The sequence below is a fragment of the Carassius gibelio genome, chromosome A6, assembly GCF_023724105.1.
Source record: "Carassius gibelio isolate Cgi1373 ecotype wild population from Czech Republic chromosome A6, carGib1.2-hapl.c, whole genome shotgun sequence".
Classification (NCBI taxonomy): domain Eukaryota; kingdom Metazoa; phylum Chordata; class Actinopteri; order Cypriniformes; family Cyprinidae; genus Carassius; species Carassius gibelio.
Genome location: NC_068376.1, coordinates 13393275 through 13672423, shown reverse-complemented (window position 1 = coordinate 13672423; position 279149 = coordinate 13393275). Strand labels below are relative to the sequence as shown.

Genomic DNA, 279149 nt, shown 5'->3' with positions numbered 1-279149 from the left:
GTCTTGAATCCATTCTGTTTCCATCCAGATAGGTGGCCTGAATTGTTGTGGTGGGCAAGGGTCGTTGTTGAGCCAGACCACACCAGCTCCAGCCTTCAAGTTGCCCTGTTGATTGTAAGAACAGCCATCGACATATGCTGTGGGCATGCCTTCACACACATTCTCCTCAAAGTACCTATAGTTTGTCACCTGTGGTTGTGACAGTTCTTTGGTTTCCATTGAATTGTGCGGCATGTCCATTGAAAAGTTTTGGCAGGCTGCTAGCCCATTGCCCAGAGATGACTTGTGGTTTTGGGCATATCTTGCCTCGACGTCCGTCCTTGGAGTGTCATTAGCCATGTAGCTATGCGTGCGTTGGTTACCACGCCATCCCTGATTCGTTGGCTGTTAAGGAAGGTCACTGGCTGGTGACACGTTTCTATGATGACCTTTTTTGCGCTCCAATGTAGTTGGAGAAACGCTGAATGGCCCATAGAGTGCAAAGCAACGCTTTTTCACAGTCTGAGTATTTGCATTCTGGGGGAAGCAATGTTTTGCTGGCATAAGCGACCACTCGTTTGTCTTTGTCATGGAGCTGGTAGAGGCCTGCACTGAGGCAATCATTGGAGAATCCAGATTCCAGATAGAATTCCTTTTCTGGGTCGGGGTAGGCCAGGCAAGGTGCAGAGCATAGGCGTTCTTTGAGCTTGCTCATAGCTGTGTCCTGAGCTTCCAACCGAGCAAAGGGTTCATCCTTTTTCAGGAGGGAAGTTAGTGGTCTTGCGATGTCAGCATAGTTCTCGATGAACTGTCGTGAGTAATTGCATACTCCAAGAAAGCTTCGTAGCTCAGAGATGTTAGTGGGTGTCTTTATGTTTTGGATAGCTTGTGTACGGCTGGACTGTGGTTCGATGCCATCATGTCCGATGAGCAAGCCAACATAATTTACCTTAGTTTTGCACCACTGTCCTTTGTGTAGGGCAATTTTTGCTCCTGCTGTTGTCAGCTGGTTCAGGACGTGGTCAATTTCTTTGAGGTGGTCTGCCACATTTGAGCTCTTCATAAAGACATCATCCACGTAAACAAGGTTACCTCTGGCTCTGGCATCAGGGCATGCTTTGTTTAGGAAGATGTTAAATTCAGCTGGTGAGTTGGCATAGCCGAAAAGGCACCGTGTGAAGGTGTACTGTCGATTGCCAAAAGTGAATGCCAGTTTGTGTTGGTCATCAGGGTGGACAGGGATTGTCCAAAATCCGGAAGCAACGTCCAGTGTGGACAGGATCGTTGAGCCTTTAATTTTGGGAATCTCTTGGTCCAACTGAGTCATGGGCCATCGCGATAAGGGAACTTGTTGGTTCAACTTGCGATAGTCTATGGTGGGCCGCCATTTGCCGTTGGGCTTTAGGACTGGCCATATTGGGGCAGAGTAGGTGCTGTTACAAGGCCGGATAACCCCCTTTTCCAACATAGAGTCAATGATCTCCTGGACCGATTCGTAGGACGCTATCGGAATTTTGTACTGCCGCACAAATGTGGGTGGTGCATTTGGATGTGTTGGGATGCCCACCATGTGGATATCTGTCAAGCCACAGTCCAGGGAATCCTTTGCGAAGGAGTCCTTGTATTTGCATAGAACTTCTCGAAGTCCTTGGCGATCCATTTCACTGTGGAGGGCATCCGCCTTACTCAGGATTTGTTGGACTTGCGCATTGAACCCGGTGTAGGGTTCCTCTGTTGAATCATTTGAGGTACTCTGGGACTCAGTGATCACCCGTTCAGTTGATTCTGTCGCAGACTGCATTGAGACAGCATAGACAGCAAGATGAGTGTCGTCTGTTAGTTCTGAGCGACAGACGCTTTCTTTGGACACTGGCAGAACACATGTAGCAACAATCACTTTCTGGGGAATAATTAACTCAAATGAAGTGAATATTCGTGAGTCTATGAATATAACGTGCTTATTGCTTACAAATATTAAATTACCCAAAGAGGGAATATTTAATCATTTAAAGGTAACCTTTACTAGAATTAATTTAAGTTACTCTAGACAATCTGTTCGTCCAGCGAACTGGAAGCTAGACTTCCTTAGCAAAATTCAATAAAAATACCCTTCTTACAAACTCCAAGAAATATTAATCTTCTGATCAGGAAAAAACAATATTTTCTGTGTCTGTACTACTAAGATTACTAAAATTAATTAATATAAAACAAAGCTCGTAGCGTAGATCACACGATTCAGGGACTTCGATCTCAATGAGCAATAAAACAATTCAATTCAAGCAAATTAGAGGATTTAATAAAAACAGACTAAAGAGTACACAACTACCATTCACACGGAGTAAATATGAGTATATAGCAAAACGAAAATACAATTTAAACAAGGTAAATGAACAAGAATAATAATGAGATAAATGAGAGAGAGAGATAAAGAGAGAGAGAGAGGGAGAGAAAGTGAAAGTGAAAAGCAATCTCAGCGTGGCAATTTCAAACAGTTAACTTTGCAAGAGACCCCAAGTCATTGAATGATTTCACAAACATGGAATAGCCTAGACAACCTTAAACAGCAATTTTAGTTGCGATATAAGAAAGTACTTGCTTTGATCTGGCTCTTGTGCGTAGCTGCGCTCAAATTGTCCGGTCTGTGCGGCCTCAGCGTGGTTCTTTCCAGAGCAGATGATGCGCAAGCTCGATGGTTAACGCGAAGGTAAACTTTGCCAAAAGATGACTAGACTTAAGTTCGTTTGGCTCGTGAGGGCAATTGAACGAAGTCAAATATCAGCAGACAATAAAGAAAAACTAGAATGAAACGAAAAGTAAAGAAGAATAAACGGAGAACTTCTTGAAGTCCGGTTGCAAAGCTGGGAATCCTCTTTTCTCTCTGGCGGAATGCCCAGAATACAGGTTTCCCTGAGCTTTTAAGTAAATCTAGGTTTACACCTATTTTTTTAGTATGAGCCAATGAAGTGTAAACAAACTAAGGTGGGAAAAATCTTCTTTGTTTGCTGATCTCCGCCCACTGGTCTAATTTATGGCGATGTCAATGTTAAACATTTTTCCTAAGCAAGATCGTTCCTCTGAAACAATGCATCTTTTTGTAATTTGCTATCAAGATTCGTTACAGTCGTGTTTTTACGATTATACAGACACCAAGAACTATGATTTTACCAGTCCCGTATCCAAATTAAACACACAGTAACATTCATATATTCCACTATGCCGCATACATACATTTGAGCACAAAAAGGGAGACATTAAAATACATTTAGAGGTAGTTTTAGTAAAAGAAGGTCCATGGGCCAGCAAAAATGCTTGTGCCTGTTTTTGAGTGTGTGTGCGTCTCATGAATGTGTGTGTGTCTGTTTCACTGGAATGTGCGATCAAGAAGGGGGGGTGTTTGTCTTCCCTTTTGAAGTTCGATATCGCATCTCTGGATAGTCTCCGAGGTGTTATAACTCTCATCCCCGCCAGGACGTTGCTGTCATGGTGGCGCCCAGGGTGGTGAGTTATGTTGTAAGAGGGTTGTAAAACGAAAGTCCTTGTTTTTTCTTTAACTCACGTTCTGGTCTTTGAGTGTAGAATGTGTCAAAAGGGTCAGGATTCATTAATATGGAACAGATGGTTGAATACCATCCGCTCATTGTTGTTACATTCCCCCTTTGTGGTCGGATGATGCCCTGTGGTCATTATCGGACAACACCCACCACCATGGTCGGATGGCAGGTGAATCCTGACAGTCGGATAGCAGGTGTTTGTTAGGGCTGAGGACTCAACTCGATGAGGTCCTTATCCGTCTCTGGTGTGGTACCTTCCCTTCGGGGTTTCCATCGGAGACCTCCAATCCTAGTTGTCTTGAGTTTAGCTGCAGAGATTCGCATCTCGTTGAGTTTCCTGTATAGGACTAAGGCCACGCCAAGGGTCAGGGTGTGGCCGACGACCATGGAGATACACAGTGCTGTGTCAGCTGCAGTCCAGGCTTGGACAACAGGTGAGGTGTTCAGGATGGGCAATCGAGACAAGGCTTGGAGGGCTGCGTCGACGGGAGCAATGTCAATGAGCTGAGGCCCGCCTTTTTCAATCCACAGTTCCAACTCCGGACCTAGGGTAAAGTTGTAGTTCTTGAAGAAGGATGGGATTTCTAGTTCTGATTGGTACTCTTCACTCGGAAGATGGTATAAGGCCAGATCGTCGAGGTGGAGGATGGCACTTCGTGGGACTTGAATCCACATGCTCTGGTCAAGCAGATTGACGCGGGTGGCTGTGTCATGCTGGTCGTAGGTCAGTGTAGCGGTACGTACTGGAGTGTTAACGAGCCATCTATCACCTACAATCTCAGCTTGCGTATCGGTGACGTGGCTGCGAGGCTGGGCATCGGCAGGGCAACGCGTGTCGCTGATCATGGGTTGCAACCCGCAGATTCCATCAGTATTGTCTCTGAGAAATGGTTTGCTGGGGCAGAGGTAGTGAATGTCTTTAGTTAGGGTGCACATGTGCAGGTTTGGGGCTAAGTACAGCTGGGTGTTGCTGTCATGGTACGCCACCACCTCAGGGGTACGTATCTTGATATGAGTGTTATCCTTCCAGAACCCCACATTAACAATGTCTTTGAGTCTGTAGATTCGGCTTGACTCTATGATGGGTAAGTTCAGGAGGAAACTCATCTCCTTCTGCTCAGGATCCACGTAAAGGGGAATAGCACTACCTAGAGAGTAGGCAAGGTGGATTTGCATAGGATCAGTGGGTGTGGTGATGGCGGAAGCCAGCACATTTTGCACCAAGCTTAGGGGTATCAGGTATGGTGGAATTCTTCCCATGGCTAGACTGTCGATGGAAGAACTCACTTCCCGTAGCATGTCAGTCATTAATGCTGTGACCAGCTGCGTTTGGGCAAAGTCATTCTGGAACACAGTGAACAGCTGTTTCATGGAGTTCATGGTCTGGTTCAAAAGCACGCTGTGGGTGTTGAGAATGACCACCGTTCCTTTCAAAGTCTTTCCAATGGTTTGCAAGGATGCACTCTGTGTAGTGAGTTGCTCTTTTAGCTGTGGAAGTTCAGTCTGAATTTCAGCCACATGCCATCTCACAGTGGCTATATTTACTGCACTGACACTGGACATACCAATGTTGAACAGAGTTCCAACAGCAGCGGCGGCTCCGAGCAGCGCTCCCAGGAAACGTTTGGGGCGGCGGTTGTGTCCACCTAGTTCCGCCTGGGTAACAGTCATCTTCTCAAGTTGGTTGAGCATGTGCTTGACATCGGCCTCGGCGTGCTGGAGGGAATCCTCTGTCCAACGGGCACCGGCCCAGCTGTACTGGGCTACTGCGCGGGGGTAGTGTGCTCTGTAGACATTGCGGGGGTCGAGTCGAACGTATACTTTCTGGGTGTACGTCCGACAATTCGTGATCAGGAGTCCTGGTTGCTCTCTCAATACAATGCCCGAGGCAGGACCCGGTGTGATAATGTCTGATGACGGCTGGCCTCTGGTTGACTGGAAGCACAGGATGAGAATCCACAGCAGCATCCTGTTACAGGCCAGAGAGAGAGAGAGAGATGGGGAGGAAAAGGGAAAAGAGAGAGAGGGAACAGGTCAGTGAGGTTTGTCCCGGGTTGGATGGGACATGGTGTGAGGTTTGTCCCGGGTTGGATGGGACATGGTGTGTCGTGGGCGTACATTAGCATTACCCCCTTTTGGCATCGTGGCACCACAAGCCTTGGCGATGTGCTCTCATCAGGTGCAAACCACAGAATGTCGTCTTGTACACGTAGCATGTGTCTGGTGTTATACAGGTGTCGGAGGCACGAGTCATCATTGAGCTCAGCTTCAGTGATAGGGTGGTTGGAGGGGTCAGAGAGGTGGTTAAGAATTGTCTTTATGGCAGTGTCAGAGGCTTGCATATCCGCAATGTCACTGTTGGAGATCTGCGGAGTTAGCGATAGCGACTGTGAGGCGGGCACTGCCACAGGTGAAGGTCGTTTGCTGCGGGTTAATACTGCAACATCGGGCATGGGTGTGGGTTCTGGGGGTGACCACACCTCCCCGTGTATTGAGCCTGTTTTGGCGAGGGCGTCGGTTTTATCATTTAAGTCTTTGTCCAGCCCTGGTAGCTTAGAGTGTCCTTTTACCTTCTTCCAGTACACAGTCATATTGTGCATTTCGGTGATGTTATCACATTCTTGGAACAGGTGTTGGTGTTTGACTGGCTTGTTGTTTGCCGTTTTGAAACCATTCTGTTTCCAGCCGGTAAGGTGGCACACAAAACTGAGTCTGGCATAGTTAGAGTCTGTACAGATGAGGATTTCTCTGATGTCATGGGCTGATGCGATCTGCAGAGTTATGAGAATGGCTGCTATTTCTGCATATTGTGATGACTGGGGACCTAACTTGAAGTGTTGTGGGGAACACGGCTGGTCGTTGACCCACAGCACTCCTGCACCTGCCTTAAGGATGCCATCGTGGTTGTAGGAGCATCCATCGACGTAGGCTGTGAGCATGCCCTGACACGCATTCTCTTCAAAGTACCTGTGACAGGTCGGTTGTTGCTGTTGGGGTTCTTGCACGCCCATTTCTTCTGCAGATATGTTATCAGAACAGTTTTGGCATGCGGCCAGGCCATTGCCCAGTGCAGACTTGTGATTCTGTGCATACCGTGCCTCAACATTGCGTCCTTGGAGAGCCATTAACCATGTGGCTATGCGTGAATTGGTGACCACGCCATCTCGGATTCGCTGGCTGTTGAGGAACATTACTGGCTGGTGGCAAGTCTCTATGATAACTTTCTGTGCCCCAATGTAATTGGAGAATCGCTGAATGGCCCATACAGTGCAGAGCAGAGCTTTTTCACAGTCTGAGAACTTACACTCTGGTGGAAGCAGTGTCTTGCTGGCATAGGCAACTATTTTCTTGTCTTGGTCATGCCGTTGGTACAGGCCAGCACTGAGACATTGGTTGGAGAACCCAGCTTCCAGGTAGAATTCCTTTTGTGGATCGGGGTAAGCAAGACACGGAGCTGTGCATAAATGTCTTTTTAGTTCTTTCATGGCGTGTTCTTGAGCCTCTGACCAGACGAAAGGGCAGTCCTTTTTTAGCAGAGCTGTCAGAGGTCTGGCAATGTCCGAGTAGTTTTCGATGAACTGTCGAGAGTAATTGCATACCCCTAGAAAGCTCCGCAGCTCAGAGACGTTGGTGGGAGGCTTGATGTTCTGAATGGCATGAATGCGGTTTGACTGAGGTTCAATGCCTTGGGATCCGATGAGCAGGCCCACGTAGTTAACCTTAGTTCGGCACCACTGTCCTTTGTGGAGGGCGATCTTGGCTCCGGCGGTGGATAGTTGGTTCAAAACATAGTCTATTTCTTTCAGGTGGTCGGCCACCATTGTGCTCTTCATGAAAACATTGTCTACATAGATCAGGTTGCCTCTCATTCTAGCGTCTGGGCAGGCTTTGTTCAGAAAGATGTTGAATTCAGCTGGTGAGTTGGCGTAGCCGAACGGACACCTGTTGAAGGTGAACTGTCTGTTGCCAAATGTGAATGCCAACTTGTGTTGGTCTTCCGGGTGCACCGGAATGGTCCAGAATCCAGAGGCCACATCAAGTGTAGAGAAGATTGTGGCTCCTCTGATTCGGGGTAGTTCTTGTTCTAGCTGGGTCATGGGCCATCGTGACAGCGGCACCTGTTGGTTCAGTTTCCTGTAGTCAATGGTGGGTCGCCATTTGCCGTTAGGTTTGAGGACGGGCCAGATGGGGGCTGAGTAGGTGCTGTTGCATGGACGGATGACCCCCTTTTCAAGCATAGATTCGATGATCTCCTGCACTGGTTCGTGTGAGGCGATGGGAATCTTGTACTGTCTGACAAAAGTGGGAGGAGCATCAGGGTGCGTAAGGATGCGCACCGTGTGGAGGTTGGTGAGACCACAGTCTAGAGAGTCTTTGGCAAAGGATTCTTTGAACTTATACAGAACTTGTCTGAGTCCTTGACGATCCGTATCGCTTTGAAGTGCATTAGCGTCTTGTAGAATTTGCTGCACTTGAGATTCAAAACCTGGGTAAGGCTCCTCCATCGGTGTGTCATCAGTCGGGTTGGCATTGAGAGGTGTAGTAAGTTCATGAGCCTCACCGACGTTCTTGTGGGAGACTGTGTATATTGTGAGGTGTTCATCCTCGGTCAGCTACGTTCTGCACACTTGGTCTTTAGGCACCGACATAACAGATGTGATGGCAATGAGTTTGAAGGGTGCAGTGAACAATGTACTGTCTGTACTCCCTTCGGGTATCAGTGCGGGTGGAATGGGACCAATGACAGGTAGTACAAGTTCAAAATCATGAAAGTCATGGCTTACTAGCCATCCCAGCCGGTAGGCCTTGGGAATGTTGATGTCAGTTGCCGTGCAGTTGTTGAACAGGATGTAGACTACACGAGATGACACTTCAGTGAGGGGTGTGGCTTCCAGTGTGAGTCCGAGTTCCACACATTCAGGTGAGGGTTGGAAGAAACCCAGCGTGTGGTTTAAGGTTTGACCCCATCGCATGTTGAGCCGAATAGCGACCCCTTTGGTGTAAGCTGGTACCACCGTTTCCTGTTCGTTGACTAAAGTGCAGACTTCTGGGATGGTCTGCCCTGATATGAGGTTGTCATGGTTGATGGAAACGTGTGGCTGCAAAGTCAATGGGGCCCATACAACTTCATTAAAAGTGTCCACATGAGCCTTGAGGCGAATCAAGAGGTCTACTCCAATGTAAACATCGTGGGGCAGGTCCGGAAGGACCAGGAAATAATGAGTCAGGCACCGATAATTCCATTTCACATGCAAAGCGCAGATTCCTCTAGCAGACACCATTGAGGATGGGTGTGAGTTCACAGGGAAACGAGTGCGCTTGCTGGCATAAGGGAGGTCAGGTGTCTTCTCAGTGATTGCATTGTATAGTGACAGACTAATGGCTGAGTTGTCTGCCCATATGGCCAGAATACTGTCCGTTGTTGTTATATCATGCAGCTGCAGTTCGGTTTTGACCTTGGGGCAGTAGGTATCAGAGTCTTTAGTGGCCTTGAAGGTACAGAGGATCGAACTTGAGCCTTGGTTTGTTGTTGAGGCTGGATACCTATGGCTGGCTGCTGGGGTTCCCGTGACCTCTGTGACCCGACAGTCTGGCTCTGTGGGAATTCTCGTGACCTCTGTGACCTGACCGTCTGGCACCGGCGACCCCTGTGGCTGGAGGGGAAGAGGTTCTCGCACTTGAGCCCAGACTTTCAGCTGTTTGAAATCTAGTAAAGGCTCAAAGCGATCAAGCAGGTCTTTCCCGATGAGAAATGAATAATTGTTCATTGATGAGACATAAATAGGATGTACTAGGCTCATAGGTCCGATTGTCAGGTGGATGGGAGCTACATTTCTGAGCTGGATGTCATTTTGGCTGTACGACTGCACATTCAGCTTGCAAGTGTGAAAATTAGAGTTCGATTCTGTCTCTGAGCTTCAAATTTGAGCTTATCAAATAGTTGAGCCGAAATCAACGTGAGGTCTGAGCCTGTGTCCACAAGGGCTTCGAGTCTCATTTCCTTTTCTAAAGTGATGGTTAGGTAGAGTTTCCGAGCCACTCCCTTCTCGATCAGGTTCCCCAGGAGTTTTGGTGTTGGGGCTTGTGTGTTGATTGATAAGCAGTTAGGGTATGTTTTGTGTGTTTCGTTGTGGGTACAGATAACCAAAACAGCACTTTCTGGCACCTCAGTGTGTGGGATAATGCTTTCTTGGTCAGGAGGTGCAGACGTCAGCTGGACTGAGTGGGTGTTGCTATTGTTTGATGAGGCAACAGCTAGTTCAATAGTTTGTGGTTGAAACACAGTGTTCTGTGTGCTTGGTTCAGTTGTGGAGACGTCGGGAGTGGTGCTGGTTTCAGGCATAAGGTTTAGTCATGCGGTGTCTGGTTTATCCTTCTTGTCCTCCTTGTGAGGTTTCTTTTGAAGGAACTCTCTCAGTATTCTCAGAAGTTCTGCAGCTTCGGATGTGGCTGCACTTTCCTTGTGAGATGTGGGCTCAGCCTTGAGTTTCCAAGCATCACGTCGAGAGTGTTCCCCCTCCCGCCTCCCTGGGCTTGATGTTCTGGAGGCTGGAGGTTGGCTATTTCTGGGTCTCCGGCCGGCTTCCCAGGTGGCCCCCCCGTTTTGGTTATGGGAGGGGCGAGGCCAGTCCCAGGATATTCCAGAGCGGTCGTTCTGGTGCTTCGGACGGGCACCACCACCGCGACCGCGCTGCCCTCTGCTGGCTTGGAACGGTCTTGACTCTCGGTTGCTGGGTGTATAACTGGGGTGCTGTTGGGCGCCCTCTAGGGTCAACTCTGAATAGGACTCAGAGACAGAGCAAATAGATGGGTGTTTTACAGTCTTTTCTGACACAGTCTTTTGTTTGGTGTAGGCCTTATGTGCTAAATCACGTAACTGTTGCGTTGACATGCTACGCGGGCACGCTAACACTCCCAAATGGTGGCTGACAGTAGGATGGAGGTTTCGCAGAAACAAAGTTCGGAAGTTGACGTCTTCCTCCATGCCTGGTTCATTCCTTGCTCCGAAGTAGGCACGTCGCAGTCGGTTGTAGAAATTTGGTGGGGTTTCAAGTCGACCTTGCTTGAGGTCCATTGCGGTTACTAGCCCTTGGTCTGATTCTGGATCAGAGAATTCACGCACCAAAGCTTTTCGCAGTTGCTGGTAGTCCATTTTGACAGTCTCTGGTTGACGGTCTAAGAAACTGCGTACCTCACGACTGGACGTAATTCTGAGCAGGTACAATTTGTCCCAAGTGGTTACGTTGGTGACAGTTTGCAAGTGAAAGTCTATATCTTGTAAATAAGCGTGAATGTCGTGGCCTCCTGCAGGCTCTGGGTTGAACGTAGGGATGTTTCTAGCCAGCTTGTCCAGTTCTTTTGGAGTTATGTGTCCGTGGCTGGTGACCCGGACTTTCTGGAAGGGTTTTCCTTCCCCCACTGCTGACAGGGGTTCGTGGAGGCTGGCTGGTGACATTTTGAAAAGCAGGCTTTCACCCCCTTTTTCAGCTCGAAGTTCTTGGCTGACACGCTGGGGTTCACTGGCCAGGGGAAACTCTGTGGAGTGTGTTTCCTCTTTCTGTTCACGTTGCAGGCTATAAGAATGTTTCAGTTCTCTGTGAACCATGTCAAGTTCATCTATTAGAGAGTCTTTACGCTGTGTAAGGTCGTGGATTTCAGCTCGGGCCATTTCCAGGTGATTTTCATAGGCCTTCACTTTAGCATCTCTTTCTTTCAGTTCGATTTCAGCCCTTTCAAGGAGAGCGTCACCTTGTCGGAGCTTTGCCTCGAGTCTCTCTCGGGTTTCTCTCTCCAAATGTTCTCTTTGGTCTGTGTCCAGACGAAGATTCTCCAGGGCATTTTGAAGTCTTTCCACTTCTTTCTGTAGTTCTGGATCTGTAGCGTTCTCTTTCTCGTGCTGGTCTTGGGTCTCGAGAAGTAGCTTATCTAGACAACTCTGGGTGTGGGCCTGATGCTGTAGGGCTTCCTCCAGTCGAAGTCTCAGAGCCGCGGCTTCCTGCTCCAAGTCGTGGTTGCTCCTTTCGCTGATCCGTGCCTGGGCGATGAGGAGGTGAGCTAGGGTCCCTGTGATCCTGGCGAGTTCTTTGTGGGTGTAACTCTGCATCGGATCGTTCGCCATCAGCTGGTCGATCTCATTATCCAGTTGTCTCTGGCTCAAGTGCTGCAGGTCACTGGTGTCCTTTGGCAGGAAGGAGGTCGTCATCGGCTCCAGCCATGTCGCTAGCTGATCCCAAGGGACTGCGGGACTGGATGCACGCGACATCTTGGCTCACTGCGGACAAGAGAAGCACAACACACACACAAAGAGGCCAATGCAAGTTTGTTCTCTGGTTAACGAGCTATCGTACGGGCTATGCCGTCTATATGAATTTTGGCTAACTGATGCAGACAGTTAGACAGGGAGGCGGGTCCAATTAGGGTCGGCCCAAAATAGAGACTTGACAGGGGATAGCCTCGTGGGTCACCTGGTGACACCGGCTGCTCGGTTGTCGCTCTACTACTTAGCTCTCCTTGGGGTCTCTCGGTGAACTGCAAGAAACAGAATCACAACAGCATGCAAAAAGGTGAAGATAGGAAAGAGCACCGTGAAAACAAAACACCAAATAAATTGGTCTGCAATGAAATGGAATGAATAAGAACGCTAGAAGTGTTAGGTAGAGAATAAAGGGGCTAAGCCTGCTACTTTTCACAAGAGTTTCTGCTAGGGGCTTCAGCACGTGCGGCTAGGGGAGTAAGAGACCTAGGAAAAGGGTGTGGCTTAGAGAGGAAATGGACCAAACACTTAACATAAATATCAGGGGGAATATCTAATATTCTGCGCCTTATAATAAGTGGATAGGTTTTATCACTTTTGGTTCACCTGGTGGAATCCAGCGGCACGGTCAGCCTCCCTGGCGCTCCCAAACACTCAACCGCAGTGTCCCTGGCCCTCCGTTACTCTGACGTTGCGCCCTCTCAAACAGCTTGTGACTTTTAACACAACCGGCAACACCAAGAGGTCAACCGCCAGACAGCACTACAAAATTGGGCTGTTCCCCAGAACCCTCTCTTTAGAAAAGAAAGTGGGCCCCGATTTAGCCCCCGGTTTAGGTACTGGTCCCAGAGATTGCGTCGTGTGTCGGCTGGACTGATTGATCACCGTTGGAGTGCCAAATTGCTGATGTCTCCACTGCGTGCCGCAAACGGACAGAGATAAGAGGGACCGAGTTTCACTCACGGCCAGTGTTGTTAACGCCGGTTGGCCCCCTTGCTCACTGGAAACCTGAGATGACTGTCCAATCACCAAGGGAGTTCTACAATCAAATACACAAAGGATGAACAAAGGAAACTTAAAGTGAATTAACGTTTGGTTTGTTTAATCATCAATTGAGTAAATATATATGTAGAAATGAGAGGTAACAGCTTTACCTAATAATGATAAAACAAAAACAAAAGCTTATGATAATGATGGTAATTATCAAAATAACCTAAGCCAAAAGAGAGAGAAGAAAGATAAACAACAAAAAGGGCTATATAGAATAAAATTTTAAAAAAAATTGAATAAAAACTAAAATTAAAAATAAAAATAAAAATAAAATAATAATAAAAAAAATAAATAATAATAATAACAAAATAAATAACAAAAACAGGAATGAGCACGGGAGAAGAAGAAGCTGGTTTTCACCACAAAGGGGGCGTATTCACTCTCTGTGGCTTAACCTGGTGGGCAGAAAACTTAATTCAAATTAAAAATTCAAAACTGGTTTAAATCTAAATTTAAAATAAGCAGGTGAGAAGAATTAATAGGAAAAATCGGAATAAATGCCCTATAATACCCAACGATAACAGTAATGTATCATTAATAATTATGAAATTAATCAGAAAGGGTAAAAGTAGATGAAGCAATTCAAAACAGAACCGAAAAGAAAGAGATCAGAGAGATGCAAGCTGTGAACTGACTTAACAGGTTACTGCCACTAGATGGCTTACTTCCTTCTAAATGGGTTAATCAGTGGTTGGGCTGAGACACTTAATTTGCACTATTAAACAATTAAATTCTAATTCAAATCATGTTTGAACCAAATTCAAAGTAAATGTGAACAAAAACAGGCAAAAATTGTCTAATGCTGAAATAATATTCGCACGAGCAAAGCTGTTAATGCAAATAATTATTGAGAATTTAGACAGCTAATTCAATAAATCACAGAGAGAAATAGAGGTTAGTAATTCGAGAGCCTTATCTGAAACGGCCACGAGATGGCACTCATGCAAGCTGGAATCAGAAGACAGGGCAACTTGAAACTTCTAAAATTCCCTCTGGTGTTTAGATAGCAGAATGACAGTCAGTTTCACTATGATCTAATCTCTGTGCGCTCATCAGCGCTGATTCTCTGCATCAAAATCACAACTCACAAACAAAGGTTTTATGACCCTTGAGGTGCTAAATTAGACAGCGCGTGAGGCCAGAGCTTTTCTCTAACCAACACACGACTGTTAAAAACAGGTTTTGTCCATCTGTTGACCTCCCATAAACATTTAACAAAATAGCACTTATGATTTAAATGTTTTAGGTTTAAAATCGGGTAGCTAAGCCAATTTAGACCAGGAGTTTTTATCGTTTAAATTTTGAATATCACTGTGGCTCACCACGAATTCAATAACGATATTTAATAAGCAAGGCCTTTTTAACTGAATCAGAGGAACATCGCTCAGGTTCAGATTTACATATTACGATTAATAAAAGATTTCTTCATCTTTTAATTACTCATATGAAAATGTTGGTCTTCTCTTGACTTTTAACATTTACTGCAGTTTACTTTTATCAAATAACAGTGACTATAGGTATTTTTAGAAACTGTTACTGCGCTGAACAGTTAACTTTGCCAAATGAGTTCGCTCGAAGCGCGACTTAACTCACAATTCAAAAATGCGCATACATAATATTAACATCCAAAAATGCTCATGAAAATGAAAATGAATATTGCTCACAAAAACAAAGTTTGAACGCTGCCCAAATTAAACTCCACCATAATAATGTAGCAACAATCACTTTCTGGGGAATAATTAACTCAAATGAAGTGAATATTCATGAGTCTATGAATATAACGTGCTTATTGCTTACAAATATTAAATTACCCAAAGAGGGAATATTTAATCATTTAAAGGTAACCTTTACTAGAATTAATTTAAGTTACTCTAGACAATCTGTTCGTCCAGCGAACTGGAAGCTAGACTTCCTTAGCAAAATTCAATAAAAATACCCTTCTTACAAACTCCAAGAAATATTAATCTTCTGATCAGGAAAAAACAATATTTTCTGTGTCTGTACTACTAAGATTACTGAAATTAATTAATATAAAACAAAGCTCGTAGCGTAGATCACACGATTCAGGGACTTCGATCTCAATGAGCAATAAAACAATTCAAGCAAATTAGAGGATTTAATAAAAACAGACTAAAGAGTACATAACTACCATTCACACGGAGTAAATATGAGTATATAGCAAAACGAAAATACAATTTAAACAAGGTAAATGAACAAGAATAATAATTAGATAAATGAGAGAGAGAGATAAAGAGAGAGAGAGGAGAGTCACGTGACGTGCTCATGAACCTAGTCGCACTTGAGTAGAGTCCCATACGTTTGGCCCCTTTTCCAGATTTTTTCGTTTTATTTTAAGCTTATTTCATTAACAACACTTTTCTTAAATGTCTGGCAATCGGAAGCAGCAAGAGATGTCTCCGTCGGCTTCTCCGATTAAGAAGAAATGTAAACCACCGGCACCGACCACAGATGATATGGTGGATAAGATGGCGAATACTGTTGCGTACTTTGAGGAGATTCTAAGATCTGAGTTGTCAGCGATGCGGAACGAGTTCGCTTCTCACATGTCAGTTGTTCAATCGCTATGCTCCAAAATGGATCTTCTTACAGGGGAGATGAGAGAACAAAAGAAAGTTGTCGCGGATCACGATAGGCGAGTAGCAGCGCTCGAGCAACAGGTTGTTGATTTACAGGATCGCAACAGGCGCTGCAATCTGCGTCTGGTTGGATTACCTGAAGGGTCCGAAAAGGACGACCCTTTGGGCTTTTTGAAGAGATCGCTGCCGGCGTGGCTCCCGTCTCTGACAGGCAAAGAGATTGAAGTGGAACGAGCGTGTACACAAGGCTCTCCTCAGATCGCGCTAAACCACGGGTTTTTATCTTTAAATTGTTGCGGTATACGGATAGGGAGCTCATTTTGCGGGCCGCCAGACTTCATGCCCCGGTGAAAACATCCGACGGAGCAACGCTGTCTTTCTTTCCAGATTTTTCGCCGGCCACCGCAAAAAGAAGAAGTGCATTCGCGCCAGTAAGAAAGGAAATGAGAGAGGCAGGCATCCAGAATTTTCTTCTCTATCCTGCAACGCTGAAGGTCATTCTCAATCAGGGTGAACCTAAATTGTTATATTCCCCAGAAGAAGCAAGAGTGTTTTTCAGATCTCATTCATCCTCCAATTCTCACTGAACTCCAGCTGGGCGCTTGCTATCTAATCGGAGAAGAGATGCTCTTAGGCGACCGTGTCTTTCACTGTTTACTCTAATATTTACTTCTGAACTTATAGTTACTATATAGTTTCATTGAACATACAGTATCGCTTACTGATCACGGTGGTATAATATTTATGTTCGTTGTATTTCTTCTTGCTTGTTTCAATTAATGAATTAATTTATTTTTTATTATTTTTATTTTTTATTATTATTATTATTATTTTATTTATTTATTTTTATTTACTTATTTATTTATATTTTTTTTATTTATTTATTTTTTTTTTTTTCACTAAAGATACTATCTAGTCAAAATGTGACTTTGGGGCCAATGTTGGTGCTTCTGTAATGTGCAGGTTTTTGTTGACGCCACGGATCATATTAAGGGGTGGTGGCAGATCAAGGTTCGTTCTTGGTTTGGTCTGCCATAGTTCATGGAAATATGTTAATATATTTTTGAAAACTGATGGGAAGGGTGGGGATGGGGGGTGGTTTGATGGTAGACTCAACTGGTTTTGTTTTCAAATTTGTATGTTGTCTTATTTTGTAGTAATGCTGTTTGATACCTATGACTGACCTTAATATTCTAAGTTGTAATATTAATGGCCTAAATGGCCCACACAAACGTACAGGTTTTCTGGATTTTTTGCGAAGGAGAAAGATTGATATAGTGTTAGTTCAAGAATCCCATTTGAAAGAGGAGGATGTACACAGGTGTAATAATAAGTTTTATGAAGTAGTATCTCATTCATCTTCGGATGCTAAAACCAAGGGTGTTCTAATATTGGAGCGGAGGACGTTAAATATTACTATTTTAGATAAAGGTTGTGATCCAGACGGTAGAATAACACACATAAAAACAATAGTGGAGAATAGGAATATTGTATTTATTTCAGTTTATGCCCCTTGTACTCCTGAACCTACTTTTTTCTCTGTTTTGTCTTCCTATCTTTTAAAATTTTCAGATTTTGAAATTGTATTAGGTGCAGACACCAATTCTGTAATGTCGCATATCCTAGATAGATCTGGACCAAAGGAATCACACTCTCAAGCCTTGTGTTCTGACAAACTTAGGCAATGTGTAACCTCGTCTTCATTGGTGGATACTTGGCGTTTACTAAATCCTTCTGCTAAGTCTTTCACTTTCTTTTCTGCTACTCATAAATCCTATTCACGAATTGACTATATTTTCATTTCTACTTCTTTATCTTCAGCTGTTTGTGATGCCGATATCTGTTCCTTATCTTTGTCTGATCATGATGGAAATTTGTGCAGATTATCTTTGATCCCTCGACCGTCTCGTGCGACTAGATGGCGATTTAACCCTAAATTGTTACAAGATGAAAACTTCTGTAGTCAATTCAGAAATAATTTTGCTGAGTTTATTGAAATTAATCAAGGCTCAGTGGATGATCCACGAACACTTTGGAATGCAGTTAAAGGATTTATAAGGAATAACTCAATTTCATATGCCTCTTTCCTTCAGAAAAACAGACATAAAAAGATAGTTGAATTGGAATCACAGCTCCAGAATCTGACTAGAGACAATCAGCGTTGTTTCTCACACAATACACTCAGCAAAATCATGGCGGTTAGATCCGAGCTTAATTCATTACTGCGATCCAGGGCAGAATTCCTGATTCAAAGATGCAGGCAGAATTATTATTTTCAAGGAAGTAGACCTAGTCACCTTTTAGCTTTAAGAATACGTAACAGTGAAAAGTTTGCTAATATCTCAGCAGTGAAATCCCAATCCGGGCTCATTGTGACAGATCCAAAAGACATTAATATTTCTTTTCATTCTTTTTACTCTAACCTCTATACTTCTTCTGCTGTTGGTGACCCTGACACGTTTGCATCTTTTCTGTCCAACCTTGATTTACCTAGGCTGTCAGATTCAGACTCTGATTACCTGGCTGAACCGATTACCCTTCAAGAGCTGGAGTCAGCAATTCGATCTATGAACAAGGGGAAATCCCCAGGTTTAGATGGTATTCCTGTCGAATTGTATATTACTTTTTGGTCGGATTTAGGCCCCCTCTTGTTAGATATGATAAATTTTTCAGTTACTCAAGGTTCATTTCACCCGTCTATTAATATAGCTGTGATTTCTCTCTTGTTAAAAAAAGATAAGGATCCGACTTCCTGTTCTAGTTACCGACCTCTCTCTTTGATAGGGACTGATGTTAAATTATATGCCAAGGTACTATCTCGTCGTTTAGAGAAATATATGAACAGACTAGTTCACCATGATCAAACAGGGTTCATTAAATCTCACTCAGCATCAGATAATTTACGCAGGTTATATCATATTATTAATTCAACTAATAGTTCGTCCTCCCCTTGTGCAGTATTATCTCTAGATGCAATGAAAGCTTTTGACCAGCTAGAATGGAACTATTTATGGGCGGTTCTACAGCATCTGGGTCTAGGATCAAGTTTCATAAACATGATTAAAGTTCTGTACGCCAATCCAGCAGCCTCTGTTCTCACAGGTTCTGTCTGCTCTAACCCATTCTTTATACATCGAGGTACTCGTCAGGGTTGCCCGCTTTCTCCTCTTTTATTCGCCTTATCTTTGGAACCCTTAGCACAAGCGGTCCGACTATCTGAAACTATTTCTCCCATAAGTATAAGGAATACTCATCATCATATTTCTTTATTCGCAGATGATATCTTATTGTTTCTGGAGAAGCCGTCACATTCTATTCCCCATGTATTGAATTTATTTGACCATTTTGGATCTCTCTCTGGGTTTAAAATTAATTGAAGTAAGTCAAGTCTACTTCCCCTCAATTCTAAATTTGATCCCATTTCCCTTTCTGTATCTATTCCAGTAGTTCCAAACTTTAAGTACCTGGGGATAGATATTTTTCCTTCCCTGCAAGAAATTATTTAAAAAAACTATAGTAGTATTCTAGGCAAAATATCCTCAGATTTAGAAAATTGGTCTCGTCTTCTTACTTCTTTTCAGGCTCGTATATCGGTGATTAAAATGAATGTTCTCCCACGTATTAATTTCTTCTCTTCTATGATTCCTCTTGCTCCACCAGTTGGTTACTGGAACAAACTTGATGCATGTGTTTCACGGTATATATGGGATGGGAAACGTCCTCGTATTAAACTGACTACTTTACAACGAAGTAGATTACATGGAGGTCTTTCTTTCCCTAATTTTAGATTGTATGCCCAAGCCCTCCGCCCTTTATCAGTTTGGTTTGACCCTGATGCTTCTGTATCTTGGAGAGCAATTGAGGAATCTATTGTCTATCCATATAAATTGAAGGATCTTGTTTTTTGTGGGGTTCCGCTTAGGCAGTGTAAATCTAGGTTTGGTCCCATTGTAACCCATCTCCTTTCTACATGGAGGGATGTTGAAAGACGTTTACAATTAGTTGAAATTTGGCATAAGCATACTCCAATTTTTCACAATAATAATCTTTTGTCAGGCAACACTCCATTCCATTGTCCGCAATGGACTCATCACAAAGTAAATACTCTGGGAGATATTTATGATGATAGCGGTTTACAATCCTTTCAGAATCTCAAAACTCAATATAATCTGCCAGGCACTTCCTTTTTTATGTATTTGCGCATTAGGTCAGCCCTGCGGGCATATGGGGTGCCCTGGAACTCTCAATTGCCTATTCACCCTTTGCGCAAACTAATCCTTCCCTCTGAGGAATCTCCTTCCTCTGCTTCAGTCATCTATCTTTTTCTTCTTGAGCATTCTTACAAACCTCTATCTATTACAACTGTTTGGGCTAAGGATCTTAATGAGGATGTGCAGGTTTTATTCTCAGATCAGATATGGGGAATGTTTAAACTGTCTTCTAAAAACCCAAACCACCAAATTATTCATTGGAAATTGCTGCATAGGGTTTACTTGACCCCACTGAAACGTTATCATATGAATCTGTCGTCTTCTCATAAGTGTGTTCTCTGTCCGCAAGGACTTTTAGGCACATTTTTGCATTTTTTTTGGGAGTGCCCCTCTCTCTCTCCTTTTTGGATTCAGCTCTCACAGGACCTTTCTTATTTGTTGGGTACTGAGATATGTTTGTCTCCACGTCATTTTTTCATGAATGATTTTTGGGACCTCACCTTGTCTGTCCAACAAAGATGTTTACTGTTAGCTGCTCTCACTGCAGCAATAAAGTTGCTAGTCAATCGTTGGAATCCTCCTCACACAATGGACAGAAGAACCTGGGCGGTTTATTTGTTAGATATTATCTCAATGGAACTCTCAACTTCTCGTATACATGGATCTAATGTGAAAACTGTTAATTTATGGCATTCATCTTTTAATGTCGTATCATCTTTTCTAAAATCTTTGTAAGAATTATTTTATTATATTTTATGTATTAATATTACTTAATTTATTTATATTATTGTTTATTTTACTTTATGTATTTATTTATTATTTTTCTTCTCTACTCTTTAGTCTACCAGGGGGTGGGATGGGTTGGGATGGGTTCTACATTTGCTCAGTTGCTTTTTGTTTTCTGCTGTTGTAAACAAAAGAAAATTCAATAAACAGTTGTTAACAAAAAAAAGATAAAGAGAGAGAGAGAGAGGGAGAGAAAGTGAAAGTGAAAAGCAATCTCAGCGTGGCAATTTCAAACAGTTAACTTTGCAAGAGACCCCAAGTCATTGAATGATTTCACAAACATGGAATAGCCTAGACAACCTTAAACAGCAATTTTAGTTGCGATATAAGAAAGTACTTGCTTTGATCTGGCTCTTGTGCGTAGCTGCGCTCAAATTGTCCGGTCTGTGCGGCATCAGCGTGGTTCTTTCCAGAGCAGATGATGCGCGAGCATTTTTCTTAAGCAAGATCGCTCCTCTGAAACAATGCATCTTTTTGTAATTTGCTATCAAGATTCGTTACAGTCGTGTTTTTACGATTATACAGACACCAAGAACTATGATTTTACCAGTCCCGTATCCAAAGGTACAGAGTTATTCTTAACGAAATGCATATAAAGTTTGCATTAAACACACAGTAACATTCATATATTCCACTATGTCGCATACATACATTTGAGCACAAAAAGGGAGACATTAAAATACATTTAGAGGTCGTTTTAGTAAAAGAAGGTCCATGGGCCAGCAAAAATGCTTGTGCCTGTTTTTGAGTGTGTGTGCGTCTCATGAATGTGTGTGCGTCTGTTTCACTGGAATGTGCGATCAAGAAGGGGGGGTGTTTGTCTTCCCTTTTGAAGTTCGATATCGCATCTCTGGATAGTCTCCAAGGTGTTATAACTCTCATCCCCGCCAGGACGTTGCTGTCATGGTGGCGCCCAGGGTGGTGAGTTATGTTGTAAGAGGGTTGTAAAACGAAAGTCCTTGTTTTTTCTTTAACTCACGTTCTGGTCTTTGAGTGTAGAATGTGTCAAAAGGGTCAGGATTCATTAATATGGAACAGATGGTTGAATACCATCCGCTCATTGGTGTTACACACAAGTGATGGCAATGACTTCGTGGGGCTTTGTGAATGTTACAGTGTCGTCGCATTCATCCGACATTAGTTCGGCTGGTATGGGACCAATGATAGGTACTGCTAGCTCAAAGTCATGGAACGCTTGGTTGATGAGCCATCCCAGGTGACTGGCTTTGGGAATGTTGATGTCCTTGGCCGTACAGTTGTTGATCAACACATACACGGCACGAGATGATACTTCCATGAGAGGTGTGGCTTCCAAGGTCAGTCCTAGTCTTAGGTAGGTCTTGGAAGGTTGGAAGAAACCTAGCTTACTGTTGAGAGTTTGGCCAGGTCGCATGTTGAGGCGTACGCTGGCACTCTTGCTGTAGGCAGGTATTGTGACCTCTTGCTCACTGATCATTGCGCACGCATCTGGGATTGTTTGGCCAGATCGAAGGTTCTTGAGATTGACTGAAGTGGTCAGTTGCTGTGATGGGGGAGCCCATATGACGTCGTTCACTGTGTCAATGTAGGCATTGAGACGAACCATGATGTCTGCTCCTATGTAGATGTCATGATGTAGGTTGGGGACAACGAGGAAGTAGTGACTCAAGAGTCTGTTGTTCCAGCGTAGGTCTACAGTTCAGACAATCTTTGAGGTAGCCATGGTTGTTGACCATGGACTGAGAGGGAAGCGGCTGTGCTTTGAGACATGTGGTAGGCTCTGATATCTCTGATATGGTCCCACAGTTAGGTTAATTGGGGCCACATGTTTTAGTTTTAGGCCCGTGTCGGAATATGCCTGGAGGTTCAGTTCACACCTTTGAAGTTTGAGGGTGCTACTAGACCTCTTTGTTCTTTCTTGGACTTCTTCAAGGAGTTCTGACGACATTAGAGTAATGTTGGCTCCCGTGTCGAGAAGGGCTTCGACTTTGATGTGGCGTTCGATGATGATGGAGAGGTAAAACTTTCTTGCTATACCTTTCTCAATGAGGTCGCCTAGGAGTTGAGGGACTGGAGTTTGGGAGGAAACAGGTAAGATGTCAGGACTGATTGGGTGCTCTTCGGAGGAGTGGCAGACGACCAAGACAGCACTTTCAGGGACTGGAGAGGTTTCATCAGCAGGGGTTTGTTGAGCTCTGCCATGATCTGGAGCATCAGGTGTTGAGTTAGGGACTAACTCTGTGGCTGGGTTTTCAGGTACGATTGCTTGTCCATCTGAAGTTAGGGTAGTTATAGTTCTTTGAGAGTGAGGTGAAGGAGTGCTGTTCTCTGTGGTTTGTTGGGTCACGTGGTCGCTGTCTTCTCGTCCGGCCGCTAGTCAGGCTTTATCTGGTTTCTCTTTCTTTTCCCACTTTCGGTCTTCCTCCTTTCGATGGAAGAACTCTTTCATCATCATCTTCATTAGCTCTTGGGAGTCAAAGCACGGTGAAGTCTTTTGTTCTTGTGTGGATTCAGGTTGAGCTCGGTCAGCTAGGGATCTTTGTGAGTTTTTCCGTCGATTCATTGGGCTGGTTGCTCCAGGGTGTGTTTGTCGTTTTCCCTTGGAGTTTCCATTGAATTCCCATGAGTTTTTATCTCTTGAGTTTCCAAATGAGCTTGGCTTGGTTCCACGATCTTTCCCTATGTCTCTCATGAGGTCTTGTTTGGTCCCATGAGTTTTCCCAGTGACGTCCAGGTGAGCGTTGTCGCCCATGCGGTCCACCCCAGCGGTTGTTCCTTTGTTTAGGTTGTGTACCGGAGTGGCAGTCCTGTTCTATGTTGGATGAGGATGCATTCCACTCTCTGGGTGTTGCCTTGGCATGATCTTGACGTTGGGTGCCCTCTAGGGCCAGCCCTTGACTCTGAGTGTTGAAGTCGAGAACTGCCATGGTTTTGTTGCTCTTTTCTGAAGTCATCTTCTGTTTAGCGTAGGCCTTATGTGCCAAGTTTCGCAGTTGTTGAGCACTCATTGTGCGTGGACATGCAAGGACGCCAAGATGGTGGCTTACCCCGGGATGAAGATTCCTCAGGAAGAGGGTTTTTAAATTTTCATCCTCCTCCATATTTTGTTCATTGCGAGTCCCGAAGTAGGCTTGTCTGAGTCGGCCGTAGAACAATTGGGATGGCTCCTGGCGAACCTTGTTTCGTCTCCAGGGCAGCCACTAGTCCTTGTTCCCACTCAGGGTCAGCAAATTCTTTGATGAGGGCTTCTCGGAGCAGCTGGTAATCAGTCTTTATGTGGGCTGGCTGGCGGTCCAGGAAACTGCGAACCTCTGAGCTGGATGTTGCTCGGATCAAATAAAGTCTATCTTTGTCGGTGACACTGGGTCTCATTTCCAGATGAAAGTCGACATCTTGCAGATATCCTTTGATCCCCTGACTGCCTGGCCCATTTGGGGTAAACTTGCCAATGTTCCTGGCGAGTTTGTCGAAGTCCTTGAGGTCCAAGCCACGTGATGATCTATGGCTGGCTGGAGCCATTTCTTTCAGCTTTGACGTTACGTGAAGTTCTTCAGAGGGAGCTGGTGAGTGTTTCGGCACTGCCCCCTCCCCCCTTTTATCATGTGTCAGTCCAGGAACAGGGGACCCGGGCCTGCTTGGCAGGGGTGAGACTGGTGCCCATTGTGACCTTGGAGGTTCAGAACGCAGCGCGTAGGCATGTCTGAGTTCCTCTCTGAAGCTGACTGACTCCTCTTTGATGTAGTCCAGCTGTCGTGTTAGGTGGCTGATCTCCTTTCTTGATTCATCCAGGTGAGTTTCAAGGGCTTTAATTCTGCCGTTCTTGTCTCTGAAGTCGGCCTTGGCCTTTTCCAGGAGCTGTTCCGCATACTGTAGCTTGTTGGAGAGATCAGCGTAGTCTTCCTTTACTTGTTCCACTTCTTTTGTAGTAGCTACTAGTGTCTCTTTTAGCCTGGTGATCTCCTCCTCTGTGCCTTGTTCCACTTCATCTGGTTCTTCCTGTTGTTCCTGAGCCTCCAGTTCTAGCTGCGTGATGCGTCGTTGTGCACGTGTTAGCTCCTGCTGGAGATGGGCGGCATGCCTGTCGCTCAGCTTGAGGGTGGCGATGAGTGTGTGGCTTAAGGAGCCAGTGATCTTGGCTAGTTCTTTGTGACTGTAGCTTTGACTTGGGTCTTGTCTCATGAGGCTTGTTATATTGTCATCCAGCTGGTCCTGTGTCTGATGTTTCAGTGTTTCAGCAGCCTTAGGTAGGAGGCTGTCTGTTGTGACACTTTCAGGGACGTCTTGAGGTCCTCCTAGTGGCCAACAGGGTCTGTTGTGCGAGACATGTTTTGCCGCTTTTAGGGAGATCTAGAACCTAGACTGACACAGAACTTGAAGAGGAGAAAACAAAACAAAGACAACAGAGGTGTAAAGGTGCAATGTCACGTGTTGGTTGATGTGGAGTATGTAATGGGTAGGTGAGTGTAGTTCTCAGTGACTGTGAATCTCTGGTGGGTGTGCTTCTAATTTGTAATTTCTGTGGGGAAAATAAATGAGCACACAAAGATAAAACAGCTAGAGAAGAGAGAGATAAAAGAAGAGGGGAAGAAAAAAAAACAGAGCAAGGAACAAAATATCTTTTGTCAGCTTCCAATTTGCCTATAAAAGAAAGGGTTTTCTTTTTCTTGTAAAGAAAGATAAGAGCCAATGGTAAGATGAGAGTGAGGAAGACAACACAGAATGAGGACAAAAAAAATAAATAAAAAATAATAAAAAATAAAAATAATAATTTAAGTTTGATTTAGAAGGATGCTTCTAGACAGGGCTTTTGAAATGGGGATTTCTAAATAACAGGATTAATTGATATTAAAATTCCTCAGTGCGGAAGAGAACAATAGCAATGACCGTATTGGTTTCTCAGCAAGTAGGATTGACAACCAAACATAAATCAGAGCGTTTCTAGCTGCATGTTCAATATTTGGCGGACTCCTATCGGTTCTCTTGTTGACCTACGTTAGCCTTGGCTGGGTAGGGATCCCAGGGTGAGAAGGGAAGGTACGTTGAGAGTCAGACAATTTTGAAATGAAGTGTTCAGGTTTCACAAAAAAAATTTTTGATTAAATGTTTCTATAGTTCTCTGCTTTTATGATTCTCACAGGTACAACCCAAAATGGCAACGGTAGTCAAATCAGAAGAGGATAGCTGAGAGAGAGAGAAAATAGAGTTTTGGTCCCAATGTTTAGGAAAGATGACAGGGTGGTAGCGCTGTTGAGTCGATACACCTAGAGGTTGGTTTTACTGTGTTAGCAGGGATAACACTAACTAACCTAAGTATTGAGGAAAATCCTTATTTTCCTTTTGGGGTAATTAAATAACTGAAAGGGAAAAGAAGTCCCAGCAGATAGACCCAAAACTAAATTGCAAATTAAATTCAAATTTCAAATTAGTAAAGGTATTTCCTGATTAACATTTGATTAATTAAATTTTAAAAGCCGCTAAGAGCAATACAAATTAAATTAATCAATAAGTATCTTGAAACAGGGTAGCCCAAACCCTACTAAATTGCAGAAGAAATTACAATTTCAGAGCAATAATGACAGTTTAAGTATTTAAAAATCTTTAATGTTGTTAAATTCAAAATCTGTAATTAAATATGAAATTAAATTAAAATTTCAAAACCATAATTGCTTCATAATATCTGCTGATGTCATTAAAATTATAAATGTTATAGCTGAATTAATCACAACTCATCATTAAAGTAATGAGGATGAGAACCATCTTTAATTAATAAAACAACAGCGTTTCAATTGATAAGAGTAAACAAACTAGCGTTTTTTAATTTTGTATCTGTCAATGTTCTTTCCAGTGGGAGGAGAGGAGAAGGGAGATTAATGAAGGTAAAAGAGAATGAATGAGGTGAAAATGAGTCAAAGTTCAGATGTAAAGTCACTTCAACACTTCAAACACTGCGAAACACACTGCATTTAAACCCACAAAAATGCTACGTTTTAACTGCTAGCCTTCTAGGCTATTGACGTTTGCATATGCTTCAATGCAAAGGCTCTAGCTTCAGATAGCTTAGCTCATGCTATGCTATTTCTTTAAAAATAGCTCAAACTGCCCCGGTAAAAGTTTCTTAGAACTTCCCGGTTACTGCTGTTACTATGGCAATGTATACTGAGCGCTGAACCATCTCAGCTCTTTAGAGTGAGGTAAACTAATCTACAGATTAACTGGAATTAATAAAATACGTTATTAAGATCTCGGCGGATCTCAGCACTTGTTTAAGTCTACAGACAAAAACACATATGGATTTAACCACAATGATTTCCTTGATCAAGATTTCATAATTCTCCCATAACATGACGTCCAGACACTCTCTCTGAGCACCGCGTTCCCAAGTTCACTAGTTTTAGTGAATTAACTGGCAAGAGAACATTAATTAGCTAGATTAATGTCTCAAACCGGGGAGATAACATAGACGAATTTGATTTGGGACACGCACAAACAAATCGAACTATGGAGGCCTTTATCTTAAAAGAAAGGAAAACGAGGAACACGCTTGCTTCTTTCTTATGCGCTTTAGGGTGACTTATTTTGTCTCGGAGGACAATTAAATGCTTTACTGCAGTTCAACTTCAAACAACAACTCGAGTCATTCATTCACACACTGGCATGCCATAATAAAGTACCTATAATAGCACAACAACCTGTTTCTCTGTCTTTGATCTATTCTTCCGGATAAAATAGAACAAATACAATGAAAGATGTTTTGGTATTATGTATTTTTAGGTCAAATTTGCCCACTTTCATTCTCCACCATATGTAAGGAAATATTAGCTCATTTATTCTGAGAAGAATCAAATCTAAAGATTCGAATTGCTTTCCTTGAACTGAGTCCAAATTTATTTACTTCATCAACGGTTCGTCCAGCGAACTTAAAATTCAGTATATCCTTAAAATCTGTTTGAGTTTACTTCATGAACAAGATAATACAAACAGAAAGATAATTTATACGCTACAGGCTAGGTAGCACAGGATCTGGGCAAAGTTTAATCTTAAAATACACCACACAAGACAATACTTCTTTATAAATGAAACAATAATTTATTGAGCTATTCCATAGATTATATGGATCTAAAACTAAATGGACACACACACAAACATACATACACATACACACACAGTTGCAACGGATTTATGAGGTGAGTTAATGAGAAAATCTCTACCAAATTCATAGGCGTATCAAGAATCAATAAAAGCAGAGCCCTAGTTTATCTTTACAACTTAAAACAACCTTGCACCATTTCAGCAATAGATAGAGGTTTGTTTGCCTTTACTTGTGGTTGTGCTGCTGGCCGCGGTGTCGTTTCGTCTCCTTGGCTCGCGTTGAGCTAAAAGGGGAATCCCGGCTGGGATTCGTGGTTGCGTAGATGACGTCTGGGGATGCCCTTTGCCTCGATTGGTTGGTTGACTGCCCGGCGATTTTGAGAGATTCAACAGCTCTTGCCTTGACGGTGGACAAAGTTTCTTCCGAGTCCTCTCGTTTGCGCGGCATGAGCTTTGAAGATTCTGTCACGGAAAGTTGAAGTTCTTTATGACTTGCAAGCACGCTGATGGCTAGAAGCCGGGGTTGAAGAGGGGGAAGCAAGCATAGTTTCGCTGTCACAAAGTTTCAACGGAGTGGTTTTGAGTTCTGGATGGCAAGAACGCTAGCAGCGTGTAGGTAGTTCAAGCCATGGTCTAGATGGAAGAGCAGCGTAGCGCACCGCACCGCATTTAAGCGACACGATACACGACACAACCCTTGACAAGAGATGACGCGCTTGGAGACTAGACTAGAGACTAGACTGGAGCATTAGAGTTTTATCGAAGCAGATTTGGTCCATCCCACGATGCGATCTCCCAATGGGATGCTGTTGCAGAGCTTAGACACGCCCCGTACTGTTTCTCGATTAAACATCATGTGGCATTGTCATGTGGGATGGATCTTTGGGTTAATACCTTATAAAGTGTCATAATATGCACACAATACAGAATCTGGAAATTTCATTTGCTCCAAGTTTAGATAAATAACGTGAGCTTTCATTCAATACTAAACTTTCCATATCTTACACACATTTAGTATCCCTATCTGTTATAAAAACAATGATTAAAGTTACACAGATTACATTGAACACATCAAACATTTACATGACATAAAACATTATTTGTGAATCTAGTTAAACCTTCAGATTCCTTAATGGTTGTCCTTTTGAGATAGTTTGTTGAAAAGTTCAGTTCGTAGCAAGATTTTCAAGCAAGCAGGTAGCAAAGTCATGGGATGATCCTGTATTGGTTCTTTGTGTTGAGGTCCACTAATTATTAACAATTCCTGGGGCGTTTTCCATACGATGGGGATCATGCGATCATACTTTGGCCGAAGCAGCCGATTCTGCAGTTATTGGCGTGACTGTTCACCGAGGTCCTACAAGGCTTTCCAACGATGTATAACACATGGAAATCTGATAATATTTGGAGAAGTTGTGGCCATTTGAAGGTAGGCACTCAAAAAAGCTCAAAAAGCAGAAATAGCCTCTGAAGATTGTGCAGTTCTCACTACTGCGAGTCAATGGGGCTCATTTACATCTCATTTAGATAAGCCATACCCCCTGCACAGCAACGACAGACACAACGGGAAAAATCGGACCGCATACTATTAATAATAAAGGAGAATGTGCATTGTAAATGTCAGTAATTTATCTTTTTTGACTTTTATAAAAATGATTTAGAGGCTGAAATATGTGACAAACTTTGATGTTTATGGAAACTCACCCCATGTGCGTCTGTTTGCCTCTAAATGTTATGGATTTTCCCCATTTCTCTGTCTTTATCCCCATCAAATGTTACTATCGATATAGCCTCTGATATCTTACGGTCCAACTCGTCTGACGCCAGTCCAAAACATTCTTCCTCGTCGTCATCTTCGCTCAGTTGTAGATTAGGGATATTATAATATAGTCTTATTATGCCGCTTTCATCGCCGCTCAGATCGTCTTCAGAATCAGTAAGCATCCGGCTTGTCGAAGAAGTACTTCAAAGCATTTTCAGTGTAACGCCACGGTTCAGCTCGTCTGCGTTCATCTTTGCGGCGTACATCTTCACTGAATTTTGATATCAGCTAGACAGCTACAGCCGTCCAGAGCGCTGCATACTAAGTAGCCACGCTTCCCTCGGAGGGCGGGGGCAATAACAAAAGAAACAAAAGCCGGCTTATCCAGTATGGAAATACAGACAGACAATGAAATGCCCCTACTGCGTGCTAGAATCTCCGACAAACTAGCTAATTTCAACCTCAAAATATACGCTTTTAAATATACCAACACTGCTATCTCAATCACGGAGAGGCTTCTTTGTGATATCAACTAACAGATTCTGCCAAAAAACGAAAATCACCAATTTTGAAAAAAAAAAAAATGCTTCTTTCTCATTTTGCTCGAAAGTTGTGCTGCCAACTTGTGTCATTGGTTTCTGTAACGGGTCACATATGATAACAATATAAGGTATAATACCAACTTTTGCGATACAATGTTTAATATAAAAGAGAATGGAAACTGTGGAACAGAGGCAGAATCCCTTTGATCTTGATATCAAGTTGCAAGTGGTCCGGTTGCGTCTGAGAAAGTTGCAAAAGAGCTCTCAAGCTTCCTCCAAGATGGTGCGACACACAATGCCATCTTTATGGAACAACGTCTGGCAAAATCAAAAAAGAACAAAGAGCTTCTGGGAGCCAGAGAAAATAAACCAGTGTGCAACCTTCAAGGACATGAAAACATCAGTTGGAGTCAGCATATCTAGAAAGGTCCACATGGACTCAGACATACTCTTTCGAAGATTACTGGCTGTTTCCAAACAAAGAGAGGTGTCCATGGAGACTGTGATGTCTCACGAACTCGCAGCTGTCCCACCCTCTTTGTTTTTTGATGATGGAAGCATGAAGAAGACAACAAACAACTCGATGCTGTTGTTGAAGAGACACAGCAGCTGCCAAATGTTTAAGAACCATCAGCATATATCATTGATGCCATGGATCTTCTTCAAAGTCTCAATGATTCAGCTTTTCAAACGTTCAATGACCTGGGTGAGTGTGTCTTGAAAAAGATCGCAACTTTAATGGAAAAGGAAGGTAACAGCTGTGTCGTTATAGTGTTTGATAGATATGACCACCAACACTCAATCAAAGATCTTGAAAGACAAAGAAGAGGCACCAAGATGGGCATCCTTGCACCAACCTGGATGAGCTGAGGTACACACTAGCATCTACCACAGATTTGTCAGCAGCAAATCTACCCCAACAGAAGATGGCTTTCCAGCAACATGTGTTGAGAGCCATGTACCAAACAGCAGTGTGGCGTCACAGCCACCTGGCCAAACCTCTTCTCTGGAACCCAGTTGGTAGAGGATGGAGGCTCAGAGAAGATGGGTGCATTAAATCTGTGATGTTCCAGAAGGCACCAGCACCTAAAGGAGTTAGAGACCTCACCCACCTCTACTGTAAAGACAGAAACTGCACCGATGACACCAAATGTCAGTGTCTTTCAGTGGGCTTGACCTGCACAGAGTTTTGCTCTTGTCCTTTCCCAGACTGTCCAGATATGACCCACTTTGTCAATGATGACAATGCGGATGAGTGACAGTGGTGTGTTGCAGTTGTAACATCATGGGGGGTTGACCCCAGAATAGTCCAAGAGGGTCTGGCTGCAGGCTTGCACTTGCATTCTCAGACTTGCACACTCAGACACTTGCATTTGCCAACTAGTCTTGAATTTCCCAACATTTTATAACAGTAGCCAGGTGGCGAAGACAAGAAAAAAGAAACTAAATTACAATGTCACTTGCAATCGCTACTTGCACTCTCCGCTACCTGTGACGTCACTTGCAATCGACACAAATCGTGCATGTTGCCAATGGAGACAAGAAGCTGTGGTGGTGATTAAATGATTAAAACTGATTTAGTACTATAATGTACAGGGTCCTGCAAGAAAAAGACAAGACTGGCAAATCTGTGGCCAGAACAGCAGAATATGAACGTTTGCGCAAAGTCTCTCGCTAAGTGTAGAAAAAAACACTTAACATGGCTTAATATATTAAGATGCTATTAAATTATCAAATTAAATATACAGTTAATTAATATAATGAATATGTATATAGTATTTTCCTCACATACCGCAAAATGTGGCATAATGGACTAAGATGATAAAGGCCAAACTCAATATTCTTCTCTACATTATTAAAATACATAACTAATAGGTACAGGCAAGCACGTGAGCCCAGAATAAACGCAACATGCAAAGTTTCACGTTAAGCATTTTTCCATATAGAATAAACTGTCTACAACTCGTTTATATCACTGTACTCGTCTGCTTGCCTGTAAGGAGTTGATCCTTTTAAAATCACTTAATGCATTTCATAATGCACGTACACATTTTCTGAGTCAACAACAAAAGAAATATAGGCTAGACCTACTGAATTGTCTGCATCATCTTAGTTTGTTATTAGGCCACATTAAAGGGATAGTTCACCCCCCCAAAAAAAATCATAATTATGTTATTAATAACTCACCCTCATGTCGTTCCAAACCAGTAAGACCTCCATTTATTTTTGGAACACAGTTTAAGATATTTTAGATTTAGTCCGAGAGCACTCAGTCCCTCCATTGAAGCTGTGTGTACGGTATACTGTCCATGTCCAGAAAGGTAAGAAAAACATCATCAAAGTAGTCCATGTGACATCAGAGGGTAAGTTAGAATTTGTTGAAGCATCGAAAATACATTTTGTTCAAGACATAGCAAAAATTACGACTTTATTCAGCATTGTCTTCTCTTCCGTGTCTGGTGTGAGAGAGTTCAAATCAAAGCAGTTTGTGATATCTGGTTCATGAACGAATCATTCGATGTACGCAGATCTTTTTGAACCAGTTCACCAAATCGAACTGAATCGTTTTAATCCACAAATGACTTGAGCGGTTAACTTTTTTTAATGTGGCTGACACTCCCTCTGAGCTCAAACAAACCCAGACATCCCAACCTGCAAAAAGTCATTTCAGGGAGGTATCCCGAAGCCCCCCCCCCCCCCCCCCCCCAAAAGGAAGGAAATACATCTCAGCTGTAGCAACCTTCTCAGTGAGACTTTGCCTATCTAAATAGGAGAACTTCCCTGCGCTTAGCCTCCCTAACATGTTGTGGTCCCTAAAACATATAGCATAAAATATTATTTCTATAAGCTGTAGGCCTATGTAATTATTCGTTAATTATGTTTAAATATGTAGATTACTTTTACTATTTATATAATCTGCTTATACAATTTATGTAAACTGCTTTTATTTATTTTCCATTGCAACTTTAAACAGGTCTAAAGAGTTTGTTGTTTTCATGTAGCCTTGGCAAATAGCCTGAATAATATGCAGATGAAATGAAACTTGTCAACTCACCTCAACATGCCTTTTGCAATCATTTAACCTGCCATGGGCAATGCTTGAGCAAGACTGTCATTATGTTTTACATCTATAAGACAGGGGTACACTTTCGTGTAGTCTGCCGTAAAATGTGTCTTATACTTTTTTTTTTGTGGCACTTTCCCTCTGCCATGGTGCTCCTGTTTCTAGATAGACATAACTGATTAATTTTGTTCGGAAGAAGCCCGCCCACACTGACAATTGATTGGTTGATTTGCAGAAACAGGCCAATCAGGATGCTCTCTGTCTGACATGCGCTTCGCACACACGCACATTAGCACACACACGCACGGTCTTTCGCTCCCTCTCCCTCTCTGCCGTGCGCGCGCTACGCGGTTTGAATCAGTATCTGTTCCGCATGCGCGCTTTTTCTCGCTCGGTCTAGATTCCGGGAGATTTTAACTAATTTGCGGGTCTCAGGGAGCCACTTTCAATATGCGGGAGACTCCCGGAACTTCCGGGAGACTTGGGATGTCTGCAAACCATATCCCGGAGTAATTCATTTACTCAAACAGTACACTGACTGAAGTGATGTGAAGAGAGAGATGAACACCGAGCCAAGCCAGATAATGACTCGTTCACGAGTTGCATCGGTTTTCGGATCACCAGTAGTTCTTTCAGACAGTTCGAATAAACCGGTTGAAGAAAACGGTTCACCAGTTCTTTTGCGCTCGACATGATGTCATTGGCGATGATTGCAAAGCCTTCGGTTTACCCGCGCTCATAACATTAGCTCAGAATCAGTTCAGAATCAATCACCAAAAGAATCATTTCAGTTAAGATGCTCTGTGTGTCGGTTTGCTTCACGCTGAATCACACATGTGCAGTATCATCAGCTCCTCGGTTCATGAATCGGACACGTCTGACAGAAACGGTTCTTGACTCATGAACCAGTCATTATGTGACTCGGCTCGGTGTTCATCTTCAGTTCTCTCTTCACAGCAGTTCAGTCAGTGTACTGTTTGAGTGCATGCATTACTCCGGGATATTGGTTTGTTTTAACTCAGAGGGAGTGTCAGACACATTAAAAAAGTTAACAGCTTAAGTCATTTGTGGATTAATGCGTATTGGACACGCGAACCATTTAAAACAATTCAGTTCAATTTGGTGTACTGGTTCAAAAAGATCCGCTTACATTGAATGATTAGTTCACGAACCGGATATTACAAACTCCTTTGTTTTGAACTCTCTCACAACAGACACGGAAGACAATGCTGAATAAAGTCATAATTTTTGCTATTTTTGGACCAAAATGTATTTTCAATGCTTCAAAAAATTCTAACTGACCCTCTGATGTCACATGGACTACTTTGATGATATTTTTCTTACCTTTCTGGACATGGACAGTATACCGTACACACAGCTTCAATGGAGGGACTGAGAGCTCTTGGACTAAATCTAAAATATCTTAAACTGTGTTCTGAAGATAAATGAAGGTCTTACTGGTTTGGAACAACATGAGGGTGAGTTGTTAATAACATAATTATGATTTTTGGGTGAACTATCCCTTTAAGCGTTTTGTTGTATGGGAGGACAAAGTTTGCGCATTGTCTTCAAAGCCATCTGCTTACCTTGTAGTACTTTAAATAATAACTATATGTCATATTTGTTTTTTTAATTGAACATAATGTACCTTAATACATTATGCCATATTAAGTGTTTGTTTTTTCTGCAGGAGGAAAACACTTAATGAAAGACATGTGCATTGCGTTCATATTCTGCTGTTCTGTGGCCACGTTCCGGGCATGTCTTTTTCTTGCAGGACCATGTACATTATAGTAGTAGGCCTACTAATTTAGTTTTAATTGTTTAATCACCACCACAGTGTCTTGTCTCCATTGGCAACATGCATGATTCGTGTAGATTGCAAGTGTAAGTGACATTGTAATTTAGTTTCTTTTTTCTTGTCTTCGCCACCTGGCTACTGTTGTAAAATGTTGAGAAATTCAAACAAAATGTAATAAAAAAATTCAACAAAATAAAAAATATAGACTGCAAGTGATCACTAGCGGAAGTGCAAGTGTCTGGGAGTGCAAGTCTGAGAGTGCAAGTGCAAGTCTGCAGCCAGAGTGACCAGTGCCGGCCCGAGCCTCTTGGGGGCCCTAAGCAGAATTTTATTTGGGGGCCCCCCCTCCCACCATGCAGAGTCACCTGTGCTTCAAGATTATTGACACAAATGTCACACTATAATGTTACATTATAAATGAAAACAGTGAGGTTATGTATTAATACAAAATAAATAAATAAAAATCAATACTTAACATACTTCAATCTTAAACTTCTGAATACAAACTGTCACAAAACATGAAATAAATAATTTGCAAATGTCCAAATGCAAATGTGCATTAAATGTGCAATCTTTTAAATGAAACCAAAATAGACAAACATTAATATAGTAAAAAATATAATGCTACACATAGTTAAAAACTTAAATAATGAAAGCAAACATAAGAACAGCTATTCAACAATGACAATTGTACAACAATGACCTCAAAATTGTTCCTTGCTAGCTTTTCACTTGAGTGCTGTCACTGATGACATCAGGACAGCAGGATTGTATTGTTGTGCCCCCCTTCCTCAAATATGATGATGGAAAATAAACACCTACTATGGGGTGAAACTAGAACTTTAATCAAATAAAAAAGGAAAAGAATAAATTTTATTATTTACTAATTACAATTCAACATTTACCTATGGCTATAACTTTATTATGACTAATTTATTTCATAGTCTTAAGAATTCAGAAATCATGCAATGGGAAATTAAGCAGTTTAAACCATAGTTTATTTTTTGTACGGGTTGTGATATGCACGATTTTTGTTGAAGAAATTATATAGGCTATGTAATCTATAGCAAAAATGTAACAGCAGAAATTACTCCCTGTGGCTCCCTGTGCAGGAATTTGTAATAACATGTACATAAATTGTTTATTTTGTATGTGCCTACAATATGTATTTTAAAAGTGTTATTAACCAATCATTGTTGCCTCATTTTTTTTTTTTTATATAATGCAATAATTTATGTGAAGTCAATTTAAAGACTATTGATGGCTTAGGTCTGTTTTTATAGCAACAACAACAACAACAACAAAATATTACAGTATATTAATACTTCTTTGTAAATTATTATTTGAAGTAACAAAATTTTGGTTAATTTGCAGTTGCCATGGCTACAAGAACGATGATTTGTGGTGTTATTGATAAAACCATGGGTCATTTTCGTAAGGGAACCAGAAAAAAAAAAAAAAAAAAAAAAAACTTTAACAGGAATGTGCCTGAAAGTGATAAACGGGCGCTTTTTTACCTAAATTATTTATTATTTATTTTAATATATATTAAAAATGTATACGGTGACTGCAAGTTTTTCTCCTCAAATGCTACTGAGTTTCAAATTTGCCTTTGAGCCCATGTGAAAAAGTAGCATAATTTACATATACTTTACAGTTTATTTTCATAAATATTCAACATTATATTCAATTGTGCATTATAGCTGACACCTAGATGAACAATTACAGTTGTTTTTATGACTGTAAGTCATTGTCCTCAAATGCTACTGACGTTAGAAAAGTGTATACCAATATCGCATGTAACTTTAGAGACAGTCCCTAAATTTGAGACTCTCGAACGTCCAACGACAAGCCAACGTTATGTCATTTTCTTCTTTCTCTTTTCGGCACCAGAGGGATACATCCTTTTTGTGACATGGCTTATCATTTATTACAGTGAGCGCACTTGCTCGCCGACGCGAGGTGTCTATGCGCAATTGCGCATGACTCAAACGCTAGCAGACACAGCAGCAGTTGTTGGTAAATACGTTTTTTTTTTTTGTCTTGAACTATTAATTTATTCGTTCATTATTCATTCATTCATTCATTTATATCACTTGTTTAATTTATTTAATTGTAAATATATATATATATATATATATATATATATATATATATATATATATATATATATATATATATATATATATATATATATATATATATATATAAATAATAATTATTATTGGGGGGCCCCCTGGTGGCGAGGGGCGAACAGCTGCTTAGTTCGCTTATGCCTTGGGCCGGCCCTGAGCCAGACCCTCCTCGAATGGTGACCAAAAGCAGTTCATGTTCCAAATGGTTGCTGCTAGAAAACAAACTTAACAGCCTGAGAAGACAGGGCTCATTACCCCAAAGAGTGTTTGTTTGTTTAGTTAGATTGCCATTTGTTTTATTTAAGAGTAATTTAATTTGTATTGTGTGAAGTTAAGTTATAGTTTTATTAAAAAGTGCCATATGAAATATTTCATTTTTAGATGTATCTTATATTTGAATTTGTCAACAGTCTTCTCATTATCACAAACTGATAATGGGCTTTAGACTAAATTATGTCAGTGTTCCATTTTAATTCATTTTGGACACCTCATACATTGAGTGACAGAACACTCCTATTTGTCATGCTATATTTACATATTTGGTATTGCTGGATTCAGCATAACCCCACCTTTCCAACAAGTCATCATATGTGTTTCTATGATAATCCCAGGCAAAGCAAGCACAAAGTATATGAAAACATTTTGCATAAATATTAAATTTGTGTATTTCTTACTTATTTTAGGTATGTGTTTACATGTCTCTATTTATTCCATACATAAATATATTTACATCCAGTCTTTTCTAGTAGCTGAATCAACTTCCTGACTATAAACATGTCAAGTTTCAAAGCTCTCAGAGCTTGTGTGATTGATCTGCATTAGTTTATATGCCTTAACTCCCATACGGACAGGTTATATTTTAGTCCTTTATTGGTTTTGGGGTGTATAACAATATCAGTTAATTTAACAATCTTAGCAGTAAAATATTTTTAGCCAAGAATCCATTTCATATATGGGAGACCTTAGAGATGAGGAAAAACATTGTTGGGTGTAGTTCTACCTCCGGTAGGGGTATCCCAAAAATTCAGGGGCATTGTCACTAGCCTAATTAACGATCGGCCGATCGTGATCGGAGCACCCCTAGTTTTAATGTTTGTATTGTTTATTAATAATAATAATAATAATAATAATAATAATAATAATAATAATAATAATAATAAATACTGTATAAAAGGCTTTATCCTATCATTCGTTGTCACTTGACGTGACGGCATTGGATAGAGAAATTAATTTACATGCTTCCTTACAAACAGGTGCCTATAGTCATTATTGTTATCATCATTATTATAATTATTATTTACTCTTACTGGATTTCTGAGCTTTTTACTTTTTACAGTTTATAAAAGTACAAATTTCTATCATAATGGTTATTTTCTATACACTGAATGTTGTAACAAAGGTAATAAAGAGTACTTATTAATGAACACATATGATTATGGTGGGTTTCATTTCCTTGATTACTCTTCTTTGAACAAAAAATTAATTGGATTAGACATTGTTTGTTTAATCCAAACTCAATATGGATTTTTATCCCCAATGAATACTTTTCCAAATTAGGTGGTCTCCCTTTTCTATTGATATGTATTCATAATATTGCTAGAATCCCTTACAATTTAACCAAATTTCATAAACAGTCATTACTTGCATGGTCATTCATTTTTAAGCACCCCTCAGTGGGACTTCATTTGGAAATTTTTAAACTATAGAATTATGGGCATGTGCGACTGAATGAATTACTTGCGGAGACGACTTGTTCTTCCTGAGTCACTTTAAAGATTTGTTTAAAATGACCGAATCATTCAAGAACGACCTTCACTAACTGGCATCAGACGAAAAAACCAAAGTGAAACACACAAGCTTGTTATCAGTTTCCCTTCCATAGGTCACTTCGATGCTGCGGTGACGTCACCGTATGGGAACACCCCTCGGTGTGACGAATGTCTGAAGCCCTATACCATCCCGCCAATCCTATTGGCCAAATAGCGCTTGGCACCACCCCTATGCATGCGCACGCATCGTATACCTGGGTGCCGCGCGCTATTTAGCTCAGATTTCATTCCTTCAGGGAAGCGAATCATCTGTGCCCTAGGAATCATCTCGCGTTTTCAGTGGTTTCTATGAGGAGTGCTAACTCCTCTTTGCGGACGCGATGAATTTTCGCAAATGTAAGGAACCGTGTACCAGGTTCATCACAAAGGGTGACTCACATGAAAGGTGCGTAGTATATTTAGGCTTACATCACGCACAGGCGGTGCTTAGCGGCCTTTTTTCTTGTCCCCACTGTGATGGCCTGCAGCTTAGAGTACTGTGCTCGAGGGTAGAGGTGTTTTCTAATGTCGCCCCTGTGCCTAACCCCCGTCATGTCACTTCTGTGGCTGCCGAGGCACCGCACGAAGCAACGGATTTGGCGCTACGTGCTACCAAACATACTGCTCGAGCAGTGGGCCGTTCCATGGCTGGTTTGATCACGGTTGAGCGCCACCTCTGCAGACACCGTGAAAACTACAAGGGATAAAGCATATAATGTTCAGAATATGCATTTAGTCTGGTTCTTTTCAAGTCTCTCATGTAAATGTCCGCTGATACGCAAATGAACACATGCGACAGTCCGAATCCGATTACATCACTATTTACACATAACATTGTTTATATAAACTGATATAAAACAACATTATACAGAAAATACAACAGATTTAAAGATGAATTACCGTGTGTGCCCTCTTAGACCATGCAGATAAAGATTACTCTTTTCCAGGCTCTGTATACCATTAACATTACTCTGCATTCATGTTTCTTCAACCCATAATGCAGCGGTCCCGCGTTCAACTCAACCTGGTCATATGATCTGTTACGCTTCGATATGAACTCTTTCTTAAAGAACCCATGACATTAAACATTCTAAGGGAGCACATTCTCTACTTTTAAACAATAAATGAACTCAAATTGATTGGACTGTTTAAACAAACATAAATAATACACATATCTTTGAAAAACATGTCTTTTGACAGTTACACTCCCACCAAATTACTACAATTTATGATTAACTTTACGTAAATATTTGAAAAATTAGTAATTTCACAAACCAGATATTAGAATCACATATCTCTGACTCTTGGTTCAAGACTACCAGATGAACTTGTGACACTTAAAAGTCTCAAGATCAGACAATAAATCAGATTTAATTGTTCTCTACAAGTACCACTAATTTATGAATAGGACGTTCAAGAATTGATGGATTAGTCAGTCATTGACCCTTTTTCCCTAACTTCCTATTTCATATTTGAATTTTGGCTTTTCGCACCAATCTGTCTTCATCTGCACAAGCATCAAGCACTAGTCCAAGTCTCCATTCATTGCGGGGAAGCTCTTCCTCCTTGACAATGACAATATCTCCAATCTTTACATTTCGTCTTGAAGAGTGCCACCGTTGTCTAAGGGTGATGTTTCCCAGATATTCCTTCCCCCATCTACTCCAAAACAGGTCCTCTGGCACAAATTTCCCAGGTGGAGGCAGAGGGACAGAAGATTTCATGGTGAGTAAATGGTTTGGGGTAAGTGGCTCTAGCCCTACATTAATGTTATTTGAGGTGAGTGGGCGATTATTTATGATTGACATGGCTTCATAGAAGAAAGTTCTCAAGGAGGCATCATCCAGTCTTCCTGCACTCTGTGAAAGGAGCCAACTTAGAACTCTTCTAATGGTTCTGATCTGCCTTTCCCAAACCCCTCCCATGTGACTGGCATTAGGTACGTTCAAAATGAAATCACATTGCTTTTGAGATAGGTAAGCAGTTAATCTCTCCTGGTCCAATTCTTCCAAAGCCTTTGTCAGCTCGTTTTTTGCCCCAACAAAGTTTGTCCCTTGATCCGATCTAATTTCCCTTACAGCTCCACGGATTGCAATAAAACATCGCAAGGCATTTATGAAGGCATCAGTGGTTAGATCTTCTAGCATCTCTATATGGATTGCTCTTGAGGAGAAGCAGGTGAATATGAGACCATATCTTTTTTGTTCTTTCCATCCTTGCTTACATAGAAATGGCCCAAAGCAATCCATCCCACAGTATGAGAATGGTGGAGAGGAGTCAACACGGTTAGCAGGTAGATCCGCCATCATCTGTGTCTCTGTTGGCCTGCGAGCTCTCCTGCATGTAACACATTGCTTAATGAGGTTAGCCACAACTTTGCTGCCACCAACAACCCAGTAACCATTTCCTCTCAGTTCATTAAGGGTCTGTCCTCTGCCTTGGTGTTGAGTCTTTTCATGGCAGTAATCCACTGTAACAACAATGAGTTTTACATAGTAATTAACTCAAATGATATATAGGGAATTTGAATAATTAATCAGGAATTTGATTAATTTATATCTCAGATGACAGTTACATTAAATTTGATTGATTATGAAAAATAGCTCAATTGCCTATAACAATAAATAATCACAGGGCACTGTAACTTACTCATTAATATGTCAATATTACATTCTTCATATCAATTATTGTGATATCTCTTACTGTAAATTACTGCAAATCAAACCGTGGTATGTCCAGCAAACCACTGTAGACCTATCAATTTTCAATAAAGTTATCACACCTTATAATTCAAGGAAAAGTATTCTCTGGCCATGAAAATATTATCCTATCCTTATGATAAATTTAGTTTCTAAATTTAGAGCTTGTAGCTATAGATCAGACACATCTCAGTGACTCGTAATGTGAGTGGGGTGGAGTCCAAGTCAATCGTCAGTATATGGGTTTTTAATAATTAAACTAGTAATACATCAAACTACAAATCACACAGAGTAAATATGCGTACGACAATACAAACAGTAAGCTTTATACAATACATAACGAATCCAAATAAAAGAGAGAAAGAGAGAGAGAGAGAGAGAGAGAGAGAGAGAGAGAGAGAGAAAATAGAATGAGATCACATAAGGAGCTCAGGTATGAAAATCATAGTCAGTAACTTTTGGAGCCAACAACAAATCAGATCATAACAACACTTTAAACCAGCATTTAAATCTCCATAGAAAAGTGATACTTGCATGGCCCAGCGCGTGAGCGTGGTCTTTTTGTGAAGCTTTGTGCGCTTGTCCTTTTGAAAACAGCGTGCGTGTGCCGGAGGCCATGTGACGCGCGTGCACGCTTCGCTGGATCTTTGCGTGAGCGTGGAGCACGTGGTCCTTTGTTCTGTCCTCGCGCGGTATTTGAAAGGTTCAACAAATAATGTCCCAGAATTCGTCTTCCTTGCGTGGAGAGGCGAATAGTTGAATAAACTTAGTAAAGAAAAGAAACGAACAAAACGAAAGCTTCTAAAGGAGCGCGGAGGGTCGCACAGGAGAGCAGCGTGTCCGTGAACCAAGAACGAGAAGAAGAGGAAGAAGAAGAGAGGCGGACCTTGTTCGGTCGTTCTTATGGCTTGAAATGGTTCACGCCCCTTTTTCGCGTAAACAGCCAATGAAAGTCCGCGATCTGAAACAGAGGGAAAAGTTCCTTTGTCTCTGTGAAGACAGCCCCCCCCCCCCCCCCCCCCCCCCGGAGATCTAGGGCTTGTCCAAATTCCAGGGATTATTCTAGCAAGTTTGTAATTCAGGTAACATACATAACATGCTTAAAACATGATAACACTGCAGATGTTGGGAAACATCTAAATGTACCAAAAGGGAATACGTAATACATTTATACAACATAAAAACTAACAGGTAACGAATTCATTCCATAGAATGCATTGGGGAGAAGATTTGGCTTCTCTCCTCTCCAGTGTGGTCGTAAAGTTTTATGACCTGCAAAGATGGGGGTTGCAGAAACGTGGCTCTCTTTGAGGAGGTTAAAGTGAGGAGAGACATTTCCTAAAGTATGAGCTTGCAACTTATACTCTTCACATAACAAGGATTAACCATTTTATGCAATCCATAAACATAATTAAAATACATATTAATAATAAAATGAAAGTAAGGAACTTATACGAAAAGTTCCTTTGTCTCCAGTGTTGGAATGTGGTTGGGGGGTTTTCATTTCTTCTTTGAAGTTCGCATGGGCATCGTAAATAATTTAAGTCCAGCCAGGCTGGCGCCAGGCCAGGCACTTGGTGCAAAAAGAGTTTCATTTGGAAAATCTGAATTAAACACATGAATCGATGATCTGCATATCTGTTACACATCCCCCTTCCGTCAGATGAAGTCCCTGTGTGGACATCATCGGACGGCAATCATCAGGATGGGCAGATGACAAGTGAATTGTGATGGTCATGCAGCAGGTCGGTCATGATGACAGGTGGTTCCTGAAGCTGAGGATTCAGCTTGGTGAGGTTCGGTATTGTCTTTGACTTTGCGTCCCTTTTCCGGGGATTCCATCGGAGACCTCCAGCCACAGTTGTCATGAGTTTGGCTGTAGAGGTTTGCATCCGTTGAGTATCCTGTATAGGATGAAGGTCACGCCAAGAGTCAGGGCGGGACCAATGACGGTGGAGATGCACCGTGCAGTGTCGGCAGCAGTCCAGGCTAGGACCGCAGATGACTGGTTCAGAATGGGCTGTCGAGACAGTGCTTGGAGGGCTGTGTCGACAGGAGTAATGTCAATGTGTTGGGTGGTACCTTTCAGTACTTGGTCCAGCAGGTTGGCACGGGTGGCGGTGTCATGCTGGTCGTAGGTCAGTGTAGCTGAGCGCACAGGAGTGTTGACGAGCCATCTGTTACCCACAATCTCTGCTTGCGTTTCTGTGACTTGTGTACGAGGCTTGGCTTCGGCAGGGCAGCGGGTATCGCTGACCCAGGGTTGCAGCTCGCAGATTCCTTCAGAGTTGTGTCTGAGGAAGGGTTTGCTAAGGCAGAGATAATGAATGTCTTTGGTTAAAGTACACATGTGCATGTTTGGGGCCAGGTACAGCTGTGTGTTGCTGTCGTGGTAGGCCACCACATTTGGAATGTGTGTTTTGGTGTGGGTGTTGCTCTTCCACATCCTGACACTGACAATGTCTTTAGGTCTGTAGACTTGGTTTGACTCGTTGATGAGTTGGTTCAGGAGCACGTTCACTTCTCTCTGTTTGGGGTTTGCGTGCCGTAGGAAGGCACTATCCAGAGAGTTGGCCAGGTGCATTCGTAGCAGGTCAGCTGGCATGGTGATGGTGTAAGACAACCCAGTTAACACAGGCTTAAGGGTATCATGTATGGTGGGGTTTTACTCGTGGTTAGGCTGTCATTGGAGGAGCTAACCTCCCACAGCATGTCTGTTGTTAACGCTGTAAGCAGCTGAGTCTGGGTAAAGTTCTTCTGGAAGACAGTAAACAGTGGTTTCAAGGAGTTTACAGTCTGGTTCGCTGCATTGACACTGGACATAACAATGTTAAACATTCTGGCGGCAGCAGCGGCTCTAAGCAAAGCTCCCGGGAATTGTTTGGAGCGGTGGTGGTGTCCACCTAACTACATTTGTGTAACCGTCAATTTCTCATGTTGGCTGAACAGGTGTTTGACATCGGCCTCAGTGTGAGTGAGGGAGTCCTCTCTCCATCGGAACCTTGTACAGCTGTATTCGGTTACAGTGCTGGGGTAGTGTGCCCTGTCATCGGTAGTCAGGAGTCTCAGCGGTTTTCTCGGTGGCAGCTGTCCTCTCTTTGGCTGACAGCACGGCACGGCAAACCACAGCAGCATCCTGGTACAGATAATAGGGAGAGAGAGAGAGAAAGGGGAGAAAGAAACAAACAAGGCCTGTCTTTGGTTGGACAGGACAGTCTCTTTGCTTCGTGGGCGGCGACTGGGTTTAGCTCGCCCTCGCCCATGTTTTGCCACATCTTGCTGCTGGCATGATGCTTGCTTCAGTGTTTTGTCAGTGGCTCTGGTGCTGCGTGGTGCAGCACATGCTGCGTCATGGAAATATATTGGCAGTATCCCCCTTTTGCTCCGTGGCATTACACGCCCTGGCATTGTGATGTCAGACGGTGCACAACCCACAATATTGTTCTGTGGACGCAGCATGGTTTGTGTATCATGCAGTGGTCTGGGGCTTTGGTTGTCAGTGACTGTAGACTGGTTGCCAGGGTGGATGGAGGGGTCTGAGAGGTGGTAAAGCAAAGTCATTATCAAGGTTTCAGAAGCCCGCATGTCTGCTATGTTGGTCTGTGTAGACAACGGAGCCTGCGTAAGCGATTCTGAGGTAGGCAGTTTAGCTAGTAAAGTTCTTGTGCTGTGTGTAATCACTTCAACCTTGAATGTGGGTGGGTGGGTTGGGAGTGACCACAGAATGTTGTTTAGTGTGCCAGTTTTGGCAAGGGTGTCAGTGTGATCTTTAAAGTCCTCGTCTAGACTTGGTAACTTCGAGTGTTCTTTTACCTTCTTCCAGTACACGATCACATTGTGTGTTTTTGTGATGTTATCACATTGCTGGAACAGGTGTTGGTGTTTGACATGCTTGTTGTTTGCAAGTGTGAGTCCGAGTTCCACACATTCAGGTGAGGATTGGAAGAAACCCAGCGTGTGGTGTAAGGTTTGACCACCTTGCAGGTTGAGCCGAACAGCGACCCCTTTGGTGTAAGCTGGTACCACCGTACCCTGTTTGTTGACTAAGGTACAGAGGCTTGAACTTGGGCCTGTTGTTAGGGCGTTGTACTCATGGCTGGCTGCTGGGGTTCCCGTGACCTCTGTGACCTGACCGTCTGGCTCTGTGGGAGTTCCCATGACCTCTGCGACCTGACAGTCTGGCTCTAGCAACCTGTGTGGCTGGAGAGAAAGAGGTTCTCGCACTTGAGCAAAGTCTTTTAGCTGTTTGAAGTTCAGAAAAGGGTCAAAGTGTTCTAGCAGGTCTTTGTCGATGAGCAATGTATGTGTGTTCATTGGTGGGACATACATGGGATGTATTAGACTCATCGGAACGAATGTCAGGGGAATGGAAACAACCTGTTCAAACTGGATGTCATCCTGTCTGTACACCTGTACATTCAGTTCATAAGTTTGAGGTGTAAGAGTTCGATCTTGTCTCTTAGCTTCAAATTGGAGTCTTTTGAAAAGGTAAGATGAGATCACCGTCAGGTTTAATCCTGTGTCGATCAGGTCTTCCCTGTTGACTCCTTTTCGGCCCACCCCCTTTTTGACAGGGCTGCCCAGGAATGTTGGCATCAGGGCAGGTGGGACGATCGGTGGGTGGTGAGGACCGGTCTTGTGTAGCTCGCTGCGAAGGCAGGTAGTCAAAACAGCATTTTCTGGTACCTTGTGTTTGTGGTACCTGGCGTGAGGACCTGTGCTGTCTCGTTCAGGGTGTGCAGCTGTTGACTGTGGAGCTTGGGTGTTGCTGTCACCTTGTGCTGTGACAGTTAGCTCTGCGGTCTGTAGATGACGGGCAGTGTTCTGGGTGCTTGGCTCATCTTCCTTGTGAGTTTTCATGTGAAGAAGCACTTTCAGCACCCTCAGGATCTCTGCTGTCTCAGACGTGGCTGCACTGTGTTGCCCTCTGCTGGCTTGGAATGGTATTGACTCTCTGTAAAAATGTCTGTGACTGTGGTGTTGTAGGGCGCCATCTAGGGTTAACTCCAAGCAGTGCTCAGAGACAGAGACTTTGGGGTATTTCACAGTCTTTTCACAAATAGTCTTTTGCTTGGTGCAAGCTTTGTGGGCTAAGTTCCGTAACTCTTGTGTAGTCCTGTTACGGGGACACGCTGGGACTCTGAGATGAAAACTCCAACTGGCATGTAGGTTTAGGAGGAACAGAGTTTTTAAGTTGAAATCCTGTTCCATACCTGGTTCGTTGCATGCTCCGAAGTAGGTGTTTCGTAGCTGACTACAGAAAGTCTGTGGGTTTTCAAATCGGCCCTGTTTGAGGTCCATAGCAATAAGGAGCCCATGGTCTGAGTTTGGATCAGAGAATTCAAGAATCAAAGTCTGTAGCAGTTGCTGGTAGTACGCTTTGACAGTCTCTGGTTGACGATCCAGAAAGCAATGCACATCACGGCTGGCCTAGCGGTAGCCTAGCGGGTCGTGTGATGACACCGGCTGCTGGTGGTCGCTCTACTATTTAACTTCGTTGGTGGCTCCCAGGTTACTGTCTCTATGTGAAATGAAAGAAACAAATCACAACAGAACAGAGGGTAGAAAAAGATCAAAGTGAAACACAACACTTGAAATGAGATGAAAACAATAGAAACACAATGTGTTAGTGAGAATAAGGAGGCCTGAGCCTACTGCTAGGTTTTAAGATAGGGCCAACAGGTGAGTGGGCTATCTGGGTAGGAAACCTAGAAATATGGTGTGGCTTATAGAAGCAAAAGGGTTAAACACTTAAAACATATCCGGGGGAATATCTAATATTCTGTGGCTTATAATAAGTGGATAGGTTTTATCACTTTTGGTTCACCTGGTTGAATTGAAGTCATTCAGGTGGGAACCAGTGGCTTGGTCAACCTCCCCGGTGCTCCCCAAACACTGAACCGCAGTGTCCCCGGTCCTCCGTTACTCTGGCGTGGCGCCGTCTCGAACGGCTTGTGACTTTTAGCACAACCTTTGGAGTGCCAAAATTGCTGATGTCTCTTGGGACAAGAGGAACCGAGTTTCACTCGCAGCTAGTATCGGTAACACCGGTCGGGCAGCCTTGCTCACTGGAAACCTGAGATGACTGTCCAATCACCGAGGGAGTTCTACAATCAAATACACAAAGGATGAACAAAGGAAACTTAAAGTTAATTAAGGTTTGGTTTGTTTAACATCAATTGAGTAACTATATATAGAGAGGAAAGGTAACAGCTTTACCTAATCATGATAAAACAAAACAAAGGAATTATGATAATGATGGTAATTATCAAAATAACCTAAGTCAAAAGAGAGAAGCAAAATAATAATCATCAAATAAAAAAAAACAAAAAAAAAACAGGAATGAAACAAGAGAGAAGGAGTAGCTGGTTTTCACCACAAGGGGGGGGGGGGGGAGTACTGCTTCTCTGTCTTTAACCTGCTGAGCAGAAAACTTAATTCAAATTAAAAATTCAAAACTGGTTTAAATCTAAATTTAAAATAAGCATGTATGAATTAAAAGGAAAATCTGAATAATATCCTACAATAACCATTGATAGCTTGTAAGTTATCATTAATGATCATGAAATTAATCAAACAGTGTGAGATTAATCAAAGAGGGTAAAAGTGGACATGCAATTCAAACAGAATGGAAAAGACAGAGGTCTGTTAGTCGATTTAACAGGAGACTGCCACTAGATGGCTTACCTTCTAAGTGGGTCAAACCTTAGTTGACCTGACACATCTAGATTTCCACTATTAAAACAATTACATTTTAATTCAAATCATGTTTGAACTAAACTCAAAGTAAATGTAAACAGTCAAAGGCAGGGAACATTCTTTTATTTCCCTGTAATAATATTCGCACGAGCAAAGCTGTAAATGCAAATAATTATCGAGAATTTAGACATCCAATTCAAATATACATCACAGGGGATTATAAATTAGCAATCAGAGCGCATTATCTGAAATGGCCACAGGTTGGCAGCTTTGCACTCATGCAAGCTGGAATCAGAAAGCAGGGTGTACCCTGAAATTTCTAACCCACACGTTCCCTCTGGTGTTTAGATAGCGGAACTACAATTTCAATATGACTTAGAAATTATCTGATCGTTTGTCAGGCTGATTTTCTGCATCAAAAATCACAAGTAACAAACCAAAGGTTTTAATCTCTGAGGTGCTATATTAACATAGGTTGAAGAAGGATCCGTTCACTTCCAAAACACAACTGTAATAAAAACAGGAATTTTCCAACTGTTGACTCCAATAAACATTTATCAAAATAGCACTTATGATTTAAATGTTTTAGGTTTAAAAATCGGGTAGCTAAGCCAATTTTAGACCAGGAGTTTTTATCGTTTTATTTTTTAATATTATTGTGGTTTACCACGAATTCGATAACGATATTTTAATAAGCAAGGCCTTTTTAACTGAATCAGAGGAACATCGCTCAGGTTCAGATTTACATGTTGCAACTATTAAAAGATTTCTTTATCTTTTAATTATTCATATTAAAATGTTTTCACTGTAAAACGATTTTGGTCTTTCTTAACAGGATACTTTTAACATTATACTGCAGTTTACTTTTATCAAAAATAACAGTGACTGTACTGTTAAGTTTCTACAAATACCTAGCGCGCTGACTGACCAGCTTTTTGCCTCAGTCAGTAGTGAGTTCGCGTCTTGCGACTTATCTCACAAGTAACATTACATAATTTCATACCGCACGTGCAGAAATTATTAAAAACCATATACATAGATTGATTGCTCACAAAACGAAGTTTGAAATGCCCCGGCATCTCCACCATAATGTAACAACAATGAGTTTTACATAGTAATTAACTCAAATGATATATAGGGAATTTGAATAATTAATCAGGAATTTGATTAATTTATATCTCAGATGACAGTTACATTAAATTTGATTGATTATGAAAAATAGCTCAATTGCCTATAACAATAAATAATCACAGGGCACTGTAACTTACTCATTAATATGTCAATATTACATTCTTCATATCAATTATTGTGATATCTCTTACTGTAAATTACTGCAAATCAAACCGTGGTATGTCCAGCAAACCACTGTAGACCTATCAATTTTCAATAAAGTTATCACACCTTATAATTCAAGGAAAAGTATTCTCTGGCCATGAAAATATTATCCTATCCTTATGATAAATTTAGTTTCTAAATTTAGAGCTTGTAGCTATAGATCAGACACATCTCAGTGACTCGTAATGTGAGTGGGGTGGAGTCCGAGCCAATCGTCAGTATATGGGTTTTTAATAATTAAACTAGTAATACATCAAACTACAAATCACACAGAGTAAATATGCGTACGACAATACAAACAGTAAGCTTTATACAATACATAACGAATCCAAATAAAAGAGAGAAAGAGAGAGAGAGAGAGAGAGAGAGAGAGAGAGAGAGAGAGAGAGAGAGAGAGAGAGAGAGAGAAAATAGAATGAGATCACATAAGGAGCTCAGGTATGAAAATCATAGTCAGTAACTTTTGGAGCCAACAACAAATCAGATCATAACAACACTTTAAACCAGCATTTAAATCTCCATAGAAAAGTGATACTTGCATGGCCCAGCGTGTGAGCGTGGTCTTTTTGTGAAGCTTTGTGCGCTTGTCCTTTTGAAAACAGCGTGCGTGTGCCGGAGGCCATGTGACGTGCGTGCATGCTTCGCTGGATCTTTGCGTGAGCGTGGAGCACGTGGTCCTTTGTTCTGTCCTCGCGCGGTATTTGAAAGGTTCAACAAACAATGTCCCAGAATTCGTCTTCCTTGCGTGGAGAGGCGAATAGTTGAATAAACTTAGTAAAGAAAAGAAACGAACGAAACGAAAGCTTCTAAAGGAGCCATTAAAATGGCTTTTTCTCTCAGCCCCTGTGCTGAGGGGGTTTGCGCTATGAGCGCGGCCTACGGCCGCGCGGAGGGTCGCACAGGAGAGCAGCGTGTCCGTGAACCAAGAACGAGAAGAAGAGGAAGAAGAAGAGAGGCGGACCTTGTTCGGTCGTTCTTATGGCTTGAAATGGTTCACGCCCCTTTTTCGCGTAAACAGCCAATGAAAGTCCGCGATCTGAAACGGAGGGAAAAGTTCCTTTGTCTCTGTGAAGACAGCCCCCCCCCCCCCCCTGGAGATCTAGGGCTTGTCCTTATTCCAGGGATTATTCTAGCAAGTTTGTAATTCAGGTAACATACATATTTCATTACTTTGCTCTAGATAAATGGGTCTGTCAGAGCATGACGATAAGAACAAGACTAAACATAATAGATATATGTGATCAAAACATGAAGTTACATTCAAATGTAGAATTAAACATTTAAAGATTTGCTTAAAACATGATAACACTGCAGATGTTGGGAAACATCTAAATGTACCAAAAGGGAATACGTAATACATTTATACAACATAAAAACTAACAGGTAACGAATTCATTCCATAGAATGCATTGGGGAGAAGATTTGGCTTCTCTCCTCTCCAGTGTGGTCGTAAAGTTTTACGACCTGCAAAGATGGGGGTTGCAGAAACGTGGCTCTCTTTGAGGAGGTTAAAGTGAGGAGAGACATTTCCTAAAGTATGAGCTTGCAACTTACTCTTCACATAACAAGGATTAACCATTTTATGCAATCCATAAACATAATTAAAATACATATTAATAATAAAATGAAAGTGAGGAACTTATACGAAAAGTTCCTTTGTCTCCAGTGTTGGAATGTGGTTGGGGGGTTTTCATTTCTTCTTTGAAGCTCGCATGGGCATCGTAAATAATTTAAGTCCAGCCAGGCTGGCGCCAGGCCAGGCACTTGGTGCAAAAAGAGTTTCATTTGGAAAATCTGAATTAAACACATGAATCGATGATCTGCATATCTGTTACACCACAATGAGACGGGTGACCACACCATCTCTTGGAAGAACTGCTGGGTGCTTCGTGTCTAGAGGTAGGAAAGCTTTCTTCAATCGTCCTCCCACCCTGAGAACACCATCTTGCAGTACTGGGTCAAGTTGAAACAAAGGGTGACTATTTGACAATTTGCCTTGTTTAAATTTTTGTATCTCATCTTTGAAGGCATCCCTTTGTGCCAATTTTACAAGCCTGATGCTGGCATTTCTCATGTCTTCAACATGTATGGGTTTAACTGCCTTGTGTCTCGCTAACTGCTGAATTCGAGCAACAACTTTCAATGCAGTGTGCCATTCTGAAAACCTACTGAAACGCTCCAAAAAATTTTCATCATTTGCTACCTTTGTTTGTAGCACTTGCGTTGCCATGATTTCAGGATCACCAATCAGAAGCTCTGGAGTGGTCTCTGATGTGATAATTTCTCTTTCCCAGAGAAACTTAGGTCCAGTGAGCCAATTCGAATTTATCAACTCCGACACCTTGAGGCCCCTGGAAGCGTGATCTGCAGGATTTTGTTCAGAGTCTATATAATGCCACTGTTCAGGGTCAGTTGTTTCTCTAATTCTTTGGACTCGATTCGCTACGAAAACGTGAAACCTATGGGCTTCATTGTTATTGTAGCCTAAGACTACTTTTGAATCAGTCCAAAAATATTCTTGATCAATTTTGAGCTCCAACTCCTCCTTTAACATTCTGCTGACTGCTGAAGAGATCACCGCAGCAGTTAACTCAAGCCTGGGTATGGTCACGACTTTTGTGGGTGCAACCCTTGCCTTGCCAATAACAAAGGAGCAGTGCACTTTGTCTTCACTCAATACTCGAATATATGAGCATTGACCACAGCCATAGCTACTCACATCTGAAAAGTGATGGAGTTCGATCCTCTGGACAGTCCCTAGATAGTCAGGAACAAAACATCTTGCAATGTGGAGATTGTGCAGATCCTTCAATTCATTTAGCCAGCTAGTCCATTGTGGCATTAACTCTTTGGGGAGTGGATCATCCCATTCAATGCCCCTTTGACACATCTCCTGTAGTACTTTCTTTCCTAATAGGAGAAAGGGAGCCAGGAAGCCTAATGGATCAAACACAGATGCGACTGTTGAGAGGATTCCTCGCCGCGTTGCTGGTTTCTTATCCAGGGCTACTTTAAAGGAAAAGGTGTCACTATTTACACTCCATTTAACTCCCAACACCGTCTGGACTGGAAATCTTGAACACCGCTGGCTTGCTCACTGACAGGTATAGAATCCATGACCTATTTGTCATTTGAGATGAACTTGTGTAGATGCAATTTCCCATTTGCACACACATTTCGGGCGTCCACATTTTCCACACTAATGAGCCCATCATCAACGTAGAAATTACTTGGAGATAAGTAATCTCTGTCTTCCTGGCTTACATGGAACCTGTGGAACATTCTTTCTACATCACAGATAATTGTTATTGGATATTTGCGAAACCTGCAAAATACCCCTGTTAGCCCGTTAGTGAGATCAGGCCCAGTTAACAAGTGATCATTTAATGCGGTGCCATCATATTTGGCAGAGCAATCGAACACAACTTTTATCTTCTCTGGCTTTCTAGGGTGATATACTCCCTGGTGAGGAATGTACCAGACATTTCCTTCTTTAGGTTGGAGTTCAGCTCTCTCCGCATTACCATCCTTGAAGGCGGAGCATCCACGCACTTTGGAGGGCCCTTCGTGCACTTCGGAGACCGGTCATCGAAGTCCGTGTCCTTCGAAGTGCGTACACTCAACTTTGGGACACAGCTTATATTTCTTCGCGGCTCGGTGAAACACACCCATTTGAAAAACTAACGGAACGCATAGTCGATATAAAAAACTGGATGACGAGTAATTTCTTACTGCTAAATTCTGAAAAAACAGAGGTGTTAATTATAGGACCTAAAAACTCTGCTTGTAATAACCTAGAACACTGTCTAAGACTTGATGGTTGCTCTGTCAATTCTTCGTCATCAGTTAGGAACCTAGGTGTGCTACTTGATCGCAATCTTTCCTTAGAAAGCCAGGAATCTAGCATTTGTAAAGCTGCATTGTTCCATCTCAAAAATATATCAAAATTACAGCCTATGCTCTCAATGTCAAATGCAGAAATGTTAATCCATGCATTTATGACCTCAAGTTAGATTATTGTAATGCTTTATTGGGTGGGTGTTCTGCACACTTAGTAACAAACTACAGCTAGTCCAAAATGCAGCAGCAAGAGTTCTTACTAGAACCAGGAAGTATGACCATATTAGCCCGGTCCTGTCAACGCTGCACTGGCTCTCTATCAAACATCGTATAGATTTTAAAATATTGCTTATTACTTATAAAGCCCTGAATGGTTTAGCACCTCAGTATTTGAATGAGCTCCTTTTACAGTATAATCCTCTAACATCCGCTACATTCTCAAAACTCAGGTAATTTGATAATACCTAGAATCAACTGCGGGCGGCAGATCCTTTTCCTATTTGGCGCCTAAACTCTGGAATAACCTACCTAACATTGTTCGTGAGGCAGGCACACTCTTGCAGTTTAAATCTAGATTAAAGACCCATCTCTTTAACCTGCCTTACACATAACATACTAATATGCTTTTAATATCCAAATCCGTTAAAGGATTTTAAGGCTGCATTAATTAGGTAAACCGGAAACACTTCCCATAACACCCTATGTACTTCGACGCTAATATTTGTCTTTTTCTCTCTTATTCAGAGGTCACCGTAGCCACCAGATCCAGTCTGTATCCAAATCAGAGGGTCACTGCAGTCACCCGGATCCAGTACGTATCCAGACCAGATGGTTGGATCAGCACCTAGAAAGGACCTCTACAGCCCTGAAAGACAGCGGAGACCAGGACAACTAAAGTCCCAGATACAGATCCCCTGTAAAGACCTTGTCTCAGAGGAGCACCAGGACAAGACCACAGGAAACAGATGATTCTTCCTCACAATCTGACTTTGCTGCAGCCTGGAATTGAACTACTAGTTTCGTCTGGTCAGAGGAGAACTGGCCCCTCAACTGAGCCTGGTTTCTCCCAAGGTTTTTTTCTCCATTCTGTCACCGATGGAGTTTCGGTTCCTTGCCGCTGTCGCCTCTGGCTTGTTTAGTTGCTTTGAAGCAATGCATTTTGTTTAAAGCGCTATATAAATAAAGGTGACTTGACTTGACTTGAGGTAAAATACCACCAGTATGTAGACAAGATGAAGCATGAGTTGAAGAGTGCATATCAACTGGCAACCTCGGCAGCTATTAAGAACCATCAGAGGAACAAGAGACTTCAAGATGCTAGGGTCAGAAATCAAAATCTTGAAGTGAATGATAGAGTGTTAATACGTAACTTAGGGATCCGGGGCAAACACAAACTAAAAGACAGGTGGATCCTTTACCTTACCAGGTGATTGGGAAACTTCCCAACTTGCCTGTGTATCGTGTAAAGCCAGAACAGGGTCCAGGTGTTGTAAAGACCATGCACCGTGACCACCTTTTGCCCATTGGTTACATGGTGAGATTGCCGATGATAAGCCAGGGACCAACTAAGAGACAAAGACCAATGACACAAGCATCTCAGGTTAAAAGGATTGAAGAGACAAATGAAAGCGGTCAGTCTCCGAATGTACAAAACATTTGTGAGGGCTGGGCCTCTGAATCGGATGATGAGGATCGTTGTACTTTGCCTCACTTTATTTTCCCTTCTTCTAGTATCATGGATGGGGATGGGGATGGGGAATCTGTGTTCTATGTTCCAAAAATACTCCTTCTGGTTTGTCACAAGTTTCGGCAAGTTTTTTTCGAGTATGGGTCTGTGTGACGTTAGATGGAGCAGAATTTCCTTATATGGGTCCTAAGGGCACTTCTGCCGGAAGAGCGGGCGCTCCCGTAGAGCAGAGCACTGAGAGCAGAGACATTCACTGATCAGAGCAAGAGCGAAATGTCACAAAAGACGTGTGTTTTTGGTTGTCAGGGCAAGACAACCCTGCACAGATTACCCCCCAAAAAAACAGCATTAAGGGACCAGTGGATGGAGTTTATTTTTACAGAGCATCAACGGAGTTGTGCAAGTGTTTTTGTTTGTTCCCTGCATTTCGAAGATGCTTGTTTTACAAACAAGGCCCAGTTTGACACCGGATTTTCATATCGTATATTTCTTAAGGATAATGCAGTCCCAGCTAAAAAGGGTCACGATCGTGTGTTGGAACCGCAGGTGGTGAGTAAAACTGCTTCAAATATCTCTGTGTTGTTAACTTCGCTATCGGTGCGTAAGCACATCAAGTAAACAACATGCGATGTTGTCATCAAACTGCACTTTCCACATGTACACCTTAAAAAAAAAATAAACGACATAGAGTGGAACTTAGTCATTTTCCAAAACCGCTAAGCAAATATATACAGTTTCAATACATACCACATAGAGACGTCGTTGCTGCTGCTCTTGTTAAATTTCAGCCTCTGGATCTGATTCTGGACCATAAATATACGGCTGAATCTGACTGTTAGCCATGGTTTGTTTTGGATGATGTTTTTTTCCTCACGGTAATGTCACAGCTTCCAAATGCTCTCAACGCAAAAGCCTACTCGCGCTCGTGATTCTTTAGCTCCGCCCACACGTCACGCCTCCAGGCGCTCGTGTTTTTCCGGGAAAAAACGGTACAGACTATCTTTCTCTTGTAAATATAATAAAACTAAAGACTTTTTGGAGTTATGAAGGATGCAGTACTACTCTATAGGTACTCAAGATTAACAGTATATTGAGTGAAAACGAGCATTTCACCCCCCCCCCCCCCCCCCCTTTAAATTATAGCAAAGTCTGATGGGGACATCCAGAGCTTTTAGGAGGGGGAGGATGTAGCCCTGGTTGGTAAAATTAACAATATTAGCAAAAACTTGGCTTCAATGCATGTTTATCTAACTTGATGTTTTCACCTGTGTTCAGCTCGAAGCCTGATTTGTGTTGTAACATGCCTATCTTCTGAGAGGAAAATGTGATTTTTTTGGAACGTTCGAGAGAGAAAAAAAAGATCCGCTGAGATGTGCACACTGAGTGTTGCTCACAGTTTCTTTTAGTTATGCTTTTGTTTAAAGTGTAGTTTACTCTCGTCACTATTAAGTATCGAGGGACTGTCGAGATCGCACGCCATTATATGCGTTTAATGGATCAATTCAATTCAAGTTTATTTGTATAGCGCTTTTTCCAATACAAATGGTTACAAAGCAACTTTACAGAAAATTATGTTTCTACAATATTTAGTAGTAGCTAGTAGTTTGTGCACGTTTGGCAGGATTTTAGAAAAAAAAAATAATAATAATAATAATAATAGTCAGCTAGACGATGAACTATCAATATTATTAATTAATAGTTATTATATGATGCAGTCACACATGTAGCAAGAATTGTTAGTTCTGTTTGTTGATTCAAGGTTAGCATCATCTGGGGTCCTCTGAGGGTCAGCATCATCTCATCTCACGTGTTCTGGATCCGGACTGGAGCTTGTGTAAATCCTAGTTAATGTAAATCCCGTGGCAAAACATAGAAACAAAATAGAGACATCATTAGCATAGCTGCTGATCCAACAAAGTAAAATTAGTTTAACCCAAGCTAATGAATAAGAATGCACATTTGATCAGATGCAACTACACTCACAATTTAAAAGATACATTATTCGTATGCTTGGCGAAAGAGATGTGTTTTTAATCTAGATTTAAACAGAGAGAGTGTGTCTGAACCCCGAACATTATCAGGAAGGCTATTCCAGAGTTTGGGAGCCAAATGTGAAAAAGCTCTACCTCCTTTAGTGGACTTTGCTATCCTAGGAACTACGAACAGTCCAGTGTTTTGTGACCTTAGGGAGCGTGATGGGTTGTAGTGTGGTAGAAGGCTAGTTAAGGACCGCAGAAGCTAAACCATTTAGGGCCTTATAGGTAAGTAATGATAATTTGTAACTGATACGGAACTTAATAGGTAGCCAGTGCAGAGACTGTAAAATTGGGGTAATATGATCATATTTTCTTGACCTCGTAATGACTCTAGCTGCTGCATTTTGGACCACCTGTAGCTTGTTTATTGATGAAGCAGGACAACCACCTAGAAGTGCATTACAATAGTCCAGTCTAGAGGTCATAAATGCATGAACTAGCTTTTCTGCATCAGAAACAGATAACATGTTTCGTAGCTTGGCAATGTTTCTAAGATGGAAGAATGCAGTTTTTGTAACATTGGAAATATGGTTTTCAAAAGACAAATTTCTGTCTAATATAACACCCAGATTTCTGACTGTAGATGAAGTAGCAGTACATCCATCTAGTTGCAGATTGTAATCTACAATATTCTGTGTAGTGTTTTTAGGTCCAATAATTAATATCTCTGTCTTATCCGAATTTAATTGGAGAAAATTATTTGTCATCCAATCTTTTACATTTTTAACACACTCTGTTAGCTTAGATAATTGGGAAGTTTCATCTGGTCTCGTTGAGATATATAGCTGAGTATCATCAGCATAACAGTGGAAGCTAATTGCGTATTTTCTAATAATATTACCAAGGGGCAACATGTATATTGAAAATAGAAGGGGACCTAGGACGGATCCTTATGGCACTCCATATTTTACTGATGATAAATGAGATGACACCCCATTTAAGTAAACAAAATGGTAGCGATCGGACAGGTAGGATCTAAACCATCTTAGAGCCTGCCCTTGAATACCTGTATAGTTTTGTAATCGATCTATGAGTATGTCATGATCTATGGTGTCGAACGCAACACTAAGATCAAGTAAGACTAGAAATGAGATGCAGCCTTGATCTGACGCAAGGAGCAGGTCATTTGTAATTTTAACAAGTGCAGTTTCTGTGCTATGGTGGGGCCTAAAACCTGACTGAAATTCTTCATACAGATCATTTTTATGCAGGAAGGTGCTCAATTGAGCAGACACAACTTTTTCTAAAATTTTAGACATAAATGGAAGATTTGAAATAGGCCTATAATTTGCCAGTACACTAGTATCTAGATTTGGTTTCTTAATAAGAGGCTTGATAACGGCCAGATTGAATGGTTTTGGGATTTGACCTAAAGATAACGACGAGTTAATGATATTGAGAAGTGGTTCTTCGGCTACAGGTAACAGCTCTTTCAGTAATTTAGTGGGTACAGGATCTAATAAACATGTTGTTGGTTTAGATACAGTGATAAGTTTATTTAGCTCTTCCTGTCCTATAGTTGTAAAGCACTGCAGTTTATCTTTGGGTGCGATGGATGAAACTGAAGTGTTAGACGCTTTAGAATCTACATTCGCTATTGTATTTCTAATGTTATCTATTTTATCAGTAAAGAAATTCATAAAGTCATTACTATTTAACGTTGGTGGAATATTTGAATCAGGTGGCGTCTGGTAATTTGTTAACTTAGCCACTGTGCTAAATAAAAACCTTGGATTTTTTTGGTTATTTTCAATGAGTTTGTGTATATGCTCTGCCCTAGCAGTTTTTAGAGCCTGTCTATAGCTGGACATACTGTTTTTCCATGCAATTCTAAAAACTTCTAAGTTAGTTTTTCTCCATTTCCGTTCAAGACTACGAGTTTCTCTCTTGAGAGAGTGAGTATTACTGTTATACCATGGCACAGTACATATTTCTCTAACCTTTTTCAATTTGATGGGGGCAACAGCTTCTAATGTATTAGAGAAAATAGTGCCCATGTTGTCAGTAATTTCGTCTAATTCATGTGTATTTTTGGGTACAAATAGCAGTTGAGATAGATCAGGTAGGATATTTGCGAATCTTTCTTTGGTGGCTGGAACAATAGTTCTGCCCAGACGGTATCGCTGAGACATATAGTTATTATCAGTTATATGCAGCATGCACGATACAAGGAAATGGTCTGTAACATCATCACTTTGAGGTACAATATCTATAGCAGTAAGATTGATTCCATGCGATATAATTAAATCTAGTGTATGATTAAAACGATGAGTGGGCCCGGTGACATTTTGCTTGACTCCAAAGGAGTTTATTAGGTCAGTAATACATTAGTGATACATTAGATTTCTTTTGCATGTCTGACAGTGTAACATTTAGCAGAAATATTTCAAAAGAGTTATACCTGTATCCTGTTTTCTGGGTAACATTGAGAATATCACTATATATTGTTGCAAAACCTCCGCCACGACCAGTCTGACGTGGCTCATGCTTATAACAGTAGTTTGGTGGAGTAGACTCATTTAGACCAAAATAATCATTTGGTTTTAGCCAGGTTTCAGTCAAGCAGAGTACATCAAAACTATTATCTGTGATCATTTCATTTACAATAACTGCTTTGGGTGTGAGTGATCTAATATTTATGAGCCCATACTTTAAAGATTGTTTTTGTTCATTTACTTTACATTTTTCTGGTTTAATCACGATAAGATTTTTTCTAGATCCTACATTATATTTATATTTTGACCTCACTATTCGGGGAACAGACACAGTCTTAATAGTTTTTACAGTGCAAGTACTTTTATCATTTAAGCGGGTGGAACAAAACTCATCGTAATAGTTATTTGAGAATTGTCTTACTAGTCACAAGGAGCGAAGTGTCCTGGAGATGTTGTCAGAGAGAAGCTCCGTTCTGATTTTGCTGGGGTATAATCCATCAGCGCAAAACAGCCTAGGACGCTCCCAGAAAAGATTCCAGTTATTAACAAATAGCAGTTTCTGTTCTTTACACCATGACAACAACCATTCATTTAAAGCAAAAAGTCTACTGAACCTTTCGTGTCCTCGTCGATACGTGGGCAGTGGTCCTGACACGACGATCGTCGCCGCGGGCGTCGTGCTGCGAACCGTCTCGATCAGGCTGCTGAAGTCCCTCTTCAGCGTCTCCGTCTGCCGCAGCGTGGTGTCGTTAACCCCGGCGTGAAGCACGACCGCTCTGGGGCTCTCGTCGGCCTTCAGGATCGCGGGTATCTGCGCAGAAACATCGAGAACACGAGCACCAGGCAAACAATGAGTGTACCTTCGGCTTACGTAGCACTTACGTGTCAGACGATGGAATCTCCGATGATCACAGCATCGCGTCCTGTCTCGCGGAGGAGAGCGAAGGCAGGAGGGGGAGAAGTCGTCGCCCGCTGTGGATGCAACCAGGGTCCGTGGTGTCCCGGCGTCGCAGTGAAGGACATCTGGGAAGATCGCGTCCTGGGTGCACCGGGCCTGTGCAGAGAAACACACGGAGTAGACGTGGTGGGACTGTTAACAGCACGCTGTATACTTACCCCGGACTTGTGAGCGTCAGCTGGGCCTGCCTTACCTCCAGGTCGCGAATCTGCTTCCCCACGGCCTCGAGCTCGAGCTGCACAGAGTGGAGACATTCATCCGCCATTAAAGCAAGTAACAGTGAGTACAGCAGTGGTAATGTGTGTGAATAGAGTATTAGCAATGTAAGCGCAGTTAGCAGCAACCACACTTGCTGATGCTTACGGGCTAAAAGCTAATAGCGGACCCGGGAGATCAAAATAAAACTAGTGATAGCAAGGCGCTCTGATTGTTTTTGTTGTACAATAGAGGATATATTCACATGTTATATAAACAGAAACGATGATGTATAAAATTGATTTTTAAGTTAAAAATAGTCAATGAAAAGAATATAGTGACGGAGCTCAAACGCAGTACAGCCGCCAACAACAAACAGGAAGCACAACACAGCACAGCAGGATCAAGTTACTCTCAGTTTGTGTGCAGCGTTTGTTCATCGCGGGAGGATGGATCAATAACCAGAGTTTGAGGCCCTTGGACAATGCTAGATTTCCTCATAGTCATGTTCCTAAGACGCTCGCCGTTTCTGCTGACAACGTTGGAGAAGCATTCTCATCCATCTTCTCATCTGCTCCGTTCTCATCTGCTCCGTTCTCATCTGCTCCGTTCTCTTCTGCTCCTCGCGGATCAATCAGACTGAGTAACACTGAAGGATCGCTACAGGTTCGTAAGTACACTGTTTATAATTGCTCATCAGAGTGAAGGGGCATTTTGTTTAAAGCCACAAATTCCCAAGCACCGTCCAGGCCTGCAACCAGGTGTTTGTTAGTTTTTTTTGCCGGCTTAGGTTGACATTGAATCTGGGCCCAGTGAATACCGTTACTGAACATTGAACGAGCATGGTATTGAATTAAGAGAAAACACTCACTTAATGTTTGTGTTTGAACTATGGGGTAAACATTGTGCCAATGAGTGTTTAAAACTATGAATATTGAGTGAATACCACGGTCGAATATTTGATTGAATAGTAAATCAATCAATCAATCACCTTTATTTATATAGCGCTTTAAACAAAATACATTGCGTCAAAGCACTGAACAACATTCATTTGGAAAACAGTGTCTCAATAATGCAAAATGATAGTTAAAGGCAGTTCATCATTGAATTCAGTTTCCAGAATTCAGCCATCTCTGTTCAGTATAAATAGTGTCTGTGAATTTATTTGCAATCAAGTCAATGATATCGCTGTAGATGAAGTGACCCCAAACTAAGCAAGCCAGAGGCAACAACGGCAAGGAACCGAAACTCCATCGGTGACAGAATGGAGAAAAAAACCTTGGGAGAAACCAGGCTCAGTTGGGGGGCCAGTTCTCCTCTGACCAGACGAAACCAGTAGTTCAATTCCAGGCTGCAGCAAAGTCAGATTGTGCAGAAGAATCATCTGTTTCCTGTGGTCTTGTCCTGGTGGTCCTCTGAGACAAGGTCTTTACAGGGGATCTGTATCTAGGGCTCTAGTTGTCCTGGTCTCCGCTGTCTTTCAGGGCAGTAGAGGTCCTTTCTAGGTGCTGATCCACCATCATGTCTGGATACGTACTGGATCCGGGTGACTGCAGTGACCCTCTGATCTGGATACAGACTGGATCTGGTGGCCACAGTGACCTCGGAACAAGAGAGAAACAGACAAATATTAGCGTAGATGCCATTCTTCTAATGATGTAGAAAGTACATAGGGTGTTATGTGAAGTGTTTCCGGTTCCGGTTCCGGTTTACCTAATTAATGCAGCCTAAAAATCCTTTAACAGATTTGGATATTAAAAGCATATTAGTATGTTATGTGTATGCCAGGTTAAAGAGATGGGTCTTTAATCTAGATTTAAACTGCAAGAGCGTGTCTGCCTCCCGAACAATGTTAGGTAGGTTATTCCAGAGTTTAGGCGCCAAATGGGAAAAGGATCTGCTGCCCGCAGTTGATTTGGATATTCTAGGTATTATCAAATTGCCTGAGTTTTGAGAACGTGGCGGACGTAGAGTTGTATAATGTAAAAGGAGCTCATTCAAATACTGAGGTGCTAAACCATTCAGGGCTTTATAAGTAATAAGCAATATTTTAAAATCTATACGATGTTTGATAGGGAGCCCCAGCAGCGATGACAGGACCGGGCTAATATGGTCATACTTCCTGGTTCTAGTAAGAACGCTTGCTGCTGCATTTTGGACTAGCTGTAGTTTGTTTACTAAGCGTGCAGAACAACCAACCAATAAAGCATTACAATAATCTAACCTGGAGGTCATAAGTGCATGGATTAACATTTCTGCATTTGACATTGAGAGCATAGGACGTAATTTAGATATATTTTTGAGATGGAAAAATGCAGTTTTACAAATGCTAGAAACGTGGCTTTCTAACAAAGATTGCGATCAAATAGCACACCTAGGTTCCTAACTGATGACGAAGAATTGACAGAGCAACCATCAAGTCTTAGACAGTGTTCTAGGTTATTACAAGCAGAGTTTTTAGGTCCTATAATTAACACCTCTGTTTTTTCAGAATTTAGCAGTAAGAAATTACTCGTCATCCAATTTTTTCTTTCGACTATGCATTCCATTAGTTTTTCAAATTGGTGTTTTTCACCGGGCCGTGAAGAAATATAGAGCTGAGTATCATCAGCATAACAGTGAAAGCTAACACCATGTTTCCTGATGATATCTCCCAAGGGTAACATATAAAGAGTGAAGAGTAGCGGCCCTAGTACTGAGCCTTGAGGTACTCCATACTGCACTTGTGATCAATATGATCTTCATTCACTTCTACGAACTGATGGCGGTCATATAAATACGATTTAAACCATGCCAATGCACTTCCACTGATGCCAACAAAGTGTTCAAGTCTATGCAAAAGAATGCTGTGGTCAATTGTGTCAAACGCAGCACTAAGATCCAATAAAACTAATAGAGAGATACACCCACAATCAGATGATAAGAGCAGATCATTTGTAACTCTAAGGAGAGCAGTCTCAGTACTATGATACGGTCTAAATCCTGACTGGAAATCCTCACATATACCATTTTTCTCTAAGAAGGAATATAATTGTGAGGATACCACCTTTTCTAGTATCTTGGACAGAAAAGGGAGATTCAAGATTGGTCTATAATTAACTAGTTCTTTGGGGTCAAGTTGTGGTTTTTTATGAGAGGCTTAATAGCCAGTTTGAAGGTTTTGGGGACATATCCTAATGACAATGAGGAATTAATTATAGTCAGAAGAGGACCTATGAATTCTGGAAGCACCTCTTTTAGGAGCTTAGATGGTATAGGGTCTAACATACATGTTGTTGGTTTAGATCAGGGATTCCCAAAGTGTGGTGCGCGCACCCCCAGGGGTACGCGAGCTGCCACCAGGGGGTGCGCGAGAGGAAAAATGTAATGGCGGTCTGTTGAGTGGGATTTTCCATACAATAAAAACATGAGCCGTAAACATTTCCTTTGTAATCACTTTTATTTTAAATAAAAAACTATAATTTATTAGTTTTCGATGGAAACGTAGAAGACAGATGCTGTCTTCTACGCACTCTTCTTCTTTTATGTACTGCAGACTAATTTGCGTGCCAACTCGTTTCATTCATTCCATAATAACGTTATATGGTATTATAAATATGCTTAACTGGCTGAAATCAGGGAAACTGTCAAGTCAGATATCTTATGATAAAGTTGTTAGTCAGGAGGAGAGGGGCCAAGAGAGAGTAGGGATTTGGAGGCAACATAGATTAGAGTGTGGATCGTCTGTAACTTCATTGCAATTTAATTCAATGTACTGTCGTTCTAATTTCCATAACCATTGTGTTATAGTGGGTCTCAACCTTTTTTTCCACTGGGCCGCACTATGGTCCAAGTGCAAGCGGATTGCACAGGTTCGAGTAGCAATGGGCTTCTTCACACTGCCTCCACATGTGCAATTGTGCTTTTGAAGCCTACTGACCACGTGCACCTGTCCGCGCGATCATAAAAAAATCGGAGGTAACGTTACGCGTTCGTCCTCTCAGAGTCTCCGCACACACTCTCCCAATGACGATGTTTACGTCACGCCTACCTAGCGGTCCAGAACGGTCTCCCCGCAGACGCGGAGAGTTTAACATAGGCTTAGACGCGCACAGGAGCATGATCCTGATGCGTGACATTGCAGAAAATGTGCGTTCACGAATGTAGCCTATGTTGATCCAAATATGGAAAGCACATTCGAATTTATTAATATGAGGTTCTCTCCAGAGATGTTTTGCCACATTTCTTCAATTAACGATGATTGCTATGTAATATATGGTGTTTCCATTTGCCTGAGCTCCTTCAAGTAAAATGCGGGGCAAACCGAAAATCCAGCACTCTCCTTCACTACTGATAATGCAACTATTATTTTTTCTATGTGTTCATTCACTGGCATTTTTCCCATTTCTTTTTTTTTCTCCCTTAAAAACAAAATTGTCCATTCTGATGCTCAATTTTACCGAACTAATGGCTGTTGATGGCTATTTGAATTGAATTCTGCCAAAGTGAGCACTTGTATGTGTTCGTTAAATACGTAATGTTATGTGAGTAGGTCTGCTCATGTCTGAAAATAATATATGATACACAAAATAATTAAACATAAAAAACATTAGGCTATAGCTTATATTTCTTAAGTTCTTGTTCTGGTTATTTGTGCACGATTAAACATGATTCTTTATATGGCGATAAAATACAGCTTTGTTGCATTTTTTTTTTTTTAAGTTGGGATTGGGGGTGCGCCAACCCGGTTGGGACATAGAAGGGGGTGCGCAGGACAAAAGGTTTGGGAACCGCTGGTTTAGATGATTTAACAAGTTTTTACAATTCTTCCTCTCCTAGAGAATGAGTGGAACTGTTCTTCAGGGGGTCTATAGTGCACTGTCTGATGTGATACTGTAGCTGACGGCTGAATGGTTGCAATTGTATCTCTAATAGTATTGATTTTAGAAGTTAAATTGTTAACCTTAAATTGGTTTGGACGTTTTTTGTATTTTCTAGTTCGGGGAACAGACTCAGTCTATATAGTGTGATATCTAGGTGAAAGAGTCTCTATGTGCTGAGAATTAGCTGACCTCTGTGACGGGAGGCATCTAGCAGACGGTCGGTTTAGCCAGTCTGTCTGCTTCCTGACCTGGGCCCCAGTTAGTCAAGTATGAAATCTAAGACTATTTGCCATATTTCTAGAGAGAAGAGTGGCGCCACCTCAGGAGGGATGAAGACCATCTCTTTTAAACAGGTCAGGTCTGCCCCAAAAGCTCGTCCAATTGTCTATGAAACCTATGTTATGCTGTAGGCACCACTAAGACATCCAGCCATTGAGTGATGCCAATCAGCTATGCATCTCATCACCACGGTAAGCAGGGATGGGACCAGAGCATATTACAGTGTCTGACATCGTGCTTGCAAGTTCACACACCTCTTTAAAGTTATTTTTAGTGATCTCCGACTGGCGAAGTCGAACATCATTAGTGCGGGCATGAATAACAGTCTTACTGTATTTACGTTTAGCATTTGCCAGCACTTTTAAATTTGCCAAGATGTCAGGCGCTCTGGCTCCCGGTAAACATTTGACTATGGTGGCTGGTATCTCTATATTCACGTTCCATACAATAGAATCACCAATAACTAGAGCACTTTCATCAGGTTTCTCAGTGGGTGCATCACTGAGTGGGGAGAACCAGTTTAATGTTTTGATCGGAACAGAAGAGCGGTGTTTTGACCCACGACTACGCTGCCTCACCGTCAAACAGTTGCCCTGCTGCAGGGGCTCTGTTTCCGGAACCAAACAATGTACAGGAATCCCTGAGCTAGACATATCCAAAGTCATATCTAGAGCCCTAACATTCTTACTGTCCTCAATTAAAGTTTGGATGTGTGTCTCTAATTCTGAAATCTTCTCTGTCAGCCTAACTATTTCCCTGCATTTATCACATGTGAATCCCTCATCAGCGACAGAGATAGATAAACTGTACATGTGGCAAGAGGTGCAAATAACGATAGCAGGCGAAGCCATTACTCACCGTGCTTGATGAAATATTCTTACTGCGGATGTTTGATGAACTTGTGAAAAACTGGAGCAAGAGAGGGGAGAAAAGAAAACGCTAATGACAAGCTAATGAGTGCTAACGCTTTGCAGGTGTACTGCACTCACGGAAAAGTGACCGATCAAAGTTAATCTGATAAAAGATTGATCGATAATATCAGAAATATGGTGTGAATTAAGTTATATTTTACCACTTTTAAAAAAAACAGACAGTGATAGTAAGATAAAGATTCTAGAGAAAAAATTAAATAAAAACAGCTACACGGAGCTACGATTAGCTACAGAAGGCCAACAGGAAGTAGAGAAAACACTCAAATGTAAACACATTTAAGTGAATTATTTTTTATCCTTTTTTTTCCCATATTTGAATACTGTAGGAAAAATCATTAGAGTTGTGAGGTTTTCCCACACAATCGGTCTTGTGTATATTTCTGGAAAGCTTAGTTGTTTTACTTCTTTTTATGTTTAAGAGCTAATGTATACATCTACAGGGTTAGATTGTTAATTGAAATAAGACCAGTAAATTCACAATTTGAAGAATGTAATTTTATTTTCATTGAATTCATACTGATGTAAGTTTTCCTCACATTTATTTAAATTTATCACATTTCATTAGGCTAAAAGAAAATTAAAGGATCCATTTTGTTAATTTTCAGTGTTGTTGTGTGTTTAATTACAGATCACAGAGACAGGTGAAGATCTATCCATAGAGCTGGTTGAAACTACATCAGTTTATAGAGATATTCTACGAACCCAGAGCCCTCTTCCTCTGTAAAGTGAAGAGAGTGCTACACTCAGATGTTAACTGTAAGGGCTGTGAGTGCTTAACTTCCCCAGTAATGTTCAACAAAGATGAAAGATCCTTTGTAAATAAAACTACAGGAAGGTGACTGTCACTTCCTTTCATTGAGAGAACGTTAAGTACACTCACAGCCTTCAAAGCTATACTAAAGCCCACTCCAGTCACTCCTATTCTTTTTGGGTTATGATGTCTTGTTATGACTGATGTTTCATAAGAGGATGGAGATGTCACACAGTAAAGTTCGCACACCAACTACAGAGACAGACTAGGACACACACAGACCAGTGAGGAGCCCAGGGAAGAACCAAAATGCAACAGGCCTCAGGGGCCAACCCTGTGGTGAAGACTTCCTAATAGGTTTCACTGGTCCATAGGTGTCAAATTACTTAAAAGTAGGTTGAGAAAAACACTATACGATCACCAGACTTAAAACCACTATACCATCTACAGAGGTCTAAAAATGTCTAGGCATGAATACTGCTGGTCTGCTGTATCTTTGTTTTCTTGTGTTGCAGGTATGTGTGTATGAGAAGTCATTTCCATATGTGACACCCTGGTGTAAAGCATCACTTCAGACATCCATGAACAAGCTTCATGAGGACAAAGAGTCATCTGAGTGAATCTACGTGGGAAATGGACTACAGAAAACAGACTTCACAGCTATTCGGACGCCATGGACTTCAAGACTTCCATTCTTATGCTACATGATTTTTTCTGTGTCATCATGTAGTTTGTACAACGTGTTACCATCCATGCCATATGTGTCAACAGTTATGGTTCTAAAAATACACCTAAGTAAATCTAGGACAAGACACAGAATAAGTTATACATGTCTGTAAGCTTTTCAAGTTACATGACTGAAGATGGGGCTTATGTTAACAGACATAGGCCATAGAATGAACTTATGAAAGTTTAAATTTGTATTATGTGAGAGTTATTAGAACTCTCAATGGGAGGATTGTGGGATTACAAATTTGTACTATGTTAAATCTATATTCCAATGTAATAGTATGTACTTTGAGTTTTTACATTCTTACGTTAAGATTATGACATTCTGAGATGATCAAATCAAGCAGACCAGGTTCCTGAGACATTAACCTTTTGTCTTCATGCACATCCTGAATATAGGGCAAGGTCCCAACATAAAGGTGCCTGCTAAACTCAAGGCACAGCTGTGCCTTTGTTTCTATGATAATGTGATAGTAATGGTAATGTTTCTGGGTTCCCAACATTAGCAAAAATCAAATAAAAACATAGTGAAATAAATGAGGCTTTAAACTTCATAAGCTGTACTAGGCTAACTTATTTGATGACAAATCTAAGTATAAATGCTAATTGTAAAGAATTGCATTCTAAAAATCAATAAATACAAAAGTCAGAGGCAAAAATTCAGGATCTTCAGTCAGAGCTAGATAAATGACTAGCTGAACAGTTAGCTCTGAGCAAAATGTAAAAATCACAGGGGCACCATTGCAGATCTCAAGGCTAAGCTAAATGCATAAGAGTTCATGTCTCCTAAAATGGTTAACAGCAACGGGTTTAAAAAGCATTTTCACTTCTTGGAAGAGTTCAGAGGAAGCATGTGCCACTGCTCAAAAAAGCATATTAATGGCGCAGAGTTGTGGACCAGAATGACTAGTGTAGAAAAAAATCATGTCATGGAAATCCTCAAACTTCAGGAGAACACTGTAAACACACTCCCCAACAAATAAAAGTTCTCCTGACAAGATTTTCCAAAAAATTTCACTATGAACATTCACTTTTTTTTTTTTCAAAACACATTCCAACTCTCAATTAGTGTAGTAGGACAGGTGCACAATTGCACATGTGGAGGCAGTGTGAAGAAGCTCATTGCTACTCGAACCTTTGCAATCCATCAATAAAAGAATGTAAAGACAACCAGATGTGCAATAATTCTGGGCAACTGTTTGTTCACATGTTTGTTGCAGAGCGGACCTTCAGTGTGCGCTTTCGGAAGTATAAATGGAGGAAGTCTGTGTCCGCGCTGGCCGCTTCCGCATCTGGATTGTTCATGGGGAAATATAACACAGGCTTTACAATTGCAACTTCATTATGCTGTTACTCCTTTCGAGCTGAATCTCACATAAGCTCCCGACAGCATCAGGTGTTTTATTTATATGGGGAGTAGAATTATTTATTTTAATGAATGTAATCGATTAGATATCATAATATTTATGCTATAATATTATAAATCAGGTTGGTTTGTATTGGTGACGTAATATGTAAATGATATGCGTGCGGCCCGCGAGACTTGCACTTGGACCATAGTGCGGCCCCGTGGAAAAAAAGGTTGAGAACCACTATAACACAACGGTTATGGAAATTAGAACGACAGTACATTGAATTAAATTGCAATGAAGTTACAAACGACAGGCTACACATCATTAAAGAGAATGAGCTCCGAAATAGATAAAATAAATACTAGCATTAATCTGGAATAAATAGTGTTATAACTCAGGCATAAAATGTCCGATCTTCCCCAAACCCCACATGTTCGATAAGAGTCCTGGCCTGAACACATCTGAAGGCCAATATTCCATTATAATGATAGCGCCAACTGCTGGCAACAGGAAGACTGATACATATAAATGATTTTGACATATTCCACTTCTATTTCCGACTTTAAATGCATATTTCTCGCCGTTTGCCAATTTACTAAAGCCGCTCGCTGACGGTGAGCCTGGGTGCGAGGGCCTGTTCATAGCTGCTTGCAGCTTTAATTTGGGCCCGAGCACCGATGGTGTGAGGACCCTATTGTATCTGCTCTGTTTATTATTATTATTCTGGTTCTTCTTCTCCAAAATTAATCACATTTTTGAGGGCTCAACATGCTCAAAAAGTCATGAAACTTTACACACGCGTCAAACCTGGTGAAAACTTTCGTCTAATATAGGATTCAGAAGAGGGTGTGGCAAAATGGCTGGACAGCGCCACCTATACTAAGAAAATAAACAGCCTTCCAGCTATGTTTCAGGTACATGCACGAAAATTGGCACACACATGTAACACACCAATACCTTCAAAAAAGACTCTTGGAGCAAAATTCTAAACCCAACAGTAAGTCAGTTATTTTTTTGTATTTTATTAATACATGAGAATTCAAATTGTGTTACTCTCAGACCCTTGGTGCATACAGATAACACTAACAGTAGAACATGAAATACAATAAATACAGCTTCCTGACAGCCAGATGAATAAAGCTGTCTTTCAGTCTGCTGGTCCTGGCCTGGAGGCTCTGCAGTATCCTCCCTGATGTCAGCAGAAGCTGTGTGACAGGTGTGTGGGATCACCTGCAATGCAGAGGGCTTTACGAGTGAGAAGGGTGCCATCAATGTCCTGGAGGGAGGGGAGAGAGACACCAACTTTCTTCTCAGCTGGTCTCACTGTGTGTTAAGTCAAGTCACCTTTATTTATATAGCACTTTAAACAAAATACTTTGCGTCAAAGCAACTGAACAACATTCATTAGGAAAACAGTGTGTCAATAATGCAAAATGATAGTTATGGCAGCTCATCACTGAATTGAGTGATGTCATCTCTGTTCAGTTAAATACTGTCTGTGTATTTATTTGCAATCAAGTCAACGATATCACTGTAGATGAAGTGACCCCAACTAAGCAAGCCAGAGGCGACAGTGGCAAGGAACTGAAACTCCATCGGTGACAGAATGGAGAAACAAAAACCTTGGGAGAAACCAGGCTCCGTTGGGGAGCCAGTTCTCCTCTGACCAGACAAAACCAGTAGTTCAATTCCAGGCTACAGCAAAGTCAGATTGTGCAGAAGAATCATCTGTTTCCTGTGGTCTTGTCCTGGTGCTCCTCTGAGACTAGGTCTTTACAGGGGATCTGTATCTGGGGCTCTAGTTGTCCTGCTCTCCGCTGTCTTTCAGGGCAGTAGAGGTCCTTTCTAGGTGCTGATCCACCATCTGGTCTGGATACGTACTGGATCCGGGTGACTGCAGTGACCCTCTGATCTGGATACCGACTGGATCTGGTGGCTATGGTGACCTCGGAATAAGAGAGAAACAGACAAATAGTAGCGTAGATGCCATTTTTCTAATGATGTAGCAAGTACATAGGGTGTTATGGGAAGTGTTCCCGGTTCACCTAATTAATGCAGCCTAAAAATCCTTTAATGGATTTGGATATTAAAATCATATTAGTATGTTATGTGTAAGCCAGGTTAAAGAGATGGGTCTTTAATCTAGATTTAAACTGCAAGAGTGTGTCTGCCTCCCGAACAATGTTAGGTAGGTTATTCCAGAGTTAAGGCGCCAAATGAAAAGGATCTGCCGCCCGCAGTTGATTTGGATATTCTATTTATTATCAAATTGCCTGAGTTTTGAGAACATAGTGGACGTAGATTATAATGTAAAAGGAGCTCATTCAAACACTGAGGTGCTAAACCATTCAGGGGTGCGTTTCCCAAAAGCATCGTTAGCCAACTATGGTCGCAAGTTCCGTCGTTACCAACGTAGTTCAATGATTCGGTGTTTCCCGAAACCATAGTTCAAACAAACATTCGCAAACTGCATCACAAACTTGTGTCGTTGGAACGACAGCTCTCCACCTGTAGTTAGAGGCATAGTTCGTCGTTAGTTTGCTGTGTCGACGTCACTGATTGTGCCGCACCTGGGCTGTGTTCAGAGTTATCGACCCTGTGCCCTATTCCTTTAAAAGATTTCACCATCCACTTTTTTGATTTAAAAGACTTAAAGTTGTGGTTTAAGTTTATCACATAAATCGCCTTTTTATTTTTATTACAAATTCAGTTTGAAACTATATGGCAGCGTGGCCCTCGCTATTATTCTCCCTTCGAAGTGCCCTCTGAAAGCATTAATCTTGCAGATTAGAACGCAGCCATTGTTTCGTTTGTGTGAAGAAACGGTGAGTTTGTCAAGTGAGTTATCTTTGTTTAATTTTAATTTAAAGAGCCACACAGATGGGAAATCAAAAATTACCTGTATTACAGTGTATGATGTAGCTGTCTATCAGTGTAAGCAACGTGCAAAGTAATAAAACCAAAAAGTAAACCATTTATAAAGTTATTGGCTTCTAAAGTAAGGAGTCCACTGAATCGCTGAAACGAGTCGTTATAGATTTCAAATCTTTTGCCCATCTCTATGTACGTCACTAGAACACTTTGCATAATAATCTCCGCCTACCGTCTTGGGAGAAACGGAACTCTGACCTGCCCCACCCCCCCACACAGACGCTCTGGTTGGTGTGATAGCGTCATGTCGAGGAGACCGTGTGTTTTTAATTGTAAAGGCAAGTTTGTTTTATTTTCACTGCCAAAGAATGAAGATCAGAAGAACCAATGGCTAAAATTCATTTTTACCACAATACCAGAGCGGTACAACAAATCCTTGTTGTGTTCACAACATTTCACTGATGACTGCTTTTCTAATATCGGTGAGTTCAAGGTGGGATTTTCAAAGCGTTTGGCCATAAAAGAGGGTTCATTACCAACTTTATTTAGACCAACGAGCATCTCCGAATCACAACGCGAAGTATGATTATGATCAACGAAGAGACATTAGAGAGATATCTATAGAAAGCTTGACATGTCTACTTTAAAACTAAACAAGTGCTGCCGAGAACAGATATTCTGTGATAAAGTAATCCATATGAAAACAACGCGATGTCTGTTTTTCATGTCTCCCTTCGTTGTACCTAATGTGATCACACCCCGCGATGAACGCGCTATTCAGATTCAAACTGAAGCGCGCGGTTTGAATACGCACACACAGAAGAAAAAGCAGCGAGACTGTTCAAGTTTTTTATTTTACTGTTTGCTTCGCGGTGAGAGGAATAAGACATAATTCACCACAAACAGATGCTTACGCATTGTTTACCATGAAGTTGTGTGCGGAACAACCAATCAAAACTATGTCAGTTGACCAATCAGAACACAGTATGCAACCGAAAGGTGGGGTTTAAGGAAACTGAATCTTTTGAACAGCTTCGAAGCTTAGAATTTTCATCTTACTGGCTCTTTAAAAACAGTCCAAAATACATATGTCTCATATAACAATATTGGTAAAAGAGTGTGTTAGAGGTTTTCACTTATATAAAATGTTAACACACTTAAATTACAGTATTTTTATAGTAAATTAATTTTTAAAATTAAATAAATTTTAAATGAATGTAAAGTAACAAAAAATGTATAAAGTGAGTGATTTTGTTGTTTTTACAGAATTAGAACATAGAATACTCTCTACAAATGTGTTTGTGTGTGAATACATATATAGAGAGAGGGAGAGAGACGGTATACACTGTTTGCAAAAGTTTTTTTATGTTTTTAAGTGTTCATTTAATACATATCGGCAAATAAACCAAATATTTAACAGAAATTAATGTCAGATTTAACAAATGTTTTAAACAGCTCGATGCTGCAGGTGACAGGACCTATGGGCGAAGAGGACATGTCTCCAGCAGCCAGCTATCACCAAAGCCGTGCACCCTCTTCAGCCATCTGCAAACTGCAGAATTGTCCCACACAAAAGAATCATGTGTGCTTCCATCACCCACCCATTAGGCCATCACCCACCTCCATAAATTTCCAACAGCATAATAATCCAGTCTAGCTAACAACTGAATTTAAAGCGTTTCTTCTTATTGCCCTCTGAAGATGTGAAACCTAATGTTGAAGGGCCAGACTGGAGAGGGCCTGATGTTGGAGGCCTGGACTTTGAAGGCAAAAGCTTGGTTGATGCACATGTATCCATATCTCCAATGATCTTTCCACTGCAACAGGCCCCAGGATGGCCAAAACTATCTCTTCCTCTGTAGGGACAGGAGGAACTGAACTGATACCCCATCAGTCTTGTTTGCTTCCCTCTTACGTGCCACAGCCCTCTGTTTTGTCAAACTTGCAAAGTCCCTCCACTTATTCCTGACTTTGTCTGGGCTCTGTCCATATCCATAGCCAGCATCATTTATTTTTTTGAGTGATTTCTGCCCAGATTTTATTTTTGTCAGCATTTGTAATGCTATTTTTCAGCTTTGAAAATAGCTGGACTTTACTATTTTCCACCACCTTCTCGAAAATAACTGCAATTTCAAGCATTGAAATTTGGGGTTTTCGTGTCATTTTCATTAACACGTCAGAATAGCAAGGATACATAAATAGCAAAGATTGAGCAAAAAAAGCAATCCACAACAGTACATCACAGTTTTTCAAAACCAATCTTTTTCAATTGTGGTTAAGTAGCCTATCAATATTACATAAGAAATAGTATTTATCTGAAATTGTGAAATTATTGACATTGGGATCAGAAGAGAACAAATTGTTAACTTTCAACTTTTTTTAACGTGTGTGTATAATGTATTGCAGAACAAACGAATGATTTGTTATTGCTTGACTCCTACGTAACGTCATTTCAAAAGCGTAATTCGAGTCGAAGAAAAGAGAAAATAAAACCAAATTACTGTAGGTGGCGGTATGTGCTCGTCTCCAGTCAGCCATTAGATCGAAGAAAAGAACGACGGCTCAAACCAAGGTAGTTTGAACTATTGATCTGCGACATAGGTACCAAGGTTTCGGGAAACAGTCGTGACTAGGTCGTTCGTTTTCATAAAGATGCAGTAATAAGCAATGTTTTAAAATCTATACGATGTTTGATAGGGAGCCAGTGCAGTGTTGACAGGACCGGGCTAATATGGTCATACTTCCTGGTTCTAGTAAGAACTCTTGCTGCTGCATTTTGGACTAGCTGTAGTTTGTTTACAAAGCGTGCAGAACAACCACCCAATAAAGCATTACAATAATCTAACCTTGAGGTCATAAATGCATGGATTAACATTTCTGCATTTGACATTGAGAGAATAGGCCGTAATTTAGATATATTTTTGAGATGGAAAAATGCAGTTTTACAAATGCTAGAAACGTGGCTATCTAAGGAAAGATTGCGAACAAATAGCACACCTGGGTTCCTAACTGATGACGAAGAATTGACAGAGCAACCATCAAGTCTTAGACAGTGTTCTAGGTTATTAAAAGCAGAGTTTTTAAGTCCTATAATTAACACTTGTTTTTTCAGAATTAAGCAGTAAGAAATTACTCGTCATCCAGTTTTTTATATCGACTATGCATTCCATTAGTTTATCAAATTGGTGTGTTTCACCGGGCCGCAAAGAAATATAGAGCTGTGTATCATCTGCATAACATTGAAAGTTAACACCATGTTCCCTGATGAGATCTCCCAAGGGTAACACAAAGTTTGAAGAGTAGCGGCCCTAGTACTGAGCCTTGAGGTACTCCATACTACTCTTGTAATCGATATGATACATCTTCATTCACTGCTACGAACTGATGGCGGTCATTTAAGTATGATTTAAACCATGCTAATGCAGTTCCACTGATGCCAACAAGTGTTCAAGTCTATGCAAAATAATGTTGTGGTCAATTGTGTCAAACGCAGCACTAAGATCCAATAAAACTAATAGAGAGATACACCCACGATCAGATGATAAGAGCAGATCATTTGTAACTAAGGAGAGCAGTCTCAGTACTATGATATGGTCTAAATCCTGACTGGAAATCCTCACATATACCATTTTTCTCTAAGAAGGAATATAATTGTGAGGATACCACCTTTTCTAGTATCTTGGACAGGAAAGGGAGATTCGAGATTGGTCTATAACTAGTTCTTTGGGGTCAAGTTGTGGTTTTTTGATGAGAGGCTTAATAACAGCCAGTTTCAAGGTTTTGGGGACATATCCTAACGACAATGAGGAATTAATAATAGTCAGAAGAGGATCTATGACTTTTGGAAGCACCTCTTTTAGGAGCTTAGATGGTAAAGGGTCTAACATACATGTTGTTGGTTTAGATGATTTAACAAGTTTATACAATTCTTCCTCTCCTATAGTAGAGAATGAGTGGAACTGTTCCTCAGGGGGTCTATAGTACACTTTTTTTTGCGATACTGTAGCTTGACGGCTGAATGGTTGCAATTTTATCTCTAATAGTATCGATTTTAGAAGTAGTTCTTAAAGTCATTACTGCTGTGGTGTTGGGAAATGTCAACACTTGTTGAGGCTTTATTTTTCGTTAATTTAGCCACTGTATTGAATAAATACCTGGGGTTATGTTTGTTTTCTTCTAAAAGAAAAGTAATCGGATCTAGTAGCTTTTAATGCTTTTCTGTAGGATAGGTTACTTTCCCGCCAAGCAATACAAAATACCTGTAGTTTTGTTTTGTTTTCCTCCAGCTGCGCTCCATTTTTCGGGCTGCTCCTTTTAGGGTGCAAGTATGCTCATTATACCATGGTGTCAAACTGTTTTCCTTAAAGAGCCAGTAAGATGAAAATTCTAAGCTTCCTATCACTGTTTATAAGTCCTGTACATTAGGTTTAAATCCATCCAAGGTTAAAAAACATTGTCATTTTGTCAAAATATCATTTTAAAATTACCTCAATTCTCAGAGATCCCCAAACGGTTCGCGCGAAGCTGTTCAAAAGATTCAGTTTCCTTAAACCCCACCTTTCGGTTGCATACTGTGTTCTGATTGGTCAACTGACATAGTTTTGATTGGTTGTTCCGCACACAACTTCACGGTAAACAATGTGTAAGCATCTGTTTGGGGTGAATTATGTCTTATTCCTCTCACCGCGAAGCAAACCGTAAAATAAAAAACTTGAACAGTCTCACTGCTTTTTCTTCTGTGTGCGTATTCAAACCGCGCGCTTCAGTTTGAATCTGAATAGCGCGTTCAGCGCGGGGGTGTGGTCACATTAGGTACAACGAAGGGAGACATGAAAAACAGACATCGCGTTGTTTTCATATGGATTACTTTATCACAGAATATCTGTTCTCGGCAGCACTTGTTTAGTTTTAAAGTAGAAATGTCAAGCTTTCTATAGATATCTCTCTCATGTCTCTTCGTTGAGTATTCACGTAGTTACACTTCATTTTAATGATGTTTTTGTAAATGAAGATCAGCGCAGACAGGCTGCAGACAGCACACATACTGATAAGACGCTCGGGAGAAAACAAACACATAACTTCATAATCATACTTCGCGTTGTGATTCGGAGATGCTCGTTGGTCTAAATAAAGTTGGTAATGAACCCTCTTTTATGGCCAAACGCTTTGAAAATCCCACCTTGAACTTGTTGTACTGCTCTGGTATTGTGGTAAAAATGAATTTTAGCCATTGGTTCTTCTGATCTTCATTCTTTGGCAGTGAAAATAAAACAAACTTGCCTTTACAATTAAAAACACACGGTCTCCTCGACATGACGCTATCACACCAACCAGAGCGTCTGTGTGTGTGTGTGTGTGTGGGGGGGGGGGGGGGTTAGGTCAGAGTTCCGTTTCTCCCAAGACGGTAGGCAGAGATTATTATGCAAAGTGTTCTAGTGATGTACGTAGAGGTGGGCAAAAAATTAGAAATCAAAAGTTTGTTTACACTGATAGACAGCTACATCATACACTGTAATACAGGTAATTTTTGATTTCCCATCTGTGTGGCTCTTTAACCTTCCTTAAGCGTAAAGGACCAACTGTATTTAAAGTGCTAGAAAAGAGAGAGTCCATAGTTTTTGTTACATCAAGTTGTTCTGAGGTTTTGGATATGCTAAGGAATTTGGATAAATCAGGAAGATAATTCAAAAAGCAATCTTTTGTGGTAGAAGTGATGTTTCTACCATACTTGTAACAAGAAGTAGAATTTACAATTTTGGCTATATGAAGTTTGCACAAAACTAAATAATGATCTGAGATATCATCACTTGGCTGCATAATTTCAGCACTATCAACATCAATTCCATGTGACAGTATTAAATCTAGAGTATGATTTCGACAATGAGTAGGTCCTGAAACGTGTTTTCTAACCCCAATAGAGTTCAGAATGTCTATAAATGCTGATCGCAATGCATCTTTTTCATTATCAACATGGATATTAAAATCACCAACTATTAAAACTTTATCTGCAGCCAGAACTAACTCGGATGTAAAATCACAAAACTCTTTCATAAAGTCTGTATGGTGCCCTGGTGGCCTGTATACAGTAGCCAGTACAAACATAACGGGATTTATCATTAACATTTGTTTCTCTGGATAATGTTATTTGAAGCACCATTACTTCAAACTATTATACTTGAAGCCTGCCCTCTGAGAAATCCTGAAAACGTTGTTATAAATTGAAGCAACACCTCCCCCTTTGCCTTTTAGACTCGGCTCATGTTTATAAACAGTAATCTTGGGGGGTGGACTCATTTAAAATAATGTAATCAGGTTTTAGCCAGGTTTCTGTCAAACAGAGCACATCTATATTATGATCAGTGATCATATAATTTACAAAAAGTGTTTTCGTAGAAAGGGATCTGATATTCAATAAGCCAAGCTTTATCGTCTGTTTATCCATATTGCATCTGTTTTTTATTTGTTGAACCTCAATTAAATTGTTAAATTAAATCTTAACTTGGTTTGGACATTTTTTGTATTTTCTACTTCGTGGAACAGACACAGTCTCTATAGTGTGAAATCTAGGTGAAAGAGTCTCTATGTGCTGAGAATTAGCTGACCTCTGTGACGTGAGGCAGCTAGCAGACGTTCTGTTTAGCCAGTCTGTCTGCTTCCTGACCTGGGCCCCAGTTAGTCAAGTATAAACACTAAGACTATTTGCCATATTTCTAGAGAGAAGAGTGGCACCACCCCAGGAGGGATGAAGACCATCTCTTTTCAACAGGTCAGGTCTGCCCCAAAAGCTTGTCCAATTGTCTATGAAACCCATGTTATTCTGTGGGCACCACTTAGACATCCAGCCATTGAGTGATGAAAATCTTCTATGCATTTCGTCACCACGGTAAGCAGGGAGGGGACCAGAGCATATTACAGTGTCTGACATCGTGCTTGCAAGTTCACAGGCCTCTTTAATGTTATTTTTAGTGATCTCCGACTGGCAAAGTCGAACATCATTAGTGCCGGCATGAATAACAATCTTACTGTATTTACCTTTAGCATTAGCCAGCACTTTTAAATTTGCCAAGATGTCAGGCTCCCGGTAAACATTTGACTATGGTGGCTGGTATGTCTATATTCACGTTCTGCCCAATAGAATCACAAATAACTAGAGCACTTTCATCAGGTTTCTCAGTGGGTGCATCACTGAGTGGGGAGAACTTGTTTAATGTTTTGATCGGAACAGAAGAGCTGTGTTTTGACCCACAACTACGCTGCCTCACTGTCACCCAGTTGCCCTGCTGCAGGGGCTCTGTTGCCAGAACTGGACAATGTACAGGAATCCCTGAGTTGGATGTATCCAAAGCAGTATAGAGCCCTAACATTCTTACTGTCCTCAATTAAAGTTTGGATGCATGTCTCTAATTCTGAAGTCTTCTCTGTCAGCCTAACTTTTTCCTTGCATTTATCACATGTGAATCCCTCATCTGCGACAGAGATAGATGAACTGTACATGTGGCAAAGAGGTATAACAATACCAGCAGAAGCGATTACTCACCGTGCTTGATGAAATATTCTTACTGCGGTTGTTTGATAAACTTGTGAAAAACGTGCTTGATGAAATATTCTTACTGCGGTTGTTTGATGAACTTGTGAAAAACGTGCTTGATGAAATATTCTTACTGCGGTTGTTTGATGAACTTGTGAAAAACTGTAGCGAGAAAGAGGAGAAAAGAAAACAGCGATATGTTCGAATGAAAATGCTAATGACAAGCTAATGACAAGCTAACGAGTGCTAACGCTTTGCAGGTGTACTGCACTCACGGATATAAAATAAAAGTGAACAAACAAAATTAATCTGATAAGATTGATCGATAATATCAGAAATATGGTGTGAATTAAGTTATGTTTTATCACTTTAAAAAACAGAGTGATAGTAAGAAAGATTCTACAGAAAAAAAAACAGCTACACGGAGCTATGATTAGCAACAGAAGGCCAACAGGAAGTAGAGAAAACTGTCCAACAGCGACACCCGCAGTCAGGGATTGGGAAAAATATATATGTTAAAGAGTCTTCCGGCAGGACGCGTTGCAGACACCATACTACACAGTAGCCGCATATCCACTGTCGGGCCAAAAGCCGGCATGCTAGTGCGTGTCAGGGTCAGTCGCGTTTCCACTGTCACTTCCGAGCATTAAAAACTTATTAAAATAAGCTGAGCTTAAAACTCACTTTCAGTCAGCAGCAAGTGTTTGAAATAACTTGATCTGATGTGGATTATAATCAGCATACAAGGCAGAAATATTTATATCCAATGCAAAAGACTACGCCCAATAGGCAATAACATTACCATAGTAAACATGGTAAATATGACCGCTGGGGAAATCAGACGTCAGCTTCTTATTCTCTATCACAATCATGTATTTATTTAGTAACATTTTATCTGTCATCTCGAGTTTAGCTCCGTGTAGCCTATGTCATAATATAATAACCTAATTGTTTTTGTTCGGTAGCTTTTATAAAAATATAGAAATTATTATTCTTTTTATATAGGCTATTATGACTTCAAATAAACAAACTAAACAATAAACAGACTTGACTGAAGAGCATACTATGTTCATAACGTCTTATTTCTGTGTAACTAATTTTCAATCCTGATTATTTCATTACGATCATTACTTATTGTTATTATTGACTTAAAACATCATGCTTTATTTAAATATTTAACGAAGCATGCAAGCAAACGCCCGCTTTTATAGTGTTCGTTTTCTGATCACGCTAGTTTCTGATAACTTCTCTTTGTTGGTGAAATGATGGGGTTGAATGGCGTTGTTCCTGAGAGACGTGTAAAGGGCAGGTTTTAGTGAAACGCAGCAGAGCTTCTGGCCCAACGGTGGAAACGCAGCACTATTTTGGCCTCGGTGCTACAGGGCCGATAGGCTAAGCACTGGCTTACACTGGTCCGACAGTGGAAAAGTGGCTAGTGATGTAGCTAGTCAGGATGCTCTCATTGCGATGGATGATTAAGGGAATTTGAATTTTATTTTCCCATCTATTTATAATTCTGTGAAACAGGAAGCCATGGGTGGATAATTTCATGTTCATAATCACACTGGAGTGCTCAAAATTGTGAATGTGAATATAAAGAAATTATAGGAGTGCCAATAATTGTGTCCAACGTGTATTTGAGAAAAACATTTCATAATGATACAATAATGTGTATTTTTTTACGCACTCATGTTAATGGATTCCAGCGTTCATATACTGCATGCGGTTGCGGGCCGTCAATGCGTTCCAGGAGCGGTGCGTCTGCAGCAGTGCAACGATCGTTTACGTACAGTCTATTTTTGCTGTGCTGCATGTACGGAATTAAAGTGACAGCGCATTGTTCGCGGTAAAAATGAACATGGATTGACACAGAAATGCAGCCATTTCACAATAAATGTATACTAATTAAAGCCTACTGTGTTTCACACGCAACACATGGGTTTTGGCTAGACTTAAAACAAGAAAAATAGCAACTTTAGAGAAACAAGGCAACATTATATATGCGCACTTATAGGGGCAGAAAAACAAAGTTATTTAAAGGTCCCCTTCTTTGTGATTCCATGTTTTAAACTTTAGTTATTGTGTAATGTTGTTGTTAGAGTATAAATAATATCTGTAAAATTCTAAAGCTCAAAGTTCAATGCCAAGCGAGATGTTTGATTTAACAGAATTCGCCTACAAAAAATGACCCGTTTGGACTACAGCCCTCTAGTTCCTGCAGTAATAACGTCACTAAAACGTTTTTTTTTTTTTGACTAACCACCGCCCACATTAGTTCACAAACAGGGGGACGTGGCCTTGTTGCGCTCCCTCCGACGGAGAAGGAAGAGCTGTTTGTGTTTGTCGCCATGTTGTTGAAACGCTGTTTTTTTCATCTCTGAGTCCAATCATCTTTGTTTGGGCTTCCCAGGAACGCTGTACTTTGAGATTAATGGTTACAATTTATGTTTAACTCGGTTCCCGAAAATAAAGCACATGTAAAACTATGTACAGCTCATTTTGCTGAGGACAGCTTGCTGAGGACAACTTTCTCAATCTCAATCAGTTTAATGCTGGATTTGCACAAAGATTATTCTTGAAAGATGGAGCAGTTCCCTCTTTGTCTGGAGAAGGCGTTGTTTATGGACCACAACCTGTAAGTGTATTTTATTATTTAAGTTGGTGCGTTTAACAGTTTCTGTAACTTATTACACAAAGGGCAAGGCTGTTTAGCTTTGTTAACTAGATGTTAGGGCTGTGCAAAAAAAAAAACGAATGCGATTTTCATGCGCAGTAAAAACGCTCCTCCTGTTACTATAAATACATCTCCAGCACGTGCGTTCTAGCCCAATCGCATTACCAGGAGGGCAGCTGCTGTCGAATCACAGCACAGGTACCGCTAGCCCAATCAGAACCCGTTATGTATTTCTGAAGGAGAGGCTTCATAGAACAAGTCATCAGCCCGTTTTTGTTACAGTGGAAACAGCAGTATACAGATAGGTGAATTGTGTGAAAAATACTGTGTTTTTTTTTACACGCGAAACATGAACACATGTTATATTGCACATTGTAAACACAATCAAAGCTTAAAAAAAATCGTGTAAAACGGGACCTTTAAGACCCGTTGGATTGCGTGTAATAAAGATTTAAATGCAAAAGGCTTGCGAGTCGACAGTTTCTGTTAGTGGGGAGTTTTCATTTTAAATGTTTGTGATAGCCTAACAAGAAAAGTAGACTAGTGTTGTGTTTAAATGTGTAGCAGCTTGTTTCAGCAACTTATTATAAAAAAACTAGCAGTCAAATGCATGAGTAATATGTTTATATTTGCATTTAAACATGTCTATGAAAGATTGTTACTGTACTGTGATGGAAGAGTAGCAAAATTCTGAAAAAGCTTTTCGATTTTTTTTTTTTTTTACATGATTTGATATCAAAATAATGGACAAGTGCGTTTTGTGGCTTAAACAGCCGCGGATCAGTAGCAGACTGCAAACATTTCCTGTGTGAAAGCACAATGAGTCTGGCTGCTTCAGCACCAGATACATAACGCACACGGACTGCATACGGATTTTGTGAAACAGGCAGAGCCACTCAGTGACGCACTCGGAAATGCAGCGGAGAGATCAAAACGAAACAATGTTCACTAATTAGAAGTACAAAATTCAAAATTTTAAAAACGAGTGTCAAAGATTTTCGATATACGAGGAGACTGGTTTCCCCTTCCTGAAGTAAGGAAACCTGCGAAACGCTGACCTATTACTTTGTTATACATGCGTCACAATTATTGGTAGTCATAAAAGAAAACATAATCGTACTTTTTTTTTTTTTTTTTTTTTTTTTTTTTTTTATTGCAGCTCACAGTTCACAAAAAGTATACAAAAAATATAAATCAACAACATAAAAATGAACAATAATAACAAAAAATAAATTATACAAATAAAACAGCAGGGGGATTAAAACAATACAAACAAAAAATATAGTAAAATCGAGGTTTACATAGCATTAAAAATAGGAAAGGAGTTACAGACAGATAAGGTTTTAGAAGCTTTTTTGTTTTTTGATAACTGGATTAATAAAAGATATTGCTCAAATTCTTTTATAAAGACAAGAAAAAGAGGTCTTGAATTTGAATATTTGCATCTGTGGATGTGGAATTTTGCAAGAAGCAAAATCAGATTTATCACATAAAACTGTTTCCTTTTAGACTGTTCATACTCAAAAAAACCCAATACAACATTCTTCCAGAAAAGAGTACATTCATTATAAATGTGACTCCTAATGAAGCTTAAAACTTCTTGCCAAAATTTCTTTGTAAATGAACAGTACCAAAATAGATGAACAACAGTTTCAACAGAGTCATCACAAAAAGAGCAGTTAGAGGAAATATCACTTTTGAATTTTTTCATATAATGCTTTGCTGGATAGAACTTATGAATTATTTTGTAGGAAATCTCCTTTATTTTGTTAGTTAGTAGATACGTATGAGGAAGCAACCACACTTTCTTCCAGCAAATATCACCCATTGCATTATTCCAATACGCAGTTACAGCTGGTAGAGTAACAATATTCTGCTGAAATATTGAACGAATTATCCTATTATTATTTTTGCATGGAGCGGCAAAACATAATCTACCAATAAAGGTATCAACCAAATTAAGAGAGACCTGAGACAGAGAGTGAGTACCTCTCAGTAAAGCAATAACACCTGATGGTATAGAGTCCATAACTACACTCAAAAAAAAAAGTTGTTGAATGAACTTAAAAAAATTTGAGTAAACTTTTCCACGAAATTGAATTACATTTTCCAAACAATATCGAATTAGTTTGAAATGATTTGTTGTAATCTTGTTGTGTAAACTTAAATTATTTTAGTCAAGACAACAAGAAGAAAATTGGTCCAATCTACTAGATAAAGTTTAGCCATGCCTAATAGAGAAAGTTGTGTCAGGTTAACTACTCTGAATTTTGTCATGCCTACTATATAAAATAATGCCATGTTAACTACATTCAATTTGGTCATGTCTACTATATCTAACAATGCAACGTCAACTACAAACATTTTTGTACTGCATACTAGAAACAATTTAAATCATTACACTTATCTAACTTGACTCTACAGTTACTTCCAAATGAAAGTGAAATAATTGTGTTCTATTACATTAAAAACTTTTTACTGTATACCTATAGTCTACTGTGAAGAAAGTCAATATGTTAAAAGTCAATCCATTTAGTAAAAATCTGTATTTAAAACATGAGCACATTTAACCTTGAGTGTCTTCTTGCTTAAAACTGCAAATATGGCAATTAAACATGCTCATTAAGTTACAAAAATGACAATTCAAATAAAACATGAGCATATAAGAATATAACAAAATGTTATTTTATTTTGTTTTCTTAAACATGATATTAAATGTGATTGAGAGACGTAATCACCTCTGCTCATCGTGCAAAAATTCAGATACAACAAAATCACATGAGCATACAAGGAAATAAAACACAGCATTCACAAAGGGATCCTCAAACACCGCACACCTAAGTGAAGAGTTTTGTTTTCTGCGCCTGTGCTTTGGCAGACAATTTACACAAGTTCAGCTCGAGAATCATTTTTGGAGCACCTTAAAAGTGTAATGGATCTCCTGTGGATGAGTACGATTTAAAGAGTATATTAGTCCAAGTAGCATGGCTGTAGCCAATGCTACATTACCTAAACCAGAAAGCACCTCCACATCTTCCAGCACAATGCAGATATCTTCAGAGTCTTCTGTTGCATCAGCAAATTCATGCTTTACATCACAGAATCCCTAAAAGGTCTTCTTTATGTCCGCTTCGGTTCTTGCAGGGTCATCATCCTTTGAAAAAAAAAAAAAAAAAGTTATTTTTAGTGAACAACTCTACTTCCACAGCACATTCATACAGTCACGAGCCATCTTAAAACAATGCTATGGTGTTCGGTCACCAGATCACAACCCAACTCAACACCTTTGTTAGACTGTGTTCCACTTTATAATGTAAAATAATACAGTGCCTTTGTCAATATCACAACAATGAATAACTATGCTTCCTTAAAATTTCTATCACTCAGTGACTGTTCAAAATTTTTAATTAATTTAGATGACATTAACAAATTACATTTATAAAATACCAGATATTCTCAGAGCCATTGATACTTCGGTAACACTTTAGAATGATGTCCATTAGTTAATGTTAGTTAATTCATTAAGTAACATGAACAAACAATGAACAATACATTACTGTATTTATTCATCTTTGTTAATCTTAATGAAAATACAGTTATTCATTGTTAGTTCATGCTAATTCACAGTGTATTAACTAATGTTAACAAGCACAACTTTTGATTTGAATAATGCATTAGTAAATGTTGAAATTAACATCAACTAAGATTCATAAATGCTGTAGAAGGATTGTTCTTGCTTAGATCATGTTAACTAATGCAGTTAGTTTAATGGACCATTATTATAAAATGCTACCGATACTTATTTCAAATCAATATTACTTATCTTTAACCAAAACTGGGCACAATTAAAACAACTGCTGACAGCACACCCTTCCCTCATTCTCTGAAAACGGTTGAGTTACTGAGTACAAGCTTTTTTTTCAATTTTCTTAAGAACAGCGAAGTCCTTGGCACCACCAAATTGGTGCAAATCTTTGCCAAAATACAGGTTTGTGTACTTTAATTTCATCTATAAAATCATTAGTCACTTTATTTTCAAACCAACATACATGGATGCAATGCCATTAACCTAAACGAGCGCCTTGTAAAATATATAAATTTATTATAGAACAAACGGAATGTAATTACTTTGTATGTTAAAGGTATATATATATATATATATATATATATATATATATTTTTTTTTTTTTTTTTTTTTTTTTAAGTGTGACGTGACATACGGCCAAGTATGGTGACCCATACTCAGAATTCATGCTCTGCTTTTAACCCATCCAAGGTGCACACAGACAGCAGTGAACACACACACACACACACCCGGAGCAGTGGTCATCATTTATGCTGCGGCGCCTGGGGAGCAGTTGGGGGTTCAGAGCCTTGCTCAAGGGCAGCTCAGTCGTGGTATTGAAGGTGGAGAGAGAACTGTACATGCACTCCCCCCATCCACAATTCCTGCCGGCCCGGGACTCGAACTCACAATGCTTAGATTGCAAGTACGCCTCTCTAACCATTAGGCCACGACTTCCCCGTGAAGCCTGGAATTAAACTGCTGTTTTCATCAGGCCAGAGGAGAACTGGCACCCAGATTAAGTAAAGTTTCTCCCAAAGTTTATTTTCCATTTCTGTCACTAATTAAAGGGATAGTTCACTTTCAAATTAAATTTAGGTATGTTTTAGCTTACCTCAAGGGCATCCAAGATGTAGGTGTTTTTTGTTTCCATAGTAGTTTACATTTTGATATTTTTAGGTCAAACTGTTCTTGTCTGTGACCAATATAATGGAGGTCTATGGTCACCACCTCAAAGAGCATGCACAGAGAAGTCCAAATTAAACAATTCCCCACCGTAAGTACACATTGAAGACATGAAACAAACGGTTTGTGTAAGAAAATGAACTATCTATTTTGGTTTTGTCTCCTGTACACAACCATGTCCAACTGATCTGAGTGCACGCGCGCGTGTACATCACTTGTTTACGGTTTACCACACAATACACCACCAATCTGCATTGTCTGAAATATAATGCAGTAACTGTAATTATTAATTTGTTTATTATGCACCCTATAATCGTTGCAATTATAATAAACAACACATTACTCACTCTATTGACAGTGTGCCATTGGGTCCCTCTGGCATTGGACGTCGCCTCCAGTTTATACGTGGCATACTAAACACAATGTGCAAAACGCTGCGGCTCAACAGCGGAGAAAACCAAGGATCATCAGTCAGGCAGGTGTGTGATGCAATACTGTCAATGTCCTTGTCCACTTCTGTCGGCATCTCTCAACACTTGCTACTAAAACACCACCAATTTTTAAGAGATCTCGGTCTCCGAGGCTTGAAGACGTGCTGCCATAGCGGATGCTTCCATGATCGCTCCTGAGTACTTTATCTGTGTATTCTGGTTCAAATATGGCTGTGACAAATTCAACGTTGTCTGTTGATGTATTGAAATCATCTTGCAATTTCCTGTACGTATAAATGTTTAAATCTTCACAGTGTAAGGAAATCTCTGTGTAAACCATAAACAGTAAGTGTAAACAATGAGTGTGCTTTCCGCGCTTGTGCAGACTAAGCCAGAGCGTGCACACGTCACACAACAGGAAGCACTCGCGCCCTCACATCAGTTGGACGTGGTTGTGTACAAAAGGTAAAAACTATATAAATACTGTTTGTTTTCTTACACAAACCGCTCGTTTCGTGTCTTCGGTCATCAATGTGTACTTACGGTGGGGAATTGTTTAATTTGGACTTCTCTGTGTATGCTGTTTGAGGTGGTGACCATAGACCTCCATTATATTGGTCACAGACAAGAACAGTTTGACCTAAAAATATAAAAATGGGAAATACTGCAGAAACAAAGACACCTACATCTTGGAAGTCCTTGAGGTAAACTAAAACATACCAAAATTTAATTTGAAAGTGAACCATCCCTTTAAGTTTTGGTTCCTTGCCACTGCCACCTTTGGCGAATGGGGATGCTTGACTGATTGCATAGACACTATTGGAAGAGAGTTGAACTGGATGATGACATCACTGAATAATCAATGAACTGACTTTTTCTTAAAAAACAAAACAAAAACTGTCTGTTTGTTATTGTCCTCTTGCATTACCGACAAACTATTTTCCTGTTTAATTATGCTGCTTTGACAATGTGTATTGTGTAGAGTGCTATATAAATAAAGGTGAATCGAATTGACTATCAAGAACTGTGCTTATCAAACAGGATGATATCACGTAAACCTAAACCAGTGGCTGTGTGGAGTACAAAGGTTTAAAGAGAAGTTAACATCAGTCATTTAATTCATATCTGAGCTTTACAATTTACTCAATATTTTAAAATTAAAAAATGTACATTAACTCTTTACCCATCAGCAGTTTTGATGGGGAATGTCTTTTGATATTTAAACATACAAATGTATGTATGTGTGTGTATATATATATATATATATATATACACACACACATACACGAAAGTGTCTCTGCTTTTAAATTGAAAAAATTTTAGGCGCAGTTCATGTCACGTCTTTTGCAAGGTCAAGTTTGTTATTACTTGTGATAACTGTTTGTAACGAAAAAGAACTCACCAAATACTCCATCATATTCATCTTCATTCAGGTAGATGCATAGCCCCTTGAGAATGCACTCTTGCTTGGTCTCCATGGTGGCATTGTAAGAAAACAGACAAAACATTTTTTCAAGTTTCTGATATTCATACATGACACCCTCCAATACACATCTCTGAGCCATTATGCATTACAGAGCACTATATCAATAGCTTGTATTAAAAAGCAATATATAAAAAAACTGAAAAAAAAAAAAAAAAAATACTACCTGAGACATTGGCAGCATCACATCTTGAATCTTTTTTCTAAACACTCCACCCTTTTTGGTAAACACTTTTAGCAGATCATCAGAGAACAGATCCAGTTTGGACATGAATATTGGAGTGTAAAGGAAGGGTTGTGATCCGATGAAATTCATCATTTATCTGAAGACATAAGTTACAAAGGTCTTGTTTATGGGCAATTCAGCAAAGACAAAAAAAGGTTAAAATGCTACAAAGAAAACAAAATATTTAGTACACGGTCAGGGTGACAACTTATTTATGACAGAAATCATTTTCGATTATTCCTCTTGATATATTAATCGCAAGTAACAGAATAACATTAACTTACACATACAAGCGCTTGGAGAAACAAAACGTTATTAGCTGACTACACAGACATAATGTCGGTCCATGATCATAATCTAGCTAGCAGAAGAAATGCAAAAACTCCACTTACAATTACTGAAGCAGCGAAATGTAATACTTACGTCGCTAAAACACTATTTGTTGTTTAAGACGAGAGACTCCGTGAACGCGGTGAATTCAGTCACGAGCACGTGAACTTAACAAGCGTGACTAATCTAAAGCCTTGGATTGGCTGCTGTGCGCTTTGATTGGCATCTCAATCGTTTTAACAATGACGAGCAATAAATTAAATATAGATCAGGAAGACCTAAAATATACATTTGAAACTTTGTCACCCTAACAACAGCTGAATGCAGAGTAAGAATTAAAAATCCTAGGGGACAATTTGCCAATTTCTAATTATCGGGCGTGTCTTATGGCCCTGGTTTTATACATTAATTCATGGTACTGAAGGGTTTTCTGTTCTCTCTTGTTCCGCGATTCTTCATTTAAACATTATTTGATACTTTTAGTAAAAAAAGAAAGTCTGCACCACGTGCTGAATCCAGAAACCTAACATCAGCTACAAACGACACACTTAAGAGCTATATTCACACAGTGCTTATAGAAAAATAACTTTCTGGTATGCAACAAGATATTAAGAAAGCATATTTTAATTAGTTTGTTAAATAAATAAAATTAGATGGACGGTGATAGATAAGAAAAAAAAAGGCCACTTACCCAACTCACATATTTGCTGCTGAGCAATCCATCTGCATCCGTTTCCGTTGATGACGTGCATCCGGTTAAAACGAACAAAAAATATTCTTGTTGACTCAATTAAAAAAAAATTTGTAAACCTAATTTTTTGAAAATTACATTGTTTCTGTTAAATATAATTAAGTTGACACCATTTTTACAAAGAGTTATGTTGTATGTGCTCATTTTAATTAATTAAATTGAACAAAGAGCAAAAATCATTTTTTTGAGTGTATGGAAAATTCTCTTGGAGAAACAGGAAATTGAAAGTAATCTAAAAACTCTTTATATGACAATAACAACCCTTGAGAGTTCATCAACTGACTGATCAACAGTATGTTTTTATCAAACCAACTCTGAAAAAATATGGACTTATTCTTGTATAAAACATTACAGTTATTCCAAATGAAAGATCTATGAGGTGAAAAGTTGTGCTTGAATATTAGTGACCAAGCCAAGAGAACTTGCCTATGAAAATCAGATAATGCAGCTGGTAGTTTATCGATTTTATAGTTACACATTAGAAGAAATTCAAGGCCACCAAACTGAGAGAAAATATAATTGGAAATGAAGTTCCATATAGATCCTGGCTTCTTTCTAAATTGTTTAAGCCAATTAATCTTGAGGGTGTAACTTAAAGTACAGAAATCCAAAAAATTAAGACCCCCTTTATCATATGTGTTCATCACAACAGATTTCCTTATATAGTGTATTGATCGCTTCCATACAAAATTAAAGAGGAGCTTGTCAACACGAGTACCTAATTTTGGGTCCATAGGAACAGACTGAGCAACATAAATAAGCCTTGAAAGACCTTCAGCTTTTGTGAGAAGTACCCTACCTTTTAAGGACAGGTCCCTTTGTAGCCATTGGTTAAATCTTTTCTCTGTTTTATCAATAAGAGGTTGGTAATTAAGATTACATCTTTCTTTTGGATCCTTAGTAATTAAAACACCTAGATAACAAATTCTTTCTTTTACTGGGATATTCTGGACAGATGATTCATTACAGTCTTTAATAGCAAAAAGTTCACATTTCTTAATATTTAAGTATAAACCTGAGGCTTTAGAGAATGAATCAATAATATTTATTGCAAGTGAAATCTGACTTTCATCTTTAAGAAAAAGGGTTGTGTCGTCAGCGAGCTGGCTGATAATGACCTGTCTTTCAGCAATAGTCACCCCTTTTAAACTGCTGGCTTTTATATGAGAACAAAGAATCTGAGCAGCAAGAAGAAAAAGGTAGGGGGAAATAGGACATCCCTGCCGAATGCCCCTCAGTAATTCAAAACGACGAGTTGTTCCATTTTTTAAAATAACTGAACTACTACCGTTCATATATAAAGTTTTAATGGCACTACAAAAAAATGTTCCAAAGCCAAACTTTTCAAGACACTGAAAAATAAAATGATGTTCCAGTGTGTCGAACGCTTTGTAGAAATCCAGAAATAGAAGAAAGCTATCATCACTAATCATATTAGAGTAATCTATAATATCAAGAACTAAACGTATATTATTTGAAATGTGTCTATTGTTAAGAAAACCAGATTGCGTCTCATCTATTATAGAATTTAAAACATTTTTAATTCTTTTAGACAGTATAATAGCCAGAATTTTATAATCGTTATTTAATAAACTTATTGGGCGCCAGTTTTCAATCAGAAGTAAGTCTTTTTTTGGTTTAGGTATGAGGTTTATTATTCCTTGAGATAGACTAGGAGGGAGTTCATGATTTTTGATACTCTCAGTAAAGACATTTAAAAGAAAAGGGGCAAGAATATCTGAGAATTGTTTATAAAATTCTGATGCAATGCCATCACAGCCAGGTGATTTGTTACATTTAAGAAGTTTGATAGCATCTATTACTTCATCTAAAACCAGATTTTTATCACAGCATTCTTTCTCCAGATCACTAATTGTATTAGTATTTTTAAGAGAGTTAAGAAGAGACGTAGCAGAATCAGAACAATAGTTAGATCTATAAAGATTGGCATAAAAATTATAGCAAAAAAGAGAGATAGCTTTTGGGTCATTAGTAACAGTACCATTAATATTAAGGTGGTGAATTGTATTACGTTTACCTCGCTGTCTTTCAAGGTTAAAGAAGTAGGAGGAGTTTTGTTCCCCCTGTTCTAACCATTTAATTCTAGACCTGACAAATGCACCTTCTGTTTTACGTTTGTATATCTCATCCAATTTATTCTGTAAATCACCTAGTTTAATTTTTTCCTCAGGTAAAAGTCTATCAGGCGAAACCATAGAAAGACAGGTAATATCAGAAACAACTTGTTCCTCCAAGATTCTGTTAAGCTTAGAAAGAAAACTCCCATAAGACCTTAAATATTTACCAACTTCATATTTTAGAAGTTCCCAATACCTACTGAAAGAACCTTCCTTTTGTGCCAGATCCCAGTGAAAGGAAATTAATTTTGTAAGTTCCGATTTAACTGCCTCATGCCTTAGATGAGAAATATTCATCTTCCAAAAAGAAGTACGGCATGGAGTTAGAAAAGAAGAAGATCTAATATTTATAGAAATTGCCTTGTGATCTGTTAAGGGAGTAATTATTATGTTTACTGACATATTCTCTATTAAAATGCTCCTAGAAACCAAAAAGAAATCTATGCGGGACTGCCTTGTGCCGTTTTTGTTACTCCAAGTGTAAGAGCACTTATTAGGATATAATTCCCTCCATGCATCAATCAGATTATATTTTTGCATAAAAGTCTTCAAAGTAACACTGGACGAACATGGCTGCTTTGGGGGCCATCTATCAACCAAGTCATTTATAGTAATATTAAAATCCCCACCAATCAATAAAAATGCCTGTGGGTGTTTACGAAACCAGAGTAGAATTCTTTCCTCTAAAGATTCAAAAAGTTTAGTGTTTTCAGTGTTAAGGTTATATCCATAAATGTTAACCAAAATAAATACTGAATTATTCCAACTTAAAAGTAAACAAAGAAAGTGCCCAAAGTGATCTGAAAAAACCTCCAGAACATTTCCAGAAAAAGTGTTCTTTAACGTAGCGACCCCTGCAGACCTCTCAGAGCCATGAGCAAACCATAAGTCATTATTCCATTGCGACCTCCAGAATTTCACATCATTACCTACAGAATGTGTTTCTTTGAAAGAAAACAAAATCAGTTTTGAACTGTTTTGCGAATAAAAATAAAGCTTTCCTTTTAACATTTTCTCTTAATCCCCTAGTATTAAGTGAAACTACAGACAACGACATATAACAAAATAACACAAAAAATATGGAACAGATTAGAGTGTAAAGTGTAAACGAGAACGATGCACGTAGTTTGCCCGAGCCACATCACGTGAAACAGTAAAGTTCGAGCCCACACAAGTTCTTTGGATAGATCGTGTTGTAAACTCAAAAAGATGCAACCAGCAGCTTAAAACTGCAGTAACAGTTTGAACAGTCTGGAATCTAAATCACTAAATACGAAAGAAAAAACAAAATGAGGAAAAAACCCAGAGAACGAGCACCTGCTCTGGAAAAGAAAAATAGCAACATCCAGAGAGATTCATAACTTGATTTCACCTTCTCCCTGAATAAATGCTCGAGCTCCGGCGAAGAAAGCCGTTTTCCCCGCATCCCGCGCCTGCTTCACGAACGGCCAGAGCTTGGAGCGCCTCTCTCGATCACCTTTAGAGAAGTCCTCCTTGAAGAGAAATCCATTAGATTTGAGATATGTAGAGGTCTTAGCTCGCTTCCACACTTCATTTCTCAGCATACGTGAAGTGAACTGAAGGATGATAGGCCGTGGACGGGAATCGGTTGTGCTTTTTTGACCCAGCCGATGTGCGATATCAATTACTTCGGACAGCCGCGATGACTCTTCTGGCAAGATGGATTGACATATCTTTATGGTCTGCAAACGCACGTTTTCATCCTTATTCTCCGGGACACCGTACAATCTCAAGTTCCACCGTCTCGAATATGATTCAAACTCATCCATCCTCCGTTCAAGTATTTTGACGGGCTGTTCCAGTTCTAACACACGGCTCTCCACTTTACATATCTTGACTTCGATCTCTTTGATATCGGCAAAAGCAATGTCAATCTTTTTGTTCAGCTCATCAATTCTCTCTGTGTTGCCGCTCACCAATTTTTCGATGCTATCAGATCTTTCGTTGATAAGTCGAGACAACGTGCCAATGATGTCAGAATCAGTATCCTTAACGGATTTAGTAGTTTTCTTTTTCGCCGCAGGTTCACTCGGGGTTACCGGTAATGCTGGGAATTCCTTCTCATCCAATATCATCATTTCCAAATCTCTTCCTTCAGTACAACACTGACTGTAATCGTGATCACTGTTAAGTAGCACTTTATCAGCAGACATCTCGTTCAACACAGCATTCAGATTTCGATTTCTTTTCCTTTCAGCCATTCCCAGGTGATATAAAGATCACTATAAAAGATGGAATAGAATTTTAAACTAATTGGGCTTACTTATTTAACTTTCGTGATGAAGAGCTCGGTAAACGCGTCATTTCACGCGGCCATCTTGGCAGCTCCAACATAATCGTACTTGTTAATCATGCTTCGAGCATGATAGCGACATGCTAGTCACTTGTTAATCATGGTAGCAACATGCTAGTTTACCATTTCTTATCTATTAATCGGTCTATTTAACTTTTTTTCTGATTGATTTTACTGACTTCAATTGGATTAAAACTACTTCAAATTAGTTAAAACTGAAAACCCTCAACATTTAATCTTCTAAAACTACAAACTTTCTGGCTAGGTTTTTTTCAAGACAACTTTTTTGTTATCCATATGACATACAAAAGGAGATGTTAGGCAGAAAGATGTCATTCAGTTACTTTTTCATAAAGCCAATTAAATGGTGAATTAGAGTGTTTCTGTGTCATCTCATTTTGTGTGCCAAATATATTTGTACAAATTAAATGTAATAATTGTACGAGCGGTGTTCAACCAAATCTGCCTTTCTCACACAGAACCTCCTCCTTGACAGCAACCAATCTGGCTTCACAAGTAGACATTCAACGAGACAGTTGTTGAAGCCCTAAGACTGGCAAAAACGGAATCCAAATCTTCAATACTTATCTTGCTTGATTGGTCCGCTGCTTTTGACATGTTTTAACCACCAGATACTCCGGTCAACCCTCCTGGCAAAGGTCATATTAGAAACCGCACTCCAGTGGTTTGAGTTTTACCTATCAGATAGGTCCTTCAAAATATCTTGGAGAGGTGAGGTGTCTGACTTGCAAACGCCAGACCACCGTTTCGTCAAACCTGCTTTCCTGCATTCTTCTGACTATTTTGCAGTAAGTAACGAATATACTTGGGGAAATGTGTCAAAGTAAATGTTTTAATTAAAAGTTTTAATTAGGAAACAAAACGTTAGTGGAGTAAAAAAAGTTGGTTAAAGTAGGCCAGTACACCTCCAACTCAATCACCCTGAACATAGGAGCCCCACAGGGCTGGGTCCCCTGCGCTACTCTCTATAAACACATGACCGTGTGCCTTCCCACAGGTCCACATCCATTATAAAATTTGCTGATGATACTGTGGTTCTGGGCCTCATTTCCAACAACAGTGAAGCTGCATACCTGGATAAGGATCGAGAAACTCACATCATGGTGGCAGGACAATCATCTCTCTATGAATGAGTAAAACTAAAGAGATGACTGTGGACTTCATGAAGAGACAGCAGCAGCAGCCTTACACTGATCAGCGTAACCCCTGTGGACAGAGTGAGCAGCTTCAAGTACCTTTGTGTAAACATCTCAGAGGACCTGGTCTACCCACATTCAAACTCAGGTTAAAAAATCCAGGCAAAGACTGTACCATCTGCGTCAGCTGAGAAAATTCTGGGTCTCACCAGCAATCCTGAAAACGTTCTATTCAGGGGCCATAGAAAGGGACTCAGCTGAGCTGATCTCAGGGTCTGCTATCCCCTCTCTGCAGGACATCTACCTCAAACACTGCAAAAGCAGAGCTGTTAAAATAATTAAGGACACAAATCACCTTAGTAACTTTTCATTATGCTGCCATCTGGTAAGCAAGCTCTTCCGTAGCTTGATGTCAAAAACTGAGAGACTTAGGAGCTTCTTCCCCCAGGCCATCAGGCTCTTAAACTCAAAACCAGCCTCTTAACATCTACATGACTACACTTATTGCACTGTCCATGGAGCGGACCTGATTTACATTCCACTGCTGGTCATATGCTCTCCATCTAACCATGTGTGTGACAAAAAAAAAGAAATCTTGAATTAGCATTTTATTTATATTTTAATTTCTATAATGTAATCTCTAATTGTCATACCATTCGACTTTTGGAACATTGGCTGGTTATACTTTCAAATTTATTTCGGATCATTTTTAACCAAAAAAAAGTTATGGACTGCAGCTTTAATCAGTGAAATTATATTTGATAAGTGGATTAATGGTTTTAATAATCTTTAGATTAATTTATCATCAAAATAATCATTTGTTGCAGCCCTAGTTTGTAAAGACAAGAATAAAACACATTGTCCATGATACACTGCAAAGTTTTATTTCAGTAATTTCATGATACATTTCATAACAGGCAGAAAACAGGGCACATTTTTTTAAAAATGTGAAAGTAATCTAAAAGAGCTCAATTACTTGTATGGCGTACATGCCAAAATCTTCAGACTGTTTGGAATTTTTAAGCACTTGAAGACTTCCCTCAATTTTGCCCAGTTCAGCATACAGTTTTACCTGAAAAGGGTTGCAAGAAATTTAAAATGAATATAAAATAAAAAGCACAATTTAAATTTTCCATCAACAATAAGAAACATGCCCTACCTGTGATCTCACAAATTTGTGAAGATCAAAGACCAATCTTTTGGCTTCTGGTGCCACAGCCAAGACGGTGAAATGAGAATCTAGTAGTAAGCAAACCCAGTCTATGATCTACAAAAAAAAAAAAAAAAAAAAAAAAAAAAAAAAAAAACACCTTACAATATGCAATACGAAAATAGTTTAAAATAAAACACTCAGTTTGATGACTGACCTGAGAAATACTTGGGGTCCGTAAAGCTCTAATTTGTTTGTGGGCATCATGAGAATATTTAAAATAAAGGAACCTCAGATACTGTAAAAAGACCTTAAAAAATGATTTGAGAGAACAGATCAAAGATTATATTTCTCCCATCGGTCCTGTATCAAACAAAGTTAGAAAGGTACAAAGTAACCTCTGTACCACAATTTGGGGGACTAAATAAGTGTATACCCAACATAAGCTAAATGTTTTGGTGTGTCAGATACTCACAATGACCTGTGGAACCGTGAGATCTTTTAGATGTGGCAGCAGGGATCTGTCACTGTATGCTGTATGCAGAACCTCATTTCTATCAGTCAGGTTAAAGGAAACATGCAACCAGAACAACACAAAAAGGCATACGTTTTTTTTTTCTCTTAGTTTTCCTATATACCAGTAAGGACAAAGGATACAGAAGGGCACCCTTGTGTAGCCCCACAGGACAGCTCATATCCAGTGATAAGGGATCTCTTTGTAGCTTGTTGCTGGGGGTATCAGAGGCATCACTCTCTAGTGCTGGGGCGCAGAAGCCGTTCAGCTGCCCACCTTCCTCATCTGATCGACTGTGTGCCTGAGTCAGCTCTTTCATGAAAATTACACTGTCTTTGTCAAGATTCACAGCCTCCATCTCCAAGTCTGGAGTACTATAGTCAGACAAAGGATTAAAAAAAGTTTTACATCAGTTCTTTTCAAAAGTAAAAAAAAAAAAAAAAAAAAAAAAAAAGATAATGATATTATATATAAAAAACACAAAAGTTGCATAGGTGTACAATTCGCATGAATCGTTAATACATACAAATATAAGTAGGGGTGTAATGATAAATTGATTTCTATTCTCTTCTCGTGGATATATTTAACGGATATAAGATGCACTTGGTTTTGAGTCAAGCACTTCATTGTAGTAATACGGTGATCTCTCTTCAGCGCACAGCGCGAGCAGGTCAAACAACAATGCAGAATATTAATAACTATGATGGGACTGTAATATACATACTATTATAATAAGACCATTATACTAAAACACTATGAATTTTTTTAATTTAGCTGCAGTGTTTCTGCACATTGTTTTGTGAAGAATGCAAAAGGAGTTCGCATTCAGAGCCCCACAGATAAGTTTTCTATGTTTTCAGATATCTTTTACTTTAGTCTCATGTGCAGATATGTTCATGTGCATTCAGCCCTTTTTGCAAATAGTCTATAAGTCTTAAAGGAACACTCCACCGTTTTTTGAAATAGGGCTTATTCACATTATTTCCTACATTTAGATAGGTGGGCAAATGCATTTTTGTGTCAGTGCATGCATTGTTTTAGTTTGACTGGGTGGGCGTTAGCTTAGCTTAGCACAATGAATGGAATCCTTTGTTGCCAGCTAGCATGGCCTGAGTAAAAGTGATAAAAAAAATAAAAAAAAAACCCCACCTAATTACTTCTTGTGGCCTGCGTATTCACAACGAGTACAAATAGCGATCCAGATTAACACTAGGCGATTTCCTAGGCAGATATTGACTTGGGACTATATTATGGGGAAGCACAGGCGAAGCACTGCTGCTTAGGCGAAGCACTGCTACTTCGGCGCAGAGATATCACGCAACACATGAAATCCCACGACTTCCGTCAACATACCGGCGTGAATAGCAGCTGCCTGGCTATTTTCCTTACAGTACACGAATGGCGATGAACATGGCTGATTTTGAGAGAGACGAAGAGGGTGACTTCTCAGACAGTCAAGAACCATACCTATTTGAACCAGAGTTTACAGATGACGAGCTGCGTGCTTTGGAAATAGAACGACAGGAGGAGGAGGTTGAGATCGCTCAACAGCCTGAGGACGTGAGGATGAGAGCCAACATGAACTGGTGGTGTGAATGTGGGGGAATATGCCAATCTATGCCGACGGAAATAGAGTGTCTGTGCTGTAGAGAGTGGGACATGTTTTTGCCATTGATGACCAGGCTCAACACGTCAGATCAAGATGAGCGTGCCCGAAGTTGTGTCACATCTACAGAGGATTTCACGGCGCTGATCCATTCTGCAGTACTCAATTTTTTTTTCCGGTGTGACAAAGTGAACTGGAAAAAACGCCCCACGCCGAATGGACCAAATGGACAGCTGTCCACAGAGTAAGTGATTATTTTAATCATGACGCATGTATAGATCGACCCATATTATACCTGTATTCACATAGAGTTGATGTTTTCATGTGTTGCGTGATATCTCTGCGCCGAAGTAGCAGTGCTTCGCCTAAGCAGCAGTGCTTCGCCTGTGTTTCCCCATAATATAGTCCCAAGTCAATATCTGCCTAGGAAATTGCCTAGTGTTAATCTGGATCGCTATTTGTACTCGTTGTGAATACGCAGGCCACAAGAAGTAATTAGGTGGTTTTTTTTTTATTTTTTGATCACTTTTACTCAGGCCATGCTAGCTGGCAACAAAGGATTCCATTCATTGTGCTAAGCTAAGCTAACGCCGACCCAGTCAAACTAAAACAATGCATGCACTGACACAAAAATGCATTTGCCCACCTATCTAAATGTAGGAAATAATGTGAATAAGCCCTATTTCAAAAAACGGTGGAGTTTTCCTTTAATATTAAATGTTATATTCTATAAATAACGAAGCGTATTCTATATGAAATTATGAGTTGAATCCCATTGATTAAAAATTTGCTATCAATTGCCTCCCTATACTGGTCATCTTCAGTACACGCAGCTCAAAACAGAAAGGCAGAACATTAACTGCTAACGTTTTAGGCTAACGTTATAATGAGAGCATTATTTAAAAAAAATAATAATAAAATTGAGACGTTAAGTGTTAGTTATCTGTTCATCAAAACAAAACATTTACCCCGTTTATATCTGCAAGGTGTTCGTTACACATTTTCCCTGTGTGTTAACATCAGTATTTATGTTAGTCGAATGTCTGACTTGACTCTTGTTAAAGTATTTTGCTCTGCTCCAAATATATGATTAGACTATCAGTCGAATATCAGCAAGATTCTAAAATTCTGATTCCACTATGAAAATCCTTAGTTGGAGACACCCCGAATTTTTTAGTAATGTCATTCTATTTAGCCCAGTCAATGTAGTACCTAGTAGTATAGACGAAACCGACATTTTCTTTTAGCCAAACCCATTTCAAACAAGATTATCTTATTATATTATTGTTACTTTATAGACTCAAGAATACATCCATTCCAGACACGTTAGACTCAGATTTAAACTTAAATTTATTTTACCAACCTAACATGTTAGAGGTACACACATACATTTAAATAAAATAATTAAAAAAATCTGCCCATTTTACTCCCAAAGACAAACCCCAGCTGTACTGACCATAGCGATCTCCTTTCTGTGTCAAGGCTGATTTATACTCTACGTGTCCGCAAGTTTGCTTGGGTAAACGCGGAATATATGACATCATCACGGTGTTGCCGGAAGTTCGCTTTGCGTGCACGCAAACTCATACAATCAACATCCGAACATGCACATCTGTGCCAGTGTTGTGTGAAACAGAAGCAGTTTAAATGTGAAGCTCTAACTCCATCAGGTGCTTTTTGATGGAAAAATGTTTTATGGAAACTTTTTTTTTTGCATAGTTTGTCCAAGGCTTCTTATTTTAAGTACATTTCATTTTTTATTGTATAAAAAATAGAATTCGAATTAATTTAGATATTAATTATAAACGATTTGCTTAAAGTTGTCTTGTGTTTGATGTGAAATACAGCCAATTGTTGACTGTTTTAAGTTTGTACATAAATGATTAATTCATCCACTCATTCATCACAAGACTTGTACTTTCCATACTGGCAAATGACTTCTAAAACAGTTGGAAATCACCGGGGAGAAGATAACATTAACATTTTGTTTCGTCTCGTTTTGATCAATGAAAATGAAGAGACATTTTAGCATAGTTTTTTTTGTAAACCACATTTAATCTAATTTTTATTTGTCAACCGTTGCATTATAAAATTGTAGTCATCATTACATGAGCAACATTAATGTTGTGTTTTGTTGTTTTCGTCGGAAAACAGTTTTATGGCTAAGTTATTAAGGGTGTAAAGGTCTTAATGTCAGCACAAGACTCACCTGAGAATAGTTTTGAGATAAGCGCAGGTGACAGCCTCAGGAATGTCAGAAAATATTTGAAAAGCAATCTGACAGAGATGGAAATCTTTCTTCACTATTGCCAATGAGAGTAGTCCGGGGCACACACTACATTTCCAAAAAATAAACAAGACAATGAGCATATTTACACAAAACACTAGGAGATGGGAAACAGGGGCGGAGCAGTTGAGTTCAAACCTGTAGCAGAGGTACCGAGTCTCCATCAGCTGTAGAAATGCACACTGAGGGTAGAAGTTGCCATCTTTCTGGGATCTTGAAACTAGCTCTAATGCCACCCTGCCTGCTGCCAGCTGGAGGTCAGCCTGAGAAGTCCGACGAATAAACTCACCCACCTCTGCTTGTACATCCTCTACCGCACTAGTCTAGCAAAAAGCAAAGACTGCATGATCACAATCTAATGAACAATCCATCAGCAAAGGTTCTTAAATATTTTTAAGAATTCAGTAAAATCCAAAAAAATCTGTAAATTGGAAAGGATTTACATTTTTGTGTTCCATAAATTAAAACAAGCAGCAGCCTAGGCTTTCTGCTCATGTACATGCAATTGGCATGCTGAAGGGAGGAATGAGGACTGCATGTGTGGCCAGAACAAACTAACCAATAAGCTGCAATGTTCGTAAAAGTAAAGACACCTTAAGACTGTGCAGTCCATGAGGATGAGTACTGTAATTAAATCAGATTGTTGCTACACCAGATACTGACTGTTAGTTTAGATTACAGTGTTTCTAATGATGGTTTGCAGACTATGCTCTGGCTGTTAACGTCTCGGAGGAAGTGTGGCTTTGGAGAGATATCTGAAGAGTAGATGGGCCCTCTTATATGCTGCCAAAGCTAACTTGCTATTGTCAACCTCTTGAATGCATTAAATAAAAATAAAAAGACTGAGGCAGCCATATACCTTAACGTGTTCAATGAGTTGATCCACAGTCAATGCAGACTTGACATTCTGCAAAAACAGTAAATAATAAATCATAAGTGACAATAACAGATACAACCAAAGCACATCTATATGTACAGTAAAATCAGAAAATATTCAATCACATTTTCTTTGTAAAAATATATACAAATATAAACAATGAGCTCTCTGAGCTTTTGCTTCCATTTAAAAACTAGGCAATAGTCCCAAAGTATATTTGTGTATATGTTATTTAACTTGGGGGTGGGGAGGGGGTTCATGCTTTACATTTTACCCTTTTACCCTTCAGAGATATCATCAGGAAGTAGTGCTGCGTTGAAAATATCGATACGACGATTTATCACAGAGATTAGACAATACGAATATCGATACAGCATTGAACAGTGCTTAATTTGGATACAAGAACACAGTTTAAAATTGAGTGAAAAAGTGCAGGTTTTTAAAAAGTAATGAATGAAGCATAATATATAGGTTACAACTAGAGCTGTAGTCAAGTCCGGCTTTGTCGAGTCCAAGTCAAGTCCAAGTCCAGGACTAGTCGAGACCGAGTCCAAAGAGGTTCGAGTCCAAGTCAAGTCCAAAAGTTTCGAGTCCAAGTCCAAGACCGAGTCCAAATGAGTGAAAAAAGGGTCCTATTCAAGACCACATACTTAACTACTGATAATGTTTGTGATGCGAGAGAAAGCATATCTCCTATTCTAAGAAAATCATTTTACATTATTATTTGTAATGATCAAAAAGCATGTGCAAAGTAACAACTCTGTAGGACAGGGGTCTCCAAACTACATCCTGGATGGCCAATGTCCTGAAAAGTTTAGCTCCAACTGGCCTTAAAACACCTGGAAGATTAGTGTGTCTAGTAAGAGCTTGAGTGTGTATAATTAGGGTTAAAGCTAACAGGGGCGTTAAACAAGATCCTGGGCCCTATGCATAGGCAGTCCTGATGGGCCCCCATGGCCCCCACCCATGAAAATATCCAGGTAAAATAAAATATATTTCAGATTCATACTTTTCAAGGGCCCTCTCTTCCTTTGGGGCCTTGCTAATGAGTACTGGTTTTACCCCCAGTCCGACCCTGGGAGCTAAACTTGGATAAACAAACAAAGTTTGGAACTGTGAGGTCAAATAATTTTTATGTCCTTTATTTTTTGTTGACATTATATCTGTGGTCAAAAATGTATATGACTATGCCTAATTGGCACAGTGCACAGACACACGCAAAGCTCGGGATATGACAAATGCACGCAGCAAGGCTAGAATGGATACGTTTGGCTCTACTGGGCATGCGCACATAAATACAGCGAAATTTTTGTCATACTGTGCTAGTGTTTGCATAGACTAGTCGAGCACTGTCGGAAACAATCGACTACTCCAGCATGCATTAACCATAATTCACACAAAGTACGACGTGAATTTTAGAATTACAATATTGCGTGGAGCTGTTACTATATGACCTTATCTATGTTGCATGTAAAAATAAAATATGTAATGTAATAATTAGGGTTGTGCCTGAAGCCGAATACCTTATTCGGAATGGCAAGGATAATGGCTTAAAAAACTAATAAAGCACAAGGAATAATTCTGCCTGAATACTCGGCTGAAGCTGACACAGTCTGGTGTTTGCTAGAAAACAGGTGAGCCAGGGGATCAGCGCCAGAAGTGAATGAATGTAAACTTTATGAATGAAAAGAGCGCAAATCAAACACCGCATTGTTGTCGCCTCTCTGTGCATCTCTCAGAAATCAGAGCGTTGCAAGAGTAATTTTACCTATAATAATACATCATAGCTACACGTTATATTATTTGTATATATTTAAAAGGCAAATATTGAAAGCTTAGGCTACCATGATACGAATGAATGGAATAAGCACAGCGCGCTCACCAATCAAACAGCCGCGCTGCGCGTCTCAGTCTCTCAAAAACCAAATCAGTTCTCTCTCAAAAGTAGGCTAATAATCAACATAGATATGGATACATTGTCTACTTGTCCTACATGTTTGCATATTTACCTTTTGCTGGTTTGCGCAGAACACACACATCTGTTTAGTGAAGTTCATTAACATTAAGACTCGCTTAAAGTGTTCTGCGTAATGAGAATGTGTGCATTGAATGGATTCAGTCGTGTTCAAATGATCACTAAACGTTTGTCATGACATCTCTCTGCTTGCATGATAAATATTATTTTAGAAATTAATAATTAATTCAGTTTAACACGACATACTTGTTCAGTGATAACTACGAAAAAATATATAAAAAGTCATAACAGTCTTATCAAGTAACTGTACGATGTTGTATCCGAATGCAGATAGGAAACATTTTGTGATTGTTACAGATACAAATACTGGCTGTTACATGAAAATGTAAATATGTAATGTCATATATAAAGTTTTTAAAATTTACATATGTAATTGTTGCATAAGGCTATACATTAATACGCGTTTATTGATAAAAAAAAAAGGCTATCTAGGTGTAGACGTAAATAAAACACAATCTAACAGGTAGAAAATTAAATTAGAAACATCTAAACTTTTCAGGTCGCAGTAAGTGCACCACTGGTCATGCACATCCTTTCCCGGAACAATACTGAAAGCTAAGGCAAGATGGAGAAACAGATGATCAAAGTTGTACAAGGATAGCCATTTTTTCAACGAATCTATAAGCAGAGCTACTGCAAGTGATTTTAAGTGCTGGTATTCCATTTATTCTTTGCTGAAACTTCTGCGTCATCATGGAGAGCGGGTCATGGTTGCCCAGCAACAGCAGACGCCACTGGAGCGCGAGCGCAGATTACAGAGTGCTTTGGATTAAGGAGAGCGGCGCGCCTAGCGTTTTCCACACAGTTTCAGTCGCGACATCATGCAAATGTGGTTTTGTTTTGAAGGAGACATTTTTTATTTTATTTTTTTTCTGGACTCGGTCGAGACCAACTAGAAGACTTGGCGAGTCCAATGGCCAAGTCCGAGACAAGTCCGAGTGCAAATTCAACGAGTCCGAGACAAGTCCGAGACGACAGAAAAATGTCTCGAGTCCGGACTCGAGTCCAAGTCCGGACTCGAGTACTACAGCCCTAGTTACAACAAGGTTTGATCTGGCTGTTGAGGAACACAACCTGGGTTGCCTGATATAAAGAGAGGTTATCAGCGAAACCTTGCACGATATGGAAATATCTGTTAAGCATTTTACTTATCTTAGTCAACCTGGCAACCTTGTGCACACTATCTTTCCACTATAAACACGCTTGCTTTCTTAAAACACCCATTAGCTTGCAGTTTAGCAATCTCCACTTCAATATTCTATACTCATTGTAATTCATCAAGAGTTAATTTACAAGAGAGAGAGAAAGAGTACAATATAAATTTATTAGAATGACGTATGGGCTTAAAAACAAAATGCAAACAATCAGAATGTTGTACCTAGTGGAGAGTGCCCAATGTAAACATTAAACATATGCCATTACCTATATTGTACTGTGGTACAGTTACGGAGGCCTTTCATATTGAAGAGGTCAAATGCTTATAGTAAGCACTGACTCTAAAGTATGCAGTGTTTCATAAACCGCTGTTTTACTAAATTCTAGTGAGGTTCAGTGCAGTCCTGTATCGTAATAACGTATTGTAGCCTCTGTATCATGATGCGTATCATATCATGACTTTGCTGGTGATACACATCCCTATTAGGAAGCATGGTGTTAGCTTTCACGGTTATGCTGATGATACTCAGATCTATATTTCTTAGAGGCCTGGAGAAACATACGAATTCGAAATATTAACGGAATGTAGAGTAAATATAAAAACCCGGAGGAGTAATTTCTTACTGCGAAATTCTGAAAAAACAGAGGTGTTAATTATAGGACCTAATGCATGTAATAACCAAGAATGTCGTCTAGGACTTGATGGCTGCTCTGTCAATTCTTCATCATTAGATAGGAACCTAGGAGTGCAACCCTCTACGGACACCTTGGCAACTGATTTGCCATTGGCTAGTAAATTTTTTAGTTTACTCGCCAGACAGATACACACACATACATATATACATATATATACATAAATACATACATACACACACACATATACACAGAGGTGTAGTGGTAAAAAAATAAAAAAAAAAATAAAGAGGTGGGTAAACTATAAATTCTGGGTGACCACATCATGGTCACATCATGGACGTATGATCATACAGAGCTCTTAAATATCAAAGTTTTGGTGGATTCTTGCGCTGAATATAACAAGGGATCTTCAAAGTCGGCCAATTTTTATCTGGCTGATATACCAGAGCACCTGCTCCACCTGAAGGCTGAGCCGGGTAGTTTCGGCAGCTAGCCGCGTCCAGGCTTCAACTAGGTGTGCACTTGTAAATGCAAGATCTGTGATGAATAAATTGTTTATTCTGAAGGATTTCTTCATTACAAATTCATTGGATTTATTTTTTTATTACAGAAACATGGATTAATCTGGGGGAGTCCATTGCCTTTTCGGAACCATTACCTCTCGAGTGTACTTTTATAAACACACCGCATACGACTGGATGTGAAGGAGGAATTGCCACAATATTAAACAGTCGCTTACATTGTAAGCCATTGCCCATGGCTTTTACTTCATTTGAGCTAAGCTGTTTTGGACTGGGTGCACGAAATCCTGTTCTGTGTGCGGTGATGTCGGCCGCCAAAGCATAAGGACTTTAAGGATTTTTCTGATTTTATTGCTGTTATAAGGACAAATTATGATAAGATTCTAATTGTTGGTGATTTTAATGTACATGCCTGTTGCCCTTCAAAAGCTATGGCGAAAGAGTTTTTCGATTTGATTGATGGTTTTAATTTAATTCAACATGTTGCAGGATCTACACAAATACATGGCCATTTATTGGATCTTGTTTTGTCCTATGGGTTATCGATAATGTATTAGTGTCTGATGCTATTTTTTCGGATCATTGTCCTGTCATGTTTGATTGAGTTAACAATTTAGCAAAACCACCCGCGCTCCTGTGCGTCATGGCCGCACTTTTAAACCTTGTGTTTTTCTTCCTTTTTTGCTGCTCATGTGCAAGCAAACCGTAGTTCCGCTGCCTATGATACAGAGCAATTAACAAATGTTTTTTTGTCAACCTGTTCTGAGGTCCTGGACACTGTAGCTCCAATAAGAGAAATTAGCCCTTTTTTTAAATGCATAGAATGCAATGCATACATCAAAAATAAACATTTAATTATTACCCATTGTTTCTCTGTCTGTACTTGTAATGTGAACAATGACAAAGTTGACAAATGAATGAAGTGCATTTAAGTGCCATTCAGTTGGGTTTTTAAATAAAGCATTTTCTGAGATGCACTTTTAACATTAAACATAAAATTTAATTTCTCTTTTAATAATTGAAAGTTAAGCAAACTTAACTTTTTGGTACTAAACCGCAATAACTATGATGATGGGTTGACGTACCTTAACAGTTCTGTGTATGTGATGTGATGCTAGTTTTACTTAAATCAAACGGTCAAATGCTAATGAAGTGACTGTCAAAGCAGTTCTGGAGATGCTGTTCATGTGTTCACATCTTATTTAGTGAGACAGCAGACGCTGAAATCACTTGAGCGTCACGCGTGCTTCAGTGTGTGTTAAAGTCGCGCTTGTATGTTCAGGCTTAATATTTACAGATATTAGTCTATATCGTGATTTGATGTAACTGCAATGACCTATTTTTGATTAATTCATTCAAAATTCAGCGTTAAACTGTAAATTCCATTTTTATAACTGGATTCTGTGATTCCCCCCGCGTTTTCTGCATCGCAGAAATCATAGGGCCCTAGTTGTGCTATGCCAGCGCTATCTTGCAATGGACACACGCCATGACGTTCCCTTTATGTTTTCACGCGCCCTCAAATCAAAACGCTCCTTGTAATATGGGATTTCGGACGCAGCGCTTGGGTCTCCTTCCGCTTTGTGGGTGACGCAAGCGCGTTGTGTCACATTTAAAAAAATCATTGCGAAAGAACCTGAAGTGAGATTCAAAATAAATTAAAAGAGGCTTCGAGGCAGAAGAATTTGTCTCGATCATTTTTTGTAATAGAGTTACTCGAGGAATCGTTTCAGCCCTATTGGACAGTATACCGTACATTTTCAATAGAGGGACAGAAAGCTCTCTGACTAAATTTAGAATATCTTAGACTATGTTCTGAAGATGAACAGAGGTCTTACAGGATTGGAACAACATGAGGGTGAGTCATTAATGACAATTGTAATTTTTTGGGGGGTGAACTAAAGCTTTAAGGTGCACCAAATACTGATAATCAATTTGCCATTGGCTAATATTAGAACTCATTTAGTCGCCAGAGTGAGGATTTAGTCGCACATGTAAGTGATATACTCGCAATGTAGAGGGTTGGAGTGCTATTTGATAGTAATCTTTCATTTGAAAGCCACATTTCTAGCATTTGTAAAACTGCATTTTTCCATGTAAAAAATATCTAAATTATGACCTATAAGCTCAATGTTAAATGCAGAAACGTTCATTCTTGGATTCATGACCTCAAGGCTAGATTATTGTATTGCTTTATTGGGTGGTTGTTCTGCACGCTTAATAAACAAACTCCAGGTGGTCCAAAATGCAGCAGCTACAGCTAACAGCTCTATCAAAACTGCACTGGCACCATATCAAACATCATATAGATTTAAAAATCTTGCTTATTACTTATAAAACCCTGAATGGTTTAGCACCTTAGTATTTGAACAAGCTCTTAGCTCTTAACAAGCACTATAGTTCTACACATCCGCTGCATTCTGAAAAGTCTGGCAATTTGATAATACCTAGAACATTAAAATCAACTGCAGGCGACAGATACTTTTCCTATTCATCCCCCAAATCCTGGATTAACCTAACATTTATCTAACACACTTTTGGGGAAGTTGTGGCCTAATAGTTAGAGATAAGGACTGGTAATCCAAAAGCTGCAAGTTTGGTTCCCAGGCCCAGAGGAATTGTAGGTGAGGGGAGTGAATGTACAGCGCTCTGTCCACTCTCAATACCACGACTGAGGTGCCCTTGAGCAAGGCACCGAACCCCCAACTGCTGCCCAGGCGCCACAGCATAAATGGCTGCCCACTCTTCACAGTGTGCGTTTCACTGTTGTGTGTGTGCACTTTGGAAGGGTTAAATGCAGAACACAAATTTAGAATATGGGTCAAGTTACTTTCACTTTTCTGTCAGTTTAAATCTAGATTACAGACCCACCTCTTTAACCTGGCTTGCACATAACACACAAACACATTTCTAATATTCAAATCCGTTAAAGGATTTTTAGGCTGCATTAATAAGGAAAACTGGAACCAGGAACACTTCCCATAGCACAATGTAATTGCTACATCGTTAGAAAAATAGCATCTACGCTTATATTAAGTCTTAAAGGGATCCCCGGGTGTATAGCTTAATAACATAAATGTCTCTTATTGAAAAATGTAACAGAAAACCTGTGAAACATGTATGTTATTTAAAAGTCGACATTGTTTTTACACTATGGGGGCCGCCATTATTTTATGTGCACAGTACATTCTGCGTTGATGACATAAAATGGTTGCACTTGGTGAGCTACTGGCGCTTTTTACCGCAACACAACTCTAAATAAAATACTAATACGACACCACATTGTGTGGCTTTTGGGTGTAATTTTCAGTCGGAGGGCAACAAGAGGCAATATAGAAATTCACTGATTTCCAAGCGATAAGAGAAAAGAATGGGAAGATGCATGTGGATGAATAAAACGTCCTAAAGACCTGCTCCCCCCCCCCCCACTTTAGCCCTGATGCCTTTGAGGTTTTTAGTGGACCACAGCTACTGAAACAGCTTACAAACGGCCAAGACGAGAAGCGCTATGCCATCCTGTTAGGATGTAAACATGCCGGCACTAATCATGATGCTGCATCTGCTAGAGGAGTTTCTCAGCACGGATTTCCCTCGAGATCCGAGACGTTTAGACTCCTTGTGGGTAAAAATCGATGGCACGTCATTTAGTTTAAGCCTATACTTAAATCCATCACCACCTGTAAGCGCTTTAAATAGTTGTAGTCATCATATCATTAATTTCCACGTTGTCTATTCTGACTTGTGTTGCGGTAAAAACAGCAACAGGTAGCAGCAGTAGCTCACTGAGTGCAACCATTTTACATCATCAGAATAATGGCGTCCCTCATAGTCCAAAATATATATAAAACTGAATTTAACATACATCTTTCATGGCTTTTCTATTACATCAGACTTAATTTATGGTATATTAAGCTTTACATGTCTTAATTCTCTCTTATTCCGAGGTCACCGTGGCCACCAGATCTAGTCTGTATCCAGATCAGATGGTCACTGCAGTCATCCGAATCCAGTACATATCCAGCCCAGATGGTGGATCAGCACCTAGAGAGGACCTCTACAGCCCTGAAAGACAGCGGAAACCAGGACAACTATATGTGCCCCAGTGACAGATCCAGTCAAGACTATTGCCGCGTTTCCACCGAAATTACCCGGAACATTTGTACCAGGAACTTTTTTTCCCCCCAGACCTGTTGCTTTCTGCGTTTCCACCACAGTGTAAAGTACCGGGAAGATTAGGCAAATAGACTGGTGACGTAGGTTTGCGCACATTTCTCAATACAAAGTACACTGATTTAGGTCGTGCATCCTCCGGTAGTGCAGACTTTGTGCATTCGACTCGGGAGTGTGATGTCCGCGAAGACGCAAGTCCGGTAATTCTGCAAACAGCAGTGTACTTGATAACATCAGTTAGCTTGCCTTGGCTACTGCAATTTTCCTCTGTACATTTACAATAAAACGAAATCGGATTTCAAATACCATTGACTCCTTTCGTTTTCATTTAAACAGAAACAGCTGCAGAAATGTACTTAGTTCAGGGATATGTGTATATATATATACAGCCATTATAATGAAACAAAATATATAAATTTGCCTTTTTTATTTTCATTTTAACATATAGATAAACTGAATACAGACCAAAGATAACCTGTTAGATTTACCAAAAACCAATTATATGTTATGTTTAACCACTAAAGAGACAGAGCCAGCAGCACATATCAGAAGGTCTAGCCGAGGTGAGGCTGCTACTCGGAGGATAGATGATGACTGAGCTCCCGCTGATCACGTAGAGCTGACCGTCTCCAAAATCAGCGAAACACATTTTTAAATAGGACCCGATTTTAGTTTTAAACAACTACATTCATATCAAATACCACTGCCTCCTTTCGTTTTCATTTAAAAATAATAACAGCTGCAGAAATGGACTTAGTTCAGGGAAATGTATACAGTCATTACAATGAATCTAAATATTATATAAATTTGCCTTTATTTTCATTTTAACATATAAATAAATTGAATACAGACCAAAGATAACCTTCTAGATTTACCAAAAACGAATTATGTGTTATGTTTAACCACTAAAAAGACATCAGAGCCAGCGGCACACATCAGAAGGTCTAGCCGAGGTGAGGCTGCTCTTGGCGGAGACATGAGGACTGAGCTCTTGCTGATAGCGTGGAGCTCACGTCTCCGAGATCGGCGAAACACATTTTTAAATAAGTGCTATCTTTATAAATAAACCACAGATTTGAGTATTAAACAACTACATTCTCGCTTGAAATACTTTTAAAATTACATTTCATGACACAATAACAGTAATATTTTGAAAATGATATGAATAAATGGTGGTTGAACTCAACCAATACTGCATGAACTCAACCAATCAGGATGTTTAGCGCTCAAGTCCCACCCCCGAAAGTTCCAGAACTTTGAAAAAGTACTACCTCGCCAGCAGGGACTTTCTGAGGGGTATTTTTTTACCCAGAACTTTATTTAGTTCCTGGTTCCTGCGGTGGAAGAACACCGAGTACCAGGCCAAAGTCCCTAGTTCCTGGGTAAAGTTCCTGCGGTGGAAACGCGGTACTTGTCTCCTAGATGGCCACAGGACAAGACCACAGGTCAGATGATTCATCAGCACAATCTAACTTTGCTGCAGCCTGGAATTGAACTGGCCCACCTACTTAGCCTGGTTTCTCCCAAGGTTTATTCTCCATTCTGTCACTGATGGAGCTTTCAATCCTTAGTTTAAGCTTAGTTGGGGACACTTAATTTCCAGTGATTTCATTGACTTGATTGCACAGATACTATTTGAACTGAACTGAGCTGGACTGAAAACTGTTTACTATTGTCCTTTTGCATTGACACACTATTTTCCTATTTTGATACTGTAAAGCTGTTTTTACAATCTGTATTTTTAAAAGCATTATATAAATACAAGGGATTTGACTAGAAGATTTTTTTTGTTTAAATGTAGTTGGTAATGCAGTTGACAGGGACTACACCTAATTAAAATACATACATCTCTCCCACTATTACTCTGGAGCCAGTCATTATCCCTCTTTACCCATTCCTTAAGTTGCTGACCCCTGGTTTTACATTTAGTTGAATTAACCTTAATCTATTTGGTAGACGCTTTTATACATTTAGTTAGATTGCAATCAAGGTACACATTTTTTTTAACCAGTTCCTGCTTTCTCTGGTAATGAAATCCATGAATTTGGCATTGCATGAACATCCCCACTATAACTGAAAAACTGGTATAACTGAAAAGTCTTACATTTCTGGTTGACATTCTGCTCTTGATTTCTGTGGTCTGTGTGATGTCATTACAAGTCCAGGAAGTCACAAAGCTGTTTGATTTGGATCCTGCTGAAGATAAGGCAAAAGATTTTTTGAATCGTTTTTCTGTTTTTACAGGTTTACATTTCATATATGTCACTCGAAAAACAGTATATGGCAGATATTCCATATTTCAACTGAAAAGTCTTTACCACTCGGACTAGTCTGCTTCTGTTTTCCCATGGCAGCTGCAAGAGATGACTTCTGGCAATCAAAAGGAATTACTGAGAGCATCTTTCCATGAGGGACATACAGCTTCCCAGAATAACACCACAACTGTATTCAGAAGAAATTATGTGTTTAACTCAGTGAATGATTAAATTATGTATACCTTAATGAAGGGTTTAAAAAGATGCACATAAAATAAGTTTTAAATCACACCTGACTATAGATCCTTCCTGCCATTTCTTTACTAGCCTGAAGAGTTTGAAAATGTGTGTTCCAGATGCAAAGGTAATCTATGGATGACAACTCATTGATAATTACACCAATCAGATACAGAGTGATAAAAGATGTTAGGAAGTGGGGGTGGAGGGAAGTTTAAGGAAAACAAAAAAGTAACAAATTACAATGTCATTAGGGGTGTGCAATAGTCTGTTTTTGTGGAAGTCTTATATTTCACTAGCCACTAGCTCACATTTGTTAATATTTTATTAATTCAGATAACATTACTAAACAGCAATTAATAGGGGGAAAAAATTTAAACACTGAATTAAAAACTTTTTTATGGGGGGGGGCAAGGAACTTTTTTTTGACAGCAGATATATAAACAAGCCATTAAAGCAATAAAGGAAAATGTTAGATATAACACAACAGTCTCATTTTTTAAAAGCACACTATGACTAGCCTGACTATGTCAGAGTTCGTACTTCTGCTCAATTTCAGTTCGCTTCTTTACTCAGTCTGAGATAGCAAACCTGCTCTCAGATTTCCTCCAGCTCCGCACCAGCCATCCAATCAACGAAAAGAGGGTAGACCGAGAGCTGTGACAGATGCTAAGCACCGAATTTAAGACTGTAGTTTAGGTTAAGGAAATTGAAAACGACAGCAGACATGGAGACACGGGATGCTATTCGCTCTGTTGTGGAGAATAAAGTAAATGCTTGTCAATTGTGTACCAGGCTACACTGACAAGCCCAGCAGACAGAACACAAACACATGCTGAAATGAATGCTGTGCCTGCCTGCGATGAAGAGATTGTGAAAAAAAAGATAAAAAATATGTAAGAAATAAAAAGAAAAAAGGAATTAGTCCAATTTAAATTATACATTTATTTGCATTCGATTGCAAAAACAGTGTATTTGAATTTTAGGTGTGTATCAGGGAGCCTTATCAGTGGCACGAGATGCGGTGATTTAAGTGTCGTTGTTGTATTTTAATGCTTTTGTTAGTCTACTTAGTTGAACCCACAAGATGCTGTATTTTCCATTAAAAATACTAGAGAAATATAGAAAAGCAATGCAGAGAAGATGGTTTAAATTAAACCAAGCAATTCACACAGAACGCATATTCAGCACATTTTTAAGATGCAAAATGACTGTTGCACTCATGTCTCACACAAGAGATGAACAGAAAACCATTTGAAGTTAAAGGATGTTTAACTTTTAGAGAAGATTTTTTGAGAATTTGTGAGGGTTTTATTCCATTCGACTGTCTCTCATATGTTTAATGCAATCATGTGATCATCGCTTTGGCTATTTGTATTAAGCTATGCATAAACACTGCTCTTTATTCATAATTGTTTATGCAACTTACATATTTCATTTATAAATAGTTTTAACGTTATGGAAAAAAAAAACTAACTAACGTTATTCTATTGTTTTGAATAAACAGTCTAATGAGGTGCATTTTTTTATTTATATATTTGATAAAATAAATGAATGATATTTTTCTGCACAATATTTCTTTTAAGTCATATGGACAAGAAACAAAAAGGTTAAGTGATAAGATGTCCTATTTTTAGAATAAACTATTTTATTCACCACAATCCCTCTCTCTTAAAATACCTTATAGGATTATGATAAATTGATTATGATAACTATAGGATTATGATAATTGATTTGCAAAGCAAACTATCACTTAAATTTAAAAAAAATAAAAAATATATAAACTTCCCCGGTAATAATAAAGATTTTATAATAAGCTAAATCCACACTAGAGAGTGGTTTTATAACAGAAAATCAAGTTGTAATTCTAACTGAAAGCGACACTGATATATATGTGATTTTCCATTTTGCATTTACTTGTACTTTTATTTCAATACTTACATGAAATAAAGGTAGAAGTAAAAACATTTTTCAATACAAAAAAAAAAAAAAAAAAAAAATTACTTAAAGCTGCAGTTGGTAATTTGACACTATAGCGGTTAATAAACAAAAATGTGTGTGTCTTGCGGAAGAGCATTGTAGCCAGAGCTACTTCTCTCTGTTTATGTCTATGAAGAATCCCAAAGATACTGGGTTACTCCCCGTGGAACCCCCCCAAGCAATCTAAAATAGTCTGAATATAAAAACTTATTCTAAGACTTTTACTCAAGTAATATTCTAAATGGTCACTTCAACTTCCACCAGTCATTTTCTGGTAAGATATCTGTACATTTACTTGAATATGACTTTCAGGTACTTTTTACACCACTCTTTTTCATTATTTATATTCATAAGTTTTGTCTGCATTTGATCTGACCTGAAGTGCTGCGTCTTCTCTTGAATTACATTGTCGAAAAAGTATTTTTGAGTTTGACTCAATTGGGTAATTTAAAAATACAGTGGTTAAAATTTACAATCTTTTTCTTTCTACTGCTCAGTTTAAAAAAAAGGTTATCAAACTCAATTTGAATGTGAAACATATCATGATCATTTTTTATTATCGCCCAGCCCTAATTATAAGTGACCCTAACTTACAGACCTTGCAGAGATTTAATTTGTAAGTATTTACTACAAAACGAGCCGTTTAGAAAACACAACACATAAGCTGCTCATTTTCAAAAGAACACAGTGGCACACTTCACGCATTAGACTAAATAATTAAAATCACAGCCTTTGCAATTAGCAAAATCACACCAAGCCATATCAAAACCTTGCATTGTTACAATTTATATCTCAAGAATTTTGTCAGCTTGCATATTGTTAGATCAACAATCAATATATACATTTGTCTGCAATAATACTGCACACCCCTAGTGAAGAGAATATATTATTAGATTTGAAGATGAAGAATGACCTTTACAAGCTCCAGCAGAGGGGTGGGGGAATCCAACCACAGCTACATGAGCCTCATCAAGCACAACAGCAGCACCAGACATCAGTTTTTCTTCCCCAAGAGGAAGACTGAGACATAAGGAGCAAGATAGGGCTTGGACACCAACTCCTGTAGATGAAGTTCTGAATGGCAACACACTCTCATACAGACTGCCATTCGAATCTGAAATGATGCAAAGTAGAGTTTGCATTTTAGAGTTGGGTTGCTAGTACAAAACTGTAATTTGGGTCAGATGATAATATGAATAAAGATACTTACATAGGTACAACAGGTGTATGTTACTACCCCTGCATGTGGCAGAGAAGCTAATAGGTGCAGAGAGACCAGGTTCAGTCTCAAATCTGTGTTTCACAAGAGTGTTGGGGTTAAATCTCTGAACATACAGGCAGTGCTCTCCTCTCTATATATATAAAAAAAATTGGTTTTAGTAGGTTTCATTCATTATGCACTGACAGAACAAAGATCCACAAAGATACAAAGAGACTTCAGAAGGAAAAATAACCTGTTCTGTGCTGAACAAAACTACAAGCTGGTGATCTGCCTTAATGATAGAGCTCCACCTGTGATGGGGATTAAACAAGAAATTTAAACAAATTTAAACAGATCTTAAATAAGCACTGAACATCAGGTAGTGAGCTAATGCCATTATTAAAATTGTTAGCATTAGATGCAAAACAATACGCTGCACAAACCATGGCGCTGTTGCAAGTGAACCCGTATTTAAACTACAAATACGTGTTAATTTGTTTTTGTCTTACCCAGATTCACTATGGTAAATCTTCAAATTATTTAAATTGAGCCCTCAGAACAAACTTGGAAGGAAACTCTAGGCTTACATTATTGCATCACTCACAGTACTCAGAAAACATGACATACCTGCACTGATATCATCACCAGTAATTACAAAGATTTTTCAAACCATCAGATTCTATTGTGCAAGAAAGAGCAGTGCTAAAGCACAATTGATAGAAATATAATAACTACAAGAACAGTAATGTAGAAATTTAGTTTCAAGTACAGATGGTGGATAAAGAAGCCAAAGTCTATGGCCAACTAATTAAGAATAACCAATTAATTACTAATCACAACAGCTACGTCTATAAAGTGAACAATGAGCTTCTTTATGGAAACGTGTGTGTGTGTGTGTGTGTGTGTGTATATATATATATATATATATATAGCCTATCCATATGATATATGTAATGAGCTCCATTAAGTTCAATGTCTCCAACTCTAATAACTTTAACGTTAGTGATATTATGCTGGGGAGGGCTTCTCTTTAGGAAGTGACAATAAATAACGATGTTCTCTTGTCAAAAAATATTTGCATCCTTCATGAAAACATTGACTGCATTTATAGTATTAAGCACAAAACAACATCTTCCAGATTACAATGTCTGGTAGAATATCACTAGTTCCTCACAGAAATATATGGCTGTACAGTATGTGTCAGATAATTTTATTGTAAATTACTTGTGAAATCCATGACTCATTACTCGAGTGTTACCTTGTCAGTCCGCAGGAACTACTAGTGATCTGGACCATTATTTTAAAGTGAAAGATTTCACTTTAAAGTGAAAGATTTTTTATTTTAAAGACATTTCTTAAAACTACATAACGTTACTGTTATAAACAAACAAATAACAAACAAACAAACGTAACATTAATCATTTATTTTTTGCGAAAATATCAAGTGGTACCAAAAGTAGTTCAAATGATAATGAGTTCCAGTCGCAGTCCTCTATATGGAGGTAATAGTTTTTATAGGGTACAGAGCAGAATTTAATTTATTAATCCATGAAATTATGTATCTGTCTTCTCTCCGTGAAGGCGCACTGGCGCAGTACTCAAATGTCATAAACTGAAACACAACATGTCGCAATCTGTGACGAATTGGATGAGGACCAATGAGCGTTCGATATCAGTGCCGTAAACCATGTCGTAACGTGGCGCACTGGCGCTATTTTCAAATTCGAATCATAACGAGCGCGAGCTTTGACTGTGACGAACGCTGTTGCTGAGAATGAATATGAAGATCCATTGATAAAGGGCTGAATTTGGATATGTTCCTTGCAAACATCTGGATTGTAAAGATATGCAGTACAGCAAACAAATAAAATGGATGTGATTTGTAATTGTATGCTGTGCTTTTGTGTGTATCTATGGTTTGCAGCATGCACAGAAATGTTATTTCCTATTAAATAGATGAGTAAACTGCTTTCAATAAATTGAATAAAAACATGTATTGATATGACAATTAAATACAACAGATTTAAATCATTAAAGCCACGATTTTAATATTAATACATGGGAATTCATATACATTCACACTTTACGTTAGAATATTTACGTTTTTTTAGCTGCTAACACGTAAGTATTTGTAAGTTTTACTGCTATAAATACGTCTAAATTGTACGTTTCTATGTGCATGAAAACGTAAGTAAATATACGTGTGATAGAACCACATTTAACAAATACACACGTATTCTCATGAGATCACGTTGAACACTCGAGTAATGAGTCATGGATTTCACAAGTAATTTACAATAAAATTATCTGACACATACTGTACAGCCATATATTTCTGTGAGGAACTAGTGATATTCTACCAGACATCGTAATCTGGAAGATGTTGTTTTGTGCTTAACACTATAAATGCAGTCAATGTTTTCATGAAGGATGCAAATATGTTTTGACAAGAGAACATCATTATTTATTGTCACTTCCTAAAGAGAAGCCCTCCCCAGCATAACTATCACTAACGTTAAAGTTAATAGAGTTGGAGACATTGAACTTAATGGAGCTCATAAAATATATCATAAGGATAGGAGATATATATAGATATATATATATAGATATATATATATATATATATATATATATATATATATATATATATATATATATATTATATATATATATATATATATCACACATACACACATTTCCATAAAGAAGCTAATTGTTCACTTTATAGACGTTGCTGTTGTGATTAGTAATTAATTAGTTATTCTTCATTAGTTGGCCTTAGTTCCAAAGTAGTTCTCAATGATGATATTTTTCTTTAGTAATTAATCAAATAACTAATAAGGAACTACCTATGTCCTAAATGAGCTATTACTTACTGCTTAGTTAATCTTGCTTCTATATTAGTTAATAGTATTAAGTTAAGTGTTAATGTAGTACTACCTATTACTTCCTGCGTAGTTACTTATTAACAATGGACCATTATTTTAAAGTGTTACCCGATTTTTTACAAACAAACTGGCCGATTCTGATACCGATTTCCGATATTTTTTTTTTTTTTTCTTTAAGCAACAAACAAGAAAGGAGGAAAGTGTGCATAAACAAGATTATTTGGTATTTAATAGGCCAAACCGGCTTTTGGCTATTGAAAACAATAACTGCAACCATCTGAAATTAACAGCAGTAACTGCACAATAAGTAGCCTACATTGAATATAAACATAGATATTACAGACATCAGCATTTAGCTTTTGTTTTTGAATTGGGTTGAAACTACAGAGAACTGGCCTTAAATTTAAAGATGAACTGTAACCATGTGAAATTAAAAGGCAATAACTGCATAGTTCTACAATCCAAACAACACAGTCAACACAAATTTAATAAGATGTTTCTTGATCAGCATTCAGTATTTTTGTTTTTAAATTTGGTTTTAAATAAAATGTCTTTACCAATGTCTTTATTTACAGACTAAATAAAAGTATGCTATATAAATAGATTATTCCAAAATGTTAAAATCAAATAATGTTGGTGCGAATAAAACAAAGAGCCAAAGTGTTTTCATTCATCCAATTAAAAAAAAAAAAATAGGGTAATGATTCACATCTATATATTTTTTAACTTGAGCCAATTAAAAATAAATAACTATTCTCTCAAGTAAAAAGAATATAGATGTGAATCATTACCCTAAAATGTTTTAATTGGATGAATGAAACACTTTGATTAATAGAAAGTTCAGAAGATCAGCATTTATCTGAAATAGAAATCTTTTGTAACATTATAAATATCTGTCAATTTAAAGCATCCTTGCCAAACTGAATTATTCATTTCTACAATAATTAAGCTTTTGATTGGTATTGTGTATAATTTTACAAAAGATTTTTATTTCAGATAAATTCTAGGCTTGGGTACCGATTGGAACCGGGACTAGCTTCGTGTTTCTCCCGGAATCGTTGAAAAGTTACAATTTTCGATTCCTAGCTATGAGTCCTAGTCAGCCGACCGAAGAAGAAACCGCCGAACACCAACAAAGCAGCATACACCGGAAGTGTTGGCATAATCGAGCGAGCCAAACATGGATAGCATGCGTCGGCGGTCCTAAGTGTGGCTTAATTTTCCCAAACAGAACAAAATCTCGGCAAAATGCAACATTTACATCAAGATTGTTTTGTGCATAGGAGGGTGCACGTCGAACATGATAAAGCACCTTCAAGTTCATGGAGTACAAAGAAATATGTACCCCCATCTTTGACGCACTGCACAGACCGTCCTTCGCTGCATCTTTCTCCTATTTATTCGTTCAAGCTTCTACACCCAGCGTACGTGTTTTCTCCACAGCAGGATATAATGTTATCTGTCCAGAATGCTCACGCATCCTGCCTGAGAAGGCAGATGATCATTTTCCTAAATAACGGTTTCTGATTTTATACTGTACCTGCTGCTAATCTACGCTGGGTTTTACAAGTTGTTTCTTATAGTAGGACCCTATGATTTCCGCGATGCAGAAAACGCAGAATCCAGTCATAAAAACGGAATTGACAGTTTAACGTAGAAAGTCACAGAATTTGCCAAATTTTGAATTAATCAAAAGTTGGTCATTGCACTTACATGAAATCGCGATATGGACTAGTATCTGTAAATATTAAGCCGGAAAAGTCTATTTAAATATGAATCCTGAATGTTCTGCGAACTGTAAAGGTATTTGCGCCAACTCGTCAAAATAAAAGTCCGGTTTAGTGTAAAGACAAGTGTTTGCAATAAATGTTTAGAAGAATGTACATAGCCTACTACTACTACTACTACTACTACTAAAAGAATCAAACAATTTAAGGTTTAAATCACTCAACATTTCTTACGTTTTATATTTAGTAGTAATTCCCCTTTTTTTACCAAAAAATAAAGTTAGTTTTAGTTCATATATATTTCAAATATAAATGTTTTATGCCTTCATTTGTTAACCAAAAAAAAAACAAAAATGCAAATACACAAAAGAATACCTGAGAGGGAAAAACATTTCATAAGGCTATTTTAAGGAAAAAAAAAAGAATACAATGCAAGTTGTTTTTATGCATTTAAATAATTAGAAATGCTAAAAACACAGAATAAGATAACAAACATGGTGAATAAAAAAAAAAAAAAAAATTCATAGGTCCACAAATGTGATTTTTGCAAAACTTTTAATAAATTGATGTGAAAAATTTAGAATTTTTATGATTTTAATGAATTAGACTTGCTTTTTGATTAATAAATCTTAGTGAGAAATTCATTGTAAAATTCATAAAAAGCAAAAAGTTCATAGAATTAAAATTGATGGAAAAGGTCAGACTATTTAATTCAGAAAGATCATTGGTTAGCAAGATCATTTAAAATATCCTAACCTTAAAAGAATCGGATTCGAGAATAGTTAGGAACCGGAATCGAAACAAGGAATCGAAATCATTCAAATTCAAAATAATACCCAACACTAATAAATTCTGATCTCTGGATTTTTATATTCATCAAATAATCCTGAAAAAAAAAAAAAGGTACTCAATCAGTATATTAGAATGATTTCTGAAGGATCAAGTGACTGGAGTAATGACAATAAATTACATTTAAAATATATTCAAATAAAAAAAAAACATTTTAAATCGTAAAAATATTGCACAATATTACTGCTTTCGCTGTATTTTGGATCTAATAAATGCAGGCTTGGTGAGCAGAAGAGACTTTATATTAAAAATAAAATAAAGAAAATAAAACATTAATCTTAATGTTACCATTCAAAATCTTTTGACTGCTAGAGTAATCTCTCTTGAAATACCTTACTGGGTTATGATAATCAAAACAGTCCTGAGCTAGATTAAGTTTTGATCTCTGCAAACCAAACTATCACTTTAATCAAATATTAATTTAACCAGAATTAATTTAACCGGAATTATTTTACATTTTTCGTTATTATATAATTATTATTCGTTATTTTACTTTATTACTTTATTTTATTTCCCAACTAATGACTCATCCGTGATTTCCGATTGCACGTAAGGGGGAAAAAAAGTAGAGTCCTTCCACTTAAAGAGTTGATACAATGGTGTTGGTATTGGTTGCTAAAAAGGGTACTACTTCGCCTATATGGCAATTTTTGGGATTTAGACCTGATGAGAGTGGGCAGCCAAGGGACCTGACTGAAGCTGTGTGCAAGATCTGCTCATGTGTGATCCGCACAGAAGATGGGCAGACGACTAATCTTCATGACCACTTGCGTGTTCACCATCCAGCAGAATATGCCACCTTGCCTGCACATGCTGGACCTAGCAAAAAAGCTAGCCAGGGTCAGCAGACGATAACTGGGGCTTTTGTAAAAGGCACTAAATATAAAACCGACAGTGACAGATGCACTAACTCGCGTCCTGGCCAAAGAAATGGTTTCGTTCAATACAGTGGAGAAGCCGTCGTTCAAGGCCATGCTGCAATACCTTTGATAAACAGTATGAGCTGCCAGATTGGAAATATTTCTCAAAGACTGCGATCACAAACCTTTTCAACGAGGTTAGAAGTAACATCACGAAAGAGCTTGGTAATGTAGAATATTTAGCCCTGACAACGGACATGTGATCCAGCTGCAATATGATGCCCTACATGTCTGTGACAGTGCATTATGTAAATAAAGAGTGGACACTGCAGTCCAAATGCTTACAAACCTGTTTCATGCCCGAAAGCCACACAGCAGATAATTTGGAAGAAGCACTGCGTGAGGCAATTAATGACTGGAAACTACAGGAGAAACAAATTGCCTGTATAACTACCAACAATGGGGCGAATATTGTTGCAGCCATCCGGCAGTTGAAATGGCCATGGTTAAGTTACTTTGGGCACAACTTGAACCTGGCCATAAACAACTCGCTTGCGCAACAGAGGGCCAGCACAGACCGAGCTTTCGGGGTTTGCCGGGCACTAGTCAACAATGCGTTTTCGCACAGCTGGCTAAGGCGAAGTGAACTGCAGAAATCACAAGTGGAAATTAAACTCCCTGAGCACGGTAATTTTTAAAACAGTTATCTAACAAATTTATTTAATTAAAAAAAAAAAAGTAAAAAAAATTACATTGCTTAATTTAATATGTATTTTATTATTTACTGCGTCTTTACTGACAGGACTGTGCAACACGATGGGGCTCAAAACAGCAAATGGTGGAGAGAATGCTGGAGCAGGAGCAAACCATCAAACGTGTGTTTGCCCAAGACAAAAGCCGCCGCCCACTCCCCCAGCTGACATGGCAAGATATAAGTGTTCTGGAATCTGTGAACAACGCGCTGAAGCCAGTAGCGGACTTCACAGACATTCTTGCGTAGAGAGCAGCCACAGCAGCTGCAGGCACACTCACTGATGAGCAAAAGGTCAAGTCAGAAATTACCATTTACCTGCAGGAAATGGCCAACGATGGGGAAGAGGACCCACTGACTTGGTGGAAAACGAATGAAAAAAGGTTTCTGTTCATGGCCAGATTAGCACGGAAATATCTGTGCATATGTGCTACCAGTACTCCATCAGAGCAGGTCTTCAGCACAGCGGGGAGTGTAGTTACTCCAATCTGCAGCTTATTAAAACCAGACAAAGTGAACATGTTGGTATTTCTGGCCAGAAACATCTAAATGTGAACATTGTCTATGTATGTAAATCCCGCGTTTCGGTCCGAGTGTTGTTCCCGTTTTCTTGTTCTTTGTTCTTCTGTGTTATCTGAATTACCTTCATTCTTTCATTTGATTGGACATCATGGCCAAGGAAAATTGTCTTTAACTTTTGTCTGGCTAATAAATAACTTTTAATTGACATTCGCTGAATTCTGGGTTTAAACTGCCGCTTCAGTGCAGTAAAGCCACACATCTATGTAACAATGAGCACGATTTCCTGAGACACTATAATAGGATAATAATTCATTAATAAGGCCTTTTTTCTTGTACAAAATTAAATATTTAAAATAAATGTACAGTGTTTAACGTAAAAAAAACAAGATTCTAACAATGCAAAGATCAAATGCCTCGCACCGTATTTTCACATACTAACACACGTCACGTCTCTGGCATAGACTACAGTGAGTATTTCAAATAGCATATATGCATTAGTAATATTCTCAATTTAATTTACAGAGAAATTCCTGCAAAGATTTTACATTAACTATAGTCTATAGAAGAGACTAGGATTTGTGTGTGTGTATTTTTTCCAGTCTATGGTGTCGACTCACAGCGGGGCAGGGGCGTGGCATCACGATGGTGTCTCTCCATGGATAATGATATCGTCCATCAGCACAACCCTAGTCGACATTGTCGATAATGTCGACTAATCATTTCAGCCCTAGTTGCAGTCAATCACACTGGTGCCAATACCAATTTACCTAACATAAGTGTTGCCATTTCTGTTCCATATGGGAAAGATTAAACAGAAAACAAACCAAAAGCAGAACGAAGCAAAACTATTTATTTTTTTTATAGGTGCCACACATATTTAATAGCTCAGCCCAAAAAACAGCAGTGTGATTAAAACAAATAAAATTACTCACTGACCATCTCAAGTCCACTAAACAGCACTGTGAGATCCAGTGAGAAGCGTTTATGTTTGGCACAGAGGTCTTATACAAACCACAAACGTCCCAGTGATTTAGACTAGTTTAAATTAGGGACGGTTCGCAGAAAAAATAAATTCAAATCGTTTGGTTCTCCGCACACGGTTCGGCACACGCAGGGACCACAGTTCAACTTAAAGGGGGGGGTGAAATGCTATTTCATGCATACTGAGTTTTTTACACTGTTAAAGAGTTGGATTCCCATGCTAAACATGGACAAAGTTTCAAAAATTAAGTTGTATGTTTGAAGGAGTATTTCTGTTCCAAAATCTTCCGGTTTGTCACGAGTTTCTGAAAGTTTTTTTCGAGTATGGCTCTGTGTGACGTTAGATGGAGCAGAATTTCCTTATATGGGTCCTAAGGGCACGTCTGCCGGAAGAGCGCGCGCTCCCGTATAGCAGAGCACTGGGAGCACAACAGACGTTCACTGATCAGAGCGAGAGTGTCGCGAAATGTCACCAAAGGAGTGTGTTTTTGGTTGCCAGGGCAAGACAACACTGCACAGATTACCAAAAGAGAAACAGCATTAAGGGACCAGCGGATGGAGTTTTTTTACAGAGCATCAACGGAGTTGTGCAAGTGTTTGTGTTTGTTCCCCTGCATTTAGAAGATCCTTGTTTTACAAACAAGGCCCAGTTTGACGCCGGATTTGCACATCGTTTATTTCTTAAGGATAATGCAGTCCCAACGAAAAAGGGTCACGATCGTGTGTTGGAACCGCTTGCGGTGAGTAAAACTGCTTCAAATATCTCTGTGTTGTTAACTTAGCTATCAGTGCGTAAGCACATCAAGTAAACAACATGCGATGTTGTCATCAAACTGCACTTTCAATATGTACAGCTTAAAAAAAAAAAAAAAAAAAAGACGACAAAGTGGAACTTAGTAATTTTCCAAAACCGCTAAGCAAATATTTACAGTTTCAGTAAATACCACATAGAGACGTTGTTGCTGATGCTGCTCTTGTTAAATTTCAGCTTCTGGATCTGTGTCACAGCTTCCAAACGCTCTCAACGCAAAAGCCTAGTGGCGCTCGTGATTCTTTAGCTCCGCCCACACATCACGCCTCCAGCCGGTCGTGTTTTTCCGGGAAAAATCGGTACAGACCACTTTCTCTTATGAATATAATAAAACTAAAGACTTTTTGGAGTTATGAAGGATGCAGTACTACTCTATAGGTAATCAAGATTAACAGGATATTGAGTGAAAACAAGCATTTCACCCCCCCCCCCCCCCCCCTTAACCATATTAAGCATTTGTAATATGGTTTGCTATAATTAACACGTAAAACAAATAGGGTTCAGCTAACATACGTTTCTGTTGATGGATGTGCATTTTGCAGACCAGCCAACCTTGGACATTTTTATTGTAACATGGCGAGTGGTCAGAAGGGCGGGTGAGGTAGGTAGGGTTTTATGGGTGTTGGAGTGGGGGTAAACAGTCTACGGTCTTTTTATTTATTTATTTTTTTAACTCTTAAATGGTAACCGTCCAGTTAATATTTGCTTTTTTTTTTGTCATTTTGTGTCCAGTAACCTTTCATTAAAACTCCAGCACACTTCTGTATAGGGCTGGGCAATAGGAGCAAAAAAAAAATCATCTGTATTTTCTGGCTGATTTGTGGTATACGGGATCCTATATATTTTGGTATTTTGTATTTGGATTAAACAAAGTGAATGTAAGCATGTAGGCATGTTTGCAAAAAAAAAAGGGTTAAAATTACATTACAACACTACAATCTAAAAACAAAAAATTTTAAGCAGAAGTTACTAAACTAAAAATGGAAAAAGGCTATTTTGATTAACCCATTACACTTTACAGTTAGTGCTATCATACAAACACACATACTTGTAGGTTTAAAATTCTATGTCACATTTATTATCCAACTACAAACATTTCAGCAAAATGTATACTTTAGTCAAGAGTAGACATGGTCCGATAACCAGTGATTTGAAAATGCCACCATTTCAAAACCACTAATATATTCCATTATACTGTTCCTGCGGTATGCTCTTTACCATCTCTCCTCAATGATTGAAAGAGTAGGAATCCCTTAGGCTGAGTGCAGTGTAGAGTAACACTGACCCCTCCTCCTGTTGGTGTGAGCAAACAGTCAGACACGTGTCTGCAGGATGGCCGAACTTAAGGCCTGGGGGCTTTCCATCTCGGGCATAGCCACATCTGCACACCTTTCAAAAGTATACTCAAAATTTAAGTGTACTTAGTATGCGTGTTAGATAAATAAGTGTATGTGTATATAAATAGTGTAGTGTGTTCCACAGGCATTATCAATTGTTTATTAGAAGAATTGCTTGAGGGAAGAAACCGTTCCTGTGTCTGGTCGTTCTGGTGCTCAGTGCTTTGTAGGGTCGACCAAATGGCAACAGTTCAAAGAGGGAGTGTGCTGGGCCTTTTTCACAATTGAGTCGATGTGAATGTCCCACTTCAGGTCCTGAGAGATAGTGGTGGAACCAGAATGACTCCACTGCAGTCACAGTGCTGTTCATGATGGTGAGTAGGGGGAGAGCAGGGGGATTTCTCCTGAAGTCCACCATCATCTCCACTGTTTTGAACGTGTTAAGCTCCAGGTTGTTGAGAGTGCACCAGACAGCCAGCTCTTTGACCTCCTGTCTTGTAAGCAGACTAGTCACCGTCCTGAATGAGGCCGACGAGTGTGGTGTCGTGTACAAACTTCAGGAGCTTGACAGAGGGGTCCTTAGACGTGCAACCGTTAGTGTACAGGGAGATGAGCAGTGGTGAATAGAAAGCAGCCCTGGGGAGCTCCAGTGCCGATTGTATGGGTGCTGGATGTGTATTTTCCCAGCCTCACTAGCTGCTGCCCATCTGTCAGGAAGCTGTTGATTTACTGACAGACAGAGGTGGGCACGGAGAGCTGAGTTAGTTTGGGCAGGAGGTGGTCTGGGATGATCATGTTAAAGGCCGTGCTGAAGTCCACAAACAGGATCCTCACATAGTTCTAGGGATGGGTACCGAAACCCAGTATTAACTCCGTCTGTCAGTCACACATACAACAACGAGGACGGCGCACGCACATACATAACAGTACGAAAATTCCCACTTAATAATAAAGAGTGACGATGGCAAAGATATTTGCTTAATGTTATCGTGCACAATTTATCTTACCAAACATTACTAATTTGAGATATTATTAAGATGTTTGTCTGTGAGATCTGCGAGATCTCATGCGCGTTGCGGAGGCTGTCTGTCAGTCACGCATAAAACAAGAACAAGCGCACCGCACGCACACGTATAACAGTACTAAAACTCCTGCTTAACGATGGCGGAGAGAGCAAACATTCCAAAGTGTGGTTATACTTCACTAGACTTTATGCAAACAACGCTTGTTGTCATAAGTGCAACAAAATTTTAGCATGTGAGGGCGGAAACAAGCAATCTGGCAAAGCATCTTTCATAAGTGCATTATGTACAGACAGAGAAATGCTAAGTTTTCAACTGCCTAGCTAGCTCATCTCTGGTTGTTGCCCCATCTACGTCAGGTATGTCTGCTAAAATCATGTTGAATCAACGCTGTTCACGTCATTTAAAATAAATGTAAAATATCCCTGGTTTGCTAACCTTAAGCAGAAATTGTTGATTTCTTTTGGGAGAAATTAGAGAATGAAATCAACATTTTCTACTTGTTTTTAAAAGTCCAAATAAAGAAAAATCAGTAAGTAAACATTTATTTGGCTAACTTAAATGCACAGCACTTCAAGTTAGTTTACAAAATAGCCAATAGTCACATTTTGGAATCTTTTTATTATTATTATTATTATTATTTGTGTATGGGGTGTAACAGTACGTGTATTCATACCGGACCGTTTGGGTACAGGGCTTTTACAGTGCACATATGTACCAAATGACCGAATGCAATATTTTCTGTGCGGAACATAGGTACATTTTCGTGTTTCCAAACGAACATATTAAGTGTCGGAAGTCTCAGTGTTCAGCGCAAATCCCACCCTGCAGCTGATTCTAAGGCGGGTGACACACTGGCTGTGTGGCATGAGCGTGGCGTTTCTGCTGCTTGTTAGTTGCGTGACAGATGCTTCGCGTTTTCTGTGTCTTTACACTTTAGACAGTAAAAGAAACACACCAGAATAGTGCCTGATGCGGCGCTGGTGCGCTGTTGATACTGTAGAGCCCCTTTCACACTGTCATTCCGGCAAATACAGGGGTAAAGTGTTCCTGCAATTGGTCCCTGGTCGCTAGATGTGGCACTTTCACACTGCCAGTGATGACCCGGTATATGTGCGTGCTTTCACACACAACCCTTGAAAATCCCGTTACGACACGTGACATCAGCGTGTGACGTGTAATGTACGAGTCGACAATGCTAGGCACATTATACTTTCACTGAAGCAAGCAAACGGTCTCGGCGTCAGCGCGGAAAGGGAGTAACTAACTGATCTCTGCTTCATTGCAGTTTGCACATATGTTTTCGTTGCGAATGTTGATCTTCCTTCAAAACAGCCGGAAAAAGAGTCGTGCGATAACGCGCGTCATCACTTCGACACGGAATTAGATCTGACTTTTGTTCACACATCGCTCGTCCCAGGTCGAACCCCCCAATGTTACTAGGTCCCCGACCCGGGTTCAATTCGGTAATCAATTCCGGGACGTGGTTGCTTTCACACAGAAGGCGACCCTGCAATGTTCCGGAAATATTGCGGGTCCGACGTGCGGTGTGAAAGGGGCTTAGGTGACAGAGGGAGGCCGCCGACAGACCAGGATCTTGTCTTCACGACAACAATATCAATATTTCATGCGGAGCATAAATATAAAGCCTACTGATAAAGGACACCGTCAACAGTATTGACGGCAAAATAGACTATGTTTGACAGGTGCAATATGCCAGTGTGTCACCGGCCTAAGGTTTTCAAAAGGCATCACGTGAGTGTGATCATCACTACAACTAGGAAAAAAATGATTGTATTTCAGACGCAGCTCCCTTCGGCATTTAAATAGACCTTTGCTCTTAATTCCGATCGGTCCAACGCAATAACAAAATCCGAGCAGGTCTAAAAACTGAAACTGTTGATGCTGCACTTCACACTTTGGAAAAGTTCTATATTTTTATATTTATATATATTTTTTTTAAATATGAGCAGGCCTACAAGCTGGGATTGGTAATCCTGCACTGTAATCATATTTATATTTTTCATTATATTTTATTAGGATATTGGTTTGCAACAGTTTTATTTAGTGGAAAACTTTGCAGCAGTAATCTCTTATTTTTTTTATTTTATATATATTTGATCAAAAAGTATATAAAAAAAGGTGTAAACAAATTGTTTAAAAACAAGTTTATAGTAATAAACAACCTGCGCGCGATTATATATATATACATATGTGTACATACACATATGTGTACATACACATATGTGTACATACACATATGTGTACATACACATGTGTACATACATACATATAAACACACACACAGTGCTTTGTGAAAGTATTCGGCCCCCTTGAACTTTGCGACCTTTTGCCACATTTCAGGCTTCAAGCATAAAGATATGAAACTCTTTTTTTTGAAAAATGTGGTAGTGTTTTATAATTGAAAAAACTATGCAGTGGTATGTTTAATGACTAAATAATTTGTAGAAGCCTTCAATACATTTGTGGGGGGGGGGGGGGGGGTTGTACACGGTCTTATAAAAATAATTGCAGGAGACACTTTTTCATGATATCTTATTCAGATCTGAAATAGAACCTCATGAGACATGTGACTTTAAACCAATTACTTTTCTACTTTTCTGTGATCTCTGACCTGATAATCTCATCCTCTGTCAAAACATCCTCTATGGGCTGCTGTGGCGATGCAAGTAGTGAGTCCAGGAACCTGACAGCACCACAACAAAACAGCACCACGGGCTCTGAGTCAGTAACTGCCAGCACTCTGAGAACATCAGCTGAAACCTGAAAAAAAAAAAAAAAAAGTCAGAAATAAAATATCTTAAGGGCTTTTTGCACTGCTTTAATTCCAGAACTAAATACACATTACTTAAAACACTGGGATGAATTTCATGAACTTTTTCCCAGTACAATTTAAAGGGTTGCATCAGCACTTAGAGCGTGTACTAGAAAGAGATGTAAGCTGGTCGACAGTAACGTCATTTTTGCATGGCGTACAACAATGAAAACAACATGAACAACAGGAGGATAGAGGACAGTGTGTTTTAGTTGTGTCTTGCAGGTTTCACAATAATGATGTTTACACAGCGTGTTAAATCATGGCGGGTGAGGGCGTTTTTTTATGCGTTTGGCCAATCAATGTCTGCTTAAGTGAAGTGAAGTGAAGAAGTGACATTCAGCCAAGTATGGTGACCCATACTCAGAATTTGTGCTCTGCATTTAACCCATCCGAAATGCACACACACAGAGCAGTGAACACACACACACACACTGTGAGCACACACCCGGAGCAGTGGGCAGCCATTTATGCTGCGGCGCCCGGGGAGCAGTTGGGGGTTCGATGCCTTGCTCAAGGGCACCTAAGTCGTGGTATTGAAGGTGGAGAGAGAGCTGTTCATGCACTACCGCCACCCACAATTCTGTCCGGCCCGAGACTCGAACTCACAACCCTTCGATTGGGAGTCTGACGCTCTAACCAGTAGGCCACGACTTCCCCGAGTAGTACCAGTTGTGCTGGTTAGACCCTGCTCTGGAGTAGGAGCTAATTTGGTTCTCGAAAAAGGCAGTTCAGGGTATATACAGAACTTCTTAAAGGGTTAGTTCACCCAATAATCAAAATGATGTCATTAACAACCCGTGAGACCATTTATCTTCGGGACACAGTTTAAGATATTTTAGATTTAGTCCGAGAGATTTTGCTATTTTTGGACTAAAGTGTTGGGTTACATTTGATAGTTATAGGTAGGTCTGTTTTGTCAAAGTAAGATCATTGATTCTCCAGCTGTGGTTCAGTATTAGTGGTACTCAGGATACGATTAAACTGTAACAGAAATCAGTCCATCGCTTCACTCCATATTCATTTATGTGTAACCCACACATTCGACTATCACGTTATAATCACTTATTGTGTATGTCTTTTGATAACTATAGGATGCATAGTCATGTCTAGTATCGATATAATCGAATATGCTTGCTTGAATTAGTTCAGACAATCATTTATTTGTCAAATATATCATAACCTGGTTATAGGAATCATGTCCAAAATTAGACCCTGCAAGAGTGGGAAAATTCGGACCAGATGCTTGGTAAGATAAACATATGATTTATGATACCCCCGAGCCAAAACAATATCTGATTGGTCAAGACAACATTTGAGGTGTGGCCAACAGGCCAGTTTAAATACTTAGGACACCATGAAATCTTTGCTTTTAGTTGTTAGCTTTGCTTCTGCTACTAGTCTTAGCTTTTAGCTTGCAGCTTTGCTACCTAGCTTTAGATTTTAGCCATGCTGTTTGTTATCACTGTTCTTTAAGCATGGTTCCAGCGTGCTTCTTAGCCACAATGAGAAGAAACACTACCTTGTCTCGTCAAACTTTATTTCTTTTCTTTTCCGTTTCATGTTCGGAGTTAAGTTTTGTAATGTTAAGCCTCTGACGCCTGACCTCGGGTGCCCGTTTTAACTTCAACCAGCCATACAACTCCATCTTCAGCCAACGCCCAACAACCACGGGCTTCCCAAGACGTCACTTCAACGACTACTGAACTCCCAGTCAATCAGCGACAACTTTACACAGGAGATGCAAGTAACCTCCAGACGGTGACCTTTACTGGTGTATCTAATATAATTTTAACCTCATTGAGGAACTCAATGCGAGGGCTAATTACGTGATGGATGGTACTCTTAGACTCCAGAGGGTTAAAAATATATAATCTAAGTTGTTTGTGGTCATTGTCATTGATCAGAAATATATTTTTTTTTGTGAGTTTAGCAGTTTTGGTGAATTTCATGGCATTGGTTTTTGTCTCAACAGCATTTTTAGTTTGACGCATAATAGGCTGCAGATTAGATGGGTCAGCCGTACGGCTTGAGGAAGACCTTAGACTTTCTATCACATGATAAAATAGACACAGCAAAAGCTACCAGGCACACTGGGTTCCCACTTGTGAATTTGTGAATGTTGCTGCTACAAAACCGTTTGAGATTGTGTCTCATTTACATCACATATTTAAGAAATTTCACACGAGCAGTAGGTTAAGAGCAATAATCACACAAGTGCAAATGTGATATCATCTTATAAAACAGTTAATTAAGAAGTTAATAGTGTTATTTTAGACAATGTTGTCCGCTTTGTTCAATTTTGCCAACCAAAAAATGAAGACAAATCAGAACTTTTCATCCCGAGCATTCCACAGCAGCACTTAATTTCTTAATCCATGTTTTGAATGAACTGGGTGAACCAGTTGGTGCGTTGAAATATTGGACAAAGTCTCGTTGGATTTGAATGAAATATGCTTGGTAGTCAAAGGAACTTTACATGAACGACAAAGGAGGAACTTCGCCTATTAATAAAACCCATTCACTGTCAGTGTCAACGGTTCGTGCTTGGCAATGATGGCTGTGGCTGCAGTAAACAAAATGTTTGTGGTCACTGTTCAAAGTCATACAGGTTCGGGCACCATAATACTTCTAAAAATGCATTAAACGGCTTGACATTGCTTTAACTGGGCACGAAGTTCTGAAAACAATGTGCCCAGATCTTTTCCCATCCCTTCTCCCATCCAGTCTAAAGCCGTGACCATGTCGACTGTAACTTTATGTTCGAAAATCTATTGCACTAATTGATTGGACCAACCAACACAAGTTTCGAAAACTAAAATAGGAAATTCATTTTAACAACCTTCTCTCGAAGCACGTCCAGGTTTTTTTTTATTTTTTTGGAGCACGTCCGGGTTTTTTTTTTTTTTGGAACACACGTCACACAGCAACTGCATCTTGGGACACACACAGATAACAGCAAATAATACTTCTGCACAATGTTTCTCTTTTTACAACAGAAATGTGAATTCTGCCTGTATTCAGACAGTCTCATGCATACAGATTCGGGATAGATTTACATAGGGCTGTCAAAATAGCTGAAAAAAAAACTAATTTCGACTTAAATATGATCAAAATTCGATTTGTATTCGAATTTAAAATGGATAATTTCAGTTAGGGTGAAGAAAAGCTTTTTGCTTCTCTTCTGAGGCCTCAAGATAGCACATGGAGCAAAATATTACTGCATGTTTATTCAAAGCATTAGAATACATGACTGTGAAAAAACAACAAATTTAAAATAATTTATGAACCAATTATTATTTAGTTGCTTAAAGAACTATAAACAAAACAGCGTCATGTATGCATGCATTATTAAATAAATAAAAAGGGTGGAAAACCAGTCACACAGGATATTTTTTAACTTTTTTTTTAATTAAATGCATACATTTTACTCTCTTGTGCGAGACGCGAGTCCAGTGGTGTCCCTCTAGAAAATGCACATTAGATGCGTTCTGTGTGAACAGCTTGGAGTAAGTTTTGATGTAAACAAGATCTTCACCACATTGATGCTCTTTTTTTTTTTTTTTTTTTTTTTTTGTGGCTTCAACTGGATAGGATAACATAACCATATAATGCAATGCCACATACATCGTCATCGCATCTCATGCGCCACTGATAAAGATCAAGTATAATTCGGCCGTCGGCACACTGTCTGCATTATGTCCTCTTCATAATACACGTACAGGCATGAGGACGCAGAACTTTTCTACCAGAACTTTAAGAGTAAGTGACATAATATGGACCTTGCAGACGGACAGCCCAGTTTACTGCATGGTGCGAGGACAATCTGAAAATAACTATGGTGGCTTAGAATGTTTACTCGATTCAGTTTGATTTGGTGAACTGAATGATTTGTTCGCGAACCGGATATCCAGACTGCTTTGATTTGAACTCTCTCTCACACAGACACGGAAGAGAAGACAATGCTGAATAAAGTCGTCGTTTTTGCTATTTCTGGACCAAAATGCATTTTCGATGCTTCAAAAAATTCCAACGGACCCTCTGATGTCACATGGACTACTTTGATGATGTTTTTCTTACCTTTCTGGACATGGACAGTGTACCGTACACACAACTTCAATGGAGGCACTGAGAGCTCTTGGACTAAATCTAAAATATCTTAAACTGTGTTCCGAAGATAAAATGAGGTCTTACATGTTTGGAACAGCATAAGGGTGAGTTATTAATGACATAATTTTCATTTTTGGGCGAACTAACCCTTTAAATAAAAGTTGAGTAAGCTAGAGTGAAACAACAGATGGCAGTAATGCAACGCTATGGATGCCAACTGCCGTAAAAATCTAATGAAGAATACTTATCGCACGCAAACTCACATGGATTTCACACGCACGTCGAGTAAATGGCCGCATCATTCATTAAGTGAAGAAAAATGACAAACAGCAGCTTATAATTCGCCATTAACATTGAAGTATGCGGAGATAAAACAACGCAATTACCGATAAAAGTATTGACCCAATTAAAGTTACGTACGGTCGAAAAAAAAAAACTGGTTCTCGTTACCCATTCCATAGACCCAGTTCAAACCTTATGAAATTTAACTTTACTTACTGTTGCTTTAAAACCCTTTTCCAGGTTAACATCATCTTCTTTCCAAACTCTGACGACCTAAAACACAATCATGTCTAAATCAAGTTCTTAACATGTGAAATTGAAGCGGTCTAATGGGGAAAATCATGTCGGTCTTCTTACCCTGTCATCTGTAACGACCACATATTCCTGGGACTGCGTGTTAAACACAGCGGGGCAAGAGATTATCTGTCCCTGTTTCACTGACCAACTGCCCGTTGGCTTCTGATCAGACACCTAGGAATAAGGGGAAAAAACGGCTAAAAAAAGTCATACAAATAGCTCAAAAATCTCGAACGAAATAACATGTAACGTTACAGAATGGATTAAAAGCATATGATGCTGTTGGAGCAATTCCTGGGTTTGCACGCTGTAGAACCGCGTGCGACAGTTTCTAGTTAACTTAGATAGACAGTACGTTACTTCTAAGTAATTTTACCTTGTAACCGGTAATAGATCTCGAAGAGTCAGTAACGAGGACATAGTCGATATCTCTACCCTGTTCAACCCCTAGAATCCCTATATTAGAGGAATTTTGCACTGGTCCAACGCCACACAACGTGTATCCTTCATACAGCGTTGCCATGTTTCTCCAAGTGATTTCTTCTATCGCGAGACTCGTCGGTGAATCTTCTTCTTCTTTTATTTAATGGCGGACCGCAACCAACGTTAAGGGGCATACCGCCACCTACTGTACTGGAGTATGTATAATCCTGTCATTTTACAATTTCTGATTCTATTCCACATTTTTAAAAATTAACCAGTGCCTTCCTGGTGATTCTTATTTCCTCTACCTCTCCTTCTAGTCCCAGTATACCTACTAGATTCAACTCTGAACCTTATTTTTAAACACCCGTCTTTCCACCTCATTCAATTTACAGTACAATATTACGTGTTCAACATTTTCTTTATCCCCACAGTTTTCACAGTTCTCACTATTCCTTTTCCCCATTAAAAAATAATGTGCCATTCAGCCCTGTGTGATCCACTCTCAATCTTGCCATTACAATAACCTCTCATGTAATTCTTTATACTGACAGTTTTTTTTTTTTTTTTTTTTTGTATTTTATCATATCTCCTACCTTTCCTGTCTTCCTCCCACCATTTCTGCCATATTTCAAGTCTTTTCTTCTTAACCAATGCTTTACCTTCACATTTTCCTAGTGGAATTGTAATTACTATTTTCTTTAGCAGCGCCTCTTTAGCCAGTTTGTCTGCTTTCTCGTTCCCTTTAACCCCTTCATGTGCTGGCACCCAGCAAAACTGTACATCTATGCCACCCTGATGTAATCTAAATAAACTGAGAAAAAGTTCTATTGGTAGATCTTCTCTTACCGATGTCATTGACTGAATACTTTTAATGACAGCTAAAGAATCTGTGCAAAGTACCACCCTATCAGGTCTGACCTCTTCAACCCACTGTAGTGCAATAATGGCTGCCACTATTTCTGCTGTATATACAGATAACCGATCAGACAGTCTTTTGGATAGATTTATTTTAAATTCTGGGATATGTATTCCAACTCCCACACAATCATGTTAGTTCTTGGATCCGTCTGTGTAAATTTTTTAATAATTATAATAACCATTTCTTATGTCAATGCTTGTTTTAATTCCCACTTCCTCCATTCTTCATTCTCTTCCAATATATTAATATCAACCTTTACTTCTGGGAACAGTCATGGTGGAATACTACTCACTGAATTGACCATGGTGAGGTAAGGTTTCCATTTCATATTCCCTAACTCTCATTTCTATAGAGCTAAACGAGTCTCAAAAAAGATAAATGCACTCACTACATTCACATATGCACACACAGGATTCAAACATGCACACACATGATTAATAAATACACACACAGGATACACAAATGCACACAAAATTCATAAATACACACACAATTCAGAAATGCAAACAACATTTACAAATGCACTCAAGATTCAGAAATGCACAGGACAAGATTCCGAAATGTATTTCTGATGCACACACAAATATACCTTGATTTATAAATTGCTTGAGGTCTGTGGACTTCACTGCATTTATGTGTGAATTTTAAGACTCCCCTGACTTGGCTCGACACACAAATGCATTTTTTTAAAAACGGGGAATGATAATGCAACCTATCCAATCAGATATCTCCCTTGTTTTAGCCAATCACAAGAACACACCCCACGCGGGGGATTGTTTACTTCTAAGCCAATCACATGAACGCGTTCACACAGCGCAACATGCCTCTGTCGCGAGCGCCAGTGTTTAGCCTGGGATTGTCACGTCCGGATCCTCCCTTTTTTGTGTTGACGGTGGCTTCAGGTATGCACTGCTGACAGGTAGCATTCGCTAACCTTTAATGACAAACACTGATACTTTTTTTTCTTCTTTATTGAACAAACATTAATGTACAAACAACTTGGCCAAATCAATACATCTTCACATAACAATGTACAGAATAGAATAGGTGCATCTAAATACAACAGAAAGAGAGAGAACAAAAGGAAAGAGGGAAGAGGAAAAAAAATAAAATAATAATCTAGGAGCGGGGCGAGGGTTTTTCTTGTTAAATCATACTCCATAATAGTAGTAAACATGAATATTGCATTTTTCTCTTTCATCATTTTAAGGGCTTTTGAATACAAAATACACTCATTATGAAATGCATAAAAGGCTGATTTAACTTTCAAGAATCTGGATTTATGAATATAAAATTTTCCCAGCATAAGGATGCTATTGACAAGAAAATCATCTTTGTTATTATTCATTACAAGTCCATAGACAATGTCTCTTAGGTTGAAGTTGACCAGGTAACGTATCTTTGGGTAAAGCCAGTCATGAATATCAGACCATAAAGCATCCACATACTTGCAATGAAAGAACAGGTGATCCGTAGTTTCGATGTCATCACAAAATATACATTTATTAGAATCAAATCCAAATCTAAGTCTTAAGTACTCACTGGATGGATATATCCCATTTAAAACTTTAAAATGAATTTCTTTAATCTTAGGAGATAAAAGAAATTATATGTATTTAGTTCTAAGAATATGAATGGTATCTTTTTGGAAATTATAAGAAATCGAATTTCTGTAAACTGCGATAGGACAAGAAATGTTATTTAACGTATTTCTAATAATTTTGTTGGAAAGTTTTCCTCCTTTAAATTCACAGCCTTCAATTAACAGTGGAGGTAAACACAGGGTCATAGGGTTCGAATAAAGAAGAGTTTCTTTGATTTCTTTGAGTTCCTTTGAGTTAGGAATAGCTTTAAACAATGGATTCAAACTTAGCTTGACTGCAATTTAAATATTTAAAACAGAAATTCTCATATGATATAATAGCACTATTCTTAATTAAATGGGACACTGACCAAATACCTTTTTCAATCCAATCCTTGTCATACAATGATTTGTTTCTAACTGTAATGTATCTCTTATTCCATAATGGTGTATTGTGTGGTGTGAAATTATGGTTATATAAAATCTTCCAATATAACAAGACCTGTTGGTGAAACTGGGATAATTTAACTGGGAGACGTTGAGCAGTGAAGTCACATCTTAAAGGAAACTCTATTCCTCCTAATTTCTTAAATAACTCTCTGGGAATATGAAACTAAAAACTGTATTGCAATATATTGAAAGCGGCAATCATTTGCATATTTTGCAATATATAATATAATATATGTATCATCAATATATTATTAAATGTATTCAAATATATAAAATATTAGAAAATAAAAAGGTAAAATAATATATTACAATATATCACAATATATTTTAAGAAATATATTGGTAAATATATTTTCCTTTCGTAAGGGGAATCAACAATGTGATTGATGTTCGAGGACCAAGATGGGGAGATTTTCACCAGCAACTGTGCAACCGCCTCACGTACTGTATGTCTTCACCTTTCTTCCTTTGGACCACGAATCCTCAGATTCCATCAGCATTTGTATCTCTCCAGCTCCAAGACATGCTCCATCAACTCCTCGTTATCTTTCTTTAAAGCCGATACTTTGCGGACCGAAGACTGTAACTGAGTTTTGCAGTCCTTGATTTCGGCCGCGTTGAACTCAACTGCCTTGGCTATACTTGTTAACATGATGGAATTCTGTTGTAGCTGAGTACCTAGTATGTCTACCTTATCCGTTAGCTACTTTATTGCTTCTAAGACTGCATTCATTCCTTCTTTCCCTTCTGTCCCTGTATCCTTCCTCTTAACTGTTGGTGCATTCTTTACCGGTGAAAACTTCCATACTTGTAGCATACTCATGGCCATCAACTACCTCGTTACTGAAGCAAGATTCTTTTTTGTAGTCATGGTGCACCTTGTTTTCTTTTATTTTTCAGTTTCTTAATATATTAAACTTCTAAATGAACAACTTATAGCGACTGGAAAGTGTAACATGAAAAAAAAAACTGGGACAGTCCTCGAGAGCTCAGAACATACGATGCACCCTATCTGCCATCTTGCCAGGATTCTCAAACACTGATACTTATGATTTTGTTTTTTGCACCCCAGCCTGTCTGTTTTATTAGGGTTTTCATCTGTTGCCGTGGACTGTATGATTGCCCTTTTTTAGGTAAGCGAAAGCTGTTTTATGGTTAACTTTCTTGCTGAGGGATGGTTTTGATTAATGTGCAGTCCCTGTACTTCAGCTTTGCAGCGAGGTATTTGAACACTGAGTGTCAAGCCTGCGAACTGATAGTTCAGACAGGAACCACTTTGGCAAGTTTACTTGAGTTTATTGAACACAATTTATCTTTGGCGGTATGGTTCCTTATGGGGGTTCTTACTCCCAGAATAATTGACATACGACAGCTTTAACATTAACCCCCCGGAACCATGAATTTAGAAATACATAATAATTAAGACTTTTAATAAAGTCTTTAAACGATGATAATCATATGTGTCAGTGGTATGTCTATCCTGTAGCCTGGTTATGAAGATGGGTGTCTCTCCGCAAAGAGGTCCATGCCAGCTACGATTTTTGGAAGCCTTAGTGATCTGACACAAACAAGACGACAGCCAGAAGGTGAGCAGTAATGTGCTCATGCTTATAATGGGGAGGGAGGGACGGTTGCGAGCCGTTGAGCATACTTACCGAGCAGTAGTGCCATGTATATATAGGTCCCGTGTCTAATAGGAGAGAGGTGGTGATTGGAGCGATTTGACAGCTGACCGCATCAGCTGTTCACAGCCTTGCCTCTGTGGCCTGACTGAACTGACGCTGCGCTCGATTAGGCTCATCTACCCTCGTTGTGCTCATTTGGTAAGTCAGTGTGTTTGTTAACGGGGAATTCCAGCAAGTGATGTCGTGTAACTAATTAGTAACGCTGTTTTTGTCATCCCTATTTGCCACAGGATTCTCCCTCTTTTGTCCTGGCGATTATCGTCGCGACTCTTTTGCTCTCTGCTACTGTTGTACACTTCACAAAAACTTCCATTACCACTACCTAGGAAGACTGCTGCTGTCGTTATGGTTGTTCATGCAGATTGTTAATTCTCTTCAGATAACTCGGGGTGCATGAATCTTCAGCTCACGTGACTCCGTTCACTTTGTGAACTGTATGGGCTTGTTTGAATACTTGTGTATTGCTGAGCCCTTACTGTAGTGGCTTTTACCCACATTGTTATGATTGAGTTGTAATTCCATATTACTGGTTTCTGTATGTATTTTCGTTTAAGAGGTTTGTTTATTTTGTTTTTGATTTCCTTTCAGGAGCTGGGGTCCAACGGGTGGAGGATCTTTTGTGGTGGTGGTGGTGCTGCTTCAATGTTTGCCATGTGACCCTTTTTGAAGTGTGTGCATGTGTGATCTGAGTTCACGGTGTGGTAAAAAAAAAAGTTTGCTTTTGGATAACTAGTGCTGGTGATCACTCCGGTGGGTAACCTCAGCCCTGTAAGTTAGTGTATTTTGTTTCTTGTTTCTTGTTTTTTTGTTTTTTTGTTTATGGTGAGCGTATAAACTGATTTTGTGTAATGTTTTGTTTATTTCTGGTGTACATTTCTTTTTTCAATTAATTTAATATTATTTGATTGTTTTCTTTAATGTGAATTTGTTAAAATTTTTGTTTTGTGTATTTGTTTTTCATGGTCATTGGAGAGAGTTGCTGCCAGAGAATGCACCCCATGACCAGACCATTTTAAATGCTTTTTCTATTTTTAAATTCAGTGTTTCAATAAACTTTTTATATTTTTGATATCCACGTTTCCCGCCTACCTTAATTTATGAGAATCGGACCTGTGTGACCTAATAACAAACTTTGGGGTTATTTTTATTTCCCGGGGTGACCCGGGTGGCGTAGTTGACAAACTCAAATGCGTGTTTAACCTGTACCGCTCCCTCCGCCACACAATATTCCTTTTCATGAAACAAAATGTGTTTATTAGAGAGCAGAACAATTTCAGGAGTTTTGTTAAATCTGCCTTAATTACTCTGCCCTTATGTTGATAACATTGAAAAGCTCTGAAGACCTTGTGCTTTTACATCGAGCGTATCAATAGAATGTCAGCGAATTCATACTTCCCTTTATTAAATGCTTTTTATTAAATCTAAACACTTTTTTGCAGATATTCAACAGGATGAGATGTGTCTCCAGAATGAGTTTATTTGGCCCCTTAAACTTGATGCTTATCTTCAATATTTTTTTGTCAAGATGTTTAGATTGGTTGTGATGTGTGTTCACGTTGGTTTCACTGCAACGGTGTCCAACACTCAAGGAAAGACCGAAGTTAAGTAATGTATTAGTTAAGTATTATGTAATGTATTAAATTTTATTTCTTTTATAGTTTTATTTGAAAATATAATGTTTTCTTATTGTATTTTTTATTTGATTGTAAAACTGTGTAAACTTTAAATAAAAACACTTAATGATTTTCCCATCTCATGTCATTCACAACAGAATTGTGTAATAAAAATAAAAATATGATGAAAAGGTAGTACTAAAAGTACATTTATTAGGATAACTGCCAACAGAAGAGTAACATAACATGAACTGGGGTTGTGTAAATGGTTCTGTGATGGACAGTATCAGTGTTAGTAGCAAATAAAACTGCTTTTGCCTGAAAACACACTTTCTTGTAACAGAAAGAGCTTTCAAGTACACAGATACAACAACAGCAGTGCACTGAACCAATTACAGTACAGTAAAAAAAAAAATACACAGATATTATGTACATGGTTGTATGCACGTGTGCTTCATACAGCATAACAATATAATTTACATGAAAACTTTATTTGACATTTGTCAAATTCCAAATTCATAAATAAACTCATTCTTGAGACACATCTCATCCTCAACACGATCAAACACCAATACACAAATTGCAATGTATTACTTACAACTGTCTGTTCCCTTTCATAGGTCACTTCGATGCTGCGGTGACATCACCAGTATGGGAACATCCCTCGGTGTGACGAATGTCTGAAGCCCTATACCATCCCGCCAATCCTATTGGCCAAATAGTGCTTGGCACTGCCCTACGCATGCGTACGCATCATATACCTGAGTGCCGCACACTATTTCACTCAGATTTCATTCCTTCAGGGAAGCAAATCATCTGTGCCCTAAGGAAACCATCTCGCGTTCTCAGCGTTTTTTCTTCGACCAGTGTTTAACTCTTCTTCGCGGACGCGATGAGTCAACGAAAGGTAAGAGCCGTTTAATTGGTTTTGTCACGGGGTGAAGGACCACTCGACAAGAGGTGCGTGAATTAAATGCCCAGGAGGGTGGATTTATTGAAAAGTGAAGGGTGCTTGGTGAATTGTCCTGATCCGCTTTCAGCTGGTTGGTGCTTCCCGTGTGCTCTCCGTGCTCTTCGGTGCCAATCAAGGGGAAAGTGGGGGTCCTGACGTGCTCCAAAGTATGTGGGCTGTCGGTCACTCGCTGCTTTCTGTGAAGATAGAAGAGAGGGGTTAGACCAGCGTTCCATTCGGTTCGAGAACCTCTTCTGAGTGTAACATGTGCTCCTTTTAAATGTGCTGGCTGATGGGAAGCAGCTGTGACCGATCAGCTGGTGACGAGGACGTGCAGGTGTTTTGCTTTGGTTTTCAGGGCGACGCTGATTCCTCTGGGAGTGCTCGTCACATCCCCCCCCCCCCCAAAGCGTTGTTCTGGTCCTGCAAAGACATGTAGAAAGTAGGGGTGAAATTAGGGGAGGGTGGGGAATGACCCCTGAAAGACCTGCATAAGCTGTACTTCCTCTCGGCGGGGAACAGCTTCCTGCTGATGTAGATGATCGGATGCTCCTCACCTTCCTGAATTTGGGAGAGGACAGCTCCTAGTCCTGTGTCGGAAGCATCCGTCTGCATCAGGAAGGGGCAGCTAAAGTCCGGGGCGCAGAGTACCGGCGAGGACGTGAGTGCTGCTTTCACCTGGGAGAAGGCTTCTTCCGCCGACGGGGTCCAGCATACTTTCTCCAGCTGCCCCTTCCTGGTCAGGGCTGTCAGGGGGGCGGCTAAAGAGGAGAAGTTGGGGATAAAACAACGGTAATAACCCGCCAACCCCAAGAAGGCTCGTACCTGGCCAGCCCAAGTCCAGCCCGCCGGAGCTCCGAGAGCACCCTCCGCAGACGATCCAGATGTTTGTCCCACACCTCGGAGTGGACTACGACGTCATCCAGGTAGGCGGCTGCGTAAGCTTGGTGAGGCCGCAGGAGGATGTCCATCATCCGCTGGAACGTCGCGGGGGCCCCTTGTAGGCCGAAGAGAAGGGTCAGGTACTGCCAGTGGCAACTGGGGGTGGAGAAGGCGGTTTTCGGCTTGGCGGCTTCGGAGAGCGGTACCTGCCAATAGCCCTTGGTGAGGTCTAGGGTGCTTATATACCGGGCCCTTCCTAGCCGGTCCAGCAGTTCGTCCACCCGAGGCATGGGGTACCTGTCGAATTCGGAGACTTCGTTCAGGCGGCGGAAGTCGTTACAAAAGTAGAGGGTGCCATTCGGCTTTGGGACCATCACAATGGGGCTGGACCACGGCCTACGGGATGGTTCTATTACCCCCAACTTTAGCATCTGTTGGACCTCTTCCTCAATAGCCTGGCGACGAGCCTCCGGGACTCAGTAGGGCCGTTGCCTAACGATGACTCCTGGGGGCGTCCGGATATGGTGTTGAAGCACGTTGGTCTGCCCGGGCTGAGAGGAGAACACATCCTTGAACTGACTGACCAGGTGCTGCAGCTCAGTCTTCTGGGCAGCCGAAAGGTGGGGGTTGACATCCACAACCACGGGCTCGGTGAGGCTTAGGGCAGCTACTTGGTCCCGGGTCCCCACCCGTTTCTTTAGGAGGTCGATGTGGTAGAGTTGCTCCGCCTGCCGTCGTCCCGGTTGTCTCAGGGGGTAAGTGACCGGTCCAATCCTCTCCACGACCGAGTAGGGTCCCTTCCAGGAGGCCAGAAATTTGCATGCGGAGCTGGGGACCAGGACCATGACGCGGTCTCCCGGTTGGAACTCCCGTGGTTGGGCTGCCCGGTCGTAACGACGTTGCTGCACCTGTGGGCCCTGGTGAGGTGTTCCCGGACTAACGGCATCACTCGGTCGATCCGTTCCCTCATTTGCCGGACATGTTCGATGACGGTACGATGCGGGGCCGGCTGCTGCTCCCATGCTTCCCGGGCCACGTCCAGGAGGCCCCGGGGTTGACGGCCGAACAGGAGCTCGAAGGGGGTGAAGCCAGTTGAGGCCTGGGGAACTTCGCGGATCCCAAAGAGCACGTAGGGGATCATGAGGCCCCAATGCCGCTTGTCCTCCGCCGCCACACGTCTGAGCATTTGCTTGAGGGTCTGGTTAAATCTCTCTACGAGGCCATCAGTTTGGGGGTGATAAACAGTGGTCCTGGGCGACGTGGCCTGACAGGTCGGGCAGGCTTGACAGAACCGCTTTACCTCGGCGTCCAGGCCTGGCCAATGGAAGCGGTCGCGGATGCGTTGTACAGTATTGGCTGCCGCGAGGTGTCCTGCCATGGGGTGGGAATGGGCCAGCTCTAGAATGGTCTCGGTCTTGGCTCGAGGCACAACTAGTAACTTTTTCTCCTCCCCCCTATGCTGGGCGACACAATACAGCAGGCCATTCTCTACAACAAAATGTGGGAGAGGGTGGGGCCGGGGGAGGAAGCCCTCTCCATCCACGACTCGCATCTGGCTCCAACAGTGCTTGAGTCGGTCATCCTCCCGCTGTTCCTTGGCGAAAGAGCCCCCTCCAGCGGCCTGTTGGTAGACATCATAAAACAGATTAGTAGATTGGGAGGGGGCCTCACCTTCTCTCCCACTGTCAGAGATGAGCAGGGCCGGTCGGCGGCGGGGTCCAGGCGGCCGCCTCGGTCTTCGACGGTTCCCCTTGGGGCTGGCAGGCTGAGTAGCGGTGGACAGCAGCTTCTCGAAGCCGGGCCAATCCCTTCCAAGCAGTACGGCCACCGGCAGGTCCTTCACCAGGCCTACCTCCACCGGCCAGGTGCCTTGGGGGGACGAAATGACCATCTCACGGGCCGAAACTTGGCGAGTGTCTCCGTGCACGCAGGTAATCGGTAGGAAGTTTTTCTGGCCGCTTCGAGGGGCGCACAGCCGCGACTGGATGAGGGTGACCGCACTGCCTGAGTCCAACAGGGCCCGGAACCGTCTTCCATCCACCTTCACGTCTGCTTCGGGGGCTCCCGCCGGCACCCGTTGGTGAAGGATGCAGCCTGCCAGCCAGGCTCGCGGAGGCGACGGTGGTTCGGCACTTGGCATGGGCTCATCTCGCGGTGGGGGAACTGTCGGCCTGCTGACTGGTCGCGCGGTGCCTTCGAGCGGGCGTTGCTCCTGGACCACCCTCCAGGGGAATGGCGGCAGCCGGTCCCCTGCCCCGCTGGGATGGACAGCATCCACCAGCTCGATCGCCTCCACTAGTTCCCGGATGTCATGTGGGTTCCTCATGCCGACGGCCTGTCGGTGGGCGCGAGGTAGTGTGCGCAGGAGCCGATCGACCACCACTTGTTCCGCTACCTGTGTTGGTGTGGGGTTTCCTTCCAACAGCCAGTGCTGGGCGATGCGGCTGAGTTCGGCTGCCTGGGCATGGGCTGGCACCTGGGGCTTGTATTCCCACTCGTGGAACTGCTGGGCGGCGCTTACAGGGGAGAGGCCCAGTCTCTCTGTAAGCCCTCTGTGCTTCACCGGTGAGTAGGGGTGCCAGCGCCCGTGCCCACTCGTCCTCTGGCCATCCCTCTCGGTGGGCAGTGTTTTCGAAAACCTGAACGAAGGCTTCCACATCGTCATCGGCTGTCATCTTAGGTAACAGACGGGTGGCTTGTGCCCGAGGCTCAGGTCGCGATGGGGCGGGGCCGCCCGGACGGCGGCGAGTTCATCCTCCGTCCTGCCCAGGCGAGTGGCGAGGTGTTCCGCTATTTGCTGCTGGCGGATGCTAACTTCAGCGAGGCATTGTAAGATGTCCTCCATCGCGGGGACATGCGTGCCACCTTCCGTGGTGCTTGTGACAGAAACAGGAAAAACAGGAAAAAAATTAGGAGTTGGGGCGGTGATCTTGTCCGTGATTCCTCACTGTACTGCCCGCATTCTCCACCACTTTCACGGGGTGAAGGACCACTCAACAAGAGGTGCGTGAATTAAATGCCCCGGAGGGTGGATCTATTGAAAAGTGAAGGGTGCCTGGTGAATTGTCCTGATCCGCTTTCAGCTGGTTGGTGCTTCCCGTGTGCTCTCCGTGCTCTTCGGTGCCAATCAAGGGGAAAGTGTCCTGACGTGCTCCAAAGTGTGTGGGCTGTCGGTCACTCGCTGCTTTCTGTGAAGATAGAAGAGAGGGGTTAGACCAGCGTTGCATTCGGTTCGAGAACCTCTTCTGAGCGTAACATGTGCTCCTTTTAAATGTGCTGGCTGATGGGGAGCAGCTGTGACCGATCAGCCGGTGATGAGGACGTGCAGGTGTTTTGCTTTGGTTTCAAGGGCGACGCTGATTCCTCTGGGAGTGCTCGTCACAGTTTATCACGAGGAGGTACTCATGAGAGGTTCGTTAGAAGCCTCTACATGTTCTCTCCGTGATAGCCTACGGCTACAGTAAAAAAATAAAATAAAAATGAATCTGCGCTCTGGAGTGTATTTTCTATAAGTCACCTCGCATCTAACCCCCACCGTTTCGCTTCTGCGGTCACCGAGGCCCCATACGAGGTTGTGGTTTGGGGCGATATGTGCGGCTTGACTATGAATACAATAATGCACTGGAGTTTTTCCACCTGCTCGCTCTCCCCCCACTCGAGTGTGTTAATCTGCAGATTTGCTTTTATGTTTGTCCACTGCGGCTTCGAACTCAGAGTAGGCTCTGGCTGGCACATGCGGTTCTCTCCCTCCGAGCGGACAGGAGAAACGCGCCTCCCCTTCCTCAGTGAGCTATTTTATGTGGTTACCCGCATGGTGGATAAATAACCCCTTTTTTGGATTTAATTCTGCCGTGGATATGCTTCAGGATTAGACACAACGAAACATAGTGACTTTTACACATGTGCTTTCCTTGCTTGCGGACGCTGTGAGCTTTTCGTGCTCGGACGTTAATGCATGTGGGAAAGCTGCAGGCAAAGGCTTGGAAACCACTACGTTTTATGGGCTGCAAGGTAGCGCTTGCCCGGCATTTTCACTATGGGTGTAACGCACAATTCATCACGGATACACCATTCAGTTCTTCTTTCAGCTTAGCCTTGGCTTATCGAGTATTTTCAAAATGCATGGACGCAGTTCTGGCCCTGTTGCGGCTCCAGGGCATTTGTGTATTGAATTGCCTGGACGATTGGCTGGTGTTAAGCACAATCGCAGACTCAAGCACACTCCCATCGGGATCTTGCGCTGAATCATCTAAACAGCCTGGGCTTATACACAAATTTCTATAAGAGTGTTTTAATTCCTTCTCAGCGGATAACCTTCTGGAATAAACTTGGACTCTCACGCGATGACAGCAAGACTATCTCTCCCGCGCGCTCAGTCTCTCATGTCATGCGTACGTCACTTCAAGTGGGTCGCACAGTGACGGTGAGTTTGTGCCTCAGACTTTAGGTCTAGTGGCAGCGGCATCCCCTGTAATCCATCTGTGCTTACTTCATATGCACCCTTTTCAGTGGTAGGCGAGAAGCCGGAACATTTCACCCCGTTGTCTTCTGCATCGGTAGATTTCTGTGACACGGAGGTGTGTTATGTCAATAAGACAATGGATGTCAACCGAATTCCTTCTAGCTGGAGTTCGGCTGGGGATTTGTGCTTCCCGAGAGACTGTCACGACGGACTCCGGTTATGGAGCTATTTGTCAAGGGCGCTCAGCTCACGGAGTATGGATGGCAACTAGGGCTGGGACAACGCGTCGAGGTCATCGATGACGTTGACGCAAAAAATACATCTACGCAAAATATGTGCATCGATTCGTCGGGCGCATAGGAGAGAGAGCCCCCGCTGCGCGCGCACTCACAGTCTTCAAACAACACGAGCACTTCTTGCTCTCTCTCTCCCTTGTGCATATTAATCAAAATCATTAAACACGATATAAAAAGGGCGAAACACCAAAGTTTCACGCGCGCCCGCGCACTCACAGTCTTCAAACAACACGAGCGATGTCTTGCTCTCTCTCTCTCTCTCTCCCTCGTGCATATTAACCAAAATCATTAGACACGATAGAAAAAGGGCGGAACGCCAAAGTTTCACGTGGAGCATTCGGAGATTTTTTTTTTCTCCATGACAGGCTGCTGGCTTCCACTGTTAATTTTTATTTTTTATTTTTTTTGGAAAAGCCCTCTCTGTATTAGCTTAAAGCCCTCAAGTTTACAGTGGTTACTGTATTCTTTCAATTGCTCTAAACAAGTATTTCGGGTGACCTTTTTATTGAATGCTAGACATCAAGTTGTTGTTATTTTCATCTGAAAGAAGAACTTTTTTCAGTAAACTAGGCCCTATGTGTTCAGTAAGCTTGTTTCAGTAAGCTATGTGTTTTCAAGGCTTCAAGGTTTTATTGAATGCTATCTCTATACAAGTGCAAAGTAATGCATTCTTAGTCTTTTATATTGTAATTTTAAGAGCAATAAACATATATTGCAATGTTTAGGAATTCATGTTTTTTTTATTCAGATATGTAAATCAACATTTGTTAGTAGACAATTAATGGGGAGAAAAGAATTGGTCTGAAAAAATTAATCGTTAGATTAATCGATGCATCGAAAAAATAATAGCTAGATTAATCGTTTAAAAAATAATTGTTTATCCCAGCACTAATGGCAACACAATGCAGTTGGCATATAAACAGGTTGGAATTACTGGGGGTTTTTCTAACTCTCCAGTATTTCTCGAATCTGCTGATCGGCTGTCATGTACTACTCAGATCAGACAACATAGCGGTTGTGTCTTATCTGTATCGTCAAGGAGGATTACGCTCTCTCCCCTTGTGCAGGGGGAATGGAGGTTGCACCCCCAAACCGTGAGCCTTTTATGGCAAATATTTGGAGAAGCAAGAGTGGACTTATTAGTGTCTAGCATGACTATGCATTGCCCGCTGTGATTCTCCTTATGCCCTCCATCGCCCTTGGGCTTGGATGCGTTAGCTCACAATTGGCCCAGAACCAGCTTGTATGCTTTTTCCCAGATTCGTCTAATTCCAGCGGTGTTATCCAGGATACGGCTGGACAGAGTGGAGCAGTTGCTGCTGGTAGCTCCGTGGTGGCCCACACAGCCGTGGTTTGCAGACCTGGTCATTCTGCTAGCGGTCTCTCCATGGAGATTCCCCTCAGACACGACTTACTATCGCGAGCACAGGGAATGATTTGGCACTAAGGCCAGATCAATGGAAGCTGTGGGCGTGGCCTCTGAGGGGAGTGAGGTAATATGTCCCGGTCTTTCTGTTGAAACCACTGAGACTATAATGAATTCTAGGGCAGCTTCTACGAGATGCTTTCAAATGGAAACTGTTTACGACCTGGTGTGGAATTCGTAATTCGTAATTCGATCCGGTTTACTGCCCAGTGGCTTCAGTACTGGAGTTCCTTCAAGACCGTTTCTCTGATGGAGTAACGCCAGCCACTCTGAAAGTTTACGTGGTAGCCATTTCAGCTAACCACGTTTATGTATGTATATGTGTATATATATGGAGCTTCAGTGGGCCGTCATCTGCTGGTCTCTCATTTTATACAAGGTGCCTGATGACTGAGGCCTTTCCGCCCTGTGCGAGTTCCTTCATGGGATTTATCCATTGTGTTGCAAGGTTTATCAGGGCATCCGTTTGAGCCCTTTGTAACTAAACACTATTTCAGCATTAGTGTTCTCAGAATGCTGTGAACTGACAAACCTGAGCATTGAGGCTCTAACATAAGTTTATGTGCATAGGAATTCTAACACATTAAAAACGGTCTCTCTGCATTGCAAAGACCATTTCAATTAATAAGAAAGAGGCATCTTTCATTTTGGCAAGATTTGTATTTAACATTGAATGAAGCAACATTCTCTAACTGAGAAAGATGGTTTTTAACATATTTGAGCTTGTTTCAACTTCATTTCAACAGAAACACTATTTCAGCATTAGTGATCTCAGAATGCTGTAAATTGACAAACATGAGCATTGAGGCTCTAACATAAGTTTGTGTGCATAGGAATTCTAACACATTAAAAACTGTCTTTCTGTCTTTCAAAAAGCATTTCTATTCACAAGACAGAGGCATCTTTCATTTTGGCAAGATTTGTATTTAATATGGAATGAAGCAACATTCTTTAACTGAGAAAGATGGTTTTTAGCATTTTTGGGCTTGTCTCCACTTCATTTCAACAGAAACACTATTTCAGCATTAGTGATCTCAGAATGCTGTGAACTGACAAACCTGAGCATTGAGGCTCTAACATAAGTTTATGTGCATAGGAATTCTAACACATTAAAAACTATCTTTCTGTATTGCAAAAAGCATTTCTAATCACAAGACAGAGGCATCTTTCAATTTGGAAAGATGTAGCAACAATGAGTTGTACAGAATAATTAACTCAAATGATATATAGGGAATTTGAATAATTTATCAGGAATATGATTAATATGTATCTAATATGTATCTCATATGACAGTTACACTAATTTTCATATTGATTATGAAAAATAGCTCAATTGCATTCATCAATAAATCAATACAGGGCACTGTAACTTACTCATTAATATGTTAATATTCCATTCTTCATATCAATTATTGTGATACCTCTTACTGTAAATTACTGCAAATCAAACAGTGGTTTGTCCAGCAAATGGCCGTAAGATTGACCTATCAATTTTCAATAAAGTTATCACTTCTTATAATTCAAGGAAAAATATTCTCTGGCCACGAAAACATTATCCTATCATTATGATAAATTTAGTTTCTAAATTTAAAGCTTGTAGCTAGATCAGACATCTCAGTGACTCGTAATGTGAGCGGGTGGTGGAGACAAGAATCATGAATATATGGGTTTTTAATAACTGACTAATAATACACTGAAACTACAAATCACACAGAGTAAAAATGCGTACGACAATACAGACAGTAAACTTTTTACAAGACATAACGGAATCCAAATAAAGGAGAGAGAGAGAGAGAGAGAGAGAGAGAGAGAAAATGAATGAGATCACAGAATGAGCTCAGGTATGGAAATCACAGTCAGTAACCCTTCTCAGCCAACAACGACTCAAATCATAGACACACTTTAAGCAGCATTTAAAATCTCCATAGAAAAGTGATACTTGCATGGCCCAGCGTACGTGCGCTGGTCCTTTTGAAAACAGCGTGTGTGTGCCGGAGGCTGTGTGACGCGGGTGTGAACTGCGCTGGATCTTGGCGTGAGCGTGGAGCAGCGGGAGCGGGGCCTTTGTTCTGTCTTCGCGTGGTATTTGAAAGGTTCAACAAACAATGTTCCAGAATTCGTCTTCCTTGTGTGGAGAGGCGAATAGTTTAATAAACTAAGTAAAGAAAAGAAAACAAAACAACGAAAACGAAAGCTTCCGAAGGAGCCATGATAATGGCTAACCTCTCCGCCTCCCGGCTGGTTTTTAGCATATTTGGGCTTGCGCCGAGGGACTCGCGGGAGCGACGAGGGTCGCACAGGAGAGCAGCGTGTCCGAGAACGAAGAACGAGAAGAAGAGAGAGGCAGACCTTGTTCGGTCGATTCTTATGGCTTGGGATGGTTCACGCCTCTTTTCGCGTGAACAACCAATGAACGTCCGCGATCTGAAGCGGAGGGAAAAGTTCCTTTGTCTCTGTGGAGACACCCACCCTAATGATTTAGGGCTTGTCAGATTTCATCAGGGATATTCTAGCAAGTTCGTAATTCCATAATAATAATTTTTCATTACTTTGCTTTAGATAAGTGGGTCTGTCAAAGCATGACGATTACAAAAACACCAAACAGTAAATATATATAAATGATAGAAACACGAAGTTACATTCAAATGCAGAATTACACACATTTAAAGATTAACACACGCTAATAAATTGCAGATAATCCCAATTTATATGGGAAACATCTCAAAGCACCAAAAAAACAAAAACAATACTATATACTTTTAGACTACGTCTGAGGTAATAGTTTAGGATACATTGAGAAAAAGGTACCAGTGACTTGGCTTCTCTCCTGTCCTGTTGCCCCGTGGGGTCATAAAGTTTTATGAGCTGCAAAGGAGTGGGGGTTACATAAACATGACTATTTGAGAAAGAGTTAGAATGAGGACAAACATTTCCACTTATAAGTCAGCACTTTAACCATTTACCCAGGATTAACCATTTTTATGCACTACACAAACATTCAAAATATATATTAATACTAAACTGACGAAGGTAAGGAACTTCTAAGAAAGGTTTCTTTGTGTGTGTGTGGAATGTTGGGGGTTTAGTTTCTCCTTTGAGGCTGCCCACGTGACTCTGGAATTTCTTGTCTTAAATAACTGTCACTCAAGGCAGGATGTGGCCGACTTCAGGGCGGCCAAAATGGTGAATTATGTAAACAACGAAGGTCCTTGTTTACTCACGTTCTGGTCTTTAAATTCAGAATGTGTTAAGAGTCAGGATTCATTAATATGGAACAGATGGCTGAAATACCATCAGCTCATTAGTGTTACATCTCCCCCTTTTCCGTCGGATGAAGTCCCTGTGTGGACATCATCAGACGGCAATCATCACTATGGGCAGATGAAAGGTGAATCATGACGGCAGGTGGTTCAAGATGGCAGGTGGTTCCTGGAGCTGAGGATTCAGCTTGATGAGGTTCGGTGTTGTCTTTGACTTGGCACCCCCTCTCCGGGGATTCCATCGGAGACCTCCAGCCACAGTTGTCGTGAGTTTGGCTGTAGAGGTTTGCGTCTCGTTGAGTATCCTGTATAGGATGAAGGTCAGGCCAAGAGTCAGGGTGTGACCAATGACAGTGGAGATGCACCGTGCAGTGTCGGCAGCAGTCCAGGCTCGGACTGCAGATGACGGGTTCAGAACGGGCTGTTGAGACAGTGCTTGGAGGGCTGTGTCGACGGGATTAATGCTGGTCGTAGCTCAGTGTAGCTGAGCGCACAGGAGTGTTGACGAGCCATCTGTTACCCACAATCTCTGCTTGCGTTTCTGTGACTTGTGTAAGAGGCTTGGCTTCGGCAGGGCAGTGCGTATCGCTGACCCGGGGTTGCAAACCGCAGATTCCTTCAGCGTTGTGTCTGAGGAAGGGTTTGCGAAGGCAGAGATAATGAATGTCTTTGGTCAAAGTACACATGTGCATGTTTGGGGCCAGGTACAGCTGTGTGTCGCTGTCGTGGTAGGCCACCACATCTGGAATGTGTGTCTTGGTGTGGGTGTTGCTTTTCCACATCCTGACACTGACAATGTCTTTAGGTCTGTAGACTTGGCTTTACTCGCTGATGGGTTGGTTCAGGCGCACATTCACTTCTCTCTGTTTGGGGTTGACGTGCCGTAGGATGGCACTATCCAGAGAGTTGGGCAGGTGTATTTGTAGCAGGTCAGCTGGCATGGCGATGGTGTAAGACAGCACAGTTAACACAAGGCTTAAGGGTATCATGTATGGTGGGGTTTTACTCGTGGTTAGGCTGTCATTGGAGGAGCTAACCTCCCACAGCATGTCTGTTGTTAATGCTGTAAACAGCTGAGTCTGGGTAAAGTCCTTCTGGAAGACAGTAAACAATGGTTTCAAGGAGTTTACGGTCTGGTTCGCTGCATTGACACTGGACATAACAATGTTAAACATTCTGGCGGCAGCAGCGGCTCTGAGCAAAGCTCCCGGGAACTGTTTGGAGCGGTGGTGGTGTCCACTTAACTCCATTTGTGTAACAGTCACTTTCTCATGTTGACTGAACATGTGTTTGACATCGGCCTCAGTGTGAGTGAGGGAGTCCTCTCTCCATCGGAACCTTGTACAGCTGTATTCGGTTACAGTGCTGGGGTAGTGTGCCCTGTCATCGGTGGTCAGGAGTCTCAGCGGTTTTCTCGGTGGCAGCTGTCCTCTCTTTGGCTGACAGCATGGCACGGCAAACCATAGCAGCATCCTTGTACAGATAATAGGGAGAGAGAGAGAGAGAGAGAAAGGGGAGAAAGAAACAAACGAGGGCTGTCTTTGGTTGGACAGGGCAGCCTCTTTGCTTAGTGGGCGGCGACTGGGTTTAGCTCGCCCTCGCCCATGTTTTGCCACATCTTGCTGCTGGCATGACATTTGCAGCACATGCTGCATCATGGAAATATATTGGCATTATCCCCCTTTTGCTCCGTGGCATTACAAGCCCTGGCATTGTGATGTCAGACGGTGCACCACCCACAATATTTTTCTGTGCACGCAGCATGTTTTGTGTATCATGCAGTGATCTGGGGCGTTGGTTGTGAGTGACTGTAGACTGGTTGCCAGGGTGGATGGAGGGGTCTGAGAGGTGGTAAAGCAAAGTCATTATGGAGGTTTCAGAAGCCCGCATGTCCGCTATGTTGGTCTGTGTAGACAACGGAGCCAGCGTAAGCGATTCTGAGGTAGGCAGTTTAGCTAGTAAAGTTCTTATGCTGTGTGTAATCACTTCAACCTTGAATGTGGGTGGGTGGGTTGGGAGTGACCACAGAATGTTGTTTAGTGTGCCAGTTTTGGCAAGGGTGTCAGTTTGATCTTTTAAGTCCTTGTCTAGACTTAGTAGCTTCGAGTGTCTTTTTACCTTCCTCCAGTACACTGTCACATTGTGTATTTTTGTGATGTTAACACATTGCTGGAACAGGTGTTGGTGTTTGACATGCTTGTTGTTTGCAAGTGTGAGTCCGAGTTCCACACATTCAGGTGAGGATTGGAAGAATCCCAGCGTGTGATTTAAGGTTTGACCACATTGCAGGTTGAGCCGAACAGCGACCCCTTTGGTGTAAGCTGTTGTACTGATGGCTGGCTGCTGGGGTTCCCGTGACCTCTGTGACCTGACCGTCTGGTTCTGTGGGAGTTCCCGTGACCTCTGTGACCTGACAGTCTGGCTCTAGCAACCTGTGTGGCTGGAGAGAAAGAGGTTCTCGCACTTGAGCAAAGTCTTTTAGCTGTTTGAAGTTCAGAAAAGGGTCAAAGTATTCTAGCAGGTCTTTGTCGATGAGAAATGTATGAGTGTTCATTGGTGGGACATACATGGGATGTATTAGACTCATCAGAACGATTGTCAGGTGAATGGAAACAACCTGTTCAAACTGGATGTCATTCTGTCTGTACGCCTGTACATTCAGTTCATAAGTTTGAGGTCTTGTGTATCTCGCTGCGAAGGCAGGTAGTCAAAACAGCATTTTCTGGTACCTTGTGTTTGTGGTACCTGGTGTGAGGACCTGTGCTGTCTCGTTCAGGGTGTGCAGCTGTCGGCTGTGGAGCTTGGATGTTGTTGTCACTTTGTGCTGTGACAGTTAGCTCTGTGGTCTGTGGATGACGGGCAGTGTTCTGGGTGCTTGGCTTATCTTCCTTGCGAGTTTTCATGTGAAGAAGATCTTTCAGCACCCTCAGGATCTCTGCTGTCTCAGACGTGGCTGCACTGTGTTTTTCTGACGTGGGCTCAGGATTGAGCTTACCAGTGTCATGTTGAGAGTGGTTCCACTGCTGGCTGTCGGGGATTTGTGTCCTGGACGGTGGGGATCAGTTGTTTTTGGGTCGCCGGTTCCAGAATCACTCGCTCTGGTGCATTGGACGAGCACCACCACGATTGTGTTGCCCTCTGCTGGCTTGGAACGGTATTGACTCTCTGTAAAAATGTCTGTGACTGTGGTGTTGTAGGGCGCCATCTAGGGTTAACTCCAAGCAGTGCTCAGAGACGGATACTTTAGGGTTTTTCACAGTCTTTTCACAAATAGTCTTTTGCTTGGTGCAAGCTTTGTGGGCTAAGTTCCGTAACTCTTGTGTAGTCCTGTTACGTGGACACGCTGGGACTCTGAGATGAAAACTCCAACTGGCATGTAGGTTTAGGAGGAACAGAGTTTTTAAGTTGACATCCTGTTACATACCTGGTTCATTGCATGCTCCGAAGTAGGTGTTTCGTAGCTGAATACAGAAAGTCTGTGGGTTTTCAAATCGGCCCTGTTTGAGGTCCATAGCAATAAGGAGCCCATGGTCTGAGTTTGGATCAGAGAATTCAAGAATCAAAGTCTGTAGCAGTTGCTGGTAGTACGCTTTGACAGTCTCTGGTTGGCGATCCAGAAAACAATGCACATCATGGCAGGACGTGATTTTTAACAGGTACAATGTGTTCACATCTGTCACGTTGGTGACAGTTTGCAAATGAAAGTCAATGGCTTGTAAAGAAGCATGAACGTCATGTCCTCCTGCAGGATCTGGATTGAATGTAGAGGTGGTTCTGGCTAGCTTGTCAAGTTCTCTGTGAGCAGTGCAGGGTTTAGTGACATGCGTTCTCTGGAAGGGTTCTCTCCCCTCCGTTGTTGACAGATGTTCTTGTAAGCTGGCTGGTGATTTCCTTAGAAGTGAGCTTACACCCCTTTTTCAGCTCTGGGTTCTTGGCTGAAAGGGTTGGAGTGGCGGGCCGGGAGAAACTTTGTGGTGTGCGTTTCTCCGATGCAGCCACTCTGTAATCTTTGAGATTGTCTCAGTTCTGTGTGAACAGTGTCAAGTTCATCTTGGAGCTTGTCTCTCTGCAGAATAAGCTTGTTGAATTTAGCTCAGGCCGCTTGCAAGTGTGTTTTGCAGGCCCAGGTTTTATAGTCTCTTTCTTTCAGTTCAGTTTCTGCTCTTTTTAGGAGAGCGTCACCTTGCTGGGGTTTTTTATTGAGTTCTTTTCTGGCTTCTCTCTCCAGCTGTTCTCTTTGGTCTGTGTCGAGGCAAATATCTTGCAGGGCATTGTGAAGTCTTTCAACTCCTTTCTGTAGCTCTGGATCTGTGTCGTCCTTTTTCTCGCGCTGGTTCTGGGTCTCGAGGAGGAGCTGATCAAGATGACTCTGGGTTGGGGCCTGGTCCTTCCAGTCCTCCTCCGCGATGTTGCTCTGTTCACTGAGCCGTGCCTGGGTGACGAGAATGTGAACTAGGCTTCCGAAGATCCTGGCGAGTTCTTTGTAGTAGTCGCTTTGGTTTGGATCGCGTGCCATCAGTTCATCTAGCTCGGTGTCTAGTTGCTCTGGGTGCTGCAGGTTACTGGCGTCCTTGGGCAGGAAGGGGGTCATCACTGCATTCAACAATGTGACTGCTGGACTGGATGCCTGGAACATCCTGACTCTCTGTTGGTGAGAGAAGCACAGCACACACACACAAAAAGACCAATGCAAGTTCGTTCTACGTTTAACGAGCTATATTCATACAGGCTGTGCCGTTAATGAGAATTTTGGGGCTAACTGATGCAAACAGTCAGGCAGTTAAGTAGCCAATTAACTTGGGTCAACGAAGGACCTGAAATGGAGATTTGACAGGCAGTAGCCTAGCGGGTCTTGTGATGACACCGGCTGCTGGTTGGCTCTATTATTTAGCTTCCTTGGTGGCTCACAGGTTACCGTCTCTATGTGAAATGAAAGAAACAAATCACAACAGAACAGAGGATAGAAAAAGATCAAAGTGAAACAACACTTGAAGTGAGAGGTCACTTGAAAAAAGGGTCAAACACTTAAAATATATGGGTAATATCTAATATTCTGTGGCTTATAATAAGTGGATGGGTTTTATCACATTTGGTTCACCTGGGTGAATTGAAGTCATTCAGGTGGAAACCAGAGGCTGGGTCAACCTCTCCGGCGCTCCCCAAACAATCAACCGCAGTGTCTTCCGTTACTCTGGCGTGGCGCACTTTCGAACAGCTTGTGACTTTTAGCACAACCGCAGCCAGTGGTCGGGCACCGGTCGGGCAGCCTTGCTCACTGGAAACCTTAGATGACTGTCCAATCACCAAGGGAGTTCTACAATCAAATACACAATGGATGAACAAAGGAAACTTAAAGTTAATTAAGGTTTGGTTTGTTTAACATCAATTGAGTAACTATATATGTAGAAATGAAAGGTAACAGCTTTACCTAATAATGATAAAACAAAACAAAGGAATTATGATAATAATGGTAATTATCAAAATAACCTAAGCCAAAAGAGAGAAGAAAAATAATAAAGATGGGAATGAAACACGAGAGAAGTAGTATCTGGTTTTCACCACAAGGGGGGTTACTGTCTCTCTGTGCTTAACCTGGCAAGCAGAAAACTTAATTCAAATTAAAAATTCAAAACTGGTTTAAATCAAAATTTTAAATAAGCATGTAAGAATTAAAAGGAAAATCTGAATAATATCCTATAATCCAATGATAGCTGTAAGTTATCATTAATAATTCTGAAATTAATCAAACAGGGTGAGATTAATCAAAAAGGGTAAAAGTGGACATGCAATTCAAAACAGAATGGAAAGACAGAGGTCTGTTAGTCGATTTAACAGGAGACTGCCACTAGATGGCTTACCTTCTAAGTGGGTCAATCAGTAGTTGACCTGAAACATCTAGATTTCCACTATTAAACAATTACATTTTAATTCAAATCATGTTTGAACCAAACTCAAAGTAAATGTAAACAGTCAAAGGCAGGGAAAATTCTTTTGTTTCCCTGTAATAATATTCGCACGAGCAAAGCTGTAAATGCAAATAATTATCGAGAATTTAAACAGCTAATTCAATACCTCAAGGGGAAAAGATTAGCAATTAGAGCGCATTATCTGAAACGGCCACGGGATGGCGATTTTGCACTCATGCAAGCTGGAATCAGAAAGCAGGGCGTAACCTGAAATTTCTGAACCACGAGTTCCCTCTGGTGTTTAGACAGCGGAATTACAATTTCAATATGACTTAGAATCTGATCGTTTGTCAGGCTGATATTCTGCATCAAATCACAAGTAACAAACAAAAGGTTTTAATGATGTCTGAGGTGCTATAGACTGCACAAGAGTGTAGGGACAGGATTCGTTTCACTGTCAAGACACAAATGTGAAAAACAGGAATTTTTACATCTGTTGACTCCAATAGACATTTATCAAAATAGCACTTATGATTTAAATGTTTTAGGTTTAAAATCGGGTAGCTAAGCCAATTTTAGACCAGGAGTTTTTATCGTTTATTTTTTTGAATATCATGTGGTTTACCACGAATTCAATAACGATATTTAATAAGCAAGGCCTTTTTAACTGAATCAGAGGAACATCGCTCATGTTCAGATTTACATGTTGCAACTAATAAAAGATTTCTTCATCTTTTAATTATTCATATTAAAATGTTCTCACTGTAAAAAGATTTTGGTCTTTCTTAACAGGATACTTTTAACATTATACTGCAGTTTACTTTCATTTTCATTAAAAATAACAGTGACTATACTGTTAAGTTTCTATAAATACCTAACGTGCTGACTGATCAGCTTTTTTGCCTCAGTCAGTTAGGAGTGAGTTCGCGTCTTGCGACTTATCTCACAAGTAACGTTACATAATTTCATAGCCCACATGCAGAAATTATTAAAAACGATATAGACAGATTGATTGCTCACAAAACGAAGTTTGAAATGTGCGCGTTTCTCCACCAAAACTGTAGCAACAATGAGTAGTACAGAATAATTAACTCAAATGATATATAGGGAATTTGAATAATTAATCAGGAATATGATTAATATGTATCTCATATGACAGTTACACTAATATTTTATTGATTATGAAAAATAGCTCAATTGCATTCATCAATAAATCATTACAGGGCACTGTAACTTACTCATTAATATGTCAATATTCCATTCTTCATATCAATTATTGTGATACCTCTTACTGTAAATTACTGCAAATCAAACAGTGGTTTGTCCAGCAAACGGTGAATTATGTAAACAACGAATGTCCTTGTTTACTCACGTTCTGGTCTTTGAGTTCAGAATGTGTTAAGAGTCAGGATTCATTAATATGGAACAGATGGCTGTAATACCATCAGCTCATTAGTGTTACAAAGATTTGTATTTAACATTGAATGAAGCAATATTCTCTAACTGAGAAAGATGGTTTTTAGCATATTTGGGCTTGTTTCCATTTCATTTCAACAGAAACTATTTCAGCATTAGTGATCTCAGAATGCTGTGAACTGACAAACCTGAGCATTGAGGCTCTAACATAAGTTTATGTGCATAGGAATTCTAACACATTAAAAACTGTCTTTCTGTATTGCAAAAAGCATTTCTAATCACAAGACAGAGGCATCTTTGATTTTCGCAAGATTTATATTTAACATGGAATTAAGCAACATTCTCTAACTGAGAAATATGGTTTTTAGCATATTTGGGCTTGTTTCCACTTCATTTCAACAGAAACACTATTTCAGCAATAGTGATCTCAGAATGCTGTGAACTGACAAACCTGAGCATTGAGGCTCTAACATAAGTTTATGTGCATAGGAATTCTAACACATTAAAAACTGTCTTTCTGTCTTGCAAAAAGCATTTCTAATCACAAGACAGAGGCATCTTTCATTTTGGCAAGATTTGTATTTAACATTGAAAGAAGCAACATTCTCTAACTGAGAAAGATGGTTTTTAGCATATTTGGGCTTGTTTCAACTTCATTTCAACAGAAACACTATTTCAGCATTAGTGTTCTCAGAATGCTGTGAACTGACAAACCTGAGCATTAAGGCTCTAACATAAGTTTATGTGCATAGGAATTCTAACATTAAAAACTGTCTTTCTGTCTTGCAAAAAGCATTTCTATTCACAAGACAGAGGCATATTTAATTTTGGCAAGATTTGTATTTATCATGGAATGAAGCAACATTCTCTAACTGAGAAAGATGGTTTTTAGCATATTTGGGCTTATTTCCACTTCATTTCAACAGAAACACTATTTCAGCAATAGTGATCTCAGAATGCTGTGAACTGACAAACCTGAGCATTGAGGCTCTAACACAAGTTTATGTGCATAGGAATTCTAACACATTGAAAACTGTCTTTCTGTCTTGCAAAAAGCATTTCAATTCACAAGACAGAGGAATCTTTCATTTTGGCAAGATTTGTATTTAACATGGAATGAAGCAACATTGTCTAACTGAGAAAGATGGTTTTTAGCATATTTGGGCTTGTTTCCACTTCATTTCAACAGAAACACTATTTCAGCATTAGTGATCTCAGAATGCTGTGAACTGACAAACCTGAACATTGAGGCTCTAACACAAGTTTATGTGCATAGGAATTCTAACACATTGAAAACTGTCTTTCTGTCTAGCAAAAAGCATTTCAATTCACAAGACAGAGGAATCTTTCATTTTGGCAAGATTTGTATTTAACATGGAATGAAGCAACATTCTCTAACTGAAAGAGATGGTTTTTAGCATATTTGGGCTTGTTTCCACTTCATTTAAACAGAAACACTATTTCAGCATTAGTGATCTCAGAATGCTGTGAACTGACAAACCTGAGCATTGAGGCTCTAACACAAGTTTATGTGCATAGGAATTCTAACACATTGAAAACTGTCTTTCTGTCTTGCAAAAAGCATTTCTAATCACAAGACAGAGTCATCTATCATTTTGGCAAGATTTGCATTTAACATGGAATGAAGCAACATTCTCTAACTGAGAGAGATAGTTTTTAGCATATTTGGGCTTGTTTCCACTTCATTTCAACAGAAACACTATTTCAGCATTAGTGATCTCAGAATGCTGTGAACTGACAAACCTGAGCATTGAGGCTCTAACACAAGTTTATGTGCATAGGAATTCTAACACATTGAAAACTGTCTTTCTGTCTTGCAAAAAAGCATTTTTAATCAAAAGACAGAGTCATCTATCATTTTGGCAAGATTTGTATTTAACATGGAATGAAGCAACATTCTCTAACTGAGAGAGATGGTTTTTTGCATATTTGGGCTTGTTTCCACTTCATTTCAACAGAAACACTATTTCAGCATTAGTGATCTCAGAATGCTGTGAACTGACAAACCTGAGCATTGAGGCTCTAACACAAGTTTATGTGCATAGGAATTCTAACACATTGAAAACTGTCTTTCTGTCTTGCAAAAAGTATTTCTAATCACAAGACAGAGTCATCTATCATTTTGGCAAGATTTGTATTTAACATGGAATGAAGCAACATTCTCTAACTGAGAGAGATGGTTTTTAGCATGTTTGGGCTTGTTTCCACTTCATTTCAACAGAAACACTATTTCAGCATTAGTGATCTCAGAATGCTGTGAACTGACAAACCTGAGCATTGAGGCTCTAACACAAGTTTATGTGCATAGGAATTCTAACACTTTGAAAACTGTCTTTCTGTCTTGCAAAAACCATTTCACTTCACAAGGCAGAGGAATCTTTCATTTTGGCAAGATTTGTATTTAACATGGAATGAAGCAACATTCTCTAACTGAGAGAGATGGTTTTTAGCATATTTGGCCTTGTTTCCACTTCATTTCAACAGAAACACTATTTCAGCATTAGTGATCTCAGAATGCTGTGAACTGACAAACCTGAGCATTGAGGCTCTAACACAAGTTTATGTGCATAGGAATTCTAACACATTGGAAACTGTCTTTCTGCCTTGCAAAAAGCATTTCTAATCAAAAGACAGAGTCATCTATCATTTTGGCAAGATTTGTATTTAACATGGAATGAAGCAACATTCTCTAACTGAGAGAGATGTTTTTTTAGCATATTTGGGCTTGTTTCCACTTCATTTCAACAGAAACACTATTTCAGCATTAGTGATCTCAGAATGCTGTGAACTGACAAACCTGAGCATTGAGGCTCTAACACAAGTTTATGTGCATAGGAATTCTAACACATTGAAAACTGTCTTTCTGTCTTGCAAAAAGTATTTCTAATCACAAGACAGAGTCATCTATCATTTTGGCCACATTTGTATTTAACATCGAATGAAGCAACATTCTCTAACTGAGAGAGATGGTTTTTAGCATATTTGGGCTTGTTTCCACTTCATTTCAACAGAAACACTATTTCAGCATTAGTGATCTCAGAATGCTCTGAACTGACAAACCTGAGCATTGAGGCTCTAACACAAGTTTATGTGCATAGGAATTCTAACACTTTGAAAACTGTCTTTCTGTCTTGCAAAAAGCATTTCACTTCACAAGGCAAAGGAATCTTTCATTTTGGCAAGATTTGTATTTAACATGGAATGAAGCAACATTCTCTAACTGAGAGAGATGGTTTTTAGCATATTTGGGCTTGTTTCCACTTCATTTCCACAGAAACACTATTTCAGCATTAGTGATATCAGAATGCTGTGAACTGACACACCTGAGCATTGAGGCTCTAACACAAGTTTATGTGCATAGGAATTCTAACACATTGAAAACTGTCTTTCTGTATTGCAAAAAGCCTTTCTAATCACAAGACAGAGGAATATTTCATTTTGGCAAGATTTGTATTTAACATGGAATGAAGCAACGTTCTCTAACTGAGAAAGATGGTTTTTAGCATATTTGGGCTTGTTTCCACTTCATTTCAACAGAAACACTATTTCAGCATTATTGATCTCAGAATGCTGTGAACTGACAAACCTGAGCATTGAGGCTCTAACACAAGTTTATGTGCATAGGAATTCTAACACATTGAAAACTGTCTTGCAAAAAGCATTTCTAATCACAAGACAGAGTCATCTATCATTTTGGCAAGATTTGTATTTAACATGGAATGAAGCAACATTCTCTAACTGAGAGAGATGGTTTTTAGCATATTTGCTATTCACTATTCCTAAGGTACCGACCGTTGTTTCGAGACCTATAGTTCTGCAGGCTTTCTGTCCTCCCCCGTTTGCATTAGTGATCTCAGAATGCTGTGAACTGACAAACCTGAGCATTGAGGCTCTAACACAAGTTTATGTGCATAGGAATTCTAACACATTGAAAACTGTCTTTCTGTCTTGCAAAAAGTTTTTCTAATCACAAGACAGAGTCATCTATCATTTTGGCAAGATTTGTATTTAACATGGAATGAAGCAACATTCTCTAACTGAGAGAGATGGTTTTTAGCATATTTGGGCTTGTTTCCACTTCATTTCAACAGAAACACTATTTCAGCATTAGTGATCTCAGAATGCTGTGAACTGACAAACCTGAGCATTGAGGCTCTAACACAAGTTTATGTGCATAGGAATTCTAACACTTTGAAAACTGTCTTTCTGTCTTGCAAAAAGCATTTCACTTCACAAGGCAAAGGAATCTTTCATTTTGGCAAGATTTGTATTTAACATGGAATGAAGCAACATTCTCTAACTGAGAGAGATGGTTTTTAGCATATTTGGGCTTGTTTCCACTTCATTTCCACAGAAACACTATTTCAGCATTAGTGATATCAGAATGCTGTGAACTGACACACCTGAGCATTGAGGCTCTAACACAAGTTTATGTGCATAGGAATTCTAACACATTGAAAACTGTCTTGCAAAAAGCATTTCTAATCACAAGACAGAGTCATCTATCATTTTGGCAAGATTTGTATTTAACATGGAATGAAGCAACATTCTCTAACTGAGAGAGATGGTTTTTAGCATATTTGCTATTCACTATTCCTAAGGTACCGACCGTTGTTTCGAGACCTATAGTTCTGCAGGCTTTCTGTCCTCCCCCGTTTGCATTAGTGATCTCAGAATGCTGTGAACTGACAAACCTGAGCATTGAGGCTCTAACACAAGTTTATGTGCATAGGAATTCTAACACATTGAAAACTGTCTTTCTGTCTTGCAAAAAGTTTTTCTAATCACAAGACAGAGTCATCTATCATTTTGGCAAGATTTGTATTTAACATGGAATGAAGCAACATTCTCTAACTGAGAGAGATGGTTTTTAGCATATTTGGGCTTGTTTCCACTTCATTTCAACAGAAACACTATTTCAGCATTAGTGATCTCAGAATGTTGTGAACTGACAAACCTGAGCATTGAGGCTCTAACACAAGTTTATGTGCATAGGAATTCTAACACTTTGAAAACTGTCTTTCTGTCTTGCAAAAAGCATTTCACTTCACAAGGCAAAGGAATCTTTCATTTTGGCAAGATTTGTATTTAACATGGAATGAAGCAACATTCTCTAACTGAGAGAGATGGTTTTTAGCATATTTGGGCTTGTTTCCACTTCATTTCCACAGAAACACTATTTCAGCATTAGTGATCTCAGAATGCTGTGAACTGACACACCTGAGCATTGAGGCTCTAACACAAGTTTATGTGCATAGGAATTCTAACACATTGAAAACTGTCTTTCTGTATTGCAAAAAGCCTTTCTAATCACAAGACAGAGGAATCTTTCATTTTGGCAAGATTTGTATTTAACATGGAATGAAGCAACGTTCTCTAACTGAGAAAGATGGTTTTTAGCATATTTGGGCTTGTTTCCACTTCATTTCAACAGAAACACTATTTCAGCATTATTGATCTCAGAATGCTGTGAACTGACAAACCTGAGCATTGAGGCTCTAACACAAGTTTATGTGCATAGGAATTCTAACACATTGAAAACTGTCTTGCAAAAAGCATTTCTAATCACAAGACAGAGTCATCTATCATTTTGGCAAGATTTGTATTTAACATGGAATGAAGCAACATTCTCTAACTGAGAGAGATGGTTTTTAGCATATTTGGGCTTGTTTCCACTTCATTTCAACAGAAACACTATTTCAGCATTAGTGATCTCAGAATGCTGTGAACTGACAAACCTGAGCATTGAGGCTCTAACACAAGTTTATGTGCATAGGAATTCTAACACATTGAAAACTGTCTTTCTGTCTTGCAAAAAGTATTTCTAATCACAAGACAGAGGCATCTATCATTTTGGCAAAATTTGTATTTAACATGGAATGAAGCAACATTCTCTAACTGAGAGAGATAGTTTTTAGCATATTTGGGCTTGTTTCCACTTCATTTCAACAGAAACACTATTTCAGCATTAGTGATCTCAGAATGCTGTGAACTGACAAACCTGAGCATTGAGGCTCTAACACAAGTTTATGTGCATAGGAATTCTAACACATTGAAAACTGTCTTTCTGTATTGCAAAAAGCCTTTCTAATCACAAGACAGAGGAATCTTTCATTTTGGCAAGATTTGTATTTAACATGGAATGAAGCAACGTTCTCTAACTGAGAGAGATGGTTTTTAGCATATTTGGGCTTGTTTCCAATTCATTTCAACAGAAACACTATTTCAGCATTAGTGATCTCAGAATGCTGTGAACTGACAAACCTGAGCATTGAGGCTCTAACACAAGTTTATGTGCATAAGAATTCTAAGACATTGAAAACTGTCTTTCTGTATTGCAAAAAGCCTTTCTAATCACAAGACAGAGGAATCTTTCATTTTGGCAAGATTTGTATTTAACATGGAATGAAGCAACATTCTCTAACTGAGAAAGATGGTTTTTAGCATATTTGAGCTTGTTTCCACTTCATTTCAACAGAAAAACTATTTCAGCATTAGTGATCTCAGAATGCTGTGAACTGACAAACCTGAGCATTGAGGCTCTAACACAAGTTTATGTGCATAGGAATTCTAAGACATTGAAAACTGTCTTTCTGTATTGCAAAAAGCATTTCTAATCACAAGACAGAGTCATCTATCATTTTGGCAAGATTTGTATTTAACATGGAATGAAGCAACATTGTCTAACTGAGAGAGATGGTTTTTAGCATATTTGGGCTTGTTTCCACTTCATTTCAACAGAAACACTATTTCAGCATTAGTGATCTCAGAATGCTGTGAACTGACAAACCTGAGCATTGAGGCTCTAACACAAGTTTATGTGCATAGGAATTCTAAGACATTGAAAACGTCTCGGTTACATCTGTAACCTTGGTTCCCCGAGAAGGGAACGAGACGATGCGTCGATAACGCTTTGGGAACGCATTCTGCGTGAGTGCGTCTGAAGCATCCATGTCAACTAGTCCAATGGCGAGAGTGAGTGTCAGGAGTGACGTCACGACCAGGAATTGATAAAAACCCCAACCGGAGCAACCGGTGTTAGCTTCGACAGTGCCGAAGCAAGTCGATCACAGGAACGAAGGAAGTATGGCAGGGAGACGCATCGTCTGTGTCGATGTGACGATGCGTCGATAACGCTTTGGGAACGAGAATACCCAAACCGCCATATTACAAGTGCCTGAGTGTCAGACAGAAAACCCAACGCGTCTAGAATTAAAAACCTGAGACCCGGGAGTAGCGTCCAGGTCTAGGCTATAAAACCTGACGAATGTGAGTGGCGAGGACCAGCCTGCCGCATCACAAACATCCTGAAGAGAGGCCCCAGATAATAAGGCTCTAGAGGCCACCATACTCCTAGTAGAATGAGCTCTGACCCCCAAAGGGCACGGTAGGTCAGAAGACTCATAGGCAAGAAGGATAGCCCCAACTATCCACTTACTAAGTGTCTGTTTAGTGGCAGGAAGACCTATCTTAGGTGACCCGAAACAAACAAACAGCTGATCGGATTTCCGAAAAGAAGAAGTCCGATGAACATAAGTGTCCAATGCTCGCACCGGGCACAAGAGGTTAGACTTTTCCTGGTCCGATGATGCAAACGGGGGAGGACAGAAAGCCTGCAGAACTATAGGTCTCGGAACAACGGTCGGTACCTTAGGGACGTATCCCTGCTTCGGGTAGAGAAATGCTTTGACCATCCCAGGTGCAAATTCAAGGCAGGTAGGAGAAACCGAGAGAGCCTGAAGGTCTCCGACTCTTTTAAGGGACGAAATAGCAAGGAGAAAAGTAGTCTTAAACGAAAGAAACTTCTCAGAGACCGAATCTAGGGGTTCAAACGGAGCCCTAGAAAGGCCTTCTAAAACTATAGCCAGGTCCCAGGCCGGCACTCTAGAATGAGTTGCAGGTCTCAGCCTCAAGGTGCCACGAAGGAAACGAGAGATAAGAGGGTCTTGACCCAGAGATGCACCACCCACTGGGGCGTGGAAAGCCGAGATGGCCGCCACGTAAACTTTTAAGGTGGATGGACATAGACCAGAAGTGAAGCAGTCTTGTAAAAACTCAAGAACTGAGCCAACAGAGCAGTGGACGGGGTCACACTGATGTTGGTAACACCAAGAAGAAAAAACATTCCATTTGAGTCTATAAAGTTTCCTCGTAGCTGGAGCTCTGGAGCTAAGAATGGTCTCCACAACCTCAGTTGAGAGACCAGTCTCTATGAGTTGCGCCCCCTCAGAGGCCACACCCAAAGCTTCCAAATCTCTGGCCGGGGGTGAAATATAGTGCCCCCGGCCTGAGATAGAAGGTCTTTCCTGATCGGGATCTCCAAGGGAGAACCGTCGAGGAGATGAATCAGGTCTGCAAACCAGATTCGACTCGGCCAGTGTGGAGCTACGAGAAGTAGACTTACTCCGTCCTGGCGGACTCTCTCCAGAACTCCTGGGAGCAGAGCAACAGGGGGAAAGGCGTACAGACGTAGCCTCGGCCACGTCTGTACCATAGCGTCCAACCCCAGGGGGGCTGGATGAGTAAGGGAGAACCATAGTAGACAGTGCGTCGTGTACTGAGAAGCAAACAGATCCACTTCTGCTTGGCCATAACATTCCCATATGAGCTCCACCACCTCCGGGTGAAGCCTCCATTCCCCTGGCCTCAGCACCTGCCTCGACAGGGTGTCTGCTCCAATATTCTGAGTCCCTGGTATATACATCGCCCTCAGAGAGCGTAATTTCCCCAGAGACCACAGGAGGATCTGGTGCGCTAATTTGCAGAGTGGGCGCGAGCGCAGACCCCCCTGACGGTTGATGTAAGAGACCACCGATGTATTGTCTTTGCGGACCAGCACATGATGGTCCCTCAGGTCTGGCAGGAAGTGCCTCAAAGCTTTGAAGACAGCCATCATCTCCAGGCAGTTGATGTGCCAAGAGTGATGATGGCTCTCCCACAGACCCTGAGCTGAGCGGCCTTCCATTACCGCTCCCCAGCCGGTAAGGGAAGCATCTGTCGAGATGGTAACCCGATGACAAAGAGCTCCCAATACCGGACCCTGGGACAGGAACCAGTGTTCTCTCCATATGACCAAGGCGCGGAGACACCGCCGCGTGATCTTGATCGTACAAAGTGGGTTACGAACCCTCTGGTCCTGAGCCACCACTGTAAAGGTCTCATGCCCAGCAGGCCAAAGGGGATCACATTGGACGCTGCTGCCATGAGACCCAACAATCTCTCGAACTGTTTTACAGGGCGTGACTGGCCTAGCTTTAGCTCCGAAGTGGCTGCGAGGATGTTGGCTACACGAGCGGGCGAAAGAGAGGCTCGCATCGTGACCGAATCCCATACCAACCCAAGAAAAGTGGTCCTCTGTAATGGAGATAGCACACTCTTCTTGGTATTGAGCCTCAAACCCAACTTTTGCATATGAGCGAGGACGACATCTCGATGCCGAACCGCCAACTGTTCTGATTCTGCTAAAATCAACCAGTCGTCCAGGTAATTCAGAATACGTATGCCCTGCAGCCTGAGCGGGGCCAGAGCTGCATCTACGCATTTCGTGAATGTGCGGAGTGAGAGAGCTAGAACGAAGGGAAGTACCCGATACTGGTATTCTTTGCCCCCGAAAGAAAACCTTAGGAACTTCCTGTACTGAGGGAGGATGGAGATATGGAAGTACGCATCTTTTAGGTCTATTGTGATGAACCAGTCCTCGGATCTGATTTGAGTCACGATCTGTTTGAGTGTCAGCATCTTGAATTTTAATTTCTGAACTGTACGATTCAACAGACGAAGATCTAAAATGGGACGCAGCCCTCCATCCTTTTTTGGAACAATGAAATAACGGCTGTAAAAACACGATGCCCTGTCGGGAGGATACACCTGCTCTATAGCATTTTTCGCTAAAAGAGATTTCACTTCTTGCTCCATGACCAGAGCCTGCTCGGGATGCACTACTGTGAGCAACACCCCGTTGTAGCGTGGGGGACGAGAACCGAACTGGATTCTGTAACCCTTCTCTACTATCTGCAGGACCCATTGAGATATATTCGGCAGACTTTTCCATTCTGTCAGACATTCTACTAAGGGAACCAGCCTCTTGAGGCTGGCCTCTGGTGTAATTTGAACAGCTAGTTCGGGGACCTGAAGCTGAAGCGCAGGAACCACCCGAGCTAACTGCTCTTGGACCCCCCTCAGAGGGAGCGAGCCTGACGCAGCGTCTGGGAGACACAGCGCCAGAGACCCGCTGGAGACCGCTGCGCCCCGAGGCACCAAGGGTGGCGGGGTTGGCAGGACGGCCCCGTGAGAGCACCGAGACCGGACGGGCACCGTATACTGAGGTGTACACCGCACCGTCTCGATTGGGGCTGCCCTCACAGGTCTGACCCATTTGGCGTCAGGACCTTTTCTTCTGAGCCGAAGCTTTCTTAGCGAGAAGAACGGTCCTCAGATCCGGCTTCTGCTTAGATTGCTTTGGCTGTGAGTGCTGGCTCGGTCCCCGTGATTTTTGAGGAGGAGCGCGAGACGCAACACTCTCTTTTTGAAAAACACGATATGAGGAGCATGATGGCTGGGGCTGCCTTGCACACCCAGCAGCATCAGGATTAGAACGGCGAGGGAGAAAACTTTTAAAAGCTTCAGATTGCTTTTTATTTTCTTGAAATCTTTCAACCACTTCATTCACAGCATCACCAAACAGACCTTCATGAGAAATGGGAGCGTCTAAAAGAAAAGATCTATCTTTATCTTTAATATCTGAAAGATTAAGCCAAAGGTGTCTTTCTGTAGAAACCAAAGCAGCCATAGATCTACCAATAGCACATGCTGTTTCTTTAGTCGCCCTGAGAGATAAATCCGTAGCCCGACGAAGTTCGCGAATTTCGTCACGGCTGACTCCCTCACTGTTATCTAACTCCCCCAGCAGCTCAGCCTGATAAGCCTGAAGCAAAGCCATCGAGTGAAGGCAAGCTCCAGCCTGACCTGCTGCTGTGTAAGCTTTACCCACTAAATTAGATGTGATCTTTAAAGGCTTCGTGGGCAAAGTCGGGTTCTTAATAGATGACGCTGAACCAGGGGAAAGATAGCTCGCGAGCGTCTGCTCCGCCCGGGGCATCGCTTCATAACCATTTTCTTTCAGCCCTCTTATATCAGAATAAATGCGCACTTGAGGGCTGAAAAGACGTGATGAATATGGCTTATTCCACGATCTAGACAGCTCACTGTGAAGATCAGGGAAAAAAGGGAGACCCCGTGATGTAGGCGATGTTTTAGAAGACAGAAAACGCTCGTCTAATTTGCTTTTAGGACGAGCGCTCTGTTTATCAGATGGCCAAGATATATGTAATTTATCTACAGCTCGTATTAATACATCAACCAACTCCTCATATGCTGGGGAAAGAGATGGCGAATCCTCTTCCCCCCTGATTGTGTACTCGGAGCTAGAGCAACGAAGCAATGGGCTCTCCCCCCGGGCGGAAGAAGCCGCGGGGCGGGCTTCCGACACCGGAGTTTGAGCTATGGATCTCCCAGGTAAGGGAGGAGAAAGAGCCCTCGGACCCGTCTCCAACCCCGCTGAGAGATCCATTTGCGAACCCCAGGAATGCATTCTCCGTTCTGCCTCGGCAGAAGCGGGTCCTGCACCCTGAGGAGCGCGAGGCTCGCCGCTCTTCTCATCAAAGAGTGACAAGCGGGAGCGGAGCATGCGAAGCGAAAGCTTCTCACAATGCGGGCAATCAGTCTCCTCGAAGGCTGATAACGCATGCTCCACTCCCAAACAAACTACACAAAGCTCGTGTGTATCCCCACCCGTTAAATAACGCGGGCAGGGAGAAGCACACGGTTTGAATAGTTGCTTAGCCATAGTATATAAACTTTGCACAAGACAACAGTAAATATGACAGACAGGTTTGACACAGATCGCTTGCTGAGGCACAGAAAGCTAACACCGGTTGCTCCGGTTGGGGTTTTTATCAATTCCTGGTCGTAGGGCTGTAGTACTCGAGTCCGGTCTTTGACTCGAGTCCGGACTCGAGACATTTTTCTGTCGTCTCGGACTTGTCTCGGACTCGTTGAATTTGCACTCGGACTTGTCTCGGACTTGGCCATTGGACTCGCCAAGTCTTCTAGTTGGTCTCGACCGAGTCCAGCAAAAAAATTAAATAAAAAATTTCTCCTTCAAACCAAAACCACATTTGCATGATGTCGCGACTGAAAACGTTTGGAAAACGCTAGGCGCGCCGCTCTCCTTATTTCCGAAGCACTGTAGCCTGCGCTTGCGCTCCAGTGGCGTCTGCTGTTGCTGGGCAACCATGACCCGCTCTTCATGATGACGCAGAAGTTTCAGCAAAGAATAAATGGAATTCCAGCACTTAAAATCACTTGCAGTAGCTCTGCTAATAGATTCATTTAAAAAATGGCTATCCTTGTACAACTATGATCATCTGTTTCTCCATCTTGCCTTAGCTTTCAGTATTGTTCCGGGAAAGGATGTGCATGACCAGTGGTGCACTTACTGCGACCTGAAAAGTTTAGATGTTTCTAATTTAGTTTTCTACCTGTTAGATTGTGTTTTATTTACGTCTACACCTAGATAGCCTTTTTTTTAATCAATAAACGCGTATTAATGTATAGCCTTATGCAACAATTACATATGTAAATTTTAAAAACTTTATATATGACATTACATATTTACATTTTCATGTAACAGCCAGTATTTGTATCTGTAACAATCACAACATTTTTCCTATCTGCATTCGGATACAACATCGTACAGTTACTTGATAAGACTGTTATGACTTTTTATATATTTTTTCGTAGTTATCACTGAACAAGTATGTCGTGTTAAACTGAAATAATTATTAATTTCAAAATAATAATATAAATGAAATAATTATGAATCCATTCAATGCACACATTCTCATTACGCAGAACACTTTAAGCGAGTCTTAATGTTAATGAACTTCACTAAACAGATGTGTGTGTTCCGCGCAAACCAGCAAAAGGTAAATATGCAAACATGTAGGACAAGTAGACAATGTATCCGTATCGAAGCTGATTATTAGCCTACTCTTGAGAGAGAACTGGTTTGGTTTTTGAGAGACTGAGACGCGCAGCGCGGCTGTTTGATTGGTGAGCGCGCTGTGTTTATTCCATTCATTCGTATCATATCGTGGCCTAAGCTTTCAATATTTGCCTTTTAAATATATACAAATAATATAACGTGTAGCTATGATGTATTATTATAGGTAAAATTACTCTTGCACTGATTTCTGAGAGATGCACAGAGAGGCGACAACAATGCGGTGTTTGATTTGCACTCTTTAAACTCATAAAGTTTACATTCATTCACTTCTGGCGCTGATGCCCTGACTCACCTGTTATCTAGCAAACACCAGACTTATTCCTTGAGCGTTATTCGTTTTTTAAGCCATTATCCGTGCCATTCCGAAAAAGGTATTCGGCTTCAGGCACAACCCTAATTATTACATTACATATTTTATTTTTACATGCAACATAGATAAGGTCATATAGTAACAGCTCCACGCAATATTGTAATTCTAAAATTCACGTCGTACTTGCAAACACTTTGTATGCATTATGGTTAATGCATGCTGGAGTAGTCGATTGTTTCCGACAGTGATCGACTAGTCTATGCAAGCACAAGCACAGTATGACAAAAATTTCGCTGTATTTATGTGCGCATGTCCAGTAGAGCCAAACGTATCCATTCTAGCCTTGCTGCGCGCATTTGTCATATCCCGAGCTTTGCGTGTGTCTGTGCACTGTGCCAATTAGGCATAGTCATATACATTTTTGACCACAGATATAATGTCAACAAAAAATAAAGTACATAAAAATTATTTGACCTTACAGTTCCAAACTTTGTTTGTTTATCCAAGTTTAGCTCCCAGGGTCAGACTGGGGGTAAAACCAGTACTCATTAGCAAGGCCCCAAAGGAAGAGAGGGCCCTTGAAAAGTATGAATCTAAAATATATATATTTTTTCCTGGATATTTTCATGGGTGGGGGCCATGGGGGCCCATCAGGACTGCCTATGCATAGGGCCCAGGATCTTGTTTAACGCCCCTGTTAGCTTCAACCCAAATTATACACACTTGAACCTAATCAAGCTCTTACTAGACACACTAATCTTCCAGGTGTTTTAAGGCCAGTTGGAGCTAAACTTTTCAGGACATTGGCCATCCAGGATGTAGTTTGGAGACCCCTGTCCTACAGAGTTGTTACTTTGCACATGCTTTTTGATCATTACAAATAATAATGTAAAATGATTTTCTTAGAATAGGAGATATGCTTTCTCTCGCATCACAAACATTATCAGTAGTTAAGTATGTGGTCTTGAAGAGGACCCTTTTTTCTTTCATTTGGACTCGGTCTTGGACTTGGACTCGAAACTTTTGGACTTGGACTTGACTTGGACTCGAACCTCTTTGGACTCGGTCTTGACTCGGTCTCGACTAGTCCTGGACTTGGACTTGACTTGGACTCGACAAAGCCGGACTTGACTACAGCTCTACCTGGTCGTGACGTCACTCCTGACGCTCACTCTCGCCACTGGACTAGTTGACATGGATGCTTCAGAGGCACTCACGCAGAATGCGTTCCCAAAGCGTTATCGACGCATCGTCTCTCCCTCGATGGGGAACTGTCTTTCTGTATTGCAAAAAGCATTTCTAATCACAAGACAGAGGAAGCTATCATTTTGGCAAGCTTTGTATTTAACATGGAATGAAGCAACATTCTCTAACTGAGAGAGATGGTTTTTAGCATATTTGGGCTTGTTTCCACTTCATTTCAACAGAAACACTATTTCAGCATTAGTGATCTCAGAATGCTGTGAACTGACAAACCTGAGCATTGAGGCTCTAACACAAGTTTATGTGCATAGGAATTCTAACACATTGAAAACTGTCTTTCTGTCTTGCAAAAAGCATTTCTAATCACAAGACAGAGTCATCTATCATTTTGGCAAGATTTGTATTTAACATGGAATGAAGCAACATTCTCTAACTGAGAGAGATGGTTTTTAGCATATTTGGGCTTGTTTCCACTTCATTTCAACAGAAACACTATTTCAGCATTAGTGATCTCAGAATGCTGTGAACTGACAAACCTGAGCATTGAGGCTCTAACACAAGTTTATGTGCATAGGAATTCTAACACATTGAAAACTGTCTTTCTGTCTTGCAAAAAGCATTTCACTTCACAAGGTAGAGGAATCTTTCATTTTGGCAAGATTTGTATTTAACATGGAATGAAGCAACATTCTCTAACTGAGAGAGATGGTTTTTAGCATATTTGGGCTTGTTTCCACTTCATTTCCACAGAAACACTATTTCAGCATTAGTGATCTCAGAATGCTGTGAACTGACACACCTGAGCATTGAGGCTCTAACACAAGTTTATGTGCATAGGAATTCTAACACATTGAAAACTGTCTTTCTGTATTGCAAAAAGCCTTTCTAATCACAAGACAGAGGAATCTTTCATTTTGGCAAGATATGTATTTAACATGGAATGAAGCAACGTTCTCTAACTGAGAGAGATGGTTTTTAGCATATTTGGGCTTGTTTCCACTTCATTTCAACAGAAACACTATTTCAGCATTAGTGATCTCAGAATGCTGTGAACTGACAAACCTGAGCATTGAGGCTCTAACTCAAGTTTATGTTCATAGGAATTCTAACACATTGAAAACTGTCTTTCTGTCTTGCAAAAAGCATTTCAATTCACAAGACAGAGGAATCTTTCATTTTGGCAAGATTTGTATTTAACATGGAATGAAGCAACATTCTCTAACTGAAAGAGATGGTTTTTAGCATATTTGGGCTTGTTTCCACTTCATTTCAACAGAAACACTATTTCAGCATTAGTGATCTCAGAATGCTGTGAACTGACAAACCTTAGCATTGAGGCTCTAACACAAGTTTATGTGCATAGGAATTCTAAGACATTGAAAACTGTCTTTCTGTATTGCAAAAAGCATTTCTATTCACAAGACAGAGTCATCTATCATTTTGGCAAGATTTGTATTTAACATGGAATGAAGCAACATTCTCTAACTGAGAGAGATGGTTTTTAGCATATTTGGCCTTGTTTCCACTTCATTTCAACAGAAACACTATTTCAGCATTAGTGATCTCAGAATGCTGTGAACTGACAAACCTGAGCATTGAGGCTCTAACACAAGTTTATGTGCATAGGAATACTAACACATTGAAAACTGTCTTTCTGTCTTGCAAAAAGCATTTCTAATCACAAGACAGAGTCATCTATCATTTTGGCAAGATTTGTATTTAACATGGAATGAAGCAACATTCTCTAACTGAGAGAGATGGTTTTTAGCATATTTGGACTTGTTTCCACTTCATTTCAACAGAAACACTATTTCAGCATTAGTGATCTCAGAATGCTGTGAACTGACAAACCTGAGCATTGAGGCTCTAACACAAGTTTATGTGCATAGGAATTCTAACACATTGAAAACTGTCTTTCTGTCTTGCAAAAAGCATTTATAATCACAAGATAGAGTCATCTATCATTTTGGCAAGATTTGTATTTAACATGGAATGAAGCAACATTCTCTAACTGAGAGAGATGGTTTTTAGCATATTTGGGCTTGTTTCCACTTCATTTCAACAGAAACACTATTTCAGCATTAGTGATCTCAGAATGCTGTGAACTGACAAACCTGAGCATTGAGGCTCTAACACAAGTTTATGTGCATAGGAATTCCAACACATTGAAAACTGTCTTTCTGTCTTGCAAAAAGTATTTCTAATCACAAGACAGAGTCATCTATCATTTTGGCAAGATTTGTATTTAACATGGAATGAAGCAACATTCTCTAACTGAGAGAGATGGTTTTTAGCATATTTGGGCTTGTTTCCACTTCATTTCAACAGAAACACTATTTCAGCATTAGTGATCTCAGAATGCTGTGAACTGACAAACCTGAGCATTGAGGCTCTAACACAAGTTTATGTGCATAGGAATTCTAACACTTTGAAAACTGTCTTTCTGTCTTGCAAAAAGCATTTCACTTCACAAGGTAAAGGAATCTTTCATTTTGGCAAGATTTGTATTTAACATGGAATGAAGCAACATTCTCTAACTGAGAGAGATGGTTTTTAGCATATTTGGGCTTGTTTCCACTTCATTTCCACAGAAACACTATTTCAGCATTAGTGATCTCAGAATGCTGTGAACTGACACACCTGAGCATTGAGGCTCTAACACAAGTTTATGTGCATAGGAATTCTAACACATTGAAAACTGTCTTTCTGTATTGCAAAAAGCCTTTCTAATCACAAGACAGAGGAATCTTTCATTTTGGCAAGATTTGTATTTAACATGGAATGAAGCAACGTTCTCTAACTGAGAGAGATGGTTTTTAGCATATTTGGGCTTGTTTCCACTTCATTTCAACAGAAACACTATTTCAGCATTAGTGATCTCAGAATGCTGTGAACTGACAAACCTGAGCATTGAGGCTCTAACACAAGTTTATGTTCATAGGAATTCTAACACATTGAAAACTGTCTTTCTGTCTTGCAAAAAGCATTTCAATTCACAAGACAGAGGAATCTTTCATTTTGGCAAGCTTTGTATTTAACATGGAATGAAGCAACATTCTCTAACTGAAAGAGATGGTTCCTTTTCGGCAACTCGAGCTGCGTCGATATCGCTTTGGGGAACGTCCCTGACGAGACCGGCTCTGAACATCGTGTGCAATCTGTCCAATGGACGGGCGTGACGTCACGGAGCGGGGTGACGTAGCGACCAGGAAGCTATATAAGCACGTGCCGTGCAGCTGGCTTCAGCTTCGCTCTGTCAGCAAGCGCTCTGTGTGTGCATGTTAAAAAGTCTGTCCCGTTGGTCCTATTTATTGTTGTCTGTCTCTTAGCCATTAAAAGATCGCTAACACAGCTCAATAATGCCAAAAGCTAAGCAAAAGACCAAGTATTTAAAGGGCGATTCCAAGCCGCGTTATAGATTGTGTGTTCCTCCCTGCCCTCGCTACATCACGAGCGGGGATACACACAATCTGTGCGTGGCTTGCCTGGGATCGAAGCACGCTGAGTCGGCTCTCGAGGGGGCCGACTGTCCGCATTGCGAGCGATTGCCAATGCGGGCGCTTTGATCCCGGAGGGCTCTCTTCGAGGAGGGAGCCTTCACCAGCGTTCCTCGCGGTGCTGGCCCCGCTTCTGCCGAGGCAGAGCGGCTGCTGCACTCGTGGGGTTCGCAGAGGTGGATCTGTCAGAGGGAATGGAGACGGGCCAGTCCTTATCTCCTTCCTCATCTGCCAGATCAGGCGCCCAAACCCTGGGTTCGGAAGCACGCTCGTCGGTTTCTTCCCCCCAGGGTGAGGGATCAGCTCTTCGCCTCTCTTCCTCCGAGGAGGTTGACGTGGAGACTGTTGCTGGGGATTCGCCACCCCTGTCGCCCCAGTATGAGGAGCTTTTGGAGGTGGTTACACGCGCAGTTGATAGATTAAAAATCGAATGGCCTGCAGAAAAACACACTGAGCCGCAGAAAAGCAAGCTAGATGAAAGCTTTCTGCGGCCGAGGCAACCACCTCCATTTTTTCCCGATCTCCATGATGAGTTATCGAGATCGTGGAAACACCCGTATTCGACCCGCCTCTTTGGCCCCGATTCACTATATTATGGCAACGTGATGGGGCTGGGAGAGCGGGGTTATAGGACGTTGCCACGGGTTGAACAGACGCTCGCGGGCTATCTGTCACCCGGCTCGGCATCGTCCCTAAAGGCTCCGGCATTGCCCACTAAGCCACTGCGAGTTACATCATCGCTTGTGGGCAAAGGTTATGTGGCAGCAGGTCAGGCTGGGGCTTGCCTTCACACCATGGCAGTCCTCCAAGCTTATCAGGCCGACCTGCTGGGAGATATCGATGAGGGAGAGGGGATTAAGTCAGACGATATTGAAGAACTCAGAAAGACCGCTGATCTCTCCCTCCGCGCCACTAAAGAGACCGCTCGCGCAATTGGGCGGTCTATGGCAGCCTTAGTGGCCGCGGAGAGGCATTTATGGCTGACCCTGTCAGAAATTAAAGAAAGAGACAGGGTCTGCCTTCTGGACGCCCCGCTTCAAGCCTCGGGCCTGTTTGGCGACACAGTCAACACTGTCGTCGACAGGTTCCAGGAGGCACGCAAACAGGCGGCGGCGTTCCAGAATTTCCTCCCTCGTCGCTCTCACCACGCCACATACCGGCTCCTCATACCGGGAAGCGCAGAAACAGAGTGTCGCCGCTCGTGTTCCCCCACGTCGGGACCGAGGGCCTCAGCGACGCCCTGAGTCGGGGACTTCCAGAGCTAAAAAACCCGATTTAAGAACAGTTATCGAGGCCCGGAAGTCCTCGACGAAAAGATCCTGACATCAGGGTCCAGAGGGTAGCCCCCACTGGGGTAGAGCGCGGTCCACCTCAGTATACGGTGCCCGCCTCACCTCAGTGCCCTCAGGAGGTCGGTCTGCCAACCCTGCCAGAGTTTCAGGGCGCAGCGGCCTCCCGCGAGCACTACTCCCAGTTATTTCCGCCCGTGAGCGCAGCGGAGCTAGGAGGCTCGCCGCCCCTTCGGGGGCCTCTTACACCAGAGGTCAGTCTCGAGAGACTGATTCCCTTAGTAGATTATTTAGCAGCGTGGAAGCTACTGCCAAATGTATCTCGTTGGGTCCTGCGTACAATAGAAAAAGGCTATTGCATTCAGTTCGGTCGTCCACCACCGAAGTTCAACGGGGTTACACCGACTGTGGTCGGCCCCCGGCAGGCTCTGGTTATGGAACAAGAAGTGAATACCCTATTAAGGAAGGAGGCCATCGAGGTGGTCCCTCCTCTAGACAGGGAATCCGGGTTTTACAGCCGGTATTTCATAGTTCCAAAGAAGGATGGGGGGTTGCGTCCGATCATAGACTTACGTCACCTGAACCGCTCAGTTATGTCACTGAAGTTCAAAATGCTCACTGTCAAGCAGGTTGTAGCTCAAATCAGATCCGAGGACTGGTTTGTCACCATAGATCTCAAAGACGCATACTTCCACATATCCATCCTTCCACAACACAGGAAGTATCTGAGGTTCGCTTTCGGGGGCAAAGCTTATCAATATCGAGTACTTCCCTTCGGCCTCGCACTCTCACCCCGCACGTTCACGAAATGTGTAGATGCGGCTCTGGTATCCCTCCGTATGCAGGGCATCTGCATTCTGAATTATATAGACGATTGGTTGATCTTAGCTCGATCAGAGCAGATGGCGGTTCGACATCGAGATGTCGTTCTCGCACACATGGGGGAGCTGGGTTTGAGACTAAATGCCAAGAAGAGTGTACTTTCTCCAGTTCAGAGAACCACCTATCTAGGCGTAGTGTGGGATTCGACCACGATGCAGGCACGTATGTCTCCTGCTCGGATCGAGTCGATCCTCACTTCAGTCGAGAGAGTCAAAGAAGGCCAGTCACTCACTGTCAAACAATTCCAGAGATTGTTAGGGCTCATGGCAGCTGCGTCCAACGTGATACCTTTTGGCCTGCTGCACATGAGACCCCTACAGTGGTGGCTCAAGTCCAAGGGCTTTTCCCCGAGGGAAAATCCACTTCGAGTTATCAAGGTCACGCGGCGATGCCTTCGTGCCTTAGACATGTGGAAGAAACCTTGGTTCTTGAATCAGGGCCCGGTGCTGGGAGCTCTTCGTCGCCGTGTAACGCTAGCGACAGACGCGTCCCTCACCGGTTGGGGTGCGGTCATGAGTGGCCACCCTGCCCGCGGTCTGTGGAGTGGTAGCCACCTGACGTGGCACATCAATTGCCTAGAGATGTTAGCAGTCTATCGAGCATTAAAATATTTCCTCCCAGACCTGAGAGGTCACCATGTGTTGGTGCGCACCAACAACACATCAGTGGTCTCTTATATCAATCACCTGTGGGGTCTGCGCTCACGCCCCTTGTACAAGCTGGCATACCAGATCCTTCTCTGGTCCCAGGGCAAACTCCTCTCGATCAGAGCAGTGTATATTCCTGGGAGATTGAATGTGGGAGCAGACATACTGTCGAGGCAGGGGCCGAGGCCCGGGGAATGGATGCTTCACCCCGAGGTGGTGAAGCAGATATGGAGAGTGTTTGGCAAAGCTCAGGTGGACCTCTTTGCGACTCAAGAGACATCGCAATGTCCCCTCTGGTTCTCTCTAGTTCATCCAGCTCCTCTGGGACTGGACGCTATGGTACAGACCTGGCCGAGGCTTCGTCTGTACGCTTTTCCCCCTATCGCTCTGCTCCCGGGAGTTCTGGCGAGAGTACGCCAGGACGGGGTCCGTCTGTTGTTAGTAGCCCCGTTCTGGCCGGGCCGAATATGGTTCTCAGATCTAGTCTCGCTCCTCGACGGCTCTCCGTGGGAGATACCGATCAGGACAGACCTACTCTCACAAGCGCAGGGCACGATAATCCACCCTCGCCCGGAGGTGTTCAAGCTGTGGGTGTGGCCCCTGAGGGGGCACAACTGTTAGCAGCTGGTCTCTCAACCGAGGTTGTTGAGACCCTCCTCCAGTCCAGAGCTCCCTCTACGAGGAAACTGTACGCCCTGAAGTGGTCATTCTTTACTTCATGGTGCAGAGATCGCCACCTTGACCCTGTTAAATGCCCAGTTGGTACAGTTCTGGAGTTTTTACAAGCTAGGCTCTCTGCGGGGTTATCCCACTCCACCTTAAAGGTGTACGTGGCGGCCATAGCTGCTTTCCATGTCCCTTTCAATGATCAGTCAGTGGGTAGACACCCCCTAGTTACACGTTTCCTCCGAGGTGCATTGAGGCTGAGACCTCCAGTACGGTCCCGTATTCCCCCATGGGATTTGGTTGTGGTTCTAGAGGCTCTTTGTAAAGCTCCATTCGAGCCAATACAAGATATCTCAGATAGACATCTGACACTGAAAACTGCCCTGCTACTGGCAATCACCTCGCTAAAACGAGTTGGAGATCTCCAGGCCCTTTCGGTGGCCCCTACTTATTTAGACTTTGCCCCTGGTATGGCCAAAGCATTCTTATACCCTCGAGCGGGTTACGTTCCAAAGGTTCCCTCTGTTACACCACAGCCTATCGTACTGCAGGCCTTCTGTCCTCCTCCCTTTCGGGAGCCAGACCAAGAGAAGCTAAACTGTATGTGTCCAGTGCGAGCACTCGACGCATACGTCCACAGAGCTGCCCTGTGGAGAAAATCCGACCAATTGCTTGTTTGCTACGGTCCTACTAACAAGGGGTCTCCTGCCACCAAGCAGACCCTTAGTCGTTGGATAGTCGAGGCTATCAACGAGTCCTATGAGTCCTCTGGTCTTCCCCCTCCTTTGGGGGCCAAGGCTCACTCTACTCGGGGTATGGCGGCCTCCAAGGCCTTCTCAGCAGGTGTGTCCCTAGTGGACATCTGCAATGCTGCGGGGTGGTCCACGCCTTCTACATTTGTCAGATTCTACGATCTTGATATGCGAGCCGCTCCGGGCTCTTCTGTTCTCTCGTCCTAAGCTGTGCTCTCCGGATACACACTAGGCAGGGATTTGGTAGTCTGGCAGCGTGGGCACCTCGTTCCCCAAAGCGATATCGACGCAGCTCGAGTTCCCGAAAAGGAACGTCCCAAGGTTACGCATGTAACCCTAGTTCCTTGAGGGAACGAGACGCTGCGTCGCAGAGCCATACTCCCGGCACCCCTGCCGGCGCTTGCTTCCCTACTCGAAGCTGAAGCCAGCTGCACGGCACGTGCTTATATAGCTTCCTGGTCGCTACGTCACCCCGCTCCGTGACGTCTCGCCCGTCCATTGGACAGATTGCACACGATGTTCAGAGCCGGTCTCGTCAGGGACGTTCCCCAAAGCGATATCGACGCAGCGTCTCATTCCCTCAAGGAACTAGGGTTACATGCGTAACCTTGGGACGTTTTTAGCATATTTGGGCTTGTTTCCACTTCATTTCAACAGAAACACTATTTCAGCATTAGTGATCTCAGAATGCTGTGAACTGACAAACCTTAGCATTGAGGCTCTAACACAAGTTTATGTGCATAGGAATTCTAAGACATTGAAAACTGTCTTTCTGTATTGCAAAAAGCATTTCTATTCACAAGACAGAGTCATCTATCATTTTGGCAAGATTTGTATTTAACATGGAATGAAGCAACATTCTCTAACTGAGAGAGATGGTTTTTAGCATATTTGGCCTTGTTTCCACTTCATTTCAACAGAAACACTATTTCAGCATTAGTGATCTCAGAATGCTGTGAACTGACAAACCTGAGCATTGAGGCTCTAACACAAGTTTATGTGCATAGGAATACTAACACATTGAAAACTGTCTTTCTGTCTTGCAAAAAGCATTTCTAATCACAAGACAGAGTCATCTATCATTTTGGCAAGATTTGTATTTTACATGGAATGAAGCAACATTCTCTAACTGAGAGAGATGGTTTTTAGCATATTTGGACTTGTTTCCACTTCATTTCAACAGAAACACTATTTCAGCATTAGTGATCTCAGAATGCTGTGAACTGACAAACCTGAGCATTGAGGCTCTAACACAAGTTTATGTGCATAGGAATTCTAACACATTGAAAACTGTCTTTCTGTCTTGCAAAAAGCATTTATAATCACAAGATAGAGTCATCTATCATTTTGGCAAGATTTGTATTTAACATGGAATGAAGCAACATTCTCTAACTGAGAGAGATGGTTTTTAGCATATTTGGGCTTGTTTCCACTTCATTTCAACAGAAACACTATTTCAGCATTAGTGATCTCAGAATGCTGTGAACTGACAAACCTGAGCATTGAGGCTCTAACACAAGTTTATGTGCATAGGAATTCTAAAACATTGAAAACTGTCTTTCTGTATTGCAAAAAGCCTTTCTAATCACAAGACAGAGGAATCTTTCATTTTGGCAAGATTTGTATTTAACATGGAATGAAGCAACGTTCTCTAACTGAGAGAGATGGTTTTTAGCATATTTGGGCTTGTTTCCAATTCATTTCAACAGAAACACTATTTCAGCATTCGTGATCTCAGAATGCTGTGAACTGACAAACCTGAGCATTGAGGCTCTAACACAAGTTTATGTGCATAGGAATTCTAACACATTGAAAACTGTCTTTCTGTCTTGCAAAAAGCCTTTCTAATCACAAGACAGAGGAATCTTTCATTTTGGCAAGATTTGTATTTAACATGGAATGAAGCAACGTTCTCTAACTGAGAGAGATGGTTTTTAGCATATTTGGGCTTGTTTCCAATTCATTTAAACAGAAACACTATTTCAGCATTAGTGATCTCAGAATGCTGTGAACTGACAAACCTGAGCATTGAGGCTCTAACACAAGTTTATGTGCATAGGAATTCTAACACATTGAAAACTGTCTTTCTGTCTTGCAAAAAGCATTTAAATTCACAAGACAGAGGAATCTTTCATTTTGGCAAGATTTGTATTTAACATGGAATGAAGCAACGTTCTCTAACTGAGAGAGATGGTTTTTAGCATATTTGGGCTTGTTTCCACTTCATTTCAACAGAAACACTATTTCAGCATTAGTGATCTCAGAATGCTGTGAACTAACAAACCTTAGCATTGAGGCTCTAACACAAGTTTATGTGCATAGGAATTCTAAAACATTGAAAACTGTCTTTCTGTCTTGCAAAAAGCATTTCAATTCACAAGACAGAGGAATCTTTCATTTTGGCAAGATTTGTATTTAACATGGAATGAAGCAACATTCTCTAACTGAAAGAGATGGTTTTTAGCATATTTGGGCTTGTTTCCACTTCATTTCAACAGAAACACTATTTCAGCATTAGTGATCTCAGAATGCTGTGAACTGACAAACCTTAGCATTGAGGCTCTAACAGAAGTTTATGTGCATAGGAATTCCAAGACATTGAAAACTGTCTTTCTGTATTGCAAAAAGCATTTCTATTCACAAGACAGAGTCATCTATCATTTTGGCAAGATTTGTATTTAACATGGAATGAAGCAACATTCTCTAACTGAGAGAGATGGTTTTTAGCATATTTGGACTTGTTTCCACTTCATTTCAACAGAAACACTATGTAGCAACAATCACTTTCTGGGGAATAATTAACTCAAATGAAGTGAATATTCATGAGTCTATGAATATAACGTGCTTATTGCTTACAAATATTAAATTACCCAAAGAGGGAATATTTAATCATTTAAAGGTAACCTTTACTAGAATTAATTTAAGTTACTCTAGACAATCTGTTCGTCCAGCGAACTGGAAGCTAGACTTCCTTATCAAAATTCAATAAAAATACCCTTCTTACAAACAAAAAGATATTAATCTTCTGATCAGGAAAAAACAATATTTTCTGTGTCTGTACTACTAAGATTACTGAAAATTAATTCATATAAAACAAAGCTCGTAGCGTAGATCACACGATTCAGGGACTTCGATCTCATTGAGCAATAAAACAATTCAATTCAAGCAAATTATAGGATTTAATAAAAACAGACTAAAGAGTACATAACTACAATTCACACGGAGTAAATATGAGTATATAGCAAAACGAAAATACAATTTAAACGAGGTAAATGAACAAGAATAATAATGAGATAAATGAGAGAGAGAGATAAAGAGAGAGATAGAGAGAGAGGGAGAGAAAGTGAAAGTGAAAAGCAATCTCAGCGTGGCAATTTCAAACAGTTAACTTTGCAAGAGACCCCAAGTCATTGGATGATTTCACAAACATGGAATAGCCTAGACAACCTTAAACAGCAATTTTAGTTGCGATATAAGAAAGTACTTGCTTTGATCTGGCTCTTGTCATAGCTGCGCTCAAATTGTCCGGTCTGTGCGGCCTCAGCGTGGTTCTTTCCAGAGCAGATGATGCGCGAGCTCGATGGTTAACGCGAAGGTAAACTTTGCCAAAAGATGACTAGACTTAAGTTCGTTTGGCTCGTGAGGGCAATTGAACGAAGTCAAATATCAGCAGACAATAAAGAAAAACTAGAATGAAACGAAAAGTAAAGAAGAATAACGGAGAACTTCTTGAAGTCCGGTTGCAAAGCTGGGAATCCTCTTTTCTCTCTGGCGGAATGCCCAGAATACAGGTTTCCCTGAGCTTTTACGCAAATCTAGGTTTACACCTATTTTTTTGTATGAGCCAATGAAGTGTAAACAAACTAAGGCGGGAAAAATCTTCTTTGTTTGCTGATTTCCGCCCACTGGTCTAATTTATGGCGATGTCAAAGTTACACATTTTCCTTAAGCAAGATCGTTCCTCTGAAACAATGCATCTTTTTGTAATTTACTATCAAGATTCGTTAAAGTCGTGTTTTTACGATTATCCAGACCCCAAGAACTAGGCTTTTACCAGTCCCGTATCCAAAGATACAGACTTACTATTAACTAAATGCATCTAAAGTTTGCATTAAACACACAGTAACATTCATATATTCCACTATGCCGCATACATACATTTGAGCACAAAAAGGGAGACATTAAAATACATTTAGAGGTAGTTTAAGTAAAATAAGGTCCATGGGCCAGCCAAAAATGCTTGTGCCTGTTTTTTGAGTGTGTGTGCGTCTCATGAATGTGTGGGCGTCTGTTTCACTGGAATGTGCGATCAAGAAAGGGGGGGTGTTTGTCGTCCCTTTTGAAGTTCGATATCGCATCTCTGGATAGTCTCCAAGGTGTTATAACTCTCATCCCCGCCAGGACGTTGCTGTCATGGTGGCGCCCAGGGTGGTGAGTTATGTTGTAAGAGGGTTGTAAAACGAAAGTCCTTGTTTTTTCTTTAACTCACGTTCTGGTCTTTGAGTGTAGAAGTTCTCAAAAGGGTCAGGATTCATTAACATGGAACAGAGGGTTGAATACCATCCGCTCATTGGTGTTACATTCCCCCTTTGTAGTCGGATGATGCCCTGTGGTCATTATCGGACAACACCCACCACCATGGTCGGATGGCAGGTGAATCCTGACAGTCGGATAGCAGGTGTTTGTTAGGGCTGAGGACTCAACTCGATGAGGTCCTTATCCGTCTCTGGTGTGGTACCTTCCCTTCGGGGTTTCCATCGGAGACCTCCAATCCTAGTTGTCTTGAATTTAGCTGCAGAGATTCGCATCTCGTTGAGTTTCCTGTATAGGACTAAGGCCACGCCAAGGGTCAGGGTGTGGCCGACGACCATGGAGATACACAGTGCTGTGTCAGCTGCAGTCCAGGCTTGGACAACAGGTGAGGTGTTCAGGATGGGCAATCGAGACAAGGCTTGGAGGGCTGCGTCGACGGGAGCAATGTCAATGAGCTGAGGCCCGCCTTTTTCAATCCACAGTTCCAACTCCGGACCTAGGGTGAAGTTGTAGTTCTTGAAGAAGGATGGGATTTCTAGTTCTGATTGGTACTCTTCACTCGGAAGATGGTATAAGGCCAGATCGTCGAGGTGGAGGATGGCCCCTCGTGGGACTTGAATCCACATGCTCTGGTCGAGCAGATTGACACGGGTGGCTGTGTCATGCTGGTCGTAGGTCAGTGTAGCGGTACGTACTGGAGTGTTAACGAGCCATCTATCACCTACAATCTCAGCTTGCGTCTCGGTGACGTGGCTGCAAGGCTGGGCATCGGCAGGGCAATGCGTGTCGCTGATCATGGGTTGCAACCCGCAGATTCCATCAGTATTGTCTCTGAGAAATGGCTTGCTGGGGCAGAGGTAGTGAATGTCTTTAGTTAGGGTGCACATGTGCAGGTTTGGGGCTAAGTACAGCTGGGTGTTGCTGTCATGGTACGCCACCACCTCAGGGGTACGTATCTTGATATGAGTGTTATCCTTCCAGAACCCCACATTAACAATGTCTTTGAGTCTGTAGATTCGGCTTGACTCTATGATGGGTAAGTTCAGGAGGAAACTCATCTCCTTCTGCTCAGGATCCACGTAAAGGGGAATAGCACTACCTAGAGAGTAGGCAAGGTGGATTTGCATAGGATCAGTGGGTGTGGTGATGGCGGAAGCCAGCACATCTTGCACCAAGCTTAGGGGTATCAGGTATGGTGGAATTCTTCCCATGGCTAGACTGTCGATGGAAGAACTCACTTCCTGTAGCATGTCAGTCATTAATGCTGTGACCAGCTGCGTTTGGGCAAAGTCATTCTGGAACACAGTGAACAGCTGTTTCATGGAGTTCATGGTCTGGTTCAAAAGCACGCTGTGGGTGTTGAGAATGACCACCGTTCCTTTCAAAGTCTTTCCAATGGTTTGCAAGGATGCACTCTGTGTAGTGAGTTGCTCTTTTAGCTGTGGAAGTTCAGTCTGAATTTCAGCCACATGCCGTCTCACAGTGGCTATATTTACTGCATTGACACTGGACATACCAATGTTGAACAGAGTTCCCACAGCAGCGGCGGCTCCGAGCAGCGCTCCCAGGAAACGTTTGGGGCGGCGGTTGTGTCCACCTAGTTCCGCCTGGGTAACAGTCATCTTCTCAAGTTGGTTGAGCATGTGCTTGACATCGGCCTCGGCGTGCTGGAGGGAATCCTCTGTCCAACGGGCACCGGCCCAGCTGTACTGGGCTACTGCGCGGGGGTAGTGTGCTCTGTAGACGTTGCGGGGGTCGAGTCGAACGTATACTTTCTGGGTGTACGTCCGACAATTCGTGATCAGGAGTCCCGGTTGCTCTCTCAATACAATGCCCGAGGCAGGACCCGGTGTGATAATGTCTGATGACGGCTGGCCTCTGGTTGACTGGAGGCACAGGATGAGAATCCACAGCAGCATCCTGTTACAGGCCAGAGAGAGAGAGAGATGGGGAGGAAAAGGGAAAAGAGAGAGAGGGAACAGGTCAGTGAGGTTTGTCCCGGGTTGGATGGGACAGTCTTTTCGCTTCGATGGCGGCGGTTGGTGTTTAGCTTGCATTGGCCCCTCCCTGTCTTTCTCTGCTAGTGGCCACATGTCTCTTAATCTGGTTACGGTGGACCCATTTGAGAACTGGTTCTCTCGATCCCCGACTTAGCTGGATTTGGTACGCAACTGGGGAGAGTTTGTTCATAATCTCATGAGGTCCCGTCCAGTGTGGCAGGAATTTCTTTGACAGCCGCTGGGGGCCTGTCTGAGTTGGCGGGGTGAAGCGGTAATACAAGACCCTGTCGCCCACAATCAGTTCCTGGTGTGACGCTTTCCGATCATAGTATGCTTTCTGGCCTTCAGCGCTTTTTTGCAGGTGTTGCTGGGCAAAAGCAAACGTTGTTTTCAAGTGTCTATGGAGCTCGTCAAGGTACTGGAATGTGGTGTAAGCAGTGACAAGGTTGGAGTCTCCTGGTTGATACAGCAAGTGTAGTGGCAGGGTCATCTGCCGCCCAGTCATGAGTTCAAAAGGGGACACCCGTGTTGATTCCTGTGGGATGGCTCTGATGGCCATCAACACAAGGGGTAGTTTCACATCCCAGTCTTTCTGATTAGCAGACACATACTTTTTCAGCATGGCGACCACCGCTCGGTTCGATCTCTCTACCTGGCCGGATGCAATTGGATGGTGGCTGATGTGTAGTTTAGCTTGTACCCCTAGGCATTTCCAGATATGTTGCATGATCTCGGCCGTGAAGTGGGTACCTCTGTCTGAGTTGACTCTCAGTGGCAATCCGAACCGGGAGAAGATATGGTTCATCAGGAGGTATGCAGTGGTTTGGGCAGTGTCATTGGGTGCTGGCAGACACTCTACCCACTTGGTAAACTGGCACACCACCGTGAGGAAGTACTTGTTGCCTCTTGTTGATCTGGGCAGGGGCCCTACCCAGTCGATTTGGAGGTCTGACCACGGGAACGTGATCCCTCTGCGTTGCAGTGGGGCTCTGTGGTTTGGGTTTGCTGGTGTGAACTGGCAGCACACAAGACATTCTCTGACGTACTCTGCCACATCTTGTTGCATGCCGGGCCAGAATGCCACCTGTCTCAGTGTGTCATACGTGGCTCTGGCACCGTGGTGTCCAGCACATGGTGTGTCGTGGGCGTACATTAGCATTACCCCCTTTTGGCATCGTGGCACCACGAGCTGTGGCGATGTGCTGTCATCAGGTGCAAACCACAGAATGTCGTCTTGTACACGTAGCATGTGTCTGGTGTTATACAGGTGTCGGAGGCACGAGTCATCATTGAGCTCAGCTTCAGTGATAGGGTGGTTGGAGGGGTCAGAGAGGTGGTTAAGAATTGTCTTTATGGCAGTGTCAGAGGCTTGCATATCCGCAATGTCGTTGTTGGAGATCTGCGGAGTTAGCGATAGCGACTGTGAGGCGGGCACTGCCACAGGTGAAGGTCGTTTGCTGCGGGTTAATACTGCAACATCGGGGCTGGGTGTGGGTTCTGGGGGTGACCACACCTCCCCGTGTAATGCGCCTGTTTTGGCGAGGGCGTCGGTTTTATCATTTAAGTCTTTGTCCAGCCCTGGTAGCTTAGAGTGTCCTTTTACCTTCTTCCAGTACACAGTCATATTGTGCATTTCGGTGATGTTATCACATTCTTGGAACAGGTGTTGGTGTTTGACTGGCTTGTTGTTTGCCGTTTTGAAACCATTCTGTTTCCGGCCGGTAAGGTGGCACACAAAACTGAGTCTGGCATAGTTAGAGTCTGTGCAGATGAGGATTTCTCTGATGTCATGGGCTGATGCGATCTGCAGAGTTATGAGAATGGCTGCTATTTCTGCATATTGTGATGACTGGGGACCTAACTTGAAGTGTTGTGGGGAACACGGCTGGTCGTTGACCCACAGCACTCCTGCACCTGCCTTGAGGATGCCATCGTGGTTGTAGGAGCATCCATCGACGTAGGCTGTAAGCATGCCCTGACACGCATTCTCTTCAAAGTACCTGTGACAGGTCGGTTGTTGCTGTTGGGGTTCTTGCACGCCTATTTCTTTTGCAGATATGTTATCAGAACAGTTTTGGCATGCGGCCAGGCCATTGCCCAGTGCAGACTTGTGATTCTGTGCATACCGTGCCTCAACATTGCGTCCTTGGAGAGCCATTAACCATGTGGCTATGCGTGAATTGGTGACCACGCCATCTCGGATTCGCTGGCTGTTGAGGAACATTACTGGCTGGTGGCAAGTCTCTATGATAACTTTCTGTGCCCCAATGTAATTGGAGAATCGCTGAATGGCCCATACAGTGCAGAGCAGAGCTTTTTCACAGTCTGAGAACTTACACTCTGGTGGAAGCAGTGTCTTGCTGGCATAGGCAACTACTTTCTTGTCTTGATCATGCCGTTGGTACAGGCCAGCACTGAGACATTGGTTGGAGAACCCAGCTTCCAGGTAGAATTCCTTTTGTGGATCGGGGTAAGCAAGACACGGAGCTGTGCATAAATGTCTTTTTAGTTCTTTCATGGCGTGTTCTTGAGCCTCTGACCAGACGAAAGGGCAGTCCTTTTTTAGCAGAGCTGTCAGAGGTCTGGCAATGTCCGAGTAGTTTTCGATGAACTGTCGAGAGTAATTGCATACCCCTAGAAAACTCTTCAGCTCAGAGACGTTGGTGGGAGGCTTGATGTTCTGAATGGCATGAATGCGGTTTGACTGAGGTTCAATGCCTTGGGATCCGATGAGCAGGCCCACGTAGTTAACCTTAGTTCGGCACCACTGTCCTTTGTGGAGGGCGATCTTGGCTCCGGCGGTGGATAGTTGGTTCAAAACATAGTCTATTTCTTTCAGGTGGTCGGCCACCGTTGTGCTCTTCATGAGAACATCGTCTACATAGATCAGGTTGCCTCTCATTCTAGCGTCTGGGCAGGCTTTGTTCAGAAAGATGTTGAATTCAGCTGGTGAGTTGGCGTAGCCGAACGGACACCTGTTGAAGGTGAACTGTCTGTTGCCAAATGTGAATGCCAACTTGTGTTGGTCTTCCGGGTGCACCGGAATGGTCCAGAATCCAGAGGCCACATCAAGTGTAGAGAAGATTGTGGCTCCTCTGATTCGGGGTAGTTCTTGTTCTAGCTGGGTCATGGGCCATCGTGACAGCGGCACCTGTTGATTCAGTTTCCTGTAGTCAATGGTGGGTCGCCATTTGCCGTTAGGTTTGAGGACGGGCCAGATGGGGGCTGAGTAGGTGCTGTTGCATGGACGGATGACCCCCTTTTCAAGCATAGATTCGATGATCTCCTGCACTGGTTCGTGTGAGGCGATGGGAATCTTGTACTGTCTGACAAAAGTAGGAGGAGCATCAGGGTGCGTAGGGATGCGCACCGTGTGGAGGTTGATGAGACCACAGTCTAGAGAGTCTTTGGCAAAGGATTCTTTGAACTTATACAGAACTTGTCTGAGTCCTTGACGATCCGTATCGCTTTGAAGTGCATTAGCGTCTTGTAGAATTTGCTGCACTTGAGATTCAAAACCTGGGTAAGGCTCCTCCATCGGTGTGTCATCAGTCGGGTTGGCATTGAGAGGTGTAGTAGGTTCATGAGCCTCACCGACGTTCTTGTGGGAGACTGTGTATATTGTGAGGTGTTCGTCCTCGGTCAGCTCCGTTCTGCACACTTGGTCTTTAGGCACCGACATAACAGATGTGATGGCAATGAGTTTGAAGGGTGCAGTGAACAATGTACTGTCTGTACTCCCTTCGGGTATCAGTGCGGGTGGAATGGGACCAATGACAGGTAGTACAAGTTCAAAATCATGAAAGTCATGGCTTACTAGCCATCCCAGCCGGTAGGCCCTGGGAATGTTGATGTCAGTTGCCGTGCAGTTGTTGAACAGGATGTAGACTACACGAGATGACACTTCAGTGAGGGGTGTGGCTTCCAGTGTGAGTCCAAGTTCCACACATTCAGGTGAGGGTTGGAAGAAACCCAGCGTGTGGTTTAAGGTTTGACCCCATCGCATGTTGAGCCGAATAGCGACCCCTTTGGTGTAAGCTGGTACCACCGTTTCCTGTTCGTTGACTAAAGAGCAGACTTCTGGGATGGTCTGCCCTGATATGAGGTTGTCATGGTTGATGGAAACGTGTGGCTGCAAAGTCAATGGGGCCCATACAACTTCATTAAAGGTGTCCACATGAGCCTTGAGGCGAATCAAGAGGTCTGCTCCAATGTAAACATTGTGTGGCAGGTCCGGAAGGACCAGGAAATAATGAGTCAGGCACCGATAATTCCATTTCACATGCAAAGCGCAGATTCCTCTAGCAGACACCATTGAGGATGGGTGTGAGTTCAAAGGGAAACGAGTGCGCTTGCTGGCATAAGGGAGGTCAGGTGTCTTCTCAGTGATTGCATTGTACAGTGACAGACTAATGGCTGAGTTGTCTGCCCATATGGCCAGAATACTGTCCGTTGTTGTTATATCATGCAGCTGCAGTTCGGTTTTGACCTTGGGGCAGTAGGTATCAGAGTCTTTAGTGGCCTTGAAGGTACAGAGGATCGAACTTGAGCCTTGGTTTGTTGTTGAGGCTGGATACCTATGGCTGGCTGCTGGGGTTCCCGTGACCTCTGTGACCCGACAGTCTGGCTCTGTGGGAATTCTCGTGACCTCTGTGACCTGACCGTCTGGCACCGGCGACCTGTGTGGTTGGAGGGGAAGAGGTTCTCGCACTTGAGCCCAGACTTTCAGCTGTTTGAAATCTAGTAAAGGCTCAAAGCGATCAAGCAGGTCTTTCCCGATGAGAAATGAATAATTGTTCATTGGTGAGACATAAATAGGATGTACTAGGCTCATAGGTCCGATCGTCAGGTGGATGGGAGCTAAATTTCTGAGCTGGATGTCATTTTGGCTGTATGACTGCACATTCAGCTTGCAAGTGTGAAAATTTAGAGTTCGATTCTGTCTCTGAGCTTCAAATTTGAGCTTATTAAATAGTTGAGCCGAAATCAACGTGAGGTCTGACCCTGTGTCCACAAGGGCTTCGAGTCTCATTTCCTTTTCTAAAGTGATGGTTAGGTAGAGTTTCCGAGCCACTCCCTTCTCGATCAGGTTCCCCAGGAGTTTTGGTGTTGGGGCTTGTGTGTTGATCGATAAGCAGTTAGGGTATGTTTTGTGTGTTTCGTTGTGGGTACAGATAACCAAAACAGCACTTTCTGGCACCTCAGTGTGTGGAATGATGCTTTCTTGGTCAGGAGGTGCAGACGTCAGCTGGACTGAGTGGGTGTTGCTATTGTTTGATGAGGCAACAGCTAGTTCAATAGTTCGTGGTTGACAAACAGTGTTCTGTGTGCTTGGTTCAGTTGTGGAGACGTTGGGAGTGGTGCTGGTTTCAGGCATAAGGTTTAGTCATGCGGTGTCTGGTTTATCCTTCTTGTCCTCCTTGTGAGGTTTCTGTTGAAGGAACTCTCTCAGTATTCTCAGAAGTTCTGCAGCTTCGGATGTGGCTGCACTTTCCTTTTTAGATGTGGGCTCAGCCTTGAGTTTCCAAGTATCACGTCGAGAGTGTTCGCCCTCCCGCCTCCCTGGGCTTGGTGTTCTGGAGGCTGGAGGTTGGCTAGTTCTGGGTCGCCGGCCGGCTTCCCAGGTGGCCCCCCCCTTTTGGTTATGGGAGGGGCGAGGCCGGTCCCAGGATATTCCAGAGCGGTCGTTCTGGTGCTTCGGACGGGCACCACCACCGCGACCGCGCTGCCCTCTGCTGGCTTGGAACGGTCTTGACTCTCGGTTGATGGGTGTATAACTGGGGTGCTGTTGGGCGCCCTCTAGGGTCAACTCTGAATGGGACTCAGAGACAGAGCAAATAGTTGGGTGCTTTACAGTCTTTTCTGACACAGTCTTTTGTTTGGTGTACGCCTTATGTGCTAAATCACGTAATTGTTGCGTTGACATGCTACGCGGGCACGCTAACACTCCCAAATGGTGGCTGACAGTAGGATGGAGGTTTCGCAGAAACAAAGTTCGGAAGTTGACGTCTTCCTCCATGCCTGGTTCATTCCTTGCTCCGAAGTAGGCACGTCGCAGTCGGTTGTAGAAATTTGGTGGGGTTTCAAGTCGACCTTGCTTGAGGTCCATTGCGGTTACTAGCCCTTGGTCTGATTCTGGATCAGAGAATTCACGCACCAAAGCTTTTCGCAGTTGCTGGTAGTCCATTTTGACAGTCTCTGGTTGACGGTCTAAGAAACTGCGTACCTCACGACTGGACGTAATTCTGAGCAGGTACAATTTGTCCCAAGTGGTTACGTTGGTGACAGTTTGCAAGTGAAAGTCTATATCTTGTAAATAAGCGTGAATGTCGTGGCCTCCTGCAGGATCTGGGTTGAACGTAGGGATGTTTCTAGCTAGCTTGTCCAGTTCTTTTGGAGTTATGTGTCCGTGGCTGGTGACCCGGACTTTCTGGAAGGGTTTTCCTTCCCCCACTGCTGACAGGGGTTCGTGGAGGCGAACCCCTGTGGTGACATTTTGAAAAGCAGGCTTTCACCCCCTTTTCCAGCTCGAAGTTCTTGGCTGACACGCTGGGGTTCACTGGCCAGGGGAAACTCTGTGGAGTGTGTTTCCTCTTTCTGTTCACGTTGCAGGCTATAAGAATGTTTCAGTTCTCTGTGAACCATGTCAAGTTCATCTATTAGAGAGTCTTTACGCTGTGTAAGGTCGTGGATTTCAGCTCGGGCCATTTCCAGGTGATTTTCATAGGCCTTCACTTTAGCATCTCTTTCTTTCAGTTCGATTTCAGCCCTTTCAAGGAGAGCGTCACCTTGTCGGAGCTTTGCCTCGAGTCTCTCTCGGGTTTCTCTCTCCAAATGTTCTCTTTGGTCTGTGTCCAGACGAAGATTCTCCAGGGCATTTTGAAGTCTTTCCACTTCTTTCTGTAGTTCTGGATCTGTAGCGTTCTCTTTCTCGTGCTGGTCTTGGGTCTCGAGAAGTAGCTTATCTAGACGACTCTGGGTGTGGGCCTGATGCTGTAGGGCTTCCTCCACTCAAAGTCTCAGAGCCGCGGCTTCCTGCTCCAAGTCGTGGTTGCTCCTTTCGCTGATCCTTGCCTGGGCGATGAGGAGGTGAGCTAGGGTCCCTGTGATCCTGGCAAGTTCTTTGTGGGTGTAACTCTGCGTTGGATCGTTCGCCATCAGCTGGTCCATCTCAGTATCCAGTTGTCCCTGGCTCAAGTGCTGCAGGTCACTGGTGTCCTTTGGCAGGAAGGAGGTCGTCATCGTCTCCAGCCATGTCGCTAGCTGATCCCAAGGGACTGCGGGACTGGATGCACGCGACATCTTGGCTCACTGCGGACAAGAGAAGCACAACACACACACAAAGAGGCCAATGCAAGTTCGTTCTCTGGTTAACGAGCTATCGTACGGCTATGCCGTCTCTAAGAATTTTGGCTAACTGATGCAGACAGTTAGACAGGGAGGCGGGTCCAATTAGGGTCGGCCCAAAATAGAGACTTGACAGGGGATAGCCTCGTGGGTCACCTGGTGACACCGGCTGCTCGGTTGTCGCTCTACTACTTAGCTCTCCTTGGGGTCTCTCGGTGAACTGTAAGAAACAGAATCACAACAGCATGCAAAAAAAAAAAAGTGAAGATAGGAAAGAGCACCGTGAAAACAAAACACCAAATAAATTGGTCTGCAATGAAATGGAATGAATAAGAACGCTAGAAGTGTTAGGTAGAGAATAAAAAAAAAACTAAGCCTGCTGCTTTTCACAAGAGTTTCTGCTAGGGGCCTACAGCACGTGCGGCTAGGGGAGTAAGAGACCTAGGAGAAGGGTGTGGCTTACAGAGGAAAATGGACCAAACACTTAACATAAATATCAGGGGGAATATCTAATATTCTGCGCCTTATAATAAGTGGATAGGTTTTATCACTTTTGGTTCACCTGGTGGAATCCAGCGGCACGGTCAGCCTCCCTGGCGCTCCCAAACACTCAACCGCAGTGTCCCTGGCCCTCCGTTACTCTGACGTTGCGCCCTCTCAAACAGCTTGTGACTTTTAACACAACCGGCAACACCAAGATGTCAACCGCCAGACAGCACTACAAAATTGGGCTGTTCCCCAGAACCCTCTCTTTAGAAAAGAAAGTGGGCCCCGATTTAGCCCCCGGTTTAGGTACTGGTCCCAGAGATTGCGTCGTGTGTCAGCTGGACTGATTGATCACCGTTGGAGTGCCAAATTGCTGATGTCTTCCACTGCGTGGCGCAAACGAACAGAGATAAGAGGGACCGAGTTTCACTCACGGCCAGTGTTGGCAACGCCGGTTGGCCCCCTTGCTCACTGGAAACCTGAGATGACTGTCCTATCACCAAAGGAGTTCTACAATCAAATACACAAAGGATGAACAAAGGAAACTTAAAGTGAATTAAGGTTTGGTTTGTTTAATCATCAACTGAGTAAATATATATGTAGAAATGAGAGGTAAACAGCTTTACCTAATGATGATAAAACAAAAACAAAAGCTTATGATAATGATGGTAATTATCAAAATAACCTAAGCCAAAAGAGAGAAGAAAGATAAACAACAAAAAGGGCTATATATAAAAAAAAAAAAAAAAGTTGAATAAAAACTAAAACTAAAAAAAAATAATAATAATAATAATAATAATAATAATAATAATAAAAATTAATAATATAAAAAAAAAAAATTAAAGAGAAAAAAAAAATAATAATAATAATAACAAAATAAATAACAAAAGACAGGAATGAGCACGGGAGAAGAAGAAGCTGGTTTTCACCACAAAGGGGGCGTATTCACTCTCTGTGGCTTAACCTGGTGGGCAGAAAACTTAATTCAAATTAAAAATTCAAAACTGGTTTAAATCTAAATTTAAAATAAGCAGGTGAGAAGAATTAATTGGAAAAATCGGAATAAATGCCCTATAATACCCAACGATAACAGTAATGTATCATTAATAATTATGAAATTAATCAGAAAGGGTAAAAGTAGATGAAGCAATTCAAAACAGAACCGAAAAGAAAGAGATCAGAGAGATGCAAGCTGTGAACTGACTTAACAGGTTACTGCCACTAGATGGCTTACTTCCTTCTAAATGGGTTAATCAGTGGTTGGGCTGAGACACTTAATTTGCACTATTAAACAATTAAATTCTAATTCAAATCATGTTTGAACCAAATTCAAAGTAAATGTGAACAAAAACAGGCAAAAATTGTCTAATGCTGAAATAATATTCGCACGAGCAAAGCTGTTAATGCAAATAATTATTGATAATTTAGACAGCTAATTCAATAAATCACAGAGAGAAATAGAGGTTAGTAATTCGAGAGCCTTATCTGAAACGGCCACGAGATGGCACTCATGCAAGCCGGAATCAGAAGACAGGGCAACTTGAAACTTCTAAAATTCCCTCTGGTGTTTAGATAGCGGAATGACAGTCAGTTTCACTATGATCTAATCTCTGTGCGCTCATCAGCGCTGATTCTCTGCATCAAAATCGCAACTCACAAACAGACAAAGGTTTTATGACCCTTGAGGTGCTAAATTAAACAGCGCGTGAGGCCGGAGCTTTTCTCTAACCAACACACGACTGTTAATAACAGGTTTTGTCCATCTGTTGACCTCCCATAAACATTTAACAAAATAGCACTTATGATTTAAATGTTTTAGGTTTAAAATCGGGTAGCTAAGCCAATTTAGACCAGGAGTTTTTATCGTTTAAATTTTGAATATCACTGTGGCTCACCACGAAATTCAATAACGATACTTAATATGCAAGGCCTTTTTAACTGAATCAGAGGAACATCGCTCAGGTTCAGATTTACATATTACAATTAATAAAAGATTTCTTCATCTTTTAATTATTCATATGAAAATGTTGGTCTTCTCTTGACAGGAGACTTTTAACATTTACTGCAGTTTACTTTTATTAAAATAACAGTGACTATAGGTATTTTTAGAAACTGTTAGTCTGCTGTGCTGAACAGTTGCCTTTGTGCCAAATAAGTTCGCTCGAAGCGCGACTTAACTCACAATTCAAAAATGCGCATACATAATATTAACATCCAAAAATGCTCGTGAAAATGAAAATGAATATTGCTCACAAAAACAAAGTTTGAACGCTGCCCAAATTAAACTCCACCATTTAATGTAGCAACAATCACTTTCTGGGGAATAATTAACTCAAATGAAGTGAATATTCATGAGTCTATGAATATAACGTGCTTATTGCTTACAAATATTAAATTACCCAAAGAGGGAATATTTAATCATTTAAAGGTAACCTTTACTAGAATTAATTTAAGTTACTCTAGACAATCTGTTCGTCCAGCGAACTGGAAGCTAGACTTCCTTATCAAAATTCAATAAAAATACCCTTCTTACAAACTCCAAGAAATATTAATCTTCTGATCAGGAAAAAACAATATTTTCTGTGTCTGTACTACTAAGATTACTGAAAATTAATTCATATAAAACAAAGCTCGTAGCGTAGATCACACGATTCAGGGACTTCGATCTCAATGAGCAATAAAACAATTCAATTCAAGCAAATTATAGGATTTAATAAAAACAGACTAAAGAGTACATAACTACAATTCACACGGAGTAAATATGAGTATATAGCAAAACGAAAATACAATTTAAACGAGGTAAATGAACAAGAATAATAATGAGATAAATGAGAGAGAGAGATAAAGAGAGAGAGAGAGAGAGAGGGAGAGAAAGTGAAAGTGAAAAGCAATCTCAGCGTGGCAATTTCAAACAGTTAACTTTGCAAGAGACCCCAAGTCATTGGATGATTTCACAAACATGGAATAGCCTAGACAACCTTAAACAGCAATTTTAGTTGCGATATAAGAAAGTACTTGCTTTGATCTGGCTCTTGTGCGTAGCTGCGCTCAAATTGTCCGGTCTGTGCGGCCTCAGCGTGGTTCTTTCCAGAGCAGATGATGCGCGAGCTCGATGGTTAACGCGAAGGTAAACTTTGCCAAAAGATGACTAGACTTAAGTTCGTTTGGCTCGTGAGGGCAATTGAACGAAGTCAAATATCAGCAGACAATAAAGAAAAACTAGAATGAAACGAAAAGTAAAGAAGAATAACGGAGAACTTCTTGAAGTCCGGTTGCAAAGCTGGGAATCCTCTTTTCTCTCTGGCGGAATGCCCAGAATACAGGTTTCCCTGAGCTTTTACGCAAATCTAGGTTTACACCTATTTTTTTGTATGAGCCAATGAAGTGTAAACAAACTAAGGCGGGAAAAATCTTCTTTGTTTGCTGATTTCCGCCCACTGGTCTAATTTATGGCGATGTCAAAGTTACACATTTTCCTTAAGCAAGATCGTTCCTCTGAAACAATGCATCTTTTTGTAATTTACTATCAAGATTCGTTAAAGTCGTGTTTTTACGATTATCCAGACCCCAAGAACTAGGCTTTTACCAGTCCCGTATCCAAAGATACAGACTTACTATTAACTAAATGCATCTAAAGTTTGCATTAAACACACAGTAACATTCATATATTCCACTATGCCGCATACATACATTTGAGCACAAAAAGGGAGACATTAAAATACATTTAGAGGTAGTTTAAGTAAAATAAGGTCCATGGGCCAGCCAAAAATGCTTGTGCCTGTTTTTTGAGTGTGTGTGCGTCTCATGAATGTGTGGGCGTCTGTTTCACTGGAATGTGCGATCAAGAAAGGGGGGGTGTTTGTCGTCCCTTTTGAAGTTCGATATCGCATCTCTGGATAGTCTCCAAGGTGTTATAACTCTCATCCCCGCCAGGACGTTGCTGTCATGGTGGCGCCCAGGGTGGTGAGTTATGTTGTAAGAGGGTTGTAAAACGAAAGTCCTTGTTTTTTCTTTAACTCACGTTCTGGTCTTTGAGTGTAGAAGTTCTCAAAAGGGTCAGGATTCATTAACATGGAACAGATGGTTGAATACCATCCGCTCATTGGTGTTACAACTATTTCAGCATTAGTGATCTCAGAATGCTGTGAACTGACAAACCTGAGCATTGAGGCTCTAACACAAGTTTATGTGCATAGGAATACTAACACATTGAAAACTGTCTTTCTGTTTTGCAAAAAGCATTTCTAATCGCAAGACAGAGTCATCTATCATTTTGGCAAGATTTGTATTTAACATGGAATGAAGCAACATTCTCTAACTGAGAGAGATGGTTTTTAGCATATTTGGACTTGTTTCCACTTCATTTCAACAGAAACACTATTTCAGCATTAGTGATCTCAGAATGCTGTGAACTGACAAACCTGAGCATTGAGGCTCTAACACAAGTTTATGTGCATAGGAATTCTAACACATTGAAAACTGTCTTTCTGTCTTGCAAAAAGCATTTCAATTCACAAGACAGAGGAATCTTTCATTTTGGCAAGATTTGTATTTAACATGGAATGAAGCAACATTCTCTAACTGAGAGAGATGGTTTTTAGCATATTTGGGCTTGTTTCCACTTCATTTCAACAGAAACACTATTTCAGCATTAGTGATCTCAGAATGCTGTGAACTGACAAACCTTAGCATTGAGGCTCTAACAGAAGTTTATGTGCATAGGAATTCCAAGACATTGAAAACTGTCTTTCTGTATTGCAAAAAGCATTTCTATTCACAAGACAGAGTCATCTATCATTTTGGCAAGATTTGTATTTAACATGGAATGAAGCAACATTCTCTAACTGAGAGAGATGGTTTTTAGCATATTTGGACTTGTATCCACTTCATTTCAACAGAAACACTATTTCAGCATTAGTGATCTCAGAATGCTGTGAACTGACAAACCTGAGCATTGAGGCTCTAACACAAGTTTATGTGCATAGGAATTCTAACACATTGAAAACTGTCTTTCTGTCTTGCAAAAAGCATTTATAATCACAAGATAGAGTCATCTATCATTTTGGCAAGATTTGTATTTAACATGGAATGAAGCAACATTCTTTAACTGAGAGAGATGGTTTTTAGCAAATTTGGGCTTGTTTCCACTTCATTTCAACAGAAACACTATTTCAGCATTAGTGATCTCAGAATGCTGTGAACTGACAAACCTGAGCATTGAGGCTCTAACACAAGTTTATGTGCATAGGAATACTAACATATTGAAAACTGTCTTTCTGTCTTGCAAAAAGCATTTCTAATCACAAGACAGAGTCATCTATCATTTTGGCAAGATTTGTATTTAACATGGAATGAAGCAACATTCTCTAACTGAGAGAGATGGTTTTTAGCATATTTGGACTTGTTTCCACTTCATTTCAACAGAAACACTATTTCAGCATTAGTGATCTCAGAATGCTGTGAACTGACAAACCTGAGCATTGAGGCTCTAACACAAGTTTATGTGCATAGGAATTCTAACACATTGAAAACTGTCTTTCTGTCTTGCAAAAAGCATTTATAATCACAAAATAGAGTCATCTATCATTTTGGCAAGATTTGTATTTAACATGGAATGAAGCAACATTCTCTAACTGAGAGAGATGGTTTTTAGCATATTTGGGCTTGTTTCCACTTCATTTCCACAGAAACACTATTTCAGCATTAGTGATCTCAGAATGCTGTGAACTGACACACCTGAGCATTGAGGCTCTAACACAAGTTTATGTGCATAGGAATTCTAAAACATTGAAAACTGTCTTTCTGTATTGCAAAAAGCCTTTCTAATCACAAGACAGAAGAATCTTTCATTTTGGCAAGATTTGTATTTAACATGGAATGAAGCAACGTTCTCTAACTGAGAGAGATGGTTTTTAGAATATTTGGGCTTGTTTCCAATTCATTTCAACAGAAACACTATTTCAGCATTAGTGATCTCAGAATGCTGTGAACTGACAAACCTGAGCATTGAGGCTCTAACACAAGTTTATGTGCATAGGAATTCTAACACATTGAAAACTGTCTTTCTGTCTTGCAAAAAGTATTTCTAATCACAAGACAGAGTCATCTATCATTTTGGCAAGATTTGTATTTAACATGGAATGAAGCAACATTCTCTAACTGAGAGAGATGGTTTTTAGCATATTTGGGCTTGTTTCCACTTCATTTCAACAGAAGCACTATTTCAGCATTAGTGATCTCAGAATGCTGTGAACTGACAAACCTGAGCATTGAGGCTCTAACACAAGTGTATGTGCATAGGAATTCTAACACTTTGAAAACTGTCTTTCTGTCTTGCAAAAAGCATTTCACTTCACAAGGTAGAGGAATCTTTCATTTTGGCAATATTTGTATTTAACATGGAATGAAGCAACATTCTCTAACTGAGAGATGGTTTTTAGCATATTTGGGCTTGTTTCCAATTCATTTCCACAGAAACACTATTTCAGCATTAGTGATCTCAGAATGCTGTGAACTGACACACCTGAGCATTGAGGCTCTAACACAAGTTTATGTGCATAGGAATTCTAACACATTGAAAACTGTCTTTCTGTATTGCAAAAAGCCTTTCTAATCACAAGACAGAGGAATCTTTCATTTTGGCAAGATTTGTATTTAACATGTAATGAAGCAACGTTCTCTAACTGAGAGAGATGGGTTTTTAGCATATTTGGGCTTGTTTCCACTTCATTTCAACAGAAACACTATTTCAGCATTAGTGATCTCAGAATGCTGTGAACTGACAAACCTGAGCATTGAGGCTCTAACACAAGTTTATGTGCATAGGAATTCTAACACATTGAAAACTGTCTTTCTGTCTTGCAAAAAGCATTTCAATTCACAAGGTAGAGGAATCTTTCATTTTGGCAAGATTTGTATTTAACATGGAATGAAGCAACATTCTCTAACTGAAAGAGATGGTTTTTAGCATATTTGGGCTTGTTTCCACTTCATTTCCACAGAAACACTATTTCAGCATTAGTGATCTCAGAATGCTGTGAACTGACACACCTGAGCATTGAGGCTCTAACACAAGTTTATGTGCATAGGAATTCTAACACATTGAAAACTGTCTTTCTGTATTGCAAAAAGCCTTTCTAATCACAAGACAGAGGAATCTTTCATTTTGGCAAGATTTGTATTTAACATGGAATGAAGCAACATTCTCTAACTGAGAGAGATGGTTTTTAGCATATTTGGACTTGTTTCCACTTCATTTCAACAGAAACACTATTTCAGCATTAGTGATCTCAGAATGCTGTGAACTGACAAACCTGAGCATTGATGCTCTAACACAAGTTTATGTGCATAGGAATACTAACACATTGAAAGCTGTCTTTCTGTCTTGCAAAAAGCATTTCTAATCACAAGACAGAGTCATCTATCATTTTGGCAAGATTTGTATTTAACATGGAATGAAGCAACATTCTCTAACTGAGAGAGATGGTTTTTAGCATATTTGGACTTGTTTCCACTTCATTTCAACAGAAACACTATTTCAGCATTAGTGATCTCAGAATGCTGTGAACTGACAAACCTGAGCATTGAGGCTCTAACACAAGTTTATGTGCATAGGAATTCTAACACATTGAAAACTGTCTTTCTGTCTTGCAAAAAGCATTTATAATCACAAAATAGAGTCATCTATCGTTTTGGCAAGATTTGTATTTAACATGGAATGAAGCAACATTCTCTAACTGAGAGAGATGGTTTTTAGCATATTTGGGCTTGTTTCCACTTCATTTCCACAGAAACACTATTTCAGCATTAGTGATCTCAGAATGCTGTGAACTGACACACCTGAGCATTGAGGCTCTAACACAAGTTTATGTGCATAGGAATTCTAACACATTGAAAACTGTCTTTCTGTATTGCAAAAAGCCTTTCTAATCACAAGACAGAGGAATCTTTCATTTTGGCAAGATTTGTATTTAACATGGAATGAAGCAACGTTCTCTAACTGAGAGAGATGGTTTTTAGCATATTTGGGCTTGTTTCCACTTCATTTCAACAGAAACACTATTTCAGCATTAGTGATCTCAGAATGCTGTGAACTGACAAACCTGAGCATTGAGGCTCTAACACAAGTTTATGTGCATAGGAATTCTAACACATTGAAAACTGTCTTTCTGTCTTGCAAAAAGCATTTCAATTCACAAGACAGAGGAATCTTTCATTTTGGCAAGATTTGTATTTAACATGGAATGAAGCAACATTCTCTAACTGAAAGAGATGGTTTTTAGCATATTTGGGCTTGTTTCCACTTCATTTCAACAGAAACACTATTTCAGCATTAGTGATCTCAGAATGCTGTGAACTGACACACCTGAGCATTGAGGCTCTAACACAAGTTTATGTGCATAGGAATTCTAACACATTGAAAACTGTCTTTCTGTCTTGCAAAAAGCATTCATAATCACAAGATAGAGTCATCTATCATTTTGGCAAGATTTGTATTTAACATGGAATGAAGCAACATTGTCTAACTGAGAGAGATGGTTTTTAGCATATTTGGGCTTGTTTCCACTTCATTTCAACAGAAACACTATTTCAGCATTAGTGATCTCAGAATGCTGTGAACTGACAAACCTGAGCATTGAGGCTCTAACACAAGTTTATGTGCATAGGAATTCTAACACATTGAAAACTGTCTTTCTGTCTTGCAAAAAGCATTTCTAATCACAAGACAGAGTCATCTATCATTTTGGCAAGATTTGTATTTAACATGGAATGAAGCAACATTCTCTAACTGAGAGAGATGGTTTTTAGCATATTTGGGCTTGTTTCCAATTCATTTAAACAGAAACACTATTTCAGCATTAGTGATCTCAGAATGCTGTGAACTGACAAACCTGAGCATTGAGGCTCTAACACAAGTTTATGTGCATAGGAATTCTAAGACATTGAAAACTGTCTTTCTGTATTGCAAAAAGCCTTTCTAATCACAAGACAGAGGAATCTTTCATTTTGGCAAGATTTGTATTTAACATGGAATGAAGCAAAGTTCTCTAACTGAGAGAGATGGTTTTTAGCATATTTGGGCTTGTTTCCACTTCATTTCAACAGAAACACTATTTCAGCATTAGTGATCTCAGAATGCTGTGAACTGACAAACCTGAGCATTGAGGCTCTAACACAAGTTTATGTGCATAGGAATTCTAACACATTGAAAACTGTCTTTCTGTCTTGCAAAAAGTATTTCTAATCACAAGACAGAGTCATCTATCATTTTGGCAAGATTTGTATTTAACATGGAATGAAGCAACATTCTCTAACTGAGAGAGATGGTTTTTAGCATATTTGGGCTTGTTTCCACTTCATTTCAACAGAAACACTATTTCAGCATTAGTGATCTCAGAATGCTGTGAACTGACAAACCTGAGCATTGAGGCTCTAACACAAGTTTATGTGCATAGGAATTCTAACACTTTGAAAACTGTCTTTCTGTCTTGCAAAAAGCATTTCACTTCACAAGGTAGAGGAATCTTTCATTTTGGCAAGATTTGTATTTAACATGGAATGAAGCAACATTCTCTAACTGAGAGAGATGGTTTTTAGCATATTTGGGCTTGTTTCCACTTCATTTCCACAGAAACACTATTTCAGCATTAGTGATCTCAGAATGCTGTGAACTGACACACCTGAGCATTGAGGCTCTAACACAAGTTTATGTGCATAGGAATTCTAAAACATTGAAAACTGTCTTTCTGTATTGCAAAAAGCCTTTCTAATCACAAGACAGAAGAATCTTTCATTTTGGCAAGATTTGTATTTAACATGGAATGAAGCAACGTTCTCTAACTGAGAGAGATGGTTTTTAGAATATTTGGGCTTGTTTCCAATTCATTTCAACAGAAACACTATTTCAGCATTAGTGATCTCAGAATGCTGTGAACTGACAAACCTGAGCATTGAGGCTCTAACACAAGTTTATGTGCATAGGAATTCTAACACATTGAAAACTGTCTTTCTGTCTTGCAAAAAGCATTTATAATCACAAGATAGAGTCATCTATCATTTTGGCAAGATTTGTATTTAACATGGAATGAAGCAACATTCTCTAACTGAGAGAGATGGTTTTTAGCATATTTGGGCTTGTTTCCACTTCATTTCAACAGAAACACTATTTCAGCATTAGTGATCTCAGAATGCTGTGAACTGACAAACCTGAGCATTGAGGCTCTAACACAAGTTTATGTGCATAGGAATTCTAACACTTTGAAAACTGTCTTTCTGTCTTGCAAAAAGCATTTCACTTCACAAGGTAGAGGAATCTTTCATTTTGGCAAGATTTGTATTTAGCATGGAATGAAGCAACATTCTCTAACTGAGAGAGATGGTTTTTAGCATATTTGGGCTTGTTTCCACTTCAATTCCACAGAAACACTATTTCAGCATTAGTGATCTCAGAATGCTGTGAACTGACACACCTGAGCATTGAGGCTCTAACACAAGTTTATGTGCATAGGAATTCTAACACATTGAAAACTGTCTTTCTGTATTGCAAAAAGCCTTTCTAATCACAAGACAGAAGAATCTTTCATTTTGGCAAGATTTGTATTTAACATGGAATGAAGCAACGTTCTCTAACTGAGAGAGATGGTTTTTAGCATATTTGGGCTTGTTTCCACTTCATTTCAACAGAAACACTATTTCAGCATTAGTGATCTCAGAATGCTGTGAACTGACAAACCTGAGCATTGAGGCTCTAACACAAGTGTATGTGCATAGGAATTCTAACACTTTGAAAACTGTCTTTCTGTCTTGCAAAAAGCATTTCACTTCACAAGGTAGAGGAATCTTTCATTTTGGCAATATTTGTATTTAACATGGAATGAAGCAAAATTCTCTAACTGAGAGAGATGGTTTTTAGCATATTTGGGCTTGTTTCCACTTCATTTCCACAGAAACACTATTTCAGCATTAGTGATCTCAGAATGCTGTGAACTGACAAACCTGAGCATTGAGGCTCTAACACAAGTTTATGTGCATAGGAATTCTAACACTTTGAAAACTGTCTTTCTGTCTTGCAAAAAGCCTTTCTAATCACAAGACAGAGGAATCTTTCATTTTGGCAAGATTTGTATTTAACATGGAATGAAGCAACGTTCTCTAACTGAGAGAGATGGTTTTTAGCATTTTTGGACTTGTTTCCACTTCATTTCAACAGAAACACTATTTCAGCATTAGTGATCTCAGAATGCTGTGAACTGACAAACCTGAGCATTGATGCTCTAACACAAGTTTATGTGCATAGGAATACTAACACATTGAAAACTGTCTTTCTGTCTTGCAAAAAGCATTTCTAATCACAAGACAGAGTCATCTATCATTTTGGCAAGATTTGTATTTAACATGGAATGAAGCAACATTCTCTAACTGAGAGAGATGGTTTTTAGCATATTTGGACTTGTTTCCACTTCATTTCAACAGAAACACTATTTCAGCATTAGTGATCTCAGAATGCTGTGAACTGACAAACCTGAGCATTGAGGCTCTAACACAAGTTTATGTGCATAGGAATTCTAACACATTGAAAACTGTCTTTCTGTCTTGCAAAAAGCATTTATAATCACAAAATAGAGTCATCTATCGTTTTGGCAAGATTTGTATTTAACATGGAATGAAGCAACATTCTCTAACTGAGAGAGATGGTTTTTAGCATATTTGGGCTTGTTTCCACTTCATTTCCACAGAAACACTATTTCAGCATTAGTGATCTCAGAATGCTGTGAACTGACACACCTGAGCATTGAGGCTCTAACACAAGTTTATGTGCATAGGAATTCTAACACATTGAAAACTGTCTTTCTGTATTGCAAAAAGCCTTTCTAATCACAAGACAGAGGAATCTTTCATTTTGGCAAGATTTGTATTTAACATGGAATGAAGCAACGTTCTCTAACTGAGAGAGATGGTTTTTAGCATATTTGGGCTTGTTTCCACTTCATTTCAACAGAAACACTATTTCAGCATTAGTGATCTCAGAATGCTGTGAACTGACAAACCTGAGCATTGAGGCTCTAACACAAGTTTATGTGCATAGGAATTCTAACACATTGAAAACTGTCTTTCTGTCTTGCAAAAAGCATTTCAATTCACAAGACAGAGGAATCTTTCATTTTGGCAAGATTTGTATTTAACATGGAATGAAGCAACATTCTCTAACTGAAAGCGATGGTTTTTAGCATATTTGGGCTTGTTTCCACTTCATTTCAACAGAAACACTATTTCAGCATTAGTGATCTCAGAATGCTGTGAACTGACACACCTGAGCATTGAGGCTCTAACACAAGTTTATGTGCATAGGAATTCTAACACATTGAAAACTGTCTTTCTGTCTTGCAAAAAGCATTCATAATCACAAGATAGAGTCATCTATCATTTTGGCAAGATTTGTATTTAACATGGAATGAAGCAACATTCTCTAACTGAGAGAGATGGTTTTTAGCATATTTGGGCTTGTTTCCACTTCATTTCAACAGAAACACTATTTCAGCATTAGTGATCTCAGAATGCTGTGAACTGACAAACCTGAGCATTGAGGCTCTAACACAAGTTTATGTGCATAGGAATTCTAACACATTGAAAACTGTCTTTCTGTCTTGCAAAAAGCATTTCTAATCACAAGACAGAGTCATCTATCATTTTGGCAAGATTTGTATTTAACATGGAATGAGCAACATTCTCTAACTGAGAGAGATGGTTTTTAGCATTTTTGGGCTTGTTTCCACTTCATTTCAACAGAAACACTATTTCAGCATTAGTGATCTCAGAATGCTGTGAACTGACAAACCTGAGCATTGAGGCTCTAACACAAGTTTATGTGCATAGGTATTCTAAAACATTGAAAACTGTCTTTCTGTATTGCAAAAAGCCTTTCTAATCACAAGACAGAGGAATCTTTCATTTTGGCAAGATTTGTATTTAACATGGAATGAAGCAACGTTCTCTAACTGAGAGATATGGTTTTTAGCATATTTGGGCTTGTTTCCAATTCATTTCAACAGAAACACTATTTCAGCATTAGTGATCTCAGAATGCTGTGAACTGACACACCTGAGCATTGAGGCTCTAACACAAGTTTATGTGCATAGGAATTCTAACACATTGAAAACTGTCTTTCTGTATTGCAAAAAGCCTTTCTAATCACAAGACAGAAGAATCTTTCATTTTGGCAAGATTTGTATTTAACATGGAATGAAGCAACGTTCTCTAACTGAGAGAGATGGTTTTTAGCATATTTGGGCTTGTTTCCACTTCATTTCAACAGAAACACTATTTCAGCATTAGTGATCTCAGAATGCTGTGAACTGACAAACCTGAGCATTGAGGCTCTAACACAAGTGTATGTGCATAGGAATTCTAACACTTTGAAAACTGTCTTTCTGTCTTGCAAAAAGCATTTCACTTCACAAGGTAGAGGAATCTTTCATTTTGGCAATATTTGTATTTAACATGGAATGAAGCAACATTCTCTAACTGAGAGAGATGGTTTTTAGCATATTTGGGCTTGTTTCCAATTCATTTCCACAGAAACACTATTTCAGCATTAGTGATCTCAGAATGCTGTGAACTGACACACCTGAGCATTGAGGCTCTAACACAAGTTTATGTGCATAGGAATTCTAACACATTGAAAACTGTCTTTCTGTATTGCAAAAAGCCTTTCTAATCACAAGACAGAGGAATCTTTCATTTTGGCAAGATTTGTATTTAACATGTAATGAAGCAACGTTCTCTAACTGAGAGAGATGGTTTTTAGCATATTTGGGCTTGTTTCCACTTCATTTCAACAGAAACACTATTTCAGCATTAGTGATCTCAGAATGCTGTGAACTGACAAACCTGAGCATTGAGGCTCTAACACAAGTTTATGTGCATAGGAATTCTAACACATTGAAAACTGTCTTTTTGTCTTGCAAAAAGCATTTCAATTCACAAGACAGAGGAATCTTTCATTTTGGCAAGATTTGTATTTAACATGGAATGAAGCAACACTCTCTAAATGAAAGAGATGGTTTTTAGCATATTTGGGCTTGTTTCCACTTCATTTCAACAGAAACACTATTTCAGCATTAGTGATCTCACAATGCTGTGAACTGACAAACCTGAGCATTGAGGCTCTAACACAAGTTTATGTGCATAGGAATTCTAACACTTTGAAAACTGTCTTTCTGTCTTGCAAAAAGCATTTCACTTCACAAGGTAGAGGAATCTTTCATTTTGGCAAGATTTGTATTTAACATGGAATGAAGCAAAATTCTCTAACTGAGAGAGATGGTTTTTAGCATATTTGGGCTTGTTTCCACTTCATTTCCACAGAAACACTATTTCAGCATTAGTGATCTCAGAATGCTGTGAACTGACACACCTGAGCTTTGAGGCTCTAACACAAGTTTATGTGCATAGGAATTCTAACACATTGAAAACTGTCTTTCTGTATTGCAAAAAGCCTTTCTAATCACAAGACAGAGGAATCTTTCATTTTGGCAAGATTTGTATTTAACATGGAATGAAGCAACGTTCTCTAACTGAGAGAGATGGTTTTTAGCATATTTGGACTTGTTTCCACTTCATTTCAACAGAAACACTATTTCAGCATTAGTGATCTCAGAATGCTGTGAACTGACAAACCTGAGCATTGATGCTCTAACACAAGTTTATGTGCATAGGAATACTAACACATTGAAAACTGTCTTTCTGTCTTGCAAAAAGCATTTCTAATCACAAGACAGAGTCATCTATCATTTTGGCAAGATTTGTATTTAACATGGAATGAAGCAACATTCTCTAACTGAGAGAGATGGTTTTTAGCATATTTGGACTTGTTTCCACTTCATTTCAACAGAAACACTATTTCAGCATTAGTGATCTCAGAATGCTGTGAACTGACAAACCTGAGCATTGAGGCTCTAACACAAGTTTATGTGCATAGGAATTCTAACACATTGAAAACTGTCTTTCTGTCTTGCAAAAAGCATTTCACTTCACAAGGTAGAGGAATCTTTCATTTTGGCAAGATTTGTATTTAACATGGAATGAAGCAACATTCTCTAACTGAGAGAGATGGTTTTTAGCATATTTGGGCTTGTTTCCACTTCAATTCCACAGAAACACTATTTCAGCATTAGTGATCTCAGAATGCTGTGAACTGACACACCTGAGCATTAGGCTCTAACACAAGTTTATGTGCATAGGAATTCTAACACATTGAAAACTGTCTTTCTGTATTGCAAAAAGCCTTTCTAATCACAAGACAGAAGAATCTTTCATTTTGGCAAGATTTGTATTTAACATGGAATGAAGCAACGTTCTCTAACTGAGAGAGATGGTTTTTAGCATATTTGGGCTTGTTTCCACTTCATTTCAACAGAAACACTATTTCAGCATTAGTGATCTCAGAATGCTGTGAACTGACAAACCTGAGCATTGAGGCTCTAACACAAGTGTATGTGCATAGGAATTCTAACACTTTGAAAACTGTCTTTCTGTCTTGCAAAAAGCATTTCACTTCACAAGGTAGAGGAATCTTTCATTTTGGCAATATTTGTATTTAACATGGAATGAAGCAAAATTCTCTAACTGAGAGAGATGGTTTTTAGCATATTTGGACTTGTTTCCACTTAATTTCCACAGAAACACTATTTCAGCATTAGTGATCTCAGAATGCTGTGAACTGACAAACCTGAGCATTGAGGCTCTAACACAAGTTTATGTGCATAGGAATTCTAACACTTTGAAAACTGTCTTTCTGTCTTGCAAAAAGCCTTTCTAATCACAAGACAGAGGAATCTTTCATTTTGGCAAGATTTGTATTTAACATGGAATGAAGCAACGTTCTCTAACTGAGAGAGATGGTTTTTAGCATATTTGGACTTGTTTCCACTTCATTTCAACAGAAACACTATTTCAGCATTAGTGATCTCAGAATGCTGTGAACTGACAAACCTGAGCATTGATGCTCTAACACAAGTTTATGTGCATAGGAATACTAACACATTGAAAACTGTCTTTCTGTCTTGCAAAAAGCATTTCTAATCACAAGACAGAGGAATCTTTCATTTTGGCAAGATTTGTATTTAACATGGAATGAAGCAACATTCTCTAACTGAAAGAGATGGTTTTTAGCATATTTGGGCTTGTTTCCACTTCATTTCAACAGAAACACTATTTCAGCATTAGTGATCTCAGAATGCTGTGAACTGACACACCTGAGCATTGAGGCTCTAACACAAGTTTATGTGCATAGGAATTCTAACACATTGAAAACTGTCTTTCTGTCTTGCAAAAAGCATTCATAATCACAAGATAGAGTCATCTATCATTTTGGCAAGATTTGTATTTAACAAGGAATGAAGCAACATTCTCTAACTGAGAGAGATGGTTTTTAGCATATTTGGGCTTGTTTCCACTTCATTTCAACAGAAACACTATTTCAGCATTAGTGATCTCAGAATGCTGTGAACTGACAAACCTGAGCATTGAGGCTCTAACACAAGTTTATGTGCATAGGAATTCTAACACATTGAAAACTGTCTTTCTGTCTTGCAAAAAGCATTTCTAATCACAAGACAGAGTCATCTATCATTTTGGCAAGATTTGTATTTAACATGGAATGAGCAACATTCTCTAACTGAGAGAGATGGTTTTTAGCATTTTTGGGCTTTTTTCCACTTCATTTCAACAGAAACACTATTTCAGCATTAGTGATCTCAGAATGCTGTGAACTGACAAACCTGAGCATTGAGGCTCTAACACAAGTTTATGTGCATAGGAATTCTAAAACATTGAAAACTGTCTTTCTGTATTGCAAAAAGCCTTTCTAATCACAAGACAGAGGAATCTTTCATTTTGGCAAGATTTGTATTTAACATGGAATGAAGCAACGTTCTCTAACTGAGAGATATGGTTTTTAGCATATTTGGGCTTGTTTCCAATTCATTTCAACAGAAACACTATTTCAGCATTAGTGATCTCAGAATGCTGTGAACTGACACACCTGAGCATTGAGGCTCTAACACAAGTTTATGTGCATAGGAATTCTAACACATTGAAAACTGTCTTTCTGTATTGCAAAAAGCCTTTCTAATCACAAGACAGAAGAATCTTTCATTTTGGCGAGATTTGTATTTAACATGGAATGAAGCAACGTTCTCTAACTGAGAGAGATGGTTTTTAGCATATTTGGGCTTGTTTCCACTTCATTTCAACAGAAACACTATTTCAGCATTAGTGATCTCAGAATGCTGTGAACTGACAAACCTGAGCATTGAGGCTCTAACACAAGTGTATGTGCATAGGAATTCTAACACTTTGAAAACTGTCTTTCTGTCTTGCAAAAAGCATTTCACTTCACAAGGTAGAGGAATCTTTCATTTTGGCAATATTTGTATTTAACATGGAATGAAGCAACATTCTCTAACTGAGAGAGATGGTTTTTAGCATATTTGGGCTTGTTTCCAATTCATTTCCACAGAAACACTATTTCAGCATTAGTGATCTCAGAATGCTGTGAACTGACACACCTGAGCATTGAGGCTCTAACACAAGTTTATGTGCATAGGAATTCTAACACATTGAAAACTGTCTTTCTGTATTGCAAAAAGCCTTTCTAATCACAAGACAGAGGAATCTTTCATTTTGGCAAGATTTGTATTTAACATGTAATGAAGCAACGTTCTCTAACTGAGAGAGATGGTTTTTAGCATATTTGGGCTTGTTTCCACTTCATTTCAACAGAAACACTATTTCAGCATTAGTGATCTCAGAATGCTGTGAACTGACAAACCTGAGCATTGAGGCTCTAACACAAGTTTATGTGCATAGGAATTCTAACACATTGAAAACTGTCTTTCTGTCTTGCAAAAAGCATTTCAATTCACAAGACAGAGGAATCTTTCATTTTGGCAAGATTTGTATTTAACATGGAATGAAGCAACACTCTCTAAATGAAAGAGATGGTTTTTAGCATATTTGGGCTTGTTTCCACTTCATTTCAACAGAAACACTATTTCAGCATTAGTGATCTCACAATGCTGTGAACTGACAAACCTGAGCATTGAGGCTCTAACACAAGTTTATGTGCATAGGAATTCTAACACTTTGAAAACTGTCTTTCTGTCTTGCAAAAAGCATTTCACTTCACAAGGTAGAGGAATCTTTCATTTTGGCAAGATTTGTATTTAACATGGAATGAAGCAAAATTCTCTAACTGAGAGAGATGGTTTTTAGCATATTTGGGCTTGTTTCCACTTCATTTCCACAGAAACACTATTTCAGCATTAGTGATCTCAGAATGCTGTGAACTGACACACCTGAGCATTGAGGCTCTAACACAAGTTTATGTGCATAGGAATTCTAACACATTGAAAACTGTCTTTCTGTATTGCAAAAAGCCTTTCTAATCACAAGACAGAGGAATCTTTCATTTTGGCAAGATTTGTATTTAACATGGAATGAAGCAACGTTCTCTAACTGAGAGAAATGGTTTTTAGCATATTTGGACTTGTTTCCACTTCATTTCAACAGAAACACTATTTCAGCATTAGTGATCTCAGAATGCTGTGAACTGACAAACCTGAGCATTGATGCTCTAACACAAGTTTATGTGCATAGGAATACTAACACATTGAAAACTGTCTTTCTGTCTTGCAAAAAGCATTTCTAATCACAAGACAGAGTCATCTATCATTTTGGCAAGATTTGTATTTAACATGGAATGAAGCAACATTCTCTAACTGAGAGAGATGGTTTTTAGCATATTTGGACTTGTTTCCACTTCATTTCAACAGAAACACTATTTCAGCATTAGTGATCTCAGAATGCTGTGAACTGACAAACCTGAGCATTGAGGCTCTAACACAAGTTTATGTGCATAGGAATTCTAACACATTGAAAACTGTCTTTCTGTCTTGCAAAAAGCATTTATAATCACAAAATAGAGTCATCTATCGTTTTGGCAAGATTTGTATTTAACATGGAATGAAGCAACATTCTCTAACTGAGAGAGATGGTTTTTAGCATATTTGGGCTTGTTTCCACTTCATTTCCACAGAAACACTATTTCAGCATTAGTGATCTCAGAATGCTGTGAACTGACACACCTGAGCATTGAGGCTCTAACACAAGTTTATGTGCATAGGAATTCTAACACATTGAAAACTGTCTTTCTGTATTGCAAAAAGCCTTTCTAATCACAAGACAGAGGAATCTTTCATTTTGGCAAGATTTGTATTTAACATGGAATGAAGCAACGTTCTCTAACTGAGAGAGATGGTTTTTAGCATATTTGGGCTTGTTTCCACTTCATTTCAACAGAAACACTATTTCAGCATTAGTGATCTCAGAATGCTGTGAACTGACAAACCTGAGCATTGAGGCTCTAACACAGGTTTATGTGCATAGGAATTCTAACACATTGAAAACTGTCTTTCTGTCTTGCAAAAAGCATTTCAATTCACAAGACAGAGGAATCTTTCATTTTGGCAAGATTTGTATTTAACATGGAATGAAGCAACATTCTCTAACTGAAAGAGATGGTTTTTAGCATATTTGGGCTTGTTTCCACTTCATTTCAACAGAAACACTATTTCAGCATTAGTGATCTCAGAATGCTGTGAACTGACACACCTGAGCATTGAGGCTCTAACACAAGTTTATGTGCATAGGAATTCTAACACATTGAAAACGTCCCTAGGTTACGTATGTAACCCTAGTTCCTCGAGGGAATGAGACGCTGCGTCGATCGCATTTGGCGACGCAGCGTCTCGTTCCCTCGAGGAACTAGGGTTACATACGTAACCTAGGGACGTTCCTCTTCGGGAACTCGAGCTGCGTCGATCGCATTTGGGGAACGCCTTTGGCAAGAACAACTCTGAATATCGTGTGCAATCAGTTCAATGGAAGAGCGTGACGTCACGGACGGGGTGACGTAGCGACCAGGAAGCTATAAAGGCACGTGCCACGCAGCTGGCTTCAGCTTCGAGTAGGGAAGCAAGCGCAGGCAGGGGTGCCGGGAGTATGGCTCGGCGACGCAGCGTCTCGTTCCCTCGAGGAACTAGGGTTACATACGTAACCTAGGGACGTTCCTCTTCGGGAACTCGAGCTGCGTCGATCGCATTTGGGGAACGATGTGCCAACGCTGCCAGACTACCAAACCCCTGCCTAGTGTGTATCCGTAGAGCACAGCTTAGGACGAGAGGACAGAAGAGCCAGGAGCGGCTCGCATATCGAGATTGTAAAATCTGGCAAATGTAGAGGGCGTGGACCACCCCGCAGCATTGCAGATGTCCAAGAGGGACACACCTGCCAGGAAGGCCTTAGAGGCAGCCATACTCCGCGTAGAGTGAGCCTTGGCTCCCAAAGGAAGGGGAAGACCAGAGGACTCATATGACTCGTTGATAGCCTCGACTATCCAACGGCTAAGGGTCTGCTTAGAGGCAGGAGAACCCCTGTTAGTAGGACCGTAGCATACAAGCAATTGGTCGGATTTTCTCCACAGGGCAGCTCTGTGGACGTATGCGTCCAGTGCTCGCACTGGACACATACAATTTAGCTTCACCTGGTCTGGCTCCCGAAAGGGAGGAGGACAGAAGGCCTGCAGTACGACAGGTTGTGGTGTGACAGAGGGAACTTTAGGAATATAACCCGCTCGAGGGTAAAGAAATGCTTTGGCCATACCAGGGGCAAAGTCTAGATAATTAGGGGCCACCGAGAGGGCCTGGAGATCTCCAACTCTCTTTAGAGAAGTAATAGCCAATAATAGGGCAGTCTTAAGTGTCAGATGTCTGTCTGATATTTCTTGAATTGGCTCGAATGGAGCTTTGCAGAGAGCCTCTAACACCACAACCAGATCCCATGGGGGAATACGGGACCGTACTGGAGGTCTCAGCCTCAGTGCACCTCGGAGGAAACGTGTAACTTGGGGGTGTCTACCCAGTGACTGGTCACTGAAAGGGACGTGGTAAGCAGCTATGGCCGCCACGTACACCTTTAAGGTGGAGTGGGTCAACCCCGCAGAGAGCCTAGCTTGTAAAAACTCCAGAACTGTACCAACTGGGCAGTTAACAGGGTCAAGGTGGCGATCTCTGCACCATGAAGTGAAGAGTTTCCACTTCAGGGCGTACAGTTTCCTCGTAGAGGGAGCTCTGGATTGGAGTAGGGTCTCAACAACCTCGGTTGAGAGACCAGCTGCTAACAGATGTGCCCCCTCAGGGGCCACACCCACAGCTTCCACAACTCCGGGCGAGGGTGAATTATTTTGCCCTGCGCCTGAGAGAGTAGATCTGTCCTGATCGGAATCTGCCATGGAGAGCCGTCGAGGAGAGAAATCAGATCTGCGAACCATACTCGGCCCGGCCAGAACGGGGCTACTAACAACAGACGGACCCCGTCCCGGCGTACTCTCGCCAGAACTCCCGGGAGCAGAGCGATGGGGGGAAAGGCATACAGACGAAGCCTCGGCCAAGTCTGTGCCATGGCATCTAGTCCCAGTGGAGCTGGGTGAACTAGAGAGAACCAGAGGGGACATTGCGATGTCTCTCGAGTCGCGAAGAGGTCCACCTGAGCTTTGCCAAATATCTGCCATATCTGCTTCACCACCTCGGGATGAAGCATCCATTCCCCGGGCCTTGGCCCCTGTCTCGACAGCATGTCTGCTCCCACATTCAATCGCCCAGGAATATACACTGCTCTTAACGAGAGGAGTTTGCCCTGGGACCACAGGAGGATCTGGTACACCAGCTTGTACAAGGGGCGTGAACGCAGACCCCCCTGGTGATTGATATAAGAGACTACCGCTGTGTTGTCGGTGCGCACTAACACATGACAGCCTCTCAGGTCTGGGAGGAAATATTTTAAAGCTCGATACACTGCTAGCATTTCTAGACAATTGATGTGCCATGTCAGATGGCGACCGCTCCACAGACCGCGGGCAGGGTGGCCACTCATGACCGCACCCCAACCGGTGAGGGACGCATCTGTCGCTAGCGTTACACGGCGACCAAGAGCTCCCAGCACCGGGCCCTGATTCAAGAACCAAGGTTTCTTCCATATGTCTAAGGCACGAAGGCATCGCCGCGTGACCTGAATAGTTCGGAAAGGATTTCCCCTCGGGGAAAACCCCTTGGTCTTGAGCCACCACTGAAGGGGCCTCATGTGCAGGAGACCAAAAGGTATCACGTTGGACGCAGCTGCCATGAGCCCTAACAGTCTCTGAAACTGCTTCACAGTGAGTGACTGGCCTTCTCTGACTCTCTTGACTGATGTGAGGATCGACTCGATCCGAGCAGGAGACATACGTGCCTGCATCGTGGTCGAATCCCATACTACGCCTAGATAGGTGGTTCTCTGAACTGGAGAAAGTACACTCTTCTTGGCATTCAGTCTCAAACCCAGCTCCCCCATGTGTGCGAGAACGACATCTCGATGTCGAACCGCCATCTGCTCTGATTGAGCTAGGATCAACCAATCGTCGATATAATTCAGAATGCGGATGCCCTGCATACGGAGGGGTACCAGAGCCGCATCTACACACTTCGTGAATGTGCGGGGTGAGAGTGCAAGGCCGAATGGAAGTACTCGATATTGATAAGCTTTGCCCCCGAAAGCGAACCTCAGAAACTTCCTGTGTTGTGGAAGGATGGATATGTGGAAGTATGCGTCTTTGAGATCTATCGTGACAAACCAGTCCTCGGATCTGATTTGAGCTACAACCTGTTTGACAGTAAGCATTTTGAACTTCAGTGACATAACTGAGAGGTTTAACTGACGTAGGTCTAAGATCGGACGCAACCCCCCATCCTTCTTTGGAACTATGAAATACCGGCTGTAGAACCCGGATTCCCTGTCTAGAGGAGGGACCACCTCGATGGCCTCCTTCCTTAATAGGGTATTCACTTCTTGTTCCATAACCAGAGCCTGCTTGGGGCCGACGACTGTCGGTGTAACCCCATTGAATTTCGGCGGTGGACGGCCGAATTGAATAGCGTAGCCTCTTTCTACTGTGTGCAGGACCCATTGAGAAACATTTGGCAGAAGTCTCCACGCTGCTCGAAAATGTACTAAGGGAATCAGTCTCTCGAGACTGATCTCTGGTGTAAGAGGCCCCCGAAGGGGAGGCGAGCTTCCCAGCTCCGCTACGCTCACGGGCGGAAATAACTGGGAGGGACGCTCGCGGGAGACCGCTGCGCCCTGAAACACTGGCAGGGTTGGCAGACCGGCCTCCGGAGGGTACCGGGGAGAGGCGGGCACCGTATACTGAGGTGGGAACCGCTCTGACCCCGTAGGGGCTACCCTCGAGGTCACTGGTAGCATGGCGTCAGGACCTCTTTGTCGAGGACTTCCTAGCTTCGATAATAGTACGAAGGTCTGATTTTAATCTAGGAGCCCCCGACTCAACCTGAGCCTGCTAGTGGCGTGGGTATCTCCCGTCCAGATAACCCACAAGAGCGACGAGGGAGGAAACTCTGGAACGCCGCCGCCTGTTTACGGGCCTCCTGGAACCTGTCGACGACAGTATTGACTGTGTCGCCGAACAGGCCCGAGGCTTGGAGCGGGGCGTCCAGGAGGCAGAACCTGTCACGGTCTTTAATTTGGGACAGGTTCAGCCATAAATGCCTCTCCGCGGCCACCAAGGCTGCCATAGACCGCCCAATTGCGCGAGCGGTCTCTTTGGTGGCGCGGAGGGAGAGATCAGCGGCCCGTCTAAGCTCTGCAATATCGTCGGACTTGATCCCCTCTCCCTCGTCTACATCTCTCAACAGGTCGGCCTGATATGCTTGAAGGACGGCCATGGTGTGAAGGCACGCCCCTGCCTGACCTGCTGCCACATAGCCCTTGCCCACTAACCCTGATGTCGTTCTTAAAGCTTTAGTAGGCAAGGCCGGAGCCTTCAGAGACGACGCCGAACCGGGTGACAGATAGCCCGCAAGCGTCTGTTCAACCCGTGGCATCGCTCTGTAACCACGCTCATCGAGCCCTGTCACATTCCCATAATACTGCGAATCAGGGCCGAAAAGACGGTTGGAATATGGATGTTTCCACGACCTCGCTATCTCATCATGGAGGTCGGGAAAAAAGGGAAGGCTCCGGGCTGGAGGTGGTTGTCTGGGCCTGAGATACCGCTCATCTAATTTACTTCTCTGCGGTTCATGTGATTTTTGTGGGGGCCAGTCTATTTTTAACTTCTCGACTGCGCGAGTAACCACCTCCAGCAGCTCCTCATACTGGGGCGAAAGGGGTGGCGAATCCCTGCCAACTGTCTCCACATCCACCTCATCAGACGAAGAGAGGTGGAGTGTCGACCCCTCGCCCTGGGCGGAAGAAACCGACGAGCGTGCTTCCGATCCCAGGGTTTGGCCGCCAGATCTAGCAGATGAGGAAGGAGATAAGGACGTGCCCGTCTCCATTCCCTCTGCCAGATCCACCTGCGAACCCCACGAGTGCAGCAGCCGCTCTGCCTCAGCAGAAGCGGGGCCAGAGCCGCGGGGAACGCTGGCGAAGGCTCCCTCCTCGAAGAGAGCCCTCCGGGATCGAAGCGTCCGCATTGGCAATCGTTCACAATGCGGACAGTCGGACCCTCGAGAGCCGACTCAGCGTGCTTCGACCCCAGGCAAACCACGCATAAATCATGTGTGTCCCCAGCCGTGATGTAGCGCTGGCATGGAGGAACACACAGTTTATAGCGCGATTTGGTTTCGCCCTTCAAATGTCTCGTCTTAGCTTTAGACTTAGGCATCGTAGTCTAATGATACTGGACAGACAACAGTAAATAAGACTTACAAGACAGACTTATGAACATGCACACACAGAGCGCTTGCTGAAAGACGCGAAGCTGAAGCCAGCTGCGTGGCACGTGCCTTTATAGCTTCCTGGTCGCTACGTCACCCCGTCCGTGACGTCACGCTCTTCCATTGAACTGATTGCACACGATATTCAGAGTTGTTCTTGCCAAAGGCGTTCCCCAAATGCGATCGACGCAGCTCGAGTTCCCGAAGAGGAACGTCCCTAGGTTACGTATGTAACCCTAGTTCCTCGAGGGAACGAGACGCTGCGTCGCCAAATGCGATCGACGCAGCTCGAGTTCCCGAAGAGGAACTGTCTTTCTGTCTTGCAAAAAGCATTCATAATCACAAGATAGAGTCATCTATCATTTTGGCAAGATTTGTATTTAACATGGAATGAAGCAACATTCTCTAACTGAGAGAGATGGTTTTTAGCATATTTGGGCTTGTTTCCACTTCATTTCAACAGAAACACTATTTCAGCATTAGTGATCTCAGAATGCTGTGAACTGACAAACCTGAGCATTGAGGCTCTAACACAAGTTTATGTGCATAGGAATTCTAACACATTGAAAACTGTCTTTCTGTCTTGCAAAAAGCATTTCTAATCACAAGACAGAGTCATCTATCATTTTGGCAAGATTTGTATTTAACATGGAATGAGCAACATTCTCTAACTGAGAGAGATGGTTTTTAGCATTTTTGGGCTTGTTTCCACTTCATTTCAACAGAAACACTATTTCAGCATTAGTGATCTCAGAATGCTGTGAACTGACAAACCTGAGCATTGAGGCTCTAACACAAGTTTATGTGCATAGGAATTCTAAAACATTGAAAACTGTCTTTCTGTATTGCAAAAAGCCTTTCTAATCACAAGACAGAGGAATCTTTCATTTTGGCAAGATTTGTATTTAACATGTAATGAAGCAACGTTCTCTAACTGAGAGAGATGGTTTTTAGCATATTTGGGCTTGTTTCCACTTCATTTCAACAGAAACACTATTTCAGCATTAGTGATCTCAGAATGCTGTGAACTGACAAACCTGAGCATTGAGGCTCTAACACAAGTTTATGTGCATAGGAATTCTAACACATTGAAAACTGTCTTTTTGTCTTGCAAAAAGCATTTCAATTCACAAGACAGAGGAATCTTTCATTTTGGCAAGATTTGTATTTAACATGGAATGAAGCAACACTCTCTAAATGAAAGAGATGGTTTTTAGCATATTTGGGCTTGTTTCCACTTCATTTCAACAGAAACACTATTTCAGCATTAGTGATCTCACAATGCTGTGAACTGACAAACCTGAGCATTGAGGCTCTAACACAAGTTTATGTGCATAGGAATTCTAACACTTTGAAAACTGTCTTTCTGTCTTGCAAAAAGCATTTCACTTCACAAGGTAGAGGAATCTTTCATTTTGGCAAGATTTGTATTTAACATGGAATGAAGCAAAATTCTCTAACTGAGAGAGATGGTTTTTAGCATATTTGGGCTTGTTTCCACTTCATTTCCACAGAAACACTATTTCAGCATTAGTGATCTCAGAATGCTGTGAACTGACACACCTGAGCTTTGAGGCTCTAACACAAGTTTATGTGCATAGGAATTCTAACACATTGAAAACTGTCTTTCTGTATTGCAAAAAGCCTTTCTAATCACAAGACAGAGGAATCTTTCATTTTGGCAAGATTTGTATTTAACATGGAATGAAGCAACGTTCTCTAACTGAGAGAGATGGTTTTTAGCATATTTGGACTTGTTTCCACTTCATTTCAACAGAAACACTATTTCAGCATTAGTGATCTCAGAATGCTGTGAACTGACAAACCTGAGCATTGATGCTCTAACACAAGTTTATGTGCAAAGGAATACTAACACATTGAAAACTGTCTTTCTGTCTTGCAAAAAGCATTTCTAATCACAAGACAGAGTCATCTATCATTTTGGCAAGATTTGTATTTAACATGGAATGAAGCAACATTCTCTAACTGAGAGAGATGGTTTTTAGCATATTTGGACTTGTTTCCACTTCATTTCAACAGAAACACTATTTCAGCATTAGTGATCTCAGAATGCTGTGAACTGACAAACCTGAGCATTGAGGCTCTAACACAAGTTTATGTGCATAGGAATTCTAACACATTGAAAACTGTCTTTCTGTCTTGCAAAAAGCATTTCACTTCACAAGGTAGAGGAATCTTTCATTTTGGCAAGATTTGTATTTAACATGGAATGAAGCAACATTCTCTAACTGAGAGAGATGGTTTTTAGCATATTTGGGCTTGTTTCCACTTCAATTCCACAGAAACACTATTTCAGCATTAGTGATCTCAGAATGCTGTGAACTGACACACCTGAGCATTGAGGCTCTAACACAAGTTTATGTGCATAGGAATTCTAACACATTGAAAACTGTCTTTCTGTATTGCAAAAAGCCTTTCTAATCACAAGACAGAAGAATCTTTCATTTTGGCAAGATTTGTATTTAACATGGAATGAAGCAACGTTCTCTAACTGAGAGAGATGGTTTTTAGCATATTTGGGCTTGTTTCCACTTCATTTCAACAGAAACACTATTTCAGCATTAGTGATCTCAGAATGCTGTGAACTGACAAACCTGAGCATTGAGGCTCTAACACAAGTGTATGTGCATAGGAATTCTAACACTTTGAAAACTGTCTTTCTGTCTTGCAAAAAGCATTTCACTTCACAAGGTAGAGGAATCTTTCATTTTGGCAATATTTGTATTTAACATGGAATGAAGCAAAATTCTCTAACTGAGAGAGATGGTTTTTAGCATATTTGGACTTGTTTCCACTTAATTTCCACAGAAACACTATTTCAGCATTAGTGATCTCAGAATGCTGTGAACTGACAAACCTGAGCATTGAGGCTCTAACACAAGTTTATGTGCATAGGAATTCTAACACTTTGAAAACTGTCTTTCTGTCTTGCAAAAAGCCTTTCTAATCACAAGACAGAGGAATCTTTCATTTTGGCAAGATTTGTATTTAACATGGAATGAAGCAACGTTCTCTAACTGAGAGAGATGGTTTTTAGCATATTTGGACTTGTTTCCACTTCATTTCAACAGAAACACTATTTCAGCATTAGTGATCTCAGAATGCTGTGAACTGACAAACCTGAGCATTGATGCTCTAACACAAGTTTATGTGCATAGGAATACTAACACATTGAAAACTGTCTTTCTGTCTTGCAAAAAGCATTTCTAATCACAAGACAGAGGAATCTTTCATTTTGGCAAGATTTGTATTTAACATGGAATGAAGCAACATTCTCTAACTGAAAGAGATGGTTTTTAGCATATTTGGGCTTGTTTCCACTTCATTTCAACAGAAACACTATTTCAGCATTAGTGATCTCAGAATGCTGTGAACTGACACACCTGAGCATTGAGGCTCTAACACAAGTTTATGTGCATAGGAATTCTAACACATTGAAAACTGTCTTTCTGTCTTGCAAAAAGCATTCATAATCACAAGATAGAGTCATCTATCATTTTGGCAAGATTTGTATTTAACAAGGAATGAAGCAACATTCTCTAACTGAGAGAGATGGTTTTTAGCATATTTGGGCTTGTTTCCACTTCATTTCAACAGAAACACTATTTCAGCATTAGTGATCTCAGAATGCTGTGAACTGACAAACCTGAGCATTGAGGCTCTAACACAAGTTTATGTGCATAGGAATTCTAACACATTGAAAACTGTCTTTCTGTCTTGCAAAAAGCATTTCTAATCACAAGACAGAGTCATCTATCATTTTGGCAAGATTTGTATTTAACATGGAATGAGCAACATTCTCTAACTGAGAGAGATGGTTTTTAGCATTTTTGGGCTTTTTTCCACTTCATTTCAACAGAAACACTATTTCAGCATTAGTGATCTCAGAATGCTGTGAACTGACAAACCTGAGCATTGAGGCTCTAACACAAGTTTATGTGCATAGGAATTCTAAAACATTGAAAACTGTCTTTCTGTATTGCAAAAAGCCTTTCTAATCACAAGACAGAGGAATCTTTCATTTTGGCAAGATTTGTATTTAACATGGAATGAAGCAACGTTCTCTAACTGAGAGATATGGTTTTTAGCATATTTGGGCTTGTTTCCAATTCATTTCAACAGAAACACTATTTCAGCATTAGTGATCTCAGAATGCTGTGAACTGACACACCTGAGCATTGAGGCTCTAACACAAGTTTATGTGCATAGGAATTCTAACACATTGAAAACTGTCTTTCTGTATTGCAAAAAGCCTTTCTAATCACAAGACAGAAGAATCTTTCATTTTGGCGAGATTTGTATTTAACATGGAATGAAGCAACGTTCTCTAACTGAGAGAGATGGTTTTTAGCATATTTGGGCTTGTTTCCACTTCATTTCAACAGAAACACTATTTCAGCATTAGTGATCTCAGAATGCTGTGAACTGACAAACCTGAGCATTGAGGCTCTAACACAAGTGTATGTGCATAGGAATTCTAACACTTTGAAAACTGTCTTTCTGTCTTGCAAAAAGCATTTCACTTCACAAGGTAGAGGAATCTTTCATTTTGGCAATATTTGTATTTAACATGGAATGAAGCAACATTCTCTAACTGAGAGAGATGGTTTTTAGCATATTTGGGCTTGTTTCCAATTCATTTCCACAGAAACACTATTTCAGCATTAGTGATCTCAGAATGCTGTGAACTGACACACCTGAGCATTGAGGCTCTAACACAAGTTTATGTGCATAGGAATTCTAACACATTGAAAACTGTCTTTCTGTATTGCAAAAAGCCTTTCTAATCACAAGACAGAGGAATCTTTCATTTTGGCAAGATTTGTATTTAACATGTAATGAAGCAACGTTCTCTAACTGAGAGAGATGGTTTTTAGCATATTTGGGCTTGTTTCCACTTCATTTCAACAGAAACACTATTTCAGCATTAGTGATCTCAGAATGCTGTGAACTGACAAACCTGAGCATTGAGGCTCTAACACAAGTTTATGTGCATAGGAATTCTAACACATTGAAAACTGTCTTTCTGTCTTGCAAAAAGCATTTCAATTCACAAGACAGAGGAATCTTTCATTTTGGCAAGATTTGTATTTAACATGGAATGAAGCAACACTCTCTAAATGAAAGAGATGGTTTTTAGCATATTTGGGCTTGTTTCCACTTCATTTCAACAGAAACACTATTTCAGCATTAGTGATCTCACAATGCTGTGAACTGACAAACCTGAGCATTGAGGCTCTAACACAAGTTTATGTGCATAGGAATTCTAACACTTTGAAAACTGTCTTTCTGTCTTGCAAAAAGCATTTCACTTCACAAGGTAGAGGAATCTTTCATTTTGGCAAGATTTGTATTTAACATGGAATGAAGCAAAATTCTCTAACTGAGAGAGATGGTTTTTAGCATATTTGGGCTTGTTTCCACTTCATTTCCACAGAAACACTATTTCAGCATTAGTGATCTCAGAATGCTGTGAACTGACACACCTGAGCATTGAGGCTCTAACACAAGTTTATGTGCATAGGAATTCTAACACATTGAAAACTGTCTTTCTGTATTGCAAAAAGCCTTTCTAATCACAAGACAGAGGAATCTTTCATTTTGGCAAGATTTGTATTTAACATGGAATGAAGCAACGTTCTCTAACTGAGAGAAATGGTTTTTAGCATATTTGGACTTGTTTCCACTTCATTTCAACAGAAACACTATTTCAGCATTAGTGATCTCAGAATGCTGTGAACTGACAAACCTGAGCATTGATGCTCTAACACAAGTTTATGTGCATAGGAATACTAACACATTGAAAACTGTCTTTCTGTCTTGCAAAAAGCATTTCTAATCACAAGACAGAGTCATCTATCATTTTGGCAAGATTTGTATTTAACATGGAATGAAGCAACATTCTCTAACTGAGAGAGATGGTTTTTAGCATATTTGGACTTGTTTCCACTTCATTTCAACAGAAACACTATTTCAGCATTAGTGATCTCAGAATGCTGTGAACTGACAAACCTGAGCATTGAGGCTCTAACACAAGTTTATGTGCATAGGAATTCTAACACATTGAAAACTGTCTTTCTGTCTTGCAAAAAGCATTTATAATCACAAAATAGAGTCATCTATCGTTTTGGCAAGATTTGTATTTAACATGGAATGAAGCAACATTCTCTAACTGAGAGAGATGGTTTTTAGCATATTTGGGCTTGTTTCCACTTCATTTCCACAGAAACACTATTTCAGCATTAGTGATCTCAGAATGCTGTGAACTGACACACCTGAGCATTGAGGCTCTAACACAAGTTTATGTGCATAGGAATTCTAACACATTGAAAACTGTCTTTCTGTATTGCAAAAAGCCTTTCTAATCACAAGACAGAGGAATCTTTCATTTTGGCAAGATTTGTATTTAACATGGAATGAAGCAACGTTCTCTAACTGAGAGAGATGGTTTTTAGCATATTTGGGCTTGTTTCCACTTCATTTCAACAGAAACACTATTTCAGCATTAGTGATCTCAGAATGCTGTGAACTGACAAACCTGAGCATTGAGGCTCTAACACAGGTTTATGTGCATAGGAATTCTAACACATTGAAAACTGTCTTTCTGTCTTGCAAAAAGCATTTCAATTCACAAGACAGAGGAATCTTTCATTTTGGCAAGATTTGTATTTAACATGGAATGAAGCAACATTCTCTAACTGAAAGAGATGGTTTTTAGCATATTTGGGCTTGTTTCCACTTCATTTCAACAGAAACACTATTTCAGCATTAGTGATCTCAGAATGCTGTGAACTGACACACCTGAGCATTGAGGCTCTAACACAAGTTTATGTGCATAGGAATTCTAACACATTGAAAACGTCCCTAGGTTACGTATGTAACCCTAGTTCCTCGAGGGAATGAGACGCTGCGTCGATCGCATTTGGCGACGCAGCGTCTCGTTCCCTCGAGGAACTAGGGTTACATACGTAACCTAGGGACGTTCCTCTTCGGGAACTCGAGCTGCGTCGATCGCATTTGGGGAACGCCTTTGGCAAGAACAACTCTGAATATCGTGTGCAATCAGTTCAATGGAAGAGCGTGACGTCACGGACGGGGTGACGTAGCGACCAGGAAGCTATAAAGGCACGTGCCACGCAGCTGGCTTCAGCTTCGAGTAGGGAAGCAAGCGCAGGCAGGGGTGCCGGGAGTATGGCTCGGCGACGCAGCGTCTCGTTCCCTCGAGGAACTAGGGTTACATACGTAACCTAGGGACGTTCCTCTTCGGGAACTCGAGCTGCGTCGATCGCATTTGGGGAACGATGTGCCAACGCTGCCAGACTACCAAACCCCTGCCTAGTGTGTATCCGTAGAGCACAGCTTAGGACGAGAGGACAGAAGAGCCAGGAGCGGCTCGCATATCGAGATTGTAAAATCTGGCAAATGTAGAGGGCGTGGACCACCCCGCAGCATTGCAGATGTCCAAGAGGGACACACCTGCCAGGAAGGCCTTAGAGGCAGCCATACTCCGCGTAGAGTGAGCCTTGGCTCCCAAAGGAAGGGGAAGACCAGAGGACTCATATGACTCGTTGATAGCCTCGACTATCCAACGGCTAAGGGTCTGCTTAGAGGCAGGAGAACCCCTGTTAGTAGGACCGTAGCATACAAGCAATTGGTCGGATTTTCTCCACAGGGCAGCTCTGTGGACGTATGCGTCCAGTGCTCGCACTGGACACATACAATTTAGCTTCACCTGGTCTGGCTCCCGAAAGGGAGGAGGACAGAAGGCCTGCAGTACGACAGGTTGTGGTGTGACAGAGGGAACTTTAGGAATATAACCCGCTCGAGGGTAAAGAAATGCTTTGGCCATACCAGGGGCAAAGTCTAGATAATTAGGGGCCACCGAGAGGGCCTGGAGATCTCCAACTCTCTTTAGAGAAGTAATAGCCAATAATAGGGCAGTCTTAAGTGTCAGATGTCTGTCTGATATTTCTTGAATTGGCTCGAATGGAGCTTTGCAGAGAGCCTCTAACACCACAACCAGATCCCATGGGGGAATACGGGACCGTACTGGAGGTCTCAGCCTCAGTGCACCTCGGAGGAAACGTGTAACTTGGGGGTGTCTACCCAGTGACTGGTCACTGAAAGGGACGTGGTAAGCAGCTATGGCCGCCACGTACACCTTTAAGGTGGAGTGGGTCAACCCCGCAGAGAGCCTAGCTTGTAAAAACTCCAGAACTGTACCAACTGGGCAGTTAACAGGGTCAAGGTGGCGATCTCTGCACCATGAAGTGAAGAGTTTCCACTTCAGGGCGTACAGTTTCCTCGTAGAGGGAGCTCTGGATTGGAGTAGGGTCTCAACAACCTCGGTTGAGAGACCAGCTGCTAACAGATGTGCCCCCTCAGGGGCCACACCCACAGCTTCCACAACTCCGGGCGAGGGTGAATTATTTTGCCCTGCGCCTGAGAGAGTAGATCTGTCCTGATCGGAATCTGCCATGGAGAGCCGTCGAGGAGAGAAATCAGATCTGCGAACCATACTCGGCCCGGCCAGAACGGGGCTACTAACAACAGACGGACCCCGTCCCGGCGTACTCTCGCCAGAACTCCCGGGAGCAGAGCGATGGGGGGAAAGGCATACAGACGAAGCCTCGGCCAAGTCTGTGCCATGGCATCTAGTCCCAGTGGAGCTGGGTGAACTAGAGAGAACCAGAGGGGACATTGCGATGTCTCTCGAGTCGCGAAGAGGTCCACCTGAGCTTTGCCAAATATCTGCCATATCTGCTTCACCACCTCGGGATGAAGCATCCATTCCCCGGGCCTTGGCCCCTGTCTCGACAGCATGTCTGCTCCCACATTCAATCGCCCAGGAATATACACTGCTCTTAACGAGAGGAGTTTGCCCTGGGACCACAGGAGGATCTGGTACACCAGCTTGTACAAGGGGCGTGAACGCAGACCCCCCTGGTGATTGATATAAGAGACTACCGCTGTGTTGTCGGTGCGCACTAACACATGACAGCCTCTCAGGTCTGGGAGGAAATATTTTAAAGCTCGATACACTGCTAGCATTTCTAGACAATTGATGTGCCATGTCAGATGGCGACCGCTCCACAGACCGCGGGCAGGGTGGCCACTCATGACCGCACCCCAACCGGTGAGGGACGCATCTGTCGCTAGCGTTACACGGCGACCAAGAGCTCCCAGCACCGGGCCCTGATTCAAGAACCAAGGTTTCTTCCATATGTCTAAGGCACGAAGGCATCGCCGCGTGACCTGAATAGTTCGGAAAGGATTTCCCCTCGGGGAAAACCCCTTGGTCTTGAGCCACCACTGAAGGGGCCTCATGTGCAGGAGACCAAAAGGTATCACGTTGGACGCAGCTGCCATGAGCCCTAACAGTCTCTGAAACTGCTTCACAGTGAGTGACTGGCCTTCTCTGACTCTCTTGACTGATGTGAGGATCGACTCGATCCGAGCAGGAGACATACGTGCCTGCATCGTGGTCGAATCCCATACTACGCCTAGATAGGTGGTTCTCTGAACTGGAGAAAGTACACTCTTCTTGGCATTCAGTCTCAAACCCAGCTCCCCCATGTGTGCGAGAACGACATCTCGATGTCGAACCGCCATCTGCTCTGATTGAGCTAGGATCAACCAATCGTCGATATAATTCAGAATGCGGATGCCCTGCATACGGAGGGGTACCAGAGCCGCATCTACACACTTCGTGAATGTGCGGGGTGAGAGTGCAAGGCCGAATGGAAGTACTCGATATTGATAAGCTTTGCCCCCGAAAGCGAACCTCAGAAACTTCCTGTGTTGTGGAAGGATGGATATGTGGAAGTATGCGTCTTTGAGATCTATCGTGACAAACCAGTCCTCGGATCTGATTTGAGCTACAACCTGTTTGACAGTAAGCATTTTGAACTTCAGTGACATAACTGAGAGGTTTAACTGACGTAGGTCTAAGATCGGACGCAACCCCCCATCCTTCTTTGGAACTATGAAATACCGGCTGTAGAACCCGGATTCCCTGTCTAGAGGAGGGACCACCTCGATGGCCTCCTTCCTTAATAGGGTATTCACTTCTTGTTCCATAACCAGAGCCTGCTTGGGGCCGACGACTGTCGGTGTAACCCCATTGAATTTCGGCGGTGGACGGCCGAATTGAATAGCGTAGCCTCTTTCTACTGTGTGCAGGACCCATTGAGAAACATTTGGCAGAAGTCTCCACGCTGCTCGAAAATGTACTAAGGGAATCAGTCTCTCGAGACTGATCTCTGGTGTAAGAGGCCCCCGAAGGGGAGGCGAGCTTCCCAGCTCCGCTACGCTCACGGGCGGAAATAACTGGGAGGGACGCTCGCGGGAGACCGCTGCGCCCTGAAACACTGGCAGGGTTGGCAGACCGGCCTCCGGAGGGTACCGGGGAGAGGCGGGCACCGTATACTGAGGTGGGAACCGCTCTGACCCCGTAGGGGCTACCCTCGAGGTCACTGGTAGCATGGCGTCAGGACCTCTTTGTCGAGGACTTCCTAGCTTCGATAATAGTACGAAGGTCTGATTTTAATCTAGGAGCCCCCGACTCAACCTGAGCCTGCTAGTGGCGTGGGTATCTCCCGTCCAGATAACCCACAAGAGCGACGAGGGAGGAAACTCTGGAACGCCGCCGCCTGTTTACGGGCCTCCTGGAACCTGTCGACGACAGTATTGACTGTGTCGCCGAACAGGCCCGAGGCTTGGAGCGGGGCGTCCAGGAGGCAGAACCTGTAACGGTCTTTAATTTGGGACAGGTTCAGCCATAAATGCCTCTCCGCGGCCACCAAGGCTGCCATAGACCGCCCAATTGCGCGAGCGGTCTCTTTGGTGGCGCGGAGGGAGAGATCAGCGGCCCGTCTAAGCTCTGCAATATCGTCGGACTTGATCCCCTCTCCCTCGTCTACATCTCTCAACAGGTCGGCCTGATATGCTTGAAGGACGGCCATGGTGTGAAGGCACGCCCCTGCCTGACCTGCTGCCACATAGCCCTTGCCCACTAACCCTGATGTCGTTCTTAAAGCTTTAGTAGGCAAGGCCGGAGCCTTCAGAGACGACGCCGAACCGGGTGACAGATAGCCCGCAAGCGTCTGTTCAACCCGTGGCATCGCTCTGTAACCACGCTCATCGAGCCCTGTCACATTCCCATAATACTGCGAATCAGGGCCGAAAAGACGGGTGGAATATGGATGTTTCCACGACCTCGCTATCTCATCATGGAGGTCGGGAAAAAAGGGAAGGCTCCGGGCTGGAGGTGGTTGTCTGGGCCTGAGATACCGCTCATCTAATTTACTTCTCTGCGGTTCATGTGATTTTTGTGGGGGCCAGTCTATTTTTAACTTCTCGACTGCGCGAGTAACCACCTCCAGCAGCTCCTCATACTGGGGCGAAAGGGGTGGCGAATCCCTGCCAACTGTCTCCACATCCACCTCATCAGACGAAGAGAGGTGGAGTGTCGACCCCTCGCCCTGGGCGGAAGAAACCGACGAGCGTGCTTCCGATCCCAGGGTTTGGCCGCCAGATCTAGCAGATGAGGAAGGAGATAAGGACGTGCCCGTCTCCATTCCCTCTGCCAGATCCACCTGCGAACCCCACGAGTGCAGCAGCCGCTCTGCCTCAGCAGAAGCGGGGCCAGAGCCGCGGGGAACGCTGGCGAAGGCTCCCTCCTCGAAGAGAGCCCTCCGGGATCGAAGCGTCCGCATTGGCAATCGTTCACAATGCGGACAGTCGGCTCCCTCGAGAGCCGACTCAGCGTGCTTCGACCCCAGGCAAACCACGCATAAATCATGTGTGTCCCCAGCCGTGATGTAGCGCTGGCATGGAGGAACACACAGTTTATAGCGCGATTTGGTTTCGCCCTTCAAATGTCTCGTCTTAGCTTTAGACTTAGGCATCGTAGTCTAATGATACTGGACAGACAACAGTAAATAAGACTTACAAGACAGACTTATGAACATGCACACACAGAGCGCTTGCTGAAAGACGCGAAGCTGAAGCCAGCTGCGTGGCACGTGCCTTTATAGCTTCCTGGTCGCTACGTCACCCCGTCCGTGACGTCACGCTCTTCCATTGAACTGATTGCACACGATATTCAGAGTTGTTCTTGCCAAAGGCGTTCCCCAAATGCGATCGACGCAGCTCGAGTTCCCGAAGAGGAACGTCCCTAGGTTACGTATGTAACCCTAGTTCCTCGAGGGAACGAGACGCTGCGTCGCCAAATGCGATCGACGCAGCTCGAGTTCCCGAAGAGGAACTGTCTTTCTGTCTTGCAAAAAGCATTCATAATCACAAGATAGAGTCATCTATCATTTTGGCAAGATTTGTATTTAACATGGAATGAAGCAACATTCTCTAACTGAGAGAGATGGTTTTTAGCATATTTGGGCTTGTTTCCACTTCATTTCAACAGAAACACTATTTCAGCATTAGTGATCTCAGAATGCTGTGAACTGACAAACCTGAGCATTGAGGCTCTAACACAAGTTTATGTGCATAGGAATTCTAACACATTGAAAACTGTCTTTCTGTCTTGCAAAAAGCATTTCTAATCACAAGACAGAGTCATCTATCATTTTGGCAAGATTTGTATTTAACATGGAATGAGCAACATTCTCTAACTGAGAGAGATGGTTTTTAGCATTTTTGGGCTTGTTTCCACTTCATTTCAACAGAAACACTATTTCAGCATTAGTGATCTCAGAATGCTGTGAACTGACAAACCTGAGCATTGAGGCTCTAACACAAGTTTATGTGCATAGGAATTCTAAAACATTGAAAACTGTCTTTCTGTATTGCAAAAAGCCTTTCTAATCACAAGACAGAGGAATCTTTCATTTTGGCAAGATTTGTATTTAACATGTAATGAAGCAACGTTCTCTAACTGAGAGAGATGGTTTTTAGCATATTTGGGCTTGTTTCCACTTCATTTCAACAGAAACACTATTTCAGCATTAGTGATCTCAGAATGCTGTGAACTGACAAACCTGAGCATTGAGGCTCTAACACAAGTTTATGTGCATAGGAATTCTAACACATTGAAAACTGTCTTTCTGTCTTGCAAAAAGCCTTTCTAATCACAAGACAGAGGAATCTTTCATTTTGGCAAGATTTGTATTTAACATGGAATGAAGCAACGTTCTCTAACTGAGAGAGATGGTTTTTAGCATATTTGGGCTTGTTTCCAATTCATTTAAACAGAAACACTATTTCAGCATTAGTGATCTCAGAATGCTGTGAACTGACAAACCTGAGCATTGAGGCTCTAACACAAGTTTATGTGCATAGGAATTCTAAGACATTGAAAACTGTCTTTCTGTATTGCAAAAAGCCTTTCTAATCACAAGACAGAGGAATCTTTCATTTTGGCAAGATTTGTATTTAACATGGAATGAAGCAACGTTCTCTAACTGAGAGAGATGGTTTTTAGCATATTTGGGCTTGTTTCCACTTCATTTCAACAGAAACACTATTTCAGCATTAGTGATCTCAGAATGCTGTGAACTGACAAACCTGAGCATTGAGGCTCTAACACAAGTTTATGTGCATAGGAATTCTAACACTTTGAAAACTGTCTTTCTGTCTTGCAAAAAGCATTTCAATTCACAAGACAGAGGAATCTTTCATTTTGGCAATATTTGTATTTAACATGGAATGAAGCAACATTCTCTAACTGAGAGAGATGGTTTTTAGCATATTTGGGCTTGTTTCCACTTCATTTCCACAGAAACACTATTTCAGCATTAGTGATCTCAGAATGCTGTGAACTGACAAACCTGAGCATTGAGGCTCTAACACAAGTTTATGTGCATAGGAATTCTAACACTTTGAAAACTGTCTTTCTGTCTTGCAAAAAGTATTTCTAATCACAAGACAGAGTCATCTATCATTTTGGCAAGATTTGTATTTAACATGGAATGAAGCAACATTCTCTAACTGAGAGAGATGGTTTTTAGCATATTTGGGCTTGTTTCCACTTCATTTCAACAGAAACACTATTTCAGCATTAGTGATCTCAGAATGCTGTGAACTGACAAACCTGAGCATTGAGGCTCTAACACAAGTTTATGTGCATAGGAATTCTAACACTTTGAAAACTGTCTTTCTGTCTTGCAAAAAGTATTTCTAATCACAAGACAGAGGAATCTTTCATTTTGGCAATATTTGTATTTAACATGGAATGAAGCAACATTCTCTAACTGAGAGAGATGGTTTTTAGCATATTTGGGCTTGTTTCCACTTCATTTCCACAGAAACACTATTTCAGCATTAGTGATCTCAGAATGCTGTGAACTGACAAACCTGAGCATTGAGGCTCTAACACAAGTTTATGTGCATAGGAATTCTAACACTTTGAAAACTGTCTTTCTGTCTTGCAAAAAGCATTTCAATTCACAAGACAGAGGAATCTTTCATTTTGGCAATATTTGTATTTAACATGGAATGAAGCAACATTCTCTAACTGAGAGAGATGGTTTTTAGCATATTTGGGCTTGTTTCCACTTCATTTCCACAGAAACACTATTTCAGCATTATTGATCTCAGAATGCTGTGAACTGACACACCTGAGCATTGAGGCTCTAACACAAGTTTATGTGCATAGGAATTCTAACACATTGAAAACTGTCTTTCTGTATTGCAAAACGCTTTTCTAATCACAAGACAGAGGAATCTTTCATTTTGGCAAGATTTGTATTTAACATGGAATGAAGCAACGTTCTCTAACTGAGAGAGATGGTTTTTAGCATATTTGGGCTTGTTTCCACTTCATTTCAACAGAAACACTATTTCAGCATTAGTGATCTCAGAATGCTGTGAACTGACAAACCTGAGCATTGAGGCTCTAACACAAGTTTATGTGCATAGGAATTCTAACACATTGAAAACTGTCTTTCTGTCTTGCAAAAAGCATTTCAATTCACAAGACAGAGGAATCTTTCATTTTGGCAAGATTTGTATTTAACATGGAATGAAGCAACATTCTCTAACTGAAAGAGATGGTTTTTAGCATATTTGGGCTTGTTTCCACTTCATTTCAACTGAAACACTATTTCAGCATTAGTGATCTCAGAATGCTGTGAACTGACAAACCTGAGCATTGAGGCTCTAACACAAGTTTATGTGCATAGGAATTCTAACACTTTGAAAACTGTCTTTCTGTCTTGCAAAAAGCATTTCACTTCACAAGGTAGAGGAATCTTTCATTTTGGCAAGATTTGTATTTAACATGGAATGAAGCAACATTCTCTAACTGAGAGAGATGGTTTTTAGCATATTTGGGCTTGTTTCCACTTCATTTCCACAGAAACACTATTTCAGCATTAGTGATCTCAGAATGCTGTGAACTGACACACCTGAGCATTGAGGCTCTAACACAAGTTTATGTGCATAGGAATTCTAAAACATTGAAAACTGTCTTTCTGTATTGCAAAAAGCCTTTCTAATCACAAGACAGAAGAATCTTTCATTTTGGCAAGATTTGTATTTAACATGGAATGAAGCAACGTTCTCTAACTGAGAGAGATGGTTTTTAGAATATTTGGGCTTGTTTCCAATTCATTTCAACAGAAACACTATTTCAGCATTAGTGATCTCAGAATGCTGTGAACTGACAAACCTGAGCATTGAGGCTCTAACACAAGTTTATGTGCATAGGAATTCTAACACATTGAAAACTGTCTTTCTGTCTTGCAAAAAGCATTTATAATCACAAGATAGAGTCATCTATCATTTTGGCAAGATTTGTATTTAACATGGAATGAAGCAACATTCTCTAACTGAGAGAGATGGTTTTTAGCATATTTGGGCTTGTTTCCACTTCATTTCAACAGAAACACTATTTCAGCATTAGTGATCTCAGAATGCTGTGAACTGACAAACCTGAGCATTGAGGCTCTAACACAAGTTTATATGCATAGGAATTCTAACACTTTGAAAACTGTCTTTCTGTCTTGCAAAAAGCATTTCACTTCACAAGGTAGAGGAATCTTTCATTTTGGCAAGATTTGTATTTAACATGGAATGAAGCAACATTCTCTAACTGAGAGAGATGGTTTTTAGCATATTTGGGCTTGTTTCCACTTCATTTCAACAGAAACACTATTTCAGCATTAGTGATCTCAGAATGCTGTGAACTGACAAACCTGAGCATTGAGGCTCTAACACAAGTTTATGTGCATAGGAATTCTAACACTTTGAAAACTGTCTGTCTTGCAAAAAGCATTTCACTTCACAAGGTAGAGGAATCTTTCATTTTGGCAAGATTTGTATTTAACATGGAATGAAGCAACATTCTCTAACTGAGAGAGATGGTTTTTAGCATATTTGGGCTTGTTTCCACTTCATTTCCACAGAAACACTATTTCAGCATTAGTGATCTCAGAATGCTGTGAACTGACACACCTGAGCATTGAGGCTCTAACACAAGTTTATGTGCATAGGAATTCTAACACATTGAAAACTGTCTTTCTGTATTGCAAAAAGCCTTTCTAATCACAAGACAGAAGAATCTTTCATTTTGGCAAGATTTGTATTTAACATTGAATGAAGCAACGTTCTCTAACTGAGAGAGATGGTTTTTAGCATATTTGGGCTTGTTTCCACTTCATTTCAACAGAAACACTATTTCAGCATTAGTGATCTCAGAATGCTGTGAACTGACAAACCTGAGCATTGAGGCTCTAACATAAGTTTATGTGCATAGGAATTCTAACACATTGAAAACTGTCTTTCTGTCTTGCAAAAAGCATTTCAATTCACTAGACAGAGGAATCTTTCATTTTGGCAAGATTTGTATTTAACATGGAATGAAGCAACATTCTCTAACTGAAAGAGATGGTTTTTAGCATATTTGGGCTTGTTTCCACTTCATTTCAACAGAAACACTATTTCAGCATTAGTGATCTCAGAATGCTGTGAACTGACAAACCTGAGCATTGAGGCTCTAACACAAGTTTATGTGCATAGGAATTCTAACACATTGAAAACTGTCTTTCTGTCTTGCAAAAAGCATTTCTAATCACAAGACAGAGTCATCTATCATTTTGGCAAGATTTGTATTTAACATGGAATGAAGCAACATTCTCTAACTGAGAGAGATGGTTTTTAGCATATTTGGGCTTGTTTCCACTTCATTTCAACAGAAACACTATTTCAGCATTAGTGATCTCAGAATGCTGTAAACTGACAAACCTGAGCATTGAGGCTCTAACACAAGTTTATGTGCATAGGAATTCTACCACATTGAAAACTGTCTTTCTGTATTGCAAAAAGCCTTTCTAATCACAAGACAGAGGAATCTTTCATTTTGGCAAGATTTGTATTTAACATGGAATGAAGCAACGTTCTCTAACTGAGAGAGATGGTTTTTAGCATATTTGGGCTTGTTTCCAATTCATTTCAACAGAAACACTATTTCAGCATTAGTGATCTCAGAATGCTGTGAACTGACAAACCTGAGCATTGAGGCTCTAACACAAGTTTATGTGCATAGGAATTCTAACACATTGAAAACTGTCTTTCTGTCTTGCAAAAAGCCTTTCTAATCACAAGACAGAGGAATCTTTCATTTTGGCAAGATTTGTATTTAACATGGAATGAAGCAACGTTCTCTAACTGAGAGAGATGGTTTTTAGCATATTTGGGCTTGTTTCCACTTCATTTCAACAGAAACACTATTTCAGCATTAGTGATCTCAGAATGCTGTGAACTGACAAACCTGAGCATTGAGGCTCTAACACAAGTTTATGTGCATAGGAATTCTAACACATTGAAAACTGTCTTTCTGTCTTGCAAAAAGTATTTCTAATCACAAGACAGAGTCATCTATCATTTTGGCAAGATTTGTATTTAACATGGAATGAAGCAACATTCTCTAACTGAGAGAGATGGTTTTTAGCATATTTGGGCTTGTTTCCACTTCATTTCAACAGAAACACTATTTCAGCATTAGTGATCTCAGAATGCTGTGAACTGACAAACCTGAGCATTGAGGCTCTAACACAAGTTTATGTGCATAGGAATTCTAACACTTTGAAAACTGTCTTTCTGTCTTGCAAAAAGCATTTCAATTCACAAGACAGAGGAATCTTTCATTTTGGCAATATTTGTATTTAACATGGAATGAAGCAACATTCTCTAACTGAGAGAGATGGTTTTTAGCATATTTGGGCTTGTTTCCACTTCATTTCCACAGAAACACTATTTCAGCATTAGTGATCTCAGAATGCTGTGAACTGACAAACCTGAGCATTGAGGCTCTAACACAAGTTTATGTGCATAGGAATTCTAACACTTTGAAAACTGTCTTTCTGTCTTGCAAAAAGCATTTCACTTCACAAGGTAGAGGAATCTTTCATTTTGGCAAGATTTGTATTTAACATGGAATGAAGCAACATTCTCTAACTGAGAGAGATGGTTTTTAGCATATTTGGGCTTGTTTCCACTTCATTTCCACAGAAACACTATTTCAGCATTAGTGATCTCAGAATGCTGTGAACTGACACACCTGAGCATTGAGGCTCTAACACAAGTTTATGTGCATAGGAATTCTAACACATTGAAAACTGTCTTTCTCTATTGCAAAAAGCCTTTCTAATCACAAGACAGAAGAATCTTTCATTTTGGCAAGATTTGTATTTAACATGGAATGAAGCAACGTTCTCTAACTGAGAGAGATGGTTTTTAGCATATTTGGGCTTGTTTCCACTTCATTTCAACAGAAACACTATTTCAGCATTAGTGATCTCAGAATGCTGTGAACTGACAAACCTGAGCATTGAGGCTCTAACACAAGTTTATGTGCATAGGAATTCTAACACATTGAAAACTGTCTTTCTGTCTTGCAAAAAGCATTTCAATTCACTAGACAGAGGAATCTTTCATTTTGGCAAGATTTGTATTTAACATGGAATGAAGCAACATTCTCTAACTGAAAGAGATGGTTTTTAGCATATTTGGGCTTGTTTCCACTTCATTTCAACAGAAACACTATTTCAGCATTAGTGATCTCAGAATGCTGTGAACTGACAAACCTTAGCATTGAGGCTCTAACACAAGTTTATGTGCATAGGAATTCTAAGACATTGAAAACTGTCTTTCTGTATTGCAAAAAGCATTTCTATTCACAAGACAGAGTCATCTATCATTTTGGCAAGATTTGTATTTAACATGGAATGAAGCAACATTCTCTAACTGAGAGAGATGGTTTTTAGCATATTTGGGCTTGTTTCCACTTCATTTCAACAGAAACACTATTTCAGCATTAGTGATCTCAGAATGCTGTGAACTGACAAACCTGAGCATTGAGGCTCTAACACAAGTTTATGTGCATAGGAATTCTAACACATTGAAAACTGTCTTTCTGTCTTGCAAAAAGCATTTCTAATCACAAGACAGAGTCATCTATCATTTTGGCAAGATTTGTATTTAACATGGAATGAAGCAACATTCTCTAACTGAGAGAGATGGTTTTTAGCATATTTGGGCTTGTTTCCACTTCATTTCAACAGAAACACTATTTCAGCATTAGTGATCTCAGAATGCTGTAAACTGACAAACCTGAGCATTGAGGCTCTAACACAAGTTTATGTGCATAGGAATTCTACCACATTGAAAACTGTCTTTCTGTATTGCAAAAAGCCTTTCTAATCACAAGACAGAGGAATCTTTCATTTTGGCAAGATTTGTATTTAACATGGAATGAAGCAACGTTCTCTAACTGAGAGAGATGGTTTTTAGCATATTTGGGCTTGTTTCCAATTCATTTCAACAGAAACACTATTTCAGCATTAGTGATCTCAGAATGCTGTGAACTGACAAACCTGAGCATTGAGGCTCTAACACAAGTTTATGTGCATAGGAATTCTAACACATTGAAAACTGTCTTTCTGTCTTGCAAAAAGCCTTTCTAATCACAAGACAGAGGAATCTTTCATTTTGGCAAGATTTGTATTTAACATGGAATGAAGCAACGTTCTCTAACTGAGAGAGATGGTTTTTAGCATATTTGGGCTTGTTTCCACTTCATTTCAACAGAAACACTATTTCAGCATTAGTGATCTCAGAATGCTGTGAACTGACAAACCTGAGCATTGAGGCTCTAACACAAGTTTATGTGCATAGGAATTCTAACACATTGAAAACTGTCTTTCTGTCTTGCAAAAAGTATTTCTAATCACAAGACAGAGTCATCTATCATTTTGGCAAGATTTGTATTTAACATGGAATGAAGCAACATTCTCTAACTGAGAGAGATGGTTTTTAGCATATTTGGGCTTGTTTCCACTTCATTTCAACAGAAACACTATTTCAGCATTAGTGATCTCAGAATGCTGTGAACTGACAAACCTGAGCATTGAGGCTCTAACACAAGTTTATGTGCATAGGAATTCTAACACTTTGAAAACTGTCTTTCTGTCTTGCAAAAAGCATTTCAATTCACAAGACAGAGGAATCTTTCATTTTGGCAATATTTGTATTTAACATGGAATGAAGCAACATTCTCTAACTGAGAGAGATGGTTTTTAGCATATTTGGGCTTGTTTCCACTTCATTTCCACAGAAACACTATTTCAGCATTAGTGATCTCAGAATGCTGTGAACTGACAAACCTGAGCATTGAGGCTCTAACACAAGTTTATGTGCATAGGAATTCTAACACTTTGAAAACTGTCTTTCTGTCTTGCAAAAAGCATTTCACTTCACAAGGTAGAGGAATCTTTCATTTTGGCAAGATTTGTATTTAACATGGAATGAAGCAACATTCTCTAACTGAGAGAGATGGTTTTTAGCATATTTGGGCTTGTTTCCACTTCATTTCCACAGAAACACTATTTCAGCATTAGTGATCTCAGAATGCTGTGAACTGACACACCTGAGCATTGAGGCTCTAACACAAGTTTATGTGCATAGGAATTCTAACACATTGAAAACTGTCTTTCTCTATTGCAAAAAGCCTTTCTAATCACAAGACAGAAGAATCTTTCATTTTGGCAAGATTTGTATTTAACATGGAATGAAGCAACGTTCTCTAACTGAGAGAGATGGTTTTTAGCATATTTGGGCTTGTTTCCACTTCATTTCAACAGAAACACTATTTCAGCATTAGTGATCTCAGAATGCTGTGAACTGACAAACCTGAGCATTGAGGCTCTAACACAAGTTTATGTGCATAGGAATTCTAACACATTGAAAACTGTCTTTCTGTCTTGCAAAAAGCATTTCAATTCACTAGACAGAGGAATCTTTCATTTTGGCAAGATTTGTATTTAACATGGAATGAAGCAACATTCTCTAACTGAAAGAGATGGTTTTTAGCATATTTGGGCTTGTTTCCACTTCATTTCAACAGAAACACTATTTCAGCATTAGTGATCTCAGAATGCTGTGAACTGACAAACCTTAGCATTGAGGCTCTAACACAAGTTTATGTGCATAGGAATTCTAAGACATTGAAAACTGTCTTTCTGTATTGCAAAAAGCATTTCTATTCACAAGACAGAGTCATCTATCATTTTGGCAAGATTTGTATTTAACATGGAATGAAGCAACATTCTCTAACTGAGAGAGATGGTTTTTAGCATATTTGGGCTTGTTTCCACTTCATTTCAACAGAAACACTATTTCAGCATTAGTGATCTCAGAATGCTGTGAACTGACAAACCTGAGCATTGAGGCTCTAACACAAGTTTATGTGCATAGGAATTCTAACACATTGAAAACTGTCTTTCTGTCTTGCAAAAAGCATTTCTAATCACAAGACAGAGTCATCTATCATTTTGGCAAGATTTGTATTTAACATGGAATGAAGCAACATTCTCTAACTGAGAGAGATGGTTTTTAGCATATTTGGGCTTGTTTCCACTTCATTTCAACAGAAACACTATTTCAGCATTAGTGATCTCAGAATGCTGTAAACTGACAAACCTGAGCATTGAGGCTCTAACACAAGTTTATGTGCATAGGAATTCTACCACATTGAAAACTGTCTTTCTGTATTGCAAAAAGCCTTTCTAATCACAAGACAGAGGAATCTTTCATTTTGGCAAGATTTGTATTTAACATGGAATGAAGCAACGTTGTCTAACTGAGAGAGATGTTTTTTAGCATATTTGGGCTTGTTTCCAATTCATTTCAACAGAAACACTATTTCAGCATTAGTGATCTCAGAATGCTGTGAACTGACAAACCTGAGCATTGAGGCTCTAACACAAGTTTATGTGCATAGGAATTCTAACACATTGAAAACTGTCTTTCTGTCTTGCAAAAAGCCTTTCTAATCACAAGACAGAGGAATCTTTCATTTTGGCAAGATTTGTATTTAACATGGAATGAAGCAACGTTCTCTAACTGAGAGAGATGGTTTTTAGCATATTTGGGCTTGTTTCCAATTCATTTAAACAGAAACACTATTTCAGCATTAGTGATCTCAGAATGCTGTGAACTGACAAACCTGAGCATTGAGGCTCTAACACAAGTTTATGCGCATAGGAATTCTAAGACATTGAAAACTGTCTTTCTGTCTTGCAAAAAGCATTTCTATTCACAAGACAGAGTCATCTATCATTTTGGCAAGATTTGGATTTAACATGGAATGAAGCAACATTCTCTAACTGAGAGAGATGGTTTTTAGCATATTTGGCCTTGTTTACACTTCATTTCAACAGAAACACTATTTCAGCATTAGTGATCTCAGAATGCTGTGAACTGACAAACCTGAGCATTGAGGGCCCTATCTTGCACCCAGCGCAATTGACTTTGTACACCGACGCATGTGTCATTCCTATTTTGCACCCGCGCAAAGCGCGCTTTTCCCTCCACAGAAGCACGTCGCTAAACTAGTGAATGAACTTGCGCTCCCTGGGCGGTTCAGCGCAAAAAAGGAGGCGTGTTCCGGCGCAAACAATCCCTGGTGCTATTTTGCTGTTTCATTAAACAATTGCGCCACTGACCAGAAAAAACCTAGTCTAAAGTCAGTGGCGCGTTGCGCGTTGTTCATTATGCTATTTTAAGGGCGCATGCTTGACCATAATGTATAGCGTGCACAACGCGCATACACTTTGCTCATGTAATCTACACAGATGCAACAGTTATTTTTGCATATCATAAATTGTTACACTAAAAAAAATATTAACACATGAGATGAAGGAAATCATTGTGGTGTATTTTGGGTGGGTTTCTCCCATCCCCATACAACACAACTTCTCTGTCTTTCACTGCTCTTACAAGAACATCAGTCTCCTCGGCTGTGAACCGCTCCTGGCGTGCGCCTGGTAAATACGCCACAATAATAGCAATCCATAATGGAACTTGCGCACCTGCTTTTAAAGGGAATGTTGGATGACGCTCTGATTGGTTTATTTCACGTTACGCCCAAACCACACCTATGAATAATGAAGCTACTTCAGACCAACCCACTTTAGATTTGCGCCGGGCGCAAGAGCCATTTATCCCGCCGGGAAAATAGCAACAGCGCCGAGACCCGCCCACAAAGTTACTTGCGCTTCGCGCTTTGACACTTGCGTTTCAGATCGTTAAAATAGGGCCCTGAGGCTCTAAAACAAGTTTATGTGCATAGGAATACTAACACATTGAAAACTGTCTTTCTGTCTTGCAAAAAGCATTTCTAATCACAAGACAGAGTCATCTATAATTTTGGCAAGATTTGTATTTAACATGGAATGAAGCAACATTCTCTAACTGAGAGAGATGGTTTTTAGCATATTTGGACTTGTTTCCACTTCATTTCAACAGAAACACTATTTCAGCATTAGTGATCTCAGAATGCTGTGAACTGACAAACCTGAGCATTGAGGCTCTAACACAAGTTTATGTGCATAGGAATTCTAACACATTGAAAACTGTCTTTCTGTCTTGCAAAAAGCATTTATAATCACAAGATAGAGTCATCTATCATTTTGGCAAGATTTGTATTTAACATGGAATGAAGCAACATTCTCTAACTGAGAGAGATGGTTTTTAGCATATTTGGGCTTGTTTCCACTTCATTTCAACAGAAACACTATTTCAGCATTAGTGATCTCAGAATGCTGTGAACTGACAAACCTGAGCATTGAGGCTCTAACACAAGTTTATGTGCATAGGAATTCTAACACATTGAAAACTGTCTTTCTGTCTTGCAAAAAGCATTTCTAATCACAAGACAGAGTCATCTATCATTTTGGCAAGATTTGTATTTAACATGGAATGAAGCAACATTCTCTAACTGAGAGAGATGGTTTTTAGCATATTTGGGCTTGTTTCCACTTCATTTCAACAGAAACACTATTTCAGCATTAGTGATCTCAGAATGCTGTGAACTGACAAACCTGAGCATTGAGGCTCTAACACAAGTTTATGTGCATAGGAATTCTAACACATTGAAAACTGTCTTTCTGTATTGCAAAAAGCCTTTCTAATCACAAGACAGAGGAATCTTTCATTTTGGCAAGATTTGTATTTAACATGGAATGAAGCAACGTTCTCTAACTGAGAGAGATGGTTTTTAGCATATTTGGGCTTGTTTCCAATTCATTTCAACAGAAACACTATTTCAGCATTAGTGATCTCAGAATGCTGTGAACTGACAAACCTGAGCATTGAGGCTCTAACACAAGTTTATGTGCATAGGAATTCTAACACATTGAAAACTGTCTTTCTGTCTTGCAAAAAGCCTTTCTAATCACAAGACAGAGGAATCTTTCATTTTGGCAAGATTTGTATTTAACATGGAATGAAGCAACGTTCTCTAACTGAGAGAGATGGTTTTTAGCATATTTGGGCTTGTTTCCACTTCATTTCAACAGAAACACTATTTCAGCATTAGTGATCTCAGAATGCTGTGAACTGACAAACCTGAGCATTGAGGCTCTAACACAAGTTTATGTGCATAGGAATTCTAACACATTGAAAACTGTCTTTCTGTCTTGCAAAAAGTATTTCTAATCACAAGACAGAGTCATCTATCATTTTGGCAAGATTTGTATTTAACATGGAATGAAGCAACATTCTCTAACTGAGAGAGATGGTTTTTAGCATATTTGGGCTTGTTTCCACTTCATTTCAACAGAAACACTATTTCAGCATTAGTGATCTCAGAATGCTGTGAACTGACAAACCTGAGCATTGAGGCTCTAACACAAGTTTATGTGCATAGGAATTCTAACACTTTGAAAACTGTCTTTCTGTCTTGCAAAAAGCATTTCAATTCACAAGACAGAGGAATCTTTCATTTTGGCAATATTTGTATTTAACATGGAATGAAGCAACATTCTCTAACTGAGAGAGATGGTTTTTAGCATATTTGGGCTTGTTTCCACTTCATTTCCACAGAAACACTATTTCAGCATTATTGATCTCAGAATGCTGTGAACTGACACACCTGAGCATTGAGGCTCTAACACAAGTTTATGTGCATAGGAATTCTAACACATTGAAAACTGTCTTTCTGTATTGCAAAACGCTTTTCTAATCACAAGACAGAGGAATCTTTCATTTTGGCAAGATTTGTATTTAACATGGAATGAAGCAACGTTCTCTAACTGAGAGAGATGGTTTTTAGCATATTTGGGCTTGTTTCCACTTCATTTCAACAGAAACACTATTTCAGCATTAGTGATCTCAGAATGCTGTGAACTGACAAACCTGAGCATTGAGGCTCTAACACAAGTTTATGTGCATAGGAATTCTAACACATTGAAAACTGCCTTTCTGTCTTGCAAAAAGCATTTCAATTCACAAGACAGAGGAATCTTTCATTTTGGCAAGATTTGTATTTAACATGGAATGAAGCAACATTCTCTAACTGAAAGAGATGGTTTTTAGCATATTTGGGCTTGTTTCCACTTCTTTTCAACTGAAACACTATTTCAGCATTAGTGATCTCAGAATGCTGTGAACTGACAAACCTGAGCATTGAGGCTCTAACACAAGTTTATGTGCATAGGAATTCTAACACTTTGAAAACTGTCTTTCTGTCTTGCAAAAAGTATTTCTAATCACAAGACAGAGTCATCTATCATTTTGGCAAGATTTGTATTTAACATGGAATGAAGCAACATTCTCTAACTGAGAGAGATGGTTTTTAGCATATTTGGGCTTGTTTCCACTTCATTTCAACAGAAACACTATTTCAGCATTAGTGATCTCAGAATGCTGTGAACTGACAAACCTGAGCATTGAGGCTCTAACACAAGTTTATGTGCATAGGAATTCTAACACTTTGAAAACTGTCTTTCTGTCTTGCAAAAAGCATTTCAATTCACAAGACAGAGGAATCTTTCATTTTGGCAATATTTGTATTTAACATGGAATGAAGCAACATTCTCTAACTGAGAGAGATGGTTTTTAGCATATTTGGGCTTGTTTCCACTTCATTTCCACAGAAACACTATTTCAGCATTATTGATCTCAGAATGCTGTGAACTGACACACCTGAGCATTGAGGCTCTAACACAAGTTTATGTGCATAGGAATTCTAACACATTGAAAACTGTCTTTCTGTATTGCAAAACGCTTTTCTAATCACAAGACAGAGGAATCTTTCATTTTGGCAAGATTTGTATTTAACATGGAATGAAGCAACGTTCTCTAACTGAGAGAGATGGTTTTTAGCATATTTGGGCTTGTTTCCACTTCATTTCAACAGAAACACTATTTCAGCATTAGTGATCTCAGAATGCTGTGAACTGACAAACCTGAGCATTGAGGCTCTAACACAAGTTTATGTGCATAGGAATTCTAACACATTGAAAACTGCCTTTCTGTCTTGCAAAAAGCATTTCAATTCACAAGACAGAGGAATCTTTCATTTTGGCAAGATTTGTATTTAACATGGAATGAAGCAACATTCTCTAACTGAAAGAGATGGTTTTTAGCATATTTGGGCTTGTTTCCACTTCTTTTCAACTGAAACACTATTTCAGCATTAGTGATCTCAGAATGCTGTGAACTGACAAACCTGAGCATTGAGGCTCTAACACAAGTTTATGTGCATAGGAATTCTAACACTTTGAAAACTGTCTTTCTGTCTTGCAAAAAGCATTTCACTTCACAAGGTAGAGGAATCTTTCATTTTGGCAAGATTTGTATTTAACATGGAATGAAGCAACATTCTCTAACTGAGAGAGATGGTTTTTAGCATATTTGGGCTTGTTTCCACTTCATTTCCACAGAAACACTATTTCAGCATTAGTGATCTCAGAATGCTGTGAACTGACACACCTGAGCATTGAGGCTCTAACACAAGTTTATGTGCATAGGAATTCTAAAACATTGAAAACTGTCTTTCTGTATTGCAAAAAGCCTTTCTAATCACAAGACAGAAGAATCTTTCATTTTGGCAAGATTTGTATTTAACATGGAATGAAGCAACATTCTCTAACTGAGAGAGATGGTTTTTAGAATATTTGGGCTTGTTTCCAATTCATTTCAACAGAAACACTATTTCAGCATTAGTGATCTCAGAATGCTGTGAACTGACAAACCTGAGCATTGAGGCTCTAACACAAGTTTATGTGCATAGGAATTCTAACACATTGAAAACTGTCTTTCTGTCTTGCAAAAAGCATTTATAATCACAAGATAGAGTCATCTATCATTTTGGCAAGATTTGTATTTAACATGGAATGAAGCAACATTCTCTAACTGAGAGAGATGGTTTTTAGCATATTTGGGCTTGTTTCCACTTCATTTCAACAGAAACACTATTTCAGCATTAGTGATCTCAGAATGCTGTGAACTGACAAACCTGAGCATTGAGGCTCTAACACAAGTTTATGTGCATAGGAATTCTAACACTTTGAAAACTGTCTTTCTGTCTTGCAAAAAGCATTTCACTTCACAAGGTAGAGGAATCTTTCATTTTGGCAAGATTTGTATTTAACATGGAATGAAGCAACATTCTCTAACTGAGAGAGATGGTTTTTAGCATATTTGGGCTTGTTTCCACTTCATTTCAACAGAAACACTATTTCAGCATTAGTGATCTCAGAATGCTGTGAACTGACAAACCTGAGCATTGAGGCTCTAACACAAGTTTATGTGCATAGGAAATCTAACACTTTGAAAACTGTCTTTCTGTCTTGCAAAAAGCATTTCACTTCACAAGGTAGAGGAATCTTTCATTTTGGCAAGATTTGTATTTAACATGGAATGAAGCAACATTCTCTAACTGAGAGAGATGGTTTTTAGCATATTTGGGCTTGTTTCCACTTAATTTCCACAGAAACACTATTTCAGCATTAGTGATCTCAGAATGCTGTGAACTGACACACCTGAGCATTGAGGCTCTAACACAAGTTTATGTGCATAGGAATTCAAAAACATTGAAAACTGTCTTTCTGTATTGCAAAAAGCCTTTCTAATCACAAGACAGAAGAATCTTTCATTTTGGCAAGATTTGTATTTAACATGGAATGAAGCAACGTTCTCTAACTGAGAGAGATGGTTTTTAGAATATTTGGGCTTGTTTCCAATTCATTTCAACAGAAACACTATTTCAGCATTAGTGATCTCAGAATGCTGTGAACTGACAAACCTGAGCATTGAGGCTCTAACACAAGTTTATGTGCATAGGAATTCTAACACATTGAAAACTGTCTTTCTGTCTTGCAAAAAGCATTTATAATCACAAGATAGAGTCATCTATCATTTTGGCAAGATTTGTATTTAACATGGAATGAAGCAACATTCTCTAACTGAGAGAGATGGTTTTTAGCATATTTGGGCTTGTTTCCACTTCATTTCAACAGAAACACTATTTCAGCATTAGTGATCTCAAAATGCTGTGAACTGACAAACCTGAGCATTGAGGCTCTAACACAAGTTTATGTGCATAGGAATTCTAACACTTTGAAAACTGTCTTTCTGTCTTGCAAAAAGCATTTCACTTCACAAGGTAGAGGAATCTTTCATTTTGGCAAGATTTGTATTTAACATGGAATGAAGCAACATTCTCTAACTGAGAGAGATGGTTTTTAGCATATTTGGGCTTGTTTCCACTTCATTTCCACAGAAACACTATTTCAGCATTAGTGATCTCAGAATGCTGTGAACTGACACACCTGAGCATTGAGGCTCTAACACAAGTTTATGTGCATAGGAATTCTAACACATTGAAAACTGTCTTTCTGTATTGCAAAAAGCCTTTCTAATCACAAGACAGAAGAATCTTTCATTTTGGCAAGATTTGTATTTAACATGGAATGAAGCAACGTTCTCTAACTGAGAGAGATGGTTTTTAGCATATTTGGGCTTGTTTCCACTTCATTTCAACAGAAACACTATTTCAGCATTAGTGATCTCAGAATGCTGTGAACTGACAAACCTGAGCATTGAGGCTCTAACACAAGTTTATGTGCATAGGAATTCTAACACTTTGAAAACTGTCTTTCTGTCTTGCAAAAAGCATTTCAATTCACAAGACAGAGGAATCTTTCATTTTGGCAATATTTGTATTTAACATGGAATGAAGCAACATTCTCTAACTGAGAGAGATGGTTTTTAGCATATTTGGGCTTGTTTCCACTTCATTTCCACAGAAACACTATTTCAGCATTATTGATCTCAGAATGCTGTGAACTGACACACCTGAGCATTGAGGCTCTAACACAAGTTTATGTGCATAGGAATTCTAACACATTGAAAACTGTCTTTCTGTATTGCAAAACGCTTTTCTAATCACAAGACAGAGGAATCTTTCATTTTGGCAAGATTTGTATTTAACATGGAATGAAGCAACGTTCTCTAACTGAGAGAGATGGTTTTTAGCATATTTGGGCTTGTTTCCACTTCATTTCAACAGAAACACTATTTCAGCATTAGTGATCTCAGAATGCTGTGAACTGACAAACCTGAGCATTGAGGCTCTAACACAAGTTTATGTGCATAGGAATTCTAACACATTGAAAACTGCCTTTCTGTCTTGCAAAAAGCATTTCAATTCACAAGACAGAGGAATCTTTCATTTTGGCAAGATTTGTATTTAACATGGAATGAAGCAACATTCTCTAACTGAAAGAGATGGTTTTTAGCATATTTGGGCTTGTTTCCACTTCTTTTCAACTGAAACACTATTTCAGCATTAGTGATCTCAGAATGCTGTGAACTGACAAACCTGAGCATTGAGGCTCTAACACAAGTTTATGTGCATAGGAATTCTAACACTTTGAAAACTGTCTTTCTGTCTTGCAAAAAGCATTTCACTTCACAAGGTAGAGGAATCTTTCATTTTGGCAAGATTTGTATTTAACATGGAATGAAGCAACATTCTCTAACTGAGAGAGATGGTTTTTAGCATATTTGGGCTTGTTTCCACTTCATTTCCACAGAAACACTATTTCAGCATTAGTGATCTCAGAATGCTGTGAACTGACACACCTGAGCATTGAGGCTCTAACACAAGTTTATGTGCATAGGAATTCTAAAACATTGAAAACTGTCTTTCTGTATTGCAAAAAGCCTTTCTAATCACAAGACAGAAGAATCTTTCATTTTGGCAAGATTTGTATTTAACATGGAATGAAGCAACATTCTCTAACTGAGAGAGATGGTTTTTAGAATATTTGGGCTTGTTTCCAATTCATTTCAACAGAAACACTATTTCAGCATTAGTGATCTCAGAATGCTGTGAACTGACAAACCTGAGCATTGAGGCTCTAACACAAGTTTATGTGCATAGGAATTCTAACACTTTGAAAACTGTCTTTCTGTCTTGCAAAAAGCATTTCACTTCACAAGGTAGAGGAATCTTTCATTTTGGCAAGATTTGTATTTAACATGGAATGAAGCAACATTCTCTAACTGAGAGAGATGGTTTTTAGCATATTTGGGCTTGTTTCCACTTCATTTCAACAGAAACACTATTTCAGCATTAGTGATCTCAGAATGCTGTGAACTGACAAACCTGAGCATTGAGGCTCTAACACAAGTTTATGTGCATAGGAAATCTAACACTTTGAAAACTGTCTTTCTGTCTTGCAAAAAGCATTTCACTTCACAAGGTAGAGGAATCTTTCATTTTGGCAAGATTTGTATTTAACATGGAATGAAGCAACATTCTCTAACTGAGAGAGATGGTTTTTAGCATATTTGGGCTTGTTTCCACTTAATTTCCACAGAAACACTATTTCAGCATTAGTGATCTCAGAATGCTGTGAACTGACACACCTGAGCATTGAGGCTCTAACACAAGTTTATGTGCATAGGAATTCAAAAACATTGAAAACTGTCTTTCTGTATTGCAAAAAGCCTTTCTAATCACAAGACAGAAGAATCTTTCATTTTGGCAAGATTTGTATTTAACATGGAATGAAGCAACGTTCTCTAACTGAGAGAGATGGTTTTTAGAATATTTGGGCTTGTTTCCAATTCATTTCAACAGAAACACTATTTCAGCATTAGTGATCTCAGAATGCTGTGAACTGACAAACCTGAGCATTGAGGCTCTAACACAAGTTTATGTGCATAGGAATTCTAACACATTGAAAACTGTCTTTCTGTCTTGCAAAAAGCATTTATAATCACAAGATAGAGTCATCTATCATTTTGGCAAGATTTGTATTTAACATGGAATGAAGCAACATTCTCTAACTGAGAGAGATGGTTTTTAGCATATTTGGGCTTGTTTCCACTTCATTTCAACAGAAACACTATTTCAGCATTAGTGATCTCAAAATGCTGTGAACTGACAAACCTGAGCATTGAGGCTCTAACACAAGTTTATGTGCATAGGAATTCTAACACTTTGAAAACTGTCTTTCTGTCTTGCAAAAAGCATTTCACTTCACAAGGTAGAGGAATCTTTCATTTTGGCAAGATTTGTATTTAACATGGAATGAAGCAACATTCTCTAACTGAGAGAGATGGTTTTTAGCATATTTGGGCTTGTTTCCACTTCATTTCCACAGAAACACTATTTCAGCATTAGTGATCTCAGAATGCTGTGAACTGACACACCTGAGCATTGAGGCTCTAACACAAGTTTATGTGCATAGGAATTCTAACACATTGAAAACTGTCTTTCTGTATTGCAAAAAGCCTTTCTAATCACAAGACAGAAGAATCTTTCATTTTGGCAAGATTTGTATTTAACATGGAATGAAGCAACGTTCTCTAACTGAGAGAGATGGTTTTTAGCATATTTGGGCTTGTTTCCACTTCATTTCAACAGAAACACTATTTCAGCATTAGTGATCTCAGAATGCTGTGAACTGACAAACCTGAGCATTGAGGCTCTAACACAAGTTTATGTGCATAGGAATTCTAACACATTGAAAACTGTCTTTCTGTCTTGCAAAAAGCATTTCAATTCACTAGACAGAGGAATCTTTCATTTTGGCAAGATTTGTATTTAACATGGAATGAAGCAACATTCTCTAACTGAGAGAGATGGTTTTTAGCATATTTGGGCTTGTTTCCACTTCATTTCCACAGAAACACTATTTCAGCATTAGTGATCTCAGAATGCTGTGAACTGACACACCTGAGCATTGAGGCTCTAACACAAGTTTATGTGCATAGGAATTCTAAAACATTGAAAACTGTCTTTCTGTATTGCAAAAAGCCTTTCTAATCACAAGACAGAAGAATCTTTCATTTTGGCAAGATTTGTATTTAACATGGAATGAAGCAACATTCTCTAACTGAGAGAGATGGTTTTTAGAATATTTGGGCTTGTTTCCACTTCATTTAAACAGAAACACTATTTCAGCATTAGTGATCTCAGAATGCTGTGAACTGACAAACCTGAGCATTGAGGCTCTAACACAAGTTTATGTGCATAGGAATTCTAACACATTGAAAACTGTCTTTCTGTCTTGCAAAAAGCATTTATAATCACAAGATAGAGTCATCTATCATTTTGGCAAGATTTGTATTTAACATGGAATGAAGCAACATTCTCTAACTGAGAGAGATGGTTTTTAGCATATTTGGGCTTGTTTCCACTTCATTTCAACAGAAACACTATTTCAGCATTAGTGATCTCAGAATGCTGTGAACTGACAAACCTGAGCATTGAGGCTCTAACACAAGTTTATGTGCATAGGAATTCTAACACTTTGAAAACTGTCTTTCTGTCTTGCAAAAAGCATTTCACTTCACAAGGTAGAGGAATCTTTCATTTTGGCAAGATTTGTATTTAACATGGAATGAAGCAACGTTCTCTAACTGAGATAGATGGTTTTTAGCATATTTGGGCTTGTTTCCAATTCATTTCAACAGAAACACTATTTCAGCATTAGTGATCTCAGAATGCTGTGAACTGACAAACCTGAGCATTGAGGCTCTAACACAAGTTTATGTGCATAGGAATTCTAACACATTGAAAACTGTCTTTCTGTCTTGCAAAAAGCCTTTCTAATCACAAGACAGAGGAATCTTTCATTTTGGCAAGATTTGTATTTAACATGGAATGAAGCAACGTTCTCTAACTGAGAGAGATGGTTTTTAGCATATTTGGGCTTGTTTCCAATTCATTTCAACAGAAACACTATTTCAGCATTAGTGATCTCAGAATGCTGTGAACTGACAAACCTGAGCATTGAGGCTCTAACACAAGTTTATGTGCATAGGAATTCTAACACATTGAAAACTGTCTTTCTGTCTTGCAAAAAGCCTTTCTAATCACAAGACAGAGGAATCTTTCATTTTGGCAAGATTTGTATTTAACATGGAATGAAGCAACGTTCTCTAACTGAGAGAGATGGTTTTTAGCATATTTGGGCTTGTTTCCACTTCATTTCAACAGAAACACTATTTCAGCATTAGTGATCTCAGAATGCTGTGAACTGACAAACCTGAGCATTGAGGCTCTAACACAAGTTTATGTGCATAGGAATTCTAACACATTGAAAACTGTCTTTCTGTCTTGCAAAAAGTATTTCTAATCACAAGACAGAGTCATCTATCATTTTGGCAAGATTTGTATTTAACATGGAATGAAGCAACATTCTCTAACTGAGAGAGATGGTTTTTAGCATATTTGGGCTTGTTTCCACTTCATTTCAACAGAAACACTATTTCAGCATTAGTGATCTCAGAATGCTGTGAACTGACAAACCTGAGCATTGAGGCTCTAACACAAGTTTATGTGCATAGGAATTCTAACACTTTGAAAACTGTCTTTCTGTCTTGCAAAAAGCATTTCAATTCACAAGACAGAGGAATCTTTCATTTTGGCAATATTTGTATTTAACATGGAATGAAGCAACATTCTCTAACTGAGAGAGATGGTTTTTAGCATATTTGGGCTTGTTTCCACTTCATTTCCACAGAAACACTATTTCAGCATTATTGATCTCAGAATGCTGTGAACTGACACACCTGAGCATTGAGGCTCTAACACAAGTTTATGTGCATAGGAATTCTAACACATTGAAAACTGTCTTTCTGTATTGCAAAACGCTTTTCTAATCACAAGACAGAGGAATCTTTCATTTTGGCAAGATTTGTATTTAACATGGAATGAAGCAACGTTCTCTAACTGAGAGAGATGGTTTTTAGCATATTTGGGCTTGTTTCCACTTCATTTCAACAGAAACACTATTTCAGCATTAGTGATCTCAGAATGCTGTGAACTGACAAACCTGAGCATTGAGGCTCTAACACAAGTTTATGTGCATAGGAATTCTAACACATTGAAAACTGCCTTTCTGTCTTGCAAAAAGCATTTCAATTCACAAGACAGAGGAATCTTTCATTTTGGCAAGATTTGTATTTAACATGGAATGAAGCAACATTCTCTAACTGAAAGAGATGGTTTTTAGCATATTTGGGCTTGTTTCCACTTCTTTTCAACTGAAACACTATTTCAGCATTAGTGATCTCAGAATGCTGTGAACTGACAAACCTGAGCATTGAGGCTCTAACACAAGTTTATGTGCATAGGAATTCTAACACTTTGAAAACTGTCTTTCTGTCTTGCAAAAAGCATTTCACTTCACAAGGTAGAGGAATCTTTCATTTTGGCAAGATTTGTATTTAACATGGAATGAAGCAACATTCTCTAACTGAGAGAGATGGTTTTTAGCATATTTGGGCTTGTTTCCACTTCATTTCCACAGAAACACTATTTCAGCATTAGTGATCTCAGAATGCTGTGAACTGACACACCTGAGCATTGAGGCTCTAACACAAGTTTATGTGCATAGGAATTCTAAAACATTGAAAACTGTCTTTCTGTATTGCAAAAAGCCTTTCTAATCACAAGACAGAAGAATCTTTCATTTTGGAAAGATTTGTATTTAACATGGAATGAAGCAACATTCTCTAACTGAGAGAGATGGTTTTTAGAATATTTGGGCTTGTTTCCAATTCATTTCAACAGAAACACTATTTCAGCATTAGTGATCTCAGAATGCTGTGAACTGACAAACCTGAGCATTGAGGCTCTAACACAAGTTTATGTGCATAGGAATTCTAACACATTGAAAACTGTCTTTCTGTCTTGCAAAAAGCATTTATAATCACAAGATAGAGTCATCTATCATTTTGGCAAGATTTGTATTTAACATGGAATGAAGCAACATTCTCTAACTGAGAGAGATGGTTTTTAGCATATTTGGGCTTGTTTCCACTTCATTTCAACAGAAACACTATTTCAGCATTAGTGATCTCAGAATGCTGTGAACTGACAAACCTGAGCATTGAGGCTCTAACACAAGTTTATGTGCATAGGAATTCTAACACTTTGAAAACTGTCTTTCTGTCTTGCAAAAAGCATTTCACTTCACAAGGTAGAGGAATCTTTCATTTTGGCAAGATTTGTATTTAACATGGAATGAAGCAACATTCTCTAACTGAGAGAGATGGTTTTTAGCATATTTGGGCTTGTTTCCACTTCATTTCAACAGAAACACTATTTCAGCATTAGTGATCTCAGAATGCTGTGAACTGACAAACCTGAGCATTGAGGCTCTAACACAAGTTTATGTGCATAGGAAATCTAACACTTTGAAAACTGTCTTTCTGTCTTGCAAAAAGCATTTCACTTCACAAGGTAGAGGAATCTTTCATTTTGGCAAGATTTGTATTTAACATGGAATGAAGCAACATTCTCTAACTGAGAGAGATGGTTTTTAGCATATTTGGGCTTGTTTCCACTTAATTTCCACAGAAACACTATTTCAGCATTAGTGATCTCAGAATGCTGTGAACTGACACACCTGAGCATTGAGGCTCTAACACAAGTTTATGTGCATAGGAATTCTAACACATTGAAAACTGTCTTTCTGTCTTGCAAAAAGCATTTCTAATCACAAGACAGAGTCATCTATCATTTTGGCAAGATTTGTATTTAACATGGAATGAAGCAACATTCTCTAACTGAGAGAGATGGTTTTTAGCATATTTGGGCTTGTTTCCACTTCATTTCAACAGAAACACTATTTCAGCATTAGTGATCTCAGAATGCTGTAAACTGACAAACCTGAGCATTGAGGCTCTAACACAAGTTTATGTGCATAGGAATTCTACCACATTGAAAACTGTCTTTCTGTATTGCAAAAAGCCTTTCTAATCACAAGACAGAGGAATCTTTCATTTTGGCAAGATTTGTATTTAACATGGAATGAAGCAACGTTCTCTAACTGAGATAGATGGTTTTTAGCATATTTGGGCTTGTTTCCAATTCATTTCAACAGAAACACTATTTCAGCATTAGTGATCTCAGAATGCTGTGAACTGACAAACCTGAGCATTGAGGCTCTAACACAAGTTTATGTGCATAGGAATTCTAACACATTGAAAACTGTCTTTCTGTCTTGCAAAAAGCATTTCTAATCACAAGACAGAGGAATCTTTCATTTTGGCAAGATTTGTATTTAACATGGAATGAAGCAACGTTCTCTAACTGAGAGAGATGGTTTTTAGCATATTTGGGCTTGTTTCCAATTCATTTCAACAGAAACACTATTTCAGCATTAGTGATCTCAGAATGCTGTGAACTGACAAACCTGAGCATTGAGGCTCTAACACAAGTTTATGTGCATAGGAATTCTAACACATTGAAAACTGTCTTTCTGTCTTGCAAAAAGCCTTTCTAATCACAAGACAGAGGAATCTTTCATTTTGGCAAGATTTGTATTTAACATGGAATGAAGCAACGTTCTCTAACTGAGAGAGATGGTTTTTAGCATATTTGGGCTTGTTTCCACTTCATTTCAACAGAAACACTATTTCAGCATTAGTGATCTCAGAATGCTGTGAACTGACAAACCTGAGCATTGAGGCTCTAACACAAGTTTATGTGCATAGGAATTCTAACACATTGAAAACTGTCTTTCTGTCTTGCAAAAAGTATTTCTAATCACAAGACAGAGTCATCTATCATTTTGGCAAGATTTGTATTTAACATGGAATGAAGCAACATTCTCTAACTGAGAGAGATGGTTTTTAGCATATTTGGGCTTGTTTCCACTTCATTTCAACAGAAACACTATTTCAGCATTAGTGATCTCAGAATGCTGTGAACTGACAAACCTGAGCATTGAGGCTCTAACACAAGTTTATGTGCATAGGAATTCTAACACTTTGAAAACTGTCTTTCTGTCTTGCAAAAAGCATTTCAATTCACAAGACAGAGGAATCTTTCATTTTGGCAATATTTGTATTTAACATGGAATGAAGCAACATTCTCTAACTGAGAGAGATGGTTTTTAGCATATTTGGGCTTGTTTCCACTTCATTTCCACAGAAACACTATTTCAGCATTATTGATCTCAGAATGCTGTGAACTGACACACCTGAGCATTGAGGCTCTAACACAAGTTTATGTGCATAGGAATTCTAACACATTGAAAACTGTCTTTCTGTATTGCAAAACGCTTTTCTAATCACAAGACAGAGGAATCTTTCATTTTGGCAAGATTTGTATTTAACATGGAATGAAGCAACGTTCTCTAACTGAGAGAGATGGTTTTTAGCATATTTGGGCTTGTTTCCACTTCATTTCAACAGAAACACTATTTCAGCATTAGTGATCTCAGAATGCTGTGAACTGACAAACCTGAGCATTGAGGCTCTAACACAAGTTTATGTGCATAGGAATTCTAACACATTGAAAACTGCCTTTCTGTCTTGCAAAAAGCATTTCAATTCACAAGACAGAGGAATCTTTCATTTTGGCAAGATTTGTATTTAACATGGAATGAAGCAACATTCTCTAACTGAAAGAGATGGTTTTTAGCATATTTGGGCTTGTTTCCACTTCTTTTCAACTGAAACACTATTTCAGCATTAGTGATCTCAGAATGCTGTGAACTGACAAACCTGAGCATTGAGGCTCTAACACAAGTTTATGTGCATAGGAATTCTAACACTTTGAAAACTGTCTTTCTGTCTTGCAAAAAGCATTTCACTTCACAAGGTAGAGGAATCTTTCATTTTGGCAAGATTTGTATTTAACATGGAATGAAGCAACATTCTCTAACTGAGAGAGATGGTTTTTAGCATATTTGGGCTTGTTTCCACTTCATTTCCACAGAAACACTATTTCAGCATTAGTGATCTCAGAATGCTGTGAACTGACACACCTGAGCATTGAGGCTCTAACACAAGTTTATGTGCATAGGAATTCTAAAACATTGAAAACTGTCTTTCTGTATTGCAAAAAGCCTTTCTAATCACAAGACAGAAGAATCTTTCATTTTGGCAAGATTTGTATTTAACATGGAATGAAGCAACATTCTCTAACTGAGAGAGATGGTTTTTAGAATATTTGGGCTTGTTTCCAATTCATTTCAACAGAAACACTATTTCAGCATTAGTGATCTCAGAATGCTGTGAACTGACAAACCTGAGCATTGAGGCTCTAACACAAGTTTATGTGCATAGGAATTCTAACACATTGAAAACTGTCTTTCTGTCTTGCAAAAAGCATTTATAATCACAAGATAGAGTCATCTATCATTTTGGCAAGATTTGTATTTAACATGGAATGAAGCAACATTCTCTAACTGAGAGAGATGGTTTTTAGCATATTTGGGCTTGTTTCCACTTCATTTCAACAGAAACACTATTTCAGCATTAGTGATCTCAGAATGCTGTGAACTGACAAACCTGAGCATTGAGGCTCTAACACAAGTTTATGTGCATAGGAATTCTAACACTTTGAAAACTGTCTTTCTGTCTTGCAAAAAGCATTTCACTTCACAAGGTAGAGGAATCTTTCATTTTGGCAAGATTTGTATTTAACATGGAATGAAGCAACATTCTCTAACTGAGAGAGATGGTTTTTAGCATATTTGGGCTTGTTTCCACTTCATTTCAACAGAAACACTATTTCAGCATTAGTGATCTCAGAATGCTGTGAACTGACAAACCTGAGCATTGAGGCTCTAACACAAGTTTATGTGCATAGGAAATCTAACACTTTGAAAACTGTCTTTCTGTCTTGCAAAAAGCATTTCACTTCACAAGGTAGAGGAATCTTTCATTTTGGCAAGATTTGTATTTAACATGGAATGAAGCAACATTCTCTAACTGAGAGAGATGGTTTTTAGCATATTTGGGCTTGTTTCCACTTAATTTCCACAGAAACACTATTTCAGCATTAGTGATCTCAGAATGCTGTGAACTGACACACCTGAGCATTGAGGCTCTAACACAAGTTTATGTGCATAGGAATTCAAAAACATTGAAAACTGTCTTTCTGTATTGCAAAAAGCCTTTCTAATCACAAGACAGAAGAATCTTTCATTTTGGCAAGATTTGTATTTAACATGGAATGAAGCAACGTTCTCTAACTGAGAGAGATGGTTTTTAGAATATTTGGGCTTGTTTCCAATTCATTTCAACAGAAACACTATTTCAGCATTAGTGATCTCAGAATGCTGTGAACTGACAAACCTGAGCATTGAGGCTCTAACACAAGTTTATGTGCATAGGAATTCTAACACATTGAAAACTGTCTTTCTGTCTTGCAAAAAGCATTTATAATCACAAGATAGAGTCATCTATCATTTTGGCAAGATTTGTATTTAACATGGAATGAAGCAACATTCTCTAACTGAGAGAGATGGTTTTTAGCATATTTGGGCTTGTTTCCACTTCATTTCAACAGAAACACTATTTCAGCATTAGTGATCTCAAAATGCTGTGAACTGACAAACCTGAGCATTGAGGCTCTAACACAAGTTTATGTGCATAGGAATTCTAACACTTTGAAAACTGTCTTTCTGTCTTGCAAAAAGCATTTCACTTCACAAGGTAGAGGAATCTTTCATTTTGGCAAGATTTGTATTTAACATGGAATGAAGCAACATTCTCTAACTGAGAGAGATGGTTTTTAGCATATTTGGGCTTGTTTCCACTTCATTTCCACAGAAACACTATTTCAGCATTAGTGATCTCAGAATGCTGTGAACTGACACACCTGAGCATTGAGGCTCTAACACAAGTTTATGTGCATAGGAATTCTAACACATTGAAAACTGTCTTTCTGTATTGCAAAAAGCCTTTCTAATCACAAGACAGAAGAATCTTTCATTTTGGCAAGATTTGTATTTAACATGGAATGAAGCAACGTTCTCTAACTGAGAGAGATGGTTTTTAGCATATTTGGGCTTGTTTCCACTTCATTTCAACAGAAACACTATTTCAGCATTAGTGATCTCAGAATGCTGTGAACTGACAAACCTGAGCATTGAGGCTCTAACACAAGTTTATGTGCATAGGAATTCTAACACATTGAAAACTGTCTTTCTGTATTGCAAAAAGCATTTCTATTCACAAGACAGAGTCATCTATCATTTTGGCAAGATTTGTATTTAACATGGAATGAAGCAACATTCTCTAACTGAGAGAGATGGTTTTTAGCATATTTGGGCTTGTTTCCACTTCATTTCAACAGAAACACTATTTCAGCATTAGTGATCTCAGAATGCTGTGAACTGACAAACCTGAGCATTGAGGCTCTAACACAAGTTTATGTGCATAGGAATTCTACCACATTGAAAACTGTCTTTCTGTATTGCAAAAAGCCTTTCTAATCACAAGACAGAGGAATCTTTCATTTTGGCAAGATTTGTATTTAACATGGAATGAAGCAACGTTCTCTAACTGAGATAGATGGTTTTTAGCATATTTGGGCTTGTTTCCAATTCATTTCAACAGAAACACTATTTCAGCATTAGTGATCTCAGAATGCTGTGAACTGACAAACCTGAGCATTGAGGCTCTAACACAAGTTTATGTGCATAGGAATTCTAACACATTGAAAACTGTCTTTCTGTCTTGCAAAAAGCCTTTCTAATCACAAGACAGAGGAATCTTTCATTTTGGCAAGATTTGTATTTAACATGGAATGAAGCAACGTTCTCTAACTGAGAGAGATGGTTTTTAGCATATTTGGGCTTGTTTCCAATTCATTTAAACAGAAACACTATTTCAGCATTAGTGATCTCAGAATGCTGTGAACTGACAAACCTGAGCATTGAGGCTCTAACACAAGTTTATGCGCATAGGAATTCTAAGACATTGAAAACTGTCTTTCTGTCTTGCAAAAAGCATTTCTATTCACAAGACAGAGTCATCTATCATTTTGGCAAGATTTGGATTTAACATGGAATGAAGCAACATTCTCTAACTGAGAGAGATGGTTTTTAGCATATTTGGCCTTGTTTCCACTTCATTTCAACAGAAACACTATTTCAGCATTAGTGATCTCAGAATGCTGTGAACTGACAAACCTGAGCATTGAGGCTCTAAAACAAGTTTATGTGCATAGGAATACTAACACATTGAAAACTGTCTTTCTGTCTTGCAAAAAGCATTTCTAATCACAAGACAGAGTCATCTATAATTTTGGCAAGATTTGTATTTAACATGGAATGAAGCAACATTCTCTAACTGAGAGAGATGGTTTTTAGCATATTTGGACTTGTTTCCACTTCATTTCAACAGAAACACTATTTCAGCATTAGTGATCTCAGAATGCTGTGAACTGACAAACCTGAGCATTGAGGCTCTAACACAAGTTTATGTGCATAGGAATTCTAACACATTGAAAACTGTCTTTCTGTCTTGCAAAAAGCATTTATAATCACAAGATAGAGTCATCTATCATTTTGGCAAGATTTGTATTTAACATGGAATGAAGCAACATTCTCTAACTGAGAGAGATGGTTTTTAGCATATTTGGGCTTGTTTCCACTTCATTTCAACAGAAACACTATTTCAGCATTAGTGACCTCAGAATGCTGTGAACTGACAAACCTGAGCATTGAGGCTCTAACACAAGTTTATGTGCATAGGAATTCTAACACATTGAAAACTGTCTTTCTGTCTTGCAAAAAGCATTTCTAATCACAAGACAGAGTCATCTATCATTTTGGCAAGATTTGTATTTAACATGGAATGAAGCAACATTCTCTAACTGAGAGAGATGGTTTTTAGCATATTTGGGCTTGTTTCCACTTCATTTCAACAGAAACACTATTTCAGCATTAGTGATCTCAGAATGCTGTGAACTGACAAACCTGAGCATTGAGGCTCTAACACAAGTTTATGTGCATAGGAATTCTAACACATTGAAAACTGTCTTTCTGTATTGCAAAAAGCCTTTCTAATCACAAGACAGAGGAATCTTTCATTTTGGCAAGATTTGTATTTAACATGGAATGAAGCAACGTTCTCTAACTGAGAGAGATGGTTTTTAGCATATTTGGGCTTGTTTCCAATTCATTTCAACAGAAACACTATTTCAGCATTAGTGATCTCAGAATGCTGTGAACTGACAAACCTGAGCATTGAGGCTCTAACACAAGTTTATGTGCATAGGAATTCTAACACATTGAAAACTGTCTTTCTGTCTTGCAAAAAGTATTTCTAATCACAAGACAGAGTCATCTATCATTTTGGCAAGATTTGTATTTAACATGGAATGAAGCAACATTCTCTAACTGAGAGAGATGGTTTTTAGCATATTTGGGCTTGTTTCCACTTCATTTCAACAGAAACACTATTTCAGCATTAGTGATCTCAGAATGCTGTGAACTGACAAACCTGAGCATTGAGGCTCTAACACAAGTTTATGTGCATAGGAATTCTAACACTTTGAAAACTGTCTTTCTGTCTTGCAAAAAGCATTTCAATTCACAAGACAGAGGAATCTTTCATTTTGGCAATATTTGTATTTAACATGGAATGAAGCAACATTCTCTAACTGAGAGAGATGGTTTTTAGCATATTTGGGCTTGTTTCCACTTCATTTCCACAGAAACACTATTTCAGCATTATTGATCTCAGAATGCTGTGAACTGACACACCTGAGCATTGAGGCTCTAACACAAGTTTATGTGCATAGGAATTCTAACACATTGAAAACTGTCTTTCTGTCTTGCAAAACGCTTTTCTAATCACAAGACAGAGGAATCTTTCATTTTGGCAAGATTTGTATTTAACATGGAATGAAGCAACATTCTCTAACTGAGAGAGATGGTTTTTAGCATATTTGGGCTTGTTTCCACTTCATTTCCACAGAAACACTATTTCAGCATTAGTGATCTCAGAATGCTGTGAACTGACACACCTGAGCATTGAGGCTCTAACACAAGTTTATGTGCATAGGAATTCTAAAACATTGAAAACTGTCTTTCTGTATTGCAAAAAGCCTTTCTAATCACAAGTCAGAAGAATCTTTCATTTTGGCAAGATTTGTATTTAACATGGAATGAAGCAACATTCTCTAACTGAGAGAGATGGTTTTTAGAATATTTGGGCTTGTTTCCAATTCATTTCAACAGAAACACTATTTCAGCATTAGTGATCTCAGAATGCTGTGAACTGACAAACCTGAGCATTGAGGCTCTAACACAAGTTTATGTGCATAGGAATTCTAACACATTGAAAACTGTCTTTCTGTCTTGCAAAAAGCATTTATAATCACAAGATAGAGTCATCTATCATTTTGGCAAGATTTGTATTTAACATGGAATGAAGCAACATTCTCTAACTGAGAGAGATGGTTTTTAGCATATTTGGGCTTGTTTCCACTTCATTTCAACAGAAACACTATTTCAGCATTAGTGATCTCAGAATGCTGTGAACTGACAAACCTGAGCATTGAGGCTCTAACACAAGTTTATGTGCATAGGAATTCTAACACTTTGAAAACTGTCTTTCTGTCTTGCAAAAAGCATTTCACTTCACAAGGTAGAGGAATCTTTCATTTTGGCAAGATTTGTATTTAACATGGAATGAAGCAACATTCTCTAACTGAGAGAGATGGTTTTTAGCATATTTGGGCTTGTTTCCACTTCATTTCCACAGAAACACTATTTCAGCATTAGTGATCTCAGAATGCTGTGAACTGACACACCTGAGCATTGAGGCTCTAACACAAGTTTATGTGCATAGGAATTCTAACACATTGAAAACTGTCTTTCTGTATTGCAAAAAGCCTTTCTAATCACAAGACAGAAGAATCTTTCATTTTGGCAAGATTTGTATTTAACATGGAATGAAGCAACGTTCTCTAACTGAGAGAGATGGTTTTTAGCATATTTGGGCTTGTTTCCACTTCATTTCAACAGAAACACTATTTCAGCATTAGTGATCTCAGAATGCTGTGAACTGACAAACCTTAGCATTGAGGCTCTAACACAAGTTTATGTGCATAGGAATTCTAAGACATTGAAAACTGTCTTTCTGTATTGCAAAAAGCATTTCTATTCACAAGACAGAGTCATCTATCATTTTGGCAAGATTTGTATTTAACATGGAATGAAGCAACATTCTCTAACTGAGAGAGATGGTTTTTAGCATATTTGGGCTTGTTTCCACTTCATTTCAACAGAAACACTATTTCAGCATTAGTGATCTCAGAATGCTGTGAACTGACAAACCTGAGCATTGAGGCTCTAACACAAGTTTATGTGCATAGGAATTCTACCACATTGAAAACTGTCTTTCTGTATTGCAAAAAGCCTTTCTAATCACAAGACAGAGGAATCTTTCATTTTGGCAAGATTTGTATTTAACATGGAATGAAGCAACGTTCTCTAACTGAGAGAGATGGTTTTTAGCATATTTGGGCTTGTTTCCAATTCATTTCAACAGAAACACTATTTCAGCATTAGTGATCTCAGAATGCTGTGAACTGACAAACCTGAGCATTGAGGCTCTAACACAAGTTTATGTGCATAGGAATTCTAACACATTGAAAACTGTCTTTCTGTCTTGCAAAAAGCCTTTCTAATCACAAGACAGAGGAATCTTTCATTTTGGCTAGATTTGTATTTAACATGGAATGAAGCAACGTTCTCTAACTGAGAGAGATGGTTTTTAGCATATTTGGGCTTGTTTCCAATTCATTTAAACAGAAACACTATTTCAGCAATAGTGATCTCAGAATGCTGTGAACTGACAAACCTGAGCATTGAGGCTCTAACACAAGTTTATGCGCATAGGAATTCTAAGACATTGAAAACTGTCTTTCTGTCTTGCAAAAAGCATTTCTATTCACAAGACAGAGTCATCTATCATTTTGGCAAGATTTGGATTTAACATGGAATGAAGCAACATTCTCTAACTGAGAGAGATGGTTTTTAGCATATTTGGCCTTGTTTCCACTTCATTTCAACAGAAACACTATTTCAGCATTAGTGATCTCAGAATGCTGTGAACTGACAAACCTGAGCATTGAGGCTCTAAAACAAGTTTATGTGCATAGGAATACTAACACATTGAAAACTGTCTTTCTGTCTTGCAAAAAGCATTTCTAATCACAAGACAGAGTCATCTATAATTTTGGCAAGATTTGTATTTAACATGGAATGAAGCAACATTCTCTAACTGAGAGAGATGGTTTTTAGCATATTTGGACTTGTTTCCACTTCATTTCAACAGAAACACTATTTCAGCATTAGTGATCTCAGAATGCTGTGAACTGACAAACCTGAGCATTGAGGCTCTAACACAAGTTTATGTGCATAGGAATTCTAACACATTGAAAACTGTCTTTCTGTCTTGCAAAAAGCATTTATAATCACAAGATAGAGTCATCTATCATTTTGGCAAGATTTGTATTTAACATGGAATGAAGCAACATTCTCTAACTGAGAGAGATGGTTTTTAGCATATTTGGGCTTGTTTCCACTTCATTTCAACAGAAACACTATTTCAGCATTAGTGATCTCAGAATGCTGTGAACTGACAAACCTGAGCATTGAGGCTCTAACACAAGTTTATGTGCATAGGAATTCTAACACATTGAAAACTGTCTTTCTGTCTTGCAAAAAGCATTTCTAATCACAAGACAGAGTCATCTATCATTTTGGCAAGATTTGTATTTAACATGGAATGAAGCAACATTCTCTAACTGAGAGAGATGGTTTTTAGCATATTTGGGCTTGTTTCCACTTCATTTCAACAGAAACACTATTTCAGCATTAGTGATCTCAGAATGCTGTGAACTGACAAACCTGAGCATTGAGGCTCTAACACAAGTTTATGTGCATAGGAATTCTAACACATTGAAAACTGTCTTTCTGTATTGCAAAAAGCCTTTCTAATCACAAGACAGAGGAATCTTTCATTTTGGCAAGATTTGTATTTAACATGGAATGAAGCAACGTTCTCTAACTGAGAGAGATGGTTTTTAGCATATTTGGGCTTGTTTCCAATTCATTTCAACAGAAACACTATTTCAGCATTAGTGATCTCAGAATGCTGTGAACTGACAAACCTGAGCATTGAGGCTCTAACACATGTTTATGTGCATAGGAATTCTAACACATTGAAAACTGTCTTTCTGTCTTGCAAAAAGCCTTTCTAATCACAAGACAGAGGAATCTTTCATTTTGGCAAGATTTGTATTTAACATGGAATGAAGCAACGTTCTCTAACTGAGAGAGATGGTTTTTAGCATATTTGGGCTTGTTTCCAATTCATTTCAACAGAAACACTATTTCAGCATTAGTGATCTCAGAATGCTGTGAACTGACAAACCTGAGCATTGAGGCTCTAACACAAGTTTATGTGCATAGGAATTCTAACACATTGAAAACTGTCTTTCTGTCTTGCAAAAAGCCTTTCTAATCACAAGACAGAGGAATCTTTCATTTTGGCAAGATTTGTATTTAACATGGAATGAAGCAACGTTCTCTAACTGAGAGAGATGGTTTTTAGCATATTTGGGCTTGTTTCCAAATCATTTAAACAGAAACACTATTTCAGCATTAGTGATCTCAGAATGCTGTGAACTGACAAACCTGAGCATTGAGGCTCTAACACAAGTTTATGCGCATAGGAATTCTAAGACATTGAAAACTGTCTTTCTGTCTTGCAAAAAGCATTTCTATTCACAAGACAGAGTCATCTATCATTTTGGCAAGATTTGGATTTAACATGGAATGAAGCAACATTCTCTAACTGAGAGAGATGGTTTTTAGCATATTTGGGCTTGTTTCCACTTCATTTCAACAGAAACACTATTTCAGCATTAGTGATCTCAGAATGCTGTGAACTGACAAACCTGAGCATTGAGGCTCTAACACAAGTTTATGTGCATAGGAATTCTAACACATTGAAAACTGTCTTTCTGTCTTGCAAAAAGCATTTCTAATCACAAGACAGAGTCATCTATCATTTTGGGAAGATTTGTATTTAACATGGAATGAAGCAACATTCTCTAACTGAGAGAGATGGTTTTTAGCATATTTGGACTTGTTTCCACTTCATTTCAACAGAAACACTATTTCAGCATTAGTGATCTCAGAATGCTGTGAACTGACAAACCTGAGCATTGAGGCTCTAACACAAGTTTATGTGCATAGGAATTCTAACACATTGAAAACTGTCTTTCTGTCTTGCAAAAAGCATTTATAATCACAAGATAGAGTCATCTATCAGTTTGGCAAGATTTGTATTTAACATGGAATGAAGCAACATTCTCTAACTGAGAGAGATGGTTTTTAGCATATTTGGGCTTGTTTCCACTTCATTTCAACAGAAACACTATTTCAGCATTAGTGATCTCAGAATGCTGTGAACTGACAAACCTGAGCATTGAGGCTCTAACACAAGTTTATGTGCATAGGAATTCTAACACATTGAAAACTGTCTTTCTGTCTTGCAAAAAGCATTTCTAATCACAAGACAGAGTCATCTATCATTTTGGCAAGATTTGTATTTAACATGGAATGAAGCAACATTCTCTAACTGAGAGAGATGGTTTTTAGCATATTTGGGCTTGTTTCCACTTCATTTCAACAGAAACACTATTTCAGCATTAGTGATCTCAGAATGCTGTGAACTGACAAACCTGAGCATTGAGGCTCTAACACAAGTTTATGTGCATAGGAATTCTAACACATTGAAAACTGTCTTTCTGTATTGCAAAAAGCCTTTCTAATCACAAGACAGAGGAATCTTTCATTTTGGCAAGATTTGTATTTAACATGGAATGAAGCAACGTTCTCTAACTGAGAGAGATGGTTTTTAGCATATTTGGGCTTGTTTCCAATTCATTTCAACAGAAACACTATTTCAGCATTAGTGATCTCAGAATGCTGTGAACTGACAAACCTGAGCATTGAGGCTCTAACACAAGTTTATGTGCATAGGAATTCTAACACATTGAAAACTGTCTTTCTGTATTGCAAAAAGCCTTTCTAATCACAAGACAGAGGAATCTTTCATTTTGGCAAGATTTGTATTTAACATGGAATGAAGCAACATTCTCTAACTGAGAGAGATGGGTTTTAGCATATTTGGGCTTGTTTCCACTTCATTTCCACAGAAACACTATTTCAGCATTAGTGATCTCAGAATGCTGTGAACTGACACACCTGAGCATTGAGGCTCTAACACAAGTTTATGTGCATAGGAATTCTAACACATTGAAAACTGTCTTTCTGTATTGCAAAAAGCCTTTCTAATCACAAGACAGAAGAATCTTTCATTTTGGCAAGATTTGTATTTAACATGGAATGAAGCAACGTTCTCTAACTGAGAGAGATGGTTTTTAGAATATTTGGGCTTGTTTCCAATTCATTTCAACAGAAACACTATTTCAGCATTAGTGATCTCAGAATGCTGTGAACTGACACACCTGAGCATTGAGGCTCTAACACAAGTTTATGTGCATAGGAATTCTAACACATTGAAAACTGTCTTTCTGTATTGCAAAAAGCCTTTCTAATCACAAGACAGAAGAATCTTTCATTTTGGCAAGATTTGTATTTAACATGGAATGAAGCAACGTTCTCTAACTGAGAGAGATGGTTTTTAGAATATTTGGGCTTGTTTCCAATTCATTTCAACAGAAACACTATTTCAGCATTAGTGATCTCAGAATGCTGTGAACTGACAAACCTGAGCATTGAGGCTCTAACACAAGTTTATGTGCATAGGAATTCTAACACATTGAAAACTGTCTTTCTGTCTTGCAAAAAGCATTTATAATCACAAGATAGAGTCATCTATCATTTTGGCAAGATTTGTATTTAACATGGAATGAAGCAACATTCTCTAACTGAGAGAGATGGTTTTTAGCATATTTGGGCTTGTTTCCACTTCATTTCAACAGAAACACTATTTCAGCATTAGTGATCTCAGAATGCTGTGAACTGACAAACCTGAGCATTGAGGCTCTAACACAAGTTTATGTGCATAGGAATTCTAACACATTGAAAACTGTCTTTCTGTCTTGCAAAAAGCATTTATAATCACAAGATAGAGTCATCTATCATTTTGGCAAGATTTGTATTTAACATGGAATGAAGCAACATTCTCTAACTGAGAGAGATGGTTTTTAGCATATTTGGGCTTGTTTCCACTTCATTTCAACAGAAACACTATTTCAGCATTAGTGATCTCAGAATGCTGTGAACTGACAAACCTGAGCATTGAGGCTCTAACACAAGTTTATGTGCATAGGAATTCTAACACTTTGAAAACTGTCTTTCTGTCTTGCAAAAAGCATTTCACTTCACAAGGTAGAGGAATCTTTCATTTTGGCAAGATTTGTATTTAACATGGAATGAAGCAACATTCTCTAACTGAGAGAGATGGTTTTTAGCATATTTGGGCTTGTTTCCACTTCATTTCCACAGAAACACTATTTCAGCATTAGTGATCTCAGAATGCTGTGAACTGACACATCTGAGCATTGAGGCTCTAACACAAGTTTATGTGCATAGGAATTCTAAAACATTGAAAACTGTCTTTCTGTATTGCAAAAAGCCTTTCTACTCACAAGACAGAAGAATCTTTCATTTTGGCAAGATTTGTATTTAACATGGAATGAAGCAACGTTCTCTAACTGAGAGAGATGGTTTTTAGAATATTTGGGCTTGTTTCCAATTCATTTCAACAGAAACACTATTTCAGCATTAGTGATCTCAGAATGCTGTGAACTGACAAACCTGAGCATTGAGGCTCTAACACAAGTTTATGTGCATAGGAATTCTAACACATTGAAAACTGTCTTTCTGTCTTGCAAAAAGCATTTATAATCACAAGATAGAGTCATCTATCATTTTGGCAAGATTTGTATTTAACATGGAATGAAGCAACATTCTCTAACTGAGAGAGATGGTTTTTAGCATATTTGGGCTTGTTTCCACTTCATTTCAACAGAAACACTATTTCAGCATTAGTGATCTCAGAATGCTGTGAACTGACAAACCTGAGCATTGAGGCTCTAACACAAGTTTATGCGCATAGGAATTCTAAGACATTGAAAACTGTCTTTCTGTCTTGCAAAAAGCATTTCTATTCACAAGACAGAGTCATCTATCATTTTGGCAAGATTTGGATTTAACATGGAATGAAGCAACATTCTCTAACTGAGAGAGATGGTTTTTAGCATATTTGGGCTTGTTTCCACTTCATTTCAACAGAAACACTATTTCAGCATTAGTGATTTCAGAATGCTGTGAACTGACAAACCTGAGCATTGAGGCTCTAACACAAGTTTATGTGCATAGGAATTCTAACACATTGAAAACTGTCTTTCTGTCTTGCAAAAAGCATTTCTAATCACAAGACAGAGTCATCTATCATTTTGGGAAGATTTGTATTTAACATGGAATGAAGCAACATTCTCTAACTGAGAGAGATGGTTTTTAGCATATTTGGGCTTGTTTCCACTTCATTTCAACAGAAACACTATTTCAGCATTAGTGATCTCAGAATGCTGTGAACTGACAAACCTGAGCATTGAGGCTCTAACACAAGTTTATGTGCATAGGAATTCTAACACATTGAAAACTGTCTTTCTGTATTGCAAAAAGCCTTTCTAATCACAAGACAGAGGAATCTTTCATTTTGGCAAGATTTGTATTTAACATGGAATGAAGCAACGTTCTCTAACTGAGAGAGATGGTTTTTAGCATATTTGGGCTTGTTTCCAATTCATTTCAACAGAAACACTATTTCAGCATTAGTGATCTCAGAATGCTGTGAACTGACAAACCTGAGCATTGAGGCTCTAACACAAGTTTATGTGCATAGGAATTCTAACACATTGAAAACTGACTTTCTGTCTTGCAAAAAGCCTTTCTAATCACAAGACAGAGGAATCTTTCATTTTGGCAAGATTTGTATTTAACATGGAATGAAGCAACATTCTCTAACTGAGAGAGATGGTTTTTAGCATATTTGGGCTTGTTTCCACTTCATTTCCACAGAAACACTATTTCAGCATTAGTGATCTCAGAATGCTGTGAACTGACACACCTGAGCATTGAGGCTCTAACACAAGTTTATGTGCATAGGAATTCTAACACATTGAAAACTGTCTTTCTGTATTGCAAAAAGCCTTTCTAATCACAAGACAGAAGAATCTTTCATTTTGGCAAGATTTGTATTTAACATGGAATGAAGCAACGTTCTCTAACTGAGAGAGATGGTTTTTAGCATATTTGGGCTTGTTTCCACTTCATTTCAACAGAAACACTATTTCAGCATTAGTGATCTCAGAATGCTGTGAACTGACAAACCTTAGCATTGAGGCTCTAACACAAGTTTATGTGCATAGGAATTCTAAGACATTGAAAACTGTCTTTCTGTATTGCAAAAAGCATTTCTATTCACAAGACAGAGTCATCTATCATTTTGGCAAGATTTGTATTTAACATGGAATGAAGCAACATTCTCTAACTGAGAGAGATGGTTTTTAGCATATTTGGGCTTGTTTCCACTTCATTTCAACAGAAACACTATTTCAGCATTAGTGATCTCAGAATGCTGTGAACTGACAAACCTGAGCATTGAGGCTCTAACACAAGTTTATGTGCATAGGAATTCTACCACATTGAAAACTGTCTTTCTGTATTGCAAAAAGCCTTTCTAATCACAAGACAGAGGAATCTTTCATTTTGGCAAGATTTGTATTTAACATGGAATGAAGCAACGTTCTCTAACTGAGAGAGATGGTTTTTAGCATATTTGGGCTTGTTTCCAATTCATTTCAACAGAAACACTATTTCAGCATTAGTGATCTCAGAATGCTGTGAACTGACAAACCTGAGCATTGAGGCTCTAACACAAGTTTATGTGCATAGGAATTCTAACACATTGAAAACTGTCTTTCTGTCTTGCAAAAAGCCTTTCTAATCACAAGACAGAGGAATCTTTCATTTTGGCTAGATTTGTATTTAACATGGAATGAAGCAACGTTCTCTAACTGAGAGAGATGGTTTTTAGCATATTTGGGCTTGTTTCCAATTCATTTAAACAGAAACACTATTTCAGCAATAGTGATCTCAGAATGCTGTGAACTGACAAACCTGAGCATTGAGGCTCTAACACAAGTTTATGCGCATAGGAATTCTAAGACATTGAAAACTGTCTTTCTGTCTTGCAAAAAGCATTTCTATTCACAAGACAGAGTCATCTATCATTTTGGCAAGATTTGGATTTAACATGGAATGAAGCAACATTCTCTAACTGAGAGAGATGGTTTTTAGCATATTTGGCCTTGTTTCCACTTCATTTCAACAGAAACACTATTTCAGCATTAGTGATCTCAGAATGCTGTGAACTGACAAACCTGAGCATTGAGGCTCTAAAACAAGTTTATGTGCATAGGAATACTAACACATTGAAAACTGTCTTTCTGTCTTGCAAAAAGCATTTCTAATCACAAGACAGAGTCATCTATAATTTTGGCAAGATTTGTATTTAACATGGAATGAAGCAACATTCTCTAACTGAGAGAGATGGTTTTTAGCATATTTGGACTTGTTTCCACTTCATTTCAACAGAAACACTATTTCAGCATTAGTGATCTCAGAATGCTGTGAACTGACAAACCTGAGCATTGAGGCTCTAACACAAGTTTATGTGCATAGGAATTCTAACACATTGAAAACTGTCTTTCTGTCTTGCAAAAAGCATTTATAATCACAAGATAGAGTCATCTATCATTTTGGCAAGATTTGTATTTAACATGGAATGAAGCAACATTCTCTAACTGAGAGAGATGGTTTTTAGCATATTTGGGCTTGTTTCCACTTCATTTCAACAGAAACACTATTTCAGCATTAGTGATCTCAGAATGCTGTGAACTGACAAACCTGAGCATTGAGGCTCTAACACAAGTTTATGTGCATAGGAATTCTAACACATTGAAAACTGTCTTTCTGTCTTGCAAAAAGCATTTCTAATCACAAGACAGAGTCATCTATCATTTTGGCAAGATTTGTATTTAACATGGAATGAAGCAACATTCTCTAACTGAGAGAGATGGTTTTTAGCATATTTGGGCTTGTTTCCACTTCATTTCAACAGAAACACTATTTCAGCATTAGTGATCTCAGAATGCTGTGAACTGACAAACCTGAGCATTGAGGCTCTAACACAAGTTTATGTGCATAGGAATTCTAACACATTGAAAACTGTCTTTCTGTATTGCAAAAAGCCTTTCTAATCACAAGACAGAGGAATCTTTCATTTTGGCAAGATTTGTATTTAACATGGAATGAAGCAACGTTCTCTAACTGAGAGAGATGGTTTTTAGCATATTTGGGCTTGTTTCCAATTCATTTCAACAGAAACACTATTTCAGCATTAGTGATCTCAGAATGCTGTGAACTGACAAACCTGAGCATTGAGGCTCTAACACATGTTTATGTGCATAGGAATTCTAACACATTGAAAACTGTCTTTCTGTCTTGCAAAAAGCCTTTCTAATCACAAGACAGAGGAATCTTTCATTTTGGCAAGATTTGTATTTAACATGGAATGAAGCAACGTTCTCTAACTGAGAGAGATGGTTTTTAGCATATTTGGGCTTGTTTCCAATTCATTTCAACAGAAACACTATTTCAGCATTAGTGATCTCAGAATGCTGTGAACTGACAAACCTGAGCATTGAGGCTCTAACACAAGTTTATGTGCATAGGAATTCTAACACATTGAAAACTGTCTTTCTGTCTTGCAAAAAGCCTTTCTAATCACAAGACAGAGGAATCTTTCATTTTGGCAAGATTTGTATTTAACATGGAATGAAGCAACGTTCTCTAACTGAGAGAGATGGTTTTTAGCATATTTGGGCTTGTTTCCAAATCATTTAAACAGAAACACTATTTCAGCATTAGTGATCTCAGAATGCTGTGAACTGACAAACCTGAGCATTGAGGCTCTAACACAAGTTTATGCGCATAGGAATTCTAAGACATTGAAAACTGTCTTTCTGTCTTGCAAAAAGCATTTCTATTCACAAGACAGAGTCATCTATCATTTTGGCAAGATTTGGATTTAACATGGAATGAAGCAACATTCTCTAACTGAGAGAGATGGTTTTTAGCATATTTGGGCTTGTTTCCACTTCATTTCAACAGAAACACTATTTCAGCATTAGTGATCTCAGAATGCTGTGAACTGACAAACCTGAGCATTGAGGCTCTAACACAAGTTTATGTGCATAGGAATTCTAACACATTGAAAACTGTCTTTCTGTCTTGCAAAAAGCATTTCTAATCACAAGACAGAGTCATCTATCATTTTGGGAAGATTTGTATTTAACATGGAATGAAGCAACATTCTCTAACTGAGAGAGATGGTTTTTAGCATATTTGGACTTGTTTCCACTTCATTTCAACAGAAACACTATTTCAGCATTAGTGATCTCAGAATGCTGTGAACTGACAAACCTGAGCATTGAGGCTCTAACACAAGTTTATGTGCATAGGAATTCTAACACATTGAAAACTGTCTTTCTGTCTTGCAAAAAGCATTTATAATCACAAGATAGAGTCATCTATCATTTTGGCAAGATTTGTATTTAACATGGAATGAAGCAACATTCTCTAACTGAGAGAGATGGTTTTTAGCATATTTGGGCTTGTTTCCACTTCATTTCAACAGAAACACTATTTCAGCATTAGTGATCTCAGAATGCTGTGAACTGACAAACCTGAGCATTGAGGCTCTAACACAAGTTTATGTGCATAGGAATTCTAACACATTGAAAACTGTCTTTCTGTCTTGCAAAAAGCATTTCTAATCACAAGACAGAGTCATCTATCATTTTGGCAAGATTTGTATTTAACATGGAATGAAGCAACATTCTCTAACTGAGAGAGATGGTTTTTAGCATATTTGGGCTTGTTTCCACTTCATTTCAACAGAAACACTATTTCAGCATTAGTGATCTCAGAATGCTGTGAACTGACAAACCTGAGCATTGAGGCTCTAACACAAGTTTATGTGCATAGGAATTCTAACACATTGAAAACTGTCTTTCTGTATTGCAAAAAGCCTTTCTAATCACAAGACAGAGGAATCTTTCATTTTGGCAAGATTTGTATTTAACATGGAATGAAGCAACGTTCTCTAACTGAGAGAGATGGTTTTTAGCATATTTGGGCTTGTTTCCAATTCATTTCAACAGAAACACTATTTCAGCATTAGTGATCTCAGAATGCTGTGAACTGACAAACCTGAGCATTGAGGCTCTAACACAAGTTTATGTGCATAGGAATTCTAACACATTGAAAACTGTCTTTCTGTATTGCAAAAAGCCTTTCTAATCACAAGACAGAGGAATCTTTCATTTTGGCAAGATTTGTATTTAACATGGAATGAAGCAACATTCTCTAACTGAGAGAGATGGGTTTTAGCATATTTGGGCTTGTTTCCACTTCATTTCCACAGAAACACTATTTCAGCATTAGTGATCTCAGAATGCTGTGAACTGACACACCTGAGCATTGAGGCTCTAACACAAGTTTATGTGCATAGGAATTCTAACACATTGAAAACTGTCTTTCTGTATTGCAAAAAGCCTTTCTAATCACAAGACAGAAGAATCTTTCATTTTGGCAAGATTTGTATTTAACATGGAATGAAGCAACGTTCTCTAACTGAGAGAGATGGTTTTTAGAATATTTGGGCTTGTTTCCAATTCATTTCAACAGAAA

At 40.4% G+C, this 279149-nt stretch overlaps 4 protein-coding genes and 1 pseudogene across 6 annotated transcripts; all 5 read right to left on the bottom strand.

The window, feature by feature from the left end:
• Window positions 1-22784: 22784 nt before the first annotated feature.
• On the bottom strand, window positions 22785-24732 carry LOC128016244 (uncharacterized; annotated as a pseudogene).
• Window positions 24733-44214: 19482 nt separating this feature from the next.
• LOC128016241 (uncharacterized) lies at window positions 44215-159142 on the bottom strand. 2 transcript variants are annotated; one of them, XM_052600746.1, is made up of 3 exons: window positions 158998-159142; window positions 45478-46828; window positions 44215-45435 (listed from the first exon to the last, which is right to left on the bottom strand). In XM_052600746.1, exons 2-3 carry the CDS (start codon window positions 46606-46608, stop codon window positions 44215-44217), a joined length of 2352 nt encoding a protein of 783 aa, XP_052456706.1. In that variant the 5' UTR covers window positions 46609-46828; window positions 158998-159142. The 2 variants fall into 2 exon arrangements, with proteins under 2 accessions (XP_052456706.1, XP_052456705.1); XM_052600745.1 differs by having other exon boundaries at window positions 44215-46828; window positions 158998-159140.
• Window positions 96909-136504, bottom strand: nol11 (nucleolar protein 11). Of its 2 annotated transcripts, none has more exons than XM_052600747.1 (18): window positions 136324-136504; window positions 136008-136121; window positions 135867-135923; window positions 131058-131206; window positions 116928-116985; window positions 116684-116825; window positions 116387-116587; window positions 113549-113625; window positions 113320-113443; window positions 113106-113197; window positions 102467-102514; window positions 101746-101930; window positions 101530-101655; window positions 97858-98088; window positions 97676-97754; window positions 97418-97510; window positions 97210-97317; window positions 96909-97122 (listed from the first exon to the last, which is right to left on the bottom strand). In XM_052600747.1, exons 1-18 carry the CDS (start codon window positions 136468-136470, stop codon window positions 97009-97011), a joined length of 2145 nt encoding a protein of 714 aa, XP_052456707.1. In that variant the 5' UTR covers window positions 136471-136504; the 3' UTR covers window positions 96909-97008. The 2 variants fall into 2 exon arrangements, with proteins under 2 accessions (XP_052456707.1, XP_052456709.1); XM_052600749.1 differs by having other exon boundaries at window positions 113106-113194.
• Window positions 159143-195313: 36171 nt separating the features above from the next.
• LOC128015098 (uncharacterized) lies at window positions 195314-196487 on the bottom strand (the record flags this gene model as incomplete). The annotated part of the gene is made up of 1 exon (XM_052598795.1): window positions 195314-196487. A coding segment is annotated over one exon (1014 nt), but the record flags the coding sequence as incomplete, so codon positions are not given.
• On the bottom strand, window positions 196487-197089 carry LOC128015097 (uncharacterized; the record flags this gene model as incomplete). The annotated part of the gene is made up of 1 exon (XM_052598793.1): window positions 196487-197089. A coding segment is annotated over one exon (603 nt), but the record flags the coding sequence as incomplete, so codon positions are not given.
• Window positions 197090-279149: the final 82060 nt, after the last annotated feature.

Excerpts from the sequence above, each read along its gene's own strand:
- LOC128016241 (XM_052600745.1), bottom strand. The coding sequence starts at position 46,608 with ATGGACCTCAAACAGGGCCGATTTGAAAACCCACAGACTTTCTGTAGT.
- nol11 (XM_052600747.1), bottom strand. The coding sequence starts at position 136,470 with ATGGCAACGCTGTATGAAGGATACACGTTGTGTGGCGTTGGACCAGTG. Across the intron at positions 136,122-136,323 it reads GATCTATTACCGGTTACAAG|GTGTCTGATCAGAAGCCAAC; the intron begins GTAAAATTACTT and ends CCTTATTCCTAG. Across the intron at positions 113,626-116,386 it reads CTCTGCTGGAGCTTGTAAAG|ATTACCTTTGCATCTGGAAC; the intron begins GTCATTCTTCAT and ends TGTCATCCATAG.